This window comes from Podarcis raffonei, chromosome 17 (assembly GCF_027172205.1).
Source record: "Podarcis raffonei isolate rPodRaf1 chromosome 17, rPodRaf1.pri, whole genome shotgun sequence".
NCBI classification, from domain to species: domain Eukaryota; kingdom Metazoa; phylum Chordata; class Lepidosauria; order Squamata; family Lacertidae; genus Podarcis; species Podarcis raffonei.
In genome coordinates, this window is record NC_070618.1 from 15,198,099 (window position 1) to 15,458,346 (window position 260,248).

At 43.9% G+C, this 260,248-nt stretch overlaps 6 protein-coding genes across 9 annotated transcripts; 3 read left to right on the top strand and 3 right to left on the bottom strand.

Annotated features, from left to right (window-relative positions):
- The first annotated feature begins 137 nt into the window (after window positions 1-137).
- Window positions 138-11,713, top strand: SLC46A2 (solute carrier family 46 member 2). The gene is made up of 4 exons (XM_053371666.1): window positions 138-1,641; window positions 6,055-6,138; window positions 7,453-7,609; window positions 10,826-11,713. The coding sequence occupies exons 1-4, from the start codon at window positions 597-599 to the stop codon at window positions 10,881-10,883; spliced, it is 1,344 nt and encodes a 447-aa protein (XP_053227641.1). The 5' UTR covers window positions 138-596; the 3' UTR covers window positions 10,884-11,713.
- A 6,033-nt stretch (window positions 11,714-17,746) lies between these two features.
- Window positions 17,747-58,478, bottom strand: SNX30 (sorting nexin family member 30). Its single transcript, XM_053371667.1, has 9 exons — window positions 57,915-58,478; window positions 36,888-37,076; window positions 33,165-33,275; window positions 31,724-31,882; window positions 29,276-29,471; window positions 28,291-28,490; window positions 22,236-22,322; window positions 19,399-19,551; window positions 17,747-18,214 (listed from the first exon to the last, which is right to left on the bottom strand). Exons 1-9 carry the CDS (start codon window positions 58,089-58,091, stop codon window positions 18,155-18,157), a joined length of 1,332 nt encoding a protein of 443 aa, XP_053227642.1. The 5' UTR covers window positions 58,092-58,478; the 3' UTR covers window positions 17,747-18,154.
- Window positions 58,479-68,340: 9,862 nt separating this feature from the next.
- On the top strand, window positions 68,341-89,442 carry LOC128405240 (uncharacterized). Its single transcript, XM_053371665.1, has 13 exons — window positions 68,341-68,509; window positions 70,235-70,692; window positions 71,266-71,390; window positions 73,817-73,951; window positions 74,628-74,707; window positions 76,198-76,303; window positions 77,536-77,631; window positions 82,150-82,254; window positions 82,606-82,741; window positions 84,265-84,356; window positions 85,931-86,083; window positions 87,199-87,295; window positions 89,173-89,442. Coding segments are annotated over exons 1-13 (1,608 nt in total). The 5' UTR covers window positions 68,341-68,507; the 3' UTR covers window positions 89,196-89,442.
- A 4,627-nt stretch (window positions 89,443-94,069) lies between these two features.
- Window positions 94,070-103,862, top strand: INIP (INTS3 and NABP interacting protein). 2 transcript variants are annotated; one of them, XM_053371670.1, is made up of 6 exons: window positions 94,070-94,332; window positions 96,806-96,887; window positions 100,390-100,492; window positions 101,812-101,871; window positions 102,297-102,387; window positions 103,588-103,862. In XM_053371670.1, the coding sequence occupies exons 2-6, from the start codon at window positions 96,863-96,865 to the stop codon at window positions 103,681-103,683; spliced, it is 375 nt and encodes a 124-aa protein (XP_053227645.1). In that variant the 5' UTR covers window positions 94,070-94,332; window positions 96,806-96,862; the 3' UTR covers window positions 103,684-103,862. The 2 variants fall into 2 exon arrangements, with proteins under 2 accessions (XP_053227645.1, XP_053227646.1); XM_053371671.1 differs by lacking the exon at window positions 101,812-101,871 and having other exon boundaries at window positions 94,072-94,332.
- Window positions 103,863-117,244: 13,382 nt separating this feature from the next.
- Window positions 117,245-196,219, bottom strand: KIAA1958 (KIAA1958 ortholog). Of its 2 annotated transcripts, XM_053371664.1 has the most exons (4): window positions 196,116-196,219; window positions 180,688-181,852; window positions 122,514-122,686; window positions 117,245-118,412 (listed from the first exon to the last, which is right to left on the bottom strand). In XM_053371664.1, the coding sequence occupies exons 2-4, from the start codon at window positions 181,826-181,828 to the stop codon at window positions 117,609-117,611; spliced, it is 2,118 nt and encodes a 705-aa protein (XP_053227639.1). In that variant the 5' UTR covers window positions 181,829-181,852; window positions 196,116-196,219; the 3' UTR covers window positions 117,245-117,608. The 2 variants fall into 2 exon arrangements, with proteins under 2 accessions (XP_053227639.1, XP_053227638.1); XM_053371663.1 differs by lacking the exons at window positions 117,245-118,412; window positions 122,514-122,686 and adding an exon at window positions 157,834-160,590.
- Window positions 196,220-212,787: 16,568 nt separating this feature from the next.
- On the bottom strand, window positions 212,788-240,716 carry HSDL2 (hydroxysteroid dehydrogenase like 2). Of its 2 annotated transcripts, XM_053371668.1 has the most exons (11): window positions 240,482-240,714; window positions 235,073-235,236; window positions 234,668-234,766; window positions 233,679-233,793; window positions 224,363-224,466; window positions 222,226-222,324; window positions 219,050-219,244; window positions 218,621-218,692; window positions 216,597-216,818; window positions 215,512-215,640; window positions 212,788-214,013 (listed from the first exon to the last, which is right to left on the bottom strand). In XM_053371668.1, the coding sequence occupies exons 1-11, from the start codon at window positions 240,496-240,498 to the stop codon at window positions 213,901-213,903; spliced, it is 1,329 nt and encodes a 442-aa protein (XP_053227643.1). In that variant the 5' UTR covers window positions 240,499-240,714; the 3' UTR covers window positions 212,788-213,900. The 2 variants fall into 2 exon arrangements, with proteins under 2 accessions (XP_053227643.1, XP_053227644.1); XM_053371669.1 differs by lacking the exon at window positions 215,512-215,640 and having other exon boundaries at window positions 240,482-240,716.
- Between the last annotated feature and the right edge of the window lie 19,532 nt (window positions 240,717-260,248).

Here is a 260,248-nt window from a genome sequence, read left to right on the forward strand (position 1 = left end):
TTATCTATTTTTTCATCCGTGTGTGTGTGTTTCCAAAGAGCCTTGTAATCCTACCCTATCACCCAGTGCCCTCAAGCATACACAGAAAGTGCCATGGTTGTAGCCAGGATTTTTGTTGGGGGGGCAGGACTGGGGGGGAGCAGAACCGATGTGGTTGGTCAGTTAAGTATTTCTATTGTTTTACTTGATCTAGGGAGGTGGAAGCTGGCCCCTGCCTGACCCCCTCTTGGCTAAACCCATGGGATGTGCCCTGATTATTTGGCTGAAAAGAAACTGACCAAACTGCTTTCACTTCCTAAAATGAGAAGGAGAAATTCCCCAGGCAGGGCCATGTGACCTCTTGAAGCCTCACCAGGAAGAGTAAGAGAGTGTAGGCGGACTCCAAACAGAGAGAGAGAGAGAGAGGTGAATGTTTGTCTGTGTGGAATGAGATATCGTACAAGCAGTCTCTGCCCTGACTCCTGAACAGCCCTCTGCCTCTGAAGCTAATATAAGGAGTCTTGCTTTTATAACCAAAATCAAAAACCCTGAACTGGCTCCCAGCCTCTTTTTCTGCCCTAAGCAAAGGAATCAACAAGCAGCAGCTTCCTGTGACCATGCTTGGAGGGATGGAGATGAGGACCTGGATTGAGCCTGTTGTTGCCGGGGCTCAGCTTGCGAGCTCTTTCTACGACACCGGGCTGCTTCTAGTGGTGAAGAACTACTACAACCAGACCAACTCCTCGGCTCACTCCAACGAGAATTCTCAGCAGAAAGCCATCTCCAACTTCTTCATCATCTACAAGCTTCTCGACGGCTTGACGCCGCTGCTGTCGGCTTACGGCCTGGCTAAGCTGGGCGACCTGAACAGCAGGAAGATCTCCATCTGCGTGCCTCTCCTGGGCTATTTGGTCTCCCGGATCCTGCTGCTGCTCCTCATCCTGCAGATGTGGCCCATCGAGGTGATGTATGGGGCTGCTGTGTTGCACGGGCTGTCTGGAGGCTTCACCACATACTGGGCCAGCGTCATGGCTCTGGTGTCTAAGGGCTCCTCGGAGAGCAGGCGTTCGCTTCGCCTCATCGTTGTCGAGCTCATCTACGGCATAGCCGGCTTCGTGGGGAGCATAGCTTCTGGGCATCTCTTTGTCAGCTTCCACCTCAGCTACCGCCACGGCACAGTCCTGGTTTCTTGCAGCGTTGCCTTATATGCTTTCTGTCTCCTCTACAGCCTCTTTGTCCTCAGGGTCCCCAAGACTGCAAGGTCTTGTCCTCTTGCGTCCACAGAGCCAAACCCTCCGGACATCAAGCTGGCTGAGGATGATGGCGGAGAGCCTCACTTCCACGAGAGTCGCTCCTCTATGGTGCCTTCCAAGCTCATCATTGCCATGCTTTTTGTGGCCGCCATAATGTATGACTCAACTGTGGTGGGAGCCATGGATGTGCTGCCATTTTTTCTCCTGAAGGAGCCCCTGAGCTGGGGGCCGGTATATATTGGCTATGCCAACGCTGCTGGCTATCTGATCTTTATCACCAGCTTCCTGGGAGTTTTTATGTTCTCCAGGGTTTTCAGAGACACCACCATGATTACGATGGGGATTGTGTCTTTCTCCGCTGGCATCCTCATCATGGCCTTTGTGCGATGGACGTACCTGTTTTACGTTGGTGAGTAGAGCCATCCTAACTCAGTGGGTTTATTGTGCTTCTATTCTGATGTCCCTTGTGAATTCTTAGTATGGCTTACATGAGGTACCCAGGATCCTCTTTAGGCACTGACCAGGCAAGTCAAATTCTGCATCGATAAAACATCGAGTTCTGAGACTTTTATAGAGATTCACACAATAGTATATTGCACACTTCTTCTAGGTTTGACGAAGGAGCTGTGCAGGCCCTCAGAGCATCACCACCAGCTATTGGCAGTCTTGCCCACCCATCCCTCTCGCTTTTGAGATTCCATCAGGCATTAACCATACACTCCCAAGCATGCCTTGAGTAATCACGAGGGCTAGTAACTCTAAAGCTAAGGTTGCCATGATGCCAGATTCTGCCTCCAATTCTGTCCTGTTGTGGGAAGGTGGAGCATTAATTCCCATATGCAGCAGAATAAGGCGATAAAATATATACAGTGGTACCTCAGGTTAAGTACTTAATTCGTTCCGGAGGTCTGTTCTTAACCTGAAACTGTTCTTAACCTGAAGTACCACTTTAGCTAATGGGGCCTCTTGCTGCTGCCACGCCACCAGAGCACAATTTCTGTTCTCACCCTGAAGCAAAATTCTTAACCCAAGGTAATATTTCTGGGTTAGTGGAGTGTGTAACCTGAAGCAAATGTAAGCTGAGGTACCACTGTGTTCATATTATTTATTAAATTTGTATACTGCCCTATACCTGTAGATCTCAGGACAGTTCACAACACGGAAGTGTTTCCTAGTTCAGATTGCAGGTTAGGGAGCAAACTCCGGCTTTTTGCCGACATTGAGCAAAAAGTAATAATAATAATATAAAAAGAATATAATGGGAAAGTGAAAAGAGAAAGAGTACATGTTGCATTCATTTGATGCATGCAGAAAGTTGTGATATAGCGTGGGTGAGAGGCTGCACTGATAATGGGCATCGTCAGCCTTGGTGGCAAAAAAATATCCTTGCTTGTTATGTCTCTGTGAAGATCTCAGAGCAAAACATGTGGGTGTAGCTGAGCCAAACCTGTTTCCAAAGGGTATCACATAGCAACCACAAACCATGCACTCATTCTGGTATTCTGCACTACGTTGGCAGAAAGCTATTAATACCTTCCTCAGAAGTGTTGCTCAATGCTAAAAGGCGCTTCCTTGTCCTCCCGTTCCAGTTCAACCTGTATTGTTCCATTTTTGCACACCTGCTGGGACTGTGTGTATCTGCTTTTCCTGACCTGGTGCTTTCTAGCTGTTTTGATCTACAACTCCCATTACCCTTGACTACTACTAGTCACGCTGGGTCAAGTTGGTGGGAGCATTAATCCAAAACATCTGGAAGGTGCCAGCTGTTTGCCGGGCTACAATCAATAATAGGCTATTGTTCCAAATGCAGGAAGCAGAGCAAAGTTAGAAGACATTTCCTGGTAGAAAGTTAATGTTTGCAAGATTCCCAGAGCACTTACCTGACCGAAGAAATCTTACAGCACAATCTTCTGCATGTTGACTCCAGTGTTAGTCCCGCTGAGTGGGGCTTACTCTCAGAAAAGTGTGTGCAGGATTGCAGCCACAATTAAATAGGCTTTAATAAATGAATGAGCTGGTGGCAGATGTATAAAAGTTCACACAATGTTTTCATAGAATCGTAGAGCTGGAAGGGGCCACAAGGGTCATCTAGTCCAACCCCCTGCAATGCAGGAGTCTTTTGCCCGACATGGGGCTCAAACCCATGTCCCTGAGATCATGAGTCTCATGCTCTTCCAACTGAGCTATCCAGTGAGGAAAAGCAATGATATCTCCTTTTTAGATTATGCACACGTGCGCAATGTTCAGGGATGATGGGAGGGTAGTCCAGATTAACATCTGTAGGGCCACAGGTTCCCTGACCCTGACTTAAGATGAGGCAGTCCTTTGTATGAGAGACAAAAGAAAAGTGACTTAAGGTGATGCTTGCCATCTTCAGCTTTTATTTCAGAGATTCCTTCCAACTCCAGAAGTCTATGACTCTACGGGGTGGGGGCAGGGGTTATTGTTTTGTTTTGGCTTTGTTCCTGTTTTTATTATGTATTTTGTGTTTTCATCTTGTATTTTTATGTTGTAAAACCACCCTGAGATCTTCAGATGAAGGGCATCTACTACTACTACTACTACTATTACTACTACTATATGGTTACCAGATTTTTTTCAATGAATCCGGGGACTGAGTAGTAACATGGAGTCAGTAGTGGGGATGGTGAGGCAAAAGACCCTGGGCCCAAGCATACAAGCATATTGTATAAAAGTGCAAAGCCCTTCTTTTGCACCCTGTGAAAAATAAATGCAGAGTTTTTCAAAAATTGGGCAATGGCGCACTGCCTGCCCGTGACTCCCAAGCCTCCCCCGATCTCCTGCCCCCTTCCGCCTTTGTTTTGACTGATATGGGGAGGCTTGGGAGTCACAGACAGGCGGCTGTTGCCCAGTTTTTTTAAAAAAAACCTCTGCACATTTATGTTTCACAGGGTGCAAAAGAAGGGCTTTGCACCTTGCCTGGCAGAGAAACCACACGCCTTGTGCACCTCCTGGGCAGCACCGGCCTGCCTGTGACTCCCGAGCCTCCCCTGATCTGCCAAAACAAAGGGGGAAGGAGACAGGAGATCTGTACTGCCAGACATTCCTGCTTCCCCTTTGGCAGCAGGCAGCTCCTGAAGCCAGCCCAAGCCAACTGCGCTACCAGGCTGGCTCCAGGCTGCTGAGGCTGAGGCTGCCGCTGCCACGTTTCCCAGGGGCAGATTTGCAAATCTTGGGACATTCCGGGGACAGAATTTGTCCGGGGACAGATTTGCAAATCCGGGGACTGTCCCCAGAAACCGGGGATGTCTGGTAACCCTATACTACTACTACTAATAATAATAATAATAGTGTACAAGGCAACTTTTTAGTTTGACTATGATGATAAAACACCGCAGACCTTCTTAAAATAATTTAAAGAATACCACCTGACTGGAGCTGCTCCTGCAAGAGCTTATTCACGCAGGCATGCCTGTCATCTGATGACATTATCAGTTAAATGATCATTTGGCTATGTGGACCAACCCCCTCCCCACTGGTGAATCACACCTTAGAATCATGGAAAGGTACAGTTGGAAGGTGTAAACAATCACAGCACTTAGCTCCCACAGCCCACCAACTCCAAGTGGAGCTTGCCACCATGCAGGAGCAATTCTTTCTGGCAGCGGTCACAGCGCTGAAATGTCTGAGAAGCAAAAAAATGAATGTGTCTGAATCAAATCCAAGCCCCACGTTGGGCAAAAGATGGCTGCATTGCAGGGGATTGGACTAGATGACCCTCGTGGTCCCTTTCCACTTTACAATTCCAAGATTCAAAGTCCAGCTTCTTATGCATCAGAGGAGGAGGAGGGGCTTTGCAGGATAAGCCAGCACAATTCTCCCAGCATTGCACATGGGCCTTGGGGTAGGCTTGGCATGTTCTGCCTGAAGATCCCTTAATTCATCACCATGCTGGAATCTGAACCAGGGGTTATTTAGCTTCTAGCTTGTGCAGCCTAGGACCCACGTACCTACGGGACCGCCTCTCCTGGTATGCCCCGTGGGGGACCTTAAGGTCCACAAATGACAACATTTTGGAGGTCCCAGATCGCAAGGTGGTTAGATTGTTCTCAACTAGGGCCAGGGCCTTTTCAGTACTAGCCCCGACTTGGTAGAACGCTCTGTCACAAGAGACTAGGGCCCTGTGGGACTTGACATCTTTCTGCAGGGCCTGCAAGACAGAGCTGTTCCACCTGGCCTTTGGTTTGGACTCAGTCTGACCCTTATGTTTCCCTCCCCTTATGGTCTTGATTTATCAACTACTTTTAAAATGAGGCTGCATTTTAAATTGCTGGGGAGGGTGGGGTATAAATAAAATTTATTATTATTATTATTATTATTATTATTATTATTATTATTAGCTTGTGCTTTTTAAGCTTTAACACATGCACTACTTCAACTTCAGGGACGCGGGTGGCGCTGTGGGTTAAACCACAGAGCCTAGGACTTGCCGATCAGAAGGTCGGCGGTTCAAATCCCCACGACTGGGTGAGCTCCCGTTGCTCGGTCCCTGCTCCTGCCAACCTAGCAGTTCGAAAGCACGTCAAAGTGCAAGTAGATAAATAGGTACTTCTGCGGCGGGAAGGTAAACAGTGTTTCCGTGCGCTGCTCTGGTTCGCCAGAAGTGGCTTAGTCATGCTGGCCACATGACCCGGAAGCTGTACGCCAGCTCCCTCGGCTAATAAAGCGAGATGAGCACCGCAACCCCAGAGTCGGCCACGACTGGACCTAATGGTCAGGGGTCCCTTTACCCCTGCTAGGCAGTGGAAGTTTGGTCTGATGATTACATGAACCCTCTCCTTTCCATTCTCTTCTGCTCCAGCCCGTGGTGTGATGTTGTTTGCCCTCATTCCCTTGCCGACCATCAGATCTTTGCTGTCGAAACACATAGAAGGAACTTCCTATGGTAAGTTGCTGCTTTGAACATCTTGGCATTGTTCATTTAAATGCAAAAAAAAAAGTTTACTTATTTCATTGAGAATAAGGCTATGAAGACAGACACATTTCTATCATTTTGTGTAGTGGATCTAAGTAGGATAGATTCCCTCGCCTCCCTCTTTCAAATATAATCATCTCACATGACATAGGTGATCGACAGATTAACTTAATGGTGTAGGCATCTAACTTGGAGGAAACCGAATTAATGAAGGGTCTCTAAGGAAGCTGCCTGATGGTACTAGATGCTAAAGCCAGGCTTGGTTCCTTTTTTTAAAAAAAAGATGCTTTTATTAAAGATTTTCTTGGGTTACAAAATCCCTTGCCTGCTGACCAACAGTCTCTCCCCTCCCCTAATAAGTAGCACTACGTACTAGCAAATGTATTTTTACAAAAGTTGGGTGCCATCCCCACTCTCCCAAACAATAGCAAGATCCCAGGGGGTTCCAGGCACTCACCCCAGATCTGTGTTCCTTTGGAGAATTAAGACATGGTGGAGACTGTCGTAGCTTTTTTTAAAAAAAATGGCTTGTTCACCTGTTTTCACCTTCAGTCTGCATGGATGGGTTTCAGGTCTTACAGCATGGTCATTTCAAGAGGGGCTTGTCCCCCACAGCAGTGCAGCCAGCCTTCAGCCAACCTGCCCAAGATGGATCCCAGTCTTTTCTCTCTCTTCTTCCTAGAACACCTTGTTCAAAAACTCTCTTTTCCTGTCACCTCAAACTCACAGCCTTGGCAACACCTGTCTCTCCAGGCCAAAGGATTCCTCTCAGGTGGTCCATCGACCCCTTTTATCATGATAAGAGATCTGCTGTTTGCAAGGCCAGCCAGGCTAGTTTGCATAATCCAGCCCAGGAATTCCTTGTCTGGCACAGTTCTGAAGCCTGTACTTTCATCCATACCCCATTTAATTAAAATACTGCCATTTATCAATTTTTAGGCTTTAAGCCCCCCACCCCCAAATCTATAACGGTACTGTGTCTGGGTTTCTTTTATAGTCACTTCTTCGGCTGCAATAAATTCTGAACTCCCAACTGCTGCCACGTAGCAGAAATAAGCTGTTTATTATTTACCGGCTCACTTTTCAGAAGCCAAAAGAGATGCAATTAAAAAAAGCCCTTAATTGCTCTGGGGCTCTTTAGCTCACTTTCAGCATGATATATCTCCACCTTGGCCATCTTTTAAAAATTTAGAAAGCTTGGAAAGTGATAAATAAAAAGCAAAGCTGTTTAAAGTGGTCGTTGAGTGTTATTTTATTGTGTTCCACTTCCACTCTTGTTTCTAGGAAAGGTGTTTGTCTTGCTGCAGCTTTCGCTGGTGATCACAGGTGTTGTGACCTCAGCTGTCTATAACAAGATCTACCAAAACACCTTAGAGTGGTCCAGCGGGTTCTGCTTCTTCTTGTCATGTGGTTTAGGATGCTTGAGCCTCATCCCTATCAGGTAAGCAAGGCAAAAGGTAAACTGCTATTCTGACAGCCTGCCCTTTCAAGAGGATTGTTTTTGTATCTGTGTGTGGCTCATGAAAACTCTTTTATTTGATCAGGGGTTTTATTGAACTTTTAGCTCTTGTTTATTATTCTAGGTCTACTCTGTGTTTCTGTGTGTACTGTGGTACCTCGGGTTAAGTGCTTAATTCGTTCCGGAGGTCCGTTCTTAACCTGAAACTGTTCTTAACCTGAAGCACCACTTTAGCTAATGGGGCTTCCTGCTGCCGCCATGCCGCTGCCGCACAATTTCTGTTCTCATCCTGAAGCAAAGTTCTTAACCCGAGGTACTATTTCTAGGTTAGCGGAGTCTGTAACCTGAAGCGTATGTAACCTGAAGCGTATGTAACCCGAAGTACCACTGTAATTGGTATCTTTCAATTGGCTTGCTGTTTTCAAAACAATTAGTTTTGCCTGTGTTAGAAGTGATTAGCTCTCTTTTATAATATGCTATTTTTTTTCCATATAGAAAGTTACATTTGTTACTCAACAATTATATTCCAGTTCAACAAAACTAATGACTTCCTGCTCGCCCAACATCAATGTTCATAACGCAAATTGCATACAATTGTGTTTTAAGGTTCTGTCTTATCGAATTCCATCCTCACCAACATGTTTCTTAATACGTTCGGCTATTTTCTTACATTTCAAACCCTGCTGTGGCCTTCATGTATGGGAAATAACTTTTTATAAAGACTAGAAAAGATTCCCAGTCTTCTTTGAAATATTCTTTTATCAGAAGTGATGAGATATTGAGAGGGGCACAGTGCGCTCCAGCAACTGCCCCAAACTTGGTGCCTTCCAGCTCCCAACATTCCCAGCCATTGGTCTCATACAAGTTGGGTTTGATGTGAGTTGTCCTCAAGAAACATATTTAGGGGGGAGCTGCTTCAACTGCTATCTGAGGACTGGAAGGAGGGGCAGGTTCAAATCCTCACTCAGACATGAAGCTTACTAGCCAAACTTTGGCCAGTTGCTATCTCTCAGACTAACCTACTCTATAAGGCTCTTGTGATTGGATCCCAGTACGTTTCCAAGCACAATTCAAAGCATTGGTGCTGACCTTTAAAGCCCCAGCCTTGGCCCCTTATACCTGAAGGAGTGCCTCCGCCCCCCATCATTCAGCCGGAATCTGAGGTCCAGCTCCAGGGGCCTTCTGGCCGTTCCCTCCCTGTGAGAAGTGAGCTTACAGGGAACCAGGCAGAGGGCCTTCTCAGTAGTGGTGCCCGCCCTGTGGAATGCCCTCCCATCAGATGTCAAGGAGTTAAGTAACTATACAGCCATTAGAAGACATGTGAAGGCAGCCCTGTATGGGGAAGCTTTTAATATTTGATGTTTTATTACCGTATTTTTTGCTCTATAAGACTCACTTTTTCCCTCCTAAAAAGTAAGGGGAAATGTGTGTGCGTCTTATGGAGTGAATGCAGGCTGCGCAGCTATCCCAGAAGCCAGAACAGCAAGAGGGATCGCTGCTTTCGCTGCGCAGCGATCCCTCTTGTTGTTCTGGCTTCTGAGATTCAGAATATTTTTTTTCTTGTTTTCCTCCTCCAAAAACTAGGTGTGTCTTATGGTCTGGTGCGTCTTATAGAGTGAAAAATATGGTATGTTTTTCTATTTGTTGGAAGCCACCCAGAGTGGCTGGGGTGACCCAGTCAGATGGATGTGGTATTATAATTATTATCAGTAGTAGTAGCAGCAGCAGCAGCAGTATCTGCTTTGCCAAACACCTTTGTGAGTTTTACAAGGTGGCAATGGCTCGGCAAATTGCCAAATTGTGAGCATTTGCCCTGTATAGCGGGCTACTCTTGAAATTTGGCAGAGGCTCCATCCGCTTGTGTCACAGACTAGCTCCCTAGTACGGTGGCACCTTGGGTCTCAAACTTAATCCATTCCAGAAGTGCATTCGACTTCCGAAACCGTTCGAAAACCAAGGCGCTGCTTCCGATTGGCTGCAGGAGCTTCCTGCACTCAAGCAGAAGCCGCGTCGGACGTTCAATTTCCGAGAAACAGCACAGTTTTGCAAGGAAGTCCACAAAAGTGAAAAGCTCTTTTTGAAGCATGGGTTGCATGGTTACCTAGAAGTCATGCTGTAGCAGTGGAGTTCCTACACTGGCAAAGGGTTGCACTAGAGGATCTATCGATCCCCCACACATTTATTTATTGCCAGCCGGCCTATGCGTGACCTCTTGCAGGCGATTCTCGCTCATGCATACAGCTAGGCAACCGGCTGCATACAAGGTGTTACTTCTCAATCTGCCAGCAGATGGAGACACCTGCTACCCTTTTCTCAGCCACCTTTGCCAACGTTAAACTCATCCTCCGCAGCAGATTCTTGTGAGCTGGAGAACACTATCCACACATAAGGGAAAGGTTTGCAGAAGTACCAAAATAAAAAATGCTGAGGGCTGTTAGGTGGTCCAGTTCCCTTCGCAAAGCTACAGTCCCTGGGGAGAGGGATTGATTGTTGAACCACTCTGGTAACTGTAGCTCTGTGAGAATTGAGGTTGCCTAACAACTCTCAGAGAGACGCGGGTGGCGCTGTGGGTTAAACCACAGAGCCTAGGACTTGCCAATCAGAAGGTCGGCGGTTCGAATCCCTGCAACGGGGTGAGCTCCTGTTGCTCGGTCCCAGCTCCTGCCAACCTAGCAGTTCGAAAGCACGTCAAAGTGCAAGTAGATAAATAGACACTGCTCCGGTGGGAAGGTAAACAGTGTTTCCGAGCGCTGCTCTGGTTTGCCAGAAGTGGCTTAGTCATGCTGGCCACATGAGCCGGAAGCTGTACGCCGGCTCCCTCGGCCAATAAAACAAGATGAGTGCCGCAACCCCAGAGTCGTCCGCGACTGGACCTAATGGTCAGGGGTCCCTTTATCTTTTTTAACAACTCTCAGCACCCTTAAAAACCACAGCGTGTCTGTTTAAAGTATCATCCTAGTGCTTTAAATGTATAATGTGAGTGGGACCTTGTTGCAGGTCCCACTTCTCCCTAATACTTTATTTTATAAGCCATCTGGTCACTGATTATGCTACTTTGGTTTGGGGCAATAATTTTTTTTTAAAGATATGACTTCCAAACAGAAAAATGGTACATTTCAATCCTACAGGCACACTTAGCCCTTTGATTTTACACATTGATTCCTCCCTGTGTTTTGCTTCTTTCTCTCACCCCTGCAGTATTATAGCATGGAAGCAAAAGGCACCATCTGGTTCACTTGAGATTTTGACGGACTGAGAGCAGAAGGAAGTGGCTGTACCTATTTCAGAAGCAGACGTACAGATCAAGAGCATGACTTGAGGGGCCCAGCAGTTGGGCTGCTTGAAAGATGGCCTGCGTCTTGCAATTACCTGCATGGAGAGAGATGTTCGGTATCTACTGACTGGTCTCCATAGCGTTTCAAGGGGATGGTACTGCAGGTTAAAATCAAGATGCAACAAGCGAGACAATTGGCACCTACAGAGAAGGAGGTGGCATTGACACTGTAGCATGGTTCTCCTTCCACCCAAAACAGTTGCCATCGCTAATGCCAATTCCCTCATCTGCATCACTCCAGCTCTGAAAGCAAATGTCCTCCCCTCTGTAAGCAACAAGGGTCTTGCTACCCTCTTTCTAGATAGAGCAGAACATGCCACACTAGAGGCCTTCAAACAAAAGCAGGTCAGAAGCTCTCGATTGCCCACACTGAGCAGTTGGGTTAGACTACATGGCTTCCAATGACCCCTTCCAGCTCTGTTCATCTATCTCACTGAAGTCGCAGTAGCATTTGAAGTCCAGTTCTGAGGGCCTTCTGGCGGTTCCCTCGTGGCCAGAAGTGAAGTTACCAGGCAGAGGGGTTTCTCAGCAGTGGCGCCCTCCCTGTGGAACATCCTCTTGTCAGATGACAAGGAGATAAAGAACTACACAACTTTTAGAAGAATCTGAAGGCAGCCCTGTATAGGGAAGTTTTTAAAATTTTGATGTTTTATTATGTTTTTATATTTTGCTGGAAGGTGCGGTGCCCTGAGTGGCTGGGGCAACCCAGTCAGATGGGTGGGGTATAAATAATAAAATTGTTGTTGTTGTTAGCTTTCATAGTATGAGTTGGAATGTTTAAGGGACCACAGACTGCTGCTTCTTCATGTGCATGTCTTCAATGTGCGACTTCACATTCTTACAGATGGCCTTACAACAGGAGCCAAGGAGGGAGGAGAGCAGTTGCTCACACTTCCTTGCTAGGGGAATAGAAGCAATGTTCTATAATCCTCTTAACAGTGACTGGACCAGCCAGTCAGCAATTCCACTCAGGAGTGAGTATATACACTTTGGCAAGATATAGCTATCTATCTAATGGTCTCTTTCCCCCAACAGACTATTTATCACATTGTGCTGCAATGGGCTTTGCTCCATTATACCCTTGTCTAAAGTCACCTGGGTACCATGATTCTGCCTCTGTTACACTACAGCTTGGATTATTGCCATTTACCGGTATCTATTCGGGGGGCATGTAAACATGGTGCTGGAACTCACAACATGAAATGAGGACAAAGAGGTCACATCTACACCGTGCACTTAAAGCAAAAAGCTTACCTAGCCCCTACTGAATCCTGGCAGCTGTAGTTTGTGAAGGGTGCTGGGAATTCTAGAGGTAACCTATAGTTCCCACAACTTCTCCTTTGGCCATCTAATCTATGTTGGTGCTGTAAGCAAGGTGCTAGGCGCAGGGTTCTTACTTCACCTGTTCCATTCAGTAGGATGTAAAAATCATTCTACTTTGGCTGCAATGATGCCTGGTGTCAGAAAGGCAAAAGGGTTTGGGGGGGTGTCATCACAAGTATTCAAACCTTCAATTCTCAGGCATCTTATAAGCAAACACGACACACACCGAAAGCATCGTATTTACTGGTAAAGCAATTTAATCCGTTTATTGATCCAGTCCTCTTTTTTTGTCAAAGAAACCATCCTTATACACACAAAGAGTTTATCAAGCATTATAAATTATTTTGCCTTAAAAAAAACACCACTACAGAATCAACACAGCACAGTACTTATTATTTTGTACATAGGCATATAAAAAAAGATAAAAGTGAGCAGACCACATGCTAGCACCTGGACAGACCTGGAGAACCCAATTCACAGGGAAGCTCCCTCAGAAAGCCTCACCGTGCACAAACACAGCTGACTTTAGCCTTGGTAGGGCATACAGAGAAGAACTTCCTGCTGGAAATAGCCTGCCTGTCTCCCAGAACAAGAAGGGAAATGGGTTCATCATGTGCTTAGTTGATATGTAAACTGGAAGTGCTGGGAGAGGAGAGGAATAGAACCAAGAGGTCACCTGCAGCTTCCATTTTGGCGGTCAAATTTAGCTCACAATACATACACATTCATCCACACGTAGTCTATGTTTGGGATGGCTGGTGTGTTTTGCTGATGACTCATCGAAAGCTGCCACTTTGGGTTTGCAATCCTTTCCTTGGTTTGGCTGTGAATATTTATTTTCTTCCTTTTTACTACTGCTTTCACTTTAGCTTTTAAAAAGCACAGATGGGGATTGAAAGACTGCAAGGACATATCCCATGCTATTCATCATCGGCTTAACTTCTGCCAACAGTTACTAAAACACAGACGAAAACAGACTCCGGCAACACACTCCATGTGGGTCTCTAGCAGATGAACTGCAGAAAACACTTGACAGCAGAGAAAGTCTAATCTCCCATCTTCCCTTCCGTGCATCAAACCATTTCCCTAAATAGCAATCTTTGGAAGGGGGTGGGGAAATTGTGGCCCTCCAGATGCTGTGGACTACAACTCCCATCAGCCCCAGCTAGCATGGCCAACAGTCAGGGGGGTGAGAGTCCAGCAACGCCTGGAGAGAACCTCAAGGCTCCCCGTTCCAGAGTTTTGCCCTTTCACCTTGAACTTGCATCTCTTTTCAGACACTGGCATGGCTCAAAACCCATTCAGAGAGATGCTGCTGGGTGCCATGATTGTGTCTGTCACTATAGCAGGGGTGGGGAACACATGCCTCTAAGAAGTTGCTGGACTCCAAGGAATTCAACATCACACTACGTTGAACATTCCAGGATGCCAGCTTAGCAGGCAGAAACATGCCCCCTCTCCTCTACCTGTGCATCATGGGGGGGCAGGGTTCTCCCAACCCCCTCAAGTGCAGGGAGGAGAAGCAGGAGAGGTAAGCCTTATTGTGCATGAGGAAGCCCCTACCTGCCTGCTCACTGTCTCGCCAGGGTGGTACATGCCCTGGTGATCTCACACTTGGACTACTGCAACACGCTCTACGAGGGGCTACCTTTGAGGCTGACTCAGAAACGCTCAGCTGCAGCTAGAGAGAGTCTTTGAGAAAAGCTTAGAGATACGTATTAAAACGGGACACCAATGAACCCAACTTTTAAATTTTGGACATTAAATACACGTTTAAATAAGCAACTTTTGAGTATACCTAAAAGTCTAGCTTATGATAGGAAGATGGTCATCTAAAACACCTCTCTGTTTTGCTCCAAATTGCACTGTGTGCAAATTAGTGTTTGGAAAGGGAGAGGCCACTATGTTAAGAATGCAACTATTTTTAAAGTGTCTGCAAAATGTTTTGACATTTATATGTTTACTGATTCCATGAGGGCGGAGAATTGCTCTGATTCCACGTGTACAAAAATATTTGGGCAAGAGCAAACAGTTTGCCTTTAAAAAAAAAAAAGAAAGGGCAGTTATCTTTGTGAAAAGACCTTTAATTGTTCAGAGTAAGAAAAAAATTGTCAAAAAACAGCTAATGGAACTAAAATGATTTATATTATGTGTGGGGCACTGAATATGTAAATCTAAAACTGACACCCCAGTATAGCTTTATAGGATCTGAAGTGCATACTGTAATTACAAAAAGCTAAGGCTTTTTACACTACCTGTCTCAACTTCGAAACAATCTAAGTCAAGACACCCTTTCAGAATGCATTGGAATCATAAGTGTGTTTGGTTCCATATACACACAGATGGATTCACTGTCCAGATCGTCAAATGCGACAATGGGCTACACATGGCTACTGTGCCCACTAAACATGACCACCTTCCTCTCTTTTCAGAGGAGGGAGACCTGGACTCAGCAATACAGATCACCTCTCTAGGTGGCAGTGGTGTAGTATGGATGGGGCCACAGAGATAGTTGCCCTGCATGCAAAATTCTTAGTGGTGCAAAATTTCAAAAGAAAACAAGAAGAAAGTAGTAATAATAAATAAAGAATAGTGTGGCCTTGCCCTCACAGAGAAAATCTCCCAGTGCCCACATGGGCAGACTGAGGAACAGATCTGGGTGGTGGCCGGTTGCTAGAACGTCTTCTGCATGGGTTTTAGAAAGATACCCGCTCCTGGCCAATCCCCTGTCCCACACTCCATGGGGCGCCGCAACTGCCAGTAGGGTAGGTCGCTGAGGTATTGCCCCTTCGTTCCAGTCTACTTGCCTTGCCCCGGGCACTAGCAACCCATGTTACACGACTGCACGGTAGTGAGAGTCGGAGGTATGTTAACTCTTCTCTCTCTCTCTCTCTCTCTCTCTCTCTCTCTCTCTCTCACACACACACACACACACACACACACACACATACATACACACAACTCTCAAGCACAGATCAGTAGCCAGGCCTCTGTGCTACATGTACTTAAAATGGCCATGACCTTCTTCTAAACATGAAACCCAATCCATATGGACTGTAGCAAGAGCACTTTTCAATACACAATGCAAACTGTACGATTGCCTCTGTTCAAAGCTTTGCCCCTTCAGCCTGATAAACAACAGCTTCTACTCCAACTGCAAAGAAAGGAGCTCCTAGTATCTTGCCAATTGTGCCCTGCTGCCTGCAACAGGCTTTTTTTAGAAAGAAAAAAAATCATACAGGAGGACATTGAAACCGAGAGAGCAAGCATTAAGGTGTTTGATTTCAGAAGTGAACACAGCCAACATTACAATCTAAGTTTCGTTTTCTCATCAACAATACAATCTATTGAAGTGCACGCATGTCCTCTTAACATCCAATTTCTGCATGGAGAAAATTGTAAGACATTCAATTTGTTACATGAGCCTTTATGATAGAATGGGAACTCAAAGCAAAACACCTTATCCATTCAATAAAAATTAGACTTGTTATGTCTGTGTTTCAGAAAACATTTTTCTTTCTTTCACTCACAGATTCCAGTTACTTGTGATCTTGGAAACAGACAATCCAGTGCACAATCTCTCATTTATTTTAGAGCTTGCGGATTCTCCATGGTGTCAAAATTGGAAGGCGATATTTTGGGAGATCAAAAGAGATTGAGAGCTGGTAGACTGCCTTGGAAGGTGGCAAGTCACTGGAAGTGTCTAAGCAAAAGCTGGACAGCCATGTGTCAGGGATATTATATTGCAGATCCTGGATTGAGTAAGTGGGGTTGGAATGGATGGCCTCTAAGCATCCCTCCCAGTGATCATGTCTCTATCATAAACGCTGTTAGACACAGACCACACTTCTTATTCCTTCCAAGGTATTAAGTTACATGCTGGCAATTTCCATGTTTCTATAGATTCTTGATCCCACAAGTTGACACAAAATCAAAGTATTGCTTGATACTTTTGAACACCACCAGTTCTGGAACCTTTGCTAATCCAAATGAGAAATAACTCCAAACTATTGTACACGTATCTACAGAGAGGTAGCAATTCCTTTCCCCAAACTAGCTGCTGCTAATAAAAAGACTGTTTCTAAGTATTAATTGCTAACATCTATTTTCAAAACAGAGTCTCGGTTGCATCCATTGAGTGTTTATTGGAACAGATGGCAAGTGCCAGGGATTTAAAAAATAAAAAATAACACATGTAAAAAAATAAATGCACAAATTTGCTCATTGTCACTCCCCAGCACAAATGGGGGGAAAAGTTGTAAAGCTGAGTAAAATCCCCTTAGTACTTTAAAAAAGGCAGTCTCCACTCTGTCAAATAATTAGCACTTATTTAGTGCCTTTTAGAGTCAACAGCTTCATATGCAATTTCAATATCCCTTCTAGTCCCTTTGCAAGGTAATTTAGTATTATCCACTTATTAAAAATGAGGGATACAATGGTACCTCGGGTTACAAACACCTCAGGTTACAAACACTTCGGGCTACAGACTCTGCTAACCCAGAAGTAGTACCTCAGGTTATGAACTTTACCTCAGGATGAGAACAGAAATCGCGTGGCGGCGGCAGCAGGAGGCCCCATTAGCTAAAGTGGTACCTCAGGTTAAGAATGGTTTCAGGTTAAGAACGGCCCCCTGGAACGAATTAAGTTTGTAACCAGAGGTACCACTGTACTGAGAGGTAGCGGCTAGAAAGTTCATGGCAGACATGAAATTTGAACCAAAGGTTTGTCAGTTCATAGCTCAATCTCCCAGCCACAATACTAGGTCTCCACACATAGTGGTACATACAGTCTCATCCTAATGAAAGGCAGGGGAAAGAAAATGGTCGCTTGCTGTGAGAGGTCTCTCTTCAGCTACACTCCCCTCAGACATGTTTAAGAACAGTTTCACTGGCTGTTTTTTTGTTTTTTTGTTTCTTTTTAATGAAAGCCCAAGGTGAGAAGGATAAATTTGGTGAGACTTGGGGGTCACTATGAAACAACATCCATCACATGGCAAACACTAGCATTCAAAAAATGCAGAAAAAGTTCAATTTTATTATTATTATTAAGAAAAGATTAATAGTTTCATGTACAGACTTTGGGAGGCACACAACACCCCACACAACTTCCCCCATCCCCAGTAAATGGCTCAAAGGCTCTGGAACCTAACTGCCTACATGCCATAGCCAAAAGACCACCTCTGAAATATTCTGCAGGTTTCCTGTGCATTGTACCAAGACCATACCAACTTTTGCCCTGTAGACCTGACCTTCCCATCCACAAAGCCCAAGTTAATTCAAAGAGACCTTTGAGAATCCAGCAAATGTCTTCTGTCAGCCAAATTCCCTTTCTATATATGGAGGGTGGGAGGAGGGGGGAGAAATCCAACAGAATTTGAAGAGTGAACACCTGCAATTTCATGGTCAACCACTCCTTACTAAACTAACAAGAAAAAGGAAGGACAATAACGATGTGTTGGCACCTTGCATTTTAAAGAGTCCTTTATTATTATCATTGTAATTATCATCACCATCATTATTATTATTGTAGTGTTCCTTGTATCAACTTCATTCAATATAAAGCGGTCCAAAAGGAGAAAAGTCCCTGTAGTTTCTTTGCCGTCAGCAAAGGATCGTGAGTAGGAGCATTCAAGGCCAACTCGGATGGTTTAATAAAAAGGTGGCACAAAAAATGTACAGTTTCAAACTTTTTTCAAGTTGGATCAGTCCCAAGGTTCAGCACAGGTAGTTGTTCCTCCAGGGGGTGGGTTAGGAAAACCCAAATCTGACACCAAGTCGTGCATAGTGTATCTCCAGTATGTTTAGTGGTACCGTCACTTGGTCAGAAGTCCGTGGTGCAGGGAGGAAAAGGGTGGGGAAAGATGCGGTTTCTTATTTGGTCTCAGGCTTGTCTTGCAAAAGTGGTATAATAGATTCCCACGCCGTAAGGCACTGTTTGAAACAAAGACACAGAACGGCAAACCCATCAGTGCTTCCATTTAAAACCAGCCACTCCCAGAAGCCCCTAAAGAAAGGACATTGTGGTTGAGAGAGGTGCTCTTTTAGGTACCATGGGGCCTGCGGTGAAATGTTTCACAGGGGAACAGAGGGGGCCAGAGGCACCACCTTGCAAGCATGATGGATAGGGGCGTCCTGATGTCACACTCGTGAGCATCGCACCTTCCTTCCTAAGCTGGGCAGAAGCTTCCTGGGCTTTGGGAAGGAGGCCCCCATCAGGGAATAGCCTAGTCCCCTCAGTCCACTGATAACACACCACTGCCTGGGCCTCAAACCACTGAGAGCTTTGTATCCCTCTGCACCTTGAACTGGGCGTAGTAGCTCACTGGCAGGGAATGCTGCTCTTTCAAGACCAGTGAAACATGCACCATTGCGCAGCGCTGCTTACCAACCCAGCAGCTGCAATTTTATTTTATTTTAATTTTTTTCAAAACTGTTTTCACTGACACAATTTTCCTGGGTGACGAAGGTACATATACCGTCTCTGTTTACAGTTCATAGAGTCCTATCTACAGGTCAGTTACAATTGGTGTGAGACGCTGCTATCATGGGCATTTTGAGGTTGTGGGGAGAGATAGGTGGGAGAAAGAAGGGGCAGCGATGATTTCTCTCTCTCTTTTTGCACTTTATGCATTATGGCTTTTGTGTCAGTGTCACATGGACAGGTTATTCATCTATGCTTTTATTATGTTTCCTTGGTGGTGAGAGGGATTGGGGAGCCCAGGGCATATTAGTAGGTTGCATTCGGTTGATGGCAGTTGCATTTTAGACAACCTTTAGGACGGTGGCACATGCTAATCAGAAAGTGTTATGAGAATTCAGAGACAGATTCCAGCCAGGCAAAAACACTCGAGGAGGATATGGAGCAAGGCTGGCGAGGGATGTGACCTGAGGAAAGAGGTCAGAGTGGCCTGGAGAGCTACATTTTGCCCCTCCATTTAGTTCCCCATCCCGGTATGAGAACATCCCACATAAATAGTGACAGTGTGAAAAAGCTAAAACTCGATGGTGGTAAGCAAGAAGCGCGCGCCTCTAAAGCATTCAGCTCTGCTAAACTCTCATTATCGGGAGGTTCCACAGTCTTTTCACTACATAACAGCGACAACCTTAGAGATTACCTTCTCGTAATATTGGATGTTTTTGTCTGCCATTCCCATCAACAGCTGCCGAAAGTCTTGGCGCTTGTTGTTCTGCCACCGGTCCATATCTGCCTTCAGGTCTGCGTTGAAGCATTCCACGCGGTCCTGACACTTTTCGACCTCAGTGGGCACCTGGGGAGAGAGCGAGAAAAAGGAATCCCCCAATGCTGTTGCAGACACAAGTTAAGGGATTTTCTTGGACCAGAAGTCCTTTTATTATTTTATTATTATTTTATTAATTTTCTCAACAAACAATCATTACACTGAAAAGGAAAACACAAAATAAAACAATTAAAACATCTATATTCACTCTTAATATTAATCCATATTTTGGGATTCATCGAATCCCCTGACTTCCCTCCACTCCCTCCCCTTGTTCCTTTGTGTTATTTTCATTTGTGCATGTCAACATTATTATTATTTATTATTTTACTATTATTATGTTATCCTTCTTTAGTTTGTTATTTCTTTTCCTCTCGTTTTCTCTTTCTTTACGTTTCTCTTTTCCTTGTCTTTTCTTCCTACTTGGTTCTCTTTTAGACTAAGTAGCTGTTTTATCTCAGTATATTATAAAAAAGATACTATGTAATGGGTATGTATTTTTGTATTTCTTTGAAAAAGTATCAATTATTATTTATTTTTTTAAAGAAAAAGAAGGCACCATATTTGCTTTCCCAGACTTAAGCCCTTGGGTGTTCAGCTTTGGGAAACAATCATTTGAGACGGGAGCGATGGGGGTCTGAATGCACCCCTTGCATCAGCCACTCCCCAATGCCACCCATGCATTGGGGGTACACCTGTACCAGGGTAGCTGGGTGAAAATGCCTAGGCTGTCCCTGTGAGCTGCAATGCAAAGGAGTCTTTAGGGTTGTGGCTCATAGGCAGTGTCAATGTTGCATCTGGGAGATTGCCATGCTGCAGACCCACCTCCTAATGCAGGAGTGGCTTGGGGGGGGGGTTAGGTACAGGAGTGCACGCAGGGCAGATGTGCCTTGGTATCCTGCATCATGTGATTATAGTCACATGACACTTAACACCTGAATAGGGTGTCAATGTTGGCAGTTATGGAGTAGCACGGGTGGACCAGCATCTTGGACAAGTGTCAAGGGCTAACGTTTTTATTCCCAAGAATCTACACTGGCTCCCAGTATATTTCTGAGCACAATTCAAAGTGTCAATGCTGAAGTTTAAAGCCTTGAACAGCCTCGGCCCTGTATACCTGAAGGAGCATCTCCACCCACATCGTTCAACCCGGACACTGAGGTCCAGCGCCAAGGGCCTTCTGGTGGTTCCCTCACTGTGAGAAACGAAGTTACAGGGAACCAGGCAGAGGGCCTTCTCGGTAGTGGCACCCACCCTGTGGAACACCCTTTGTGTCAAGGAAATAAAGAACTACACCACCTTTAGAAGACATATGAACACAGCCCTGTATCAGGCAGGAAGTTTTTGATGTTTGAGGTTTTATTATGTGTCTCTGTGTTGGAAACTGCCCAGAATGGCTGGGGCAACCCAACCAGAGGGGCTAGGTGTAAATAAATTATATTATTATTAATTATTATTATTATTATTATTAATTATTATTATTCCAAAGCCATATTTCCTTTCAGCTTTCAGCTAGGGAGACAACAAGAGATCTTTGTATAGCCAGTGACGTTGTGGCTACACAATGCAATGAATTTGGACCAGACTCACCTTGCTTCAGATTTCCCCCAACACAGCTACAGAATTCACTGGCTAGCCTTGGACCAGCCTTTCAGTCTACTCTAACTTACTTCACAGGAATGTTCCAAGGTTAAAACACAGTTCCTAATACACACTGTCCTGAATACATTTGAAGAGCAGTGGAGCACAGATGAGATAAATCCAGAGCTTAAATTGTTAATTGTTCTATTAGCTTAAACAGAAGACGAAGGGGAAAGGCTCTAACTGGCAAAGCAAACCTATTAGTTGTCACTCCTTTCAAATAAAATTGCATTAATTAAAGGAGGCTGTGCCTAAGATGAAAAGAAAAAGATTAACTTCAAAGTGAATTAGTATAATTACTAATTTTTAAAGCTTTTAAATATTGGTGGCACGGTGGATAAGGCCTCTGCTGCTTATTCATCAGTTAAGGAATCAATGTGCATTCAAGCACCAACACTAAGGTAACAGCTTCTATTCTCCAGAAATATAGTGACAAATGTAGTTACCCCACTAATGGATAGCTCAATTCAATCTACGTGAAAGAACCTTAACATAGGTTCTTTCATAAAACCTTAAATTGAGACCAGGAATGGAAAACCTATGGTCCTCCAGATGTTGTTGATCTCCAACACCTGTCCGCCCCAGCCAGCATGGCCAATGGTCAAGGGTGATGGGTGCTCCAGTCCAAAATTCAGAAGGCCACAGGTTTCTCATACCTGCCCAAAAGCCAGCCAACACATGCTGTGAGATAAACCAAAGCTGGTTGACGGGAAAGTATAATTTACACAAGCAATGAATATCAATAATTATTGATCAAATCTGTGTATATATTTTATTACCCCTTGTCACAATTAAAAGCATCAGACCACCAATTGGCCAACCTGAGGTATTCAATTGTTTGTGGTACTGAGCAGTTTTGTTTCCTTGTGTCCTGAGGACCTCTCCTACCCAAACAAATGATCTTTTCCTCACCAAAGATCAAGTCCAAGAATCCAGTTTGCAGTCCAATAAATTGCTTTTTAGTCACCAGTATTTACTGCCCTTTTCAACGTTCCACAAAAGCTTTTTAATCTTGCCGAAGACAATGCAGTGGGAGACTTAGCTGTCCAAGAGTGGTTCCAAAGAGGACTAACCTTGGGGCGGTCTTCTCTTTTTAAGACCACAGCTTCCAGTTTGGCTTCATATTCTGCTTGAACTTGATCTCTTTTCTTCAACACATTCTAAAGGGGGGCGGGGGAGAGGAAAGAGACAGGATGCAATCAGAGGAGATGCAAGGGTTATGTCCACACACGCACCAAGTCAGCTGTAATCCACTTGAAACCAGCACTACTTAGGTGTCAGCAGTGGAAGTCTATTGGCTAGGAAGGGTGATGGCAGTTGCATTGTCTTCTTGCATTAGACCAGCTATAGGAAACCTATGGCCCTCCAGCTGTTGCTGAATCACAACTCCCATTGGCCAAGCTGGTTGGAGGCTGATGGGAGTTGTGGTTCAGCAACATCTGGGGTCCTCAGACCACCAGTTGGGAACCACTGTTCTAGAAGGTCAGAAATGAAGGTCCAGGTTCATTTCCTGGCTGCTGGGGGGCAAGTTCAGTAGCCAGCAATGGGGAGAGCATTCTCCTAGTGTTGCAACCCTACCTGCTCGCGCAGTGTCTTCCCAGAGTGGTACATGCCCTGGTCATCTCCCACTTGGACTACTGCAATGTGCTCTACGTGGGGCTACCTTTGAAGGTGAACCAGAAACGACAACTAAACCAGAATGCGGCAGCTAGACTGGTGACTGGGAGTGGTCACCAAGACCATAGAACACCAGTCCTGAAAGACCTACATTGGCTCCCAGCACATCTCTGAGCACAATTCAAAGTGTGGGTGCTGACCTTTAAAGCCCTAAACAGCCTCGGCCCAGTATACCTGAAGGAGCGTCTCCACTCCCATCATTCAGCCTGGACACTGAGGTCCAAATCTGAGGGCCTTCTGGCAGTTCATTCACTGCAAGAAGGGAAGTTAAAGGGAAACAGGCAGAGGACCCTATCTGTAGTGGCGCCCTATGGAATGCCCTCCCATCAGATGTCAAGGAAATAAACAACCACAGTGGACCCTCAGGTTACGTTACCTTTAGGTAATGTAACATTGTCGACTTTTCAGGGTACGTAAGAACCCCCGGAACAAATTAAGTTTGTATCCAGAGGGTCCACTGTATCTGACTTTTAGAAGACATCTGAAGGCAGCCCCGTTTACGGAATTTTTTAATGTTTGATGTTTTATTGTATTTTTAATATTTTGTTGGAAGCTGCCCAGAGTGGCTGGGGAAACCCAGCCAGATGGGCAGGGTATAAATATTATTATTATTAGTAGTCTTCCAGATTGCAGAGGTATTCTGGAAGGATCACGACTATTTGAGTCAGTGAAACAATCCTTATTTCAGCGCAAGATCATCATCATCTCCCTTCAGAAGGGGTAGGGAATCTTGGATAGTATTTGCAACACAGTGGCTTGGTTGTGAAAAAGTTCAAAGTCATCACTCAGCTATGAAGCTCACACATTTTAAGCCCCTTTCAAGAACAGCAGGACAGAGATCAGAAATCATTTCATCCCGGCAAAACAAATTTGGCAGGACTACAGAATGCAGTTCAAAAACTTACAAGCTACAATCATTTTCAGCCTCGAGCAAATCCTTGCTCTTGTAGCAATGTAAATCTGTTGTAAAAATTAACTACTGGTCGTCCCCCCACACCCAAGCACTACAAATTGTATTAGTACCTCCAAAACATTTGATTACAGCAAGGCACTCTATTTAAATCTGCCTATCCCCCAAACTAAATACTTAGCTTTGAGATATCAAGCACATCTCCTGAAAGCAATTCTGAATGGCTGGTGCTCTCAGGTTTGCTACCTACCTCAAAACTTTAAATAATAATAATAATAATAATTTATTATTTATACCCCGCCCATCTGGCTGGGCCTCCCCAGCCACTCTGGGCGGCTTCCATAGAAACCAAAAATACAATAAAATAAAGATCTGGTGAGGGTAAGATCTAGCAAGCAACATATGAATCAGATCGCATATACAGGCAGCCCTGTCTAGCAGCTATCACTGAAACGATTCCAAGAGGCTTTGCGGTTACAAGGTTTGGTTTTATTGGCTTGTGGGCAGGAGAGGCTTCAGCAAATGTGCAGAACAACTTGTTATTTGCCCATCAAAACCCATTTCACCCAGTTATGCTTTTCAGCAATAAATTTCATTGGAAACCATTTATATAAAGGCAGCGGAAGGAAACCGTTTTTAAAAAGCACTTTTTCATTCATGTGAGCCAGCAAATTGCAGCGCAACAAATAAAGGGCAGCTATTTCACAGCCCTTTTTTGACATCCTATCTGACAATGACATCCCTAACCCAAACGGAACTTTTCAGTACTCCAGTGATGCCAAAGTCTTTGTTCAAATGATGGGACCATTCTGATCAGATACATTAACTACAGGGGATGTTTTTAGCTGTTCTGTGTGCAAATCTAACACTGAAAAGGCAGGCAGGCAGGTAAATCTAGTGTTGAAGTTTCTTTAAACCTGGCCATAATAGCACCTACCAATTTTGTGATCCATTCAACAGCTGAAAGATAAGCACTTATCTGCTGATGTGATCCAATAACTTAGGATGTGTGACACCTGCATCATGCATGCTTTCTGCAGTTTAAAAGGCACAGCTTTATTTGCTCTGGGAGAATCACAGTGATGTGCAACTTTCTCCTATAGTTATTAGAGAGGTAGATAAGCCCTTCCAATGGAACAGGTATTTCTGCTTTGGTGCAGGTATGCAAAAATGCTAATAAACTAGTTGCCTTCGGCTAAAAGAAATCTGCCTGCAGAATATGTGGAGATTCGAACTTACGGTTTAATCATTAATATATTGCATTCGAAAGGCACATGGCTAGCAGACAGACAGGTCTGGGACAATACATATTTGTTTGCCGACAGAAAGAAAAGGTGAAGAATGATTACTTCAGTTTCTGGAGAAAGAGGATTGATGTTGCCTTCTCTAGAGTCCTACACAGGTGATGTGCTGCCCTCGTGTGATTACGCATAGGGGAGATGGGTTTCACTGGCTCTGCCCCCCATTTTTTATGTCCTCATCACCCAGTCCCACTGCCATCCACACTTGGAAGTGGAAAGGTCTTGAACAGGGATGCTGTTCTATGAATGTACGTTCCTCAGTTTAGAACTTTGACTACACAGGAAGTCTACACTTCAGAATTCTCCTCCAAGGAGGCAAGGCTGGCGAGAGCAGGAGCAAGCAAACACATCCCTGCACTTTCCCTCAGACTATGGTAACGGCATGAGGGCAGAACGCCTGTATAGGGCTTAATTTATTGTCTCCCACCCCATCCCGTACCACTGAATGCTAGCTCAATATTCCACCCCATTAATGGAAAAGAAGCATGCTCAAGTCCATCTCAAGTTATATGCAGACCTCTATTTTTAATCACACACACAAAATTCACAGGTTCTCTTCAAAAGTTAACCTCCAAGATAAGATTAAAGGGGACTGGCTGATATAGGCTCAAATTTACTAGTGATTAATATTCTGCATTTCCCAGAGTTCTTTGAGGGAAGCCACGACTGTTTAAAAGTGCTTTGATACTGCTTTAAATGCATAGTGCAGATGAGGCCTTCCCCTGGATGCAACCTGCGCTTAAGCAAACCTTCCTTTCTTTTTATATTTTTAAAACACGTTCGCAGTACTTCCTAGTTTCTCCTCTCTCTTTTTAAGTTGCATAAAATATCAGGGGGGCAAAAAGTTCTCCGTTTAAAAACAGAGTTTGTGTTTTGACCTGGGCCAAGGACTTTAGCCATTTCTTACAGTAAAGAATACAGAAAATTAAAAAGCTCTGCAAAAAAACCCCCGATGGTTACATATTATTCCTTATATGTTGTTCTACAAGAAGAAAAATTGAAGCTGATGCATTAATACAATGGTAGGGGATTTCTTAAAGCTGCACAAAGTTGTAATTTCTCAAGGGACTGGAGACGGCAGCTGACTGCTGCACCCACATGAGAATTCATCTGCATACTTTCAGCTGCTCAGGCATATATAAAAAAAAGCCCAACCGTTAACTCCATTTACCTAATATCAAAACATTCCACGGGGAACTGTTTGTACTAACTGTGCCCAGAATGCTTTATATCATCTCAACAGTTCCTACTCCTGCTTTTCTTTTCTTGTAAAAGCAAGTCAGCATGAAAATGATACATAGCAGGCCCTGAGGCCCTTCCCACAGCTTATATATCATAATTGGTGCATCAGAGAGACACGTTTGGGCAACCCCTTTCATACAGGGGCCACATGCGACTTCTCAAAGCAGTGAAGGCTGCATCATGATGGTTATCAATTACAAGGCATGGGGCTATGCAGGCTTGCAGAAGAAGGTAATGTCCCATCTTCGTGGCTAATCAGTCCCCATAACATCTGGAAGCAGCCTGTTACACCCAGTGTTCGAAACTCCCATTGTTCTAGGCGTGTTTTGCGACAGGGAATTTCATTACTGCACGCAGTTTTTGAGCTTTGGGCACAGTAATGTGCCTAAGATTTCAGATTAAAGCTGCGGAGTGGAAGGAAAGGAGGACTTTTTTCTGCCTCCCTACTTCCAGCTACTCTCTTAAGAATATTAGGGGAGTGGGGGTAGGGGAAGGACTAGACCATGTGAAAAATGAACATCATCTTTTAGCTGCAGTTCATTCGTTTTCAGCTTTGTATTCTTGTTATTTAAAAAAGCACAGCCGGACATTCCGTTGTTGCACCCATAACCTAGGTTTAAGGTGCTATTTTGCTTCTAGCTTTCCTAACTCAGTTTCTAACACTGGTTACACCTATTTAAAATCCTGCAGACAGCTAGCACCGCCATGGATACACACGGACACAGGTATACCCTGAAAGTAAGGATTTTCAAGTATTTGGTATGCTAGCGAACTCACCTGTCATCTATGGGGACTACGCATTGCCCCCCCTGCTAACTATGCTTAGTCAGAACTGAGAGGCAGTACCTGCAACCTGCCTTCCATCCCACACCTAGAAAAAAGATTATTACATCTTCTACCCTCAATCACAGCTAAGGGTTCACTGGCACCAACATTACTACTACGTAATGTGATCGTACCCAGATTCATCATGGTTAGGGCTAGCAAAGTGTGGCAGTAAGTCAGGATCTGAAGAACTGCAGGATGAAATCAATTTCAGAGGCTATGTTGAAGGAACCCTAAGTTAAGAACACTGGTGGAATCCAACATCACACTATGGCAATCAGCTTGCCAGACAGGACATTCCTGCCTCCCCTTCCCCAACACGCTGTTCTGGCTGGAGTTTCTATAAGTTGTCAGTGTGTGTGTCCCAGGCCACAGAGAGGTTAGGCTGGCCTCAACTAGAGCCAGGGCTTTTTCGGCTGTGGCTCCAATCTGGTGGAACGCTCTGTCACAAGAGACTAGGGCCCTGAGGGACTTGACATCTTTCCGCAGGGCCTGCAAGACAGAGCTGTTCCACCAGGCCTTTGGCCAGGGCACAGCCTGACTCCCTCCTTTGGCAATCTTCACAGAACTCTAGCCCAATGGTTGCCATCATTTTGAGTTGAATTAATGAAATGTTTTTAGAATGTTGTACTGTTTTATTGTTGTTAGCCGCCCTGAGCCCGGCTTCGGCTGGGGAGGACGGGATATAAATAAAATTTATTATTATTTATTATTATTATACCTTCAATTTAACCCAGTAGCAAAGCAGCAACCAGAGGAGTTCTTTCAGTATCCATGTTACATGGTCCTAACTGGCTGAACCATTCAATAGCCAGAAAGTTGAAGTCAAATGTCTGCCATATTAAAAGAGAGGTGAGATTTGTTCCAGGGAAGGAAGCACATCGTTTCTGGGAATAGTTCTGACTTTGCTAACCAGGATTAGCAGGAAGCCAGCGTTACATCTGCATGAGCTCCATGATTTTGAAAGCTTGGGGTACTTTATCTATATATATATATATAAAATTTCTGGAACCATTTTGTGTCAAAATGACAGCAGCAGGTAGAAGAGGCCACAGAGAGATCTTCTGAAGGGGATGCAGTAGTTTTATGCCCACAAAATGTCCACACACTGGCATTTCTGGGAAAGCTGTTTTCCTAGATGCAAACATCTGCCTGCCACAAATCCCATGTTACCTTCATGGACTCCGAGTACAGCATATACTCTCTTAGGACAGGAAGAAAGTCTTCGGTCATGTCTTCGCTCAGTTCCTCGAGTGCCGTACAGCAATTCCCAATGCAGGCAGATACTCCTTCAAGAGGCTCCGACAGCTCTTTCTCTAACCCACTCCAGGTTGAGTAAACAGGACCATACTCTCGGAGCTCCACAAGGTATTCTGCAAGAGAACGATGCTATGAAAATAAAAGGCAGGAAAGTTCTGGTTTCTGGGTTTCGAGAAAGCGCCAGAGGGTTTGTGTGTTTGTTTTTAAAGTCAACAAGCCTAACTTTCAGATCAGAAACTTCTCGTGATAAGGAAAATACCAATAATAAAAGCGTCAGAACCTACAAAGGAAGGTCTAGGACCTTTGGGTAATTGTTACAACTTAAGATGCAGGAGGTCAAAGAACGACAAAGGAATTTAGCCATTCTGAATGCACAGTCAATACATTTTTAATTCCCCCTTTTCAATTATATTTTATTAAGTTTAACCACTTTAAACATATACAATCCAAAAACAATTTCATCTCTTCTCAGATTTATCAACTTCCCCGTTTTCCATGAAGTTGTTGTTTCCCACCTTCTGCTGCACTATCTATTAAATCATAACCACAATAGTGTTTGTGGCAGAATGGACATCTTTTTCGGACTACTAAATGAAATATTATAGTATGATGAACTCAGGCTTTGAGCTATGAGCAATAGAAGTAATTATATTTTTGATTCCATATGCAACACATATTCTGAAAATGGGTATACTGGGGATGGGAACCTATGGCTTCCCAGACATAGCCAGGCTATAATCCCCATTATGCTTGACCACCAGCCACTTTGGCTCAGCTGATGGGAATTGGGAGTCCAAGCATTTTCTAGGGGGCCACAGGTTCCCCCAGCGCTGGCATCCAGACTTTGCTAGCGGAGCAAGAATTAGAGTTCTAAAGAAAAGCTGCACATACTACTCACCTACTTCCTCCTTGATAATTCGCTGTGCTATTCTGTCAATGGTTCCAAGCTTTAGAGAAAAAGTATCTAGGTAGTCACCAATGGCAGCAAACTCCACCGGTCGACTTCTGAGTTTATAGCTTCCTGTGACATATTTTACCGATTCTCCCATCTTAGAAAGCAAGGCCATTCCCTGCTTTTTATAAGCATGAAGATCCTATGGGCGACAAGAGCAGCCAATTAGATTTTAGATTATGTTTATGTCTTCCAAATACAGTTGTACCTTGGAAGCTGAACGCTTTGGGAGTCAAACATTTTGGCTCCTGAATACCGCAGCAAACCTGGAAGTGAGTGTTCCAGTTTGCGAACGTTCTTTGTAACGCAAACATCCGATGCAGCTTCCTGCAGCCAATCGGAAGCCGCGCCTCAGTTTCTGAACATTCTGGAAGTCGAAAAGACTTCCGGAACTGATTCCGTTCGACTTCTGAGGTACCATTGTATATTTGTTCAACAATAAGCTTGGGGAAAATAGAGTTTCAGTCTATTCTATTCTGAGGACTGCACAGATTTACAGGCCCTTACTACCAGTGTTAATGCTCCAAAACTCCCATTAAGAGGAGTTGTTTTTTGTTTATTCCAAAATAAAAACATTTGCAGAAGTTACACTCTTAGGGCTGTGCCGAACTTAGGCCTCATCTGCATTAGTGGTGATGTATAACAACAACCAAGGGACGCGGGTGGCGCTGTGGGTTAAACCACAGAGCCTAGGACTTGCCGATCAGAAGGTTGGCGGTTCGAATCCCCGCGACAGGGTGAGCTCCTGTTGCTCGGTCCCTGCTCCTGTCAACCTAACAGTTCAAAAGCACATCAAAGTGCAAGTAGATAAATAGGTACCGCTCTGGCGGGAAGGTAAACGACGTTTCTGTGCGCTGCTTTGGTTTGCCAGAAGCGGCTTAGTCATGCTAGCCACATGACCCGGAAGCTGTACGCCGGCTCCCTCGGCCAATAAAGCGAGATGAGTGCCACAACCCCAGAGTCGGTCACAACTGGACCTAATGGTCAGGGGTCCCTTTACCTTTTATAACAACCACCAGAATGCAAGCAGCAGAAGTCACACCACTGCAGTAACATTACGCAAAGTAGATATTTATAACAGGTGAGGGAAGGAGGAAGAGAAACTTGGTGACTCTCTACCACAACATGTGGGGCCGCTGCCACGTTAGATGACTTTCTTGTGGGCTTCTCAAATAAATCTGTTTAATCATTGAGGGAAACCGAATTCTAGAGTAGACAAGCCTTTGGTCTGCTCACAGTAGGATATCTTATTTCTGTTTGCTTCTCCCACCCACCCACAGCTCAGTCTTCTCTCTTTCTTGAAAGCAAACCTCTCAGTTTCCCCTGTATCCAATCTCTGTCCCAGCTGTTTGTTTGTTTGCTTTTATATACTGCCCCATACCCTGAGGTCTCAGGGCGCTTCACAGAATAAAAACAAAATATAAAACCACAAAATACATAATCAAAATAAAAACAACAACTGAACAAACCTCCCCCCCCAAACCCCCCCCCCCACATTTTAAAAGGGCATAGGATGTCAATCAAATCAACCAAAGGCCTGGTTGAAAAGGAACGTTTTTGCCTTGTGCCTAAAGGTGTATAATAGGAACGTAAAAGGTGAAAAATAGGGACGCGGGTGGCGCTGTGGTGTGAACCACAGAGCATTGGGCTTGCTGGTTGGAAGGTCGGCGGTTCGAATCCCTGCAACAGGGTGAGCTCCTGTTGCTCAGTCCCAGCTCCTGCCAACCTAGCAGTTCGAAAGCATGTCAAAGTGCAAGTAGATAAATAGGTACCACCCCGGTGGGAAGGTAAACGGCGTTTCTGTGCACTGTTCTGGTTTCACCAGAAGCGGCTTAGTCATGCTGGCCACATTACCCAGAAAAACTGTCTGCGGACAAATGTCGGCTCCCTCGACCAGTAAAGCAAGTTGAGCGCCACAACCCCAGAGTCATTCGCAACTGGACTTAACTGTCAGGGGTCCTTTACTTTTAAAGCTGTATAATGAAGGTGCTAGATTCTATTGTGCTCTTTCAAATGCTAAGCTTAAGGCATACTGAAAAAGATATACAGTATTTTTCTGTCTAAAAGACGCCCCATGTATAAGACGCCCCCTATTTTTGGGGACTCAGATTTAAGAAAATGGGGGGAGATGTATCTGAGTATAAGATGCCCCCTAATTTTTGACATTATTTTTAGGGGGGAAACCTAGTCTTATACACGGAAAAATACGGTAACTGTCAAATACTGGCACCCAAAGTAGCTGTATAACATGAGTGGTTATCAGATGAATTTGATGGTGCTATTTAAAAGCATGTTTAACATTGATAAGCAATATTTCATCAGATTCTAAACAAAGGCTTCCACCTCTAAACACATCCATTTAAACACAGTTCTCCACGGGTTCACTTTACTTACTTTGGCAGTAAGAAACACATGAAAGTGTTCGTTAAAAGAAAGCACAGGATGATCAGCAATCCTTTTCAAAAATTTATCCAAGGCCTTCCTCCTAGTCTCAACAAATTCTTCTGAAAAGCGATCAACAACTCCTTTGACCACAAATTTCTCTGGGAGAGGCTGGAAGGGAACAGGAAAAAATCTTAGGAGCTTAGAAGGACAAGAAAATCTCTATCCTCAAGCTTTGATGTTTTAGAAAACGTGCACATTCAAGTTTTTCTTCCACTACAATAGTAAACAAAAGTTTTTTTAAAAAAACACGAAGCAAATACTTTGTAACAGTATTTTCATAGTTCATCAGTGTACCAAGAGAGTTGGAGAGCACAGCTCAGATGCTATGAGACATCACTGGGCCAGAAGAAACTGCTGACTTGCACCTTTTCACCTAAAAATAAGTTTAAGCAGTAATTGTTTCTGAAGGGAAGTCAAAGTAGTGTTCACCCATTCAGAGGAAGCTTTTTTGAAAGATGGATTTTTGAAGCTTTGCTGACTCCGAATGCATTCTGAGTAACGTCATGTTGTTAGAGAGATCTAATGAAATAATATGCAGAATAAACCCACTTAAGTCAATGGGCTTAAGTATTTTAGGTCCATTGAATTCAATGGGTCTACAGTGGGTACAATAAATGTTTGATATCAACCAGTGAACCCAAATTAGGCAAACATGGAGCACAAACACACACAACCCAAAAGTGTTGGCCAGGTAGCTTCTAGTGGCTTGTTATCTGTGCAAGTCCCTCCCAAACATATTTTTTGGAGCATCATACCAGCAGACAATTCAGGAAGAACTGAGAAACATTTTTTTTGTGATGGGGCAGGTTTTTGAATCTTAGCCCACAAGAAGTGAGTGAGGGTTCTACATCAGAAAAGGTACTGTTGATCTAACATGCTGTTTCAGTAAATTTTTATCTGTTATTGTGGACTGTTTTCTGTTTTTATTAAATGCTACACACAATACTTCTGAAAAATAAAGAGGTTTTTAAAAATTAAAAGATACCACCACATAAATGCCATAATGGATGTATAATCCACACACATTATGATATTAGTGTAAAAATTAGCTATTAGTGATTTTTTTTAAAAAATCATGTTTTTGTTCTCATTGAAGAAGTCAAGTTTAGCCAGAGTACAGTTTCTGAGGCTCAGAAAACAGTGCAAGTAAGCAGCTGTAATGCAGACCTATAACGTCAGAATATATGAAGTATAAATTAGTTCAGACAGGAATGTTTTGGAGTGTTCTGTTTTGCATTTCCCCAACAAAATAATTGAGGCAAGCATTTTCTTTATCTCTCTTTCATTCTAAACACACCTCAAATCCATTACTGCTGAAAAAGCAGAAATGTGCACTTCTTATAAGTGCATTATTTATTCCAACAAATAGTGGCCCCGACTTACTACCTACGGGAATGAGATGAGTGGGTTGAGATTCCTCCAGTTTATTCCTGAGCCAGTCAAAATCCTGGTATCTTCGGCGCATGGAATACTCTGGCAAGTCAAACTCTGCACGTGTGGTCTAAGAATAAAAATGAAACGAAAGGGGGAAAGCGAGCAAGAGAAATCAGACAGGGCAAGTAAAAATATATATGCTTAAGTCTCTAGTATTTGCATTCTCCGTATTATTATTAATTTTCTTTTACCAAACGTTGACTTATTTACTGGCTTGAAGCCTATACCTCAAGCCGAGCCATTCAAGCATTAGCAAAGAAACAAATTTTATTGTCACATGCCTCTGGCAACTTAAGATGCACAACCTGGGAATCAACTCAATATTAAACTTGGACAAGTGCCCCTATTTTGAAAGCTCTTTTATTAAAGCTTGGGGGGAAGCAATATACAAAAGTTAACATCAAATATCAAGCATTTTTTTAAAACATAAAAACTAAGGGACAGAAAATAAAGAGGAGGGAAGGGAAGGACTTACTGGACAAGTGTGTGATGGATATGTCAACTTTTCGTTATTTGAATGGAACATTCCTTGAGGAGTGGGAAATGTAAAAGATAACCTTAACATAGTAACTGAGCCTATGAATTTTTTGTATCTTTGATGGATGCGTTCCCTTTCTTTGTTCTGGAAAATTAACACTTAGGGTTGTATCCCAACGAAGCTGTATCGTTTTAGCACAAGAACTTTCCCTGCGCAATGGGAATTCCTCTCCTTGCTTCCCCTCTTACCATCTCTGTGTCTGACACTAAATTTGTGCTTTGCTGGGGAAAACAAGAGCCAGCACATTGGAAAAAACAAAGCAAACCCACCCCCCCCCACACACCACTGTCTCTTCGTGTTAATCTTGTTTCTATACCAATGGTTCTATCCAACAGCAGTCACATTTGGACTTAACCCATTAAAATTAAAAGACATCACTCACTTAGGTCCTTTAATTTCAGGAGGACTCTACTGAGTAAAACCTAGTTGGATACAACTGAAATCGAAGCATTTCGCCCATAGTGGAGACTGCAGTTTTTCAGGATAGATGGCAGCAAACCTGCTTCCCCCATTGTTCTACCATCAAACTGGGAGGAATTGTTCAAAATGAAGGGAAGAATTTATATGGGAAGATTTCTGAGGTGAATGCCAAGATTCTCTACTCTCTCTTGCTTATGCACACAACACCATCAAAAAACAAGCATACATTGCTTGTGAGTTTCAGAGGCATTATCCGATACAAGGCAGTGGTACTCATTTCACACAGAAGTATACAAGCAACAGAAATATTCATGAAGAGGGAGAATTGCATTCCACAAACTACAAATGAATGCAAGACCTTTGAACACCAGCAATGGCAGCACGACCTGGAAAATTCTTACATTCTTGTGGCAAGAAGGGGGGAGAGTGAAATAAGTTGTGTGCTCTCAACCATAGACACCCATAGCCCATGCCTATGAGAGAAAATTCTCTAAGCTAGTGAGTCACAAAAACTGTGGAACTTAGAAGTCAAAGAACTATCTTCAGCAAGAAACACAGCTCTGCAAATGTTATTAACCACACAATACAAAGCAAGTTCTCAGCGCTATGAGAAAGCCAAGTGGGTTTAATAAAGCAGATGACTAAAGCTCTCCCCAGGGATTCCTTGAAACGAGGAAGAAATCTGGAGATCTAACAGAATTTTTTAACACTTGTCACTTTAGACATTGGATTTTCCAGAGAAGCCATGACAGCTAAAGGCATACAATACAGATATTAAGCCATAAAGTGGGCATGACAGCTTCCTTTGATGCAATGTGCTAACCCATCCTAACTTGAATGGGTGAGAGGAGAGGCCTGTCACAAAGTATTTGGAAGTAGATGTGGGCTACACACAATATCACTGTGCACGTGTGCACACACAAACACACATGATCCCAGTCTCAAATAAGGTATATGAAGAAGAAAGGCGATTCCAATTAAACAAAGAACTTTCTGACAGTAAGAGCTGTTTGACAGTGGAACGGTCTCCCTCGGGAGCTGGTGGGCTCTCCTTCCTTGGAGGTTTTTAAGCAGAGGTCGGGTGGCCATCTGCCATGGATGCTTTAGCTGAGATTTCTGCATTGCAGGGGGTTGGCCAAATGACGCCCCCCCCATCCGTATCCCTTCCAACAGTTCTATGATTCTATGAACGACAAATAAGGTGTGAGCTCCAACTGCATATGAATCAATATGGCTAACCTGATTCAAAAATACCCACCCACCCCACTCACACACGAAAACAAACTTCAACACAGCCAGTCACAAACAAGCAACCGCACCCTAGGCCAACCCCAATTTCTCTCACCACCAAAGGAACACAAGCGAATAGCAGAGAGAACCTGCACAAACAACGCTGACACAAAACCCCACACATACATTAAGCATATTAAGCATGTGCATACCTTTGTAAACCAAGAAAACTTTAATAAAAGAAAAGAAAAACTTTAATAAAAGAAAAGAAAAAGAAAAAACCCCAAAAAAATAAAATGAAAAAGTGTGAGCTTACTGTGTAAAGCCAGTTGTGCAAAATAACCTTGAATGGGGTGGGTTTCATAAGGCGATCAATACAGAGGGAAAAGAGAAATATCCTGCAGGAAACACTTGATGTAGCAGTACATCTCAACCATGCTGCTTAGCAGTTCATGTCACATAACCCACTTATCCTTGGTAATGCTACAGTACAGTATAATGCTGCCTATTTGCAGTTTGCATTCCATGAGATAGAAATTGCTTCAGCAATAGCAAGGTTACAAGCAGAAAAGCTACTTAACTCATATGCTTAAAGGCACTTCAAACATTAAAGATGGGCCACTGAAAAAATGTTCTCTAGGAAAATGCCTCCATTCAAGGCTCTTTACATCTGTTCGTCATATAAATATGTATTAGGGCTGAGCGATATCTGGTTTTCAGCATCGTGATATATCACCAGCTAAACACTGTGATATACTGATATATCACGTCTGAAATAAGGATTGAGCTATATGGCATTGGCTGATTTTTCCCACATTGTGATTTTTGCATAGCACACAAACACATGCATCAGGATTTGCAATATATTGCCACATCAAAAATCATGAAACTGATACTACGATATGGACACTAAACTGGTTTTGGACAATATATTGATATATTGCCCAGCCCTACTAGTGCCTGAACATTCTGCTACAGAAGAAGAGTGTCTCTACTCAGTGAGGTCTCATCCATGCACAAAAGCTTCCAGCTACTAATCTAGAAGAAGTGGGATGTGGGTGGCACTGTGGGTTAAACCACAGAGCCTAGGGCTTGCCGATCAGAAGGTCAGCGGTTCGAATCCCCGCAACGAGGTGAGCTCCCATTGCTCGGTCCCTGCTCCTGTCAACCTAGCAGTTCGAAAGCACGTCAAAGTGCAAGTAGATAAATAGGTACCTCTCTGGCAGGAAGGTAAACAGCATTTCCGTGCGCTGCTCTGGTTCGCCACAAGCAGCTTAGTCATGCTGGCCACATGACCCGGAAGCTGTACACTGGCTCCCTTGGCCAATAAAGCGAGAGGAGCGCTGCAACCCCAGAGTCGTCCGTGACTGGACCTAACAGTCAGGGGTCCCTTTACCCTTTACCTGTCTAGAAAACTAGTCTAGACCTGAAACAAAACAGAGAACAGAACTGAAAGCCACAATGCACAGGGAGAAAGCTACATTGTATTACCTTGGTTGTGACCCTGTACGTGATATAAGTCTCCATCGTACAGACATGTTTCTTGGGGTCATCAACAGTGACAAAGAGGTCTCTCATCTCCCCATCCAAGTCATCATCCAGCTGCAGTCTGTTCAGAAGTGAGGAAGAAGAGGCTGGGCTTGAAGTGTCTACAGGAGTACCATTGGGCAGACTGAGGTCCTGGAAAAAAAGCAAAATGGCTGGTGTGAAGGAGGAGGAGGAGGGAAACCAGCAGCAGAAAGAATCCATCTCTGATTTTTAAAAGCATCACCCACAAAGGCAGACTGGATAAGTGGTTCAAAAAACCAATTCATTTTGCTGAACCCCCCATGCTTGACTAGCAATACTTAGCATGTATATGCTTCATTGTTCAGTGCTGTAGAGAATGAGGCTCCTAATCCCAGGGTTGTGGGTTCGAGCCTCACATGGGGCAAATAATTCCTGCATTGCAGGGGGTTGGACTAGATGACCCTCAAGGTCCCTTCCAACTCCACAATTCTATGATTCTATGAAATCATAGAATTGTTGTGATCCTTACAATGACTCCCCACAACAGACTGAGGCAAGTGAGTTCATATTGGAGGAGAGTCAAACTATGTACTGCCTGCTTTGAACCACTACACTATGCAATACAGTGGTACCTCTGGATGCAAACGGGATCCTTTCCGGAGCCCCGTTCGCATCCAGAAGCAAATGCAACCCGCGTCCATGCATGCGTGGGTCGTGATTTGCCGCTTCCGCGCATGCCCCCATTTTGACAGTCTGCACATGCGCGAGCGGCAAAACCCAGAAGTAGCGAGCTCCGTTACTTCCGGGTCGCTGCAGCGCGCAACCCGAAAATACTTATCCGGAAGCTACTTCAACCCGAAGTATGACTGTACAGAAGTTCACAAAAACAAAACCCAGGTTTTTTAGGTACTCAGTTCTTGCAGCCCCTTTTTTATGGCCTTCCACCATAGCTGGGGAAAGTATCTGGATTTTCAGAATGCAGTATATTTCACCAAGTCCTGCTGTAGTATTTGCTGCCGCCCATTCTTAAATTCCACAAGCCTAGCATTAAGTCTTTCAAGCTCTGTTTGCTGAATTGAAGCCAGCATTTTTGAGAAAGCACTTCAGTATTCCCTGGACACATCCGAAAATGCATTTTATAGCCACGAAGGCAAGCAGCACCCTCTCTGAAGTACTCTGAGTGTGTGTGTCAGATCTTTCATACTGAAGAGCAAAGGCAGCCAATATTGTGCCCACCATATGTTGCTGAACTCCGACTCCCATCAGTCTCAATCACCATGGCAAATGGGGTGGGGCATGATGGGAGTTGTAGTCCAGAAACATCTGGAGCAGTGCTGGATTTACATATAAGCTAAACAAGCTATAGCTTAGGGCCCCACTCTCTTGGCCCCCCCAAAAAAAATTAAAGGAAAAAAACAAGAGGATGTACATTTCCAAAATGTAAGATAAAAAACAAATAAAATAAAACCTACATACAGCAACAGTGTTTTGTGTTGTGTGGGCTCCTATGATGTAAGTAATGGGCCCCGCCTGCTAGCCTGCTCCCTAAAATATCACTGGTTTGCTCATTTCTATATATAGGGTGCCAACATTCTGCATGGAGTGGTTGCATGGCAACATGGGCAAATGGCTTTAGATACCTATTAGGTCCATAAATTTCCACATAGCATATATTCAACACACACACAAAAAGTGACAATTTGTTGTTGTCAAAGGACAGCTAGACATATAAAGGGCTTCAGTAGCATAGGGTCGCATCAAACCTACCATATTTTTCGCCCTACAGGACGCACTTTCCCCCCTCCAAAAATGAAGGGGAAATCTGTGTGCGTCCTATGGGGCGAGTGCAGGCTTTCGCTGAAGCTTGGAGAGCGAGAGGGGTCGGTGCGCACCGACCCCTCTCGCTCTCCAGGCTTCAGGAAGCTATCAGCAAGCCTGGGGAGCCCGCGGGAGTTCCCGCAAGGCTCCCTAGGCTGCGGATAGCAGCCTGCCGCCCGGAGCGCTGGGTGCTCTGAAGCAGAGCGCCCCGCGCTTCGGGCAGATATCCTTTTCTCCTCTAAAAACTGCAGTAGGTGCGTTTTTAAAAGCTCGGGCTTCCCCCACGGCTGGGGGGGAATAAAATTTTTTTCCTTTATTTCCCCCCAAAAAAATTAGGTGCGTCCTATGGGCCGGTGCGTCCTATAGGGCGAAAAATACAGTAGATCCGGCCCTGATCTGGAGGGTACCAAGTTAACTACCCCTCTTGCAGATTCGTTGCAAGATGTTAAATCATGGTGTCTCTCCTCTGTGCTACCTACTTGTGTACAAGTTAAGTGGCGAACCTCGACATCTCTGGCATCTTTATCAGTATCACCCACAAGTTTCTGCAATTCACTCTTCTGCGACAGGAACTCCCAGGTTCCACCCCACAGCAAAACCTTTATGTTCTAGAAGTTCAGAAGCACAAGTTCTTTGAGACACAACAGCTCCAGAGCAAAACACACTTACGAGAGAGTAAGCCCCTTTGAGCACAGGCCTTCTGAGTAAACAAGCTTAAGGATGCACTGAAGACCCAGTACTCAGTAGTCAATTTTTTATTAAACTTTAAAATCTTAACATATATATTCCAGATTCCAAATTTGGTATATTCCAGATTCCAAATTTCCTGCCTTTCCCTCCGAAATGTTCTTAATCCCATCCCATTTACATGCTGCATTCTAATAAACATTTCTCCAAAGACACATTCTTCTGTTTCATATATAACCTTCTCCCGTTGCTCCTATTTCAAATCCTGCTCGCGATTTGCAGTATGTTTACAGCGAAAAAACAAGAAAGATTCTGAAGCCAGTTGTTATTTAAATTAAGCTACCCAAGGTTCAAATGAGGACGAGAGAAAAAGCCTCACCAAGTTATGTATTCTTGGAACACACACACACAAACAAAAAGATGGTCTTTGCTAAACAATAAACCACAAGATAAACTCTGAGGACAGCAGATGCTTATCACTCATGTATTTATAGGCTGTGTTCATGCTATCCCTATTAATGAGTGTGCAGTTTTTCTCTGCCACAAACTACCCTCGTGCTTGGTTTTCCACAAAATAAATGCCCTGAACTACAGGAAACACTTGATCAGAAGCTACCATGTCATTCAAACTTTTCCATTTGTGAACTTAAAGTCCTGCAAATTTTGAATTCTAATTTTAAAACTTGCTGAATCAAAATGCACAACTGACATTTAAAATGGCTATATTTCATCAAGTGAAGGTGAGTTATAGAATTATGCATCTTGCATTGAATTGCACTGTTAGTAGTTTATTTCAGTACCAGTTACTTGGGGGGGGGGCTGCACCTTCCCCCCCAAAGTAGGAGAAAGCCATACTTGGTCTGCTATTGGAGTCGCAGTGCTCTCTATATTAATTTAGTAAGAGGGTAGCATTACCACCCCATTTTGGACAAACATGCATGATTCAGATTTGACCCAACACTTCTTAGCAGTCAACTGAAGGTGGTGTTTTTTCTTTAATATTAATGAATTCTTGGACCTGCTTGTAGAATTTGGGTGTTTTCTAAGTACAGTGGATGCTTGGGTTGCGAACGTGATCCATGTGGGAGGCACGTTCGCAACCCGCAGCATTCGCAACCCGCAGCACCGTGTCTGCGCATGCTCGGGTTGCGATTCAGTGTTCCTCCGCATGCGCGAGCGCCGAAACCCGGAAGTAACTCGCTCTGGTACTTCTGGGTTCAGCACGGTGCGCAACCTGAAGCGTCTGTAACCCGAGGTATGACTGTAATAAATGGCATAACTACATAGAACTGCATGGGGAGTACAAAAGGATTATTCCTCATGTCTCAAAACACATACCTACAATTTTTTCCTGGCTCTTGCAAAAGCTAGAATTATCTGAAAAAACACAAGTTGTTTACAGAAAGCGAGACAAGATAGAGATGCATGAAAGTATTTGCTATCAGAACATGGAGTGTTGTGGCAACAGGAATGGGAGGAGTTCAACTGGTCTTTTCTGACTTTTATTTCCCTGTATTTCTCTTCTATAAATGCCAGCTCATCTGAGAATTTATGAATGATGCAGATGTGCTGCTGTGATGTAAAGGTAAAGGTACCCCTGCCCGTACGGGCCAGTCGTGACCGACTCTGGGGTTGCGCGCCCATCTCACTTAAGAGGCCGGGGGCCAGCGCTGTCCAAGGACACTTCCGGGTCACGTGGCCAGCGTGACGAAGCTGCTCTGGCGAGCCTGCACCAGCACAGCACACGGAAACGCCGTTTACCTTCCCGCTAGTAAGCGGTACCTATTTATCTACTTGCACTTGAGGGTGCTTTCGAACTGCTAGGTGGGCAGGAGCTGGGACCGAACGATGGGAGCTCACCCCGCCGCGGGGATTCGAACCGCCGACCATACGATCGGCAAGTCCTAGGCACTGAGGTTTTACCCACAGCGCCACCCGCTGTGATGTATACATGTGCTATTAATTCTTAAGAGTAAACAAGCTTCATTTTTAGTACAGCTAGGCAAATAAGGCCAAAAGGTTTCTAGTCCATAAGGTATTCATTGTTGGGTTGCTTTAAAAAAACCTCAAACTATTCCACCTTCCCACACAATCAAATCATGTATGGCCTGCCAGCAGCCTGAAAAGAAAAGAAAAACTGCAAGCACTCTTCATTTACAAAAGCTTTCCATACTGGGATAGGAGAGCTGGGGAAAAAGTTCACATCTGGAAACCAATGTGCCCCTTTGGATTCAGATAGTACATGGGTAAAGGTAAAGGACCCCTGACAGTTAAGTCCAGTCGTGAATGACTCTGGGGTTGCGGCACTCATCTCGCTTTACAGGCCAAGAGAGCCGGCTTTTGTCCACAGACAGTTTTTACAGGTCATGTGGCCAGCATGACTAAGCTGCTTCTGGCAAAACCAGAGCAGCGCACAGAAACGCTGTTTACCTTCCCGCCGGAGCAGTACCCATTTATCTACTTGCACTGGCATGCTTTTGAACTTCTAGGTTGGCAGGAGCTGGGACAGAGCAACAGGAGCTCACCCCATCACGGGGATTTGAACTGCCAACCTCCTGATCAGCAAGCCCAAGAGGCTCAGTGGTTTAGACCACAGCACCACCCGCATCCCATAGTACATGGGTAGACGAGTCTAAAAATCCTGGGACACAAATTTTCACAGCGCTCTAGCAGCCTCATTTATCAGAAGTAATGTATTTCACATTAACTGGAAGTGTATACTTGATTCTGACTAAACTAAGCTCTCGAAGAGATTTTTCCTCTAGGAGGCCTTTGCTCTAGATCAGGCATGGCCAAACTTGGCCCTCCAGATATTTTTGGGACTACAATTCCCATCATCCCTGACCACTGGTCCTGTTAGCTAGGGATGATGGAAGCTGCAGTCACAAAACATATGGAGGGCCAAGTTGGGCCATGCCTGCTCTAGATCATTGTTTACCAACCCTGGGTCTCCAGCTGTTTTCGTACTACAATTCTCAGCCTTCCTGACCACCAGTCTTGCTAGCTAGGGATGATGGGAGTTGTAGTCCAAAAACAGCTGAAGATCCAAGGTTGGGAAACACTGCTCTAGATGACCCTTCTGGGCCTTCCAACTCTATGATTCTAGGAACGCTCCGCACTGCAACATTTTGTGCCAGCTTCTGCTTGCATTTCAGAATCCTTATCTGGGCCTTTGGAATGCTGAGTGCCTCTGCTAATCTAGAAAATCCTCCCAACACCAGCCAACACCTTCTTTTGAGAAGTGCATATATAAAAATAAAACCCCAGCACATGCCCTGGACTTTTCTGAGTTGATTAGAATATCCCAAACTTAGTTACACAATTGTCTTTTTTTATTTGGCAGATGAAAAAGCATACTAATCTCCCTATTCGAGACATTTGAAGAAAGAAATGCCAGCTGGATTTTTGCATCTGCTTAGCCCCAATGTGCACTCTGTGTATCTTAGCAGCTAATCTTCCCTCCTTCCTCGCAACCATTATGGAAGAGTAGATGTGGGAGATAACCAGCAGGATGAGAAATCCTCTACTTCAAACTCTCTAGCTACCTATAACCCCCAGAAGACAACACTGCAAGTTCAGAAGGAGCGGAAAGGCTATTTGTCATAAGCTAAGTGCAATGTATTTAACATAACTCCAAGCACAGAAATAACTGTTTCATAAGAGAGCATCTTCTATTAAGTTTTAAACAACAAAACTTACCCCAATTTCTCACTGTGGTCACATCAACACCATACATTTAAACAGTGCTATTTTTCTAGAAAAAGAGGTGCCAGAACGCACCATGAACAACTCCCTTGTTCTCTTATAATGGCAATGGAACCCAACTGAGTGATGCAGGAACTCAGTTCCAGCTGAGAATAAGCCCTGCATTTAAAGAACTCCTATAGGGAAGCGGGTGGTGCTATGGGTTAAACCACAGAGCCTAGGACTTGCCGATCAGAAGGTTGGCAGTTCGAATCCCCACGACGGGGTGAGTGCCCGTTGCTCGGTCCCAGCTCCTGCCAACCTAGCAGTTCGAAAGCACGTGATAGTGCAAGTAGATAAATAGGTACCGCTCTGGCAGGAAGGTAAACAGCGTTTCCATGCGCTGCTCTGGTTCGCCAGAAGTGGCTTAGTCATGCTGGCCACATGACCCTGTACGCCAGCTCCCTCAGTCAGTAAAGCGAGATGAGCACCGCAACCCCAGAGTCATCCACGACTGGACCTAATGGTCAGGGGTCCCTTTATCTTTATACCACTTTAACAGTCATGACTTCCCTCTCAAAAACTTGGGAACTGTGGTTTGTTAAGGGTGCTGTTAATTATTAGGACACCAGGATTCTTTAGAAAGTAGAACTAAACTCTGGTAATGTCCTGCTCCTGGGTGGGCACACACAAAGCAGGGGAGCAGCATGCAAGCCCAATGCTATGTTCCGGCTCACTGAGGATTCTCTATGTACTACTAAATCATGGGTTAGCATTGCACGCAAATAGCACCTTAGTTTGTACCTGGCCAATAGGAGACAGATTCACTAGTTTTACATCTAATATAGGCACAGGGTCGCCCTACGTCCAGAATTTCCTGGACATATCTGGAATACTGGAGTCTGGGAAAACCCAGTCATATGCCAGCCTGTGTCAGCAGTGCTGACTTTCCTTAGAAATAGCTCAAAAACATCCCTCTCTCTTTTTTGCAATGTTGCTCAAGAACATGGGTAGGCAAACTAAGGCCCGGGGGCCAGATCCAGCCCAATCGCCTTCTCAATCTGGCCCGCAGATGGTCCGGAAATCAGCGTGTTTTTACATGAGTAGAATGTGCCCTTTTATTTAAAGTGCATCTCTGGGTTATTTGTGGGGCATAGGAATTCATTCTAAATCAAAATATAGTCCGGCCCCCCAAAAGGTCCTGGCCCCCTGCTGAAAAAGTTTGCTGGCTCCTGCTCAGGAGCTTTGCCAAAATAAGCTCAACAACTTTTCTGTCCGGATTTTCAATGTTTGAAATATAGCAACTCAAACATAAACAGTTCCAAAAGATCACAAATTGTTGCCTTGCCTCGGTGCTGCATGCATCAAAAATAATTTGGTACCACAAACTACGGAACTGATGTTCAGCTTCTTCCCTCAGTTCCTATATTAATTGCAAGTTTGAATAACCCTTTTCACATCACATGTAGCTCATATGCTCCCTTATTCGAGTACTACCACCCCTGCCTTGTCTGGCTTATGCGTAGGATTTGTCAGCCCTCGACTGCCCACATTACGTAAGTTATCCCAGAGGTTAGCAGATTTGCTGAGAAGAAGAAGAAAAAGCCCATTTCTCCAAAACAAGCACAGGGGGAGAGAGGGATTGCAGTGTTACCCTGAAATCCTTTTATTAATAGAAAGAGGATTCTGCCGCAGTGCTAAAACGTTTGCATCCGTCACATACAATCCTTCAATGACACAGGCAGACTTGACACTCATTAAATATCAGGCAGAGGCTGCCATCATGCCACCTGGTGTATTGCTTTGGATTTAAGTGGCAAAGAAGAACATCAGTCACAAATGTGCGAGATTCTCTTCACTGCACCCATTTCTATTCTACCACTGAAACCTTGTGTTGATAGCTGCTACTTTTAAAAATGATGGCCTGGGTGACAGATATTATTTTAACAGCTGGATTCCTCCTCAGGCAGGACTGCCATCCATCCACCTGCCTGCTGCTCCCCAGCACTGAGGAGCCCAAAATAAACAATAATAATTTATTATTTATACCCCGTACATCTGGCTGGGTTTCCTCAGCCACTCTAGGCGGTTCCCAACAGAATGAATGATAATGATAATGCAATAAAATATCAGACATTAAAAACTTCCCTAAACAGGACTGCCTTCAGGTGTCTTCTAAAAGTCAGATACAGTGGATGCTCGAGTTGTGAACATAATCTGTGTGGGAGGCACATTCGCAACCCGCAGCGCCACATCTGTGCATGCGCAGGTTGCGATTCGGCGCTTCTGCTCATGCACAAAGCACGATTTAGTGCTTCTGCACATGCACCGAAACCCGGAAGTAACCTGTTCCGGTACTTCCAGGATTCGGCACATCCGTATCCTGAAAACATGCAACCTGAAGCGTCTGTAACCTGATGTATGACTGTAGTTGTTTATTTCCTTGACATCTGATGGGAGGGCGTTCCACAGGGCAGGCACCACTACTGAGAAAGCCCTCTGCTGGCTCCCTATAACCTCACATCTCGCAATGAGGGAATCGTCAGAAGGCCCTCAGCGCTGAACCTCAGCAGGGGGTTGTGCATGAAACACTAGCAGTACCTCCCTGCCATCTTCTTTAAAAAAGTGCAATAGGAAATGAGAAGCCACTCCTCTTTCTAAGTTGGCTCAGTCAATAGGGCATGAGACTAGGAGTCTCAAGACTGTGGGATCGAGCCCCACGTTGGGTGAAAGATTCCTGCATTGCAGGGGGTTGGACTAGATGACCCTTAAGGTCCCTTCCAACTCTATGAATCTACCATGGGGGAGGGAAAGTTCCAATGGACTGTTTTGCCCTATGGGTGACATCAGCAGTTAGCCTCCGGAAATCTGAATATGTGCACTATCTTGGGAAATCCGTTTCAAGCACGAGATATCTCTACTAAGAATGTTAGTTTATTTTACCCCCCAAGAACGGTAAGACTGCAACAGGCTTAAGTAAAGTTATTCTTATTATGCAGATTTCCCCCGGAAAGCTGCCCGATTATAAAAGCAGCAACCTTCCCCATTTGTCCACAGCATTTGAGCTTAAGATGTGAACTACCTCTGAACAAATAGGCTCCATGTCATGAATTACTCTACTTTTTAAAAAACTGTCCAATTTCACAGTCAGTATCATTGTTATCTTGGGACACGACGCGGTGAGCTCCCGTTGCTCTGTCCCAGCTCCTGCCAATCTAGCAGTTTGAAAGCATGCCAGTGCAAGCAGATAAATAGGTATCACTGTGGTGGGAAGGTAAACGGCATTTCTGTGCACTCTGGTTTTCCATCACGGTGTTCCGTTGCGCCAGAAACGGTTTAGTCCTGCTGGCCACATGACCCGGAAAGCTGCCTGTGGACAAACGCTGGCTCCCTCAACCTGAAAGCGAGATGAGCGCCTCAACCCCATAGTCGCCTTTGACTGGACTTAAACATCCCGGGGTCCTTTACCTTATCTTGGGACAGTGAATTTTTAAGTTGATTTTGTGTCTGTGAAGACATTTCTGTCCTGGCTTCCCTTATCAGTCATTTCCACCATTCTGAATTCTGTTGTTATGGGTGAAAACTGTTAACTCTAATAACACAATTAGAAATCAAGCTCCGCTGCAATCAATGAAACGTCTAAGCGAATTATTTAAGGAACAGGATGTAAAAACCAGCATGACTTTATTGAAACATTATGAATGAAGTGAAGCAGAAGAATGTGCCAAGTGGTTCCACGACATAATTTAAGCTCCATCAAGATTTTCCTAAGCCTATTACACAATAATTTGCACTTTAAAATGTCTAGTGAAAGCACCTCACATCTTTCTCTCCCATGATGGACTAATGGTCTCCCAACTCCATCCCAAATCCAAGTAGTGGGAGGGGAAGCAAAGCTGTATTAGCCATTTGGTTAAAGTGAGACAAGCTGTGGCAGGCAATGGTCATTAAAAAAAATTGTATGGCAGTGAATGAATTGCTTCAGATGAGCAGATTTCACTTGCCAATCATAATATCCCTAGAAGTTTAAGGAGAAAACATGCGCCACACGGTTCTTAATTTATTCCAACATATCCGCAAGATTAGGTTAGGCTAAAATAGCATCACTCATTCATAAAGCTTCATGAGGTTCATGTTCAGCCCAGATTCATAAATCACCTCTGCAGCCTGGTGGCTTCTGTAGAATTATGCTTCTATGGCTGAATCTCATGATGCAACAAGAGTTTACGGATTGCAACTAGTTCAGATGTTGTGAGTACTCTCTATGCTTGTCTCTCCACCATCCAAGCAGGGCTCCTGGTGCCAATATGGGAAATAACCCACCCAATACATAAATCCATTACCATATGGAATGGGAACAGTTTAGCAGCCTGAAATCAAACCACATCCAAATATCATCCACTGCACTGCAAATAAACTGGAGACTCATGGAGATTCAAGCTTACTCCTATTTGGGAAGCCAAAAGTCCTTCATAATTCTTTAACACAGGCGTCCTCAACCTTGGCCCTCCAGATGTTTTGAGACTACAATTCCCATCATCCCTGACCACTGGTCCTGCTAGCTAGGGATCATGGGAGTTGTAGGCCAAAAACATCTGGAGGGCCAAGGTTCAGGAAGCCTGTTTTAACACCAGGACTGAAGCAGACAAGACCAGTTAGGGTGTTCATCTAAACCAGTGTAATGACTATGATGCACACAACCACCATTCTGAAGCATCTCAGAAGACCATTCTTTAAAAGTAGCCTCAAGTTTTGAAATATATAAAAAAAATGAAATTATGTAGTGCCACTGCACTTACATAAAAAGATCCATTTTCTTCTAACTGGCCCACTTCAATGCTTTTATTCCACAAGTCAGGGGAAAACCCTTAAGATATCCCTATGGCTTTTAAAATTATAGATCTTCCACTGGAATGCACCCAAGAACAATCTGCAGTTAATCAACTTTATCCTCTTTAGCCAATATCAATATGGAGGAAGCTACTGTAACGTTTTAAAGGGACAGGGAAGTAATTCAACCTGATAAAAGCTAAGCAGCCAACCTTGACAGCACATGAATTATCACTTTGCCTAACGCACAAGCCAGTCGCTGCTTCGTATCTGCTCCTATTCTCACATCACAGACAACCGTATGGAGCCTTGGAAGTTGATGCAATAGCTATTGGATCATCAATTGTCAAAATGCCCACTGCACAGAAGAAACTTGAAGGAATAGGTAGTATTGTAATTTCACATGCAAAATTCTAGCCTGCAAGAATGTAACAGCCCTGCTGAATCAGACCAAATACCCATCTAGTCCAGCATTCTTTTTTCATAGCGTTCAACCACATACATACCCTTTGGAAAACCCATAAGCAGGTCTTGAGCACAGCAGTACTTGCCCTCTCATTGGCCAACTGGCATTCCAAGAGAAACTGACTGCTACTAGATGATATATTGTTATCATTAGTAACAACTGATAGCCTGTATAAAAGGGGGTGTGAGAATTAGCCAGAGTGCTTATTCAGCTAAATGTGCAGCTATTTTGTGCATTTGATTAGAAATACGGCAATCACAATATTTAAGTGGTTGTCAAGTCTGCGGGCATCTTAATACCTGTGTAAAAGAAGGGCATTAATTTTATACGGTTTAGGACAGACTTGTAAATAAGCCCAAACTGTATTCAACTGCTCCAGTGTTGGAAATTAGCCAGGCGCCAGGCACACTTTGTGACTGGGGATTGCCAGAATGTGAATGCTTCAAGAAGCCTTCTTGTAATGTATGGCGACTGAGACTCAAGAATAAAATTGCCGCTGGGCCTTCCTGCCTGTTATAACTGGGTGCAGAAGAGGAAGAGAGATTGCTCCACTCCTCTTCCTCCTCCATCATCCCCTTCACCTATACCTAGCCTATGACTACCAGGCCAGCACGTAAGGCCTCATGACATTACAAAAATAGATCTAAACTCTTCAATAAACAACATACTGCTGACACGCAAGTCCAGGGAAACTAAACTCCCACAAACACCTTCACCAGAAAGGTTACATGCGGTGTTTTGTGTGGTGTTGTTTTTTGCCAGGGAATGTACACTTAGAAAGCAAAGGGTGAAATAAAAACCCTAAAGATGTTGCCATTCATCATCACGCCTTGCAGTTGCTGCAAGTTCTTATGAGTACGTGGTTAGCTGCAGCAAGTCTCTTGGTAAGCTAGATACTAGGGCTGTGAGTGGCAGCTCTCTACAAGACACAAGCCCATTTCGCAAGTTGCCTTTATGCTTATACTAAGTGTATGAAGAGGAAGTGGGTGCTGTGGTCCTGGCTGCGCCCAGACATTCTGCACTCTGCAAACCCCACTGCTGCCTGTTTAGCACGATAGTGCAATCTTGCTTCCCTTTCGCATGATTAGGAGTAGAGATGCAAGAAGGGCCAGTACAACTCAGAATTTGCAGACTGCCTTCGATCAGAGGTTTCAAACAAGTGGCTCATGGAATTGAGCTCCCATGTGGGTGGTCTGTCGAAAAGCTGCAGATCAGTTAAAAATAATTTGTTTCAGTTTTTTGCCCTGCACTTAATTCTTTTTGCCAATGGAGATTCAAGGCCATTTTCACAAGGTTCAATTTTATCCAACAGAGTGGCTAGCAAAGGACCGAGGGCTTGTGATTTTTCACATTATGCTGGCACTGTCCACAATTTTTTCTCTACTATACACCAGTTCAGAGAGCCCTTCTCAGCACTCTGTCCTAGGGGGTACAAGACTTTCCTAATGCTGTGCTGGTTTTCATGATGATGACGCCACTGGAGAAAGAAGCTAATTAAGAGATGCGCCAAGGCTCTCAGCAAAATTCAAGTGGTGCAAACATACAGACACTGAAGTCTGGAAACGGCTGCATTAGATACTTCAGAGCATTTCACAGACACGGTCTCATGGCTCCTTGGAACAATTCAGTAAGGTGCACCAGTATTTTTGCCCTTATTATGGGTGAAGGGCAACAGAACAGCTTGCTGAAGAATAGCTTGCAAGTTTAATGGAAATGCATTTGAACGGGGGACATCCCAGTTCATGCATGAGTTGCTGAATGCCACTGTACTACACCGACTGAAACAGAAACTACTTGTTTCAAAATCAGCCATTGAAAGGATGGGAGCATATGTACACACACTGTACACTTGACATGTGCAAGAGATGGCAGGTATCTCAGTGCTGTTGTATATGTACCCCTTGTACACGCCAAGTTGTTCCAGAACAAATTGCTCCTCCCTACCAGTTTCCATGGGACGCGGGTGGCACTGTGGGTTAAACCACAGAGCCTAGGACTTGCCGACCAGAAGGTTGGCGATTCAAATCCCTGCAACGGGGTGAGCTCCCGTTGCTCGGTCCCTGCTCCTGCCAACCTAGCAGTTCAAAAGCACGTCAAAGTGCAAGTAGAAAAATAGGTACAGCTCCGGTGGGAAGGTAAAAAGCGTTTCTGTGCGCTGCTCTAGTTCGCCAGAAGCAGCTTAGTCATGCTGGCCACATGACCCGGAAGCTGTACGCCGGCTCCCTCGGCCAGTAAAGCGAGATGAGCACCGCAACCCCAGAGTCGTCCGCAACTGGACCTAATGGTCAGGGGTCCCTTTACCTTTACCTTACCAGTTTCCACAGGACAGAGACTTTACCAGAAGTTAGCAAATGGTTGGCTGAGGGTTCCTTCAAGCCAGACACCTTTGTTTTGTAGGTCATCATGACTATTAGGAGGTCTCTTGGGGAAAAACTACACTTTTAACACACTTAGAGATAACCCTAGCCTAATAATGGCCTTCATTGTCCCATGAATATTATTTGCAGTTTCCAAGACAGAAACAACAGGGTTGCTCAATCCTAACCGTCAGGACTCCCACCAGCCACTTCATGTCATGTGCCATTTTACATCCTTCTATGCAGCCTCATAACATAAATTCCCTGGATGAATTATAATAAAAGACACAAAAATGTCAAACAGTTAAAGAAAATACATATACAGTGGTACCTCTGGTTGCGAACGGGATCCGTTCTGGAGGCCCGTTCGCAACATGAAAAGAGTGCAACCCGCAGCAGGGCGTCTGCGCACGCGCGGGTTTCAATTCACCACTTCTGCGCATGCACGTGAAGCCATTTTGCGCTTCTGTGCATGCGCGAGCGGCGAAACCCGGAAGTAACCCTTTCTGGTACTTCCGGGTCGTCGTGGGACGTAACCTGAAAGAACGTAGCATGAAGCGGACGTAACATGAGGTATGACTATATGCAAACATCATCACAAGTTACAAAAGTTACAGATTTTTAAAAAGAAAAACAGGGTCAGAATACAGAGCTTATTTAAAACAGCTAGGTGAACAACAACAACAACAAGCACCCCTGGCACCAAACCACCACCCAGGTAAAGCTTTCTGAAAAACCTGTTGCATAACAGATGCCACTACCCAAAAGGCCCTGTCCTTGGAGGTTCACCCACCTCTCTTTATTAACTTCATTAACTTGTGAGGACTCCGAATAGGGCCACTAAAGAGGACCTTAAGGTTCAGATAGGTACATAGGGAACGCAGCAGACTTTCAGGTAACCTAGTCTCAAACATTTGGGGCTTTGAAAAGTTAAAACCAGCCCTTTAAATGGGGCCTTGGAGACAGAACAGCTGATAAAGTGCAGACATTATAAGGTCAATGTACCCAGTTCCCAGCAGCTGAAATGTAGCCTGCTGTAGAAAAATAAGAGTTATGTCCATTGCTCCACCCACTTCTTGCCTCTTGGGCATGAAAGAATTCATCTCCCTGGCTGGAAGAGATTCCCCAACCCTGCTATACATGATACGTTCTTCAGGCTAAAGCATATTTATGGTAACAGATCTGAGACAAGGTCAACATCAAGCTTCCACCACCCAGATTCCCAGCAGTACGAAGCTGGTGCTGATTATCTAGGACCAAGGCCTTCAAGGAACACTCACAGTCACATACCAACCAAGTGTAGAGAAACTGGGTGGCAGCACACGAACGTTGCTTGGCTGCTACACAAGGATTCTCCTAATGCCAACCTCTAAACAATGAAGGTGCCATGTTCCAAAATGCATTGTGAAGACCAAACAAAAAACCCCTACCCAACTCTGCTTCTCAGCAGGTATGGGCCATAACAACAGATCTCAATGAAATTTCCGCAGTCCACACATTTCAAGAAAGAGAGGCACAACATTCAGGTCCAAATCCCGGGAAGAGGGCTTGAACAGACCTTTTTACATGCAGGCCTAACTGGATAGCTGCTGTCTCTCTATATTAAGCATGCTTGCGAAAACTGCTAAATTGTTGTCAAACACAGTCAAGATGTCAGTGTGTCTTCAAGATAGGGGGAGAGCAGGGTTTACTTCAAGCCACAGTTGGAGCCTTTATAAAGATCTACAGTGGTACCTTGGGTTACATACGCTTCAGGTTACAGACTGACTCTGCTAACCCAGAAATAGTACCTCAGGTTAAGAACTTTGCTTCAGGATGAGAACAGAAATCGTGCTCCGGCGGTGCGGCAGCAGCGGGAGGCCCCACTAGCTAAAGTGGTGCTTCAGGTTAAGAACTGTTTCAGGTTAAGAATGGACCTCCGGAATGAAATAAATACGTAACTAGAGGTACCACTGTATTTTGATATCAAGGTTCAGCTCTGGAACGAGTTAATGGCTGCTAAGGACATGCAAAGTATATTTTCCTGCATAACCTCTCCATGGGGGGTGGGAGATGCAGCTTCTGGCCAGGTTTGACCCCAAACCCCTCGCTCAGATCAATTGCCTGAAACTACATTCCTGTTGTCCCTTGTCTCAGCACAAGGTACAGCAGTGACCCAATAAGTCTGGGGCTGGTAGAAGACACAAGATTTACCCACCCGGGAAGAATGGCAGATGAAGTTGATGGACTATATGGAACTGGAGGAAATGACTGGCAGAATCCGAGACCAGGGAGAAGAGTCGGTGGAAGAAGATTGGAAAAAATTCAAAGATTATTTACAGAAATACTGTAAAATTAATGAATGCTAGAAAAATGTTGGAATGAAGTTATATGGCTTTAGGAGAAAGGTTATAAGGAATTAAGTATAAATGGATTTTTAATGTATCAAAGGGAGAAAAAAATAAGGTTAAAATAAGTTAAGATAAATTACAGGACAGAAAACTGAGGAAGATGGAAAGGATTTGCTGAAACAGTTAATTGAAGTGGAATACAAAAAGGGAGGTGTGAGGAAGTCGTGGAAATAAGTGAATGAAAGATAAGATACTGAAATAATGGATGTGTTTTAAATTGTGTTTGTTGTATTTTGTTAATTTAATGTTTTTAATGTCAGTGTTATGTAGTGTTTTTGTATTGTATTGTTTTGTTGAATTATTTTTCTTTCTTTTATACCCTTTAAACTATTAATAAATATTATTTTAAAAAAAATTTAAAAAGTATGGGGCTGGTAAAGTGTCAAGAACTCAGATATACAATCTAGGTGCCAAATGGCTCCTCAAACCAAGGTTGCAGTCACCAAAATGGAATGTCTTGTTGCCATTTTGGGGCAAGACAGCTCTAAAGTCTTATTTTTAAAATGATGGACTGATTGTGATTGCTTCTCAGTTAAACATCTGGCTAGTTCAGAGCTAGGCTGAGAACTTTGAGAACTTAAAAGAAGAAAAGTCACTTGATCCAGGGACAGTCCACATTATATATTGGCCTCTTCCGACCTCTTTTTCTTAATGCTGACTGCTCCTGCTCAGGCTGCACAGAAATAGCATTTTGGTTCCAGAAATCCATTCTGAATTGTGCAGGTAAAATATAACTGATAGAATTCTACAGGATGGAGTATTAGCATGTGAAAACTACCCAGATCCGATGATGCCCAAGAATGCACCTCCAGATGGTTGAGATATCAGGTGCCATCCTGGCACCCAGGATTCTTCACTTGGTTGCAAGTGGCCAATAGCCAGGTGCAAAATGTGCCTGGCATCTGGCTAGTTTTGAACATTGCTGGTGCAACCTTCCTGTGCTGGTTAAAACTGAAAGCTCCAGATCAGGAAAAGGCCAATACCAGGGGTCAGCAAACTTTTTCAACAGGGGGCCGGTCCACTGTCCCTCAGACCTTGTGGGGGCTGGACTATATTTTTTGGGGGGGGGAAATATGAACAAATTCCTATGCCCCACAAATAACCCAGAGATGCATTTTAAATAAAAGCACACATTCCGCTCATGTAAAAACATCAGGCAGGCCCCACAAATAACCCAGAGGTGCATTTTAAATAAAAGGGCACATTCTACTCATGTAAAAACACTCCGATTCCCAGACCGTCCGCGGGCCGGATTTAGAAGGCGATCGGGCCAGATTCGGCCCCCGGGCCTTCGTTTGCCCACCTATGGCCAATTCTCTCCTTGCACATCAGCAGCTTATCTGATGTAGTTATCCGAGTGGCACAGATGGGACAATTCATGCAGCAGCAGCTCCCACACCACTATGAAAAAAGCAGGCTGTGGAACTTAAATTGACCCTTCATGACCAAAAAGGAACAAGCAGAGATCCTGACCGGAGCTGTTACACAAGAATCCTTTGGACGGCAAGGATGAAAAGGGTAGGTGGCTTGAAATCCACTGGCTTGCTGTCAACAAAGCAATGCAGCCCAGGGTAACTCAATCCTTCCATCATCATGTAGCCCAGGTATAAGGAACGGAGGCCTATTGTTTGTTCACACACCTGGTACAAGATTGATACCTCATGGGAAGCCAATTACATGATGTTGTACCATGCGGAACTGCCGCTTGTGTAAAACTCTCAAGGTGGTTAATTACTACACTGCCCCCTTGTGCAGCTGTTAAAACCACAACAGATCTGCAGAGTTTTGGGCTGGTGCGTGGAACACACACAAGTTAAGGTGGCTCTCCTCCAGCGTATTTTGCAGAGTCCCTTCCGATGCGTCCTGAGAAAGGACTCAAAACCAATACATTTGTTGCACCTGCCAGATTTCTCAAGGCAAGCTACAGACTTCAGCCTGCAGCCTGCAAATGCACGACCTCTCTTGACAGCAACACCTGGAAAAAAAGCTATGAAGCTGGACTGCTTCCACTTATTCCTTCTCGGGACACAACGCAGCAACCAACTGTGGTACTCAGGAAGCAAGCAACCACTGGAGGCTGGTGTACAGGGGCAAATGAAGAGCCTGCCTGCCTTCTTACTTGCAACTCATCAGGTGATGGCTCTGCATGTTACCAGATCCAGCTTCATATACAGTCCCTCTTCCCCTGCCTTCTGCCCTACAAATCTGATATGATATGATAGCCATGTTCAAATATATAAAAGGATGTCACATGGAGGAGGGAGAAAGGTTGTTTTCTGCTGCTCCAGAGAAGCGGACATGGAGCAATGGATCCAAACTGCAGGAAAGAAGATTCCACCTAAACATTAGGAAGAACTTCCCGACAGTAAGAGCTGTTCGACAGTGGAATTTGCTGCCAAGGAGTGTGGTGGAGTCTCCTTCTTTGGAGGTCTTTAAGCAGAGGCTTGACAACCATATGTCAGGAGTGCTCTGATGGTGTTTCCTGCTTGGCAGGGGGTTGGACTCGATGGCCCTTGTGGTCTCTTCCAACTCTATGATTCTATGATCTCAGGAGCAGCCTAGGAAGCCCCAGCTGAAGTGAGGTACTCAGAACACAGGGGAGGAAAAGTGCAGTGGCTTTTGGAAAGGGAGCAAGGCCAATGCTCTTGACTTACTTCCAGGAATTTGTAAGCTGCTCTGTGGAGGGTGTTGCTCAAAAAGCTTGTAAATAAACATATTTATTTATTTATTTATTTATTTATTTATTTATTTATTTATAAATAAATAAATAAATTCAGACCACTGCTGTGCCTCTGGTTGCTTAAGGCATCAATATTTTGCAGCTCAAGTTATACAGTTTTACACAGCTCAAGCTATGCTTAACTGGGGCAGAATCTTCTCTCTTGCCAGATATAAGATATTGTCAGAGCCTCAGACTATAGTGTATTGAGCAGGGGTCAGCAAACTTTTTCAGCAGGGGGCCGGTCCACTGTCCCTCACACCTTGTGGGGGGCCGGACTACAGTGGTATCTCAGGTTAAGTACTTAATTCGTTCCGGAGATCCGTACTTAACCTGAAACTGTTCTTAACCTGAAGCACCACTTTAGCTAATGGGGCCTCCTGCTGCTGCCACGCCACCGGAGCACAATTTCTGTTCTCATCCTGAAGCAAAGTTCTTAACCTGAATATATTAATATATTATATATTATATAATATTATTATTATTATTATTAACCTGAAGCAATATTTCTGGGTTAACGGAGTCTGTAACCTGAAGCGTATGTAACCTGAAGCGTATGTAACCCGAGGTACCACTGTATATTTGGGGGGGGGGGGTGAGCGAATTCCGATGCCCCACAAATAACCCAGAGATGCATTTTAAATAAAAGCACACATCTACTCATGTAAAAACACCAGGCAGACCCCACAAATAACCCAGAGATCCATTTAAAATAAAAGGACACATTCTACTCATGTGAAAACACGCTGATTCCCAGACAGTCCGTGGGCTGGATTTAGAAGGCGATTAGGCCGATTCAGCCCTTGGGCCTTAGTTTGTCTACCCATGGTCTTGAGTATTCACTATACGTACATCCAAGAAGACACCTATGTCTAAAATGAGGACAGGAACTTGCTTAATGCCTGGGCATCTGTACCAAGCTCTTTAGTCAATCTACCATTTGGGGCTCTGAGAACCAACTTCCAAGACATTCACATGCCATTTAAAGTCAGCTAAGAATATCCCAAAGTGCCAGCAAATACAGGCCTTGATCATCTCTGCACTTCTTTAATTGTCCTAAGTTGGGAATCGAAGAGGTAAGCGATGCAGTTCCTGAGAACCTTTCCCAACAGGTAATGGCTTCTGGTGGACAAACCTAACTGGCAGTAGTGTTGGATTGTTCTTAAACATACTGCCGACTCCCCCCAGGGAGGACTTGTCTTAAAGGTAGAACAGAGGCAACTGCAGAAAAGGAAGCCAACCCATTCGGGTCATCAAGGTCAGGTGCACAAACCAATACACACCAAACTGGCAGATAGGAAAAGAGCCTGGCACGGAGCCAGGGATTGCTTCACTGCGCCCCACGCTTGCAACACAGCCTGCATTTGTGACAGCACTGCAAACCCAACCTCCGCACAAGTGTCCTCCACGCACTTTCAACACGGATGAGTCAACACACCATCACAAATTACTGTGTCCTTATTACGAGCCCAAAACAGAAGTTGCTTTGTTGTTTTCCCATTCTTGCCTTGGCTGTGTCGGAGCCAAAATATACTCAGATGGGTTGCTTACACACAAACACAAACAGGAGAGGACAACAGGCAAAAAAGACTGGAAGAGGACTTTAAAAAAAAAGATTCCCACCATTTCACCAACTTAGCGAAGGGGCAAGATCTTGGTGGAAGGCTGAAGTCCAGGGGTGCCAACTTGAATAAAATATTGAGGGGACTCAGGTAAGCCCCGCCTTACACCGTTGATCACATGACGTGGTGCATGGACATCATTTGAATGGCAATGCCCATCAACTGGGGGGGGACTCAAATATTTTGGGGGGGCGAAGGGTCCTCAGCCCCAAAGAGTTGGCTCCCACGCTGAAGTCCCTCTTGCACACATGCCCCCTTGCTTTTTGCACGTTTCCTACACTGCAGCTTACTCTCTTGCAGCCCTGAGCGACCCAGCTGTCCAGGCAAAGAAACGCATTCACACGACCCAGATCGACCACGCACGCCCGGAAGCCAGGAGAAAAACCGAGCCCAGCCCTCGCCCTGGCCCCGCGCAGGCCCCACCGGCGGCCGCTACCTTGTCGGCGATGCTGCGCGGCAGCTGCAAGTCCGGGCTGGGCGTCAGCTCGGCGCCCGCCTCCTCGCTGCTGGAGGCGGCCAGCGGGTGCGGCATCTCCCGCAGAGACTTGGGACCCGACGAAGGCAGCGCCTTGGGAGTGCCCGCCCCGCCACCGCCGCCCGCGGCTGCGGACATGGCGGAGGCGGAGCAGCAAGGGCCACGGAGCCCGGCCCGAGAGGAGGAGGAGGAGAAGAGGAAGAAGCCTCGCCGAGCCAGCGACCGTCCGGAGGCCGCGCGGACGCTCCGCTCCTGGGCTGGCCGGGAAAGGGGCGGAGGGAAGCGGCCGTGACGGGCAGAGCCCCGCGCGCCTTCTCCGCCCCGCGCCTTTTGCGCGCCCGGAGCCGCCCCCGGCCCGCCCCGTGCAGGAAACGCGCGCGCGCCTCGGAAAGACTCGACGTTGCAGCAGCAGCAACAGCGGCGGCCGCGGCTCCTCGGAGCAATTTCCCCCGGAGAGGCTAAGCGCCGAGGCTCCGCCCTCCCCGCGCCGAGAGAAGGAGAGCAGCCATAGGCGGAGGAGGGAGCTGCGGCAGCCGCGGCGCCTGCTTCCCTCCTTGCCCGCTGCTGCTCGGTGGGGCGGCCGCCTCTCTCCTCTCTCTCACTCTCTTTCCCGGATGATCCCTGAGAAATGGATTTCTCTCGCGCCCGCCAGCGCGCATCCCTCTTTGGCGGAAGAAGCACCGGCTGCCTCGTTATGCAGCTGGTGGATTCTAACCCCGCTTACCCCAGGACACTCAACAGGTCTTAATTCTGAGTAGACTGGGGTTAAGGTTGCGCCGTTCCCGTCCCTTTGTTTTGAGAATCGTCGAATGGTTGGAAGGGACCCCAAAGATCCTCTAGACCGCCCCCGCCCCCCGCAACTAGGGTTGCCACCTTTGTTCTGGCAAACTACAGGGCGAGGGGGGGGGGTTGTTTTTTTCCCATCGGTGCTGAACTGATTTCAAAGCAATCCATTACAATCCATTTCAGCCTAACAAGATGGGCCATCTGGCATTTGTCACTCATGCACACACGTTCACGTGAATTTGTAAATCTGTCTGTGCTTGGCTACCCGGAGATAAAATATATGTCCTTTCGCACACCCTTTCAAACACACGTATTTGGAGAGGATCCCTAACTTGGCTGAGAGAGAAAAGATCTGAAGTGCAGGGCAAAACTATATCAATACAGAATGTAGCATTTTACATTGAAATACAGGACAATTCTGCATTATACAGGACAGTCCTGAGTAATATAGGACAGGTGGCAACCCCACCAACCTCCTGCTCTGCTGACTGAGCTGTTCCGAGGAGATGTTCTTAAATATGTTGTGTGCATTCAATTTGCTGGTATGGGGGGGCGAGCGGTTAGCTTCCTCCCCAACCCCATTCTATTGGTGCTGGTTCCGACATGCAGAGCACCCATGCAGTGATGGTGTGTGTGTGTGTGTGTGTGTGTACATGTGAATACCAGGGGTGCCCAAACTTTCTTCAAAGAGGGCCAGATTTGATGAAGTGAACCATTGAAGTTGCTGACCATTTTTTAGGATTGAAGCTGTTGAGCTTTTTAGGGTTGCTAGGGTGGCAGTTGTTGACCTTTTTTGGAATTGACCTTGTTGAGCTTTTTTTAGGATTTGACACCAATAAATAAACTGCCATGGGGCCAAATAAAACCAGCCAGGGGGCCAAATTTGGCCCCCAAAACGGACTTTGGACATGCCTGGAATAGACCATCACAGGTATCCATCACATCATCCCTGGAGTGCCTACATTTTAGACCACTTCCACTTTTTCAGTGAAGTCACTTTGCATGTTCAGCTACAAGCCACTAAAGATCTTTGGGGTTTGTCCTTGGGGGTGGGGGGGATATGGGGATTTGGGTGTGATGGCCTTCAGCGGGCTTCCCATCTCTGAGCAGGTTTGCGTCCCTCCTCACCATTGCTACCACTGTCCATTTGTTTGCCCCGCCCCACCAGCAGCAACAAAAGCTTCAGCCATCTCCCCTGCATCCTCCAGTCACAGTAGCTGCTTTAATATTATTGGACATATACAGGCTTACCCGTTTTCACTGCTTTCAATAGATATATTAGTATTACACACACACATTTAATCAATCAAAACGAGGAATAGCTCGTGTTTTAAACAGCACAGGAGGAATAATAGTTTTCTTACAAACAGCACATCGCAAAATCTCCAAGATCCATTAACTCTGATTTATTCTTCCTGTGAATAAAGCATATCTGACATAGTGCTCTCTCCCTCTCTCTCTCTGTTTTTCTGCTTGCTAATCTTCTCTGGCTTTCGTTTGATTCAAATTGTCCTCTCTGGGCCTCGTCTCTGATAAACATCAGTTTTATCTTTACATTTGACACTAACTGCATCAGAAAAAGATGTTCCTTGATTCCAAATGCCAAGTGACAATAAGCTATGTATTCTGCAATGTGCAGACAGGAAGGATAACATCTTGCTAAAGTGACTGAGGTGACTTTAAGACAGGAGACTTTTCCTTACAGGTCATCATAGGGATGCCAATCAGCTTGTATTTTAATGGTTGTACCCATTAAGCTGTATTTCCAGGTTGGATAACTTTTGGGCCACAGATGTTGGACTCCAGTGCCCACCACCCCTCAACATGGCCTGTGCTGCCTGGGGCTGATGTGAGTCTGTCAACATCGAGTGGGTTATAGATTCCTCACTCCTGCTGTATTTGATCAGATAAGTAGCAGGATGTCTGAAAAGCAAGTGAATTTGAGATTCTGCCTTGGCTCTTCACCTGTAACCAAACAGGTTTCTATTTCGCCTTATCCAGGACTACCAGGTTCCATCATGACTTCACTCTTGACCCACCAAGTTCTGTCCTGGTTTTAAAACTCACCCATGACCACCAGATTGTGTCAATGTTCTCTCCACCCTGACCTTCCTCTTGGTCCCACACAAGAGCCCAGTGCTATAAAAAAACAAAGTTGATAAGCGACATGGCCACAGAAGCAGACTCATCATAACTGCATCAATAATGCTATGCTTTTCTATATTTGCATTGGGAAAGCAGAATTTGGGTTTGGCCCAGAAAGAGCTACATTATATGGGGCTCCTGCACCTTTAATAGCTGTGTAGAAGTGGGGATTTCAGCAGGTGTAGCTTGCATGACAAAATTCCTGGCTAAAATCGCTACACCACACTTAAAGGTGCGGGAACTCTGTCCTTTGCCTCTATGACTCAGTGGCGTAGCGTGGATTGCCAGAGCCCGGGGCCACATGGAGAAAGGGGAACAGATGGAGAACACATGCCCATTCAACTGTCTAATGGCATCTGCATCACCCAGGAAATCACAGCCACAGAGATAAAAAAAAGAAGTCATTCTGTCATCTGGAGAGGTCACTTCCTGGTTCATATGGAGAAGAGCCCAGAGATGGAAGTGCACAGCTGTACTGAGGCAGCACCAGTTGTTAAAAATTTGCACCCCTAACAATTTTGCATCCAGGACAACTCCTTTTGCCCTTCCCACGCTATGCTACTGGCTACCCTGGTTCTACACCTGGAGTGCCACAACTGTGAAGATCTCTGGTGGCTACCTGTCTTAACTCTGGTTCCCCTGTTGCCGTAGATCCAGCTTGGACAAGTTCTTCTTTTTGCACCTCAGTAATCCACATATAAAGCAGGAGTAAACAGTGATTGATCGGAGGGATGGTTGCAATGAGGCTTGTGCTATGGAAAATTTGTCAATTATATATGGAAATAATTTGTCTATATTTTCACACACTTTCAGCCTGCCTTTCTTCCCCTGTGGAACCCAAGATGGCAAGGAAGCCAAGAGGTGGCACCTCCGTGAGCAAAGAGCTTGCCAAAATCTCGCAAGATCTCACCGAAATCTCATGAGATTTCACAGAACACAAGATATCTTGTAAGACATTGGTGAGATCTCACAAGATCTATTTGGAAGCCACTGGCATTGCTTCACATGCCCCACAGTGCAAGTAAGGGAGGCAATGCGGTGGCATATTCGCCTCAGGTGGCAAAACAGGAAGCGCCACATGTGGTTTCCATACAATCACCTTCCAAGCACTAGCCCGGGGGTCAGCAAATTCTTTTAGCCACAGACTGGTCCACTGTCCCTCAGACCTTGTGTTGGACCAGAGAAGTGGCACAGGGGGCAGAGCTGGAATAAGAGGAGAGGGGGGGCCAGCCACTGTGCTTACCTTCCCCGGGGCATGATCCATAGCGCATTTCATCTCAGTGGGCTTGAGCAGTTCTTCAGGCACTGAACAAGTGGCCTTGAAACGATTGCAGCTTACTTGCGAGTATGTGCGTCCTTAGGCTCTTAGTGTCCATGCATCCAATGGCAGAGCAGGGTACGGTTATGCTCCGAGACGCAGCGTCTCCTGGCGGTGCAGGTGGAAGCTGGCAGGGAAGGGAAAGCGGACTTCCAGAGGTGGCAAGGTGAGAGGAGCCAGAGCCGGTGGTGGGCGCTGCCTTGCTTCCTTGTGATGGGAGGAAGAGGCCAAGCAGCGGTGGCTCTGCCAATCAGATGCCACGCCTAGTTTACCTCAGTGCGGCGCAGGGACGTCTCTGCCAATCAAACGCCGCTGAAGTAAACCAGGTGCGGCAATGGAGTGGCAGAGCTGCCGCCGCTCGGCCTCTCCCTCCTGTTGCCATCGCCGGGAGTCTTGGCTTCGCGACAGGTTCCGGCTTCACGGCGCGGGGCGGATTTATGACCCAGGTGTGCCTGATCCAGCCCGCAGGCCTTAGTTTGCCGACCCCTGCACTAGCCAGTACCAGACTCCCATGCCTTCAGACCACACTCTAGCACTAGCAGCAGCAGCAGCAGCAGCAGCAGCAGCAGCAGTGATACAATTGAAACACTGACTCTCATGGCTCTTGGAACAGCAAACCTTCTAGAACCTTCCGCTCAAAAGCTATTCATACATTTCATGTATTTTACTACTTCTGTTTTTATTTGTGGATAGATGCCCTCCTTGCAAAGGGCAGCTGGCAACATTGTGCTTTTGTATATTTCCCTGCTAAGTCTTCGTGTTCTTCTGCCTCTTTGTATCTCTTCTTGTATTCCGCGTCTTCACAGATTCTGCCCTCTCTTTCTGGTTGCCTCCAGACAGTATTTAGCAGGAGGGATGGGAACACATCCAGGAAATTTAGGTTCGCGCAATTAAAATGGATTAAAGTGCTCTGTTGTGTGGGATGAACAAATGAGTAATGGGAAGGTTTATAACTGCCGTGGCAAACAATTCAGGTGGAATGCTCATTGTCATTATAACCTCCCTGTAAATAAATCAGAATGAATGCTCAATAAAGACCAGACATAGCCTAACGTCCTCAAAAGCTTTGAGCAAGCAAACCAGAATGACTGTTCAATAAACAGGTTAGCAGGAAAAGTCCTCTTTCTCTTTCTGTTATTGCTCCACACCTGCGGATCCCTTTACCAGCTGATATTTATTTAACGGCTTCTTACACAAAATGCCTTAAGATTAATTTTTACAAGCGCTAGGCCGTATCATTGCCAGCAGGTCTGCTCCCATCCCCTTCATGGGGTTGGAAAGGCAGAAATCAGCAAGTGAAGCTTTTAATGGCATGGACCTAAACATTATTACTTGCTAATCATTGTAATTTAAACTGCTATTCAAGAGAGGGTTCAAAAGCTAGCAACTCCATCTGGTGAAATAATTTAAAACTATTTCTAAATGCAAAAACTATTTGTGAAATCACGTGCTATCACAGATTAAATGAGGACTAACTAAACTACTGACACCAGCAGTGAGAGAGAACATTAAAATATTCCTGAACACTTCCTTAGCAGTTAATTCTGTTGAAATTAGGGTGACCGGGGGGGGGGGAGGTTTCTGCACCTTTAATATTACAGAAGACACAATCCCATGCCACAGACACTTGCTGAAATCCCCTCTCCTGCACAGCTATTAAAGTTGCAGGAGTACTGCCGTTTTCCACATCTGATCACCCTCATTTAAATTAATGAAAGCATTTATTCCAGCCAGTCATTGGGGTTTGTGCCTTCACTCTATGAACAGTCTGTATAACTACAGATACTTGTCAAACTATTGTCTTCCAAAACACTAGGTGGGGAAAAAAATAACACAGCATTAACATGGTGGAAGCATGCCATTTTAATAAAAGGGGGCTTTTATGCTCAGCAGGGCCTGGGTCAATTGCTGGTAACATTTTACACTGATGGGGAAATATCCACAGGGTAGTATATTTTCATATTCCTTGTCAGGAGCTATAAGCTAGCATGGAAGTAAAAAAATGCTGCTCTGCTATTACTGAAGCTCGGTTTGTGTCTTGAGATGTATTTTTATCACAGTTGTTGCATTTGCTCAATAGGGGACAAGAAGATAACCTGTTACTGGGTGTTAGAAATTCTGTATTTTATTTTATTTTATTTTTTAATACTTGCATCTGCTGGCAACTGTGTTTGGAAATGGAATACCATTCAAGGCCATCCTTCAATCTCCTTCAAAAGAACAACCAAAATGTCATAGTTTTTATTGCATATACATAGGGAATCGTAGGTATTTCTGTACATCCAAAGTTCCCAAAGTTCCCAGTATTCTGGGATTTTCATATTGCTTGGTTTGTACAGCTATGTTTCAAATTGTGTTTGGCTTTAAGGATTGCAGAATTTTATGGCAGAAATCGCTTTGGGGCCTTTGGGGCAAAAAGCAGACTACACTTTTTTTATAAATCAACAGCAATAATAATTTTGGTACATTTTCTTTAAATCCTTTCTTAACATAACCGTGTTTTTACAGCCCTCCACAGAAAGGGAGTACGAAGGCCCAAATCTTCTTCTTCTTCACTTTGCAAAACCTAGGGTATATGTTTTAGAAGAAATGGTTGTCATTTTCCCCTCTGGTTGTCTTGTAGGGCCAGCACTACCATTAGGCAGAGTGAGGCAGCTTCCTCAGACAGCAGACACTCAGGGCAGAACATCCAGTAGCCCTCTGTTTCCCTTGTGCCTTCCAGCCTAGTCTACTGCCCCCAGGGCAGGGCAGCATCTCATCCCAGTGTAGAAGCAAGATTCTGCTGCCAGTTGGATTCTAGAAGTGGAAGGGGAGGGCGCCATTTTGTTCTTTGCCTCAGGCAGCAAAATGTATTGCGATTGCCCTGCCAGCCAGAAGCTGAGGCCTAATAGTTGATGCTAGTCAGTGTATGTTTGTTTGTGATTGTAGTGTTGTAATGTCATTGTTGCTTGCTTGATATGCAGACGTCTCCAAGTGACTCACAACACATTTGAAAACAAAAGCAGAACTACGTTACAGCATTAAAAACATAAAAGCACCACTCATATATATCATACCCTCCAACATTTCTCCGATGAAAATAGGGATGTCCTGTTCTATCACCTTCATTTTATTATTATTATCAATTATTTTATTCACATAATATACATTCTTTACAACAAACAACTCCAAAATAAACAGACAACTCCAAAATAAAACCATATGTAACAAAACCATAAGTCTCATATTTTCATTTACACTGATCTCCTCTTGATATTTCTTGCTGCTTTCTGCTTTCCTTATAGAATCTTTATGAAAATTTTAATCCCTTAAATCCTATACCAGTCTTTAACAGTTTCAATTAATCCCTTCACCTCCCTCCCCCACAGCCCAGTACTTCCCTCCACCTGCGTGCGATCTTCTATACCTACTATTATTTTTGTGATTGTTGTGTCTTCATTTTATTCTTTATACCCCGTCCATCTGACTGGGTTGCCCCAGCCACTCTGGGCAGCTTCCAACATAGTAACATGAAACATTTTTTTAAAACTTCCCTATCCAGGCTGCCTTCAGATGTCTTCCAAAGGTTGTATAGTTATTTATCTCCTTGGCTTGGGGGTTGCATAACTCCATACCCTCCAACATTTCTCCGATGAAAATGGGGACTTCCTAAGGAAAAGGGGGACATCCCATGATCAGATCAGAAACTGGGGCAGCTTCTGTAAGTCTGGGACTGCATCTGAAAAATAGGGACACTTGAAGGGTCTTATATATGAATGTTCACATTTGAATGTTCAAATCCCATTTTCTTTCTGGTGGGAGCAGGAGGTGAAATTTTGAGTCTCAGCTTCCTTGCAGAAGCATAGGAGATAGGTTTCTGGAGAAACATGACCTTTTTTTGCATGTCTGTGCTCTTTATTCCACTTCTCCTCTGCCAAACAGAAAAGATTAAAGCAAGCAGGCACAACTTTTGGTCGTGAAACACCAACATATACATAGCAGTTGAGTGGAAGCTTCACAAACATCCTACTTTGCTGATTTCCTTGACCGTTAAAAAAAGAAGGAATGTCAACCACCTTACACAATGATGGGGAACCTGATGTTGTTGGACTCCCTGCTTTCACTCTCAATCAGCAAAGCCAATGGGGCAGGAATGATGGGAGTTGTAGTCCAACAAGATCTGGAGACCCATAAATTCCCCATCCCTGACCTAGCAGGACACAGTATTTGTGTGGTCTATAGTCAACCATTTGGCCAGGCCAGTCACAAACTGTGCAGGCATGAAATGAAGCACATACGATGTAGGAAGCAAGCAAGCAAAACGAGTGGTTAAAAAGTCAAAACAAACCCCCAAAGTGCTTTTCTCATAGAAAAGCTGCTTCAAGAAAGGGGAAATTAGAACAGAGAATTGATGGCAGAGGAGGCTTAACCCTTTGAAAGAGAAATTCAGGGGAAGTCACTGAGGAAGTCACCCAGTGGAAAACACAATTTCTTCACAAACACCCCACATGTATCTGCTGAAAAATCAGCAACACCCCCCCAAAGCATTTTGCTGACACAGAAGTGGACACCCAGGATTTTTGTTACAACACGTGTCTGCTTCCAATGATGCCTTTCCTTAGCCATCAGAAAATAAAAAAATTAAGCATTAAATACGTTCATAATACAATATTTCCTTTGCTAAGGAGGCCAGGATTGAAAGCACAAACAGCAACGGCAATTGCATTAATTGACACGTGCATCCACGACACGCAGATCTGTTTGTTTTTCCTACAGCTCCCCGTGCCTAAAGGCACATTCCCCATCTCCTCCAGTAGCACACATAATGAAACCGTAGCATGGATGAGCAGCATAGCAGCTGCCTTTGAGCTGGTTTAAATCCTTTATGCACATTGCCAGTAATGGGGCCCCAGGTATGAATGGGAGGCGGTGAGAATCCCAGGTGCCTAGGCATAGCAGGTGCAGGTGCAAATCAAGGCCAAACAGAAAGAAAACACAGACGCAATACATAGCAGGTTTAATGAATAAAAAGAAGGCCAGGGTAATATTAAGAAAAACAATGCCCAGGTTGCTAAGGTAACTGTCACATGTCCTCCATTGTGACATTTCCCCCTGCTGGCTCACCTGTCAGATAACCAGAGGTCTTTTATGAGAGTAAGTGCTTGATGCTTTTTTCTCCCATTTTGTTGACATCCCCCCCCCCATAACTGCTATATTTTGAGTCTCGCACTATGGTGTACTAATAGGACAGGAGACTGAGGTGGTGCATATCTAGAAAACTCCGCAAACTGTAAAGAAGGTCTTATTACCTACTGATACTGAACTCTCCCCAAAGCTGAGCTCCTATTGAGGAGCCAGTAGAGCAGACATGGCCAAACTTGGCCCTCCAGATGTTTTGGGACTACAATTCCCATCATCCCTGACCACTTGTCCTGTTAGCTAGGGATGATGGGAATTGTAGTCCCAAGTTTGGCCATGCCTGTGGCCTAGAGGAACAGATTAGGTTGAAGAACAAAGGGGATAACTGAGACAACATGCAATGATCCTAACGCAGAGAACATGTGTGCTTTGGACTGACTTGTCACATCAGCAGAAAATTGTTTATGGGGGGGATTACATACTCCTTGATCAAAGCGGTTTACGGAAAAGTAAATTTGTCGATTAAAAGCGGCTAAAAATAGCCTTATAAGAAAAAACATTCAACAACTCATTAAAATCAACAATGAGCTAAAAACAAATTAAAACACATGAAACTACTAAATGTCTGGATCGGTTTGCCTAAATAAGAAAATGTTAAGTAAGCCCCGGAAAGAGTATAGTGAAGACACCTGCCAGGTATAATAAATAAATAAATAAATAAATAAATAAATAAATAAATAAATGCTTATAGAGAAAAATACAAAGCTTAATATCTTTCCCCTTTTTTAACTAAACTAAGACTTCTATCTAGATTATAATAAAAACACAAAAAGGGGAGGAGATAAAGAAAAATTAAAAATTAAAAAGAATAGAAAATGGGTTAAAAGAGAGAGAAAGAGGAATAAGAGACACCTGCCAGGTATCAATAGGCAGAGAGTTGTAAAGTGTAGTTGGTGCCACACTAAAAAATCAGTTTGAAATGATGTACATGGGAATTGTGTGTTCATGTCGGATCACATATAGGGGGAACATGGGGGTTGCATTTGTTCCTGATTTGGCTGGTGGCAGCGATTTGTTCAGTATGAAAATACTTTTGTTTTCTAGACCTTGCCCAGGTGATTAAGAAGCCTCTGGACAACACTTCCTGAAGAGAGTGAATGTGACAGGGGGGAATTCGGTATTCAGAGATGTAAGTAGGATCTCTTAGCAGCTCTGTGCTCTGGTTCTAACACTATCCATTTGGAACGGTCCTACCATTGGGCAGAGTGCAGAAATTGCCTTAGGTGGCAGGTGCCGGGGAGCAGCCACAGCAGCCTCCCTGCCATTCCCCAGTTGCTGCGTGAGAGCCATACATATTATGCATCCCCTACACTACTCTGCTGCCCTCAGATTCAGCTGCTAGTCCAACTGACTTGCCAAACTCCCTCAGACAACCAAATACCATGAGCCAGGCCTGCTATAGTTCAGAGCAGTTCTAGGGAATTCCTTCCTCCCCAGCCATGGCAGGGTTTATTTTCAAAAGATAGACTTACTTTCAATGGTTCAAGTACAGTCATAACTCGTGTTGCGTTTGCTTCAGGTTGAGCGTTTTTAGGTTGCGTCCCGCGGCGACCCGGAAGTACTGGAAAGGGTTACTTCCGGGTTTTGCTGCATGCACAGACGCTCAAAATGATGTCACGCGCATGCGCAGAAGCGGCGAATCGCGACCCGCGCATGCGCAGACGTGAGTTGCGTTCTGCTCAGGTTGCAAACGGGGCTCTGGAACGGATCCTGTTACAACCAGAGATACCACTGTACAGTAATACCTCTGGTTACGTACCGTCCTCCTTGCGAATGCTTCGGGTAACGAGCTCCGCTAACACGGAAGTAGGCGCACCTGGAAGTGAACTTTGCCCTGGGAAGCAAGCGGAAGTTGTGCAGCAGTGGCATGGCAGCAGCGGGAGACCCCATTAGCGAAAGTGCGCCTCAGGTTAAGAAAGTTTCATGTTAAGAATGGACCTCCAGAACGAATTAAGTTTGTAACCAGAGGTACCACTGTAAATAGCCTGCTTTTCTTTGTGTTGCCACTTACTAGCCTTCAGATGGTGGGAGCACAGGAAGCAAGGCCTCCAAGGAAGATCTCAGCAGCTGTGGGCACTAGGTTTGCATGGGAAGAGGCCAGTCTTGCGATGTTCTGGCCAATGGTCAGGGATTATGAGAGATAATAATAATAATAATAATAATAATAATAATAATAATAATAATAATTCATTATTTATACCCCACCCATCTGACTTGGTTTCCCAAGTCACTCTGGGTGGCTCCCTACTGAATATTAAAAACACAATACAGCATTAAACATTAAAAACTTCCCTAAACAGGGCTGCCTTTAGATGTCTTTTAAAAGTAAGATGGGAGGGTGTTCCACAGGGCAGGCGCCACTACCGAGAACAGTCTCTGCCTGGTTCCCTGTAACCTCACTTCTCACAGTGAGGGAACTGCCAGAAGGCCCTCAGAGCTGGACCTCAGTGTCCGGGCTGAATGATGGGGGTGGAGACGCTCCTTCAGGTATACTGGGCTGAGGCTGCTTAGGGCTTTAAAGGTCAGCACCAACACTTTGAATTGTGCTTGGAAACGTACAGGGAGCCAATGCAGGTCTCTCAGGACCGGTGTTATATGGTCCCGCTGGCCACTCCCAGTCACCAGTCTAGCTGCCGCATTCTGGATTAATTGCAGTTTCCGAGTCACCTTCAAAGGTAGCCCCATGTAGAGCGTATTGCAGTAGTCCACTCTGGTGAGATAGTCTGCAGGCAGGTAGGGTCTCAGTCTGTGTACCGGATGGAGCTGGTGGTCCAACATCTTATGGAGGGCCACTGGTTCCTCATCCTAGAGGACTAAGGTACACTAAGCTCAGCTTTCCCCCACTCTGTTCAAGGTTGGGAAGACTGCGGGCCCTCCTTTCAAGTAGGAACACCAATGCTGCTCCAGCGGAAGAGGAAAGCGTAAGTGCTCCCGATAGAGATCCTGATGTTTCCTTGGAGACCCTTCCCAAGGGCAGGCCATGCACGGCCTACCACAGGATGCAAGCTGTGGGCCCTGAATCCAAGGATCAGAAGAAAGGGCCTTCCAAATCCTGGAGGTTTCGGCGTTGCAGAGCACACAGGGATGTTTCGGTAGGGGATGGGGGAAACAGAAGACTGCTGTGGGACTGCTGTGGGAACTGCAAGACCAGCCCCCAAAGCTTTAAACCACTACAGGAGAAGCAAGACCCAGTAATGGAGAAGAAGCAACCCAACGTTGATCGGCTCGATGTCCGTCCCCTGACAACCTACAACTCACTAGTACTTATGAGCACCACCCCAGAGAGCACAAGTACACTTGGGGGTACTATAGGTAAGGGGGTGCCTGGAGGTTGTTCAGACAAAAGCCAAGAATCTGGTGAATTGGGTCAGTCACAAAGACTGAGGCAGAGGGGTGGGGCCTGGTTGCAAGGGGTTTTTCCATTGCAATGATGGCACCAAATGGGCCTGTTCAAGGAAGGGTTGTTTTCCCAATGGGCAGGGAGAAATTAAATATCTCTACTTCTTCTTCTTCTTCTTCTTCTTCTTCTTCTTCTTCTTCTTCTTCTTCTTCATTTATTACAAGAATTTCATTTATTTAAAAAGTGGTAAAAAGAAAAGAAAAAGAAAAACATGAATGAAAATAAAAAAACAGCGACAATTTGTTGTTGACAAAGAACAGCTGGATATATAAAGGGCCTCATCAAACCTAAATCCGGCCTTGGCTGCACCCCTTTTTGATGAAGTATGGAAATACTGGTTTTCCAGTGCTGTTTTGACATGAGTGCTGTGGGTGCCAGCATAAAATGACTGCCCTGGGAAGCAAAAAAAAAGAGAGGTTCTGGTACTCCAGGAGTACGCACTAAAAAGGCCCACTAATCTGCTTCTACCATATCTTTTGCTGTAGTTTCGTCATTCAGTACCTTGGAATCTACGATCCAGTCGATGCCCTCGATCTATTCAGAGATGGGGAACTTATCAGATCTTGACATCATCGTTAATATGATGGAAACACCTAATTGTGAAGAACAGGTACAAACTTCCCCTTCCCTCCTTCCTTCCTTCCTTCCTTCCTTCCTTCCTTCCTTCCTTCCTTCCTGCTTTTGAAGCAGAACTTGTGTTTGCAGGATCCTGAGCACATGGTCACTCCCACACCATGCACTGAATGATGATGATGATGATAATTTTATTATGTATATCCCACCTGCCTGGCTGGCTTTTCCCAGCCACTCTGGGCAGCTTACAGAACACACACAAAATTGTAAAATGTACACAACTGTCATAGACAGGTAACTGCAATTATTGATCTCAGTTATAAAAATACAGAGTTCATCCACACTTCTGCATGTGGTGTGCACAAGTCCTAGGAGTTTCCCACTTGACCCACACTTTCTCAGCATCCGTCCAGGGAGTTTTCTCTTTGTCCTGCTCCTTTCCATGGGAAAACCTGCTCTTCAGTGATATATCAGAAAAAATAGCCATCTGGGGAAAACCCAAATTCCTGTTAGCTCCGTTTGAGCACTAAAGAGCAGTACTCTTATACCACTTTAACAATTGTGGCTTTCTCCCTAAGAATCCTGGGAATTTCTTAAGGGTGACAACCTCACAGAGTCAACAATAACTTACCAGTAAGAAAGACCACCAGGATAAAATACTGTTTTCATTCCCCATCAACCCATCCCTTGCATCAGAAATATCCCAGGACCCTTAAGAAACTGTGAAAGTGGTGAAGCGTAAAACCTAAGACAGATATTGGGAAGCTTTGGTCCCCCCAAATGTTGCTGAACTATTTTTCCTGGCCGTTGACTATGCTTGCTGGGACTGGTGGAAGTTGAAGTTGAGTCTTCAGGGCTGCATAAAAAGTAGCTAAGCAAAAAAATGAAACAAGGATACACTGTCCAGACATATTGCTACTCTCTCTGATAGTGACTCCAGGAGCTCAGTGCCAACAACACTGCGGCTGAAATGGAGCCACTGAAAAACAAAGGGGATGTCTACACATTCTCAGGGGGACTCTGAGAATTTCAGGTTATGCCCAGTAACCCAGGAATGCTGAGAGCTTGGCAAGGTGGGGAGGGCAGTAACTCAAGATGGAGACAGAACAGCTTGCTGGAGAAGGCATGGCTAGCTCCATTAGGAAGAGCACTCCCATTAGAAGGTGAGAGTACAGTGCAGTATTTTATTGCAGGCTCTGCTTCTCATTACAGTATATATTGTGGAAATGCAATGTATCAAAGGACAGGGTTTATAGTGAGGGGGGAAGAGAACTGGGAGGGAGGGGATTGCATCTGGCAACCAAAGTACCCCTTTGGTTTCAGGTAGTACAAGGGTAAAGGTAAAGGAACCTCTGACCATTAGGTCCAGTCGTGGCTGACTCTGGGGTTGCAGTGCTTATCTCGCTTTACTGGCCGAGGGAGCCGGCGTACAGCTTCCGGGTCATGACTAAGCCGCTTCTGGCAAACCAGAGCAGCGAATGGAAACGCTGTTTACCTTCCCGCCGGAGTGGTACCTGTTTATCTACTTGCACTTTGACGTGCTTTTGAACTGCTAGTACATGGGTAGACAAGTCTAAAAAGCCCATGGCAAACGTTTTCACAGCCCTCTAGCGTAGAGCTTTCCAAGTTGTGTGTCGCAACACATTGGTTTGTCGGCTGCAATGGGCAGGTGTGTCGTGCAAACGCTCCCCACACTCCTCCCAGGGTTGGAAAGGGATTAGTTTAAGCTCTGGTTTGCTAGTGAAACTGAATTACTGTGTCATAAAATGATGCATGTCTAAAAGGTGTGTCGGCAACATGAAAATTTTGGAAAGCTCTGCTCTAGTGGCTATGGTGGCTCATTTATACTGGATTCTGACCAAACTAAGCCTCCTGGTGTATATTTTGCTCTAGAAGCTTAGTTTGGTCAGAATTGAGTAACAGCAACTCAGGGGTTAGGTGGTCAGGTGGCAGCTGTTACTTACCATGCCAGCAGCTCCTGGTTCAGGCTGCGATTGCCATAGTTTACATAGCCAAAACAGCAGCAGCCACACAGAAATTAGCCCCAACATTTACCAAAGTACAAAAAAAGTTTTACAAAAAAACACACACCCTAAGGCAGGCTTCCTCAAACTCGGCCCACCAGATGTTTTTGACCTACAACTCCCATGATCCCTAGCTAGCAGGACCAGTGGTCAGGGATGATGGGAATTGTAGTCTCAAAACATCTGGAGGGCCGAGTTTGAGGAAGCCTGCCCTAAGGGGATCCCCCTACTCAAAAAAACAGCCCAATAAGGATACAGCATGCTCAGTGGTCATGGAATGATGACTGAGATTTGTGGGTGGAGGAAATGGAAAATGGGAGAAGGGGAATGGAATGGAGTGGGGTGGTGGGAATACTGGACAGTGTCGCTCTGCGCTGCAAGGTTTTGTTGCCGTTCCCACATAGGAGTAGGGGCAGCTTGAATGAATAATATTTTCCAGAGTATCCTGGACAACAATGAGGAGAAAATTAGCTTCCTCCGTGCCATTTCTGCTAGTTGCATGGCTGCGCAGAAAAGTGGCAAGGACACCTTGGATCTCCCGTACACGAAGAATGAATTGGTGGAAGCACTTCTGGTAAGTGAGATATCTGGCACCAGGAATCCTGTGGGGCAGATGGGCAGCTAAAGCATTGGGGGGGGGGTGGACTCAATGTTGAGGAGTAAAGAAGAACCCAGGGGAAGGGAGGAGATGTGGCTGTGGCAGAAAGGAGAGGAGTGTGCAGCCATATTAGAACAGGAGGGCCAAATCTATTGTAAAAAATAATAATAACAATAATGATATCCTGAAGGTGTAATGTTGGCTTGGAGGTTTGGGGAAGACGACTAGATGGGGGAAAGTCACAAATACAGCTGAGCAGTGGTGTAGCATGAGGAGACCACAGAGGCAGTTGCCCCGGGCGCAAGATTGTTAGGGGGTGCAAAATTTCAATACCTGGTGCTGCTTCGATGCAGCTGTTTACTTCCATCACTGGTCTCCATTGAAAATGGTTTCTCCATGCAAACCAGGAAGTGACCTCTCCAGACAATGGAACAACTCTTATTTTCTTATCTCTGTGACTGCGATCTCCTGGGTGATGCAGATGCCGTTAGGCAGTTGAATGCACATGCGTATTCCATTTGTTTCCCTCCCACCGTACTCCTCATGGCCCCGGGCGCTGGCAACCCCTGCTACACCACTGCAGCTGAGTAATAGAACCTGGGAGGAAACTGTTACACAGCAATGACTCTCCCCTTTCGTCCTACACTCCCAGATGGTGATGGAGACGCTGCCTGTTCACTCTGTGCCATCATTCCTCCTATCCTGCTCAATGCTCACGGTCTACAACCTCAGGTACCAAGTCAACCTATGACAATGACATCCAGACTGGCTCTAGCACTGGTATTTCTCAACTGCATCATTGGGGAAGGGGGGATTTTCCCCCCAGTTGCATTTCTCACCTCTCACACCATTGCTGGAACCCACCCAGAAATCCTTGGCTCCCCCTCAAATTACATTTCACACAAAGTTCTATGATTCCCTCCTGTTTGTTTTAAAAACCAAACGGGTTTCTGGTTGTTAAGGGTACTGGGAATTGTAGCTCTGTGAGGAGTAAACTACTGTTTGGGGAAACCCATGTGTTTTAAATATGCATTAAATATATGGTACTGATGTGGCTATGTGCTTCTATTCATTGCTTCCTCTTTCAGTCAGTGTCCCTTGTGACTTCTTTTGGTTTGTACCATCACTGTTATACTGACGATATTCAGTTCAGATTTTCCCATGCCTTTTCTTGCTTTTTTATGGTCATGCTCCAGTCTCCTCTTGGATGATAATCTTTAAACTATAAATGTGCACTAAAATAAATTATCTTTTTCTTACACCCAAGCCCTTTGTGTTGTCTGCTCCTCCTCTTTCTTCCGAGGACGCTACTCTAAATTCTTCTTTGCAACTCCAAAGTTTTCTCCTATAGCTCATATTCCCAATCTAGACAAATCCTGTTGATTTAGAATGCCCTGAGCATTCAGTTTTTGGCGCCTGCAACATGGGTGCCTCATTTAGAATGCTTGAAAGCAGGACTGTGCTTATCCGGGTTCTGCAAACCTCCTCCTTCCCCAGCCCACACCACAGCAACTTATCTCAGGGCAGGAGACAGGCAGAGAAAACTTCAGGCACTTCCAATCCATAGGATCCTCAGCCAGGAAAGTGATGCTCAGCATATGGTTCTCATTAAGGAGAAAACCCCATGTGCCTTTTTCTTGGACATATCTCAGTTGGTTAGAGCGCTGTGCTGATAATGCCAAGGTTGCAGGTTCAATCCCTGTATGGGATAGCTGCATATTCCTGCATTCAAGGACTAGACCAGGGGTTGTCAACCTGGTTCCTACCACCCACTAGTGGGTGTTTCAGGATTCTAGGTGGGCAGTAGAGGGCTGTACAGCACAAGCTGAATCCTGCTTCCATTGAGCACTGGTGGGCGGTAAGGAATTTTTACCATCAAGAAAGATGCATTAGTGGGTGGTAGGTATGAAAAGGTTGACTACCCCTGGACTAGATAATCCTCAGGGTCCCTTCCAACTCTACAGTTCTCTGATTCTCAGTGGGATTTGCAGACAGAGCATCATGATCTTTGGTGAGAGGGCTGAAACTTGCCATTTCCAGGCATATGCAGCATCTACATGACATTGTTAGCTTACTTAGGAGAACATGGAGGAAAAGACTCCTTGGAGGAAAGAGGTGCCCCCCACTTTTAAAGGGAGAGCAGAATTTGCATTTTTCTCTATTTCACAGCCCCTCCTCTCAACCAGCATAATAACCAGTTGCTTTTCCTTTGGTCCTGCCAGCAAAATGAAGCCCCCATTTGATCCTGAGCAACTGTCTGGTATCTTGCGACTGGCTCTCCATGGCATTTTTAACATGGATACAGATTTGGAAAATCCTCACAGCCAGGTAAATTCAAGGTTTCTTATAAATACTGGGGAAAGAGAATATTCTTTTTCTGGCTCCCTTTAGTTTTGCTCATATTGCTGAGAGACAATCCATCCTCAGGGCTACAGCAGGCAGATGTACCGGTAAGTATCAGAAAAGCAAGGATGGGGAGTTGTTTGGCTACATCACACATTCCATCTTGTTATCCTGAATCTGCTTCCCAAAGAAGGGTCTTCCTTGGACAGGCTGAGCTACAAGGTTTTCTATAGCCTATCTGCATATATTTTTCAACTTGAACTACTGCAGACTTCTCTTTTTTTGTGTCTCATGACATTTGAGCCCACTGCATCCAGGTCATGGGTAGGCAAACTAAGGCCTGGGGGCCGGATCCGGCCCAATCACCTTCTAAATTTGGCCTGCAGACGATCTGGGAATCAGTGAATAGAATGTGTCCTTTTATTTAAAATGCATCTCTGGGTTATTTGTGGGCCAGAGTAGAATGTGTGCTTTTATTTAAAATGTGTCTCTGGGTTATTTGTGGGGCACAGGAATTCGTTCATCACCCCCCAAAAAAATATAGTCTGGCCCCCCACAAGGTCTGAGGGACAGTGGGCCAGCCCCCTGCTGAAAAAGTTTGCTGACCCCTGATCTAGGTTATACCTCCACTGCTGAAGGCAGTGTGCCTCTGAGTACCGGTTTCTGGGAGGAACAATGCTACACTCAGGTCCTGCTTGAGGGCTTTCCATAGGCATCTGGTTGGGAAGAGGATGCCAGACTAGGTGGACCTTTGGTCAGCTCCATCAGAACGCATCTTATGTTCTTACCTGCCAATGAGGACAACCTTTCAAGTATCTGATGAAGTGGAACTCTGGTCCACAAAAGCCACAGGACTCTGTTGTTTCCCCTGCAACATGGGTACTCCTCAGGAAGTGGCAGTCTGATTATCATCTTATTTGTTAGTGGGCAAAGGAATTCAGTCTGAACACCAGGAGTGGCTAACCTATGGTCCTCCAGATCATCTTGTTGGACTACAACTCCCATCGTTCCTCGCCATTGTTCATGCAGGCTGGGAATGTTGGGAGGTGAAGTTCAGCAACATCTAGAGGGACACAGGTTCCCCACTCCTGCTCTACACATGAGCCCAGGTTTTCCCAAACTTGGGTCTCCAGCTGTTTTTTGGACTACAGTTCCCAGCATCCCTGACAAGTGGTTTGCAAAAGCCTGCACTAGCCTTTGGCTCTCTTTCCCTTCAGGCTCTCTACCAATCGTCTGCAGACACAATGGAGATCATGCTGAAGAGTTTGCTGTCTGAGGTTCCAACTACAAGCCACCTGCTGTTTATTTTGAAGGTGAATGGGTTAAAGGGAAGAGAGTGGCACTTTTATCTTGCCACTTATACGATGGAGAGTCTGGCAGGGAAAGCATTTATGAATATTTGCTTAATGTATTTATAGCCAGCTGTTCATTGTTCACATAAATCCCAGAGAGAGAGAGAGAGAGAGAGAGAGGGAGGGAGGGAGAGAGAGAGAGAGAACGAGAACACAATAAACAATGTTTCATGTAAATACATCTCATGGGAATATAGTTTTCATCGCAGTAGGCATTCTTTTAGTCAGCAACATCACCCGCCAGGCAGCAGTACAGAAACATGGCTTAAGTCACAGTGGTGTCCAAACTTTTTTCAAAGAGGGCCAGATTTGATGAAGTGAAGGGCTGTGAGGGCCGACCAAAGGGCCAGCCAAAGTTGTTAACCTTTATGATTTTACCCCAAAGTTGTTGAGCTTTTTTAAGGGTTTTTTAGAATTTTACCCCAGAAAATGAACTGCCACAGGGGCTGACCAGCAAGCTGGATTAGCCCCCAAAATGTGTTGAATGGTTTCTTTAAATGTAAAGGTTCATCATTGTTCCACCCGATGTGTATGTCTTTAAGGGGCCAGAGCAAGGGCCAGAGCAAGATAACGAGACCCAGCTTTACAGCTGTGAAGCATAGCAGGTGCTGCTGAGTTGTATTTGATTAAGGTGTGTCAGCATTTGGGTGTAGTATATAAGGAGCAGCACCTAGCTCTCCCATTACCCTGGGGGATGGGTTGGTGGTTGGGTCTGGTTTGGTTGTTAATGTACTTAGTGTAAAAGGAGTTTTTGTTTTTCTTATTAAAACCTTGTTTAAGTTATTTTTGAGTCCTTTCTTTTTAATGCAAGGTCTCCCCAGCAAGCTCTCTGCAGCGTTACCATACTGCAAACAGCCAACATCTTTGGTTATGGGCCCAGCTGCTGAGTGGATGACTGCATATTTTTGGACTCTGAGAAAGGTTTGAAAACTCCTTCTCCTGTTAGTGTAGTTCTGTGGGTCTGGAAGAGTTCCAGAATGGTTGACCGGGTTCCTGAAGCTGAGAAGGCTCTGGTCTTCCCACAGCTAACAGATGAGAACTATAGTTTATGGTCTTTTCGGGTGGAGGCGCTTTTGACCTCTAGAGAAGTATGGACCTATGTGACTGATGACCCTCCTGACCCTGTGACTAATGCTTGGTCGAAAGGAGATGCAAAAGCCAGGGCGATAATTAATTTGGCAGTCAGCGACCAGCAAGTAGTCTATATAAGAAATAAGAAAACTGCCAAAGAAATGTGGGACAGTCTTGCAGCAGTGCATGTTAGAAAAGAGTCAGCATCTGCATTGACGTTTTTCAAGCAGTTGTACCAGACGAAGTTGCAGCCTGGTGGTGATTTGGCAGCACACTTGAGACGTCTGGAGGCAATACGCTGCGAATTAATTCGAAGGGACATGGACATACCTGATATTCAGTATGTTTTTATCATTCTTTGTTCCCTTAACGAGGACTTTGATGGCATAGCTAGCCAGATATCTGCCGTTCCACCAGCACAATTAACTGTGGAAGGGGTGACGGCAAGATTAATGGGCGAGTTGGACAGAAGGGAGGCTTGTGCCATAAGCACTCCTATTTCCAGAAGTAATGAGGAACGCCATATGCAAACCTGTGGTGATACAACTGCATTTAAAGCTGCAAAGCGTTGTTGGTTCTGCAATAAACAAGGACATTTTGCAAAGGACTGCAGATCCAAAAGAAAGCAAAGTACTCCCAAGCCTGTTTCTGTTCGTCAGTCACGGTCGTCAGCCCAGCAGCCGACATCGTATAGTAGAGACAGAAACGAGCCCCGAGCTTTTCATGCTCGGACAACAGATCGTAAAAGAATTAAAGATGCCAAGTGGAAGTCTTTTGTTGTGGACTCAGGAGCATCTCAGCATATTTGCAACGATCGAAGCTTGTTTATTTCTTTCGAAGAGGAAATTGGTAATGTACATTTAGCCAATTCACAAGTCTTGCAGTCGCTTGGCAGGGGTACTGTTAAACTTGACTCTTTAAACATTACAATAGCGAACTGCATTTACTGCCCGTCAGTGGACAATCTATTGTCAGTAAGGTGCTTTGCTCGTCAAGGCATAACTGTGCGTTTCTTAAAGTCAATGTGTGAGTTTTTCGATGGGAACAAACGTCTATTATATGCCCGGGAATCTGATGGTTTATATAGACTGTATTTTCGCACCTACTCCCAATCGCCTACAAATTGCAGAGCAGCACAGTCAAGCCAGGGGTTGAGGAATGTAAGGCCTCATTCCGGGTGTGTCCATGAGGCACACAGAATTCTGGGACACCTGAATTTTGCTGATGTAATTAAGACAAAGAATATTGTTAATGGCCTCAACTTAAAACCATGTAAATTTTTTATGCAATGTCTATCCTGTTGCAAGAATAAGATTAAGGTTGCACGCAAGGGTAGATGCTCAGATAGGAAAGTAACTGAGCCATTTGAGCGTGTACATTGTGATTTAGTTGGGCCACTCCCACCATCATTAGGAGGTTCTAAGTACTGGCTTACTCTGATAGACCAGTATAGTAGATATTGTTGGACTTATGCAATAGCTGAGAAGTCCCAAGCATTTGAGAAGTACAAAGTTTTTTGCAACTGGGTAAAAACCCACTTTAACAAACCAATTAAGAACCTGTTTTCTGACCGGGGTGGGGAATTTGTTTCTGAGGATTTTGAGAAATTCCTGGAAGCGCAGGGGACTACTCATGAGTTATCTTGCCCCCGAAGTCCCTGGCAAAATGGGCTTGTTGAAGTTGTACAGCGTGACCTGCAGGCAGGGCTTAAAACTTATCTGCACGATGCTAATCTGCCCAAAGACTTTTGGGCTGAAGCGCTTAATGCCTTTTGTTATGTTAGAAATCGCAGTTATCATTCTGGTTTAGATGTCACCCCCTATGAGAAGCTGTTTAAAAAACGTCCTAATCTGAAATACCTACGCATTTGGGGTTCAGATGTAATTATGCATTATCCCGCTAAGCAGAAATTGGGTGAACGTAGTGTCCAGGGAAAATTAATGGGCTACCAGCAGGGGGCGTACAGAATTTACATACCAGCAACTGGCAAATTTCATATTACCAGAAGCATGATACAAACTGTAAATTGGAATGGAGTTGCTGTCTTCCAAGATACTGATGGTATAGATAATACTGAGGAAGAAGAGGAAGAAGCAGCAGCAGCAGGAAATGGTGCTTCTGAATTAATGGGAAAAGACAAAAAGCCTGTTGAATCTGATAATTTGTTTGATGATTTAAAGTCAAAGGCACCCGAGGGGAGGTTAGATTCTCTTGAGTTTTCTGACCGTGAGCTTAGCCTACAGGCATCTCTTCAATCTGACAATGGTTTACAACCTGAAACTAGTGGTTCACTTAGTCCCATTAAGTCTGAGGAGTCTGACTCTCCTTCCGGACTGAGACGTTCAGATAGAAAGAGACAGAAGCCACAACGTTTTGCAGATGAACATTTTAATACTGTGTATGCCAATAAGGCAGTTTTTGAGCCAAAAAGCTACAATGATGTTCAGAAATTACCTAAGCAACAAGCTGCAAATTGGTATAAAGCTATGAACTCTGAGATAGCTTCTTTAAAAGAGCATAACACTTGGTCTCTTGTACCACAAACCCCAGATATGAGACTTATTGATTCAAAATGGGTTTATAGAGTTAAAATGAATGACAAAAATGAAGTTGTAAGGTGCAAAGCAAGACTAGTTGCTAGGGGTTTTCAACAAATTCCAGGCGAAGATTATGATTTGTGTTATTCACCAAGCGTAAAATATGAAACAGTTAAGCTTTTGTTAAAAGATGCATCACAACGTGGACATTCTGTTTTGAAAGACATGTACAAAGTATGCTTTATGTTTTTGTTCCACAATGATGAACCGCAGGGGAAATGTTGAATGGTTTCTTTAAATGTAAAGGTTCATCATTGTTCCACCCGATGTGTATGTCTTTAAGGGGCCAGAGCAAGGGCCAGAGCAAGATAACGAGACCCAGCTTTACAGCTGTGAAGCATAGCAGGTGCTGCTGAGTTGTATTTGATTAAGGTGTGTCAGCATTTGGGTGTAGTATATAAGGAGCAGCACCTAGCTCTCCCATTACCCTGGGGGATGGGTTGGTGGTTGGGTCTGGTTTGGTTGTTAATGTACTTAGTGTAAAAGGAGTTTTTGTTTTTCTTATTAAAACCTTGTTTAAGTTATTTTTGAGTCCTTTCTTTTTAATGCAAGGTCTCCCCAGCAAGCTCTCTGCAGCGTTACCATACTGCAAACAGCCAACAAAATGGACTTTGGACATGCCTGGCTTAAGGGATGCAACAGACCAGCATCAGCTTGACGAATGCAGAGTCCATTTAGAAATTTTCAGGATTTAGAAATGACAGGGCAGAGAGGAAGAAGAGATGTTTGTGGGGACACAGTTGTCAATGAGTGGTGTGTAAGTCTCAGGCCAGGTGCTGCAGTCATTCTGAACTGCTGCTTCCTTCCTCAGCACATCAACTTCTGGATTCATTCCAACGATCCCCAAGAGAGATATAGGTCTGTCCTCTGCAGCACCACTGTGTTGCGACATGCTCTTCTGCTGCCAGATTTCAACGTGAGTACCCCCAGAACCTGGCTCAATACGGCAACCCCAATACGAGTTTGATGTTTTATTATGCTTTTATATTTGTTGGAAGCCATCCACAGTGGCTGGGGCAACCCAGTCAGATGGGCGGGGTACAAATAATAAAATGATTATTATATTATTATAAGTACTAGGTGAAGCGGGTCCAACCTGTCATTCCCCCTTCTCCATGTTCATGGGAATGTGTCCACAGCAAAGATTCCTACTAAGGACCTGTCTTCCTCACAGGCTAGGATGTGAAGAGTAGAGATCAGTTGAAACAAGGGGAGAAGCAGACCACAAAATATGAGTGAAGATCTCTGTTGTCTTCTGTCCCTGCAGAAGTCCACTGAGCTTCCTGCCTTGGGACACCACGTGGCACAGTTTGGAATCTGTATCACGGATACGATGGAAAATGTGAGCAGCCAGGCCAGGTTGACCATCAGCTGCCTTTATGAGCTGCTGCTTGATCAGATGGGTAAGTTGGTTTGAAAACATGAGAGCAGCAGCCCCTTGTTGGGAGGCCCCATATTGCTTCCAACAACTGATAATACAGTGTCATGAAAATCCATATACAGTGTCTCATCCCTTTAGAGCATTTTCCATTGAGGATGTATCTCCTCAAGATGTTTCAAAGCGAGTTGGAGATGCATCTGAACCATGGACATTTTTATATCATAATTTTGTTATAAATCATAAGTGTTGTGTGTATTGCAATTTTATGTTGTGAACTGCCTTGAGATCAACAGGTGAAGGGCGGTGTGCAAATTTTACACACACACTGACCTAGTCAAGGCTATTCAAATTATTTTGACACTAGAGGTTGAAAATCCCACAACTCTGTCTTCCTAGGAGTTAAAAGCACAAGTCATAAATTAAAAAGCTAACAGTTTCATGACACCCACTCTCAGTTGCCTTGGTGACTCCCTCACTCTTCTTAATAGTAGGACCTGTTTCTGACCCTAAGCCCCCCTCCCCCACCTTCATCTATCCTACCTTCACCTACCTGTGCTTAAGGTAGGGCAATTCATGCTTATCACATCTTATAAATTCTTTCCAGGCTTATTGTTTCAGTACTGTAAAGGTACACCTGACTGTTTGGTCCAGTCATGGATGACTCTGGGGTTGCACGCTCATCTCGTGCTATAGGCTGCGGGAGCCGGCGTTTATCCACAGACAGCTTCCGGGTCATGTGGCCAGCATGACTAAGCCGCTTCTGACAAACCAGAGCAGCACACAGAAACACCGTTTACCTTCCTACCTTCCTATTTATCTACTTGCACTTTGACGTGCTTTCGAACTGCTAGGTGGGCAGGAGCTGGGACTGAACAACGGGAGCTCACCCTGTTGCGGGGATTCGAACTACTGACCTTCTGATCAGCAAGCCCTAGGCTCTGTAGTTTAGACCACAGCACCACCCGTGTCCCATTCAGCACTGTAGCATTGAGCTAATCTCCTCACCCATGCTGAAAAGTGTCATTGTTCTAGTTTCTCTGAACTTGTTCTAGTTTCTCTTAACTTGTATAGATCCCAGAGGGCAAAGTATCCCACAGGGATTAGGACTTAACTGAGAAACGATCTCCCTTCTTTTCACATATTAATTCTTCCACGAGAAAGCTGATACCTGGGGAGGAGGGGAACACACAAAAAACTCCAAAAACCTGGCAGCCTTCTCACTGTTGTGTTTCATGCTGTCCTCATCTTCTCCCATAGGCCACACTCCATATATAAACGTAAGCGTAGCAATTAAGGCCACAAAGTATTTGACATACCTTCTCCTAACCCAGATGCAAATCTTTATTTCTCAAGTCTTGCTTCGGACCACTGCAGGAACAAGTGGGATTGGGCAAATCCCCTTGTGGGGAAATCTTAGGATACCTCACAAATCCTTGCACAGATAGCAGTTATCTTCCGAAGGGGACAGAAAGATCCCAGGTCGTATTGTCAAAGAGACCCATTACATAGACAGAAATAGAGGTACTTCTGCTGTCTCCCTGTCAGGGCTGAGCGTGAGTGAGGCTGAAGAACTGTGGTGCCACAGTTACGAAGACCATAAAATGCTGGCTTACGTGGATTCCTGCAGGGTGGGTGAGGTAAGAGGCAGCATTAAATATGGGCAAGTTCACACCCAATGGAAATGCCTCAGGCTTTCCCAAAATTAGGCTGGTGTAGAAGAGGCTCATCCATACTTCCACTTCCCCCTCGGGAAAACCCACTCTTTGGAGCTGAATCGGAACAAACATCAGTCGGGTTTTCGGTGATTGATATTTGCCCTGATTCATCGCTAAAGAGTGGGTTTTCCCTGGGAAAGCGACAGGGCAATGGGAAACCACTCGGACCCATTCTAAGAATGCATAGGACAAGCTGAAGACCACTCAGACCCATGCTTTCTAGGCTCAGGACAAGCCCAAGTGTGGACAAGCCCTCAGTATTGGTGGTGCTGGTAACAGAGCCCTCTGACCACAGCACCGTTCCTTTCAAGAAAGATCTTAGTGGCCCTATGCCATAGTTTCCCAAACTTGGGTCACCAGCTGTTTTTGGACTATACTTCCCACCACCCCTCATTAGCAGAAATGATGGGAACTGTAGTCCAAAAACAGCTGGAGGTTCAAGTTTGGGAAACCCTGACCCCTATCTACCACTTTGGCAGCAAAATGGGGCCACCACGGACAAGGCGATGGTTTATGCACACTTGAGGGACTCTCTAGATATGTAGAAATGTATCTGTTTACAACCTGGGAGGGAGACTTCATTTTGACTGGGCATGCTTTGTAGCACCCAGGGCCCACCAGGCTTTGTGGGTTCTGGTTGTGGGGAGGGAAGAAAGGGAGTTAGCCTGCTTGAAATAGAAACATGGCACCTACCTTCCCCATACTTTAGAAACCTACCCCACCCTTAAAAGCTTGAGCAATAATATACTCAGATTTGAAAGTAGCAGCCATCCTTAAACCAAAGCTCTTCAGACTTATTTGGAAGAATGGGGTAAGTTCTCCCAAGGATGGGGGTCAGGAAAGAAGTATGTCTTTTTCTTCCTTTCTTCTCATGATACTCTTCCCAACCAGTGCTACACAGCTCCTAATTCCAGGTTGGGTGGAGCCCTTCACAGGACTCCTGTGAGGGACACCAGATCCCTCCAGAGATCCTTTCCATTCATGATTATTTGTGCTCATGAAGCTATTGGGGTGGTCACACATAATCCCGCTTGAAGGACTATTTGCAACTGCAAAAGCTTTGGGGGTAGTCACACTGCTCATTTCTAGTCAGTAAACACCCCACAATGTCTTGCTGAAATTCCATAGCTTTCTATACCACAACTGTCCTGGTTGATTGTTGTCCCGCTTTTGTTGCTTGACAGCAATCATGTGGTGGCACTGAGGAAGCATCGCAGAGCAAGCTAAAGCAGAATAAACCCACCTCCCATGTCAAGAATAATATGTCCCAGAATAAAACCACAATGACACCCATTTGGAGGAGCCTTAGGAAAAGAAGACACTGTAACTTTTGTTATAGATCTCCACTTGTTCCATTCAAATGTACACACATACACACATATGTATATATATATATATATATACACTATAGACACACACACACACATATATACACACATATATATACATGTACTTCTGTCACGCAATCTTTAAAATGTGGACACTTTTGATTTTAGCTGTTCAGAAACATCTTCACAGAAGATCAGAAGAGAACCTTTCTGGAGACATCTCTGTGGGCCATTTATAATCCTGAGCTAAGGATAAGAGAGGCTGGGATCCTCCTAGTGTTTTCCCACCTGGGAAAGGCCAATGAGATAATGGCAGATAAGGTGAGCTACCAAGATAGGCTTCCAAACATCAGAAACTGCTTTACCACCAAGACATCAGTTGGGCCCTGGGTATCCGCAGTCATGGGCGCAAGATGGTGCCACTGGTGGCTGGACTGTAGCCTACTAGGGTGTATGAGGTGTTAGGGGAGGGGCAGTACCTCTGGTGGGTGATGCGCCTTCTTCTGGGGTACAATGTCCACTTTTGGTCCCCACCCTGCACTCAGCTCTTACCTGTGGCTCCTAGAAGCTGTCAGCATGCGACAGTGGCCACATCCCGGAAACCAGATTTGACTGGCTGGCTAAACCAGGTGAGGATAGCCAACAGGTCTCAAATCATCAGTGAGTTAGGGACTTCCCCTGCATGTGAACACATTCTCTGGCAGATTGAGTGGATGAGACCAATTGGTCCAACGGTCAAGAAAGTGGTTTCTGCATGTGCTGTAGAGGGAAGTGAAGAACAGATGAGGCTCATCCACCTGGGGAGAGGGGCCATCTAGGGCAGGCTTCCTCAACCTCGGCCCTCCAGATGTTTTGAGACTACAATTTCCAGCATCCCTGACCACTGGTCCTGCTAGCTAGGGATCATGGGAGTTGTAGGCCAAAAACATCTGGAGGGCCGAGGTTGAGGAAGCCTGATCTAGGAGAAGGAAAACTCTGATCTTCTGCTGCCTTGCAAGATATCTTTGGGAGAAGAAAAGGTTAAGGAGTAAACCCTACACAAATCCAGCGTGGAGTCCCTAAGATGGTTAGATGGCACCTTGTATGTCTCCCTCCAGCAACTCCTCCAGCCCACGTTTGCTCTGCTTTCCTTTGGACCACATCAGCAAGGATGAGGTCTTATCATCTGGCCCAGGCTTGCAGCCTGAGGAGGGCATTTCAGTGCTGCTAGCTCAACTGTTTGACTTCACCCCCCAAAGGCGCACTCCTGCAGACCCATCTGTTGCCCCACCCACTATTGGCCCCTGGAAGGTTGTCTCTGAGGCAATGTGGCCGTCAGGCTGAAAAAGATTCCCCACTAAAACCAGGAGAAAAAGAGATCTCATGTCAGAGCAGAGAACCCTCACCCTTTTCTGCCCAAAGGTAGCCTGATGCTTGCCGTTGTTTCATCTTTCCAGGCAGAAGACGTAGCAGAGAAGATCTACCAGCAGATCTACAAGCTTCAGATACTCGGAGAGGTGCCAGAAGCATTGCAAGGCTTCTTTCCAAGTAGAGGTAATGCTGGCAGACTCAAGAGAGAAGGCCAGATCATATACTTAGCTTGGAAGGTTCCAGGTTCAGCACTCCAACCCCCAATATTTCCAGTTAAAAGAGAGTGTGATAGTGGGAACAGCCTCTCTCTGCACAAGAGCTTGGAGGCCTGGTGGCCTTCAAAGTAGATTACACTGTGCTACCTAAAATATTATTGCCTGGTAAACAGCAGTTTCCAGTCCATAATTGGGAAATGGGAAAGGACAATGTCAAGCTAAGAGAATCACATGATAGTTTACTTGTGCGGTTGGGATTTAAGGTCTGCTTGGACTTCAGTGAGCTGTGCTTATGCAGGAGGATTCAACAAGACACCCAGAATTAAACAGGGGAGGCAAAAGGTTGACATTTACACGTAGGGATTTTTTTTTATGAAGCTTCATTGCATTTGAGAGCCTAACTACATGTGAAGCTGAATGAGCTGCTAGCAGTCACATCAGCATTCCTGTTTTCTGTTAATCAACCAGGGTGGAGGGCTTACTGCAAAATTATTATGCTGTTTTTGCAATGTAGTAGGCTGTCTAAATTGTGTATTGCTTTGTAATGATCTGTTGGGTCTCTGGACCGTAATAAAGATTGAATTGAACTGAATATAGAAATGGCACGAGAAAACTTGTTCTGCTTATTTGTATTATTTATTATTCCCATAATCCTTGTTTGTGGCTGGGGAAACCCTGCCAGATGGAGGGATATAAATAATAAAATTAGTATTTATTATTATTATTATTATTATTATTATTATTATTATTATTATTCCCAATAAAAGCTATTCCCCCCCCAAAAAAAGCAAGTGTGGGGGCAATTTTCATCAGGACTGTAGTGTACAGGGGAGGAGATGTTTAACCCTTCCCCACCAGCTGCAAAATTTACACATATATACAGACTGGGGCCCCCCAACATGTGTGTACACACACACACACACTGCAATAGGAAAAGAGTTTCCACTGATCCCAGTGTTACAAACGGCACCTTTTAATATACTGTAATTGCCCCTAGATCTACATCAAAATTTCAGTATAATGGGGAAAAAATTATTCTTTCTTATAAAAGACCTGCAGCAGGGATGGGGAAGATGTCACCCTCCCAATGTTATCTGACTACAATTCTCATCATCCTTGATGCCTGGGTTAGATAGATAAACTTTATTCGCATTAGCCAACGGCCATAGCAACATAAAACAAACAGTATATACAATTAAAAAGACAACAGTGGGTAAAAAGGGCAATCAAATGACCAAGATTATTGTTCAGATAAAAAGGTAAAGGTACCCCTGCCCGTACGGGCCAGTCTTGCCAGACTCTAGGGCTGTGCACTCATCTCACTCTATAGGCCGGGAGCCAGCGCTGTCCGCAGACACTTCTGGGTCACGTGGCCAGCGTGACGAAGCTACTCTGGTGAGCCAGAGCTGCACACGGAAAGTGGCCCTTAATCTCATTGCACCCTCGATAAACCTAGCAACCTTTGCTGTTGTCTGATCATTTTGATCTGATAAAAGAAAGGACAATGTGGCCGCAGATGGGCGGCCTGGGATGGTAAGTAAGAGTGGGGTGATGATCTCATTCCTCAGATCTTTATAAAGGGGGCAGGACAGGAGAACATGAGCCACTGTTTCCAGATTGCCATCTCCAAAGGGGCAGAGTCGTTTCTCAGTTGGAATCTTTTGGTATCTGCCCTCAAGCCTGCTGTTTGATGGGCGTTGTGGTCAGACAAGAGCTGATGAGCCGCAGCTCCCTCTGAGCCTGAACTTGCAGCCTCCCCTAAACAATGCCTTCATGCTTATCATCTTTAGTTAAATCCTGGCTTGAATAATTAAGTCTCCCTGTTCTACTTGTTTTTCTGTCCAGGTAAAATGATGCCCGAGAATTAAAAGGATGAACCATAATATTCCTTCAGGCAGGAAGGAGAGGACAGCAGCAGATCAGACTTCTCCTCTGTGTGTTTCATCGGCCTCTTCTGCAGAGCTTGTCTCTTCTTCAACCCCAACCACTGTGGCAGAAAGGCAAAGGCAGCTGCCTAGGAACCAAGAGGGACTCCAGGGATGGCTTCTTCCCAGAACCAGCGTTGTACCGGATCTCAGAGCAGCACTGGCTATAAAATACACTTGGGAGCTTGAGGCGGGGGGCAGTGCCAACAGACAGAGAGGTGTACCTGCTGGGCACACACCATAAGTGATCCCCAAAGCATGACACAAGCTACTTTTACTGTTACTTTTTTACAATTAACTGAGCATTGCGATTCCTTTCTCTTGCTGTGTATTTTGCTGTGAATTGTTTTTGCTTAGGCTGGAGTTTATCTTGTGTTGCACTGAATTTTTTTTTGTGTGTGTGTGTGTGTGTAAGCCAGTTTGTGTTACTTTGCAGAACAGACGTGATTAAAATCAAACACTGGTTAATAATAACAATAACAATAACCATGTGGTTCTACTCAAAAAAGAAAACAAAAAACACATGTAAAAACAGCCCACTGGAGGGCAGGCAGGGGAATAAGAAAACAGGTGTGAGTATATGATATATTTATTTTAATTAATTTATATTTATATTTACCCTATGTTTGTCCTCCGTGGCCCTTCTCAGCATGCGCCCTCACACAGGAGGTGTGTGTTGAGTGGCAGCATGAAACATAGGCGGTGGTTCCCTGCTTGCAGAATCCTCTCCCTAGGGAGGCATGCCTGGTGCCATCGTTATCCATTTATAGGTGTCAGGCATTAAATATGTTCGAATTCAATGGTGAGAGTAAGAACAATAAAGCTGGCAGTTGAACCACAATGCAGAGAGGCACAAGTTTGATTTGCTTTCTGTGCTGGACCCAAAGCTATGGCTTTGGGTGTTGCTGTCCCCACACTCCCCAAAAAGCCAATGGAGGAGCAAGACCCGTTGGAGTGTTAATGCCTGAAACGTCATCTTTTGCTCAGCCTGTATATCAGACCCCCCAAGGACTCAGCTATACAGCTGCAAATATAACGTTTTAAGTGTGTTTTAAGTGCATTGTACAAATGTGACACTAGATGGCGACGGTGAGCTCATGGCAAATTCAATACATATTTTTAAAACTTTTTTTTAAAAAAGCATTGTCACAGGATTTTTATATGTGTCTAGATTCCACCCAAGTGTCCCTATTTTCCAAGGACAGTCCCAGATTTACAGAAGCCGTCCTGGTTTCTGTTTTGATCCCGGAATGCCCCGCTTTTCCTTAGGACATCTCTATTTTCATCAAAAGCATGTTGGAGGGTAAGGAGTTATGTGCCCCCCGAACCAAGGAAATAACTAACTACACAACTTTTAGAATACATTTGAAGGCAGCCCTGTATAGGAAAGTTATTTAATGCTTTATTATGTTTTTATATATGTTGGAAGCTGCCCGTAGTGGCTGAGGCAATAGAGCCAGATAAAATTATTATTAATAATATGATGGAATAGGATGTCCCTATTTTCATCGGAGAAATGTTGGAGGGTATGGTATGTACGTGTAAATAAATGATATATCACAAAGACACCACTGTTTCCAGTGACCTTCATTTGAAGGAAGCCAAACCCAAGATATGCGGAGAACCTTTGGGATCTTTCAGTGTGAGCTGTGTGTAACACTCATGCTCCTTTGTATCCATTGCCATTTTCTGTGCCACTCTCAGAGTGCTACATTAACACCTCAAAATGCAACACTGAAGCAAGTGGGGGTTATTCTGGCAACAGCGTATTATTGGAACACTGATACACTCTTCACTCATTGATCCACCGCAGTGGGTCAAATCCTGTGAAATCACCATAAGGAATTCTACAGGCGTGCCTAAAACACATTGGGGGCAGACAAGAGATAGTACCTTTTCACATAATAGTGGTATTGTAAGCAGCTGCATGTAACCTTCTCCCAATTTTATTTTTTAAAGCAGCTTTGAGAAGAGGCGAGTTTAACACCACAGTCTTATATATGGCTGTTGTTGTTGTTTAGTTGTTTAGTCGTGTCCAACTCTTCGTGACCCCATGGACCAGAGCACGCCAGGCACTCCTGTCTTCCACTGCCTCCCGCAGTTTGGTCAAACTCATGCTGGTTGCTTCCAGAACACTGTCCAACCATCTTGTCCTCTGTCACCCCCTTCTCCTTGTGCCCTCCATCTTTCCCAACATCAGGGTCTTTTCCAGGGAGTCTTCTCTTCTCATGAGGTGGCCAAAGTATTGGAGCCTCAGCTTCACGATCTGTCCTTCCAGTGAGCACTCAGGGCTGATTTCCTTCAGAATGGATAGGTTTGATCTTCTTGCAGTCCATGGGACTCTCAAGAGTCTCCTCCAGCTCCGGCTACTCAGAAGTAACTAACAGATGACCCCCCCCCCATAATGATAAATTGGGCCAACGGCAACTAACTGCAGGCTGTTCATAATTCCATGGATTTCTTTGACATTATTTGAAATAAAGAACAATCAAATAGGCAGTCAATGGGCTTACTCTCGGGAAAATAGGTATACAATTGCAGCCTATGCAGAGGAGCAGCTTGGGGGGGGGAGGCAAAGGGACTGCAGCCTTAAACCTTCTTAGTGGAGTTTTCCCTTCTCAGAATCCCCCCAGCTTAATGCTTCTAGGCCATTTTGAACAGAAAAAATACCTTGCGGGAAGCGTATCAAGCAACCTCGCCCCCAGTTTATTTCTCCACCCATAGCACAATGAGTCGTGGTAAGGCAAGCTTGCTTTAAAAATAAATAAATCACACAGTAAGACATTAGTTTAAAAGGCATGACTTTTGCCTTTGCTTCTACTTTTTGGGGTGACAGGGTAGTGGAATGGAATAATAATTTATTTTTTTTATATCCCGCCCATCTGGCTGAGTTTCCCCAGCCACCCTGGGGGGCTTACAACATATAAAACACAACAAAGCATCAAACATTTAAAAAAAGATATCCTATATACAAACAACATACAAACCAATAAATCAGTAAAAACCAATAACAATAATACAGTAAACAGTTTACAGTTATACCCAAAAATTAAAGTAGCCGGCAACCTCAACTAAACATTTAATCAACACCAACCCAACAAAAATTAAACAGGGGGGGGGGAATTGGGGGGGCAGAGAGAATACTGCTATACTGTACTTTTAGGAAACACAAGTGGGGAGGGGGAGATTTTGCTATAGAACTCTGAAAGTATAAAAAGAAAGAAAGAGGGGAAGTAGGTGATATTTGTATGTTCCTGTTACTAATTTAGGCAATGGAAAGGCAGCCACAAAAAGCTATAATAAATGAACAGGGACAAGTGAGGAGTGAGCGAGGAGTGATATTGCCACACGGCTGCAGTGATAAACTCCAGGTCTTCTGCATTGTCTCTTATGAGCACCTGTTACTTTTACCCTTCAAATATGCAAAGCACACGCATAGGAAGCTGGCCTTCACTGAGTCCACAGAGCCCAGTGTTGTCTGCACTGACTGGCAACGGCGCTCCAGGGTTTCAGACCGAACATCCCGCATCGACTGAACCTGGGACCTTCTGCGTACGAAGAGATGCCCAGCAGGGGCAGGGCATCAAAAGTAGCCACAGAATTCTGCCCATGAGTGAAGGGTGTATCAGTCTCTCCCTTTCTTGCATGTATGTTACCAATAGCCACTTTGCTCCCTTGAGATTTATTTTTTTTTGCACTCGCTTCCTGTTTCCTTGCCCTGCAGTGTCTGTCAGTGTTATTTCCCACAGACTTACAAAAGATGAAGACTCGACTTCCATTGCTTGGAGTAGAGACTTGCAAGCTTCTTCCGATTCCATTTCTTTTGAAAACCATCCACCAGCATGGACAGCGGTGGACCATGGAAAACACATGGGGGTAACCAGGAGGGACAGCTGCCCCCCCAATTCAAGTAAATAAATAAAAATACTTAACTTAAAGTAAAAATTGTAGAAAGATTTGAGATATCTTTTTTCTGAGCACTTGGGGTCAAAAGAAAGCAATTTAAAACATTTCATTCCGAATTTGTTACCAAACTTGGGGTCTCCAGACGTTTGGGGGGGCTTCATCTTCCATCATCCCTGACCACTGGTTCTGCTAGCTAGGAATGATGGGAGTTGTAGTCCAATAACAGCTGGAGACCCAAGTTTGGGAAACCCTGTACTAGACAGAGCCAGATAGAGGATGATGACAGGTGGGTTTCCTGCCCCCCCAACATAAATCCTGACTACGCCCATGAGAATACAGCAGAGAAATTCAGAAATTGAGAGTGCCTTTGAACGGACAGCAATGTAACATCCCCCACCCTATCAAAAGGTAGAAGCAGATCTTATTTTAATGTGGAAATGTGGTTTTAAATTTCAGTTCGATCTACCTACCTACCATTTTCTGCAAAATGCAAACCGATCGCTATTATTAAGTTGCGGTTGTGTATGCGTGTGTGTAAACGTCGTGTCTAAGAGAGAGTGGTTTACAACAGCCCCGCAGTGTAGTCCGGTGCAACCATGCAGTTAGAGACCTCCAATAAAAAAAAGTAGCTAGTCCTTAAGAATAATAATAATAATTGAACAACAGTTGGGATTCTTCAACAGCTCCGATTTGGATTTCCAGCCAGAAATCCCACTCACGGAAATTAAAACAGCAGCAAAGATCGTCTTTGCTAACGTTGCCCCGCTCGGACATCCTTCTAAGTCGCTTGTTCGTCCTCATCAAAGCATCACGTGAAAGTTCCAACTCAGCTCGGAAGCTAGCAGACGTGCGGCACTTCTACTCTTTTTAAAAGTCTGCAGAGAGGCTAGAGCGTTGATTCTAACCTTTTCAGACGCCGCTGGAGATCGAGTGGTGGGGAAGGAAAGGGTGGCGAGTTTCCTCTCGCCGCGCGCACGCGCAGACGCGGCGAAGCGAGTTCATCGCTCCTTCATCGGGAACGTCAAGTTCGGAGGGAGCATCCCAACCGAGGAAGAGGGGGAGCCGCGGGAGAGCCCATCTGTGCAAACGGGGGTGGGGAGAGCAAAGGAGAGAAAAGGGGAGAACAAACAACCCACGTGAAGGATAGGGATGAATTGGGATTCCCACCTGCCAGGTATTTTAAACTGGGGCGGGGCTATTGATTGATTGATTGATTGAACATATCAATCCGCTAGTCCCTCTCCCCTCGCCTACCCACTATGCAGATTTATTTTTATTTTTAAAATAATGCTTAGAAGATGGTAACCCTCCTTGTTCCTGCTTCAATGCAAGGGAGGGAGAGGGAGGAAGGGAGGAGAGAGGAGGAGTCAGGGCTACCAAATAAGAGCAGAGAGGAGCAACAGCTTTGGGCATAGTTTTTTTAGTAGAAAGTGTAATAAATCATTGTTACATTGGTGCAGATTTCTGCTGGCCTGCTCAAATAATGCATTGACTAGCTTTGTAACTCTGATGGGATTTAGTCTCAGGTAGGTGGGTATAGAATTGCAGCCTTTTCGTGGGTTTTATTTTCTTAAAAAAAAAGCTTGCCACAAGGTTGTGCATATGTATTTAGCAAGCTTTTGTTTTATACAGGGTTGTTTGTAGGGTGCTAGTCCCACCCGGTTCTCTGCTCCACTCTCTTCTCGGCTTTGACTGGTTGAGGACAGTAAGGTTGCCTATTCTTTTTCTGGGCAGGACAGCTTGGTCATTATTGCCTGCGTAATAAACTAAGGAAGAGAGGGCCTTCTCAGTGGTGGCACCCACCCTATGGAACACTTTCCCATCAGATGTCAAGATAAGTAACGATATAACCTTTAGGAGACATCTGAAAGCAGCCCTGTATAGTATATAGTGTATATATTGGAAGCTGCCCAGAGTGGGTAGAGCAATCGAGTCAGATGGATGGGGTACAAATAATAAAATTATTATTTTAGAGTCTTATTGCCATATCTCATTCTAAGAAGAGCTTTTACCTACTGACAATTGGCCCGTAGGTGTGTGCAGGATGTTTCATAAGGGTGTGCACTCCCCCCCCCCCCCGACCACCCTAGATATCAAAATTTGGGATGATCTTTGAGGAAGAGATTGGAAACATTTTGTTTGTTTGTTTAATTGCACTTTATTGCGTTATCTAAACCTTAAAGTGAGGTTAACCTGAACTGTGGTTTGTTGAAACAAACTAGCTTCTGAGCTTTTCTAGTGGGATGTTCAAAATGAGCCAGTATTTTTTTGCCAGCTTAATTCTCCTCTTCTGAACAAATGGGTGACCAGCTGCCCCTGAGCCTTGGATATCTGGAACTCCAGATTCCCATTGGTCCATTTAATTTGTTTTAAAGTAGTTTTATCCCATCTTTCATGGAGGAAAAAAAAAACCAAGGTGGGTTGCAATGAGTAAAAAATAAAAGCTGCAATACCATACACATTTACAAACGAGCTACTAAATAGGAAAATAACAGTAGGAAGCACCCCGTTAAATTAATTTTACAGCACAGTTAAAAGCAAAAAGCCTTTCTGGAAAAGGAAGTCTTCCCTCAGGTGAGAGTCAAGGCACAGCTGCTGAGGAGCCATTTTCCCTGGTACCAATGAAATGTATTTGAGTGGTTGTTGGCATACACAGGATGGGAGACTTCCAGTGATGAGATCAGAAAGCAGGCAGGTTCATACCTGTGAGCCTTCAGGTATCCTCGTCCTTCGCCGTAAAAGGTAAAAGGTAAAGGACCCCTGGATGGTTAAGTCCTGTCAAAGGCGACTATGGGGTTGCGGCACTCATCTTGCTTTCAGGCCGAGGGAGCCGGCGTTTGTCCACAGACAGCTTTCTGGGTGATGTGGCCAGCATGACTAAACCACTTCTGGTGCAACGGGACCCTACGACAAGTGCCAGAGCGCACAGAAACACCGTTTACCTTCAAAGGACTTTTAACAAATCAGTTATTACTACTAACAAATCAGTGCAGCAGTTTCTAAAAGTGGGCCGATTGTTTACAGGTAGCAGCTCCAGTAACAACCTGCCGGCCACTGGCGGAGGAAGAGGAGTGCGGGAGGAGCGCACTGCCCCCAGCAGCACGATCCCGGTGGGGTGCCATTGTGGCTGCTCCCCCTCCCGCGCTGGGTGCCACGCCCCTGCAGGCGGCGTGCCACACCCCCAGGACGTGCACCATATCCCTGCAGGCGGCACGCCATTCCCCCAGGACGTGCGCCAGCCCTGCCCCCCGGTGCTGGAGCATGAAGCTCTGCCACTGCTGCCGGCTGCATTTATGTGCAGGTTTTCAATGCAATGACCTTTTTAAACAAAAAACAAAAACTGATCTTTATGCCGTGAAAGCTTATGCTGCAATAAACCTGTTAATCTTTGTGTTTGCTATAATTGTCTTTTACTGTTTTAATGGTATTTTATATTTTATTGTATATAATGTTGCAGCCTGCCATCTTATATTGTACAAATTGGCAGCGTTGAAAATACTGCTATAAAGAAATAAAACCAAACTAGCTTCTACTTTGTATTGTTTGCAACCATTCCCGAGAGTTGGTGGTTGTTGGACGAAGCTATTGCTGAGCTTTGGGGTTGTATGCCTTTATGTTCACACATTAATTTCTGTTCATTTTGATAGGTTTTCACATAACAGGTTATAGCTGCTTCTTGTTACATTAAGGGGGAACCTGGCAAGATGGCTTCCAACCCTCCTGGACAAGGTAAATGTTGCATTTCCGTATAACTAGGACCACAGATTCTCTTTTATGTGGAAAAACATGAAATATCCCTGCTAGCTCAGAAATCAGCATTAGAAGTAATTAGAAATCAATGTTAGAAATGTCCTGAGGCAGTAAATCACCCTGGGTGAATTGGCTGAAAAAATAGGGAAACTGATAGGTGGATAAGGAAATTCTACTGTCATTGAATATTGTATTACATGAAGCTTCTGAATGTGTAACTTGACTGTTATGGGAAAAGGTTGTGGAGCCTATACCCAGTGATCAGTTTTGTAAAATGAACTTTTCTCTCATCATCAGTGCTTAAAATAATAATAATAAAGCATTGATCTGTTGGTTGTTTTTGTCGTGTGAGAGTATATAAAAAGAGAACCATTCATGGATCATTTCCTGTTTCTGTAATATGTGTTAATATAGAGTTGACTCTTTTCCTTATTAAACTATCCTAATTGTGGTTGCCAGACCTCCAGGTCTGATCTTGAGTCTCGAACCTTGCCTGGCCCCCTCCTGGTGGCTGGTCTTAAGTCTCCAGGTGGCTGAGAGTGCCTTAAAGATAGATGATGATAGATAGATAGATAGATAGATAGATAGATAGATAGATAGATGATAGATAGATAGATAGATGATAGATAGATGATAGATAGATAGATAGATATAGATAGACAGATGATAGATATTAAGAAGCCTGTACATGTTGCTCGCAAACTTCAGCAAACTGACAGGAGCTGGCTGCAGATTATTGCATTGGGGAGTGTCTCCCCTCCCCTTTCTCCTCCACTCTCCCAATTAACCTCCATCTCCAAAGCCATCAGCAGGGTTGCCTCGGGTCTCAAGAATGGGCCCTGAAATCTCAGGGTCTGGGATGCTCCTGACCTGGCAACCCTAATCTAATTTAAAGTCACAGTACATTTCAGAATTGTGTTATTGTTTGTGAAGGGTAAGGACCGGGACCTTTTTATTTAGCATTTAAATCACTAGTCCTAATACATAGCCTCCAACTTGAGGTCATTAATTCGTCTTTATGTACAGATTTCCCCAAGGACACCACATCCATAATGCCTTGCATTATTCTGTCTATGTGGTCAAAGTTATTGGAGGCAAGTAAAATATTCATACTTTAATAATTCAAAGGAAATCTAATAAGCGACATGAATTCTCCTTAATTGTTACTGAGCATGTGGGAGAATACATCAGAATGTAGTTTGTTGTAAGAAAGAAAGAGGTTGAGAGAATTGGCTTGTAGATGGTAATTGTGCGAGACGCAATTAGGTTATTATAAGTGGTGCAGTAATCGCTTACGCCAACCTTCCCCAAGCCGGGGCCCTCTAGATGTTGCTGGACTCTAATTCCCATCAGCCCTAGCCAACATGCCCAATAGCCAAGGATGATGGGAATTGGCAGTCCACCAACAGGTGACGGGCACCACGTTGGGGAAGGCAGGGCTACTGTATTCTGTTTCTAAGCTTTGCTAGTCTGTATGTGGATGATTATTGAGGTCCAGAATTTGGTAGTCTGGCTCAGGAGGGCAGGATCTCTACTGCCAGGAGAGACCCTAGCCTGCCTTTCTGAAAAATAGCAGAACGTCCTCCGTAAAATTCTGCAGCACCCTGGAAAGTACATGCATTCTTCCTCTCAGCCCAAAGCCCAAATCAAGCCCATTTATTGTGCTTTTTATGGTGTAATTTTATGTTGTGAACTGCCTTGAGATCTATGGCTGAAGGGCAGTACATTATTATTATTATTATTATTATTATTATTATTATTATTTTATTTAAATGGTGCATAATCAGGTGTGCCAATCCCTGACTCTGAAGTGATCATTGGAGGCTTGGACTGAGGAGGAAAACATCACCTCCTGTGCTTTCTCCTTGGTCCAAGGCAAGCTTCCAGAGCAACAGAGAGGCCAGGATCTGAAATCTTGGAGACCTGTGGCCAGTCAGTATCCCTTCTTGACTTAATAAACCATTGGTCTGATTTGGAATGAAGAAGCTTCCAGTACAGTGGTGTAGCGTGGGTTGTCAGCACCCGGGGCAAGGCAAGTAATTTGCGCCCCCTAACCCGTGGATTTGCGCCCCCTAACCCTAACCCCCAGATGTTGCGCCCGGTGCGGCCGGCCCCCCCTGCACCCCCCACGCTACGCCACTGTTCCAGTAGGCATATGTATGGATATTTCTCAGCTAGAGTACTAACTTGGTAAAGAGGCTTTGGCATTCAAAAACAAAACAACCTCTCTTTGTCCTGCAAGATTCCTGCATTTCACAGGGTTGGACTAGATGAACCCTATGGTCCCCTCCAGCTCTACAACTCTGCTTTTTGCCATGTTAGTGTGCTCAGCTCCTTAAATAGGCATTCCTGAGAGAACTGTGTTCTCATGTATTTGTACATTGGCAGCGTACGTCACTTTGGCCAGGACTCCCCATCACTTCACCTCCCCAGATGAGGGCATAGGTGGCAAATACCCAAATCTTACAGATAGTTCCCCTTTCTGGGCTCAGAGCCCAGCACCCCAAGCCCACAGATAAGGAAAACATCAAAGCAAGTCCATTAGCTTATATCAAAGCAAGTGAATATAAGCATCAATGAGCTCATGGTGACAACCACCACCACCAATTAATTGCGGGGTTATATTGAGTACCAAGATGGCGTTTGCAGAGTTTCCAGAACAATTCACCTTTGGTTCAATGCCCTGAGCAAGGGCTGTTCACTTTTAAAGTAAAATATGTATGTCTCACCCCACATTCCCTCCAAGTTGTTGAAGGTCATGCATGTGAGCTGGCTCCCTCTTCCCATTTTATCTTCACAACAACTATGGGAAGGATGTCCAGCCGAGCAGCAGTGGCTGGCCCAAGGTCACCCAGTGAGCTTTATGGCTGGGTGGGCATTTGAACCCTGGTGTCCTGGGTCCTAGCCCAATGCCCTAGCTACTACACCATGACTGGCTCCAACAACCAAAACTCTGAATCTTAAGATTTTATCCTGTTCCTATGAGTGGCAGAAGAACACAGACACATATATATGCCTGATTTTTGCCAAACCTTCTGCAATCAGCCATGGCACGAGAGTTTCACACATATAAATTATTCCGGTCACAAATGTTTGCCATTTATAGACTAAGATGGTTGGAATTCAGGAATCTATGCTGAGGTATTTCTAATGCAGGAAGCAGTGCTTTTAATACCAGAAACCTTATTGCAGTGTAAAACAGACAGCTCTTGAAAGCCAGGCTTGAGATTAAAGACTTATTTAAATGGTTAGTATGGATGACATTGTTAGGAAGGTATTTCATGTTGTTAATGAGGAGAGGAGAAAGGAAAGTTATAAATAGACTTCAAGGATTGTGCTCGTTGGTTCTGAAGATTAATATATTCATCATTGATATTCATCATCATTCGCTTGGGACAGGCTTTAAGCCAGTAGGGTTACAAGGTGGCTCAGAGAAATAGGATGCATCAGTAACATTTTACATTCCTCTCACTCTTCCCAGGCTTTCAGAATAAGAACAGGGTTGCGATCTTGGCTGAGCTCGACAAAGAGAAGAGGAAGCTACTGATGCAAAACCAGTCTTCCACGAATCACCCCGGAGCCAGGTACAGTATGTTTAGAGACCTGTCTCTTTCTTTCAGTCTTGCTATCAGATCAAAGAGGAAAGCCACATGCAGCTTTCTCATGTCAGCTGCATGTTCATCCAATAAGCCCGTTTCACAACAGAGTTGTGCACTAGTTGTTCCCCAAAAATGTAGCTTTGAGGAGGGCAGCCAGCATGTGCCTTGGATTTCTGTCTTCTGACCCTCTCCCATTGCTCTTTCCCTCTGGAAGAGGAGAAGTTAAATACAGTTGAGGTTGCCAAAACTGATTGGGCTTGTGAATGCATTTGCAAAACAGATGAACTGTTGTGAGCACAACACACAGACAATAGAATGCTTTTTTCAAACCGAATTTCAGCAAGGGGAGGGGACCCTGTAGGCACCTGGGAATGTCTTTTTGGTTGCATGTGTGCCCCACACACTAGCAACCCCGATTTTATTTTATTTTAAATCTATTTTCATCCACTCCTCAGACAAAGGTGGCTCTCAAAGGCAGCTAACACACTAAAACCAGTGCTTTTTTTCCTTTTAAAAAACATTTAGGGGTACTCTCATTTTCTTATTCATATTGAAATATGAGGCAAAACTTAGATTCACAATTCACTTAGTGAAGTGCATGCGATTGTTTGATTTCTTAGGTGCTCTATTTCAGCACCAAAACAATTTATCAGAGAACTGGGTGCAAAAAGCTTCTTCCGTCCCTCTGTCTCTCTCTATCTTTCAAATATTTGTTATAAAATGACATTGAATAGCTCACAGGAGCATTTGTGTGTCTGAACACTTTTATTGCCTATGTAGACATTCAGTTTTTCAGAGCAGTTGGGAAAGCCTCGCAAGGTGAACGTAGAGGGGAAGATTTCATCTCTTTATTAGGAGTGCCAAGTTGTCAGAGATTGCCAAGTTGTCATTGTCAGAGATGCATTTGTATTTTGCCCAGAGCGTACACATAACCAGCTATTTCAGCGCACTTTCCCCCAAGAAAGTAGCAGAACCTCACAGCGGCCAGTCCACACCTTTTCACCATCACCTCCAAACCTCCCCTTCCAGACGTTGGACCTTATCGTAGTTTTTCTAGACCTGAGATTTTACAGTAAGCCACTGAGATGTTTAAGTGGAACCTGAAGGGAACAAGGAATAAGTGTGACTCTCTCTTATATCAGTTCTTCCTCTTTCCCATACCCCAAGAGTTTAGCCTAGAACTTGATTTATTGCTCATGGTGTAGTAGTAGTGTTTTTGTGCACTGTTAACTTGTCAACATGTTGACTATGGAGAGACCTTGTCCGGGCTCGATCTCAATGGGAAACTCTTTTCCTGCATACAGAGTTCTGCAGCCACTCTTCCAAACATATGAACTCCCCATCCTGAAGACTATGGACCCCTGGTTAGTAGTGCTGTTTTATTCAGGTATCACTTAGGCAAGTCATTGGGTGGCGCTGGTGAACGAGCAAAAACAAACAAACCCCAAAATGTGCCAGGGGTTCCCCTTGCATCATTCTGCTGCATGACTTCCAGCTGACTTCCTTTTGGCTTACTCTGGGGCAGGGCTTTCCTTTCCATTTGACTTGACCTGCCTCCGCTGGGGTGAGAGTTCCAGAACAGAACCATCCGCCTGGTGTGTGTTCACACACACACACCGTCTTGCATGTTCGAATCCCCCCAAAATTTCAAGCCTCGTATTTCCAAGTAGGAGATCATGGAACTTTCTTGACTCTGAAATGCCCACCCCACCCATGATCTCATGGTGGTTGTTCCCTTTGCTGCATTTGTGTGATGCCTCTCTTTTCCCTTCCTTTCTGTTGCTTGTAGCATCTCTCTAGCTAGATCCTCCCTTAACAAGGATTTCCGCGATCATGCTGAGCAGCAGCACATAGCGGCGCAGCAAAAGGCCGCTCTGCAGGTAAGTTGTCATCCCATAAGACTCAGGTTTGCAGGATCCGTATTTCGTTGGATTTTGATTTTGGGGGGGGTCTTGGTACATTGGAAGCTGTTGCTCCTAAGGACCTTTTTGCATGCGGTAGGGACCAAAACTAACATGCATCTTGCAGCTTTAGGACTTGCACAGTGATAACATAGTTTTATATCTGGGAATTATTTGTGATGCAGTAATAATAGCATTGGCGGCTGGCCATCCTATACCACAGGCATAGGCAAACTTGGCCCTCCAGATGTTTGGGGACTACAACTCCCATCATCCATAGCTAACAGAACCAGTGGTCAGGGATGATGGGAATTATAGTCTCAAAACATCTGGAGGGCCAAGTTTGCCTATGCCTGCTGTACCACATAGGCAAACTCGGCCCTCCAGATGTTTTGGGACTACAACTCCCATCATCCATAGCTAACAGAACCAGTGGTAAGGGATGATGGGAATTATAGTCTCAAAACATCTGGAGGGCCGAGTTTGCCTATGCCTGCTGTACCACACTGTTTTTTTCATTTTAGATTCAGGCTCATTTCTCCCCTGCATCCTGTCAGGCTGGAATTCAAGCAGCAGAGGATGCAAAGGCAGCCTGAAGAAATTATAGACAATCCCATAAGCATTAGCGCCTGTCTTTTACATTGAATTCCAGATCCTGACTCTTAACAAGATTTCAGTTGCAGTGCCGCACAGAATTAAATCCCATAGATGTCGAAAGGATTAAATCAATCCAACTGTGTTCAGGATTGAAACCTCCAATATAGATTTAAAAAACAAAACAAAAAAACTACCACCAAACCACCTCTGAATCTGATTTGTGTTTTTCATGCCCTCCAGAGCCAGTGTGGTGTAGTGGTTAAGAGCGGTAGTCTCGTAATCTGGGGAACCGGGTTCGCTTCCCCGCTCCTCCACATGCAGCTGCTGGGTGAGCTTGGGCTAGTCACACTTCTTTGAAGTCTCTCAGCCCCACTCACCTCACAGAGTGTTTGTTGTGGGGGAGGAAGGGAAAGGAGAATGTTAGCCGCTTTGAGACTCCTTAAAGGGAGTGAAAGGCGAGATATCAAATCCAAACTCTTCTCTTCTTCTTCTCCTATTGCTTGGCTAGCGCCGTGGGGAGGCTACTCTTGCATGGGTGTGTTACATGTGCCATTTTCCAGATGTTGTCTCTTCCTCTTCCAGCATGCTCATGCACATTCTTCAGGATACTTTATAACCCAAGACTCCGCCTTTGGAAACCTCATTCTCCCTGTGTTGCCACGACTTGAGTCAGAGTGAGACAGAGAGTCCTTAGAATGAAGATCATCCACTACTGCAGCTGCTGCTTCTCCAAACTTTTAGTCGATGGTTTGTGAAAATAAGAGAGGACTCAAAACTGATTTCTTTTTTACTCATTGTAATGGCTTTCATTTTTATTTTTTTATTTTTGGTGGTGGCATTAAACTACTTAAAATGAATTCTCAGGCACCCTGTTTTTCTTTCCTTCGGTTTTCAAAGTTGGATATTACTATTATGTACTTGAGTTGTGGTGTTCAATCTTTCCTTGTTCTTGTAGTTCAGTTTACCACGTGCCTATCAATCTCATTAAGTAACACACTCAGTATAGCCCATTAAATAATTCAATAGAGCACACTGAAGCATCTCAGTGCTCTACTTGCATTATTTCCATAGTTGTTGCAAAAATCTTGTTAGGTCAGTATTGTTATACTGATGTACCAGATGAGTGTGTGTGTGAGAGAGAGGGAGGGGTATGATTTCCTTTCAGCCACCTAGGAAATTGATATTTGTGGTGAGCTTTGAACATTGGGCTTCCAGGACCACAGATCACATACTTAACCAACATTAAAGTGACTATTATGTCACCAGCCTGCCCTGGGTTTGAATATTTTCAGATGTTAGTATTTGTGTGACATGTGTGTGTTTCAGAATCTGAAGACTGGGGTAAAAGACAACATTTGACTCAGGTTATAGCAGCAGCAGCAACAGCAACAACAGCAATTTATTGATATGCCACCCATCTAACTGGGTGGCTTCCAACAAATCAAAACATCAAACATTAAAAACTTGCCTATATGGGGCTGCGTTCAGATGTCTTCTAAACGTCAGATTGGTGTTTATTTCTGTGACATCTGACAGAAGGGCGTTCCAGTATAAACTGCACTGGACTTTATGACTTGCTCCTCTACCTGACTCTACTTATTAAACTGTTGTCAGATCTTTGACTGCAATAAAGATTGATAGATAGATGATTATTCAGTACAGCACGATGAGTTCTCTCATGGTGGAGTCCAACATCATCGGAAGGATCACAGATTCTCCACCTCTGACGTAGCCCATGATAAACAATTTGTCTGCCACCCTTTCATATTCTTCATTGATTCCCCCCCTAAAGGAAAGGCACATGTGCATATTGTCATCACATAGAAGTCTTAAGCAGCACACTTGCTTAGTTGTATAAACATTAACAACAACAACAACAACAACTTTAAAGGAACAAGGTAACAAATGCTGACAATTTCATGACAGTTCATGACAAGATGCGAGAATGGAAGGTTGTGTGATTAGTGACAACCGTACAATTTCTAGTTTGGTCCTATTACTTACACCCTGTTCGTGATAACTGCCTGGGGTGTGGGAGATTGCTGCATTTTCCTGAGTACAAAACAATAGGCTTCAATTTTAAGGGAATGGAGCGCAACCAAAGTGCAGATTCGGGAGTGAAATTTTTAAAAGAAGAGACGTCATCAGGCCAATGTTGCAGATTTCTTAAAATGAACCTTGTTTCAAATTTTGACGAAAGCTCATACCAATAACAAACTTAGTTGGTCTCTAAGGTGCTACTGGAAGGAATTTATTTTGGTTAGAACTGGGTTCTTAATCATGTTCTGCCACAAGAGGGAGTCTGAATAAAAAGAACAAGAAATACAGCCATATAATCTTCAAGACTGGCAGGACCATAGCTGTGAAAAAAAGATCACCTATATGTCTAGGCAAATGAGCTAATCTCATGTCTTCTGTCCACAGAAGATTGTGTTGAAAATATACATGACCACACAACCCAGACTGGTCCAGTTTGGCCCTGATCCAATACTTCTTGTTGCATCAGTTCCCAGTTGTACTGGGATAAACCACCATTCCTGTGCATGTCCCCCCACACCTTGCTGGATTGCAATATTTGGATAAGCTTCCATTCACTTCTTCATTTTTGTCATTGCTCATCTCAAAATTGCTCATCCAAATGTAGTTGGCTTCCTACCTCAGTTAGCCCACCCTTAGCCGGTACGGCTGAGACGTAGGTGGTGCTGTGGTCTAAACCACAGAGCCTAGGGTTTGCTGATCAGAAGGTCGGCGGTTCGAATCCCCACGATGGGGTGAGCTCCCATTGCTTGGTCCCTGTTCTTGCCCACCTAGCAGTTCGAAAGCACGTCAAAGTGCAAGTAGATAAAAAGGTACTGCTCCGACAGGAAGGTAAACGGTGTTTCTGTGCGCTGCTCTGGTTTGCCAGAAGCGGCTTAGTCATGCTGGCCACATGACCCGGAAGCTGTCTGTGGACAAACGCCGACTCCCTCGGCCAGTAAAGCAAGATGAGCGTTGCAACCCCAGAGTCATCCACGACTGGACCTAATGGTCAGGGGTACCTTTACCTTTAGCCAGTACAGCTACTGGTGAAATATAATAGTTTTCATTCAAAAGAACTGGTGAACATAAGGGTGGGGAAGACCATTCTAATCCATGGGTCCACAAGTCTGGAGGCAGCCATGCTCAAGGGGCAGTCATGTTCAGTATGAGTCTTATCTTTTGATAATTTGAACACTTTTACATTTCATAGAATTGTAGAACTGGAAGGGGCCATGAGAAGAAAGCAAGATTTAGAAAGGCTGCATGACTTTTACCACAGAGAATTGTAGAGTTGGAGGGACACTGAGGGTCATCTAGTCCTGCCCACTGCAATGCAAGAAACTCAGCTAAAGCACACATGACAGATAGCCATCCAACCTCTATTTAAAAACCTCCAAGGAAGGAGAGCCCACAACCTCCTGAGGAAGACAGTTCCACTATCAAACAGCTCTTAATATCAGAAAGTATTTTCCTGATGTTTAGTCAGAATTTCATTTCTTGTAACTTGAAGCCATAGGTTCAAGTCCTACCCTCCAGAGCAAGAGAAAACAAGCTTGTTCCATTTCCCAGGCAACAGCCCTTGAGATACTTGGCTGTCGTATTTCTCAGTCTCATCTTTTCCAGGCTAAACATACCCAGCTCCTTCAAGTGTTCCTCATAAGGCTTTGTTTCCAGACCCTTGATCATCTTGGTTGCCCTCTTCTGCACATGTTCCAGCTTGTCAACATCCTTAAATTGTGCTGTCCAGATTTGGACACAGTATTCCAGGTGTGGTTTGATGAAGGCAGAATGGAGTGGTACTATTACTTCCCTTTATCTGGACAGTACATTGGTACCTCGGGTTACATACGCTTCAGGTTACATACGCTTCAGGTTACAGACTCCGCTAACCCAGAAATAGTGCTTCAGGTTAAGAACTTTGCTTCAGGATGAGAACAGAAATTGTGCTCCAGCGGCGCAGCAGCAGCGGGAGGCCCCATTAGCTAAAGTGGTGCTTCAGGTTAAGAACAGTTTCAGGTTAAGTACGGACCTCCAGAACGAATTAAGTACTTAACCTGAGGTACCACTGTATACTTCTGTTGATACAGCCTAGAATAGCATTAGCTTTTTTTTTTGCTTCTGCATCACACATATAGAAGCTCAGGTGCTCTTTGTCATTCACCTTTCATGGGATTTCAGGACTCTGCATATAGTTCCATGTGATTCTCCCCTGGTTTGGAGTACAACATATTTCACTTATAAAATGTAGAAACGTTTCAAAATTCACACTCCAGAACTGAACTATTTAGGTACAAAATTCACTGGGGTTTTCTTCAAAACTAAGGAAAATCTAATGCTCCGGTGAATGACATGCTTTTTTTTTCTTTGTCTGATGTTTAAAATTGTTTCTAAAATGGAAACATTTTCTTCCCCCTCCTGTTTCTGACACTATTTTGCTTCTCATGATCTATTTGCTGTCAAATGGATTCCAGGCAGCCATAAGTTAATATACTCCTGGGCTTGCCTAATGCACACAGCCCCATATAAATTGCGAAATCTTCCCATTTGACAGCTCTCTGCCGGCTTCAGAAGGAGGGAAATTTGCTGTAAATAATTATTAACAATGAATTACAAACTGTATCCTACAGTCCCACCATAAATATGTCAGCTTCCTCAAAACAGGGAAAGAGGCTTTTATGAGCAACGAAGCCAGCATTCTGTGAATCACTGTCAGATCTTTCCTAGGTGGGGTGCAATTTATTACTTACCAGCTAACAGCAGTGTTTTTGAACTATGCAATATTTGTTGTTTACATTCAGGCATGTAATTGTGTCTCTAATCCCTTTGTAGTCTGGCCTAGGTAAAAGAACTGGAAAAAAAACAGCTGGCAGCAGGAAGAAGTGGGAGAAATACCCTCAGGAAATCAAAGCTAGGTAGGAACTCCTATGCATGTAAATCAGCTGCAATATTTTGCCATCATTAACTGTCAGAGGAAGGCAAGCCTTGCATAACACGAGGCTGCAGACCCAGCATACATTGAATGCACAGTTCCCCCTGAAGAATGCTGGGAACTGCCGTTTGTTGTTGGTGCAGGAAATTGTAGCTCTGCGAAGGGGACACCTGTGACCCATTCAAATGTGGTTGACTCAAACTCTCGTCAGTCCCAGCCAAGATGGTCAATGGTCAGGGACAAAAGAGAAGGTGGCATTCACAAACATCTGGAGGGCAAGAAGAAGAAGAAGATGAAGAAGAGTTTGGATTTGATATCCCACCTTTCACTCCCCTTCAGGAGTCTCAAAGCGGCTAACAATCTCCTTTCCCTTCTTCCCCCACAACAAACACTCTGTGAGGTGAGTGGGGCTGAGAGACTTCAAAGAAGTGTGACTGGCCCAGGTCACCCAGCAGCTGCAGGTGGAGGAGTGGAGACTCGAACCCAGTTCCCCAGATTACGTGACTACCGCTCTTAACCACTACACCACACTGGCTCTCGAAAAGGTTAGGCACCCCCTGGTGTACACGATTGTGCTTCAAAACACACTATTTGGATCCTGGGCTTTCAAACACTAAATAGTGGGGTAGGAGAACTGAAAATTATGCCAATACATCTCACATCTGGCAACCAATGTGCCACTTTGGTTTCAGATAGTACACGGGTAGAAGAATTTAAAAAGCCCACGACACACATTTTCAGAGCCCTCTAGCAGCTATGGTGGCTCATTTAGCAGAAGTCATGTATTTAGCATGAACTCTGGAAGGGTATACAATGGTACCTTGGTTTAAGAACAGCTTAGTTTATGAACAACTTGGATTCAGAACGCTGCAAACCCAGAAGTAGGTGTTTTGGTTTGTGAACTTTGCCTTGAAATAAGAACATGTTCCGCTTCCTGTTGAGTGTGTTCCATTTGTAAATTGAGTCCCCTGCTGCTATGGGAAAGCACGGCTTGGTTTAAGAACACTTTGGTTTAAGAACGGACTTCTGGAATGGATTAAGTTTGTAAACCACTGTACAGCCATACCTTGGATCTCAAACGCCTTGGCTCACGAACAAATCGGCTCCCGAATGATCGAAACCCGATGCACAAGCTGCAGAAGCTTCCTGCAGCCAGTGGAGGAGGAAGCCGCTTGGGTGCCTGGGGCAGTGCGCCCAGGGGTGGGGTGAGGGCAGGGCGAGCTGGCCAAAGGGGTGGGTGAGGGCAAGGCAAGCCACCCATAGGGGTGGGGCACACTGCGGAGCCTCCAGAGTCTGCCTGGCTCCTCCCACTCAGCCACTCTACAGCTGGGGGCAGACCGTTTGGGCAGCGCGGAGCCTGCACGGGCCTAAGCCACCGCTTCTCTCCCAGGAAGGACGTGTGGCTCGGGCGTGCTGCAGGCCCTGTGGTGAGTGCCGCTCAGCATTTCGTCACCCCCCTCAGTGGCGACACCTGGGGCGGACCACACCCACCGCACCCCCCTTCCTCTGCCCCTGCCTGCAGCCAATCAGAAGTGGTGCTTTGGTTTTTGAATGTTTAGGAAGTCGAACGGACTGCCGGAATGGATTCTGTTCCACTTCCAAGGTACGACTGTATTCGATTCTCACCAAACTAACCCTACTCCACTGAAAGACACCTTTTCATATTTATGTGCAAGCTGCTAAAAAGCATGCCAATATTAGTTTGGGATGACCTGCTTTCCATGTGGCCACCTCATGCTGATGCAATCCATCGCACAACTTAAAGGGCACACACTATGACACAATATAAATGGCCAACTCAAACATTAAAGCATCATTCAGTTTGCTCCTCATAAAAAGTCACCAGTGAAACTTTAAAGGCCCCAAACAAATGCTGTCTCTTGTCCCTCCCCCATGTCCCTCCCCCATCTCCCACCCTAACACCAAGTGCTGGCAGCATGCTTATCCTCTTGTGTCATTCATCCCTAGCCAGCGGCACAGCAAGCTGATCGGGTACCTGGGGCAGCACGTGTGCCCTGCGCCCAGGGGTGGGGCCAGCTGGGGCAGGACACTCCATGGGACCTCCAAGCCTCCTCCCACTCAGCCACGCTATAGCTGAGGGGGAGGCAGCAGGCAAACCATTTGGAGCAGTGTGGAGGCTGCGGACGCCCAAGCCACTGCTTCACTCCCAGTAGAGACGCATGGCTCAGGCGCGTGGCAGGCCCCGCAGTGAGTGCCGCCCAGCATTTTGTCACCCCCCTCAGTGGTGACACCCAGGGAAGCCTGCCCCCACCACACACACCCTTCCTCTGCCCCTTCCTTAGCCTCCCACTATAGAGGAATGATTATGCTGAATCAGGGGCACCAGTAACAAAGAGCAGAGATCAGATGGCAGTCTTATTAGATGGAGCAGAAGTGGGAAACTCCAGCCAAGATCCAGGACACCCCTTTAGAGTGAGGGAAAGTGAGCACGAGAGAGGGAGAGATAAGTTGCAGAGAGAAAGTGTCGCTGCAGTGTTTGCAAGAAGAAACAATCCTTGCTTTGTTTTGATGCTTCACACCCAATGAAGAGGCTGGAATAAACTAACCAGCATAAACCAGGCAGTTTTGGTTTCACACGAAAGAACACTTGATGGATAACTGAGGTGGGGAGTCTAGGAAGGAGAATGTGCACAGAAAGACACACACAAACATGGTTGTACCCCACCACCCCTCATATTTCATTGAACTAGTTACTGAGGCAGCATGATGTATTATTATTACAATTACTATTATCATGAGCCTAACCTTTCCTCTGGGTAACTAAATTCAATTCTTCCAGCCGCCTCACCCAAAGTGGAAAGTTTCCTTTGTGTAACGCTCACCATCAGATTAATTTAGCAGATTCCTAGGAAACAAAGACAGATTCTTGACCTTGGTATGTCCCTGCAATGTTACATTTATCAGTTGTTGACAGCTAAAGCCTCAGAATTTTGGAAATGGCTATTTTTGCCCCCATCCCTTAATCATCAAAAGCATTTGTTGCCTAATTGACGGTCCCGGTGTTTCGATATCAGAGACATCCTAGGATGTTCCACATCTGACTGTTGCACTTGTAAGAAGAAAGAAAATGGCACCAACTGCCTAAACTTCAAAGGGTAAGAGGGGAGACAGTGCTGTGACTGAAACCGTGCTAGCAGTGTACTGAAATCAGCACACCTTATATCTCAAATTAAATTAGCTTTTGTCTCTTGTCGCAAATCTGAACCTCTCAGGAGGGTAGCCACAAAGACTGTGTGAAAATAACAATCCTTTTCCAAGTAATTGGCTCCCAGCTTCTTTCTCTGCAAAAGGTCAGGTTTTACAAGGGATGCTTTCAAAAACAAAGTCTCAGGAGTCCAGTAATGGCCACTTAATATATAGCAGAGTTTACTCTTGCTGCTGATAGCTTTCCAGAGAGAAAACACTAAATAATATATCTCTGGGAATGCAGATAATAAAGGGTCTAGAGAAACCAGAAACTTTTGATGAACTTCGTTGTATTTACAATATAGTTCTGGACAATATTGTTTGCTGGTTTCCCCTCAATTTCAGACCTTACGGTATATTTCCATTGCTGGACTGTTGTCATTCTTTTACAGAAAGGATACGTCTCCTCCACAAATATGCCTGCAGAGTTCTCACAACTTATATAGGAGACAGCTTATGATTTGCGTTTGTGTAAATATTATGGCATATATTTTGTTTTAATTGGTGTTTATATCCCCCAAAACATTTGTGACTCCTCGCCCTAAGAACAGATTCAAACATGCTAAAACAAATGTGGTACAGTCCTCTTATGAGATTATACCACTTCAGAATGAACTGGAGAGATATTCTCCCCCCCCCCATTTTATTAGAACTCAGGGTCACCAAGCAAAACCGAGTGATAGGGAAATCAAGAAAGCCAAAAGGAAATTAGGAACAATGCATAAAAATTGACTAAATTAATTCACTGGCAAAAGAAGCAACAGCAAATGCAGTTGAACCTCCACATCCGGAGGCAGTATACAGTGGTACCTCGGGTTACATATGCTTCAGGTTTCATAAGCTTCAGGTTACAGACTCTGTTAACCCAGAAATATTGCTTCAGGTTAAGAACTTTGCTTCAGGATGAGAACAGAAATTGTGCTCCGGCGGCGCGGCAGCAGCGGGAGGCCCCATTAGCTAAAGTGGTGCTTCAGGTTAAGAACAGTTTCAGGTTAAGTACGGACCTCCGGAACGAATTAAGTACTTAACCTGAGGTATCACTGTAATCCTGTTGATCAGATGCTGGTGATAAACAACAGAGGCAGTGTTTTTTTCTGGTGGAATGTGCTGAAACACAGTTCAAGCCCCAGCCCCATTTTTGGTCACATCTGCTCACCTTCCATTTTTATTTTTTTATTTTTTACGAGCAGCCTTAGACCTGGCATTGCTTGGGAAGTCTAAGGAAACTCCACCATCAGTACAGTTTTGAAAGATTCGGTCTGCTGCCTTGATTCAAAATGGCGTCCAGTTGAATCCAAGCAGGACCCTTTCTTTCCCTTAGGAACCGGTATGCAAATTTGGTAGCGATATCTTTAGAAGTATCCAAATGCATAGTGAATGGACAACATTCCAAAAATATATATATTTAGATGTATTTCTTAGAAGCACGCCTATTCCACTTTTCCAGCAGAGTCCTCAGGGCTCCTCACCAACAACTCTCAACAACGCAAGGGGGGCATTGAAAATCTTTAACTTTTAAAACAAAATGAAAACTTGTCCAGACGGCCTGATCTAGTGAAGCCCAGAATGGAGAGTTGAGGTAATCAGGAGAGCATCAAAAGTGAATTCTATGGGGCAAAGATAGAAAAAGAGGAAAAGGTAACAGAAAGGCAGTGGAGAGATTCGCTAAGAATACGTGAAAAAGAAAACACTGTGCTGACAGTGTGACTACCAAAAATTTTTTTAAAAAAAATTCCCCCCAGCTAACGTAGCCATGCAGCCCATTTGAATTAATTCTAATGTAAAAGTAGACCTCAGAGAGATTTGAACTGCATACCCTTGGAACAGAGAACATAACAATACTCGAAAACCCAATCTTGCATAGCCATTCATTCCAAGAAATGAGGATTCTTTTACCAGATAGCTCATGAATATCCCTTTGTCCTTTTGAATGCTACTGAAATGCTACACCAGAATAATGTTCCACTTGGTCCTTGTTGGGAAGTGACAAAACTGAGCCTATCTGTTTTACAAGTTGTGCAATACTGGATCCCCGTGCAGCGATGAAGTTCACTGAATTGCCTCGGGCATATCTTCATCAGCCATGCCTACCTGACAGGGTTGTTTGGAGGATAATATGAGGAAAATTCCTTTTCTTTAACTGAATGTGTACTCATTCTGTTGGCCCGTTTAGGAAGCAATCCTATATACACATTGAACATTGAACTTAATGGGACTTCTTGAATAGGCATGTACGGATTGCATTGTTACTAACTTTCATTAAAGAGCTAGCACATGGAATTTATTTTGTATTCATGAATCCAGAATGAGAGACAGAGAACATGATATTAAGAATGCTTTTCCACATCCTACCTAAGAGCCTTATGGGAAAGGACTTTATTCATTCCAAGTTACTCTGGTCTTCGACTTAATGTCTTTAGGCCAATTAATTGGTTGATGATCAATTTTAAAGGTGAGGGAATTACCTTGCGGGGCAGAATTTGGTATATGTTTAAATCTTACATTAATATCGTGGTTTTCATACTGTATGTTCAAATGCTGGATTAGATTAATTTAATGATGTAATTTAGAGCCAGAGTATTTTGACATGCCTTGAAATGTATGTTATAGTTTAGAAGAAGGAAAGATCACAAAAACTTGGAAAACAAAGGATATTGAATTCCATCTGAAGAATATGGGATACATTTGAAGGGGAAACTGAATCCATATGTTTTACCAAAAGTCTCAGTAATTACACACACAAACATACACAATTTTAATTCCAGATCTGTTCACTCCCAGTCTCTGAAATTCTTGTGCTCTGATATGTCTGCCTGTCTTCCTATCCATCCATCCATCCATCCATCTATTGCAGAGCATAATTTCAAAGATGGGGAATGAGGTTTAACAAGATATAGACAGCCAACTGTAGCCAAAACAATAGCTCCCTCAGAAGAAGGCGTCAGAGCCAAGAATAACAAAAGTCCAAACATTCGATCAATACTTACTAGGTCATATTTATCACGTTTGTTGGGAAAACAGCACGGACACAATCAAACTCTGATTTTCATTGGTAAAATATTAGACTTACTTCCCCCGAATGCCAAAGACAGGCAGGTATCTGAGGGGTGGACAGAGGAGGCAAGGGGAGCAGGAGGAGGATGCAAGGGAAGGGGGCAGTGATTTGTGGGGTTCTGTGCCACCCATGAGGCAGTGGAAGAGGAACAGGTCAGGCCATCAGAGACAGGAGAAGAGGAGGCAGAGGAAGAGTTTTAGGGAGGCTCAGAGAGGGAAGAGACAGTCCCAGAAAAAGTTGGGCCTTTAGATTCTCCTGCATCACCTTCCCCACTATCTCCATGGATGGATGAAAAATGGGTAACCAACTTTCCTTTATTTGTGATTGTTCAAATCATTATCTCTACTTGTATCTATTAACTTCACGGTCCATGTGGGGGGGGGGGATAAGCCTGGTTTTGTGATGTAATGAACAGGTAGGTGGATACACCTGCAGTTCAGAGGAGCATAACCTTCTTAATGCCAACCACAAGTGGAAACAAAACGACTTCTGTTTCAAGAGATATTAGCCTTTAATTGTGAAAAGTCTCTCATTCCAAAGACATATCTCTAGGGTTACAAAATCTAAAACAGCCTAGTAGAAAATATAATTCGTAGGTCACGACTCCCATTGATCTACCACACTATTCCAGCCTCCTGGAATTGCCTCAGATGGAAAGGCAATAGAGCAAGGATAGAAAAATCTGTGCCCACTTCTCCCTGAACTCCGACTGCCATCAGCTCCAGTCAGCATGGCTATTGGTTAGTCAGGGATGACGGAAGTTGTAACACAATGACATTTGTTAGGCTACAGATCCCCTCATCCCTGCAAGAGAGGAATGTTTTAACCAGAACTAATTAATGCCAAAGTAATTTTTTCCCACAAAAAACTTACAAATGAAGAAAGCTATAAATGGATGTTCTGTAGAACCAGAGGGTGGAATTAGGTGTAGCCCGAAGTAGGGTATATGTGTGGGAAATGAGGTCTGCTTGAGCAATATTATTAATATTTATTTTCATTATTTATTAAATTTGTATACCGCCCTGTACTTGCAGGTCTCAGGGCAGTTACAACATAAAATCACAAAATAAAAACATAAAATACATAATAAAAAGAAAAACAACCCAATAATCTCTTTCCCCATAGGGCTTTCCCTCCCTCTCTTCTCATTGTGTACCCCATCAACCTGCGCTGGAAATTCTCCCAATGCTCCAGAGCAGATTTAGGGGTTGTGGCAGCACATAAAGTAGAGGGAGAGAATCTTGTTCCATGAATACATAAACTCATTTGAAACCCACTCAGAGCCAACCTAAGTTAATCCCCTGGATAGAAAATATCAAACTTCTCCAAAACATTTAATCTCTGGAAAAGACTCTGGTCTGATTCAGACATTACACCTCTCTCTCCTTGCCTAGGTTTTAAGTTGCAAGCATCTCCTGTTAACCCTGGATAAAATTAACCTGGGTAATTCTGAATGTAGTAATTAAATTACAATCTCAAACTGAAGAGGGTGTTGTCATGAATGCACCAGGCTCAGCACATTAGCCGCAGTTGCACACAATACCAAAACCTGATGAAAATGTTTTGCAACAGTCATATGTGATGCTGAATGAGGATAAAGGAGAAGATGCAAGAATTAGCACACAAGAGGGCAGAGGCAGAGGCAGTCCATGCAGGATCCTGAAATACACTGTCTATCCCTTAACCATGGCTCATTGTTCATCCAAACTCTGGAAGAAATTCAGTGCTGCTGATCAAAAGTCACAAAATGGCTTTTGATCCAGTAGAGGAGTCTGCTAATGGAAGAGGAAGAGAGGCAATATCCTTTTCCCCCTTTCCCCTGCAGCTCCCCTGCACCACCTTTCATGCTGTACTGGAGGGTCTCCCAAATCTCTAGAACAGATTTCCAGAGGACTGCAACAGTCAAAGGGAAATCCTTCCCCTCCTCTTATATCAGCGGATGCCTCCAATGGAACAGAAGTTCATCAGGACAGGCAGTATGTGGGGAAGCAGTATTAGATTTCATGCAGTATATCTCCATAAAAGTAAAGGGACTCCTGACCATTAGGTCCAGTCGCGGACGACTCTGGGGTTGCGGAGCTCATCTCGCTTTATTGGCTAACGGAGCCGGCGTACAGCTTCCGGGTCATGTGGCCAGCATGACTAAGCTGCTTCTGGCGAACCAGAGCAGCGCACGGAAATGCTGTTTACCTTCCCGCCAGAGCGGTACCTATTTATCTACTTGCACTTTGATGTGCTTTCAAACTGCTAGGTTGGCAGGAGCAGGGACCAAGCAACGGAAGCTCACCCCATTGCGGGGATTTGAACTGGCGACCTTCTGACAGTAAGAGCTGTTCGACAGTGGAATTTGCTGCCAAGGAGTGTGGTGGAGTCTCCTTCTTTGGAGGTCTTTAAGCAGAAGCTTGACAACCATATGTCAGGAGTGCTCTGATGGGGTTTCCTGCTTGGCAGGGGGTTGGACTCGATGGCCCTTGTGGTCTCTTCCAACTCTATGATTCTATGATTCTATGATTCTGTGATTCTATGATCGGCAAGCCCTAGGCTCTGTGGTTTAGACCACAGCCCCACCCGCATCCATATATCTCCATATATGTATATATATTCTTGACATTTACAAATAACCTACATTGTTGGTGATATAATAAAGCTACTGGGCTACTGAGCCTCTTTCTCTTGATCAGTTGGCTTACAAAGCCTATTCTAAAAGGCACTGATAAATCAGACTCCCAAAGCAATTTTACTGCATGTAGAAGCACAATGTCCTAATAAAATATCAACATAGTTTAGGGGTAGATCTCGGTTTGTATGAAGGTGCAGCCACTTCATTAACGAAACATCAGCAGGTCATACAATATACAACTGCTTATTAAAATTCATACAACAGCCAGCCTGCAAGTGTGCAGACTGAAAGAGGCTCTTGCTGCTGTCCAATTGACTTGGAAGTGATAGAAGGCTGACATGGTGTTAATTGAGTGGATGTAATTAACTTGCATTATATATATATATATATATATATATATATATATATATATATATATATATATGTAAGTAGCAGCAGTGGCTGGAGAGGCTGAGCAGCATGGGTGGGTAAGTTTAACCCTTTCTCCCCTTTTGTGAAGTTGATAAAAATAGCTCTCTCCGCCCCCCCTCCCCCAAAAGCTGCTATTTGCACATGGAGGGAAGTTTTCCTTCCAATGCAAAATGAAGCACCAGGGATTGGGGCAATTATCACTGGGATCATAGCAAAGGAGAAAAGACTACAATACCCATCACCTTCAACATCCATGCTGTTCAGCGTGTTCTCACCCAACCTCTTTACAGGTTTTTATAAAAAATTAAAAATGCAGAGCAATTGCATTCAAACAATTAACTTCACACCTAGATTGGCCCTTACTAATAGGAGTTCAGAGAGCCAAACTTCCGGGAGGCCTGGGTGAAGGAGATGAAAGTGAAGTTCTCGCAGTGGTCAAGCTTGACCTTTTTGGCCAGCTTTGGGACAACCCCCCTCAGTGACCGCAAGCCCATCCTCTGCTCCTCATACCAGACGCTGCCCATGCCAATAGTCTCTTTCCGAGCAGTCAGGTAGAAAGGGGACTTGCCTTCCATTTGCGAAGGAGGCCGGTGGATGTACATGTACTTGTAAAGGAGGCAGTAAGGACAAACCTTGTGCCCTTTGGAGTGGTCGTGGTATATCTGGCCGTAGCACACTCTGTTTGAGCCCAGCCTTTTCTCCCGTTTCACATTGTCTGTTCTGGCAAAAAAGGGCCGGTTCTGTGAATCTTTCACCAGCTCAATGTCCCCGTACATTAAATCAGCATGTTCCTGAAGTGTCCTCATGTTGAGGTACTGGCTGTTGTATTTTACCACAGTGGACAGCAAGGCTACTGGGCTCCCATCACCCAAGCACCCAATCTTCCACATCTCTTCTTCGTCGGAAAGGGAAAAATAGATGATGTTGCGAGAGCGGGCACCAGACATCCCAGCCTTGCTGAGCACCCTCAGCTTCTCCTTGAGCTTCTTGGTGGAAGAACCAAAGCTTCCGCTTGTGATGGAGAAACCAATCCCAGCATTCTTCAGGATCCGGTCTAACCCTCGGCGGATAGCGTGAAGAGAGGTGGCCAGGAAATCAGAGCCATCGGTTTTCTTCACGGTGACATAGAAATCTTCAAGGAGCTCGTTCAGCTTCACCGCTGGGATCTGGCTTGCAAGGAATGGGAGCGTTTGCATTAACTCTCACAGAACAATTTCCCCTGCCCACCTTGACCACCTTTTTTGTTTGTTTGTTTAACAAGAGCTGGGTCTGAAAAATTGAACTGAGCTAATGTATTAGCATTCAGACAGTGGTGTAGCATGGGTTGCCAGTGCCCGTGGCAAAGCAAGTATACTTGGCACTGCTCGCCGATAGGCTGGAATGAAGGGGCAATAGTTTGGTGACCTATCCAAGTGGCAGCCGCAGAGCTCTGTGAGTGTCAAGCACAGCAGAAAGCGCGAAGGGGGATTAGTTTGGAGCAGGTATCTTTCTAAAGCCTTTGCAGAGGACAATCTAGCAACCAACTGCTCCTCTGTCTACCCATGTGGACATGGGAGATTTTCTGTGTGATGGGGAGGGTGCACAACTATTATTGTTATTATTACTACTACTTTCTTCCTTTTTCATTTGAAATTTTGTGCCCCTAAGAATTTTGCACCCAGGGCAACTGCCCTTGTGACTCCGCTCATGCTACACTACTGCACTCAGAGCCAAACCAATCTTTTGCAGAGAATGGACCTTGCAGATCCAAGGACTACTTGTGGTGGCAGCGGTCTGGATCTGCTACCCAAGGCAATGGCTTCATCCTGCCTTATGGGTGGGCCAGCTATGCTACACTGTCTGGCAGAGGCTCTCCATGAGTCCTTTCCCCCAGTCTTGCCAGGAGATGCTGGGGGTTGAACTTAGACCCTTCTACCACTTACTTACTTCATGGTTCCAAGGACCATGGCAAATTCCTTATTCACAGAGCTGGCCCAATACATTTTGCTGTCAAGGAGGAGCAGAAAGAGCCCTCCCCACATCTCGTCAAGGTACCCAAGGCCAGCCAAGTTATTTTACAAGGCAGGAAATTCCAGAATTGCCTCTCCCACTTCCCCAGCAGTAAAAACATAATAATGATATGTTAGATAACTATCCGCTTGCTGTCTTTTCGTGGCACCCCAAATTCATAGCTGGAGGTGGCTCCATCTAATGAAAAGGATATCTAAAGATAGTTTCTCTGTGCAGGAGGGACTTTGTCCCAGATTTTATCTTGCAAACTGCCCTGAGATCTTTTGATGAAGGGTGATATATACCGTATTTTTCGCTCTATAAGACTCACCAGACCATAAGACGCACCTAGTTTTTGGAGGAGGAAAACAAGAAAAAAAATATTCTGAATCTCAGAAGCCAGAACAGCAAGAGGGATCGCTGCGCAGCAAAAGCAGCAATCCCTCTTGCTGTTCTGGCTTCTGGGATAGCTGCTCAGCCTGCATTCGCTCCATAAGACGCACACACATTTCCCCTTACTTTTTAGGAGGGAAAAAGTGAGTCTTATAGAGCAAAAAAATACGGTAAATCATCATCATCATCATCATCGGGCTGGTCCTGCTTATTCCCTAACTCATGTCTAACAATCATCAAATTACCACGCTGTAGCAGAATACAACGCTACCTGAACAAAGGAAAGGAAGTTGGATGGAACTGAAATGCCCCAGTCAGGATTGCCTTAGGGTGACTCCTTCCCAGTCTCTGACCAGTCACCAAATCTGGGGGCAGGAAGGAATTTTCGCCCAGATTAGACTACTGCCGACCTTCCATATAGCCCCTTCCCTGCGCTACCTGTGGCACATGGCTTCCAGATATGTATCAATGTCTACTGTTTGTTCTGCAAATGCCTTTCTGCAGCATCTCAGTTTGTGGCGGGCTGAAGGCCAAACTTGCCCCAAGGTTCAATGCACCTATGCATTTAACATGCTTGTTTGTAAAGGGCAAAGGGCAGGTGACTGCCCAGAATAGGAGATTTAACCCCCTCCCCTTCCCCAACCCCTGGGGTAAATAACTCTTCTAAAGCTAGAATTTGCTTTGAGGGAAATTATCTGTTGACATCTACAGCGCAAATGCTAGCTTCCGTGAGGGTTTGTCCTCAGTGGCTCAGCAGGGGAAGAAAGGGTTAAACTCTCCCTCCATGCCTGCTATGATATTACCAAACTCTCCCCAGCTAATGCTATTGGCATTTCTGTTTTTTAAAGAAGCTCTGCACATTGACAGGAAAAAACATATATCGAACAATGTGTCTAATTTGGACCTGAGATCTATAGCCTGGATTTTTCCAGCTATTAAATAAACAGCTGTCTGGCTCTTACATTTTCCCTGTTGCACCTGAGTAGCAGAAACTTCCCATCCTGCCTTGCCACTCAGATCTACTTACAGCCTCTATAAAGCTCATAATTAAAAGGAAAGCTTTAAGCTGGTTATAATGAGATGCTGGCATAAACAGGAGGAAGGCATGAATAACATTGCCTTTGATGCTGAAAGCCATGAAAGTTGCAAGGAGCTTTTTTCTTTGTGTTGTCTCATCACAAGATTAATTTTGGCTATCTTATTTCACATCTGTACCTCAGGCTTTATTAAGCTACACGGAGACTTCTCGGGCCTGTAGCCAGAAATTTTGCGAAAAACACGGGGCGGTGGCTAATGATAGATCAGGAGCGAGGAGAATCAATGCAGAGCAGCCCTGAACACAGGTAGCCTAATATATTAAAGTGATTTACCATCAATAGAATAAGCCATACATTTATCAGCAGGAGCAGATTGACGTATTACTTAGCACTGTATTTTTCGCTCTATAAGATGCACCAGACCACAAGATGCACCTAGTTTTTGGAGGAGGAAAACAAGGAAAAAAATATTCTGAATTTCAGAAGCCAGAACAGCAAGAGGGATCGCTGCGCAGTGAAAGCAGCAATCCCTCTTGCTGTTCTGGCTTCTGGGATAGCTGCGCAACCTGCATTCACTCCATAAGATGCACACACATTTCCCCTTACTTTTTAGGAGGGAAAAACTGAGTCTTATAGAGCAAAAAATATGATAATTGGGTAGAAATGGGACTTGCATGTTTCCTCTCGAACCTCTATTAGTAAAAGTGGTAGAGACATCATGGTGTTGACCTCACACACTGAACGTTCTCTGAATACTAGCAGAACGGTGTTTTCTCAAACAGTGGTTCTTGGGCCTACTTTTAGCCAGGCCTTGGTGCCACAGCCTGCCCTCTGCCTCCTCACTTGCCTGCCATCCCGCCTAGCTATGCCATTGCCAGGGGTGCCAACTCCTGGGGGCCAAGTCCATTTTGGGGGTTGGTTCTGCCCCACAATGTCCCAAAAGCGTGGAGGTGAAGCACAGAGCCAAGCACGGCACAGCTCCAGTGGCCATCTACTTCTTCTCCTCCTGCTGCTCCTCCTGTGGACAGGAAGGTGGGTTGAAACAGCTTCCTGCCAGTGACAGCATCAGGAAGAGGACGAGAAGGGGCCGCCAGCCATTGAAGCTGTGTGGCCACTGCATTCAGCTTCTCCCTCCAGCTCCTCCTGTCATCCCGTGTACATCACATCGGACACTGCACATATCTGACATAACACGTGCAACGTTGGCCCCTCCAATCGCCCTCACAAGCTGGCACCTCTGGCCATCGCCTATTGGTTAGACAGCTACCAGCACCACCAACTCCTTGCATGCTGAGTAAAGATTCCTGGGAGATTCTCGCTCAGTTCAGAAACTACCTGTGTCAGATAGTAGGATATTCCACAGCTTAAGCACCACCGCTAAGATAGGAAGGGCTGCCATATTTCAAAAAGTGAAAATCTAAGAAATTCTGGACGTATGGCAATCCTAGCAGCCTCACATTCCCCCTGCTGTACTTCAGAAGCCAGAACAACAACCAACTGGGCTTCAAATGCCAAAAAGAAACAAACACAGGGAAGTTCAGACAGAAGGAGGTTGTCCTTGAGATATCAGGCCATATGGGCAGTAAACATTGAGACCAGGACTTTGAACTGGGCCTGGGAACAAAGTAGAAGCCTACAGAACCCTTCCTCAGCTGGTGCCCTCCAGCTGTTTTGGACTACAAATCCCATAAGGCCTTAGCATTGGTCATGCTGGCTGAGGCGGATGGGAGTTGTAGTCCAAAATACCTGGAGGGCACCAGATTGGGGCAGGTTTCACCAGATAAATAAGGCTTCTGCATTGCAGATTTAATCTAGTTACAGTACATCATCAGAACCATGGCCACTCACCTTTGTAATGTCCATGTAATCTTTCAGGCCTTTTGTCATACACCAGTATCGCCACACATTCAGAGCATACAGAGTTGCTTTTGTCGTATTTGGGCTCACCGCACTGATGCAAAAGTACTTCAAGTCATCATCAAAATTGAAGATGGGGAATTTATTGAGCTTTGTTGAATAGGCTGAAAAACAAAGAGGAAGGGAAATGCAAAGTAAATTTGTCTTGCTTCTATAATAATATGTCTGCTGAGAGCTGTTGTGCCAAGAATGTAAGGCATATTAAGAAAATGAAGATGCAATCCAGCTCCTACTGAAGTCTTTAAAACAAAATAAAAAAAACTCCTATTCCTTTTAAAGGGGCAGGATTGCAGCCCCCATAAGCCAACACAGGGAAAACTCACTTCAGCCATTAAACACACATTTATTATTGAAGCTTTCGGCTCAGGGAAGTATTTTCAGCACAGCTCATATTGAGATTGTCTCAGTGGTCTCAGCGATGAAAAATATTAAGCACTATAAATTTTGTAGGTGAAAAAATACGCATGATCTTTTTCCATTGAGAAAAGATCTAAGGAAGACCCTTACTTGCTGCTGCCAGGAGGGGGAGAACTCTATTAAGATAAGGAATGTGTAGGCTATTTATGCTCAGCATTATAACCGATTTTGTTTCTGCATCCCTATATATAGTTTTTTCACATTCTGCTAGAAAATCTATATGGTAATGCACTCAGAAATCATGCACTTCAAATGCTCTGGCACGGGAAGTGTCTGGCCAAGCCGCCCTGAAGTCACAGAGGAGAACCATAGGCTTCTTGCTCTCCTTGGCAGAGCTGCTCAGATCTGGAAAAAGAAAACTTGAGTTGGGGCGTGTGCGCGCACACTCCAGATGACCTGTTTACTGAGCATTCATCTTGATTTGCTTGCACATACACAGCTTAGACTATGTCCAGTCATATTAATTCTGATATTTGTGTTGCAGTTCTATGAAATGATGAGCATTCCTCCTAATTTGTTTGCAATGCATTTATTTGTCTTCTTGTTAATCATTTGCCTGCCCCATCGCTTTCCAAACTGCAAAAAAGTCTGGAGCATTTTGTTGTTGCTTGCTTGCTTCTTAAGTGGATCTTCTGCGTTTGAGCAACAGAGCACTTTAATTCACTTAAATTGCACAAACCTAAATTTCAGACCCTCCAAGTGTCCCTATTTTCCAGGGATAGTCCCGGATTTGCAGAAGCCACCCTGATTTCTTATTTGATCCTGGAACTGAGGCATCTGATCATAGCCTGCATTTAATCAAGGCTTATATTTTGATCAGATTCCTGTATTCTAAAAATGAGCTTAAATTCACAAATGTTTCTTTTCGAGACAGGAAACCAGCAGGCAAGGTCTTTGTCGCAGGCAAGGTCTTTGTCAGAGGCCCCTTTGGTTTATTGCGGTCATAAAACAGGCTGGGAGCAAAAGGTCACACTGACCATACAAATTATAGAATACAATCAAGGTTGCAAAAATAGTAATAATTATTGTGCCTCCCATTAAACTTGAGCCACATCTTCCTAAGGTTAAAAGGGCAAGAGCTAATACAAACATCAGCTGGCTAGGGAAGAGGCAGCTCTCTGAAACTGCTTTGAATCTTTAGAATTTAGCTTAGCTTTTACTAAGTTCCCTTTCTTCTAAAAAGCTATATATGTATGAAATATATTGGCTTAAATGTAATTATGCAAAGGATTTAGAAAGTAAGAAATTATAGAATCATAGAAGAGTTGGAATAGACCACGAGGGCCATTGGGTCCGGACCCCTGCCAGACAGAGAGACGCCATCGGAGCACTCCTGACATATGGTTGTCAAGCCTCTGCTTAATGACCTCCAAAGATAAAATTAGCCACCATCTGTTTTGGAGTGAATAGGGCAATAGGGCAAAAGATGAAATGTTAGTTAAGGCGCCTAGTCTAGGGCAAAAGGTTATTTGGTAATTAAGGTGCCTTGTAGAGGTTAATGACTACTTATTTGCCAATTATAAATAGAAGGAAATATAGCTCTTTGTCTCCCATAAAAGGTAATAGGAAATGGGTGTATCTTTTATGATTGGTTCTAGCAAACAGCCAATAGGAATTTTAACCAGGCTGATTGGACAGAGGCAGCCAAAGGAGGAGCAAGGGGGCTGAGCTGAGGGAATATAAGTGCTGGCCATAAGGGCAGGAAGGCAGGCCAGAGCTTGGTAACCATATACCACTGTGCCTCTTATTTATTTGTCCGACAAATAAATTATTATTTTAATTTCTCTATTGCTGCGTTGAATATTTCATTCCAGCTAAGCGTTAACCACAAGCAGGGTGCTACATTTTATGGTGCCTCTGTGACTCGGATAAGTGGTCTGCTGGAACGCAGCCCCTTCGCCTTACTGGGCAGGGTACAAGAGGGAGGACCACTGACTGCTTACCCAGCGCGCACTGGAACATTTTTCCAGGGGAACGCAGAAGTCTCGTCTGTCTGATACCCTGCCCACCGACGGCGACGGACCGGGGGTAACCAGAGAAATAAACTGGGAACCAGCTAAGGGTAAGTGCACAAAGGGTTTGGCCCTCCAATTAATTAGGAGGAAGAGAAGTCCTGATCAAACTTCTGCGTCTCAGTAAGGGGAAACTGAGTACGCTACATGGCTGGGTACATCAGATGGTGATCTGGTGTAGGGAAAAGGGAAAGGTTGGGAGGTAGAGTGTGGTGAAGTATCCAGTGCATTGTATGTGTGAGAAAGTACAATCTGTAAGTGTGGAGTGGGTACTACTTCGTTTCTCAGTAAGGCGAGTGTGTGAGTGACTGAGTGGATACTTCACAGGCCCATATAATGGGAGTTGGAGGTTCAAAGGGGGGAAATACACCTCTTGAATGTATGTTAAATAATTTTAAGAAAGCCTTCTCAGGAGCATATGGAGTCAAAATGACGCCAGAGCGCTTGAGAACGTTATGTGAATTAGAGTGGCCGAAACAAAATACTGAATGGCCATCTCAGGGAACCTTTGATATAAATTTAGTAAGCAAACTTTGGTCTAATATCGCCAAAGAAACGGGAGGGTGCCCAGAACAATTTTCATATATAGATTCTTGGCTGAGCACATTAAATAAAAATCCTCCATGGATAAGGGAATGCAAAGTCCAACGATGCAAATTATTGGCTGTAAAAGCCGAAGCTAGGAAAGGAATCTTGCCAAATAAACTCAAACCCATTTTTGAGGGACCAGAGGAAGAGGTGCTTCCACCTCCACCCTATGCTCCACATCGAAGGGAGCCTAATCCAAATACTCCACCAGTTGTAACCCCAAGGCAAGAAAGTGGAATGAATAATGGGGGTGGAGTCACAGAACTTGATTCCTTGATAGATTATGATAAATATCTTCAGGAGGCCTTGGAGTCCTATAATAAAGCCCAAGCAGAAGTGGTTATTCCACCTGTGAGTCCCAGTAGAACTCCATCTACAGTCTCCTTTAGTGGACCAACTAATTGCCCACCCCAAACCCCTGTACATCCAAATCCTAGAGAACTATTACAGAAGTTACAGGAAGACCTTGATCGGTCAGCAAGCAATACAGCAAGGCGTATAAAGCTGCTAAAAGAACGCCTTGGGGCAGATACCATCCCCTATGATTTGAGGCCCCTAGAGCAAAGCGAAGAGAAAGGTCAAGTAGTAGCCCCTCTTAGAAGAGTATTTGATGCACTTGAGGAGCCTGTGCTGGTTAACGGGCAACCCGGACCACGGCCACCTCGAACTTTGACCCTCCAGTACATTCCATTCACAACTACGGATCTGATGAATTGGAAAAAACACACCCCGTCTTTCGCAGAAAAACCTCAGGCTATGATGGACTTGGTGACTTCAATAGTAAATACTCATAGTCCTACTTGGACAGATTGTCGCCAGCTCCTGAATACTCTGTTCACCACTGAGGAAAGGAGAGACATAATTGAAAAGGCACAGATATATTTGCGTGAGCAGGCCAGAGTGGGAAATATTTTTAATATTGACCGTCATCTCCAGGATAACTTTCCTTTGGAAGATCCTAATTGGGATCCAAACAATGCAATTCACCTGGCCAGGCTTACCACCTACCGCCAGACGCTTGTGCAAGGTATCCGCAGGGCATGCCAGAAGCCCACTAATATGTCTAAAGTCTCAGAAGTAGAACAGAAACCAAATGAGAGTCCGGGAGACTTTTTAGAGAGGCTGCAGGAAGCCTATCGTATATGAACTCCTTTTGACCCTGAAGCCCCTGAAAACAGCAGAATGATTACTGCTACATTTGTGGCCCAGTGTGCTTCTGACATTCGTAAGAAAATTCAGAAATCAGAAGGATGGGAAGGGATGCTGATGAGCCAAATTATGGCCATTGCACGCCGAGTTTATCGGAATAGGGATGAGGCTGAGAAACAAGAGAAGAAGAAGTGGCAGAAAGAAAAGATGGTAATGCTGGCCACAGCAATGATGTGTTACCCATAACACTGTTTCGTGTTCGGTGCGCACCCACAAAAAGACTTAAGTTGTCACCTTTTGAGCTCCTGTATGGGAGGCCACCCTCCTTTGTTCAGGATATTCCAGCTGACCTCAAACAAATAGGAGACCATGTGACACAGGGACAAGTGCAATCTCTCTCCCGTGTTTTTGTCTCTCTCCCGTGTTTTTGTTGTTGTTGTTTATCTTAACAGGTGGGCCCTCAAGCACACGCCGTGCAGCATTGCCGAGCCGATTCATCAGTTCCAGGCTGGCATAGCCTATGGGTGAAAGAGTGGAAACATGATCCACTTGCACCTAAGTGGCGTGGACCTTACACCATCTTGCTCTCTACTCCAACAGCGGTGAAGGTAGCTGAGGTGACCCCCTGGATTCATCACTCCCGTTTGAAGAAATCCGAAGGCAGTTGGACGTGCAAAGGTGACCCCTCTAATCCTTTTTTAAACTGACTCTCTCCAAAAAACCCCTGTATCTAGCCCTACGGGGAACGGGCTAGGTCACGGGCAACATTAGACGACTGGCCTGCTGCAGCCACAACCTGGAAGCTGGCTGACCTGCGCACGCCTGAAGCTTGAGGAGCATCTGAACCAGCGATTGTGAACAGGAAGATTCTCTTATACAATTGATTGACTGCCCCCCCCCTTTGTGGAACAATTATCAGGGATATTACTCATTGGGGATCCTTGGGACATATGTTTTGGTCTTGGTGGTTCCCCATTTCTGTCACTGGGGGAATTATATTGGGACTAATATTTTTTTGTTATCACAATAAGGTAATCTTTTGTGGAAGGAATGCATATACTAGACATCAACATGATTTTATTATTAATCCTGATCCCTTGGGAAGGGGAAGGGTCCTTGAATTTGAGCAAATTTGCTAAATATGGATTCCGCCATGACCACAATATGTGGGTAGGCTTAGCTGAGATGGTAGCCAATGTTACAAATAGGACCAATTGTCTTGTTTGCTCTCTTGGGCCAGATGATTCAGAGGGAGGTATGCCCTTATTACCAATACCATTAAATGCCATTGGTATGGTAAGCGAAATGCCACACCAAACAGAAGTACAGAATTTCCCCGGATGGAACTCAACTAAACCAATACGAGTTATACCTGTACAAGGGGAATTCTGTGTACATAAATCATCAGAGGCAGCTGATTCTACCATGATAGGCTCTTCTCATTGCCACTATACTTGGGATTATATTAAGAATAGTCAAACCTGGGCAAACGGTACTACCTATCGAACTCGGAATACCTTGCCCTGTGCACCTCCTTTTATTCATGCATGGAAAATGGTGTGGAACATAACTGTGACAGAAAAAGGCAATCTAACTTACTGCACTGTGAACTCTGTACCCCTTTTGATATTTCGCCTTATGCACTCCACGTACCAAAAACCTCAGACCCGATGGTTGTGGTGGATATGTGGAGAATGGGCATACAAGAAACTCCCTTCCAAATGGAGTGGGACTTGTTTCCTGGGATGGGTATTACCACCAATGTGGATTATGCCCACTAGTTCAGCCAAGCGTACACGAAGAAACGCTGATATTTCTCATATAGCAGGAGGAAGTACCCAAAGTTGGAGCGATACTGATGATTGGCCACCAGAGCGCATTATAGCCTATTATGAACCTGCCTCCTGGAATCCTGATGAGCTCATACAAGGGGCACGGGATCCTATTTATAATCTAAACAGAATAATTCGATTGCAAGCAGTAGTGGAACTTGTAACCAATGCAACGGCCCAGAGTTTGAGACTTATTGCACAACAGTTGGATGAAAGTAGAGCCGCCATTTTGCAGCTGAAAATGGGAATGGATTATGTACTTGCCAGGCAGGGAGGCCTATGTGGAGTCTTGAACTTGACAGGGAATGCCTGTTGCTTTAACATTTCTGATAATGGTGAGGCAATCCGTGTGTTGGCCACAAAGATGGAGAATATAGCACATGTCCCAGTACAAATATGGGAAGGATGGGATATGGGATGGCTCACCAATTGGTGATACTATTGTCTTGCTTGTTTTTCTTGACGGTAGTAGTAATGGTTTTATGTATGGTGCCATGTATCATTTCATGTTTTAGAAGTACAATTAGCAAGATGATTTCAAATGAAACTCTACCTCATATCATGGCCCTATACAGAGCTTTACCTCAGGAATATGATGAAGGTCAAGCTATCAAGGACACTTGGGAAGGTCCTTGAGCTTGAAAGGGGGGAATGAGGCATCTGATCATAGCCTGCATTTAATCAAGGCTTATATTTTGATCAGATTCCTGTATTCTAAAAATGAGCTTAAATTCACAAATGTTTCTTTTCGAGACAGGAAACCAGCAGGCAAGGTCTTTGTCGCAGGCAAGGTCTTTGGAATGGAGATAGGAGGAGCCCGAAGATGGCGGCTGTAACAACTTCTCCTTCATTAACCCTCCAGATTACAAACCTTTTATAGCCTTTTATAGCTTTTTACAGCCGTCTTTTTAGCTGTTTTTATTAGATTTTTAAATCATTTTACCTTTGTTAGAAGTTTTAATCGTTTTACTTCTATGGTTGGCCAATATACGTATCAACAAGGATATTCAAACCTTCTGCTGATTAGTAACGCCGCCTTGAAGACTGAGTTACGTTGAGCAGTGGAGGAGGAGTAGCAGAGGAGTTGCGTCCAAAAAAGATAAGTTCTCTTTTATCTCCGTTTTCCTCTACTTTGAACCACCGTAGTTAGTGAGACAGCGACAAATGGGTCATGGCAAGCGACCAAGATCTGCTGAGAAAGGTTGTTCACCTCCAAGAGTAAAGCAGTCAAAGCTTGAATCTCCCCCACCATCTACTAACAATAACAGCAAAACGGAGCAAGTAATTGTTCCTGCGGTCGAAACATACAACCGCTTCTGGCCTCTGTATGATCAAGGAGAGTTGGAAAAGCTAGCTGATCCTGCGGGAGATGGAAGCCATAGGGAAGCCCTCCTCCCTGACACCTTAATTACCCCTCCGTCACCGAAACGGGAAGCATTAGGGCAAACTGCCCATGAATTAGTACCTGATCAAATACAACTGGTAATCAGGACTTTAAGCTTCATTTTCAAGGAATTGGAGGGGATTTCTTTGTCATTGAACAAACTTTCACGGGCCCTTCTGGCTCATCTACCTTCCTCAACTGAGCTATCTAATTTGCATCAATCTCCTGTGCAGCTTGTAAGTGCCTTAAAGAGACAACTTGATCAGAAATCTCTCCTTAAGGGCCTAAAATGCAGGCTGCCACTGCTCCAAAGGAATAAGCAATCTTTGATTTTTCAACCTAATAAAATATGTTTATCCATTTTTTCCCGTGACGCCCCCAGTCTTAGGTGGAATAACCTGAGGATGGCTAAAGGGTACCTACGTGATTTGTTAAATATTCCTTTTTTCCAGATAGATCTTATATCTGTAGCACCCCTAAATGCCACGCCCTGGCCAAGGAAATTTATGCTCTCCTTCCAGTCTGCAAGGATCCCACATCTTCTTGCAAGACAAAAAGACCGGCTGGCACCCTGGGAGATTGTAACAACAAGAGTCTTTAAAGACACGAGTGTTAAACCTCTTTTTGCCAACATCTTAACTGGCAATGAACGCTCGTTTCCCTCTTCTGTTCCTATAATAACGGGAAAAACACCTAGCCGGCTATCCCCTGTTCCACCTGCGACCCCAAGTGCCCATCTAGCTACGTTGAGGAATGATCCAATTGCAAGCGGAGATTGGAATATCCCTGAAGAGAGAAATCTTATCTCCTCTTATGGAAAACTCCCTTCAGAAGAACAGCAGGCTATTCTCAATAGATTGGATCTACTCAAACAAAGACTCCTATCACAAGGGGACCCCTCTATACCGATGAGAGAGGAGAGCAGGCGCGCCACGTCCCACACGGCATCTCCATCAAATGCCTTGATAATTTCTCAACCTGCTACCTTGTTACCCCCTACTGATCTGAATCAGCAGTCACCTGTTGACCAACAGCACCATTCTACCGTGGAGGAAGTCGATAAACTCAATACTCCCATCTCAGACCTTATGCCCAATCAAAATATGGAAGTTGATGACTCCTTTGCCTCAATGCCTGAGCTAGAATCTACCCTGTCTGAAGATCACCAGGAAATGACTATGCATGCACCATCCTCACGTTCATGTCCCTTAATACATCTGCGTGATAATTCTTCTCCATCTGCGCAGCAACTACAAGTGATGGCTGGAACACCTCTGAGCGCTACCCTGGTTAAGACTGACAACTCTGACGGATCTACCAGTGTAGCCCATCAAAGACTTGTTACTACTCACCTCAATGAACTGCATCCGACCTCACCAACTTTGCCTGATTCTTCCTTCCCGGCAAAGCCCTTCCTGTCTGTTAATGTTACCAAATCATCGATACAATTAACACAGAAGAAGACCTTATCCGCACAAACTAAAATTACCGATTTCCTTATGGGTCCTCGTTCTACCCCCAAGAACCCATTAAACAACTCAAAGTGACAATTACCGGGACAGCACAAGGACCCGACATTATCAATACTTAGCTGGAACATTGCTGGTTGGAGAACCAAAAAATCAGACCCCGAATTCAGGAAGTACATAAATTCATTTAAAATCATTCTATTCCAAGAAACATGGGATGAGGAAGAGATTACCATAGACGGCTTTGATCTTCTAACACTTCCGGCCTCCCCTTCTTTGAAAGGTGGACGCCCCAAAGGGGGTCTTTTGATTGGGATCTCACTCCAACTTCGCGCCAAATTCACTCTGGTACGGGCTTCCCCGCCTTTTGCTCTATCTGGACTGATCACAGAAGGGAAGTCCTCATTACTAATTACTAATGTTTATCTCCCCCCCGAAGGCTCAGCGCCTGATCTTGATTGGAGATGGGAATCATTTGAAAATCACCTACTGTCATGTCATACCAAATGCCCTAACTCGTACTCCTTAATTGGGGGAGACTTTAATGCTCGTATTGCCACAAATTGGGACCTACTAACCAAGTCCAAATGGTGGACTCCCCCATGTTTGGACAATTTTGACTTGGAACATGCCAGAATTAGAACTTCAAAGGACAACAGAGTAAACAAAGCAGGAGTGTCCCTTTACCAAATGGCCATTCGCCTGAATCTAGTATTTTTGAACGGCACCTTCCCCTCCGATATACCGGGGGAGTTCACTCACCTGGGACTAACATCTAACAGTGTTATCGATTACTTCTTGATCTCCGCAAATCTGGCCGTTAATGTACTTTCCTTCCAAGTTGAAAACCAACATTTCAGTGATCACCTCCCAATAGTGACCACTTTGTCATTGTTCCGGTGCCAGAACGACAATAAACACTCAGTCCTTCTGGAAACCTCATCATCGATCAAAATAAGAGGGATCAAATGGTCGGAGGCTGTGGCCCAAAAATACCAGGTTTTTTTCCATAGGGAAATCACTGCCTACTTACCTCAAATAACTACTGATTTACAAGATTCCAATTCGGTTTTGAAACTTTTTAACCTTCTTATAACAAACCTTACCACTTTTTTTACATCACCTCCTCAAAAGGCGAAAGTGGCGTATTGCAGTGCTGGGGCCCCTTGGTTTAACACCTCTTGCAAGCAAGCAAGATCCCTTCTTCGTTCCATCTATAATGAATACAAAAACTCTAATGCCCAGGCTCTACCATCCTCCTATTTACAAGCCAAAAGAGCATACAAACAGACTTTAAAGCTGGCCAAACGCGAGTGGCATCAAAAGCGTTGGCGAGCCTTGATTGCGGCCTCGAGATCCCGCAGACCACAGGAATTTTGGGCTCTGATAAACAAAAGAGGAAGGAAGTACCCACTGACGATTATCCCTGCGCCCACATGGGAACAATTCTTGAGTAAATATTTCTCCTTGGCAGAGGAATCCAACTCACCCACGGAATTCCGAGCCGACCATTTACCTTTGTGGCCCTCCACCGACCCAGACCTGATAATGGACTTGATATTAGATCTGAAAACGGGCAAAGCCCCCGGGCCGGATCTAGTCCCTGCTGAGGCTATTGTTGCGCAACCGAGGTGGTGGGCTGAAATTCTGGCCAAAGTCTTTGATGCAATTAATTCTACGGGGCTTATCCCTAGGTCATGGAAGGAGGCCGTAATCGTGCCAGTCCATAAAAAGGGTCCCCCTGCTGACCCGGAGAACTATCGGAACATCAGCCTTTTGTCTATCATCGGGAAAATCTATGCAAAATTTTTGCTGTCTAAGCTGTCCCATTGGGCAAACGACTCAAATTTGATTGGCTATGAGCAAGCGGGCTTTAGGAACAATTATTCGACCTCTGACCATATGGTAATCATGTATCATCTTGCCAGAAAATATTCTGCCCCGAGTCGGGGACGCCTATGTGTCGCTTTTATAGACCTAAAGGCTGCCTTCGACAGTATCCCAAGAAACTGCCTATGGAAGAAATTAGAGAGATGGGGCATAGATAGAAGGCTGTTATGGCTTATAACCCAATTACACCATGGGTCGTCGGCTAGAGTGAGACTCACACTGGCGGGAAACCTATCCAACGAGGTCCCAATAAATAGAGGTGTGCGCCAAGGCTGCATTTTGGCCCCACTCCTCTTCAACTTGTTTATTAGCGATATGAAGCTCTTTCTGAATGAGTCTCAAGCCAACATTCATGCCCCCCGCCTAGCTGATTTTCGCTGCCCTCTGCTCCTATATGCCGATGATGCAGCGATCCTTTCCTACTCTAGAGTTGGTTTATGCAGAGCTCTAAAGATTTTTGCGGCTTATTGCAAACTTAACCATCTGACAATTAATCATGGGAAATCTAAAGTCCTGGTCTTTTCCAGGTCTCGGAAAACTTACAGCTGGAAGTTAGATGGAGTCCAATTAGAACAGGTTTTCAAATTTAAATACCTGGGAGTCTTTTTTCATTACAATCTAAGCTGGAAGCCACAGATACAGTATTTACTAAACAAAGGGAAAACAATACTTTATACTCTACTCCAATTTTTTGCGGCCGACGGAGCCTCTCACATCCCTTCTGCATTGAAGGTATACCACGCAAAAGTGGTCTCCACCCTCTGTTATGCTGCCCCGCTCTGGGCCCCAGAGTCCAATTTAACATCGCTGGGGACATTGCAGAATCAGTTTCTCCGTCGCCTTCTGAAACTCCCCATGTGTGTGAGCAACGCAGCCATACGTCTGGAGTTAAGGATTGCATCATTGGAGACTGTCATCTGGAAGCGAGTCTTTGGCTATTGGCTGTCCAGCTGGCATAGGCTTCCCGACCATTACCTTTTTCAGTGCCTCTGGCGGGACGTCTTTGTCAACCCGTGGGTAGGAAAAATCCATGCCAAACTTCTGAGCATCGGAATTTCCCCAGCGGACTCCTTAAAGATGAACTTACGCTCAGCCAAAAGCCTTATTGAGCAAAGATTAGCGGACATTGAAAATCAACACAACCTCGCCAGGGGTGGGGGTGTCTGCTCCCCCAGGTATCACGGAATAACCCCACCACTTGGCCTTCCATCATACATGTCATCTCTTTCATCAGTACCACACCGACTTGCATTTATTCGGGCAAGGTTCAATGTCCTTCCATCGAACCAGCTGAGCCACAGATTTTCCAAGGGTTTGGTGTCTCCGCTATGCGTGTGTGACGGGGAAACTGTTGAATCTCTTTCACATATAATGTTCAACTGTCCCCTACATAGCATAGCCAGGACTAAATTCCTGGGTCCTGCTTTACTGCGCTTGGTTGGCAGGCCTGTTGAGTCACACGCCGCACTGCTTTTGCAGGATACAGATCCTTCTGTAACTCTGCAGGTGGCGAGATTCCTGAATGCGGTTATCTCACACTCAAAAACCACCAGAAAACAACAACAACATCAAAACTAATCGGACTGTTATGATGAGAGTGCATGTCGGATTTCGTCTTCAGTTTTCCTTTTTCTGTGATCCGTCCCTTGGAGCTCTCCTGGCCCCAAGCTGTCATTTGGCTCTGCTCAATGACCCACCCTTGCATCGTGGTGTTCACCTTCTGTTGTCGGATATATCGGTTTTTATGTCTCTGTGTTTTTATGTTTGTACATATTTTATGGGCTAATAGCCGTAAATAAATTAAAGTAAAGGTCTTTGTCAGAGGCCCCTTTGGTTTATTGCGGTCATAAAACAGGCTGGGAGCAAAAGGTCACACTGACCATACAAATTATAGAATACAATCAAGGTTGCAAAAATAGTAATAATTATTGTGCCTCCCATTAAACTTGAGCCACATCTTCCTAAGGTTAAAAGGGCAAGAGCTAATACAAACATCAGCTGGCTAGGGAAGAGGCAGCTCTCTGAAACTGCTTTGAATCTTTAGAATTTAGCTTAGCTTTTACTAAGTTCCCTTTCTTCTAAAAAGCTATATATGTATGAAATATATTGGCTTAAATGTAATTATGCAAAGGATTTAGAAAGTAAGAAATTATAGAATCATAGAAGAGTTGGAATAGACCACGAGGGCCATTGGGTCCGGACCCCTGCCAGACAGAGAGACGCCATCGGAGCACTCCTGACATATGGTTGTCAAGCCTCTGCTTAATGACCTCCAAAGATAAAATTAGCCACCATCTGTTTTGGAGTGAATAGGGCAATAGGGCAAAAGATGAAATGTTAGTTAAGGCGCCTAGTCTAGGGCAAAAGGTTATTTGGTAATTAAGGTGCCTTGTAGAGGTTAATGACTACTTATTTGCCAATTATAAATAGAAGGAAATATAGCTCTTTGTCTCCCATAAAAGGTAATAGGAAATGGGTGTATCTTTTATGATTGGTTCTAGCAAACAGCCAATAGGAATTTTAACCAGGCTGATTGGACAGAGGCAGCCAAAGGAGGAGCAAGGGGGCTGAGCTGAGGGAATATAAGTGCTGGCCATAAGGGCAGGAAGGCAGGCCAGAGCTTGGTAACCATATACCACTGTGCCTCTTATTTATTTGTCCGACAAATAAATTATTATTTTAATTTCTCTATTGCTGCGTTGAATATTTCATTCCAGCTAAGCGTTAACCACAAGCAGGGTGCTACATTTTATGGTGCCTCTGTGACTCGGATAAGTGGTCTGCTGGAACGCAGCCCCTTCGCCTTACTGGGCAGGGTACAAGAGGGAGGACCACTGACTGCTTACCCAGCGCGCACTGGAACATTTTTCCAGGGGAACGCAGAAGTCTCGTCTGTCTGATACCCTGCCCACCGACGGCGACGGACCGGGGGTAACCAGAGAAATAAACTGGGAACCAGCTAAGGGTAAGTGCACAAAGGGTTTGGCCCTCCAATTAATTAGGAGGAAGAGAAGTCCTGATCAAACTTCTGCGTCTCAGTAAGGGGAAACTGAGTACGCTACATGGCTGGGTACATCAGATGGTGATCTGGTGTAGGGAAAAGGGAAAGGTTGGGAGGTAGAGTGTGGTGAAGTATCCAGTGCATTGTATGTGTGAGAAAGTACAATCTGTAAGTGTGGAGTGGGTACTACTTCGTTTCTCAGTAAGGCGAGTGTGTGAGTGACTGAGTGGATACTTCACAGGCCCATATAATGGGAGTTGGAGGTTCAAAGGGGGGAAATACACCTCTTGAATGTATGTTAAATAATTTTAAGAAAGCCTTCTCAGGAGCATATGGAGTCAAAATGACGCCAGAGCGCTTGAGAACGTTATGTGAATTAGAGTGGCCGAAACAAAATACTGAATGGCCATCTCAGGGAACCTTTGATATAAATTTAGTAAGCAAACTTTGGTCTAATATCGCCAAAGAAACGGGAGGGTGCCCAGAACAATTTTCATATATAGATTCTTGGCTGAGCACATTAAATAAAAATCCTCCATGGATAAGGGAATGCAAAGTCCAACGATGCAAATTATTGGCTGTAAAAGCCGAAGCTAGGAAAGGAATCTTGCCAAATAAACTCAAACCCATTTTTGAGGGACCAGAGGAAGAGGTGCTTCCACCTCCACCCTATGCTCCACATCGAAGGGAGCCTAATCCAAATACTCCACCAGTTGTAACCCCAAGGCAAGAAAGTGGAATGAATAATGGGGGTGGAGTCACAGAACTTGATTCCTTGATAGATTATGATAAATATCTTCAGGAGGCCTTGGAGTCCTATAATAAAGCCCAAGCAGAAGTGGTTATTCCACCTGTGAGTCCCAGTAGAACTCCATCTACAGTCTCCTTTAGTGGACCAACTAATTGCCCACCCCAAACCCCTGTACATCCAAATCCTAGAGAACTATTACAGAAGTTACAGGAAGACCTTGATCGGTCAGCAAGCAATACAGCAAGGCGTATAAAGCTGCTAAAAGAACGCCTTGGGGCAGATACCATCCCCTATGATTTGAGGCCCCTAGAGCAAAGCGAAGAGAAAGGTCAAGTAGTAGCCCCTCTTAGAAGAGTATTTGATGCACTTGAGGAGCCTGTGCTGGTTAACGGGCAACCCGGACCACGGCCACCTCGAACTTTGACCCTCCAGTACATTCCATTCACAACTACGGATCTGATGAATTGGAAAAAACACACCCCGTCTTTCGCAGAAAAACCTCAGGCTATGATGGACTTGGTGACTTCAATAGTAAATACTCATAGTCCTACTTGGACAGATTGTCGCCAGCTCCTGAATACTCTGTTCACCACTGAGGAAAGGAGAGACATAATTGAAAAGGCACAGATATATTTGCGTGAGCAGGCCAGAGTGGGAAATATTTTTAATATTGACCGTCATCTCCAGGATAACTTTCCTTTGGAAGATCCTAATTGGGATCCAAACAATGCAATTCACCTGGCCAGGCTTACCACCTACCGCCAGACGCTTGTGCAAGGTATCCGCAGGGCATGCCAGAAGCCCACTAATATGTCTAAAGTCTCAGAAGTAGAACAGAAACCAAATGAGAGTCCGGGAGACTTTTTAGAGAGGCTGCAGGAAGCCTATCGTATATGAACTCCTTTTGACCCTGAAGCCCCTGAAAACAGCAGAATGATTACTGCTACATTTGTGGCCCAGTGTGCTTCTGACATTCGTAAGAAAATTCAGAAATCAGAAGGATGGGAAGGGATGCTGATGAGCCAAATTATGGCCATTGCACGCCGAGTTTATCGGAATAGGGATGAGGCTGAGAAACAAGAGAAGAAGAAGTGGCAGAAAGAAAAGATGGTAATGCTGGCCACAGCAATGATGTGTTACCCATAACACTGTTTCGTGTTCGGTGCGCACCCACAAAAAGACTTAAGTTGTCACCTTTTGAGCTCCTGTATGGGAGGCCACCCTCCTTTGTTCAGGATATTCCAGCTGACCTCAAACAAATAGGAGACCATGTGACACAGGGACAAGTGCAATCTCTCTCCCGTGTTTTTGTCTCTCTCCCGTGTTTTTGTTGTTGTTGTTTATCTTAACAGGTGGGCCCTCAAGCACACGCCGTGCAGCATTGCCGAGCCGATTCATCAGTTCCAGGCTGGCATAGCCTATGGGTGAAAGAGTGGAAACATGATCCACTTGCACCTAAGTGGCGTGGACCTTACACCATCTTGCTCTCTACTCCAACAGCGGTGAAGGTAGCTGAGGTGACCCCCTGGATTCATCACTCCCGTTTGAAGAAATCCGAAGGCAGTTGGACGTGCAAAGGTGACCCCTCTAATCCTTTTTTAAACTGACTCTCTCCAAAAAACCCCTGTATCTAGCCCTACGGGGAACGGGCTAGGTCACGGGCAACATTAGACGACTGGCCTGCTGCAGCCACAACCTGGAAGCTGGCTGACCTGCGCACGCCTGAAGCTTGAGGAGCATCTGAACCAGCGATTGTGAACAGGAAGATTCTCTTATACAATTGATTGACTGCCCCCCCCCTTTGTGGAACAATTATCAGGGATATTACTCATTGGGGATCCTTGGGACATATGTTTTGGTCTTGGTGGTTCCCCATTTCTGTCACTGGGGGAATTATATTGGGACTAATATTTTTTTGTTATCACAATAAGGTAATCTTTTGTGGAAGGAATGCATATACTAGACATCAACATGATTTTATTATTAATCCTGATCCCTTGGGAAGGGGAAGGGTCCTTGAATTTGAGCAAATTTGCTAAATATGGATTCCGCCATGACCACAATATGTGGGTAGGCTTAGCTGAGATGGTAGCCAATGTTACAAATAGGACCAATTGTCTTGTTTGCTCTCTTGGGCCAGATGATTCAGAGGGAGGTATGCCCTTATTACCAATACCATTAAATGCCATTGGTATGGTAAGCGAAATGCCACACCAAACAGAAGTACAGAATTTCCCCGGATGGAACTCAACTAAACCAATACGAGTTATACCTGTACAAGGGGAATTCTGTGTACATAAATCATCAGAGGCAGCTGATTCTACCATGATAGGCTCTTCTCATTGCCACTATACTTGGGATTATATTAAGAATAGTCAAACCTGGGCAAACGGTACTACCTATCGAACTCGGAATACCTTGCCCTGTGCACCTCCTTTTATTCATGCATGGAAAATGGTGTGGAACATAACTGTGACAGAAAAAGGCAATCTAACTTACTGCACTGTGAACTCTGTACCCCTTTTGATATTTCGCCTTATGCACTCCACGTACCAAAAACCTCAGACCCGATGGTTGTGGTGGATATGTGGAGAATGGGCATACAAGAAACTCCCTTCCAAATGGAGTGGGACTTGTTTCCTGGGATGGGTATTACCACCAATGTGGATTATGCCCACTAGTTCAGCCAAGCGTACACGAAGAAACGCTGATATTTCTCATATAGCAGGAGGAAGTACCCAAAGTTGGAGCGATACTGATGATTGGCCACCAGAGCGCATTATAGCCTATTATGAACCTGCCTCCTGGAATCCTGATGAGCTCATACAAGGGGCACGGGATCCTATTTATAATCTAAACAGAATAATTCGATTGCAAGCAGTAGTGGAACTTGTAACCAATGCAACGGCCCAGAGTTTGAGACTTATTGCACAACAGTTGGATGAAAGTAGAGCCGCCATTTTGCAGCTGAAAATGGGAATGGATTATGTACTTGCCAGGCAGGGAGGCCTATGTGGAGTCTTGAACTTGACAGGGAATGCCTGTTGCTTTAACATTTCTGATAATGGTGAGGCAATCCGTGTGTTGGCCACAAAGATGGAGAATATAGCACATGTCCCAGTACAAATATGGGAAGGATGGGATATGGGATGGCTCACCAATTGGTGATACTATTGTCTTGCTTGTTTTTCTTGACGGTAGTAGTAATGGTTTTATGTATGGTGCCATGTATCATTTCATGTTTTAGAAGTACAATTAGCAAGATGATTTCAAATGAAACTCTACCTCATATCATGGCCCTATACAGAGCTTTACCTCAGGAATATGATGAAGGTCAAGCTATCAAGGACACTTGGGAAGGTCCTTGAGCTTGAAAGGGGGGAATGAGGCATCTGATCATAGCCTGCATTTAATCAAGGCTTATATTTTGATCAGATTCCTGTATTCTAAAAATGAGCTTAAATTCACAAATGTTTCTTTTCGAGACAGGAAACCAGCAGGCAAGGTCTTTGTCGCAGGCAAGGTCTTTGTCAGAGGCCCCTTTGGTTTATTGCGGTCATAAAACAGGCTGGGAGCAAAAGGTCACACTGACCATACAAATTATAGAATACAATCAAGGTTGCAAAAATAGTAATAATTATTGTGCCTCCCATTAAACTTGAGCCACATCTTCCTAAGGTTAAAAGGGCAAGAGCTAATACAAACATCAGCTGGCTAGGGAAGAGGCAGCTCTCTGAAACTGCTTTGAATCTTTAGAATTTAGCTTAGCTTTTACTAAGTTCCCTTTCTTCTAAAAAGCTATATATGTATGAAATATATTGGCTTAAATGTAATTATGCAAAGGATTTAGAAAGTAAGAAATTATAGAATCATAGAAGAGTTGGAATAGACCACGAGGGCCATTGGGTCCGGACCCCTGCCAGACAGAGAGACGCCATCGGAGCACTCCTGACATATGGTTGTCAAGCCTCTGCTTAATGACCTCCAAAGATAAAATTAGCCACCATCTGTTTTGGAGTGAATAGGGCAATAGGGCAAAAGATGAAATGTTAGTTAAGGCGCCTAGTCTAGGGCAAAAGGTTATTTGGTAATTAAGGTGCCTTGTAGAGGTTAATGACTACTTATTTGCCAATTATAAATAGAAGGAAATATAGCTCTTTGTCTCCCATAAAAGGTAATAGGAAATGGGTGTATCTTTTATGATTGGTTCTAGCAAACAGCCAATAGGAATTTTAACCAGGCTGATTGGACAGAGGCAGCCAAAGGAGGAGCAAGGGGGCTGAGCTGAGGGAATATAAGTGCTGGCCATAAGGGCAGGAAGGCAGGCCAGAGCTTGGTAACCATATACCACTGTGCCTCTTATTTATTTGTCCGACAAATAAATTATTATTTTAATTTCTCTATTGCTGCGTTGAATATTTCATTCCAGCTAAGCGTTAACCACAAGCAGGGTGCTACAGAACGTCCTGATTTTCCTTAGGATGTCCCTACTTTCATTGGATGAATGTTGGAGTAACTATATAACCTTTAGAAGACATTTGAAGTTTTTTTTTTAATGTTTCATGTTTTATTATGTTTTTATATGTGTTGGAAGCCACCCAGAGTGGCTGGGGCAACCAATATTGGGGGAGCTGGACCCCCTGATTCAAAATGTGGCTCCAGTGCTTCAGCTCTAACTTGTGGTAAGTTAGACAGTGTTGCAGATAAGAGGATAGGGACCACTCTTGCCCACCCCCCTAATTTGAGTACTGGCATACATACAGTCTTCTGTTGTTTTCACATTCAGCTGAGTGGACAATTAAGCATACTGAAGACCAGTGCTTTTTTTTTTCCTTAAAAAAATGTTTAGGGGTACTCTCATTTTCTTACTCATATTGAAATACTGCCTCTCAATGAGGCCAAACTTAGATTCACAAAAAGTTTAGGGGTGTGCGTACCCTTGCATCCCCCCAGAAAAAAAGCACTGCCTAAGACTCACTACCACAGATCCTTGAACACTGGACTGCAGCTGCCATGAGAAAGCCAGAATAGCAAATGTGCAGTGATGTTGCAATGTGTATATAAGCTGAAAGATAACTCACGAATTGGGAAAGGGCTCTTAATAACTCTTATGAAAGAGCAGTATCTTTTTATCGCTGCACTGTAATTTTATTGCATACGCTATGCTTTCAAATATGCTTTATACTGTTGTGAGTTAGTGGGGGCCCAGGCCACCATAATCTTCGGACTCAACAAGTGTCAGAATTTAATTAAGGCTTGGGGTGCTAAACTGTGTGCCCGACACTTCTAATCCTTGGGTCTACAAGAGTCACCAGCTAATTAAGCCAGGCTAGTCTCCTGTGTTGTGGCAATTGGCTTTGTTACATATCCAGAGCATTTTTGCGTCAATTTCTTTATTGCGAAAAATTTGATCCTTTGGGGAAACAGATTCGTTCCACAAGTGCTACCAATCAATTGTAAACACACAAACTTAGAATTGTAGAATTGTAGAGTTGGAAGGGGCCTCAAAAGTTATCTATTCCATGGATAGGCAAACTAAGGCCCAGGGGCCGGATCCGGCCCAATCGCCTTCTGAATCCGGCCTGCGGACAGTCCGGGAATCAGCGTGTTTTTACATGAGTAGAATGTGTTCTTTTATTTTAAATGCATCTCGGGGTTATTTGTGGAGCATAGGAATTCATTCATATTTCCCCCCAAAATATAGTCTGGCCCCCCACAAGGTCTGAGGGACAGCGGACCAGCCCCTTGCTGAAAAAGTTTGCTGACCCCTGATCTAGTCCAACCCCCTGCAACAAAAGTATCTCAACACGTGGGGGGCCCCCATCCAATTCAAAACCATATCAAACCCTGTTTTGTTTTACATAAGTGCTAGCAGTTTTATTCCTGGTATGTCATTGAATCCCACCCAAAAATAGCTACAGTTTGGAGGTGCCCTTAAAGTCTTCCTCTCTTTACCAGTCCCAGTAATAAATAAATAAATAAAAGTGCATCACAGCAAGCGTAAGAATTTATCACAGGTTAAAATGCTTTCCCCCAAGTAGCTGAAGCACTGGCAGTGATTTGCATTGGGTCCAGATCTACAGTGGTTCATGGTACATGAAAAAAGAGAAAGAGCGCTGTACTAAACAACAGGAACATAACCCAATTAAGAGCATAATAGAATTAGTGGTTGTTCATAAGGTTATATCAGGCCAAATACAGAAACTGACTTAATTAAAAAAATGAAATTCTGATCCGACTTCATGTGAAAATGCTGTAGAAACTTGCATTTGTTTTCTGTTTTCAAAGTACTCCTCCCAGTGTGCTACAAAGCAGCTCCTATTAACGTTACTATCTGTAATTATAAAATTAATATTTGCAATAATAATACAAACAGAGGAGAAAGAGACGGGGTGAGAAAACCATTAGTTCTTCTTTATTAAAACCCCACACGCCTTTCCAGAGAAAGCAGCCAAGTTTCATTTGTTCTTGGCAAGAATTATAAAGCAAAACAAGGGTTCCTTTCCAACTGCAGTGAGAGTTTTGCTCTGGTCTGCATCACGAGAGTCACTCCCTTGATCGTATCTGAAGAGGCAGCGTGCCAGAGCTTGAGCTACTTTGAGGTGAGTTAAAATGAAGTCATTTGAAGACAGGGAGGCTCTGAAACTTCCATAACAGCAGGAGAAGTAGTGGGTTAGTTTTAAAGACTGGAATGTCGTCATAGTTTATGGCTGATGCGTGTACCATCTCTATACCACTTAAGAACACTGAGTGGCTGCTCTGTACTCATATTATCAGATTTTTATTCCACCATTCCCATAAAGAGCTTAGAGGAGCACATAAGGCCTCTAGGTCTTTTACCTTCAGGGGGAAAAAGTCCTTGTGAGCCTGAGAGAAAATCATGGGGTGACTATTACCCAATAGATTTTGCAGATGATGGGGGACTTGAACTTAGTTCTCCCTGGGGGACTTAAACTTAGTTCTCCCTGGGGTCTCTCTAACACTAACCACACCACCACACTGGCTTTCACGTGAGGCATTTCATGCTCTTACAGCAAGGATGGAGAATCCATGGCTCTCCAGATGTTGTTGGACTCCAATTCCTATCAGTCCAATCCAAAGGTCAGGGGTGATGGGAGATGTAGTCCAGCAATATCTGGAGTTTGCATTTCTTAGTGTAGATCTGATGTGTAGAGATCTTTCCTATTCTGATTAATACAGGAGGATTCAGGAAGCTACTGGAAGTTTTTCTCCTCTGTGTGAAAGAAGGTTCTTGTGTCGGTTATTCCTTCTGAGAAGCTGAGTACAGCTGCTTTAAACTGGTTCTGTTATCTCTTCTGCAAGGTCATGCTGACTATAAAAGGAGGCCAGAAGGAGCCTGGGTTTCACTCACTCTCTCTTTCTGTCTCTCTTTTGTTCTGGTCTGGTGTTCTGTACATAGTATGCTTAGTGTTAAGGTTTTGGACTTATTATAAGTTTTTGTAAGTTTGTTAACTCTGCTGCAACTGGATTTCTATGGACTGTGCCAATCCTGAATGTATTGGATTTGTGACCATTATGCTTATTTGCCTTCAGCACCAGTAAAAGCTCTGCTGGATGAAATTGCCTCTGGTCTATTTTTTGGGAACTCTGCAACGTGTTTAAGTTCTTCTTCCACATGTATGACAAGGTTCCCCATCCCTGACACAAAAGCCCAAGCTATTTGATAGCTCAGAATAAGAGTAGGGTGGATAGAGAGTTGGAAAACCAAGCCTAATACTCAAACCATGGTGCTGTCCTGAGAAACTGGGAAACCATGATGAAAGGAACCCAACGGCTAAGTCCCTGATGAGTGCAGTTTTCTTGGTGACTAGGACATAGCCAACTTGGCAATAAGACCTGGATGTCACGATGCTGGAGGAAGGGGCTAGAAGTAACAACGTAAGACTAGCCTGCAGGATCAGGCCAAAGGCCCATAGTCCAGCATCCTATACTCACAGTGACCAACCAGGGCCTGAGTGTGATTGCAGTCTCCTCACTTGTGCTTCCCTGCAACTGGTATTTAGAGACACATAGCCTCAGATACTGGGCTTTGCCACTAAGTAGGTTAAACCACTGAGCCTAGGACTTGCCGATCAGAAGGTCGGCGGTTCGAATCCCCATGACGGGGTGAGCTCCCGTTGCTCGGTCCCAGCTTCTGCCAACCTAGCAGTTCGAAAGCACGTCAAAGTGGGCAGGAAGGTAAATGGCATTTCCGTGCGCTGCTTTGGTTTGCCAGAAACGGCTTAGTCATGCTGGCCACATGACCCGGAAGCTGTACGCTGGCTCCCTCGGCCAATAAAGCGAGATGAGCGCCGCAACCCCAGAGTTGGCCACGACTGGACCTAATGGTCAGGGGTCCCTTAACCTTAACCTTTAGCTGCAAGGACCCCATTGCTGGGTTGGAGAATGAACACTCCAGGTTAGTTCCAGGTGTGGCAGCCTTGGCTTAGCCCTGCACGCAGCCCATATTTACTGGTCCATGTCATATGAAAGGCCACATGGCAGTGCCCATGACACAGCTATTTCATCACATGCTAATGAACTTTGCACAAATTCCGCCCTGCCCATATCACCAACATGCTAATCTGGTTGTGTGAGTGGCCTTTTCTTTTTAAAAACAAAAACAAAACATTCGTTTTGATGTGTTTAGGTTTAGGATCACGGTGCTGAGAGCTTCTTTCCGAAAGCAATCCACTGAGCTGGTCAATTAATTCTGTGTTACCAACACATGCCATTAGCCGCAGTATTCTATCTGTGCCTAGGTAGGGTGGCATGCTAACTTAATGAACTGTTTTCTGCAAAGCCGGCTGCTTTCTTTAATCACAGGGAAAGAATTTGCCCGTGGTTTTGAAGCACGCTGTAGACACAACACAGGCAAAGGGAAAGACTCCTGTTGGAGCCTCCATATGATTTGTCTTTTTGCCTGTCTGCCTTGCCTTAGGCCTGCAGACTTGGATCTGTGATGTTATTGCAGCCCTTCTTTCTTCCAGAGAACTCAAGAGTGGTGTTTTGTCCTCCCAGCCCAAAACATAGGCTGAGAGAGATGGACTACCCCTGGTTATCCAGTAAGGGTCATAGATGACCAAGGATTTGAACCTGAGGTTTTCATGTGCAAAACTAGGCCTGTACAACCTGTAAAGCCATTGTCACAATGGCCTGGGGGTCTGGGTAGCCAAAGGTCCTTAGCAGCTTTCTATTGTGCTTCTGCTGCGCTTTAAAGTTAGGAAGCCATTAGCCTCAGAGGGGAGTTGTTGCTGTTATTGATTTGATGGCATCCTTGTCCCTACGCCGTTCAGCCTCAGGACTAGGGAAGGAAGTCAGAAATAGCTGGTGTTAGCTGGCCTTTATCTCCAGTGGGACACTTAGCAGACTTAAGCAGGCAACTTGACAGAGGCATATACTGTTATGCACTGTGTGGAGAAAATGCAGAGGGTGTTTCTCTCCCTCTCTCATAACAACAACAACAACAACAACAACAACAACAACAACTTGAGGACCAACTGAGGGGAAAGAGAGTTTCTGCTGATCATAAGACAATGGTTTTTCCACCTGCCTTGCCCCACCCTCAAGCCTTGGGAGTCTTTCCTGCAGAAGCAGCTGAGAAGAGAGTAGAGGAGTTCAGGGATATGTCCTTGGTTTTCAGTTTGAATCTTTAACATGGTTTTGTATGTTTTGTGGTATTTTATGCACTGTGATTTGCTGTTATTTTTTATTGATTATAGATTAGCAATTCTTTATTGTAACCGATAAGTGCAAAGTGTTTAATGATTATTTGCTGATGTTAAATTTTACTGTTTACTATTGGGTTCTAATGGATTTATTGAATATTGCCTTATCTGATATAAGTTGTTTATTTTAAAGTTTTATATTGGATCAGATTGTATTAATGTTTGGTGTTTTATTATTTTTATGTGTGTTGGAAGCCACCCAGAGTGGCTGGGGCAACCCAGCCAGATGGGAGGGGCATAAATAATAAAATATTGTTACTAAGTTATTGTTATCTGACGAAGCTGAAAGTGGCAAGATTCAGGACAGGCGAAAGGAAGTACTTATTTGTACGGTGCATAAACTATGGAATAAAATGTGGTCTTCCGCATCTATGCGAGCCCAAATTATAGGGAAGAAGAGTGCGATACAAATTAGATAAAGAGCAGAACCTTCTGAGCATTACTTGCACACCAGAGCATTACTCTACTCCCACATATTTTAAAATGATAAAATTCCACACAACAGTTGTCAACACTGTACATCCAATGAAATTAACCTTTCAAAAAGTCATTTATGAAACTTTTTAATACAATCATGGGCAGTAAACAATGACATTAAATGTTTCCCCCCACTAAAACATCAGAATTGGCCATTGTAAAATACAAGCTCTCACCTTAAAAAAAAAAATCAAATTAAAACACAACTACATTTTTCTTTTGAGAATCATATAATTGCCTGCATAAATGAGTAACCTACTTTTTTTAAAAAAAAAACCTCACTTTTTCTATGTATATAGCTCTTCCCTGTTTTCCTACTAAATTGCACACAATTTGCATCAGGATTTTAAGGGGTCACGGATATTTCTCAACCAATACAAGTTGAGGGAAGGGAGCTCGTTTGAATCCCCAGAGTGCCCCAAATTTCCTTTACCATGCAGATGTCCCTGTTTGCTATCAGATTTAACAGCAGGTGCCTTTTCTTTTGTAACAAATTTAGCATTTAGAGAGCTGAGTGTCACATGGAACACTGTGGACTGGGAGTGCATAACATCACATTTGAAGTGGCTATACGTGTCTTTTTTTCACCATATGCATTGCATGAACGCTGGAGCGCCATAGCTGAATTGCAACTTCCGACCTTCAACGTGTCATGGTGAATCTCCAAAATATGGCGAATAATGGCATTCACATATGAATTTGACAGCCCCAGATAAATGTTGGCATTGTTCGAAACCAGCTGTTCCCTAGCTGCAACACACAGAACTGACCACAACACTGATCAGAGTTGAGTCTCCATGCCACATCCAATTCTGCTCTGCTGTCTAGGTGGCCACTGAGAGTCACGTGGAATCTCACAAGTTGCTTTGTGGTCTTGATACATTGCATTATGGCTGGGGTTGAATAGTTCATTGTAGCTGTCTGATTTCAGTAGCATCCCTGTGGTAAGCTGTAACATGCATTTCAGGAAGGGGCTCCATTTCTCCTGCCGCTTCACTGAAGGGGCACTAAGCAGAGGGGGGGGGGAATATTTTTTTTTCCTGTTCTCTCCCTCCTATGGTCCGGTGCGTCCTATAGAGCAAAAAATACGGTATATAAAGGAAGGGCCATAGCTCAGACGTAGAGCATCTGCTTTGCATTCAGAAGGTCCCAGGTTCAATCCTCGGCAACTGCACGCAGGGACAGGAGACACCCTGGCCTGAAACCCTGGCAAGCTGCTGCCTGTCAGTGTAGACAATACTGAGCTAGATGAACCACTGGTCTGACTCTGTACTGGGCTGATTGCCTTGCTCTGTGGGCTCCCCTACAGAACCAGGACAAGTAGTGCAGCTCCCTACCCAAATCAATCATCAGATAAGACAGAGTAAAGTCAAAGAAACAATTCATTATGTCAGAACTGAAATATTTCTGATTGTAGGAGTTTATGCACCAAATGAGGGGAAATCTGAATTCTTCAAGAAATTGCATGAGACATTGCTTGACTACATGGACTACAACATTATTATGATGGGAGATATGAAGGGAGTGGTATCTACAAATATGGATAAGTCGCAGAGACAGGTTGTAACTAAAGATGGCAGACTACCAAAAACCTTTTTTGAACTGACTGACAATATGGACTTGATTGACATCTGGAGAACTAAGAACCCCCTTGGAAGAGAGGGAACATTCTTCTCTGAAGCCAAAATGACATGGACAAGAATTGACCAAATATGGATAACTAGAGGACTGGCACCTAAGACTCGAAAAGTGGAAATTTGCCCAAAAACCTGCTCCGACCACAATGCGGTGAAGATGGAGATGAAACTAACACCAATTGGTTCCTTCAGATGGAGGATGAATGACACCTTATTTAGAGATCAAGAGGTTACCAAGAAGGCCCCAAAAATCTTGAGAGATTATTTTGAGATAAATTTGAATACCACAGTTGAAAAAAGAGTAATCTGGGACGCAAGCAAAGCGGTCGTGAGAGGGTTTCTGATTCAACAGAATGCAATAAAGAAGAGAATTCAAAATGAGAAAAAAGATAAAATCTTGGAAAAAATAAAAGAAGGAGAGAAGAAATTAAGAGCGAAACCAAAGTCGCAAGAGATTCTGAGAGAAATAAAGCTATATCAAGTACAATACATGAAAATGATAAATCAGGAAGTAGAATGGAAAATTAAGCAGATGAGACAAAAGACATTTGAATCGGCTAATAAATGCGGGAAACTGCTAGCCTGGCAGATGAAAAAAAGACAAAAATTAAACACCATCACAAATTTGGATGTGGAAGGAAAGAACATACAGAATCCATTGGAGATTAGAAAGTGCTTCCAGAGATATTTTAAACAACTATATACACAAGGGCCACAGAAAGAGACTGATTTAGACCAATTTTTAAGAACAAATGGATTACAAACAATCTCTCAAGAAAATAAGATAATGTTGAATCACAAAATTACAGAACAGGAGGTAGAAGGTGCCATTCAGAACATGCAGTTGGGTAAATCTCCAGGGCTGGATGGTCTAACCTCCAAATACTATAGATCTCTGAAAGACTGGTTAATTCAGCCACTAAAGGAGGTCTGTAATGAAATTTTGGAGGGGAAAAAGGCGCCAGAGTCGTGGAAGGAAGCTTACATTACACTTATACCGAAAACTGAGTCTGAAAAGACACAACTTAAGAACTACCGCCCCATATCCCTGCTTAATGTGGATTACAAAATTTTTGCTGATATCTTGGCTAATAGATTAAAAAAGGTATTAGTTGAAGAGATACATAAAGATCAAGCCGGCTTTCTCCCAGGTAGACATTTGTCTGACAATACGAGGAATATAATTAACATTTTGGAGAAGCTGCAAGTGAACATCAATACCAAAGCAGTTTTAATTTTTATAGATGCGGAAAAAGCTTTTGATAATATTTCTTGGAATTTTATAAAGAAAAATCTTCAGGGAATGGGGGTGGGCCAAGGATTTGAAAATGGTATAAGTGCAATTTACTCAGAACAAAAGGCTAAGTTAATAGTTAATAATGTGATGTCAGGAATTTAAGATAGAGAAAGGGACACGACAAGGCTGCCCAATTTCCCCATTGCTTTTTATTTCGGTTCTGGAGGTTTTGCTGAATATGATTAGAAGGGACCGTCTGATTAAAGGTATTCAGGTCGGAGCCAAACAATATAAATTGAAAGCTTTTGCAGATGACCTAGTTTTGACGTTACAGGAGCCAGAATCTAGTACGAAAAGAGTATTAGAATTGATTCAAGAATTTGGTCATGCGGCAGGATTTAAGCTGAACAAGTCAAAAACTAAAGTGCTTGAGAAAAATTTTACACCAATTGAGAAAGAAAGGTTTCAGAAGGAGACAGGTTTAACATTAGTTAAGAAAGTAAAATATTTGGGGGTTAATATGACTGCTAAGAATTTAAATTTATTTAAAGATAACTATGAGAAATATTGGATAGAAGTGAAAAAAGATTTGGAAATATGGTCAAATTTGAAGCTTTCCTTGTTGGGTCGAATTGCAGCTATAAAGATGAATGTATTGCCAAAAATGTTATTTCTGTTTCAATCATTGCAAATTTTGGACAAGATGGACTGTTTCAAGAAGTGGCAGAGAGACATTTCCAGATTTGTCTGGCAGGGCAAGAAGCCTAGAATAAAATTTAAAATATTAACTGACGCAAAGGAAAGAGGTGGATTTGCCCTGCCAGACCTTAAACTTTACTATGAATCAGCAGCATTCTGCTGGTTGAAAGACTGGCTGCTTCTTGAGAACACATTTTGGACCTAGAAGGTTTTAACAACGTTTTTGGATGGCATGCATATTTGTGGTATGACAAGGTTAAAGCACATAAAGCATTTAAAAACCATATTGTCAGGAAAGCATTGTTCAATGTCTGGATAAGATACAAAGATTTACTGGAAAATAAAACCCCAAGGTGGTTGTCACCAATGGAAGCAAAGGCTCAGAAAAAGCTCAATATGGAGTCCAAATGGCCGAAATATTGGGAAATATTGGAACAAGAAGGAGACAAATTGAAATTGCAGAGTTTTGAGAAATTAAAAGATAAAGTGCGAGACTGGCTTCACTATTATCAAATAAGAGAGGCCTATAATTTGGATAAAAAAATTGGCTTCCAGGTGGAAAAATCAAAACTGGAAACAGAACTGTTAGATCCCAAAACTAAGATACTTTCAAGAATGTATAATTTGCTGTTAAAATGGAATACGCAGGATGAAACGGTTAAATCTACTATGATCAAATGGGCACAAGATATTGGTCACAACATTATGTTTGCTGACTGGGAACAGTTGTGGACCACCGGTATGAAATTTACGGCATGTAATGCCTTAAGAGAGAATATTATGAAAATGATTTACAGGTGGTATATGACACCAGTCAAGCTTGCAAAAATATATCATTTGCCCGATAATAAATGTTGGAAATGTAAAGAAAATGAAGGTACATTCTTTCACCTTTGGTGGACGTGCCCAAAGGCTTTCTGGGAGATGATATATAATGAAATGAAAAGGGTATTTAAATATACCTTCCTGAGGAAACCAGAGGCCTTTCTCCTGGGCATAGTCGGCCAATTGGTGCCAAAGAAGGATAGAACTTTTTTTATGTATGCAACAACAGCAGCAAGAATACTTATTGCAAAGTATTGGAAGACACAAGAGTTACCCACCCTGGAAGAGTGGCAGATGAAGGTGACGGATTATATGGAATTGGCGGAAATGACTGGCAGAATCCGAGACCTGGGAGAAGAGTTGGTGGAAGAAGATTGGAAGAAATTTAAAGACTATCTTCAGAAACACTGTAAAATTAATGAATGTTAAAATGATGTTGCATTGAAAATAAGTGGCATTAGCAACAAAGTTATTAAGAATATGCAAAAATGAATTGATAATGGATGAAAATATAGAGTTATAATATGTTAAGATATAGAGTTAAGATAAATGAAAGAGGGTAAGGATTTGCTGATTTGATTATTTAAATGGGAATACAAAAAGGGGAGGTGTGAGGAGGCCAAGGAAATAAGCTAATGAGTTTAAAGTTACAAAAAACGGATTTGTTTTTAATTCTTTTTTAGCTATTTGTCTTTTGTATTTTGTATTTTTATTCTTCTTTTTTCTTTTTTATGTATTTTTCTATGTTCTCTTTTTTGTATCTTTTTCTTTTTATACGACCTTTTTTCTATTTTGTAAACTTATGTTTTTGTAAAATCTCAATAAATATCTTTTAAAGGAGAACTGAAATATTTATTTTAAAAGTCTTCCCTAACCTGATGAGGGACGCCGGTGGCGCTGTGGTCTAAACCACAGAGCCAAGGGCTTGCCGATCAGAAGGTCAGCGGTTTGAATCCCCGCAATGGGGTGAGCTCCCATTGCTTGGTCCCTGTTCCTGCCAACCTAGCAGTTTGAAAGCACATCAAAGTGCAAGTAGATAAATAGGAACCACTCCGGTGGGAAGGTAAACGGCGTTTCCGTGCGCTGCTCTGGTTCGCCAGAAGCGGCTTAGTCATGCTGGCCACATGACCCGGAAGCTGTACGCCGGCTCCCTCGGCCAATAAAGTGAGATGAGCGCCTCAACCCCAGAGTCGTCCGCAACTGGACCTAATGGTCAGGGGTCCCTTTACCCTTTTTTAACCTGGTGCACCCCAGTCATTGGCGTCCCAAGTTCTGTCAACCCCAGCCAGCATTGCCAATTGTCTGGGGTAGCAGGGAGCTGTAATCTAGAACACTCAGGGGGCCCTTCCCTTCTTCTCAAGGTTCAAGTCCTCTTGATATCCCTTTTATTTTATTGGAAGGGATAGACCAGTGGGCTTACACCACCAAGTCACCATACAAGTATGCAGGTCTTCAGGACAGGGTACAACAATTGCTGTTTCTGCATCTTATAGAAGGTGCTGTTGTGTTACTTTTGCAAGGTTTATTTGCACCACAGTTTTTGTACTGTGTTTGCACAGTAGTGTTGCACAAAACGGTTGAGCAGCACAGAACTGGCTAGTTATGGGACATTTCAGGGACCTCCATTGAATCTATCCTAAAGCCATTCTGATGATCAGCCACCTAGCGTCTTATAATCAGATTGCAATTGGCATGGACCACGGTGAGACAAAGTGGACCTTCTGTGCTTTGCCATCATTGCATTGTCACAGATACATATTTCCATTAAAAGGGGGGGAGAGAAGAAAATTATTGAATTAAAATAGGCTTGTGCAATTTATCATATACCAGGTTGAATGCATCCCATCAGTCATGTATTGTGAGTTGCCACTTGTGTCTGATGGTAACTCCTCTAAAAGCATGCCAAGGAAGCTGGAGGTGATAGTGCTCAAAGCCAAACATGCAGAGGATCTGAGTGCCAGTCTACTTTAATCTCTTTCCTTGGCAGCTGTTTTCCCCTAAGTATTAAAAGAGATAGGAGCAGGGGAAATTAGCCTCAAGAGAAAGAGAGAGAAGCATATATGACTGCCGTTTGACAGCGGAGAAGCCTTCAGAATTCTCAACAGGCAGAGCTGATCTGCTCTCACACAGCAAGTGCAATGTGCCATTCATACATTTGTTTTAAAAGTATCTGGGGTGGGTTTTATTGGGGGGTGCTTTTACCTATTTCTAAACTGTTTTCTGAAGATCATGGCCACTGGTCCCATCACCTCCTGGCAAATAGAAGGGGAAGAAATGGAGGCAGTGAGAGATTTTACTTTCTTGGGCTCCATGATCACTGCAGATGGTGACAGCAGTCACAAAATTAAAAGACACCTGCTTCTTGGGAGAAAAGCAATGACAAACTAGACAGCATCTTAAGAATCAGAGACATCACCTTGCGAACAAAGGTTTGTATAGTTAAAGCTATGGTTTTCCCAGTAGTGATGTATGGAAGTGAGAGCTGGACCATAAAGAAGGCTGATAGCCAAAGAATTGATGCTTTTGAATTATGGTGCTGGAGGAGACTCTTGAGAGTCCCATGGACTGCAAGAAGATCAAACCTATCCATTCTTAAGGAAATCAGCCCTGAGTGCTCACAGGAAGGACAGATTGTGAAGCTGAGGCTCCAATACTTTGGCCACCTCATGAGAAGAGAAGACTCCCTGGAAAAGACCCTGATGTTGGGAAAGATGGAGGGCACAAGGAGAAGGGGACGGCAGAGGATGAGATGGTTGGACAGTGTTCTCGAAGCTATGAGCTTGAGTTTGACCAAACTGCAGGAGGCAGTGGAAGATAGGAGTGCCATGCGTGCTCTGGTCCATGGGGTGACGAAGAGTCAGACATGACTAAACGACTAAACAACAACAAAACTGTTTTCTGCTGTTTTTACTGCACATCACCTTGAGAAGCTTGTGACCAGGAGCTTTTGCACTTCATAAAACTCCCGTTTTAGCAAGTAACTCCTAGTGATTCCTGCATGAGCTGGATCAGCTTTTGGATGGAACAAAAATAAAGAGTCATGCATATTGCAATTAGCTTTTAAAAAAAAATTAGAACAAGGTCATCACGAAAATAATAAAGTAATTTGCAAGTCTTTCATCTGAAGGTATTGCTCTCTGAATTATAGCTTCACTACTGATTTATTATACAAATGATCCTTCTATTCCAGGAATAAAAGGTAAAGGTAAAGGGACCCCTGGATGGTTACATCCAGTCAAAGGCAACTATGGGATTGCGGGGCTCATCTCACTTTCAGGCTGAGGGAGAAGGTGTTTGTCCGCAGACAGCTTTTTGGGTCATGTGGCCAGCATGACTAAACCACTTCTGGCACAACGGGCCACCGTGACAGAAACCAGAGCGCATGGAAACACCATTTACCTTCCCGCCACAGTGGTACTTATTTATCTACTTGCACTGCCGTGCTTTCGAACTGCTAGGTTCGCAGGAGCGGGGATAGAGCAACGGGAGCTCACCCCGCTGCGGGGGTTTAAACCGCCGACCTTCTGATAGGCAAGCCCAAGAGGCTCAGTGGTTTAGACCACAGCCTCCTTTACCTTACCTATTCCAGGAATATAGGAAATGGCCTTATACCAAAACAGACCATTAGCCCATCTAGGTTGGTAGTGTCTACACCAGGCATCCCCAGACTCGGCCCTCCAGCTGTTTTGGGACTACAACTCCCATCATCCCTAGCTAACAGGACCAGTGGTCAGGGATGATGGGAATTGTAGTCCCAAAACAGCTGAAGGGCCAAGTTTGGGGGTGCCTGGTCTACACCTATGTTCCTTTGGACTACAACTCTCATAATCCCTGACCATTGGACATGCTGCCTGGGGCTGATGGGAACTGGAATCCAACATCTGAAAGGCCGCATGTTTCCCCATCCCTGGGGATTGAACTTGGCGCCTTCTGAATGCAAAGCAGGTGCACTACTGTGGAGATGTGGCTCTCCATGAAGCTTACTAAATAATCAGATAAAGAATTCCACAAAATCATGTAACTAACCGGGATCCAGAGTTCCTCAGTTAGCAACTTCCTGTTTCACCAGCCAAGAATCCTTTGCCATCAAGCAACTAAACTTTTTTTTCCACTTTTATGTTAATTAATTTAGGGGAAAGACCTCAACTGCTTATCTGGTTTCCATTTGCAAAACTGAGAGCTTGTTAGTGGCCAACTCGCTTGGTGAGATGACAGTCTTTAAATGATGTTGTAGACACTGTGAAGGGTTACAGCACCTCCCATAAAATACACTGCAACACTGTGGGGGAAGGGTTTACGAAAATTTATTAGGAACTACCTTGGTAAAGATAAAAGGTAGTCTTTCCCAGGGCCAAAGTTTCACTAAAACCTTAGACTGTGAATAGCTGAGAATTCTGTTATATCTTTAGCATCCCCCCTCACAGTTACAATAGATTTTTTGGGTTCCATGGGAAAAAGAAATGATTGCTAAACCAGTTAAAGTCTGTCATCTTGATGCACCCTGGGAAGCCACGGTTTCCCCAACTGTATAATGAGAATCATAGTGACCCACCTAGGACATTTTAAAAGTGCTATTTAAATGATTTATAATAACAATATAAAGTTGGGCCCAAAATAACACATTAACTGTTTGTTTGCCCTGGTCGCAGACTGGATGTCTTAGAACAGCATGACTTGAAAATTTGGCACGATTTATCAACCACAACATATTATATTTTCCTTCTACAGAAGGCACTAGTATGAACTCCAGATTAAAAAATATATAAATAAAAATAAAAAAGATACAAGTTGTAATGTCACACAGAAAACTATTAACTTGCACAGCCCTCACAGTAAACTGTACCATTTCCCCCCATTTAACTACAATAAATGGTTATAGCAGCAATGGTTAACAATCCTACAAAGATCACAAATGCATTGATAAAACATGCATATTTAACAGGAACATCACTGAATTACACAATGCATAGAATTTTTTTATTTTTTGGCAAGACAGAGATTTATTTATTTTTTAGAAGCAAATTACTCCTCCCCTCCCCCCCCAAAAAAAACTGCTAAAAAAGTTGACTTCAGTTGGAACAGGGAATTGGTTAGAAGAAAACAGGGACAACCAACTTCCATATTCTCAGCAGTCAAGGGAAGAGGGGAAATATATTTTGCTGCACAAACTGATCTCTACACAAATGGGCAGGTTCTGTACTAAAGTTGATGACATCTACCAATAAGAGTGCTACAAGTTAAGGGGCAATGTGCTCAAGCAAAGCTGGAGCATTATAAACTCCCAAAGAGAGATGCAACTATGTATGGAATGGCTCCTGTAACATGAAAACTTTTTTTTTTATCCTTATGAGTGGAAATATGGGCATAGACTATATAATAGCCTTGGTGGCCAAATGAAAATGTAGACAGGGCTATTGAACCTTAAGCAGATTGTGATGCTGAAATCCCCTCTTCTACACAGCAATTAAAGGTGCAAAAGTCCTAGCTGCTCTTTCATCTGCCCCATACATCAGGCACAGACAAAGGGCTTCCAGATCTGCTTTTAGGCCCCACATGAATAGTTGGTTATTCTTGAGTTAGAAAACATCAGATGCATAGGGGCCAACTCCTGTGGGCTGAGGTCCCTTCTCCCTCCCCCCCATAAAATATTTGAGGGGCCTGTCCCCCCTCAAAGTTGATGAGCATTGCCATTCAAATGGTGTGCATGTGCCATGTCTAATGATCAATTATGCATTCCTGCCCCCCATATTTTATTCAAGTTGCCCCCCCGATCAGATGTTACTGCATAAGATTTAATATACTATAAAAAATTCGCTCAATAGAAAATTGTTCTGTAACGAAACAATGCAAATTTCCTAAAATATGTGATGGGAGAATCAAATCACCAGGAGGATTAAATGTGGCATATAGATCAAAAGTCCCCCGGCCCCCTGCTACAGATTTCCTAGTGCTGAGTTGTATATAATGGAATATGGGGCCAGATCAGCTTTCCTCAATCTGGTGCCCTCTGTACACACTGGTAGTGTGGCAATCTGTAAGAACCACATACAGTCATACCTTGGAAGTCAAATGGAATCCATTCCGGAAGTCTGTTCGACTTCCAAAACGTTTGGAAACCAAGGTGTGGTTTCCGATTGGCTACAGGCCGCGTAACCTGCGTTGGACATTTGGGTTCCAAAGAGCATTTGCAAACTGGAACACTCGCTTCTGGGTTTGCGGCGTTCGGGAGCCAAAGCGTTCGAGTCGCAAGGCATTCAACTTCCCAGGTATGACTGTATTGCAGAGGTATCCAGTGTAATGGGAAGATGTTTCCAGACTAAAACTCTGATCATCCTTGGTCATTGGCCATGCTGGCTGGCGATGATGCAGTCTGGGAGTCCCAACACCATATGGAGGGCCCCACATTGGCTACCCTTGATATACTGTATGGCAGGGAAACCCTGCTGCTGGGGAACAACTGTGCTTGAGCCTTGAAAAAGAAAGCCCAGCTCTCTCCAGATCTAGCCAGGACAAAGACTCCAAAAAGCATGTGTGTTTATTTTGGAGCATCACACAACAAGTGTGCTTGGAACTTAGTGGAGCAGGGAGGTCTCTCTGTTTTCATGTTGATTCCCTAGAAAAATCCCGCCCCCATTAAAACAACAACAAAATGAGGTTTGCAACTGTACTCTCAGCTTTTCATGGTTTCTGGGAGATGGGGGGGCATTGTTTTTGCTGTTATTGCTGTATTTTATCAAGGAAATACAAATGCTGGCCACAATTTAAGCAACCTTATAATTCTGTTTTGCATTGTGGCTGCTTGGTGTAGCATCTAGAGCTGAATCTTTGACAGTATATATATATTTTAAAAATGACTTGTCACAAAAGTGCTAAAACACTGGTTTTCAGCTGGGGAAAGTTAAGATTGTTTGTTTGTGTAACAGTCTAGTTTTTTGCCATGACAGTTGTTTTTGCATATGGATAAATATTATACCTTTTTTTTTTTTACCACCACTGTTATTTTTCACTTTGTTGATCATTACCATGTCTTCCCCACCCCACAAGCTGGCACAACTGAGACACAAGGAGCAAATGAAAAATAGAGGGAAAATGCTCCAGTAAGCTGCACCCCATTTTCTTTGTTCCTTCTCTCCCCCTTAAATCAGGCTGGAAAAGAACCATATTTGCCGGCAAGAAAGAAAATAGAAAATTATCCCTCTTCCTTCCACACACAATACTGAATTCATGTCATATTAACAGCAAACTTTCAAAAGACATGAAGCATCAAGGGGAATATACACTCGTTATTATTTTTTTAAAAACCAAATATGTTTAGGTGCAAGTGATGCATTTTGGACATGATTTAATGACAACATCTTCTGCACAAGCTCAAAGGCAATAAACAGGAGGTGCAGAAAAGCACTCTGGGGCACCACTATTGGGCACGCTGTCCCCAGTGCTCAGTTGCCACTTGTGAACCATGTTGTCTTCACAGAGGGTCTTCTCAAGATATGGCTGTGTTACAACTGACTTAAGTGCGTAGTGTTGCTTGCTTCTGCCTAAAGACTATGGCCTGCCTTGTATATGCCTGAAAACTATTTCCCCTTTTGAAAATCTACCATTATATTAGCACCCTATAAGTAGGTTTCATTCCCCCCCCCCATATCAGCACTATAAATACTATATAAGTTATACTAAACTATTTCTATTCACGTCTTTGTAAAAAGAATATATATATATATATTTATATATTATTTGTTTTAATAAAGTGAATTAACACTGGGGAAAGGTGAGTCAGGAGGGTAGCTGTGTAGAATCACAACTGATGTGTGTCCCTAGGCACAGACCCACAGCTTCAAACACAACATGTTCCCATCTCGAGTCCTCTCAAGCCGTGTCTGAAGAAGAGTCATAAGATGCAGACACGATGAAGTTGCCAGAGCCGGAATGGCTCGCCATGGACTGAGCAGCCTGCTGGCTTAAGTTGTTGCAAATCAGAACCAGCTGGTTGCTTTGAGCTTCGGAGAGTGTGCTGCAGCTCTGGTACACACTGAAGTTGGTCTTCCTACCGGGAATGTTCCCCTTCTCGCACATCGTCTTGACCATCTTGGCCAGTTTATTTTTACCTAGGGCTTGGCAATTGTACCAATGAAGAGCAGCTAGGTTAACAACCGGCTTGATGGACAAGTAGAAAGGAGCGTCCTCATATCGCATTGCAGGGGGGCGCCTTTGTGCGTACTCCTTGTAGTCTTGCACGGGGCAGGTCTGTGGAGCGTGTTGCGTTGCGTACACTCTGGAGTCCGTGCCCGTCCTCTTGGTTTTGGTGCTCCCATCGCCGCTGTCTTGACCCATCCATTCCAAATATTCCAGCCCTGTCTCTGTCACCCGAAGCCTAATGTCCCCCCATTTGAGGGTGGAGCCGTGGAAGCCGGTACAATGGCCAAACGCCTTGGTGTTGTTAAGCCAGACGAGGTTCAGCAGTCCCTCGGGGTTGTATCGGCTCAGTAGGCCTCTCTTACGTAAGATAAGCTCATCTGCAAAGGTAAGCTTCATGGACTTGTGCGGCTTGTTGCCTTTCCCTTTGCACCTCAGCTCTATCTGCTTCTGCTTCAGGGCTTCTTGAGACCTCTTGAATTCCTTGTCCCTGGTAATGCTGTATCCATATCGGTGCTCCTTGAGATACCTCTCCAGCCCACATTGGTAATTGGCCAAACTATTTGGCTCGTATTCTGAACCATCCTTCTGTCGGGCATCGACAAAGAACGATGCTAAGTAAGCATCCAGCTCTTTGCAAGGAATGATGTAGATCTCCCGGGTTTCCGAGGGATACTTAGAGATGAGAAACTCCCTGAAGTTTCGGAGGGCTGTCTGGGTACTGCGTATGGTTTTCTCATTTTGCTCTCTGCTCAGTTCTGCAGCTCTCTCATCTTGGTCTGGGAGAGGCAAAAGAAGAGATGGGAACGGAATGAGTTTAGGAGATAACGCTTTTTTCTCAAATTTAAATTTTCCTTTAAACAAAAGGGGGAAAATTAATGTTCACAAAGTTCGCAAGGGTATTACGTATTACATACCTGCCATGTTTGGAAAGCCAACTTCAGTTTCACAAATGATGTTATCAAGGATATGAAAAACTAACTAGTCACTGGCTCACATTTTTTGTGCAGGGAGATTTGTAATAGGTGCGGGGTGGAATATGAGATTTGAGTTGGTCTGCATTTTGAAAGAAGCTAGAAAATAGAAAAACTCTCCACTGTTCTGTGCAGACGCCCAATTAAGAAAGGTAACCCCCATTCTCAAACCATTTCATTTGTGAAACCAGAGGTTGCGCTGGTTCCAACAACAACACAAAACTAAAGCCACATTTAATACATCGAAAACAGTTTTAATGAAATGCACTTTTCGGCGTGGTAAATCAGCTGTCTCTTTCAGCATAATACATATTTGTGCAATACAGTATGTTAACATACCCAGAGCAAAATGTTTTAATTGCAGTGCAGTTTGCTACAAGCGGCAAAAATATAGTGATACGTCTACAGCAGGGATGGAAAATCTGAAGCCCTCCAGATGCTACAGGGATCCAACTCCCAACATCCCTGACATTGACCATGCTAGTTGGAGCTGATGGGAGTCCAACAACATCTGGAAGGCCGCAGGTAGAGATGGGGGAGAAATCCACCTGAATTTACATTTAAAGCCAAACCTACCTAATTCACACTTCCTCCCCAAAAATGCACGAACTAAAACACAGCAATCCTTCAAAATCTACAGTTTTCCAAATTTTGCAGTGCAGTTCTCTAGCCAAATAATGTGTACAAAAATGTACAAGTGTGTTTGGAAATGCATATATTGCTGAAAATAACTTATAAAATGCATCATATCAGGCAAAAGTGCATTGCAAAAATATGAATCTTAAGCAAAAGTGCATACAAAAAGATGTCTATTAGGAGAATGCACTAAAATGCTGATGAATTTTCATGAGGACTATCTATCATCTATCTACGTATCTATCTATCTATCTATCTATCTATCTATCTATCTATCTATCTATCTATCATCTATCATCTATCTAATCAAACTGATGTGGAAATGTGGATAACTGGATTTACGGTAAGTGAGAATCTGAAAATTGACCAGAATAGGAGAAGACCCAATCTGAAACAGACTGACGTCATGTGACTTCAACATCATCACCTCTCCATACCTTTAGAAAGAAATAGTTTTGTTTTGATTGATTTCAGTCTCTTAAAATGTGACCCGGGTCTCCAAATAATAAAGAAGTTCCATGTCAGGCTCTTCTGGTTTTGGTCTGAACTGTGGTGGAGGTTCAGGTTTAAGTCATGGCTAAGTCCAAGAACCACACCAGTCTCGCAAGTGGCACAGAAACGGGCAATAAGAAACCCAGATCAAATAGATATGAATCTCTGAAGGGGGCTGATCCCAAGTTCCTCCAGAACATGCATTTTGCAAAGGAAAACTACAAGAAAGGGCTGTAGAAAATGAAGGCCAACAATGCTAAGAATGCCAAGTGACCACCTTGCCGCAAGAGCGACTGACTAGCAATAGTTTTCTTCTTTTCACTCAAGGCATTTTGTATAAATAAAATTGAGTGTAACATGGGGGGGGGGAGAAGTTCCATGTCCTATACCTCCCAGAAAATCAGCTTCAGTGAAGCCAGGGGGCTGAAAAGTTTGGTCTTTCTGATAAGATTTCTAGCACATCCCTCAATCATGGTTCCTAGCCAAGTTAAAACCAGCAATAAGTAAAAACCATTATAAATGAGCATAGCTATTACTTCCAGCTTTTTTCAAGAACATGTATCCCCTTCATTCTTCATATTCGCTTAAACATGCATTCATCTGTCAGCAACCTTGGCCCCAGATTAGGATCATAATTGGGATTTATAGAAGTAAATAATCCAAGCCAGCTCATATGTTTAATTCTCTTTTCATATAAATTGTTAACAGACTCCATTTCCTTTGATCATGATCTCTGTTCTTTAACATGCAAACCTTTGAGAGAATATAAGTTTTGGCGTGTGTTTGTTACTGTATTATAACTGTATGATGATTACATTGTGAAAGGGGTTTTCATGGATACTTTAACTACTATTACTACTACTAAGACTGGGAACGCAGCACACAGGGAGGGGTTTTAACCTTATTAGCATGCCACTTTCGTTGTACACCCCCCCTCACAAAAAAACAAAAGAAGCTACTAAGGGTGCCAACTTGAATAAAAAAGGGGGGTAGATAAGCCCCACCCCACATAACTGATCACAAGAGGTGATGCACACACACCATTTAAGTAGCAATGCACATCAAATGGAGGGGGGCTCAAATATTTTATGGGGGAGGCAAAGGAACCTCAGCAGCCACTAGGAGCTGATAATAATAATAATAATAATAATAATAATAATAATAATAATAATAATAATAATTTTATTTGTACCCTGCCCTCCCCAGCTGAAGCCGGGCTCATAGCAGCTAAAAACAATAAAAGTAACACAGTTTACATAAAATCACAATCAATTCATTGAAATTCATTCTAAAATCAATTCAAAATCAAATCAAATTAATGGCAACCATTGGGCTAGAGTTCTGTGAGGATTACCAAAGGAAGGGGTCAGACTATGCCAATGGAAGCTGCTGTTAGCCCTTGGTTGAAGATTCCACAATAAGGAGACGATTTTGATTAGGACTGCATCATGGGGGAAAGGTTAAAAACCCCTTCCCTGAAACAACAGTGCATTGTTGAAGGAAAGAGTGCAGGCTATATGTACAAAATGTGCACCTGTCACATGAAAAGTGGTGGTCCATTAGCTATTTCTCTGCTCTGTCTGATAAAGTCTTGAGTATGCTGGTCTAATCCCACACCAAAAGAACTTGGCCCAATAGAGGCTGCAAGAGGAGGAGGAGGAGAAGAAGAAGGAAGCAGTGTTTTGGAGTCTCCAGTCGTATGGGATGCAGGAGATGAGGTGCATCCTCTCCCCACCCCCATACAACTAAAAGATCAAGGAAGACCTATTTCAGCAATAACAAGGATCAAGAAACATCGCTGGGTAGTGACTATGTGGCAACCATATACCTTCCTCCACCTCGCTCTGAGATATTCTTCATGTGCCAGTGAAGTGTGTGCACTGCAGATCAACTCCCACAAAGGTGATGTTATGAAAGAAGAAAGACCATTCTGACTCGCTCTTCAAGTGCCCTGGTTTCCCCAGCAAGAAAGAGGTGTGTGTGTGTGTGCGCACGCAGCTGACTTCATGCTCATTGTGAAATGCTGACAGGCATACAATTTGCATGTCAGCTGTTTTGACACAACATCATATTTAATGTTGATCACTGTGACAAGGACTAAATGTTTTCTAAAATGATATTAGCCCATGCAAATGAATTATGATCAAGGGCTGTGACTAAATGGCTTGAGGAGTTTTATTGTCCTATTTTCAATGCAAAAGAGGCTCTCTGTATTATTATGTATCCATGTCCTCCCTCTTTCTGCTGTATGATTGCATATCTGTTTGAAATATATATAAAATAATGTTTTCCAGGTTTTGGTTTGGTTTTAGATGCGGTAAAGGAAACCTGTATTGTCTCCAGTGCTCAGCAAAGGCACTGATTTGAATAAAATATTGGGTGGTGCCCAGGTAAGCCCCACACCACATAATTAATCATATGATGTGGTTTACCCACAACATTTGAATGCAATGTCCATCAATTTGGGGGGGGACGGACCCTGACCCCCTCAAATAGTTTATTGGGGGTGAAGGGACCTCAGCCCCTAGGAATTGGCTCCTATGCTCTCCACCCCTTCACCTGCAGCTGACTGCCTTATCCCATATCACTTGGGAAGACAGGTGAACAAATGCCAGTGTACTGGAAGAAGCAGAGATCACTGGTGTCGAAGCAATGATTCTTCAACATCAACTTCATTGGACTGGTCATGTTGTTCGGATGCCTGATTACCATCTTCCAAAGCAATACTCTGTTCCAAACTTAAGATTGGTAAGCGTTATGCCGGTGGGCAACAAAAGAGGTTTAAAGATGCTCTCGAGGCAAATCTCTTTTTAAAAATGTAGTTTAAACACCGACAACTGGGAATCACTAGTCTGTGAGCGCTCCAATTGGAGAAGAGCCTTCACCAAAGGCGTTGTGAACTTTGAAGAAGCACAAACTCAGGACGAAAGGCGGAAACGAGCTAACAGGAAGGCACGTTTGGCAAACCCTCACTGTGATCAGTTCCTGCCCAGAAACCTATGTCCCCACTGTGGAAGGACGTGTGGATCCAGAACTGGCCTCCACAGTCACCTACAGGAAGACTGTTAAGACCATATTCATGGAAGGCCGTCTTATTCAACTATGAGTGGTCACCAAAGAAGAAGAAGACACCCGGTGGAGGCTCTTCCCCATTACACCTAGGTAGCCTGAAAGTAGGTAGGCCTAAAACTAGGTAGCCTCCATCCCAGTTTAGGAAACCTGAGTAAACAGAGTGGAGGAGGTGGAGGAGCCATGGAGCCCATCAAAAGCCCCACCTAGAGTCTAGCTGGAACTAGGTCACACAAGGAGGGGGTGGGAGCTAGTGATCTGTCAACGAAACAATGCAGGCGACATTGCCAATGCCTTTATTGAACAGTATCCAGGTTGGAGAAGATTGTGAACCAGAAAGATACACAAGGAGAGTTGGCAACCAGTTGCCCCAGCAAGATTTCCGTGCTCAACAGACAGCAGGTCCATTTTTAGCACAAGCTCCATGCTAGGAACACCTTCACCTGTTGCATAACTGCCTTGTCATAAAGAGATTTTCAAGGGTGCAGGAGCCTACCAGGAGCAGGTAGGTCACAACCCCCCCACAGAGATCACCGCTACTTGTCATGGGGTGGGTCTCCCTTGTGGTCAGCACAGAAAGGGGGTGTAGGGCAGATCCTGCCCCTGTGGGAGAGTGGCCTGTGGAATGCAAAGGGAGACAGAGAGAGAATAATGAACAACAGCAAACAGCTGAAACACACGGTCCCTGGACTTGGATGCTCAGTTGTTTTGTGAGATGGACGGAGAGCATGTTGCACCTGACCAGGCTAGATTTGGAATCACAGGACTATTAAAGTGGTAGGTGAGTGCTTTCAATGTATGGTGTGGATATGGCCATGGTCTACCAGTGACAGGTTTATATTCTGGTGGTAGCATGATGTGGTTATGAGTGGAGCTACCTCCTGATGTTCTCCTGGTTTTGCTGGACTGCAGCTTCCATCACCCCCAATCATTGGTCATGTTGGCTGGGGTTGATGGGGATTATAGTCCAAAGATACCAAGGGCACCATGTTGTTGAAGGCTGAGTTACACTATATCCTATGCTCTGTCATGGTGATGTGGCAGGGCTATCATGGATACAATCCCACCACCACCACCACCAAAGTCAATAGGAGGGAATTTTTTTTTGCACCAGGCCTAGGGCTGGTGCAAGATTAAGGCATCAACGGGGGCATCTGTGTGGATTAAAAGGGTGAGATGTGGTGCCAGTTATGCCCCTTCTTTGTGCTGTCTCCATCCTGCCCGTGACTTTGCCCTGTTTCATTCATTCTAAATGGTTCAGGACCGCAATACCTCAAGGACCGCCTCTTTCCATATGAGCCAATCTGGACCCTGAGATCATCCTCTGAGGTCCTTCTTTGTGTGCCTCCTCCTTGAGAGATCCAGACGGCGGCCACCCAGAATGGGCCCATTTGTGGAGGCTCAGGGAGGTTTGGCTGGCGCCTTCATTACAGTGGTACCTCGGGTTAAGAACTTAATTTGTTCTGGAGGTCCGTTCTTAACCTGAAACTGTTCTTAACCTGAAGCACCACTTTAGCTAATGGGGCCTCCCGCTGCTCCCGCACCGCCAGAGCATAATTTCTGTTCTCATCCTGAAGCAAAGTTCTTAACCCGAGGTACTATTTCTGGGTTAGCAGAGTCTGTAACCTGAAGCATCTGTAACCTGAATGTCTGTAATCTGAGGTACCACTGTACACACCTTTAGGTGCCTGGCAAAAACATTCCTCTTTAACCAGGCCTTTAGCTGATTGGCATCTAATGCCCTTTTAAAATGTGTTGAGGTGGATTATTGGGTTGTTTTTGTTTTTATTATGTATTTTGTGTTTTATATTGTGATTTTATGTTGTGAACCGCCCTGAGACCTAAGGGTATAGGGCAGTATACTACTACTACTACTACTACTACTAATAATAATAATAATAATACCAGTGTACCTTTGACAATGGAATGTTCCAATTTCTGTATTGTAAGATTCTGATACTATGCACTCTCACCTAGGGGTTAACCCCAATGAACACATTGTGACACACTTCCAAGTAAACATGCATAAGAATGTGCTGAACCCCTGCAATTCTATACACTTGAATTCAGTGCATGCCCATGTAAACACACATAGGACATTGAGCTCAATGGGGTTAACATCTGAGTAAACATGTGCAGGATTGTTCTGTTAATGTCTCTTCCATCGCTGATGTCACCGTCTCTATATAAGACATTGATCCTGAAGCTTCAAACACATTAGTTTCAGAAGAAACCTGCACAACATCCCACATCACTGACAAATGCCACCTAGTTACATTGGGGGTGGGGGAGTAATCTGCTATAGCAACATGAAATTGATCAGCCACAATGTGATCATTACAATCACAGATTTTCAGAGGCTATATTGTGCCAGTCTTCAGAAAATTACTTCTACAAAAATAAGTAAAAATAATGCAAATACTAAATGATTGAATGAATGAATGAATGAGTTCAGTATAGAATAAAGGAACTCCAGTTTAAGCCACTCAGAGTGACCATTCTTCAGGGTAGGTAACACACACACTCAACAATTAGAACTTTCCATGTCGGCAGAATTTTGACTGCCAACATACCATACCAAAACAGGCTCCTGTCTATGTCTAGACAGTCATCCAATTATTATAGCAGGGCTTGTCACAACATAAGTCACATGGATTATGGGTTTCTTAATTCTTGCATGAGGAAAGTGAATGACAGCCTGCAATGAGGCTATTATGCTATTATGAACTAAGAGTCTCATCAACTCTTCCAACATTAGCAAATATAATATATGCTCTTGGAGTTATATAGCCACTAGACATGGTTTAGGGATCTGGAGTTTGTTGAGTGACAGGTTCTGAGTTTAGAAATAACCTTCACCAGAATTTGCTGGCCCTTAACCAGGTATGATGACAATCAGCAGCTGAAGCAAGGGAAGAGGGAAATCCCTCTTTAAGATCAGAAGAGAGCTGTCAGGGTTGGTTTTACCAGCAGGAAGTGTGAGCAGTATTCTTCAGGTGGGAGATTTTGCATGCCATTACAGGGCAAGCAAACCATCAAATCACTTTGCTTATTTCACTGGTTTTTTACCAACCTTGGGCTGTGTGAAGAGCATCATCTGCTGCTCTAAGCACTAAAAAGTCACCAGTCATTTCTGGGAAGGGCAGGAAGAGGAAGCTAGTTATCCTGTGTTCCAGTTCCAGTCTCTGACCCCTGATTGGCTATGACATCCAAGTTACAGCCTTTACATTTACAGAAGAAATAGTTATTATTCTGTTTTTTGTTTTGTTTTGGAGAAGAAAAAGTCTGAAGATGACAGACCAGATTTCAAATGGCATAACTTCTCTCTTAGATTCACTGACTCTAGTTTACTTACATCCACTAAGAATTTGGTTGGATTTCCAGGTGCTAAGTTTCAATAATTGTTTCTATTCTTGCTTGACCTACTTCAATTAATAAATCAGAGCAGAGGCTCATGCTATAAAAAGTTCATTTCCTGGTCCAGCGCACATGACTTGGCTTTTGAGAGACAATGGGCTATTCTGGACTGTTGCTATTCTGAGGTGTGATACAATCACATATCGAAAAGTTCAGGCTCTGCAATTCAAGTTGATTTGGTGTTCTTGCACAACAAGCCCACTCCCCACCCACCCCTTCAAAAAAGTCGGGTTTTTTGTGATAAGCAAAGTAACAGGAAAATGCAATGGAAAGTGTGGGATGAAAATTGCCTGATGTAATGCCTTATAACCTTCTCACAAACCAGTCAGAATGAATGAATACTCAATACGCTGGTCAGCATTGAAGAGCCTTAATGCAATGACTGATGGAGCCTGGTCCACTGTCACCCAGTGAGCTTCATGGATGAGCAGGGATTTGAAACCTGGTCTCCCAAATCTAACACTCTAACCAATACACCACACTGACTCTCAGTATATTCCAGCACTTATATAGGCAGGGTGTCAGTGGCACAGTACAAGAGCATATTATTACATATTCCTACAGACCATCAGTAGTGCAACTTCACAGCAACACAAGACCTGATGCAAGAAATTTCCCTGCCTTTGACTCTGCAGCTTGGAAATGGACTTTGAAGTGATGACAGGCAGGCATTTACCTGCCTCACCCGTGATGTGACATACAATATTGGGGGTGGGGCAGGTGGGTGTGATTTGGGGATAAAGGGCCTTGGGAGCCAAATTAAGACCCCTAGAGGCAGCAGTGGCCAGGATGCTCCCAGATAGTCCTCTGTAGGGTTGTTAACCTACTTGCTCTAGACAGGATTCTGAGTCCTTGGAATCTCCATGGCAGACAGTTATGCAAGGAGTGAATGCATTCCTAGCATGAAGCTAGTGCCATATAGGGACACTTGTACCTGCTACCCTACTATATATCTTTTTTTCCCCGAGTGAATTTTTATTGTTTTCCTTACATATTCTTTTCCAACAAATTGTAATAGCACCATACATTCCCTTTGACTCTGCCGAGCCACGACCCCCCTCCCTCCCCACAACTGGTATATTTATCCTCTTTCCATCACGCACATCATTCTCATATTAGTACTATTATACATTGGAGGTGTTATGTCAATCCTGCTAGTGTCTTGACCTCTTTACAATTCTTCTTTAAATATTCAATAAATTTACTCCAGTTATTTTGGTATCTTTGATCTCCCTGGTCCCGGATCCTCCCTGACAGTTTGGCAAGTTCTGCATATTCTGTCAACTTCGCCTGCCACTCCTGAATAGTTGGTATATCTTGTACTTTCCATCTTTGGGCCAGAAGGGTCCTCGCGGCAGCTGTAGCATACATGAACAAATTTTGATCTTCTATTTTAATTTCTGTTCCTATTAAGCCTAATAGACACACTTCCTGTCTTTTGGGGAAAGTATATCTAAATATTTTTTTGAGTTCATTATAAATTGATTCCCAAATTTTTTTTACCTTATCGCAGGTCCACCACATATGGAAATAGTCGCCATCTGCCTTTTTACATTTCCAACATTTCCTATCTTTTTTCCTATACATTTTAGCTAATTTTACTGGCGTCAAATGCCATCTATACATCATTTTTAGCAAGTTTTCCTTTAAAGCCATGCATCCTGTAAATCTCAAACCCTCCTTCCATAATCTTTTCTACGCATCCAATTCAATGTTATGCCCAATATCAATTGCCCATTTTATCATTGATTCCTTTACTTCTTTGTCTTTTGTATACCATTCTAGCAATAAGCTATACACTCTTGATAAAATTTTATCTTTACAGTCTATTAACTCGATTTGGAATTTCGATTTTTTGTCTTCGAACCCATTTCTCTTTTTATCTTCCTTTAATAAGTCACTGATCTGGTGGTATTGCAGCCACCCTGTTAACATCTTTTCAATTTGGTCATATGGTTTGAGCTTTATCCCTTGGTCTGTTTTTTCTAGTAATATCCTCATATGTTACTCTTTCCCCTTCCATGTTTACTTTTTTTTGTTGTCAGCACCTCAATTGGTGATATCCACCACGGTGTCTTTCTTTCCAGGAGGTTTTTATTCCGATCCCATACTTCATATAAAGATTTCCTGATCACATGGTTTAGAAAACCTTTATGTACCTTTACTTTGTTGTACCATAGGTACGAATGCCAACCGTATCTATTGTCATGGCCCTCTAGATCTAATAGGTCAGTATTTTCTAAAGTCAGCCAATCTTTTAACCATACCAAGCATGAAGCTTCATAATATAAAGTCAGGTCTGGTAAATCAAAACCTCCTCTTTCTTTCTTATCTACTAGTATCTTCATTTTTATCCTTGGCCTTTTCCCCTGCCAGACAAATTTCGCTAAATTTTTTTGCCAATCCTTAAATTGTCTTATCCCCTTTACCACTGGTATTGCTTGAAATAAAAATAACAGTCTAGGTAGTATATTCATTTTTATCACAGAGATTCTGCCTAATAATGACAATTTTAGTCTGCTCCATATGTCCTTATCTTTCTTAATTTCTTTCCATACCACCTCATAGTTGTCCTTGTACAGATTTATATTTTTTGTTGTCATCCAAATTCCTAAATATTTTATTTTTTTAGCTATCGCGATTCCTGTAATGCCTTAAGAGAGAATATTATGAATATTATGAAAATGATATACAGGTGGTACATGACCCCAGGCAAGCTTGCAAAAATCTATCATTTGCCCGATAAGACCCAGGGAGCCAGTGCCCCTCGGGATCTCTTCCCGAGGATCCGAGGGCTGCGTAGCCTTCGCGAAACCTCTCAAATAGCCCCCACACCACTCGAGACCCCCCGGAGGGTTATCTCGCACTTATCATGTCTGCAGTTTCCGCCGGAAGCCGCTACCCTACTATATATCAAGCCACTGCCCAACACAGATGCTTATCTATAAATGGGTTTTCGTATTATCATGATCACCTGGATAGCTCAGATGACTAGAGCATGGTGCTGATAACGCCAAGGTTGCAGGTTCGATCCCCATATGGGACAGCTGCATATTCCTACATTGCAGGGGGTTGGACTAGATCAGGGGTAGACAACCTTTTTATACCTACCACCCACTAATGCATCTTTTTGGATGATAAAATTTCCTTACCGCCCACCAGTGCTCGATGGAAGGATTGAGCTTGTGCCATAGAACCCTCTAGTGCCCACCTAGAATCCTGAAACACCCACTAGTGGGCAGTAGGGTCCAGGTTGACAAGCCCTGGACTAGATGATGCTCAGGGTCCCTTCCACAATTTTATTATTCTATGTGTTTATCAGTAAAGGGTCTTCCCTATCATGCATTAAATGATTGCTTCCGTGTTTGGGGGGCATGTGGACAGCGTCGCCAGCACAATTCCTGATTGGTAGGGTATGGCAGCATTTCCAGGGATGCAGAGGGTGCTGTTTTCCTGTTTTTCTTTATTACATACCACCCTTCATCCAAAGATTAAAGGGTCATTCACAGCATAAAAACACAAAACGTTCCGGTTGGGTGCCTTCCCCCTTCCATGCATAGGATATGGTGGTAATTCTGTCAGTGTATCTCCTGGTCCTGACATAATACATATATAGAATTGTTCTGTTAGTGAATTGTCTTGTACCCTTCGTTATTTTACATTTTTCAGTTGTCATGTTATTCACAATCAGCATGGCCTGTTGGTCTGAATAAACTACGTCAATTCCTCTACAGAATGATTCTCCAAAATTTATCATTTCCATTGTGTGTTTTTTTCATAAATAACCATGAAACATTGTCAAAGGCCTTCTCTGCATCTATAAACACCAGCGCCACTTGTTTTTCATTCCTGACCTCCAGATATTCTATAATGTCAATTATATTCCTTATATTGCCTTTCATCTGACAGCCTGGTAAAATGAATTAATATGGTGTGTCAGCATTGCATAACATGTGGGGAGAAGGATAAGAGGAATTGGTACTGATTTCAACCTTGTTATAGAGTATATAGCAGGCCTTTCCAGGGGTGTTTCAAATATAAGCGATTTCACTTAAATGCACAGTGCCTTGGAACATAACCCCTGCGTAAATTGGGAGTTGCCTCTACACTACATGCTTTATGCCTGAATAGGGCAGACGCATATTGTTGCCATCGCATCCAGTCTGGCCTTGGTAATGTGATGCTACAACTTTTGTACAGGCCTCCTAAGTAGGGCACTAAACAGAGAAACAAAGAAAAAACAGAATATGGAATAAATATTTTATTACATTAATCATAATAAGCTGTGCTGTATTCCTAACCAAAGAATATTCTTAAATCAACTTTGGAATGCGGTTGTAATTTCAGGCTTAGCAGAACAAAGCCACAAGACTGTAATTAATATAGTAAATCACACTCTGGAGTTTTCTGTAGAACCTGACAGTACTCAGGTGATATATTGCTTATAAGAGGGTCCACACAGTTCTTAGGCCCTAAGCAGGATTTCTTATATTATTATATTGCCAAAGGTAGTGAATCACAGATGCTCTGTTCTGATTTACGTGTTATATCCACTGGAGATGTAAAGATATAACATGTGAGCTATTGCTGTCAGCTTCTAATAGTGCAGAGAGAACTCAGACAAACTGCCCAGGGAATCTCATTTTCATGGTGTTCTCACCTTGGAATGAGCATAGCTACAAAAAGACTGCTTTTACATGAATGTTCCCGTTTCCTTTTCAAATTTTGCATCAGATCAAGTTTCTGACTTTAAAAAAATAATGTGCCTCCCGTTCCCCCAGCTTGCATTCTTTCTGATTAGGCACAATATGAAAACTTAGAAACCTCTCCAGTGAATGCTGTTGGCAATTTGGGGCGGGGGAAGGGGGTAAAGCCTTGCCAGGAATAAAGGATATCCAAAATCAGGAGCCATTGCCATCAAGATCAGGCAGATACTTGTTCGTATCAGCAATTTCTGAATTTCCAGGGGACCTATTATTTATTTTATTTAAAATATTTATAGCATGTCTCTCCCTATAACAGCTCTAGACAGTTCACAACAAAAACCCAACAAAAACACAACAAATAAAGATCTGGAAGCAGAGCAGTGGGCTACTTTTTCATTGGTCAGCTGAATACCAAAGCTGCACTTTTTCTGGAGTAGATTCTAATCTTTAGTGGGTTTATGAACTAGGGTTCATAGCTTAGTGGTAGATCTTGTGGTTTGTATGCAGAAGGTCTGAGGTAAACTGAAGCACACCCAAGTATGGCTTCAAAGGACTCCTGCCTGAAAGTTGAGAAAGCTGCTGTTTCATCATTGTTGATGATATTGAGCTAGCTCAGGGTTTCCCAACCTTGGGTCTCCAGCTGTTTTCATACTACAATTCCTATCATCCCTGATCACTGGTCCTGCTAACTAAGGATGATGGGAGTTGTAGTCCAAAAACAGCTGAAGACCCAAGTTTGGGAAACCCTGAGTTAGATGGAACAATGGTCTGACACAGCATAATGCAGCTTCATACATTTATATATTTCTTAATTATCTATGCAACCAGGAGTATATTTATTAGCAATGTTTATCCTCACTTTTTTGGGACTTGTTCGCATTTGAGCTGGATCTCACTTGGAATCCATGTTTTCTCCATTCAAATTCGACTTCATCAGTCCACACACATGTTGATTGTGGAAATATATGTCTGTGAACATCCAAAACATGTAAATTGGTGGCAGTCTGAGTTTCATAAATTGTGCTAGTGAACATTGGCCATAACCATTACCCCCCTTACCTAATTAACTCTGGACTTGGCTCAGCTTTTCTTCTTCATACATACTTGCTGTTAAAGGGCAGTGTTTGTGCATATCCCCAACGTAATTGTGCAATGGATATTTTTCAGCTCGTCTCCCTGCTCCCTTCCTCCCATAATTGTTTCCGGACTCTTAATAGCACAAACCGAATAATTAAATTCTGGAGAGGAGGGGGGAATCACCTCAGATGTTTTTAATTCATCATTTTGAAAGGGAGACATTTACGATTGCCTTATGTTATACATAATCTGTTTTGCTGTGTGGTTTTCAGATGCCTCCTTGCTTTCCTGTAATAAATATTCACACTTTTGTTTAAGCCTAAAACTGGCAGTAGGCTTGTTGCGTGATTTAGTTGGGGCTTCATTGTTTGACAGCTATCATAAGCCAGAAGACAAAATGCAGCAGAATGAATATATATGTTTGTGTTTATGTATATCTGTGAATGGAAGCCAAAACAAACAGCATATGCATGCACAGCTGAAGTGAGAATGCAAAGACCAACCTTTCTGACTCTTAATTTGTTTTCCCAGAGTTGCAATTAAATCAAGTGAGCTTCACAGGACAAACCCCAAACAATACAGGAGACCGGGGAGCAGCGTGTCTATTTGAATTTCTATGGAGCCAGACTACAAAGCAAGAGGAAAGAAAACAGAAACTTGGCACATAAACATATCTGCTCTAGCAACACCATGTTGTACTGGGTGGGGAAGACAAATGCTCTGATTGTTGGGTATGGGAGCAAACAGTTGCCAGGGTGCCATAAGGAAATCCCAGCACACAGAGCTATACATTTTTCTGTCAGTACTTACTGGCAGTAATATAAATAGATGGACACCATGATAGGGACAGCATGATAGGGCAGGGTGGGGTGGGGTGGGGTGGGGGATAAAGCAAAGATCACCAGTGCAAGGAAGGAGTGTAAAGCATATGATTTATAATTCCTTTTCTGCAAATGAATCTGCCAGCACTATCAGCTTTGCAAGAACAAAAACAAAAATCTGAAAGTTCATTGCAGAGGAAACAGTATGCAACAAATGAAATCTGAATTCTTCCCATCTGCCCTGTGAAAGGGATGTCACATATTTTAAATTTTAAGCATTGCCTATTTTAAGCATTCTGACTTATTACAAATCCACAGAATACAATCAGCACTCTCCCAGCTAGTTTTCCTGCCTTCACCCTGCCCAATGAACAAGTAAGTATTTCAGGGTTTGCAAATATCCTTTGATTTTGATTTTTTTTTAAGGTGTAGAACTGAGCAGGGCTGGATTTAGGTTTGATGAGGCCCTAAGCTACTGAAGGTAATGGGGCTCTTTATATGTCCAGCTGTCCTTTGTCAACAACAAATGGCCGCTGTTTTTTGTGTTGAATATATGGTATACGGTAATTTATGGATCTAATAGGTATCGAAAGCCGTTTGCACATAACAAAATATGTATTTCATCAAAGTAATTGTTGAACTTATCTTATATTTTGGAAATGTACATCCAGGGTTTAAAAAAATTGGGGGGGGGGGCAAGAGAGTGGCGCCCTAAGCTATAGCTTGTTTAGCTTATACCAGAGATGGCCAAACTTGGCCCTCCAGCTGTTTTGGGACTATGACTCCCATCATCCCTAGCTAACAGGACCAGTGGTCAGGGATGATGGGAATTGTAGTCCCAAAACAGCTGGAGGGTCAAGTTTGGCCATCACTGGCTTATACGTAAATCCGGCACTGGAACTGAGGCAGAAAGATGGCCAGCTGTCCTACATTACAGAGGAGAACCTTCTATTGAAAGGTCATCAGAGTACAGTTCTGTACAGGGAGCCCTGTATTTGAAGGCCCAGGTTCAGTTTAATAACAAAGAACTATAGGAAGGATGACCAGCAGGAGCTGGGAGTTGCCCCCTAACAGACAGCACAGAAGGCTGAAAGGCACACAGGTCTTCCCCAGAAGAGAGAGAAAATGTACTGTGCTTTCTCTTTATATTATAGCAATTACTTCTAAATATGCACCTATGCTTATAAATTAGCACATGCAAATTGGTGTTCTCTTTTGTCTGTTTTTTTTTCTTTAGTGTTGCATTTCCTCTTTTTGGGCAGTGTGCAGGTAGCCACAGGTCTGAACTCATATATACCAACTGTTTTTGTAGCTAACCCTGTCCCAACAGCACACTACAGTACATTACATTAAAGCCACAAGAGTTTGGACATTTCTCCAACTGAAAATGGTGTGCCAGGAGATCATGTTATATTTAGCTCAGCAGCAGAGCTAGGCTCCATTTTTTATGCTGAATGGCCAGTGGCCTCTGAACTCCTCTTTATTTCAAGCAGGAAAGAGAGAGAGGGCATCTGATTAATCCACAACAGTAGTTTAATTGTTCATTTGACCACTTCCATCTGGATGTGACCCTAGAGGCTATCTGCAGAAATCGCCTTAGCCAAGAGCTATAAATTCTGTCATGTAAAATCAGAGCCCAATTTGCCGTAGTGGTTGAGAGCTCTGAATCTTAAGTTAAGGTTCTGTAACTTTCTCTGCAACGCATGTATGCATGTATGTTTTGAAAATTCGTTTGTTAAGATTTATGCTACAAAAAGCCTAGCCCAGTCCTGGGGGCTTAGGATAGATGATATACGGTACTTCTATCAATCATGCAAGCAAGCAAGCAAATTTTCACATCACTTGTGATCAGCAACTGGCATCAAAGACGCAACTGGCCCTCATGCAATGGAAGACAAAACTTGTGCACCTTTAGTGGTTATACAGAAGAGGAAATTTCAACAGATGCAACCTCTGTTGCCCCAGCACATTCCAAATCACTATCTAGTGGTGCACTCAGATAAGGACAGGGCTTGTTCTGTACCTGAGGAATGAATAGCAGTAGGGCTGATTTACCACATTTTGAAATAACTAATACACATTCACATCTAAAGACAGGGGTCCTCATAAGATCATTCAGTCCGGTTAGGACAGGGCCACAAGATCATTCCACCCAGAATCAAAAACTACCCTAACGGTACCACTGATCACGTATGTTTGAACATCTTTAAGTATCTATTTCTCCAGCCAACATGCTAGTTCTGCACACTGCATGCATATTATTATGAAATATTAATTGGGCCCATGTACAAGGCAGAACACGGATGGCGCTGTGGGTAAAACCTCAGTGCCTAGGGCTTGCCAATCGCATGATCGGCGGTTCGAATCCCCACGGCGGGGTGAGCTCCCGTCTTTCGGTCCCAGCTCCTGCCCACCTAGCAGTTCAAAAGCACCCTTAAGTGCAAGTAGATAAATAGGTACCGCTTTATAGCAGGAAGGTAAACGGCGTTTCCGTGTGCTGCGTTGGTGCTGGCTCGCCAAAGCAGCTTCGTCACGCTGGCCACGTGACCCGGAAGTGTCTCCGGACAGCGCTGGCCCCCGGCCTCTTAAGTGAGATGGGCGCACAACCCTAGAGTCGGACACAACTGGCCCGTACGGGCAGGGGTACCTTTACCTTTACCTTTACAAGGCAGAAACCACTTTCCTTTTTTAAAAAAGAAAGATGTCACTGTTAAGCAGTGCTATATTGTTAAGTTAGTATATTGTTAAGTCACTGTTAAGTCAACTGTATTGAAAATGTCCCGCAATTGTATAAATATTGTTGAATTTAAGTTTGAATGATGTTAATGATGAAAAATTGAAAATAAAATTTAAAAAAGAAAAAAGAAAAAATAGTTATTATGAGGCATTAAAAAGTAGGAAATGTTCACAAGAAATGTTCTTTGCAATCTTGTCTTTTTCATAATTTAATTTTAAATATATCAAAAGGAAACTTGGGGGGGGGGAAGCCTATCTGAATCATGCCCCTGTTCTCAAACCACATCTAAAATCTGCAAGGTAAGTTGTCTATGGTTTACATACGCATAGCGCTAAAGGACTGGAATATGAAGGATTCCCTTTGGTAAGTCTTTTGAGTAGAGAGGATTGCAAAGGACAAAATTTAAACCTGTGTTTAAGTTTAATATACTTTTTGCTGAATAGATAACCAAGGTTATAAAACTGGTGAACAAGTTTTTATTTTCAGCACTAAAAGGTTTATAATGGACTTTGGCTAGCCAGACTTCTATTTAGGATGGATAAACTTTTTTTACCATTAAAGGATTGCAAGGTCCATATAAAAGCACTCAACAGTTACAATGAATCACTATTTATTCAATAAAATCTAAGTCTTAGCAACATTCAGATACAAATACTCTTAAGAAATGTTCCCTTTTGTCGGCAAATAAAGCACCTACTGTTTTAAACATCTCACATTTTGCTGCTAATTGTCTGTGCACAACAAGGGAACTATATACAAGATGCAGTATTAAAAATACTGTTGGTTCAAAGGCAATAAAACTTTTAGAAGGTTCCGACGTCAAGTTGCAACATTAAAAAAAACAAATAAAAGCAAAGCACATTTCAAACTTCACTTCATGACATTCCAAAACATAGAGAATGTTAGACTGAAACCAATTGTGAAATAGTTCATAAAAAGGATTTCCAACAAGAAGCTAAGAAGAAAACCTATTGACCAGGCAAGAGCAGAAATCTAGACTCCTAGCATATGTATCAGATTGCTTGGCCTAATACAAATAACTTATAGAGCTTTCCAATCACAGCTCTGTTCCCTTCCAAGCCTGAAGAGGGCTTTGGGACCAGAGCATATATACAGGATAACTCACTAGGCTAGACCCCAAGCTTAAGCCATTGAAGTCCTAGATCTACTGATCGACAAAACCTACAAAATTTTGGATTAACATTCAAATTGTAACTTCATTAGTTTTAACATGACAGGGGTTGATTTTGTTTAATGGATTAATACTATAGTAGCCTTTTTTTTTTGGAGTGGGGGACAATAGCAATTGATGTCAGTTACAGCAACCCTTAAGTGCTGCTGGGTTGCACTTAGTTTATACACTGGTATCGCTCAACCCATAGCTTTTGATCTTCAAAAGTCAAAGTATGAGAATGAGACCCTCTTCCTGTACTGTATAGTCCCTCTTGTTCCTTAGAAGAGCTGAGCTGGGGTCCTGCTTGGATTATGCCTGAAGTCTGACAAGAGGCTATCACTAGCCTTCTCTGTAGGAGCTGTAGAACTCTTTCATCGTGGAGTTCCCTACCAAGTCTGGTTGACTCCCATTTGCCCTCCATGAAATGCAAGGCAGTTCAGGAACAGAACACGATCTGCCCACCACTGCCGGAGGTTGCCCAGGAACTAGCCCTGATAAAAATCCCTCCCTTTCAGAAGGCTCACCTTCTAAGAACCAGGCATGTGTCCCCCTCCACATAAGAGACAATTTATGATGCAGCGGCTTGGCCCAGCCATTCTGCAGAAACAAGCCCCACTGAAACACTGGGTCTTACTTCCATTTAACTGTATTTGACTGTCATGGCGCATTGAAGTCTGTGCCATGGCATGGTAAACAAACCCCTTTAGTGATCTCTTTGTGAACTACCTTTGCAGGAACCATCATACTTATTCTTTACCAATATATTAACACATTTTCTTCTTTTTTTAATGTGACCTATACTCAGTGTTTCCCCCCCCCCCCGGGGGGGGGGAGTGCTAGCACTCACCAACAAGCAAGGGGAGGAACCAGCAAACGGGGGAGGGGTGTGGCCTGACACCAAGGCTGGGAGGTAAAGGCGGGTTAGCTGATTGATGCTACCTTGCCCACCCACTCACCTACTAGAGTGCTGCTTCCCAGGTGAAGAGGCTTTCCCCACCTGGCTTTGTGAAGGAGGTGGCAGGGCTCTGGGGTCCTGTCAGAGCATAGCACCTCCTTCCTTAAGCTGGGCAAATGCTTCCCAGGCTTCGGGAAGGAAGTGCAATGCTCTGACATGGTCCAAGAGCCCTCCCTCCTCCTTCCCTCCCCAAAGGTGGCGGTATTGCATACTGATGCGTACCACCAGAGAAAAAGCACTGGCTATAATATGATCCATACTTGCACTAAAACTTTTACCTTCAAATAATAATAATAATAAATTTTTATTTATACCCTGTCCTTCCCAGTTCAGAAAACCGGGCTCAGAGCGGCTAACAACTAATTTAAAATACTTAATTGATGCAACAAAAAAATAGCATAAAATACAGTATAAAACATGAATAACAATAAATTCAGAATTCAAAAATCAATTTAGGGGGGAAATCCATCCAATAAACATTGATCACCAGGGCTAGCTGGATAAATTAGTCCTATTTGGGCCAGCGAGGAGACCAGGGGAGAATTAGCTGTGGGATCCCAGAGCATGTAATCTTCATAAAAAGGGGAGGGGGAGGGAAGGAAGGGGAATAAAAGATCAGGCTAAGTTCAAGTTGAAAGCCAGGTGGAATAGCTCTGTCTTACAGGACCTGTGGAAGGAAGTTAAATCCTGCAGGGCCCTGGTCTCATGGGACAGAGCATTCCACCAGGTCAGAGCCATCACTGAGAGGGCCCCATTTTAAAATACCCCCCCCCAAAAAAAACCCAATACATCATGAGAAGCATTCCAAGTATTGATACCTGGTATTGTCTGTGCCATTGGCTCTGTGGTGATGGCGGGAGCTGTGCTTGGGTGCTGCTGACTGGAGCTAACTTCTGGCTCTGTGCTAGCAGAAGGAGACAATGCTACATCGCTGGGAACCTGATTTGGCACAGGCTGGAGGGCATCTTCTGAGGCTGCTTGCTCCTCTTGCCCAGGGAGTTGCAAGGCTGATAAAGGAATGCTTAACGGCTTGCCAGCATTGGAAGTGCTGGCAGGCATCTGCAGGGCTGCCTGAGGGTTGGCGGCCAGGCTGCTACCAGGCCCTTTACTTGGAGAAGCCAGAGTTACTTTGGGAGGCTTCTGGGAGGAGGCAGAGATGTTCTGCAACTCATATTCAGCAATGAGTGAAGGTGGCGAATGAGGGGTGGATTTAGATGGCACAGGGTAGGAGGCTGCTGGGTGAGCTTTGGGTTTCGACATCTGTGTTAAGGACAACGCAGGGCCGTCGATGCCGCCGGTGATCTCTGCGTTAGCCACAATGTAATAATCCTCGGGAAGTTCTTGCTTGATTTTTTTGACGGACACATTGCTGCTGTTCTCGTCGACGACCTGAGAATGGGAGCCTGGATGGAACGAGGAGGTGGCGCCCGGGGCTGGCCTTTTGCGGGAATTGGTCTGAGATCTTTGAGGGTGAGGTTCAAAGTCGCTATCTTCATCTGTCACCGAGGACTCACAGACCATGTCAAAAAGAGTAGCTTCATCTTCATATTCCTCCACGGTTTCGTCTAACTCTGAGGGCTCACTGCAGTAAGAGAAATCACAGGACTCTCTGGTTCTGTTGCAGTCCAACTTTGCTTTCCCTGGCCTCCCAGAGTAGCGTTCCACTGGGCTGGCTTGTGTGTCCGAGGGCATGCCCATGAGGCTGGGGCTGTCCGAGTTGAAGCTCCTGTTGTCCTGGAAACATACTCTTTCCTGCGAGCCTGCTCTACAGGTTGCCGTCAGGGGCCAGTGATAGGCATGGCCTGCGCTGCAGCCCCACATAGCTGTCAGGTTGCCATGTGAGCCCTCTGAAAGAAGGTGCTTCAGATTTGGAATGAGGGTGCATATGGTCCCGTGGCTGTGGGCCCAGCTGACCAGCTTGGAAAGGTTTTCGGAAGAAGTGTGAAGGCAGTCCTCCATGGTGCAGGCTCAACAGCTCTGTTCCTAGAGGAGACACAAGAAAACTTTACACTGCAACCAAAGTTTGCAGTTGAATTTGACTTCACATTTTGTGTGTGTGTGTGTGTGTGTGTGTGTGTGTGTGTGTTATTTATGTTTTCCTTGCACAAAAAAACCATGTGAAATAGTAAACGCAGTAATCAACAAGTTTTAAAAGGTATTTCTCAGCAAAGCCATTTACTTCTGCAGAGATTCAGTTTTAGTTGGTTAAGCATTTGGATGTAGAAAAGATATTAAGGATCCAATCCATATGTCTTGCTCAAGGCTGCAGTCCTATGTAAATCCACTTGAAATCATTGTGGCTTGCTTCTGAGTAAGCATGTTTGGACTCGGGCTGCAATTCATGCTGTAATCAAATAGGCTTAACATGCATCTAACTAAGGGCATGACCCTATCAAAGTGAAACAATTTTAGATCACAAATTAGGCAATATATTAGCTCCATGTTTGTTCCCTTAAGTGCAGAAACTGATAGGGATCAAAACTCTAGCATGAGGGGTGAGGACTTGAAACCTCTATCACTCCCTATAGCAGGGCTGCCATATGGCTGGGTTTCCCCAGACATATCCAAGATAGCGTCCAGGTGGAATTTCCGAAAATCACGCAAGTGTTTGGGGAAACCCGGACACATGGCAACCCACATTCTTTTAAAATAGCTCAGAAACTTCAAATTTCTTCAAAGTTCAAACTTCAAAGTTCAACAACTTTTGTGTCTGAATTTTCACTTTTTGGAATCTGGCAAAATTTTCAATTCAGATTGAAATGCTTGAAGTTTGCATGTTGGGTGGCGGGCAGAATCCCAATTTGCTTTAAGGATTAACCCCCTCTCATGCTATGCTCCATGTGGAACAAGGCAATCCCACAAGTAAAAATGGAAACTGGTTATGGCAATGCATTCTATGGGGGGCTTCCCTTGCACAGTTTCCTTGATGGGTGTAAGGAGGTTGCAGTATGGGACATAGCTGACAGAGACCAATAACCCAGGGCCCTAACACTGCGGTCATCAAAGGGGCCAGTTTAGTGCCCGACACAGTGATGTCCTCAAGTAGCACTCCAGCTGTGGTAGTCACCATGAAGGCTTAAATGCTGCCTTTGACCTGGCACCCTCCTTTGGCCCTCCTAGATTCTCTTTCTGTTCGCCTCAGAAATGGTGGGCAGGAACATCTGGTTGCTCCCCATCCTGTTCAACTTTGTCACCTTGCCATGGAGCAAAGAAAGCCTTGAGCTGTCTTCACCCTTGGCCTCCTACTTACATCTGCCATAGGCACACATCGCAATCTCATGAGAGTTCCCTGGCTCCTCAAGAGGCTTGCTGGACTTCTTAAGGAAGAGTTGCATTTCTGCTACCATGGAAATGGGGGCTCCCCATCCCTCACTTGTGACCTTGAAGGATTCCACAGCTCCTTCAAGGAGCTATGCATGCGTTCCTGCTCCGCCATTTCTCCTGATGCATGAGAAGGTCGGAGGATGGGACGATCAGGGAAGTGGAGTCTGGATTGGCTCCACAGAGGATGTACAGGCACAGTCCTGGAACAACATTCCTAGATCTCTGCCACTTAAGTGAATTGCTGCTTTTCATTCCTATTGGGATAAATGTTGCACCTGGGGATAATGTTGCAGTAGAGGCTGCAGGTGACCCTTGAAGGACTGAAGGGAACAGAGGACTCAAAATGTCAACCTCTTATGTGGAGAGTGACTTGTAGAAGGACTATCCAATGAAGATCTCACTTTCACTGTTGGGGACACCATGGACAGATGTAATACACAGACACACAGACACACACACCCTCTGCACACCTTATCTATCATAATGAGAACACACTTTGAGAGAACATCATTTTGAGGCCAACTCACATAGTGCTTAGTACAAATAAAATAACATTGTAGTCCCAAAATATTTTCCTTTGAAGCTTCTCAGCTGCATTTTATATAGAGTTCTTTGCTCTTGTGAGAATTAATTACTGTTCCGGTTCAGTTTTATTGCCTCACACAGTGCAGCAACTGTTTGAAAATTCGTGCTGCCTCTATTTATATACAACACAACCATAACTGCAGGTTAATTTGGGGGGGGGGGATAAGTTGCTTTGACGGTGTAATGGCGTTAACAGAAGAGGATTTTAATACTGGTGTTTTGCTTGTTTTTGTTTTTAAATCAGGAGAGACTGCTGTAGCAATGCAGTATCACCAGCAGGTGATCTAATAAACAGTGAACCATTTTTATTAATATATTTTGTTCTTTCCAGTTTACTGCATTTTAATGAAGGATTTCATTTTCCATTTGCTTAAGCCATAGCACAGCACCACATTCCTTCTAGTCATCTACTACCATTCTGCTACCGTTGGCAAGTCTTCTGGGGGGAAAGTTGCTTTGCCAAGTATAGCATGGCAAGACTTCAGCTACAACTGCCTGCTCAACAGGTGCTGAACAGACTGCAAACAGATTGACTGGTAAAGTGCATTCTGCCATCTGAAGAACACTGAAAAAAGCCCTGAGAATACACACAGTGAGCAAGTACCTTTTTCAAACTGTTTTGGGATAGTGTGTGGGGTGGAGATGAAGGCTGAAATCCTGTGCACATATACCAGTTTAAGGTAGCACTGCACATGTATCACCAAACACCACTACCCTTTCAACCCCTAGCAGAAAGTTACATTGCACCTCAAAGAACCAATTTAGGGTTCATGATTGCACTAAAACAACAGTTCAAGTTTTGAGCCTGCCTTTGTGCAGAAAGGTAAAAAATGCCTGTTCTGCTTCCACTACCAAAAAAACAGTATTTAGTTGATAGTGGCATCAGATGTCTGCTGAACATTTACATCAGATACAATAAATAATACACACCTAATGAAAAATAAAATGCATTTTATTCTGTGACTGATTTCTTGAGATTGCACAACACTCATTACTGTGTTACAAACTGAATGCAACTCATCTGACCAAACTCATAACTGGAGAGTGAATTAAACGTCCTTACCAGTAATGCTATTATATGTGGTGCATGTTTATCTGGTGCTGCCTCTTCAGTTTCCTCTCCTAAATGTCTGGAAGATGTAAAAGCAACAGAGTGTACTATACCACCCACCCTCAAATACTTTCCAGTAAATAATTGTAATGAATGAATGACGTGGAAACGATACGGTTGTTTTTCCTTTGCCAACCTCCTGAAAACCCTGTCTGAAGACAAAAAGAAACTGTTTCTCTACTAAATATATATTATAACTTGATTTCCACTGCTCTGGTGCTGTATGAAACTCTGTACATTACAATTATGTGTGTGGAGAAAATGATATTGGTGAATTAGCTTTCAGAATTTACTATGCACTTTCACAGCTTGAGCAGGCAATTAAGGACAAAGCAGAACAACATTTGAATAAAGTCACATGCTAAAGCAATGCCAAACCCAGCATCTGTAACTGAAACTTGAGTGTTGCGTTGAGTTAATTCAGTATGAAAGTGTAACTTGAACTGATAATACAATGTCTTATATTCTACATTATACCAGATACAGTCGTACCTTGGAAGTTGAATAGAATCCATTCCGGAAGTCTGTTAGACTTCCAAAACATTTAGAAAACTAAGACGTGGTTTCCGAGAAGGTCCTGCAGCCAATCGGAAGCTGCATCGGATGTTCGGGTTCCAAAGAACGTTTGCAAACCAGAACACTCACTTCTGGGCTTGCGGTGTTCGGGAGCCAAAACGTTCAACTCGCAAGGTGTTCAACCTCCGAGGTACGACTGTATACTATAAGAAAATCCCTTCTAGATCAGACCAAATAATGATCTAGTCCCAATATCCTATGTACCAAAGGGAAGAAAGAACTAAGTCTTCCAGCATACTACTCAAACTCTTCCTTACAACTTGCCAGCATACTGAGAACTGCTGTCATACTGCTCAGGTTAGTGTTACACTACGTAAGCTTTAACTTCCACTAAGAGCCAATTCAGCTGGTGAATACCAGTAGAACTGTAGCCAAAAAGGGGCCACTGAGAAACAAGAAGATACCATCATGCTTGAATTAAGCCTATGGTTCGTAAAAGTACAAAAAAAATGGTGGTTTGTTTCACTCAAAAAAAACCACAAAGTGAAGCCAAAGATTGTTCTTGGGTTTCCAAGCATGCTATGGTTCACTTAAATGTGCAATGATGCCTGGTTCGGATCCAACCAAGGGACCACAGTCTGTCACTCCTACTCACAATAGGTAAAGGAATAAAATGGGAGCAATCTTCGCATTCACAGTAAAGCATTAACTATGGTTTAAAACGATGTGCAAACTGGGTCATAAATTTAGTATGCTTTCATCTCATTTTTACTTGCGACATTTCAGTTTCGCAGCATGGCAATATCACTGTTAAAAAATACTTTCTGTCTGTCCAAAAGCTACATTCAGCTGAAACAACATAAACAGAACGATTCTGTTAGTAGCTGAGAGAACAGGTGGCAACAGAATTTGAGATATGTGGGGTTTTTTAAACCCAATGGTTTATCTTTATGCGGTCAACTAGCCAGTACAATACTGGTTACTTGTCTAAGCAGTGAAGTCCAAAAGGGTTTAGTGAATTGCAAAGGATAACCTTATTTTGATTCATGCATTGCTTCAAGAAATAGGTGGCTTCTTGTTAAAAAGCCAAAATTGAATTTCTCCCTACTCCCTAATTGCACTTATGCATTTTCACACTCGTAGTTTTTAGGGGAAGACCTACACTGAGCAATTGGTATAGAAACAAAATATTGACTTGCCTTTGCACCTGCACATTGGCTCTATTCCATGAGTAGGTAAACTAAGGCCCGGCCCAATCGCCTTCTAAATCCGGCCCGCGGAAGGTCCAGGAATCAGGGAGTTTCTATATGAGTAGAATCTGTCCTTTTATTTAAAATACATCACTGAGTTATTTGTGGGGCATAGGAATTTGTTCTCTTCCCCCCCTCCAAAATATAGTCCAGCCCCCCACAAGATCTGAGCAACAGTGGACCAGCCCCCTGCTGAAAAAGTTTGCTGACCCCTGTTCTATGATGTGCACACTGGCCAGGCCCCTCCTCTGCTGGCCAAATGTTTGCCAAGCATGAGAAGGCACCCTCTGCACATTCTGATTTACACACCTAGAGCATTTCCACCAAGGGGAAGGGTTCCTGTTTGGCCCCAAATACACCACATGGAGAAGCTAGCAGTCACAAGTCACACAGTTGGTAGATACAAATCCACTGCCCGCCTCAACATAAACAGAGGTGTTTATTTTAGTCTGCCTGTTCAAGAGGCAATGTTGTCATTTGCCTGCCCCTCGTATTAGCTGAAAGGCATCACTTTTCAGAGACAGGGAAAGTACCTTCCTGCCATTAGATCCCTTTTGGGGAACAACCAATCACCCCAGGCTTATTAAGCAACCAATCTACTTAATAAAATATGGTCACCCAGCAGATATACAGTGGTACCTCAGATTAGGTACTTAATTCGTTCTGGAGGTCCGTTCTTAACCTGAAACTGTTCTTAACCTGAAGCACCGCTTTAGCTAATGGGGCCTCCCACTGCCACCGCGCCACCGGAGCACGATTTCTGTTCTCATCCTGAAGCAAAGTTCTTAACCCAAGGTACTATTTCTGGGTTAGCGGAGTCTGTAACCTGAAGCGTATGTAACCCGAGGTACCTCTGTAATAATACCATCTTTATAATACAGTACTAGCATTTCTGTTTGGCCTTGGCTTCTGATTAAAGTGAACAGATTTTAACCGTGCTTCAGAAATTGTACATATGCACACAAGATGTGTCTGTAAATGCAGGTGCAGCTTGCTGAAAAGGGCTCAATTAAAGTGTAACATGTTTCTTGTAAATTAAGACCCTGTTGAATAACAACCTCCCATACAAATGTTTCTGTTTCTGTATTAGAGCAAAGCTCTACTGCTGTCATGCATAGTTGGTTCAGAAAACACAAGCTTGGCATAATGGAGTATTTGTCATGCCAAAGGGAAATATAAAAATAAAATTCCACTTCGTACATTATCCTATGCCAGAGAGTTCTCTTTGATTGCACCCAGAAGGTGGCGAACCTTAATTTTCTGCAGATTGGTGTATTAGAATGCAATGCAATGCTTCAGAATAGTTTATTTAGCAAGACGCTAGCTGGAACAGAGGCATGGTGAGAACTGCAAACAAATTTGCAGCAGGGAGGAAACATGACATAACTACATATATTTTGTTGGAACTGCGTGGATTCCAAATGCTATGTCAGAGTGAAAAAGGTACTAAACCTATGGCAGTTCTGAACCCATACTAGGGCATTCCAAATCAATGTAATTGCTTGCAAGCATATGAGCAAATATTTTTTCACCTTCGCTTTACAGAGGCAGTAGAATTGGCTCCTGCCAAACAAGACATCTGTTATCCAGTTTCATTCAGGATAAAGCTACTGATTTCGCATGCATTACTGAAACCTGGCTGGATGATAAGGAAGACCACATCTGGCCAAACCAGTTCCAGTCAATATCCAACCCAGAACCATCACAGAGAAGGACGAGCAGGATATAGCATCATATCACCCTACAAAGATACTACCACTTTGCCAAGTATCCAGTGCAAAATGCAGCCAGTTCATCTGTGACTGTATGTGTGGCATTGTAAATTAGGGACAAGTCAGGAATTCTGACACAGATCGCTGTTGAACTGATTATTACCTAGTAAAGGCTCCCAAATCTTTGTAAGGATGGATGGCTAATTTGGATGAACTCTGTCTCCTGAGACATAAAGGTTCAATTGGTTGCCAGAACATTATGTGGAAGCAGCTTCCTGGTTATGACAACAGCTGCTCTTTCAATAGCCTGACTGACCTGTGGAATGAGAAACTCTCTTACTGTGGATCTAATCTGTCCTAGGTACTTTTCTTGCATTCCTCTGCTTCTGGGTAAGTCCTCGATCTACTAAGATGCTCAAGTAGATGGTAGAAAACTTTAACCTGTACCAGGAGGAGGCAAGATGATGCACGACTGCTTCACCATACCATGGCAATGGTGATGGGAGGATCATTTTTTCCCCTTTGAACACTAATCACACAGGGAAAAAATGGATCTCAACTTGTGAGATACTGGCGTCTTTAGACACACTTTTAAAAGCAGTACCAGTTGGCTCGCTCAGGCAGAGGTCAACAAAAGAGAGCAGACTCAATCTCTCACTAGGAGAGTCTGAGGTCAGCTCTTCTGGGAAGCCAGGCAACCAGCACTGGCTTCTTCAGGCAGCTAGGTCCTGGTAGCCTCCCTGCAAAATCAAACTCCTCCCTTGGCCTCATCCCTCCTCTTCCTTTCATATTATGATTTCCAACCACACCTGCCTAGGACATTAGGTCTTCGCTTCTGAGAAGACTATTGCTCGTGGAGCTATTCTCCCATGGCTCCAGGAACACGGTCAACTGTGGAAGCTAACAACTCGCTTCCACTGCAACAGGTTAGCTGCTTCCTATGTCTTTCAGCCTTCCATCTTATTCTGCTGCCCCTATCATGCATCTTGGGCTATGTCAGGGAAGAGCTGGATAGCTTTTCTCTATGTACTTTCTCCACACTGTGTATCATTTTATTATCTCCTCTCTCTCTCACACACACAGTCCAACTATAAAGCCCAAAAAAGCATAAACCTTTCCCTGTACGCAAGGAGGTTAAAGCCTTGTATCATTTCAATTCACCTTCTCAAGCTGTACAATTTAATAACCTTTTTGAGATGAAGCAACAGGAACTGTACACAATATTCCAAATGTCGTTGCACCATAGAATTATGTAAAGGCATTAAGGCAGCAACAGTTTTATTTGCAACCCCTTTCCTAATAATCCCTCGCATGGAATTTGCTTCTTCACCCACCCACTGCCACACAATGAGTTGACATTTTCATTGAGTTATCCACCACTGAACTCACTGGGGTTAACTTCTCAGTAAAAGCACATAGGATCAGATTGCACATAGAAACTGAATCCAATGAATTATGAGCTTATTGTACTGCAGGCTTAGGGCGCATGAGCAGTACATATTATGTATGAGCTTATACCTTTAGATGCAAGATCTCTCAAGCAGAATAAATATTTTGCATTATTTACGCAAGAACTTTTATACAATATATCACTCTGTATATACCAGAAATATAGTCCCGTAGGTGGAAGATTTCCATTTTTCAGTGTAATTTATCTTTGATAGCATGTGTTTGAATAGTCATATAAACAAGACCTTGTACTCACTTCAAGACACAATTACTGAGCAAGGCAATATACACAGTTGCTAGCAGACTGAGCAACTCATTATGGAATCTGTGTAGTATATTAGTTACCAAGGAAACATACTTGAGCACAGATACATGATAATTTCTGCCTTACAGAATAATTCATTCAATATGGCTGATTTCCTTTTTTCTTTTACCCACAAAAAAAAATCAACATTTTGGAACAAAGGTCAATGGAATTATAATTAAATAGCTGTTGCTCCAAGGTCATTTTATGAAAAGTTTGTCAGTTAACTTTGAAGCACTATTACATAGGTATTGTAAGATAGAGTGCAGAGTACAGTGGCATTGTGCCAAGGATGCATGAAATATTTTTTTGTTTTTAATGTCTTTATCTTTATGTCAGTCAGATGGGCAGGGTACAAATAATAAAATTGTTTTGGTTATTGCTAATTTTTCTTACACTTTTGGCACAAGTCTCTAGAAAGGCTAACACTGCATGATGACTGTGTAGGGAAGGAGACGATTTTGCCCTTTTTGCATTCATAGGAGACAGAAGAGTGCTGCAAGTTCATGCATCTTCTCCTATCTCAGGTCATTTTATGTTGATCTTTAAACAAAAGTAATGGAACCACTGCAGTCAAGACGTGTCTCCTCTTTTGCATCTCTTTAGTCTGCCTTTCTCTTTAGCCAAATGCACATCGCTTTAGGGTAGAGAACTTTATTCAAGTTGTACAGGCATCCTTGTACAGCATCACTGCGGACCTGATAGAGAGGTAAAGGTAAAGGGACCCCTGACAATTAAGCCCAGTCATGAACGACTCTGGGGTTGCGGCGCTCACCTCGATTTACAGGCCGAGGGAGCCAGCGTTTGTCCGCTTCCACAGACAGTTTCTCCGGGTCATGTGGCCAGCATGACTAAGCTGCTTCTGGCAAAACCAGAGCAGCGCACGGAAATGCCCTTCCCGCCAGAGGGGTACCTATTTACCTACTTGCACGGAAATTACCTTCCCGCCAGAGGGGTACCTATTTACCTACTTGCATTTTTGGTGTGCTTTTGAACTGCTAGGTTGGCAGGAGCTGGGACCGAGCAACAGGAGCTCACCGTCATGGGGTTTCGAACCACCGACCTTCTGATCGGCAAGCCCTAGGTTCAGTCGTTTAGACCACAGCGCCACCCATGTCCCAGTACATGGATAGACAGGTCTAAAAAGCCCAGGACACAATTTTTTACAGCCCTCTGGCAGCTATGGTGGCTCATATACCAGAAGTAAGGCATTTAACATTAACTCTGGAAGTGTATACTTGATTCTCACCAAGCTAAGCCGCCTAGAGCAAAAGACTCCTAGGAGGCTTAGTTTCATCAGAATTGAATACAAAATTCCAGAGTTAATGCTAAATACATTGATTATTCTTTTTTTAAAAAATAGTATTTTTCCCCATATAGAAATTTACATTTACTCAACAATCATACTCCAATTCAACAAAACTAATCGCTTCCCACTCACCTAGCATCAATGATTATAACCCAAATTACATACAATTGTGTTTTAAGGTTCTGTCTTATCTAATTGCATCCTCTCTGACATGTTTCTTAATATATTCTGCTACATTCTTATGACAAATCCAAGTTTGCTTTTGCATAAAGCAGTAAACTACTCTCAAAGACTGGATCCTGTCTCTTAGGCTCATTATGACTAGTATGTAGTTAAAAAGTGGGGGAAGCTATGGCAACGCATCACATTACTATAACTTGTCGGTTTTCTGCTCAATTAAAATTTGCTCCATTGCTCCTTTGAAGAAACTAATTAAAGTAACATCAAGAGGAATTTTTAAAGCAAACCATAATAAAGTACATTTGATCACAACAACTTATGAAACGGTAGCAAAGTCAAGTGATTCTTCCAATCAAATCTGATACTATATTTAAAGACAGTGTCATTATACATTGTTTCATTTGTAACTATATTGTGTATTTTGTGTTTTTTATATTGTAAACCATCCTGTGATCCTTGGATGGAAGGCAGAATATAAATGTAATAAATAAATATATAACAATAACATATAATGTTGGAAGTGTTACACAAAGAGTTTTTGCTAGCCAAGATAGACATTTGGCAAATGGCTAGGCAATTATTTAAAGAATGTGTGTGCCATCACAAAAACTTTGATAACTTTAGGTGAGCATTATTTCATATTGTGCTGTTTTACTTGGACTTTCCATGAACCTTACAAGTAATTTGAGAACTCATAAAAGGTGCCCATCACTAGCCAAAAAGTAATCTAATTTCTAGCCATGCTAAACCTTAGTCTTCAGAAACAGAGGTCTAAACCAAAAACTGACATATAAGAGCTAAGCCAAACTTTTACACTCCGAATGCCCTTTTTTGCCTGATGAAGAATTCAGTGAAACTCAAAATTCTAATATGTCTTTGGACAGGTTGGTTAATCTAATCAAAGACAGTATCTCGTATGTTCTACAGCTGTCTGTTCTGGGAAATAAGTTGTGAGATATAGATGTAGTTACCAGAGTTTCAAATCAGTGATGCTGGAAGTTGGCTTGAAGAGCTGCTCAAAGCTTAGAGGAGCCAATATGAGTTCAAATAAAAGAAACAACCGAATGTATACCCCTAGGTGTATGCCAAATGAAGAAAGTGCTCTATTTATCATGGAAGAATCTACTCAGTGAGTTTGTCGTATTCTTTTCCTGCCCTTCCTTCAAGGAAAACAGAGCAGCATGCATAATGTCCCCTTACATTATACTCGCAGCAACCCTATGGTGCATATTAGGCTGAGATGTAAGTCTTCTTCAGGCATTAATGTTTCTGTATTCAGTTAACACGCGAAGAGGGTTGTGAGAATGAATGCACTAGCTCTGTTGCCCTCCACAAGTTGGAGGAGGGTGAAGATCTGACATAAGGAGCCTCCTTGAGTACAACTGTCTCCTGCTTTGGATCTTCACCAAGAGAGACAGTGATGTGGATCAGAGCAAGCGCATTCATCCCTGCCTTACTTGTTAACATGGAAACAAAATACCTGGAGAAGGTTATAGTCAATGGCCCAAGGTCATGCAATGAATTTGATGGGGGTAGGGGAGTTGAATATAGGTCTCGCTGGTGCTGGAATCCAACATTCTAGTACAGTTGTACCTACCTTGGATCTCGAACGCCTTGGATCCCAAACAAATCGGCTCCCGAACAATCGAAACCCGGAAGTGAGTGTTCCGGTTTTCAAATGTTCTTTTGGAAGCTGAATGTCGGACGGGGCTTCTGCAGCTTCTGATTGGCTGCAGGAGCTTCCTGAAAGTGTCCCAGATAACAAATCCATGGCTCATAAGATATTAAACAGCAACCCAAACAATGTAACTGTTATTTGCATACTTTTTTCTATTACTATTTCTATTTTCTATTACTTATATTGTATATCTAGTTTTAAAAGGCTTGCCTCTTTGCAATTAGCACATAAGTATGACAACCATCAGTTCAATAAGCTGCTTTACTTTTATACTACACTTCAGAGAGCCTAATAATTTAAAGCAATAGTTCTGTATTGTAAACAAACACATTAAATAGGATCCTGAATTTTAATCCAAAAGGATATACAGAATCAGTGCCAAAATGTAAATAAGACTCATACTTTTTTTCTTCAAAAACATACAAATATTTGTAGCCATGTAGAGCCCACAAGAATGAGAGCCACAAAGCAGATGAAGATACATTGTTTCATCTACTCTTTTTCTTTCCTTACTAATGCAACTTTACTAATGCAATTGACTCTTAACAATAGAGTCAATAGCAAGAGCTTATATAAAAACAACAAAGCTTACTGTGGAAATTTAAAAGACAGATTTATTGTGGCATAAACTTTGTGGACAAGAGCCCATTTCACCAGAAACTCTGGGCAAGAGAGAGAGAGATGACTTCAGAATTAGCGAAGGTGACTAAAATATGTGGAACTTGGGGGAAGGTGAAATTCTGCTAATCAGCTTTCATAGAAAGATATGAGAATATACTACATACACGTTTACCAACTACAGTGGTACCTCGGGTTAAGTACTTAATTCGTTCTGGAGGTCTGTTCTTAAGCTGAAACCGTTCATAACCTGAAGCACCACTTTAGCTAATGGGGCCTCCCGCTGCCGCCGCACTGCCAGAACACTATTTCTGTTCTCATCCTGAAGCAAAGTTCTTAACCCGAGGTACTATTTCTGGGTTAGCGGAGTCTGTAACCTGAAGCGTATGGAACCTGAAGCATATGTAACCCGAGGTACCACTGTATCACTTTTCAGACTGAGGGCACTTCCGGACCGTTGCAATTTTCAGGTGGGATTCAATAATTTATCAGAAAACATATATCAGGCTATGAAGCTAAAGTCCATGCTTCCCTTCTATTGCAGGGAAAGTAAATGTGAAGCAGAAAGAGAGAGAGAGAGAAGCAAGCAAGGAAGGAAAGCATTTTCTCCCTTCAACTTTGCTGGGACTCTAAGCCTTTAGTTTTGCTAGCAGTGCCTGGCTTTGACTTCTGCCATGAACACTGTAATTCTGTACAAGCCTACTCAGAAGTAAGCTTCAGGGAGTTCAATGTGTTTATAGAACTGTGCTTTAGAGGACTGTAATGGATGCATTTGCTACCAAAATCAACGAGGGACACCTTTCTACAGCCTTTCTGCTGTTAGGGAACAAGCCGCAAGCAAACGTGCGACACCCGGCAAGAGAAACGCGCGCGCGAGAAAACTTCCAACCAACTAGAGGCTCTACAGACTGGGAATGCTGTACCTCTCCCCCCGCCCCCCCAACACACACTTAACAAAGCAGAAAGCTTTTCCTTGTAACTATTCTTGCCCCCCCCTCCTTTCTGCTTCTCCTTTTCGTCTTTTTAGGTCAAAGTAAAGAAAGGCTGATTTCTGCACGACGAATTTCCAGGAACAGGGCACAACGATTCTCGTGTGCTGGTGCGGATCCGTATTAAACAGAAGAAGGGGATGAGCTCTTTCCGAGTGGGAAGAGTCCTTCACCCACTTACCTGAGTGCAAGAGACGTTGAGCTCGATGGCTCTTACTTCTGAGTAGGCATGTATAGCAGGGCGCCGCTTGCCTCAAAGAGAGACACTTCATTCTCCTGTCCCGCCACACCTTGCCCCCGCTTTCTTACTAAATACTATATATAACATAGGATTGTTACATGAACCTGAGGCTCATCTAGTCCAACCCGCTGAAACGAAGGAATACGCAGTTGTCCCATACGGGGATCGAACCTGCGACCTTGGCGTCACCAGCACCCTGCTCGAGCCAACTGCGCTATCCAGGCTGATAACGCGCCCGCTAATAACTGGAGACCCCACGCCAGAAGCGCGCCTGAGCCTCCACTCCGGCCACGTACAGCGACGCTTCCTCCCCGAACGCGCGCGGCCCCCTTCCCTCCAACCCCACAGAAAACGCGCTTTCCCCACGACCCCCGCGACACACCTGCCTCGCGCGATCTGTGCCCACTTCTGAATTCAGCCATCTCTTGACTCGCGTCTTCAAAGGCTCTGCTCTCCCTCCCTTCGCTAGAGGAGGAGGAAAGAGAGCCAAACGCTTCGTTACTTTCATGCTCTAATAAACTTGCTCGCGCAATAAATGCCGGTCAATACAAGCCCCCTCGTTACGTTCGGGGTCGAGGGCTCGAGCTTTCCAAAGAGGCCACGGCAGAGACAGTGTTTATTTGTTTGGATTTTTTTGTGGGGGGGGGAGACGCTCCTCACCCATATCGCCTCCTTCCTCCATTCAATAACTGCCCTATCTCTCTTGCACGCACACACCTCTCTCGTCTGAACGCTAGCTGCCTTCCCGCCCCCTCCCGCCAAAACGGCAGAGCGAGAAGAAGACTTTCCCCCTCTCAGGTCCCCTCAGTTGTCAAAAGTACTCCGGAGCGGCCAGCCCCCCTTTCGCAATGTGCGCGCGCGAGAGAAAATAGAGCATACGCGCCCCTTCCACTGACTCGCGCCATTTCGCTTCTGCTTGCCCCCCTCCCCAACTCCAACACTCCCCCCCCGCCGCCGCCGCGGCTCTCCTAACCACCTACCTGCACGTGCCTGTCCATAGGAATGCGGGGCGCGCGTGTCGCGAGGGGCGGGAGGAGCCGGTGCTCTATTCGTGATATTGAATGGCGCGGTTGCGCTCCTGGCCGTCATATATTGTTCGGACTAGGAAGGGGAGTGTGTTGTGTTGTGTGTGTGTGTGTGCCTGAGGTGTCTTTCATCCCCGCGCTCGGTCTTCCTCCACCTCACCTCACACTGTGCGCGCGCGCGCGTGTGTGTATGTGTGTGCAGAAAGCTTTCCCTCCTTCTTCCCCCTCAGCGATATTATTAAACGCTCCGTGCGAGCAGAGAGGGCTCGTATCAGCTACCGGAAATCGAAGCCCTGGCCATAAATATACCACAGGAAGTCACACACACCCAGCCCGGTTACACACGCGTCGCCAGCCCCTGCCGCCGCCGCCTCCCGCTGCCCCAACACACAGAAACACAGGCGGAGACCTCCATGCTATATATCTCTGCCTCAAGCCCTCAGCTACAAAGAGATGGTGATGGATAATCTAGGAGTGGCGGAGAAGGCATCGCCGCCACCGTACTATATTCGGGGCGTTTGTGTGCCAAACCATTATTATTATTGTTATTGTTATTATTATTACCCCGCCCAGCTGGCTGGGTTTCTCCCGCCACTCTAGTATACAGCCATCTATAGGAGTACAGTCAGTCAATACACTTGGCGTCTCGACACAGCGTTAGTGCATACGGTGTAATATGCAACATCTGTCGGATCAAATACATAGACGCCGAGCATGTAATATATATCCATGGATATATATATATACACACACACACACACACACACACACACACATATATATATATATATCCATAAAGAGATACGCAAGCAAAAGCCAGTGCGCGCATTTTCAAAGCCTTTTTTGACTCTCTAGGGGTGTGCTGTAGCCGTGTCCCCCACCCACCACTCCCCCCCCACCCTGCTGAGAGGGAAGCGAGGAGCAGATGAGAGAACATCGTTGCCATAACTAGTTCTGCCATAACTGCAAAAAATCCCCCCCCCGTCTTGACAAATTTTCGCATCCTATTAAAAACGGCAGAAACCCTGCAAGCGATTCTTTTTTTTTTAAGGCGTTGATTTGCGCCGAGATAAGGCAGGCTGGACGTGTCGCGAATCCCAAAGCACTGCTTTGAGAACGTGAGCATTGCGAAATAATACGTGTCAGCACCGGGGGGGGGGGGTGTCCTCCGCTTCCCAGGCACATATAACACGGCATATACGTGTGTTAAAAGACACGGGTCATCCAGAGAGAGAGAGTGTCCAGAATGGGCGCTCTCCTCATCCTTTCCCCGTTTCCTTCATTTTGGATTCTTCTCCGGCGGTTTGATAGCCTGGTCAATGGCGAGCGAAGTCCGAACAACGCAGTTTCAAGGGAGCGACTGTGAAGAATTGTAATATAGCACAACAGCAGTACGCCTTTATTATCGTTGCTTTCCGGGGAGCGTCGTCTCCCGCCTTCTCATAGCGCAGAGAGGGGCGCCTAATCTCCCTGAAGAGGGAGAGGGAGGAAGATGGAGGAGCGGGAGGGAGGGAGGGACGGAGGGAGCATGTTATTCAACGGCGAGGCAATAAGCAGCACGTTCAATACAATGTCGAAGCAAATGTCCGCCTTCGGGAAAAGAGCCGGGCGGGAAGAGCTCTGTCTGTGTGCAGAAGTAGCACAGAAAGCGGCAGCAAGGGGGATATTTTCCATCACTAAATCGACAGATCTCCCGTTTGTCTTTTTGGTGGGATGTTTGTACTGTATTGTTGTTGTTTGGGAACTAGGAAAAGCGTGGCGGAGGAGAGAGAGAGAGAGCCGAAGTGAGGCGCTGGGCTCCTGTCGTCCTCCGCCCCCAACCCAGTTGTTTCTCGACCAGGGGAGAGTATTTTCTGAAGCACGGCTGCAGCTTGCTGGAGCCCGTGGAAATTGCAGGAGATTTCCATAGCGTCAGACTCTCTCCACGCTTCGTAGTAGGTGCCTGCTTCTCTCCAGGAAAACATCAAGTGTGGGTGGCAGATTCTTCTCTAAAGACACGCATCTAAGGGCCAAACTGCAGATTGGGCTTGGCTTTTGCAGCCCATCAAATGACTGTGTATGTCCTCCCCCCCCCCCACTCAATTATGGGTCAGAGAAAAATGGGTGGGCAGGGATCCAGGGAAGAAGAAGAAGAGGAGGAGGAGGAGGAGGAGGAGGAGTTTGGACTTGATATCCCACCTTTCACTCCCCTTGTTGTTGTTGAGTGGTTTAGTCGTGTCCAGCTCATCGTGACCCCATGGACCAGAGCACGCCAGGCACTCCTGTCTTCCACTGCCTCCCGCAGTTTGGTCAAACTCATGCTGGTAGCTTCAAGGACACTATCCAACCATCTCGTCCTCTGCCGTCCCCTTCTCCTTGTGCCCTCCATCTTTCCCAACATCAGGGTCTTTCCCAGGGAGTCTTCTCTTCTCATGAGGTTGCCAAAGTTTGGAGCCTCAGCTTCACAATCTGTCCTTCCAGTGAGCACTCAGGGCTGATTTCCTTAAGAATGGATAGGTTTGATCTTCTTGCAGTCCATGGGACTCTCAAGAGTCTCCTCCAGCACCCCTCAAGGAGTCTCAAAGCGGCCAACAATCTCCTTTCCCTTCTTCCCCCACAACAAACACTCTGTGAGGTGAGTGAGGCTGAGAGACTACAGAGAAGTGTGACTAGCCCAAGGTCACCCAGCAGCTGCATGTGGAGGAGCGGGGAAGCGAACCCTGTTCACCAGATTACGAGTCCACCGCTCTTAACCACTACACCATCTTTATTTTTCTGTTGCAAAAGGGGCCCCCCCCCCTTGCAAGGAGGCGAGGACCCAGGACAAAGGTGTGCAAGAACTTTTAAAGACTTTAGAAATTGCCTGGCCCCTTAGGCAAAGACTACCCAAAAAGCATCATCCATACATCACAGAAAGAGGCAGTCCACAACAGAAATTGGAGAGTGCTGCTTCTCTCCTGTCTTCCAAGACCCCTGATAATGTTTTACTTGACTGCATTGCTTGGGCAGTCTAGCCCTTCTTTTGAGATGGTCAATAACTTCAGTTCTTGAATCCAGGTCACAGGATTTGAAGGATTTGTAAGTGAAAGAACTCTGGGGAACGGTTTCTCCAAGACATTTCCTTCTGCAGGGGAAATATTTAGAGTCATTAATTAGGAGAGCCAGGTTGGCTTTTGGGATTGTTCTGTGTGCTAAAATAAAGTGTGGTTTTTCTCAGGGGATATTTGCTGAATTTTGAAGGGTGAAGGATTGGTTTTCTATGGAGTGTGTGTCTGCTATGTGTGTGCATGCTACAATTTTCTAACAATGTGGTATTAAGTGCATCTTTGAAATTTATATTTTTAAAATGCAAATTGATTTTGGGTGGGCAATAATTAATGGGGAACCAGAGCAGTGGTGGAAGGGGAAATAATCATTTTCTTCCCTGCCGAGGGTCTAAGGAGCATCTCTTCCCTGAAGCCATTTATGGGAGTGGGGTGTTGTCCCCTGTTGGCTCCAGTGTCCCTCCCCCTCAAAAAGCAAATATTAATTTTAGAAGAGGTATTTGAGCTTGACAGGACTTACTCCTGAGTAACTGTGTTTGGGAATGCAACCTAAATTTCTTGCATCAAAGTAAAATCTGACTGCTATTTCTGGATTGTAGAAACAGGCTGTCTCTGTCTGAAATTCTCCCCCATTTTATTATCACATTGTATCAAATATCATAGAATCATAGAATCATAGGGGTAGAAGGTTAGAATCCACAACCCTGGGATTAAGAGTCTCATGCTCTACTGACTGAGCTATCCTGGCTAACTCAGGTGTAAATATGTGTGAATAAACCACATTTCATAAAGACACCAGTCTCTACTGTGCCTCATTTTCCCCAAGAAAACACAAACCCTGACTGGGCAAAAAATGTGGGTTATAATATACAATTTAACTTATGGGAGAAGTTGTGGAAAGAGGACTTAAAATTTACTTAAAATTAAAAGGAAACTACATGAAAATGATGTACCATTGGTATTTGACTCCAGTAAAATTAGCAAAAATGTATAAAAACACCTCCAACTTATGTTAGAAGTGTAAAGATAAAGAAGGTACTTTTTACCACATGTGGTGGACATGTAAAATAGTAAAAGACTTCTGGGAAATGATATATAATGAATTGAAAAAAAATGTTTAAGATAACTTTTATCAAAAACCAGAAGCCTTCTTACTAGGGTTAACAGGAGATTAAATACCAAAAGATTTACAAAGACTATGTATGCAACAACAGCCGCAATAATGCTACTTGCCCAGAAGTGGAAGGAAGAGAAAGTCCCAACTGAAGAAGAATGGATAACCAAGATACTGGACTATGCCAAAATGGCAAAGATGACCATGAGGATCAGACACCAAGATGATAAGAAATTCAGTCAAGAGTGGGAAAAGTTTATAGAATATCTGAAAGACCACTGTGTATACTTAAAAACGTTACCAGAATTGTTGTAACACTTATAATGTAATATGAGTCAAGGTAAAAAAGGAGATCAAATGGATTAGAAAATGTAATTAGATGCAAATATATATATATATAGGGGGAAATTGGAAACCGGGTGGGCTGGGCTGGGGGAAGTCCAAGGGATCTAGGTAGATTGAAAATGATGTGAATGTATAAGAACATTGTTTAAAAAATGAAAAATTAAAAAAAGAAAACACAAAGTGCCAAGTCCCCTGGAACTTGGGGGTGGCCTGTAACAATATAAATAATCACTGAAGTGTGTGGTTGGTTGATCGATTTAAACCACTGCAAAGGCCTGAAAAGTCTCCCTAGTTGAGACAAATCCTCTCTCAGAAGCAGTACTTTTTTGTGATGATACTCTTTTCTCTTTCTTTCTTTCTTTCTTTCTTTCTTTCTTTCTGTCTGTCTGTCTGTCTGTCATTCATTTTTGCTGCCCATGGTAGTCTATTTGTGCTGGCTTCCAATGGCACTTTTATCAAAATATGCATCCCAGCACCTCATTTCCTACCAAAACACTCTCCTGAAGTATTACTGATAAAGCGAAACCAAATAGTTTATACGTGTCTGGATCATTTAGACACCCCCCCCCAGCACTGTGGATGTGTAATGTTTATAACAGAGATTCTAATAAGCCACAAACACTTGAGCCCATAAGGGAAAAGCAGTTGAAATACCACAGCACAATCAACCCCTTTATTAACAGGAGACTACACAGGGCATGAAGTGGCAAGGTTTAAAAAGATTTTTTTTAAAAAACATTAATTTTGAATTCTGTAATATCCCTAAATACAAATGAGGGTTACACTGGGATTACCTCCAGAGAGTTTGCATCTCTCCAGGGGGAAAGCAGCATAAACAGTTAATTAAAGTACCAGAGATGCTGTTTTTTGCTTCAGATGGGTCCCCACATCCCTTGTGTTATATCAGTGTTCCCTAAACAGGGAAAGGCTCCTACATCATCAGCTCTACTTGCAGAGTAACACGTGCAAAAGTATCTGTTATAAGAATTTTAAGGTCAAAGTGGGAAACCTCCCCATTGTCTCTTTCCTCAAAAATCCTGTCTTAAGGGCACATTCAGGATATGAACAGGGTGTGAGCCTGTGACCTGTGACCTAGATTCAGGAATTAAGTAGTTAAAATAACAAGAATGGCCAAAACCCAGATAATGCAATCAGGTAACTTGCCAGATAGGAGATAAACAACGCACTCAGATTTCTGTTGTAGACCGCCTTTTCTGTGATGTAGGTATGATGTATCGGGGGGGTGGTCTTGGGCTACACCCCTTCTGTGATGTATGTATGATGCTTCTGGGGGTGGTCTGGAGTTTGAGGGTGGGCAATTTTAAAAGTCTATATAAGGGCGGGTATACCTTTGTTCTGTGTCCCTCCTCCCTCCTGCGTGTGGTTGTGAGCACCCTGTTGCAACAGCTTTAATAAAGATCAGGCTTACTAGCTGCCTTGCTTCTCAATATTCTCTAGTTGGCCTTTGTTATTTTCTCCTGCCGATAGGGAACCTAAAAAGAGGACTCTTGGGTACTCCATAAAGGAAAAAGAGCAGCTTTTTCTTATAACATATCATAGATGCAAGAAAAATCAGAATAGGTTCATTTCAGTGTCAAGACAAGGCATGTATGTCTTGCATAAGACATTCGGGAGCTACGTGCTTGTATAATGATTCTAGCTGCAAGAAGAAATTATGTTATAGTTGCCTAATGCTGTGTAACACTTACCTGGGAATAAGCCGTACTGAACACCACGAGAGGTATTTCCAACTACTTATGCAAAGGATTGTGCAACAGACACACTGGCCCTGTGTGAAGTGGCAGTGGAGGCATTTTATTGAAATGGCTCTTCTCTGTAGAAAGCAGAACACGATAGAGACTTTGCTTTCTCGACCTGCAGATTTCTTAAGCCCATATGGCAGCTCATATGATAAGGCCATAAATAGGTTGTGCAACTAATTTTAGCCACAATTTATTCTCACAATTATAAAAGATGAATAAACCCAGTAAAGCAGGTGACCTAATTAGAGAGTAGGTGGTTGAATGGAATTATTAACAATATATGGAAAGGCATTTTTAATTACCTGAGGATAACACAGTGTATCTTCTGGATACGTTGCAAAACCAAAGAACACATTGGGGGGCTATTATAAATGTAATCTTCACTTTTCAGTATACAGTACAATATTATTTTCAATATGCAGTGTCTTAGATTTTTACATCTTTAACTACTTTTGAAGCAATATGCTTCTGTATGTATTAGGACAAAGATAGTCCTGTTCATAAACCCTTTATTATTCACTTGGCCGAAATCCATTTTCTGTCCAATTCCTCAGGACTGCTCTTGTGCTGTTGTGCCAGGTTCACAAAACTTGAATAGACTAGCATCTTCCTGAGATCTGTAACTGTGACACTAAAAATGATACCATACTTTAGGGTCCAGGTTGATAGAAGAAGAAGAAGAAGAAGAAGAAGAAGAAGAAGAAGAAGAAGAAGAAGAAGAAGAAGAAGAAGAAATTATTTGTACCCCTCCCATCTGGCTGGGTTTCCCCTTCCAACAAAGATTAAAAGTACATTAAAATATTAGTCATTCCCTAAAGATGTCTTCTAAATGCCTTCAGGTGTCCTCTAAATGTCAGATAGTTGTTTATCTCTTTGGCATCTGATAGGAGGGTGTTCCACAGGGCGGTACCTTCTAGCAAGAAGGTATGTTCAATAAAAATTGAACAAAAATTTCAATAAAAATTGAACATACACAGAGGGGGGAAATACAGAAGCAATAGCCCACAATCATGTGAAGATTTAAAAGTACAATGGTAACCAGTATGAGATTAACTTTTCGGGGGGAACCCTAGACAATCTGTGGCTCTTGTAATAGTTATACAACAGTGTTTCTTCGTAGAGACCGAGCCTATTCTCAGGGGCATCTTTTCAGACTCTTTGTTGTTGTTGTTTAGTGGTTTAGTTGTGTCCAACTCTTCGTGACCCCATGGACCAGAGCACGCCAGGCACTCCCGTCTTCCACTGCCTCCCGCAGTTTGGTCAAACTCATGCTGGTAGCTTCAAGGACACTATCCAACCATCTCGTCCTCTGTCGTCCCCTTCTCCTTGTGCCCTCCATCTTTCCCAACATCAGGGTCTTTTCCAGGGAGTCTTCTCTTCTCATAAGGTGGCCAAAGTATTGGAGCCTCAGCTTCACGATCTGTCCTTCCAGTGAGCACTCAGGGCTGATTTCCTTCAGAATGGATAGGTTTTATCTTCCTGCAGTCCATGGGACTCTCAAGAGTCTCCTCCAGCACCATAATTCAAAAGCATCAATTCTTCGGCGATCAGCCTTCTTTATGGTCCAGCTCTCACTTCCATACATCACTACTGGGAAAACCATGGCTTTAACTATGCGGACCTTTGTTGGCAAGGTGATGTCTCTGCTTTTCCTTTGTTAGGAGAGGCCAAAGGAAACAGACGTGCCTTATATCTCTTGTGTATATGCATTAATTGTACAGTCCTAATCCTGTGTACTTTATAAAAAGTTAGTCTTATTTAATTCAGTGAGGCTTATTTCCACATCAGTGAGGTCAGGATTGCAGCCTGGGGACTATGAAGTGACTGTCCTTTCATAAGCAGCAGCTAATGATGTTTCTGAATGAATCCTAAATTTATCACCAGATCTTTATCTGTTTTGCTTTCATAAACAGAGCTAGAGCAATACAAATTTTGAAGGTGCTATTCAAATGAAGTTTCCCGAAGCTCTCACCACTTCAATTCAGTGCCTTTTTCTTCCTTTGAATCACCAGTATGCTTGTGAACATTTTTTATTTTAATCACATGGAAATAACAATTCTATCAAGATTCTTTTGCATAGGGTGTTCCTGCAATTCTGAATTTAATTCTGGAATTCAAGCATACAGTTGGCCACAGCTTTTGGTTTCTTCAGTTATTTTGCATCTATATTTTTCTCTTCTGTGGTAGCCATGCAATTTTGAAGATCAATAATGCATTATGCAAAAAGAATCTTGATTCAAGCATACATGCATTGATTTATCAATACATATGAGTAACAGAAGGGGGAGGGAAAGATCCCAGTGGAACAGTGGAAGGAACAGAAAGTTGCAGCAAATTGCCCATCCTCCAATTTCAGAATTATGTTTTGGAAACTCTCCAAGTGTTAAGCAGGAATTCGGGAGTGGGAAGTTGCAGGACAGAGCAAACTCACAAAATTCTGCCAATTACTAGCTGCAGCTGGTGCAGTTCGTTTTGAACTGTTGATAATGTATTGTAGCAAAGCATTTTGTTGTGGTAGAGCCTTCCCCAACCTGGTGCCCTTCAGAAATTTTGTAGCACAAATCCCAAAAGTTCCAGGCAGCATGAAGCATCTGAAGGGCACCAGGATGGAGAAGTCTGTTCTAGTGAATCTTTAACAAACAGAACAAAACTTCACTTTTAAATCAAGTTAAAACTCTATTCACTTTTAAATCACTACAGAGCAAGCTATATCAGAGTAAATGAATACAGTGGTACCTCGGGTTACATACGCTTCAGGTTACATACGCTTCAGGTTACAGACTCTGCTAACCCAGAAAGAGTACCTCGGGTTAAGAACTTTGCTTCAGGATGAGAACAGAAATCGTGCTCCAGCGGCATGGCAACAACAGGAGGCCCCATTAGCTAAAGTTCAGGTTAAGTTCAGGACCTCCAGAACGAATTAAGTACTTAACCCGAGGTACCACTGTACTGCATGTAGAAGTTGTAGTAGTGCATTCAGCAAATAGGTTCAGGCACAACAGCTTGGTGTGAAAACAGGGGTGCAACATAATTGAGTTTCTCTTTTTCCACCTGTGAAATGCTGTAGGCAGGTTCGCTCTGTATTGGTGACAATGCTATGTTATAGTTGCTATGAAGTATTAAACAACTATAGTATAGCATTGTCAACAACACAGAGCAAACATTTCTCTCCTCCCTTTTTTTGGAGAGAGAAAAGGGATTTATGCCTTTGGTATGCATAAGCCCATCTAAATTAGTAAACTAGCCAGATATATAGGTGCCAATGAGGAAAAACAAGGGGGAATAATTGCAGTTCCCCAGATCTGCTTTGTCCATAGTTAGTAATGTCACAACCTGACTGGCAACATCAGCAGAATTCTTTTGATCCATAAAGTATTAGGATATAAAATGTTCTCTTGTGGGTTCAGAGAGACGCAGCCTGCTGAAAATAACGCAAACGTGTTTGCAGCAACACCTGGTGTTTGCGATAGGTTTATTCAGAGATCTATCCATAATTAATTTCCCCAAATGCCCTTTGAACTTATTGGTATGTTTTGTTTTGTTTTGTTTTGTTTGTTTAAAAATTAGTCTGCCCTTATTCATACATGGTATCAGAGTGGGATAAAGTCAAAATATTAAAAGCACAAAGAATACAACCCCATTTACAGAGATAAAAGGAGCAAATAATATCATAATACAGGAACAGCAGCTGAGCAATCAGAACAAGGCTCAGGTAATTAAGTCACTCTAAAGGCCTGGTGGAATAAATAGGTTTTCACCTCTTGCCAAGAACTCAAAAGAGCAGGTACCAATTTGCAGTCAAAGGACAGGGCGCCCCATCATTGGGACACCACTGCAGAGAAAGCCCTCTCTGGTTGTCCCATTCTAAAGCAGAGTACACGTCTTGCATTTTGCCTGAAAGATTGAACCCTGGTGAAGATTCCAGACTCTGTTAATAGAATCATAGAACGGTAGAGCTGGAAGAAACCACTAAGTCATTCAGTCCAACCCCCTGCAATGAAGATTTGTTTGCCCAACATCAGGCTCAAACCCACAACCCCGAGATTAAAAATCTAATACTCTAACTATACTGAGGTATGGTCAGACTGAAGCCTTTGTCCCTAATGTTGTGTCCCTGAGCCCCCAATCCTTTTCACATATTATTAGGGCTTTTCTTACCAGCCGGAACTTGCCGGAACTCAACTCAGTTCCAGCACCTATCAGGTAGGCGCCATTGCAATTCTAAGAGAACAAGGGAGAAGTTCGTGGTGAATTCTGGCACCTCTTTTTCCTAGAAAAAAAATAGCACTACATATTATGTTCAACTTTAGATCATGCTCATCATTACAATACCTTCTTCCTCCTCACTTCTGAATAATATTTTTTTCTGATAAAAGTGGATTAATTTTTCCAAGGCAGGTCTCCTCCCTCCACAACTGGTCTCCTTAGGTCCAGAATTATCATATTTAAAAGGTATGGAGTAGAGTTAGGAAACTCAGGCAGTGTAGAAGTTGCAACAAAAACTCTTACTTCTTATAAATTTGATGGAGTCCCACCTAGGAGGTCTGCAGGTGGGTGGGGTGTAATTATTCCTTCTTGCCCTTTCTTTTTTCCACTGCATCTTTCCACTGACCTCCATCTAAATTCACATTGGTATGTGCCATTTTCTTTTATAATCAGGTTTAATATTGAAGAGGGAGGCGGGGGTGGGGGCAGATAAATCCAGCAGAGGACAAAACACAGAGGCAAAACCAGACTGCACTTTGTCTTGCGGTTAATGTGGAAGTTGCTAGGCTGTGTGAAATACACAAAATCACAGTGGGAGTCTGAGCATACATCGCTGTGTGTGTCGCTTTGAAAAAGGTCACTGCTATTCTTCTGGCAAACACGAAACGTTCAGAGTACATAAACATCACATGCGTAAGTTACAAAAGGCTTATTCACTGGGAAAACGGCTACTCTTTAGAGCTCAGAGATAATCCCTCTGAACGAGATCTGCTTCACAACTTTATTTGAGAATATATTGCCACAGGCTTTTACAGGCCTATATGGGACCGTGGAAGTAGCATGAAAATATAAAAACCAGGAGAACAAATAAAAATCTGGTGCTCTTCAGTGTTGCTTTGCAAACTTCTTACTTTCAGAGAATCCTTTCTGCACGTAAAAATTGCTATGTATCTGCCATAGAATCTCAGCGTGTTGGAGAGGTTTCAGGGCAATACTGAATTCATCCCTCTTGAATGGTGAGTGAGCCAGGCAAGGAGAATAAGGCATCTTACAAAGGATTATCTGGCTGTTACTGATATTTTTTATTGAGGAGGTCCTGTTTTACTAAATAATAATTACCATACTGTTCCGTGTATAACACACCCCCATGTATAAAACGCCCCCTATTTGGGGGGACTAAAAATAAAGCAAATGGGGGGGAGATTGCACAGAGTTGTTGAGCTTTTTTTTTTGTCAATAACCACTCACCCGCCTGGCCAACGCTGACACTCGTGTGTGTCGCAACAGCCTCCTAATGTCTATCGCCTATTGCCTGCCCAATTGCCACAGCAACATCCAATCAACACCACCCCTTGCCACATACACCAATAAGATGCTACAGACCATCTCCGGCTTGCGGCATCAACCAATCCCACGTCCCCCCCCAGGCACTACCCATGTATAAGAGGACCCCTGATTTTAAACAATTTTTCAGTAAAAAAACCCTAGTCTTATACACAGAAAAGTACAGTACATGTTGCATTTGTATAGCACTTTCAAGTGTTCGAAATGTTTCAGAACCATTATCTAGTTGTAATCCCAAAAGCAACTCTGCAAGGCAATTCAGTATTACTCCTCACAGTACAAATAGAGAAGCTGAACAGGCTTGCTTAAGGTCTCCTCATTAGTTAATGGCAGAAGTGACAATTGGAACTTCCCAATCCATAGCTGAGTCTTTTAGCCACTATACTAGGGCGCAATCCCCAAACCCTGAACCAGCAATGCTAAACTAGTTTTGTTTCATTTGCACTGATTATATATTGTCAACCATAGTGTATTTGATAGGGACACTGTGCTGTTTGGTTTAACAAATTTGTCCTTCAGGCAAAAATAAAAATAAGATTCTGAACATCATTCTTTTGCAGTTACATGTGTTTCTAATGTCTTTAAGCTTATGGAGCTAACTGAAAATTAAATAAAAGCTGTCATGCATTATTAGAAGAAGAAACGAGAGACTTTTCATTTTCAATGCCCTCTTAATGTTAACAAATCAAAACAGCCTAAGAAAAAGCATATTGTGAACTCACAAAGCCCCATCAATAAAAATGTGCCCTCTTTAAAACGGAGCCTACTAATCTAATACACTAATGCTTTAATAAATTAATCTAGCAATTAAAGTTTGCAGCCCCAAGAAAAAGGAGGACGGGGAGAGAGCAAGTTGTGGACTTGATTCCCCCCCGCCACTGTCCCTCATTTCCATTTTAGATAAAAATAGCAGGAAATTGTGATGGCAGCAAAAACAGGCCTAGTCTATACATGCAGTGCATTGAGCTCACAGAATTCCAAGGTGGTTCAACAGATCATAAAGGTAAAGGTAAAGATAGCCCTGACCATTAGGTCCAGTCGTGGATGACTCTGAGGTTACGCACCCATCTTGCTCTATAGGCCGAGGGAGCCGGTGTTTGTCTGCAGACAGCTTCCGGGTCATGTGGCCAGTATGACTAAGCTGCTTCTGGCGAACCAGACCAGCACACGGAAATGCCGTTTACTTTCCCACCGGAGCGGTACCTATTTATCTACTTGCACACTGACGTGCTTTTGAACTGCTAGGTTGGCAGGAACAGGGACCGAGCAACGGGAGCTCACCCCGTTGCGGGGATTCGAACCACCAACCTTCTGATCGGCAAGCCCTCGTCCCTCAACAGATCATAACAGTGCTCAAATTGAAAGGTGTCTCTATGCACAAGGCCCATTCCTCTGACTCATCCCCCTATGGTTCAATTAAATCATGCCCTCCGAGAATGACAGCTAGTCAAGGGGGGGGCATGCCTTTTGAATCTTTTCTGCAATTTGAACACTGAAATGTACAATGGACGGCATTATTGGAGGATTTTATTTTTACTCTTTAAAAAAATGCTTTTGGATGGGTGGTGGGAATTTCCATGCAAATAGAAGACTAGCCCCGTAGAGAGCGGGCTAGGTTTACACTTAATCTCCCCCATCTCCCCAAATTGGCATGCTCTGCTTTACTTGCAGAGCGGGTGATCAATAAAAATTGCTTCCCTCAAATCAAATTTTCTGCAGATTAATCTTGTTTTCTACGTGCAGCAGGCTTTGCTTTTGTTTTCGGGATGGAGAACAGCTCATGCAAAACCACACCTGCACTCTGAAGTACTGAAGCTTCAACAGAGACAGAGTGCCTCGGTGAATTTATGGCTCAAACGATAGGTGACGTTAATCGCCTGCACTCCCCCCCCCCCATATTTCCCTTTTTTAGCTAATGCAGCTGTTTGGGCTGCAATCTTGAAAAGAAGACCAGCAATTTTGGGAGGTTGGGGGAGAAACACAGACACACACACACACACAGAGAGAGAGAGAGAGAGAGAGAGAGAGAGAGAGAGAGAGAGCATGCAACTGGCACTTTAACCACTTCATTTGGTCTTTTCTTTCTCCAGAATTACCCCTCCATGCATAACCTTTTCTCTTTTCCTCCCACTATCATCCAGCCTAAGAACAGCTCTACAGTGATCTGGAAGCTGAAAACCAGAATAAAAGATTAAAATGACCATCTCAGCTCCCCTGATGTGGTCTCCCACTAGAGGTTGCAGCTTGTGTGACAGTTACAGAAAAAAACAAAGAAAATGAGGGCAGGGAGGAAAGTGGACAGCACACATGCAGACCTTGAGCTCAGTATCACAACCCTATCCATGTTTACTCAGAAGTCTGTATCCCAGGGGGAATATTCCTTAGTAACTGAGTTTAGAAGTGCAATCTTAATCTGCGTTTCCAGAACTATTTTCTACCCTTGCTTTCAGCCATTCGGTTTTCAGGGGAATCTTAAGAAAGAAAGAAAACACTTCTGCCCAGCTCCAAGATTATGCCGTTTCAATTGAGTAGCATCTCAAACACTATCTACAGGTTTGTTTCTTTTGCTATAAAACAATGGAGAGCTTCTGGCCTGCCAGTTATTTGTAGATAGGTTTCCCAGATGAAATAGTTTAAATTGTGGCGAAACGGTTTTCTGCAAGTATGAAATCCCACTAGCATTTCTGATTTGAACTCAAAAGCTTACCCAATCAAATCACAATTGCTTGGAATGTCTGTGTGAATGATCCATCTATATTACCAGTCGGGACTCTCTTTGCATCAAAGATATTACCTTGGAGAAGATCTGTGTAGTAAACCTGGAGACATGTGGACTTTTTATCTTCCCTTTACCTAGGGGTGGGAAACTCCCCCCCCCCCGGATTAATAGTCATTTAGTTAATCAGGGCCTGCAGCTAACAGTGGGTGGAGTCAAAGCCCCAAATGGGAAGTTTGCAACACTGTGAAGCTCTCTCTCTCTCTCTCTCTCTCGTGGTGTCCCTCAAACTTTTTAAACCCACGCCCCCATTTAACTATCATAAAAATCCCACGTTCCCCCTCAAATATAACTCCCTCAATTATTTTACTTGAATTTTCAAAATGATTGAAATATTGTGACTTATATTGTACATATTTTTTGGGAAAACCCTTGCCTAAATCTTCATATGCACACCTCCTTGGGCGGGTAGGTGGGCCTCATTGGATGAGAAACACAGTTGTGGAGTCTAAATCATAATAACTTTTTAAAAAGGCACTCTACCTGCAGCCTGAAGTAGTCCAATTCATGCTACCTCTTCATTCTGCCGAATGCATAGGAGTATGGACGAACCCTTTTTTAGATGAGACTGTAGTAAGGTATACTATCTTTGTCACAAAACACAAGCACATTCCCAAGGATAGTGAATATGATTGATGAGTGGGGGGAAGCGATAGAAAGCCGGGCTGCAAAGAATCTTATTAGCTATCAGCAGTGTTCCAAGGTTTCGTTATTGACATGTAAATCCCTAAACAACGTGGGACCAGAATACACTGGTACCTCGGAAGTCGAACGGAATCTGTTCCGGAAGTCCATTCGACTTCCAAAATGTTTGGAAACCAAGGCATGGCTTCCGGTTGGCTGCAGAAAGCTCCTGCAGCCAATTAGAAGCCATGTCGGACGTTCGGGTTTCAAATAACATTCGCAAACATTGCAGTGTTCAGGAGCCAAAATCTTCAACTCGCAAGGTGTGACTGCACCTAGCAGACTGCCTCTCCAGGTACCTGAGGCCAAGCAGACTGTGACCAGCAGGTTGTCACTCAGCGACAATGTAGGCGCAAGTCTTCTTTGAGATAGCAACCCACACTATGGAATATTTTCCCTCAGGTAATTTGTGAGGCAGAGACGAAGCTTGACTTGACCCAAGCTTTGCCGGTGGCATTTTATTTTATTTATTTTCTAGACTGCTCATTTTTGCTTGTTATTTTGCTTCAATATTATCTTTAGGAAATTTTATTTAATGCTGCGATTTCATTGGCTTTTTGTAAACTGCTTAGAGTTTTTTTTTTAATTCTATTATGTGCTGGGATTGCTTTATAAATAAAATGGGGGGGGGGGTAAACGTGACAAGGATTATGCAAGAAGAAAACACCTACCTGTTCATACTTTGCACAGACTGCATAAGCACCTGCATTCCCCTTCTGCCGAAAACAGCCTACCCACCTGTCCATTATGTCAAGAAGAAGAAAAAAACAGGACCCTTCAGTACAGTGGTACCTTGGTTCTCAAACAACTTGGAACCCAAACACTGCAAACCCGGAAGTAAGCGTTCTGGTTTGCGAACATTTTTCGGAAGCCGAACGTGCTCCGTTTTGAGTGTTACACTTCCAATTTGAGTGCCACACTTCTGTTTTGAATGTTATGCTGAGGTCTGTTTGTTTTTGCTGTTTATTTTGAGTTTTCGCCGTTCTTTTTTGTTTTGTTTTTGTGACTGTGTGGAACCCAGTTCAGCTACTGATTGATTGTGTGACTGTAGTACATTGTTTATTGCTTTCATTTTATGGATCAGTGGTCTTGTTAGAAAGTAAAACTCATGTTAAATTGCTGTTTTAGGGGTTGTTTTTAAAAGTCAGGAATGGATTAATCTATTTCACATTACTTTCTATGGGAAAGCGTGCCTTGGTTTTAGAACGCTTTGGTTTTGGAATGGACTTCCAGAATGGATTAAGTTTGAGAACCAAGGTACTTTTCCACACAAACTTTTCCACCACCCAATGCTGAAGCTCCAAGGGTCAGGAAACATTTTTGTTTTGTTTTTGCACTATACATAGTATGAGAACTTGTAAGCAAAACAGACTTGTCACACAAAAAGATACATTTTATTTCAATTCTCTCTCTAAATACAGTTTGGCAGGATCAGTTTTTCACAGGAGCAAATGTATTAAAAAATATTTCATTCCAAAATACTACTCTCTGAGGTAATATTATAGGCACTTTCGAGTAGACATAGTTAGGATTCTGTTGCAAGGCACATATATCTGCCCCCTTTTAAAAAATAAAAATCTTTGATCACTGATCTCGGTCTAAAAATTCTAAGGAAAAAGTAATTATGTAACTGAAACACAAATCTTTTTTTAAAAAATAACTTTAAAAATAAACCATATAAATCAAAATGTCAGTACTGACAAAGAAAAAGACAGACGTGTATTTGAGGTACCGTATTTTTCCGTGTATAAGACTTGGTTTCCCCCCTAAAAAATAATGTCAAAAATTAGGCGGAGTCTTATACATGGGGCCATCTCCCCCCATTTTCTTAAATCTGAGTCCCCCAAAATAGGGTGCCTCTTATACATGGGAGCACCTTATAGACGGAAAAATATGGTAATTTAATGGGCAATTCTAGCCTGGTGTCCTCTGCTGAAATCAATTAACTTTCATACCAAATGATTCTATGGGGTATTCTTTGGGTTTCGAAAAGCAACAGGATGTAGGATCAAGTTTTCTGTTTGGGGAATGAAGGCCTAACTCATAGCCACCCCAAATCAGTGCAATTTACTTGTTGTATTCACTGGTGCATGGGTTTTAAAGGGAACCCAACCCTTGGAAAGTTTGGAACATGGATACCTCAGAAAAGGAAAATGCCAACATGATCTAAGCCAATATGGGGGTTCACAGTGCCACCAAAAGGAGTAAATGTCCTTCTGCAAATTTATGGTGAATTGATTTTTTGAAAAAAGATGTGTTCCACGCTAATCTAGATGCACTTCTTATGAAATACATCTCACTTTAATCACTAGGATTTTCATTCCAAGTAAACAAAGTTAAAAATTGGTGCAGTTATTCCTACAAAACGTCATATATTCAGGAAGCTATAGATTAAGAGTATTTTAAACAAGAGCAAGGATTAGTTATCTTGAAACAGCAAGGTAACTGAATATTTATTGAAAGTTCAACGTGACACCATAAACCGTCACAGTTTGGCATTAAACTGACCCATCAGTCTTTCCAACTTGATTGCTAAGGCCATATCACCCTTGATTGCCAGCTTTCCAGACATGAAAGCCAGGGTTGGCTTCAGTTTGCCTGAAAAGAGAAAAAAAAAATGGTTTAAAGAACCACAAAAGAGTTGCAAATTGCAGTGCTTCTGCCATGTTTTTCAGTTAAGCAACCTCTCTACTCTTAAGACCAACAATGACATGGATAGCTTTAAATGTGATGTTGCCACTTCCTGTTTTCATAAAAAAGTACGGCATTACAGGTAACTTGTTTAAGGCCTGAACGATATGTTTGCAATTGCGCACAGCGCTGAACCCGGAAGTGACCCAGAAACGTCATAACGACATCACTGAAACGTTTTAATAAAGTTTTGTTTTTAAAAAAGGACTATGCTGAAATGGCAAAGTTAACAGCTGAAACAAGAGAACCTAATGATGACTGTTTGTGGAGGAATGGAAGCCTTTTTCGGACTACTTAAGGAAATGGTACTGTACGAAGAACTCACAAGCAGGATTTGAATTATGAACAACAGAAGAAATGAGAGACTATAGTATTGTTTTATGGTATAAGTGATAGAAGGTAGGGTGAGGCAGGAGAGGGAAAAAACTACCATGGAAAATGAGGTGGGCAGTAAAAGAGAGAGAGAGAGAGAGAGAGAGAGAGAGAGAGAGAATTATTATATATGTTAAACAGCAGAAAATTTAATAAAAATAATTATTTTTTAAGAAAGACGTCACTGAAATGTCACTAAAAGGACGGAATGGGGGCAGGGTGGAACAGAGCTTTTTCAATGGGTTTCTGATTTCACGCAAGTGCACAATGACCCGGAACGCAACCCCCGTGCAAACGGGAAGTTGCCTGTATTCTCATTCCAGGTGAGTAAATATAGGGTCACATGCGTGGTGAGGAAGCAAGATCATGCCACACATTGTCCAACAGGCCTCCCCCCCAAAAAAGGCTCTGCACCCCGCAAAAATCGGGGCTTTCCTGCTTTGACCTGAACCCCCCACTGCCAGTTTTTAACTCTGCGAGTAGATCACAGTCTTGCTGCTTTCTGTGCCTCATAGACCTCCCCACACCTCATGGCTTCTTGTGTACTTTACATGTGAGGAAGCTCCTGTGAGCTCAGTGAAACTTAGTAAACATGCATTTGATTAAATTGCACTGGCCCTGATGATCTGCATCATCCTACCACTTGCTAACTTTACACAGGGGGAGGGGGGTAGCAGGTTTGTTGTAAAATGGTGGTGGTGAAATGGTGAAGAACTTGTTGGCATCCCAAATGTGGAATATTTCCACCAACACTCTTCTCTGCTAGCTCACTTCTAACGCTTCCCGTAAATGGCATCCTATCTACAAGCAGAAAAGAAGGTCCTGGACATATAGGAGACTTTGCTAGCGGTTTCTTCTCAAAGGGCAGAATAAAGAAACTGGAATGAAATACCTAATTCTACACACTCCTGAAAATTTATCAAATGCAAGCAGCTCTATGAGCAGATACACTTAAGATTAGCAAAAGTCCAATGCAATAGCTGAACACGAATACATTTGGCTAAATGAAAGGAGAGTTTCTCCCAATACCTACCTGAAAACATTTTTACGAAGTCAGTGCTGGACATGCTCATAACCACATCAACTTTTCCTGGTGGTTCTCCGCTTCCTATACTGCCACCATTGTTCTTAAGATCAATATACCATGTTCCTCCTCCTTCACCTAACACAAGAGTAATGCCAAAATTATGCCACGTAAAATTAGACACATTCATTTCTAAGCTGAACAAATGTCAGATAAGGAGCAAAAGCCAATTAAGTCTTTCCAAGAGTTAATGATCCACTGGAAGTCCAGTGATTTCAGTGGGTCTTCCCAGAATATGACTAATGTTGGATACCACCCTTTGAAGTTTAAAATCAGTTTCATTATCATCTTTTACAGTGGTATCTCCGGTTACGAACTTAATTCATTCCAGAGGTCCGTTCTTAACCCAAAACCATTCTTAACCTGAGGCGCACTTTCGCTAATGGGGCCTTCGGTTGCCGCCGCGCCACCAGCGCACGACTTCCACTTGCATCCCAGGGCAAAGTTCGCTACCAGGAGCATCTACTTCCGGGTTAACGGAGCTCGTTACCCGAAGCGTTCGTAAGGAGGACGGTACGTAACCCGAGGTTCCACTGTAGTGACATTTCTTTCCCTTAATAAAGGCACTATGCTCCCCTATAACTCCCACTGCCAACCCAGCTTATTCTAACCACTAGAGAAAGAGACTGACTGCCACCTTCAAGAACAGTAGCACACCTGGTAGTAAACAAAACTTTTGTCCCATTCATCACAAATGCCTTTTCCTCAATTTTGGTGTAATTGCTATTTTGTTGTAACAACCACATCCCTGTTTTTTATGTAGATGCCCAACCTCTTCAATTTGTGTCCATGTGAACATTCACAAATAAAACATGTGTGTTAAGTAGATTGCCATATTTGTCTTTTCAAAATATTTCAGACAGCACCGAGTGTGAATTATTTGAAAACTGCCACCACTATAAAGGTGTTTTGGCATCTTTTCTGCAAAGTACATGTGCTGGTACTATTGGTATGCAGGCCTCTTGCCTTAGCAGTGATCCTAGGCCCACCCAACATAATTTCAGTAACTCTTAAACAGATATAAAGATTCTTACCAGATAATTCAAACCGATAAATTCCTTGGGTTGACTTTACAACTTCGTCACTGATCGCACCTTTTATAATTTTAAAAGTTTCTGCTACAGGCCCCCCTGATTTCTCGGCAGCAAAATGCACGTGAAGCTTTCCTCTGTCGGGACCTTCAGGTTTAGTTTTGTCAGGACCTTCATGCTTGGGAAGGTCTTGTTTTTTCCCTTCTCTGAAGGTTGGAGTAGCTCCTGTAGGACCAACATTGACCAATAGAGTCAACAGTTACAATAGTGTGCACTCAGGAACTCATATCAAACAAGGAGAAAAAGGTTGGCGGTCCTGAGCACTAAAGCAGGGAAACTACTGGAGCAAGGAGTCATAGCTCGGGGGTAGGGGACATGTTTTTTATGCAGGTCTCACGTTCAATCCACAGCAAAAATGACCAATCAGTGAGCCTTTCCCTTGGAGCCTTTCCCAGTGAGCTAGACTGGTGACTGGGAGCGGCCGCCGAGACCATATAACACCAGTCTTGAAAGATCTACATTGGCTCCCAGTACGTTTCCAAGCACAATTCAAAGCGTTGGTGCTGACCTTTAAAGCCCTAAACGGCCTCAGTCCAGTATATCTGAAGGAGCGTCTCCACCCCCATCGTTCGTCCAGCACCGAGGGGCTTCTGGCAGTTCCCTCACTGTGAGAAGCCAAGTTACAGGGAACCAGGCAGAGGGCCTTCTCGGTAGTAGAGCCCTCCCGGTGGAACGCCCTCCCACCAGATGTAAAAGAGAACAACAACTACCAGACTTTTAGAAGACATCTGAAGGCAGCCCTGTTTAGGGAAGCTTTTAGTGTTTGATGTATTGCAGTATTTTAATATTTTTTTGGAAGCCACCCAGAGTGGCTGGGGAAGCCCAGCCAGATGGCCGGGGTATAAATAATAAATTATTATTATTACTACTACTACTATTATTATGTTTGAATGTGATGGAATTCAAGAGAAGAGACATTTAACATTCACCAGGTGCTATACCAGCTTCACTGGCTCTTGATGGAGTACAGGATCAGGTTCAAGGTGCTGGTTTTAACCTTTAAAGCCCTATACTACCTAGGACCCTCGTACCTACGGGACTGCCTCTCCTGGTATGTCCCACGGAGGACCTTACAGTCTTCAAATAAAAACATATTGGAGATCCTGGGCCACAGGGAGGTTAGGCTGGCCTCAACCAGAGCCAGGGCTTTTTTGGCCATGGCCCCGATTTGGTGGAATGCTCTGTCACAAGAGACTAGGGCCCTGTGGGACTTGATATCTTTCCACAGGGCCTGCAAGACAGAGCTGTTCCACCAGGCCTTTGGCTGAGGCACAGTCTGACCTCCTCCTTTTGTAAGCCTCACAGAACTCTAGCCCAATGGTTGCCATTAATTTGACTCTGAATTGATTTTAGAATGAATAGATTTTAGAATGTATTTCAATTAAATGATTATGATTTTATGTAAACTGTGTTATTTTTTACTGTTGTTAGCTGCTCTGAGCCTGGCTTCGGCTGGGGAGGGTGGGATATAAATAAAATTTTATTATTTATTATTATTATTATATTTCCATAATCACAGAGAATGTTAGATAAGTAAGTTTGGAAATAATTGTCTAGTTATATATGACCTCCCAGCCTCTTTGTAGGGTGTCATGTGCCTTGGAATTAAAACAAACAAACAAACAAACAAACAAACAAACAAACAAACAGAAAAGTCTACTGGGGAAGGGGAACATTTGCAAACTTGAAATGAAAGAAAACTGTTATAAAAGTATGGATTTTTTAAAATTGGCATCTGTATTTTTTATGTAGAGCTGTTGCTGCAATTCTCGTTACACAATATGAGTGAAATATACAACATCTGTGATTCATGAAGCCCTGTCAATTAACAATGGGAACTTCTGTTCTATTTGCTTGGCACGGAAAGGTCTGCAGCCAGGAAAACTGTTCAGGTAAGAGGCTTAGTTCTGACCTCTGATTTTAGGCCCAACAACATCTGGGTGGGGCGGAGGCGATTATGTGCTTACCTTGTGCTTCCATTTTCATTGCTAGTGTTTCGGGATCCACATCTAAAAAGAAGTCTGGTAGCAAAGGATGACCTAAAAATAGAGTGAAACAATAAATGAAAAAGTCCGTATTTTGTATAGCAGCATAACGCTGTGCTGTGCAGTTAAATAGATGTAAATGAAAGGCTGAGGGCTGAGGGCATCTCCACACCTGAGGGCATCTCCACACCTTAGCTATTGGTGTTTCCTAGCACAACTGAAGCACAAACATGAAGACAGACTTAGGACTTTACATTATACGTAAGACACCAGAGTACACTTATTGGGTCATAAATGGGACATCTGGGAAGACACTCATGGTATTGCAAGCACAAAATACATAGTTTACGGCTATATATTTGTAAACCGGCAAATACGAATGCAATATGCAAGAAAATAAATCTAGATTACCTGGGGCAACCGCATATACATCAAAATTCTGAATTCCTTCTTCTCTCAATAAAGTTTCATCAATGACAAAGTTTCCGGTGAAAGTTTTGGGCTTTGTTAAAATGCAGTATGCGGCATCTGCAAGTATATCTGTTTTCCTGCACTGTTTCTCTACGCCAGCTCCTCCCAGCATATCCATTGCAGAGGTGTATATAGCTAAAGACACACACAAAGGAGAGAAGGGATAAGTTAGCAATTATTTTACTGCAGCATGCAAGGGGTGAACTTGATGGCTATACGGACCCTTCCAAGTGTATGATTCTAGACCACAGGTTAGCAACCTAAGGCCCATGGAGGCTGTTTAACCGGCCCACAAGCTACCCCCAAACTGAGCCACCCGCTGATCTATAGCACTGTCTACCAACAGCCTTTAGATCAGGGGTCAGCAAACTTTTTCAGCAGGGGGCCGGTCCACTGTCTCTCAGACCTTGTGGGGGCCGGACTATATTTTGAAGAAAAAAATATGAACTAATTCCTATGCCCCACAAATAACCCAGATGTGCATTTTAAATAAAAGCACACATTCTACTCATGTAAAAACACCAGGCAGGCCCCACAAATAACCCAGAGATGCATTTTAAATAAAAGGACACGTTCTACTCATGTAAAAACATGCTGATTCCCAGACTGTCCGCGGACCGGATTCAGAAGGCGATTGGGCCGGATCTGGCCTCCGGGCCTTAGTTTGCCTACCCATGCTTTAGATATCTGAGGTGGTGGAAGGATCGGTAAAGATTTAAAGTTTATAAAATCTTGAAGTCTAGCCATTGCAGATAATGGGCCAGAAATGTTTAATATTCCATGGAACCGTAACATTCTCTCTCTCTGACCTTGTTCACACATAATGCTAAGCCAAACAACTACTAAACAAGAACCAGCAGTTGTTCAGTTACAGAGAGCCAATATTGTGGTTGCTTCACTCCTCCTCTGATACGGCTGCTAGTGGCACTACCTAGAGCCAAGCCATGTGCAAATGCAGACACATGGCAGCCACTATTTTCACTCAAAAGCTTGGGATGCAGGTTAAACCACAGAGCTTAGGGCTTGCCTATCAGAAGGTCGGCAGTTCAAATCCCCGCAACGGGGTGAGCTCCCATTGCTCGGTCCCAGCTCCTGCCAAACTAGCAGTTTGAAAGCAAGTTAAAGTACAAGTAGATAAGTAGGTACCACTCCGGCAGGAAGGTAGACGGAGTTTCCATGCACTGCTCTGGTTGACCAGAAGCGGCTTAGTCATGCTGGCCACATGACCTGGAAGCTGGACGCCGGATCCCTCGGCCAATAAAGCGAGATGAGTGCCGCAACCCCAGAGTCAGCCACGACTGGACCTAATGGTCAGGGGTCCCTTTACCTTTACCTCTTTACTCAAAAGCTTACAGTACTTGTTCTCACTAAGGCATAGTTTGGCTTAGCATTAGGCGTGATCCAGCACACACACACACCGTTCTCTTTACATATGTATTAACTGGGCTGCAGATTAGGTTTTCGTGGTATGAGCAAACTGAAACTATGAAGCAAAATATGAATTTCTGATAATACCAAGCATAAAAATTATCCCCACACCACCCATAGCAGACTTCTGTCTGAATTTACATAAGAATTATGAAAGCACACTCTGCTGAACATAGGGACATTATATTCACACAAAAATGTCACCCCAGGGAAATTATAAGGAAAGGTAATCTTCCTGTGACTGCTTTGGTCCCTCTCCACCTGATCCTGAAGGCAGATGTGTAAATTTCCCCAGTTAAGTGTTAAAATAATGGGCTAGTTAAGAGTAGTAACACAAACTCAGATCTGCTCTTCTGGTTCTGTAATAATACAACTTCTTAGGTTTTTCACAATATAGTTAACAAAATTAGATTCAGATATGATGCAGTGGTAAAGTACATCTGTTAAGCAAAGAAGATGAACTCCTTACCAAATGGGTATACTGTGCATATAGGGGACGCAGATGGCGCTGTGGTCTAAACCACTGAGCCTCTTGGGTATGCCGAGAGGTCGGCGGTTCAAATTCCCACAACAGAGTGAGCTCCCGTTGCTCTGTCCCAGCTCCTGCCAACCTAGCAGTTCGAAAGCACACCAGTGCAAGTAGATAAACAGATACCGCTGTGGCGGGAAGGTAAATGGCATTTCTGTGCACTCTGGTTTCCATCACGGTGTTCTGCTGCACCAGAAGCAGTTTAGTCGTGCTGGCCACATGACCTGGAAAGCTGTCTGTGGACAAACACTGGCTCCCTCGGCCTGAAGCGAGATGAGCGCCGCAACCCCATAGTTGCCTTTGACTGGACTTAACTGTCCAGGGGTCCTTTACCTTTTACTGTGCATATACTGTTAACCTATGGCGTTGATCCTATGTGCGCTTAGTTGAGAGTAGTGTTAGTATTGTAATGTCTCATTCTCACATTGCATAATGTTGTGGGTTGCCTTTAATTACTTAATTGATGTATCAGTATGGGAACTATTTAAAAGTCTCCTCCCTCTCTCTGCTCTCTCTGCTCCAGAAGATGGATGTGAGAGTCGTCTTGTTGTTTTGTTATTTGCTTTATAAATAAAACCTTTGATGTTACTATTCCAACCACAGTTGTTTGGCTGCATTCTGCTGTAAAGCACCGAGTTTACTATCTGCAATCGGGCGTTTAATGCTCACAAGTAGGTTCCACTGGAATTGATGTAATATGTTCCCAAGTAAACATGCATAAAATTGGGTTGCATCTCAAATAAATAACTATTTTGAAAAAGGTTAATTTCAGTGCATCAGCTTTCCAGTGTCAGATGGGAGGAGATCAAGCCAGAGCAGCGGTTCTCAAACTTTCTAACCCCAGAACCCAGCTGGGAGGGTTGAAAATTACTAAGTCCCACCTGTCACAAAATGGCGGTTCAGGAGCAGACTCACTGTTTGAGAAACACTGTCAAAAACAATGTAAATGATAATGATAATGATAATGATAATGATAATGATAATGATAATAATAATAATAATAATAATACATATGCTTCAGAAGTCTCGAATATTGAAGGGAAACTGTGTATACACTTTAAACAAATACAAGACATCATATTCTCTGAACACATTGAAACAAGAATTAAGCTCAGTCAACCCATCAAAAACATTATATATTTTTTAAAGATATATAAACCTGTTTGAGGCCATAATGCATTGACTGCAACTTCTCCTCTAAATTCTTCTGCCATTCCCAGCACGCACATGGACATTCCATATTTAGAAATTGTATAAGCTAGAATAAGATGGAAAACTAGATTTAGACATCAAAAATGTTTCCTCCTATATGCAGTATGAATTGTTCATATTTCAGAGGAAATCTCTTGTAGCTGGATAGAGGATTGCCAAGAAAGAGGCAGGCATTTGGTTGGATATTAGGGGAAACAGATTGCTGATGTAGAGCAAGGTTTCCATTATGTTCTTATCTAAATTATGGTTGTTTTTTCCAAACAGTTTCACAATCTGAATGTTGTAAACAGATCAATTATCTCATAGTCCAACAATGCATTGTGTGAGAAGGACAATGGGACACCTTGCGTCAAAGAACATCACGGAAACCCTGGTTTTGTAAGTGGTGTTAGAAGATTGTCGCTAATATCTGGGCTTGATGTACAACGAGAGAGAAGGGGCTGTAGCTTAGCGGAATAGTGCATTTTTTGCATGCAGAAGGCTCTTATTTATAAGGATCAGGCAGCAGGTTGTTATAAGAATTTTAAGGTCTCAAATGCAGAATAAATATTCATAAATGCACACATATCTAAATATATGAACCATGTGTCTGAAATAGTATCGGGGAGCAATCCTGAAGCCATTCTGACTCTTCCCGATGACCTCAAATATTCCTCTGCAGTAAGGGAGGCAAATGGGGAAGGCCTCCCCATTGTCCTTTTGCTTGCAAATCCTGTCTTCAGGGCATTTTTGTGTATGAATAGGGTGAGCCTGTGACCTGGATTCAGGAACTAAAGTATTAACAATCACAAAAGAATGGCCAGACTGCCCAGGTAATGCAATCAGTGACTATTATCCAGGAAGACAGGATTTCTGCTGTAGGCCGCCTCCTTCTGTGATGTATGTATGATGTTTTAGGAGGGTGGTCTTGGGCTACAGGGTGGGTAATTTCAAAAGTCTATATAAGGGCTTGCACACCATTGTTCAGAGTTCTCCTCCCTTCTGTGTGTGGTTAATGGGACCCTGTTGCAACAGTTACCGTATTTTTTGCACCATAACACTCACTTTTTTCCTCCTAAAAAGGGGAAATGTCTGTGCGTGTTATGGAGGGAATGCCTACGGGTGGCATGCCTACGGATTTTCCTCCTCTAAAAACTACGTGCGTGTTATGGTCGGGTGCGTGTTATAGAGCGAAAAATACGGTAATTTCCTTTACTAAAGATCAGGCATACTAGCAAGCCGCTTTGCTTCTCAATATACTGTGGTTGGCCTCTGTTTTCTTCTACCGATAGGGAACCCATTTAAGGACTCTATATGGGCTTTGGAATACGCCATAAGGGAAAGGGAGCAGTTTTTTTCTTAAAATGGTGGAAGGGAAAGATTATCTGCCCAAGACCTAGGGAAGCTGCTGCCAGTTAGATCTGACATTACTAAGTGAAATAGACAAATAGGTCAGATAGCTTCCTTCATCTCCCTCACCCCAATGAGCATCTCTTTCCTACCTTTGTATCTAATGCATGATCTCTCCTCCTCCCACCATCCCTTATCTCACATTTCTGCCTCTTTTCATGTATTGATAGCAACAGCCCTTCTATAGTGAAGGAGCTGAGTTTGCGAACCTTTTTCGGAAGCTGAACATGCTCCGTTTTGAGTGCCACACTTCCATTTTGAGGGTTACACTGAGGTCTGTCTGTTTTTGCTACTTATTTTGCGTTTCTGTGGCTTTCTTGTTTGTTTTTGTGGCTGTGTGGAACCCAGTTCCGCTACTGATTGATTGATTGATTGTGTGACTGCAGTACATTGTTTATTGCTTTCATATTATGGTTCAATGGTCTCGTTGGATAGTAAAATTCATGTTAAATCGCTGTTTTAGGGGTTGTTTTTAAAATTCTGGAACGGATTAATCCGTTTTGCATTACTTTCAATGGGAAAGCACATCTCAATTTTGGAATGTTTTAGTTTTGGAATGGACTTCTGGAATGTATTACGTTTGAGAACCAAGGTACCATTGTAGAGGAAAAGAAGGGGTAGAAGAGAGGCAGTCTTTACACTTCCTTGAGTTTGGAAGAATTTCATTAAAAATGAGCATTTAAAATTATACTTACCACAGTGATTTTTGAACCAGATAGGGTTTAGGTTAATCGGTGGGCTGATATTGAGGATATGGCCAATCTTACTCTTTTTCAAATAAGGGAGGCATATTTTAGATCTGGAGAAGCAAATAAACACAAGGGAATAGAGTCAGATTTGCTTGTACTTATATAATGAGCTCTGGTCAGATTTTGGTTTTCATGTGTGTTTCTCTCACTCACTCACATACACATAACTGGTCCTTTCATATACAGTCTGGGACTTACAGAAGGCATAATTTTTTATTACGTTTCCATCCCACTTATGAATTAAATAAAATAATAAAATAATAAATAAATAAAACACCCATAAGTCAATCACTATGAAGGTTATTAGTAAGAGAGGTGGGTGTGTTTAAACTCTCTGCTATTAAACCCAATGGGATTTCAAAAGGGCATAACTTTGGGCTCAATAATTCTCTTTAGAAATAATGGTTTTTTAAAAAAAGTAATGTAAAAAGCGGGGGTGTGGAAGCGTCATACACATTTCTGAGCCATGTACCGAGATAAAGTATCTGGCTGCAACCCAGTTAATGGCTGAATTCTGTTCCGACTTCTGAGGTACGACTGTATATGAGTGTCATGCTGTCTGATTGCTCCAGCTTCACTTTTCCCTTGGTGAGAACAAGATCAACAAACCAGGAAGCCTCAGCCTCATGTTACATCCAAACCAGCGGTTGTGGTTTATTGTGCCCCAACAATGCAAACGTGATCACTACCCAACTTGAAGCCATGGTTTGCTGGTTGTGACTTCTTAGAGAGTAAACAGCCACAATCTCTGGTTCAGACTTTATGCAAAGCCACAGTTTCTTGCTTTGTTGACTTCACTTACACCTGGAGAGCTGCAAAGCAGAAGTGGCCAAGCAGCGAGCATCAGAGCATGTTGCTCTTTCCAGATAAACCACAAAAAGCTTGAAGTCCTGGCTTATTGTTATGTGCAAATGCAGCCACAATCAAAACAGTATCAAATTGCTCTCTTTGGAAAGGCACTTCTCTCAATAACTCAAATAGCTATTTTCCTCATTTAACATATTGCAGAATTAAGAGCAAAAAACCCCCAAGATGTTCTCCATAAATGAGAATTGGAACTATCAAAACTGCCTGCATATATTGGTCAGAGATAATGCTATTAAGCAAATAATATATGGAGAAAAATGTCTCTTCCACCAAGAAACCAGTGGACCCAATACATCTGAAACATATCATCAAAACATTCCTCTACATGTTCTCTGAATCAGACCGGACACGGGTTAGAGCTCAACGTCGAGCCTACCAAGTGGCAATGGCGACGGCGAAGAGGGCCTTCTTCGCCGCCTCCATTGCATCTGCAGAAAACAGCAGCAGGAGACTTTTTCAGGTGGTTCGCAATCTATCGGAACCACCTGTACCACCGGGGCCTGGTAGGGACCCCAAGATCTCCTGCAATGCTTTTGCAAAGTTTTTTGCAGATAAAATCGCTCAGATTCAGAAGGAGGTAGACTCCACCGTGGGAGCAGGGCCAGGGCGGGAGAGTGCTAGAGTTCTGTCTGGTCCTGTTACATGGGATCAATTCCAATCTGTTACCTCCGAGGATGTGGACAGGCTGCTTGGACAAGTGAAACCGACCACCTGTCTCCTTGATCCTTGCCCATCCTGGCTGATAAAAGCAAGCCGGGAAGGGCTGGGCGATGGGCTCTGCGGGGTGGTGAATGCTTCCCTCTGTGAGGGAGCCTTCCCAGACCCGCTGAAAGAGGCGGTCATTAAACCGCTTCTTAAAAAAACATCTTTAGACCCGGGCAATTTGGCCAACTATCGCCCAGTCTCAAATCTGCCATTCTTGGGCAAGGTGATTGAGCGGGTGGTTGCTGAACAACTCCAAGCACGCCTGGAGGAAACGGACCATTTGGATCCCTTCCAATCAGGATTCAGGCCTCACCATGGGACTGAAACTGCCTTGGTCGCGCTGGTTGATGATCTCCGGCGGGCTAGGGACAAAGGTGAGAGCTGTTTCCTAGTTCTGCTGGATCTCTCAGCGGCCTTTGACACCATCGACCATAACATCCTTCTGGACCGTCTAGAGGGGCTGGGAGCTGGGGGCACTGTCATACAGTGGTTCCGCTCCTTCCTCCTGGGCCGTGTCCAGAAAGTGGTGGTGGGGGATGAGTGTTCAGACCCCTGGGCTCTCACTTGTGGGGTGCCTCAGGGTTCTGTCCTCTCCCCCATGCTTTTTAATATCTATATGAAGCCACTGGGAGAGATCATCAGGGGGTTTGGACTGGGTGTTCATCAGTATGCAGATGACACCCAGCTCTACCTCTCCTTTAAATCAGAACCAGTGAAGGCGGTGAAGGTCCTGTGTGAGTGCCTGGAGGCGGTTGGAGGATGGATGGCGGCTAACAGATTGAGGTTGAATCCTGACAAGACAGAAGTACTGTTTTTGGGGGACAGGGAGCGGGTTGGTGTGGGGGATTCCCTGGTCTTGAATGGGGTAACTGTGCCCCTGAAGGACCAGGTGCGCAGCCTGGGAGTCATTTTGGACTCACAGCTGTCCATGGAGGCGCAGGTTAACTCTGTGTCCAGGGCAGCTGTCTACCAGCTCCACCTGGTACGCAGGCTAAGACCCTACCTGCCCGCGAACTGTCTCGCCAGAGTGGTGCATGCTCTAGTTATCTCACGCTTGGACTACTGCAACGCGCTCTACGTGGGGCTACCTTTGAAGGTGACCCGGAAACTGCAATTAATCCAGAATGCGGCAGCTAGACTGGTGACTGGGAGTGGCCGCCGGGACCACATAACACCGGTTCTGAGAGATCTGCATTGGCTCCCAGTACGTTTCCGAGCACGATTCAAAGTGTTGGTACTGACCTTTAAAGCCCTAAACGGCCTCGGTCCTGTATACCTGAAGGAGCGTCTCCACCCCCATCGTTCAGCCCGGACACTGAGATCCAGCGCCGAGGGCCTTCTGGCGGTTCCCTCATTGCGAGAAGTGAGGCTACAGGGAACCAGACAGAGGGCCTTCTCGGTAGTGGCGCCCGCCCTGTGGAACGCCCTCCCATCAGATGTCAAAGAGATAAATAATTACCTGACATTCAGAAGACATCTTAAGGCAGCCCTGTTCAGGGAAGTTTTTAATATGTAACGCTGTACTGTTTTTAACACTGATTGGGAGCCGCCCAGAGTGGCTGGGGAAACTCAGCCAGATGGGCGGGGTATAAATAATAAATTATTATTATTATTATTATTATTTATTTTAAAGAAATACATGTTTACAGCTATAAAGGCACATTTTAATGAAACGTAATTAAAAAGCGGAGCAGGGTTAGTAAAAGATATGCCCTGAGCTTCTAGGCTTTCTAGTCAACCAATGAATTTAAGCCATGAGTGATCTTAATAATTAAAGGTGTCAAGGCACAGCTCTAGGGCAAGAGTAATAAGACACAAGAGTTTGCTGAGGACTGCTTCAATGGAATGTTTCAAGATTGAGAAGGCTCTGTTTTCTGAGCAAATTCTCACAAAAGGAATACTGAAATTCATGGATCAAGTTCTCCATTTAGCATGTCAGTTTTGGATGCCAGTTAAAACTGCCAGATACAGCCTCATGAAACAAACAGTGTCTACATGGCTACATTTCCCCACAACCAGCTACCTACTTCTCAGTAATTTCGATTTCCTTAGGGTGGAAATGCTTTTTATCTCTGCAGATGGCAGAACAAACAAAAGTAGTTCTATAGGAGCTACAGGAATGCCTTTACAGACAACCCTTAGGCAAGTATTTTCAAGTTCATAAATGCTGTTGAGCCAGCAGCACACTGCAGAAGCAGTTTACAATGCAGTGATAAGGATGAAATGTATTTAGAAACCGATATAACATTAAGAACATAAAACAGTATTAAAAATGTCAGAGATCAGAAATGAACAGGAGGCACTGAACACTCGACCGAACAATATGGCTGTTGCGCGCTTAGCTTCTCTGCACAAGGGATTCAGACAGGTGGGTGGCCACACCCATCTTTCAATCATGTGACACCGTAATTGCGTCGTGTGACTGCTAAGTGGGTGCCCCCCCCCACCTGCCAAATTGGCCTTGCAACGTCAATCCTGATAAGGATCTAGCCTAGAAAGCCAAAAGGGGTTCTCTACCCCTGGTTCCGGAAGCATAACCTGGAAGTAGACCAAGCACCACAACAGAGGCCTTGGGAAAAGAAGGCTGTTCCCTCTAAAATGTTTAGAAGTCCTGGTATGAGAGTTTACCCGCTGTTCCCTCTCACTGTCAATAATGCCAGGCAGTAGCAGTATAATCTCCATTAACGTCCAAGGGCTAAAAGGAATAGAGACACAGCTTCCTAACCCCTTTACCCAGGGACAGTCAATGTGGTGGCCTCCAGACATTCTGGACTAAAACTCCCATCATCCCCAACCATGCGCCATGCTGGCTGCGGCTGATGGGATTTGTATTAGAGTACAGCACCTGGAGTGCAATACGTTGGCTACCTGTGCCTTTCCTCTTCTGCAATAACAAAACTGGTAGCCCAACCTGATGCTCCAGAAATGAGCACCTTTTTCAGTAGCAGCATCCCGGTGCTTGTGCGAGGAGGGGGGGAACCTTGCTGCTTGCCCCAGTTCAGTTGGACTTGGTCACAGTGATAAGACCCTTAGGATACTGATGTTCCGTTCCACCTTAAAACAGATGTGTGGATTGTTGTATGTCGCATGTCTGTTTACACTCCAGCACAGCTTGCTGGGAACTTCCGTTTGTGTGCATAGCTATTGCTTTTGCTGCTTGCTCTTGGACATGAAAGGGAGAAGACATGTTTCTCCTCTGTCCTGATATACGCTGAATAAACTGCCTGTAAACATGCTCTCACGGCCGTCTCTTGCCACTTCTGTCTGCGCAGTGTTATTTACTCTGCTGATTAGAGTGTGCTCCAGCTTCTGAAGCTGCAGGTTGCTGTTTCATGCTGAGCCAAGGACAGGAGATCGCTAGGCTACCGGCTGGTGGGCTGGAGCCAGCTGGGGGTTTGCAAATTGTCCCCGTTCCCTTGGAAGCATCCCAACAAAGACAACTACGATCAGGAGCAAAGGAGACACAGAGAGAGCCTCAAGAGCAGCAAGGACACTGGGAAGGTAAATAAGTGCAAGGTGGGGCTCAACAGAACAGTATTAAATATCTAGTTGGATCTGAAGCAGACGCTAATTATACAACTAGCAAAACCGTCATCATCGTGACAGATGGGTGTCTGTGGAGGAAGGTCTTGCACTGGTGCGAAATAAATAATACAGTGGTGCCTCACAAGACGAAATTAATCCGTTCCGCGAGTCTCTTCGTCTTGCGGTTTTTTCGTCTTGCAAAGCACGGCTATTAGCGGCTTAGCGGCTTTAAGAAAAAGGAAACAAACTCGCAAGAACTCGCAAGACGTTTCGTCTTGTGAAGCAAGCCCATAGGGGAAATCGTCTAGCGAAGCGACGCAAAAACCGAAAAACCCTTTCGTCTTGCGCTTTTTTCGTTTTGCGAGGCATTCGTCTTGCGGGGCACCACTGTAATAATAATATGCAAATGTACACGCTGTTCCCCTTGTTAGGGCCTTCTCATTGTGCAGGGCTCTGCTCACTGCAGTTATGTCTCCAACTGAGCACTTTGTCATTTCTCCCTGGGAAGAAAAGTAACCATCCATGGTTTTTTTTAAATGCAAGACAGTATACAAGAGGGTACTTGGGGACACTGTGTGGTAGTGACTAGTAGTCATTGCCCCTGGCGACCCCAGCTATTGAGAAGCCAGTCTGATCCTATCTGCACAGGTGCCACCAGGGTTCTGCTTCTTGGCCACTGTGGAGTGTGACAAGATTGTTGAGAACTTGCATATGATGGGAATGTAAAAAGGTGAAATGCTTCTGGGAGGTGATATATAATGAGTTGAAAAAAATGTTGAAATATGCATTTATAAAGAAACCAGAAGCATTTCTCTTGGGTATTGTTAGAAACGATATAAATAGAAAGGAATGTAAGCTTTTTCTATATGCAGTAACAGCAGCAAGAATACTATTGGCCCAAAAATGGAAGCAAGAAGAATTACCAACGATGGAAGAATGGAGGATGAAATTAATGGACTATGCGGAACTTGATAAACTAATGGGAAGAATCCGAAACCGGTGGGACCAGAAGTTTACCAAGGACTGGAGTAAATTTACGGATTATTTGAAAAGTATCTGTGACGACCAGACGATGTTTGTAGGTTTGCAAGAAGTTCTGTGAGGAATAATATTAGAAATATTGCAAAAATGGAGAAGGAGACAGGATATGTTAAGAGATGTAAAGGCAATATTAAGTTAGGAAATGCGTAAGAAGTGATTAAGACGGAGGATTATCAGAGGTGCTGATGGAAGTCCAATAAGAATGTATTTGTGATAAATTGTGTGGTATGTTTTATAATTTTGTATGTTAAAAACCAATAAAAATATTTTTTAAAAAAAGAACTTGCATATGAAAGAGCATTTAAATTAAGGGGGTGGGACAAAGACTCTAACTGCTCTCATATCCACTATGGTAGCACTCTTTGAATATCCTTTTCCTTCTCTTACCTGCTAACGCGCAAACATTCTGAGCTCGGCAAAGCGAAAGAAAAAGAGGAACATTTTACGGTGCCAAATTGTGTCTGTCAGCTGAGCATTGCCTAAGAAAGGCCTGTGTTACTGGATATACGGCAGTTATCAAAAGACAGCGGGTGGGGCTGCTGAAAGGCTCAACTTGCGCAAGGTCCCCTCTTACTGCACAAGCCTCTGTGCTGCTCCCACTGAGCCAAGGGAACAGCAGCAGGCCTAGGAATGCGTTTTCTGCACAAGCCCAAGGAAAAGAGCAAGGCAGAAGGAAGATCAACAAATGAAGCAAGACAAAGAAGATAAGAAAAATATCCTTGCTACAAGTTAAGTTCTTAAAGCAAAGGATTTAAGACTCTCTAGGGTTGTGATTACCCAATCATGGAGTATGACCTCTGTACTAGAAACTGACAATTTCCACAGTACAGTGGTACCTCGGGTTACATACGCTTCGGGTTACATACGCTTCAGGTTACATACGCTTCAGGTTACAGACTCCGCTAACCCAGAAATAGTACCTCGGGTTAAGAACTTTGCTTCAGGATGAGAACAGAAATCGTGCTCCGGCAGCGCAGCGGTAGCAGGAGGCCCCATTAGCTAAAGTGCTTCAGGTTAAGAACAGTTTCAGGTTAAGAACGGACCTCCGGATTGAATTAAGTACTTAACCCGAGGTACCACTGTATATCTTTGAAAGTAATCACTGCCTTTTATTTTATTTTTTTAAAAAATCAAGCAAATTTCTACACTTCATGGTAGGTACGGAAGAGAAATGAAAGGAGTTTCAGCAAATGGCAGGGGGGGGGAACTAGACCAATTTGTATAGGTAAGGCTTTTTACTCCTAATGCCCCCAAGACCACCAGGTACCAGTGGCGTAGCGTGGGGGGTGCAGGGGGGGCCGGCCGCACCAGGCGCAACATCTGGGGGTTAGGGTTAGGGGGCGCAAATCCACGGGTTAGGGGGCGCAAATTACTTGCCTTGCCCCTGGTGCTGACAACCCACGCTACGCCACTGCCAGGTACAGCCATACCTTGGAAGTCGAATGCCTTGCTAGTCAAACATTTTGGTTCCCAAACGTCACAAACCTGGAAGTGAGTGTTCTGGTTTGCAAACGTTCTTTGGAACCCGAATGTCCGTCAGGTCTTCTGCGACTTCTGATTGGCTGCCGGAGCTTCCTGCAGCCAATCAGAAGCTGTGCTTTGGTTTCCGAATGTTTTGGAAGTTGAACGGACTTCTGGAACGGATTCCGTTTGACTTCTGAGGTAGCACTGTACTGTTGTTCCTAGTCGCCACATTCTGACTTCTAATTACCCATGCAAAATTTAGCTGGATTCGTTATAAGAATTTAAGGTCTCAAATATATAAAATAAACGTTCATAAATGTACCAGGCAAACATATACATAAAAATATAAACCACATGTCTGAAAACAGTTCAGGAAATCAGTACTGAAACCATTTTGATTCTCCCAAATTGACTTCAAATGTTTCGAAATGGGAAAACCTCCCCATTGTCTCTTTGCTCACAAATCCTGCCTAAAGGGCGTATCTGTGTATGAATAGGGTGAACCTATGACCTGGATTCAGGAACTGAGTATTTACCATCACAAAAGAGTAGCCAGACTGCCCAGGTAAAAGTAATCAGTGACCATTATAAGATACCCTGGCAAACAGGAATCTGCTATAGACCGCCTCCTTCTGTGATGTATGTATGATGTTTCAGGGGGGTGGTCTTAGGCTACAGGGTGGGCAATTTCAAAAGTCTATATAAGAGCTTGCACATCAATGTTCTGGGTCCCTCTTCCCTCCTGGTTGTGAGCACCCTGTTGCAACAGTTACGGTAATAAAGATCAGGCTTACTAGCAACCGTATTTTTCGCACCATAGGACGCACTTTTTCCCCTCCAAAAATGAAGGGGAAATGTGTGTGCGTCCTATGGTGCGAATGCAGGCTTTCGCTGAAGCCTGGAGAGCGAGAGGCATCGGTGCGCACCGACCCCTCTCGCTCTCCGGGCTTCAGGAAGCTATCCGCAAGCCTTGCAAGCCTGCCGGGAGTTCCCGCGGGCTCCCAAGGCTTGCGGGCAGCAGCCTGCAGCCCCCGCGAGTGTCCGCAAGCCTTGCGCGCCCGGCGGGAGCGCGCGAGGCTTGGCGCGGCAACCTGTCGCCTGAAGCACCGGGAGCCCTCCGGAGGGCTCCCCGTGCTTTGGGCGAGTGTCCGCAAGCCTTGCGCGCCCGGCGGGAGGTCCCGACGGGCGCGCGAGGCTTGGGGCGGCAGCCTGTCGCCCGAAGCATGGGGAGCCCTCCGGAGGGTGCCCCGAGCTTCGGGCAGGTGTGCGCAAGGCTTGGGGCGGCAGCCGCGGCTGGGGGGGGAATAATTTTTTTTAATTCATTTCCCCCCCCCCAAAAAAAGAGGTGCGTCCTATGGGCCGGTGCGCCCTATAGAATGAAAAATACGGTACTTTGCTTCTCAATATTCTCTGGTTGGCCTCTGTTATTTTCTCCTACCGATAGGAAACCTACATAAGAACTCTACACGGACTCTTGGGTACTTCATTAGGGAAAAGGAGTGTTTTTTCTTATAACGATTATCAAATTCAGAATCTTCCTCTCTAAAAGGTCAACAGACTCTAAAGCATCCAGGATTGTATTTTGCCCATAATGTCTCCAATTTGGAATTACTGAGTATACAGAGCTATTTTTAAAGATTTGATACCCACAAACACTTACGTGAGGTAGGTTCCTCTTGTGTTGGCACTCATCATTAGGTCCACTTTTTTTGTAGGCGTATCCAGTGTGCCAGTTAAAGAGATAGCACTTGCATTGTTCACAAGAATATCTATCCCTGATTGTTAAAAATAAGACATTTATGCATCATAAAAGTCAACCATTTAAAACAACATGCTAATTATTACACAAGGATTAGCCACTTTGAAGGTTGGGGTTTAAAAAAAATATTCAAGCAGGTATATAACCTTTCACAAAATAATTAATTATTTAACACAATTGTTTTGTTATTGAATTAAAAAAAAAGACTTTTAAACTGTGTAATTAGTGATTACTACACTCAACATGGGACGCGGGTGGCGCTGTGGTCTAAACCACAGAGCCTAGGGTTTGCTGATCAGAAGGTCGGTGGTTTGAATCCCCGCAACAGGGTGAGCCCCCGTTGTTCGGTGCCTGCTCCTGCCAACCTAGCAGTTCAAAAGAACGTCAAAGTGCAAGTAGATAAATAGGTACCGCTCTGGCGGGAAGGTAAACGGCATTTCTGTGAGCTGCTCTGGTTCGCCAGAAGCGGCTTAGTCATGCTGGCTACATAACCCGGAAGCTGTGTGCGGACAAACGCCAGCTCCCTCGGCCTATGTGAGCTAGTGTGGTGTAGCGGTTAAGAGCGGTAGTCTCGTAATCTGGGGAACCGGGTTCACGTCTCCGCTCCTCCACATGCAGCTGCTGGGTGACCTTGGGCCAGTCACACTTCTTTGAAGTCTCTCAGCCCCACTCACCTCACAGAGTGTTTGTTGTGGGGGAGGAAGGGAAAGGAGAATGTTAGCCGCTTTGAGACTCCTTAAAGGGAGTGAAAGGTGGGATATCAAATCCAAACTCTTCTTCTTCTATAGCGCAAGATGAGCACTGCAACCCCAGAGTCGTTTGCGACTTGACCTAACGGCCAGGGGTACCTTTACCTTTACACTCAACGTAAGCTGCAGAATTTAATTTACCTCCAAATTTCTGGACAGCCTGATCCACTGCATCGACAATTTGCTCTTCTTCTCTGACATTGACAATGCATGCTAAAGCCTTTCCTCCAGCTGCTTCAACTGCAAAAGAAGGGCATCACTTAAGTCAAATAGCATACACGAACTAAATACAAGAATACTTCTTTTTAAATATTCTGTTGGGAGCAGTCCAGAGTGGCTGGGGAAACCCAGCCAGATGGGCGGGGTATAATTAATAATAATAATAATAATAATAATTATCACTCTCTGCACGTGAACAGGGCCATGGGTGGGAACTGGCACCAGAAATATCCATGGCAAGGTTAGTTACTGGATGCAGCTCTCCAAGGTTGCAGCAGATGGTGGCACTCAGATCATAATCTATGCACCTCTGTCTTTCAAACTTACTTTCTTCTGCAGCAGTGTAGATAGTTCCTGGAAGTGTGCGATGCGGCACTCCAGTCTTGGCAGCTATCACAATATTTGCCCCATCCTTGGCTGCCTTTAAGGCTATCGCTTTTCCAATCCCACGGCTTGCACCCGTGATAAAGAGAGTGCATCCTGCCAACCTCCTAAAAATAAATGATAAGACAAACAGTTATCTTTTAACTACTGGGGTTAAATAGAAGAAAATGCAGGATTAGAATCACCTGAAATTGGCAAAGACCTGAAATTCAGTGGAAAACATGCTCTTAAATTTTATTAACTAGAAACCACAAATAACATGACTATAGCTTTATAATTTACCAAGGCTGGATCTAAATGTAAAGGTAAAGGGACCCCTGACCGTTAGGTCCAGTCGTGGACGACTCTGGGGTTGCGGCGCTCATCTCGCTTTACTGGCCGAGGGAACCGGTGTACGGCTTCCGGGTCATGTGGTCAGCATGAATAAGCCGCTTCTGGCGAACCAGAGCAGCGCACGGAAACGCTGTTTACCTTCCTGCCGGAGCGGTACCTATTTATCTACTTGCACTTTGATGTGCTTTCGAACTGCTAGGTTGGCAGGAGCAGGGACCGAGCAACAGGAGCTCACCCCGTCGTGGGGATTCGAACCACCGGCCTTCTGATTGGCAAGCCCTAGGCTCTGTGGCTTAGACCACAGCGCCACCCGCATCCCGGGCTGGATCTACACAGCTATTAAAAAAAGCTACAGGGGGGGGGAACATTCTAAAAGCTCACAATGAAAATTATCACTGACTTTGGATTTCAGCTCTACAGAGCCACCTGGTGACACACTGTTATAACGTTATAAATCGACTAGTGTAGCTGAGTCCCCAGTGCATTCTATTTTGCATACATTGACTCAACTTGCATAACTGAGTTTATGCAATTTGTTTTAACTGCTGCATGGTAAGAAAATGATGAAACTGTAGCCCACAAGTCACTTCCAATTTCCAATACTATTCCGATCTTGCCCCTACTCTGTACTTTTCTCAATGTCACCAAGTGCAGGAATGCCACCAGGTACCTCCTCTTCTGGCGACTGAACTTCATCCCAACTATGGCATCTAAGGCTCACACACAAAGCGATGAAGCTGCCTTAAACCAAGTTAGACCATTGGCCCATCAAGGTCAGTCATGTCCCTTCATGAAGATGCCAGGGACTGAAACTAGGATCTTCTGCAAGCAAAGCATGAGCTCTACCCAGTGGCGGAGGAAGGGGGGTACAGGGGTGTGGTCCGTCCCGGGTGTCATCACTGAGGGGGGAGGGTTTTTTTAATGGGCTCACAAAACTTTTTAGGAGTGATGTGGTAGTTTAGGCCTGCAGGTTCCATGCTACCTGAAACAGCAGTGTGGGACTTGCGTCTGTCTACTGCCTCTCCCTCAGCAGCCCTACAGCTGCGTGGGAGGCAGTGGAGAGGCTCCAAGCGTCGCAGAGGCTTGCCCCACCCCCATGGGCATATTGCCCCACCCCATGGGAGCGGATCGCCCACCCCCCGGCTGCAGGACATACCCCCACACCAGGCATCCAAGTGGCTAGCTACGCCACTGGCTCTACCACTGCGCCATTGTCACCTTCAGACAAGTCGATTGCCTATGGTTGCCTGACCCACATGTGAAATGAAGCAAACTTTCTGTTATTATTATTCACAAATCAGAAAACACATACAGTGGTACCTCGGGTTACATACGCTTCAGGTTACACACTCCGCTAACCCAGAAATAGTGCTTCAGGTTAAGAACTTTGCTTCAGGATAAGCACAGAAATTGGGCTCCGGCGGTGCAGCAGCAGCAGGAGGAGGCACCATTAGTTAAAGTGGCGCTTCAGGTTAAGAACAGTTTCAGGTTAAGAACAGACCTCCGGAACGAATTACGTACTTAACCCGAGGTACCACTGTACTTCTTTCAGCTCCTGGAAATAACAACCGAATCATGAATGAAAGATTAAAAGAAAGCTGCAACCCTAAGCATGATCACTTGAAAGCAAACTCCATCAAAATCAGCTGGATTTATTTCAGAGAACATATACTTGGGATGAGAGCATTAACATGAAACATTACCACTGTCTCAGAAATCTAACGTGTGGCAAAGCTCCCACTGCAAAAGTGTATTTTGTCCCTTCTGTGCAATCTCAATATTTTTTCTGGTGCCTCCACTTTGACTCATAGTGTGACGGCATTTGTTCATTCCATCCAATGCCTTCCAGACACAATACAAACTGTTTAACACCTCTTTAAAGCAGCAGCTCTGCCAATATATAGAGGCAATGGGGTTATTCAATTAGAGCTCTTACCATGTTGGAGTTACAGTGGTGCCTCGCAAGACGAAATTAATTCGTTCCGCGAGTCTTTTCGCCTTGCGATGTTTTTCGTCTTGCGAAGCACGGTCCGTCGCAACTGCGCCTCTTCAAGCGGCTTTAAGAAAAAAGCGAACAAACTCGCAAGACGTTTTCGTCTTGCAAAGCAAGCCCATAGGGAAAATCGTCTAGCGAAGCAATGCAAAAACCGAAAAACCCTTTCGTCTTGCGCGTTTTTCGTTTTGCGAGGCATTCGTCTTGCGGGGCACCACTGTATTTAATTTCCATTACCTTGGATGCACAGCAATTCATTTCCCCATTTGTCTGAACTGGGGTCTAATTGATTCCAGTGCCCTTTCAGTGAAACCCTCCCATTAACACACACACACACAAAATGGGGTGGGAAGTTAAAACACCACAGGACCTCCCACCCTTTTATTAGGGGAGAATAAATGTAACACAACATGAGAGAGGGAGGCAATTGACCTTCCAAGTAATTAACTTTAGTTCTTACGTATTCACTTGACAGAGCAGAACCAAAAATTGGTAAATGGTCTGAGAAAATTAGTCTCATCCTTACTGCATGTCTCCAAACTGAAGTAATTTTTTTATCTCTGTTATTGGTATGTAGCAATCCAGAAGCCCAGCAATGGGAGCAGGCATTAACAGATTTAATTTGCCTGTTGAAATTCTACTGGCAGCTCAGTCTGGATTCTGCAACCATACAGCTGCAACAGTAGGGCTACTTGTAACAATTTGCAACGTGGACAAAGCAAGCCACAACAGGATTCAACCTGTGTTCTGCACAAAATTCACTCGTCATCTTTATGAATGCAGATCACTTGAACTGATAACTGCCGCTCTTCTTTGAAAAATAAATCCTACGCAGTGAGCTCTTTCAGTCAATAAGGCCACATACTTCCCAACTGCTCCATCTTCTCACACGTTTTGCAAGCTGGAATCTTTATAGTCCAAGTGAGGGCAAGACTCCTTATGCCAGGGATAGCCAAGATGGTGCCCTCCAGATATTGTTGGACTATAACACTCATCATCCCTGGCCATTGGGCCATGCTGAGCAGAGCAGATGGGATTTGAAGCCCATCATAATTGAGGGGGACAGACCAGAATGGGGAACGCTACCGCTGCATTGTTGAATTTTTCACTTGTACCACACATATTTACACACAGCAGTAGGCAAACAGGCTGCAAAGATTAAATTCTGCAAATCTTTTTCTTATGTACCGCATAACACATCTGTAGGATAACTACTGTGAGATCTGAAATAGCTATGTGTCATGTGCTTAGAGCTCTTAAGTAAAATGAGTGCTACAGTGGACTTGTTATACTTCATAAGGAAGCTCACATAGATAAGAGAAAAATCAATTCCTTAATCACAGAAGAAGAAGAAGAAGAAGAAGAAGAAGAAGAAGAAGAAGAAGAAGAGGTGCATGGTTCTCAATAATTTCAAATAAACACTTCAAGAAGGGGAAATAAAGTACAGTGGTACCTCTACTTACAAACGCGATCCGTTTTGGGGTGCTGTTCGCACCCTGAAAAGTCTGTAAGTAGAGTGCCGCTACTGCATGTGCGCAAAGCGCGATAGAGTGCTTCTGCGCATGTGCAAAGCGCAATCGCTTCTGCACGTGTGGTGAACCCGGAAGTAAACACGTTCACCACATTTGTAACCTGAAAAGCCGCAACATGAAGCAAATGTAACACGAGGTGTGACTGTAGTTTCTCATAAAAACTGCTTGGGACAATTTTTTTTGCAACAATACACCTAAATAGTGACACTTTACATTGTTGCATGTGGCATGTTACTTAAATGAGATGGTGCAACACAAACTATGCACAATGTTCTAAATACAATTATACCGTAGATTTATATAAATGCATGACAACACTTGCTGTTTTAGCAATAGCCTCTTTCTTAATCACCCCTAGTACAAGAACACACCTTTCCACCAGTGGTGTCGACTGTTTGGTTACGCTGCCCACCAAAAACCTCAAAATCTCTTTTCCGATTCAGGTTCTGACTGCATCAGTATATATGTGAACAAGTGATTTGTTTATTTATTGCCCCATGCACTCCTTTAGATTTAACCGAACCTGAATGGCTGACTTGCTTTCCAGTTTGGAGAAACCACTTCAAACCTCTCCACCACTTCTGGAAAATCCACCACTGCAAATAGTACTACTGTATGTCATCTTACTAACATTTGGCTACCTGCGCAACTATGAAAGGTTTGCATTGCTGTTTGCAGTATGGAAGCAAAGAGGATGGCATGCTGCTGACGAAGCTTAGGCACACATGGTCAGGCACACATTACAGACAGAGGTCACCTACTTGGCTCTGCGTCCTCTCTCTCTCTCTTTCCTCCCCAAGAGGAGCCAGGGTAAGCTGCCGCTGGTTTAGCAGTTGTCAAGTTTTGAGCCTCTGCGCCCCCCCCCCCATGTCTTTCAACAACGGCTTGACCTGCAGGTCCAGGACCATCTGTTTTGCCCCATCTTCGACCTGACCAGCCCAGCTGTGGAAATGCCGATTTGGGGTTGCCACCTTTGATCTGGCAAAATACTGGGCAGGGCAGGGCAAGTTGGTGGAGGGTATTATTATTATTTTTCCCATTTCTGGGAAAGCTCAGTCAGTACAGCACTAGACTCTTAATCTCAGGGTTATGGGTTTGCGCTCCACATTGGGCAAAAGATTCCTGCATTGCTAAATGACCCTTGTGCTCCCTTTCAATTCTATGAGTCATGACAATCAATTGCAGCCTAACAGGATGGCCCGCTCTAGAATTTGTCGCACACATCCATGAATTTGCGCACCTGTTCAATGCATGACCTTTCACACACATGCATTTGGAGAAGATCCCTAACTTTGCAAAGAGAGAGAGAAAGAGAGAGAAAAGACCTGCAATACAGGACAAAGCTGCCATCAATACAGGACGCAGCATTTTGCATTGAAATACGGGGCAAATCCTGCATTACACAGGACAGGCTGGGGGGGGCGACCCTAACTGGGGGCGACCTACTCGCGACAGCGCGCGGCGGGAGGAGAGCGGGAGCCCCTCGCAGCTTACCCTGTGTTGGGCAGCATGGCCGGGTCCGGAGGAGGAGCGGGAGGGGGGGTCCTCTGGGCAGGTGGCAAGTAGCAGAGCCCAGGCCCGGGCGGGACTGCGCCTTGGTGCCTCGCACGGCCGCTCAGGGGGCGCAGCGCCTCGCTCGGAACGCTCAGCGGCGGAGCAAAGGGCGCAACAATCAATCGTGCCAGCTCACTCCGCCCCTCCCTTGTTCCGCGCCCGTTCTAGGACGCCTCGAATCCGCTCTCTATGGTCCCCTCTCTCTTCCGCGAGACGGCGCGCCCGACCGGAAGCCCACCCCTTCGCGGCTTCCGGCTCTTGTTCGGCGAGGCCATAGCAACCACGCCACGCTCTTGTTTGCGGCCTGAGGGCTCTGCGTTTGAGTGACAGAGAGGGAGGGAGGGAGGGAGAGAGAGAGAGAGAGAGAGAGAAATGAATTTCGCTTTTCCTGACCTAGTGACCCGTTAGAGTCGGCGCTCTTGCGCCCCCCTACCCTATCCCACACCCCGCAACCGCCATGGACGGACTCTCCGCGCGCTCCTCCCGCTTCCCTTTCCCTCCGAAATGGAGGCAGTGATAGATTTTACTTTCTTGGGCTCCATGATCACTGCAAATAGTGACAGTAGCCATGAAAATTAAAAGACGCCTGCTTCTTGGGAGAAAAGCAATGACAAACCTAGACAGCATCTTAAAAAGCTGAGACATCACCTTGCCAATAAAGGTCCGTGTAGCAAAAGCTAGTGATGTATCGAAGTGAGAGCTGGACCATAAAGAAGGCTGATCGCCAAAGAATTGATGCTTTTGAACTATGGTGCTGGAGGAGACTCTTGAGAGTCCCATGGAAGATCAAACCTATCCATTCTGAAGGAAATCAGCCCTGAGTGCTCACTGGAAGGACAGATTGTGAAGCTGAGGCTCCAATACTTTGGCCACCTCATGAGAAGAGAAGACTCCCTGGAAAAGACCCTGATGTTGGGAAAGATGGAGGGCACAAGGAGAAGGGGACGGCAGAGGACGAGATGGTTGGATAGTGTTCTTGAAGCTACCAGCATGAGTTTGACCAAACTGCGGGAGGCAGTGGAAGACAGGAGTGCCTGGCGTGCTCTGGTCCATGGGGTCATGAAGAATCGGACATGACTAAATAACTAAAGAACAACAACAGTGCCAGGCGGAGGAAGGGGGGTCAGGCAGGTGGGCCTCGGGGCCCCGGTTGGCGTTGTGTCTGGATATTTCAGTGCCGGATTTACGTATAAGCTAAACAAGCTATAGCTTAGGGCCCCACTCTCTTGGGCCCCCCCAAAAAAATTAAAGGAAAAAAACAACCTGGATGTACATTTCCAAAATATCAGATAAAAAACAAATAAAATAAAACCTACATACAGCAACAGTGTTTTGTGTTGTGTAGGCTCCTATGATGTAAGTAATGGGCCCCGCCTGCTAGCCTGCTCCCTAAAATATCACTGGTTTGCTCATTTCTATATGTAGGGTGCCTACATTCTGCTATTTATAATTATTAGTAGTTTGCATTATATATTTACACCTATTATTATTTTATGTTATAACAAGTTTTTAGAGTCTTTGTAAACTGTGTTTCTAAAGGAACTTTTGTTATTGCCAAATGCCAATGTGTTTGCATTATGAAGTTTGTTATGAGTAAAAAAATCATTTTAAGTTAGAGCTTAATAATTATTTCACTATTAATATACTTCTTAATTGTATTTCAGTTCAACAATTACTTTGATAAATATTTTGTTATGTGCAAATGGCTTTAGATACCTATTAGGTCCATAAATTACCATATTGCATATATTCAACACAAAAAACAGCAACAATTTGTCGTTGACAAAGGACAGCTGGACATATAAAGGGCCCCATTACCTTCAGTAGCTTAGGGCCTCAGCAAACCTAAATCCAGCCCTGATTATTATTATTATTTGTTGAATTTATGTACCGCCCTACACCTGGAGGTCTTGGAACAAAATCAAAATATAAAACCACAAAATATATAAGCAAAATAAAAACAACAACCCAGTAACTACCCGCCACCGCACCCAATTGTCTATTTGGATTTTCTTTCCCCCCACCACCACACCACTTTTTAAAAATCATCACGGGGTCCTGCCATTTGGAGACTCTCTGCATCCTCAGCCTGTTACGGTAATTGAATGCTTCTAGCAAACTGCTGGGAATGACTTCTCCCTTCACCAAGTTTTGGAAGTTGCTTGGAACTATTGTAGAAGGGTAGAGCTGGGAGGGGGTCTGAGGGTCATCTAGTCCAACACCCCCCCCCCGAGTGCAGGAAATGTGTTTGCCTGACTGGGGCTCGAACCCACCGCCCTGAGATTTAAGAGTCTCATGCTCTACTGACTGAGCTGCCTCTGCCGATAAAGGATGCCTGGCCAAGAATATAAGCCACAAAGTGCTGTGCACACTTGCATTGGGGCAGAGGCATAGCCAGGATTTATGCTGGGGGGGGGCAGGATGCCCACCTGTCATCATTCTCTGTCTGGCTATATTAAAAAAAAAAATCGGTTGCCATCCGTCTGTCTCAGGAGACAGTGGAGGAGTGCGCTTTGGGAGGTGAAATCTAACTTTTGGATGGCTACAGCGCCTGCTGTGACTGTAGAGACCAAGACGGCAGAGACATGTGTTGTTACATAGCTACAAACATAACAAAAGTAGTCATAACCAATAAATGAAAATGAAAAAGTACACAATTTCCACTTATTTCATACGATCCAAAATAAAAGACCATAATAATAATAACATTAGCATCAACAGCAGCAATACTGCAGCAGCCCAAGATTCTGTTCAGCAGCCTCAGCTTTTGTAGCTGGAGTCAGTCAGGGCCCTGTTCTCCCAGGCCAGGTGGGGAAAGGCCTTCAAGGCAGGGTGCAGGTCTTCCAGGACTCAGCCAAGATGACACCTTAAATGAAAAACAAGTTACAACATCAGAGAGGGACTTTTTTCAAATAATAGAATTCTACAGTTGAGTTTGACCCCAGGAGTCATCTAGTCAAACCCCCTTTGGCAACTTCTCAGTCTCCCACATGAGAGCAATTTGATACAGTTTTGATGTCCTGGGGAACATGATATGGCAATGTCTTCTTGTGTGGGTGGGAGGGATTTTCCATTTCAATAACAATGAATTGCCCCTCAGATGCTTTCCTTGTGTGCTTGAACCATACAGATAAAGATTTGGATATATAGATATTTAAATAGACATTAAATATAAGACAGCATGAAGTTGCAAGAAGATTGTGTGTGTGTGTGTGTGTGTGTGTGTGTGTGTGTGTAAGGACACTGCTACAGAATCACTGGAAATCTTAGTTTCATCAGGTGGCCTGGGTAGAATCAGCTTTTGCAAAAGAAGCTGACAAGATCTGGAAATTGTCTACTATCTTTACCCATTTAGTCAGTGGATTGCCGGACTCTCAAATGCATCCCATCTGTATTCTTAGAAGGAATAGATGTGTTTTTGTCAGTGAACTGCCACGTGAGGTTTTGTTACCATTATATTGTTGCTATTTTATTTTTGATTTGGCTGTTTTCCTTCACAAAATCAAGAGGCATTAACAGAATCTCTCAATTGCTTCTCCAAATAATGGTTTTCAGGCTGAGCAGTGTGCAATTCAGCAATACATTAGTAAAGAAAGGGTGAGGTGATGAGATTGAAAAGATACATCACATTAATATCACTCCCACAGACTTTTGGGAAAGCTGCAAATATTCGAAGTGTAAGAAACACATAATGAACAATTAGCTGCCACACATCAGATCAGTGAGTCAGCTGGGCTTAGAACACTTGGCATCAAGTTTTCTTCTCATGCCACTAATCTGCCAGTCTCAAGGGAACAAAGGCTAGAGCAAAGTACAGCAAAAATCTAGATTTGCACCCACCATCAATGATTGTTTTAGCAATATCTGTTACAGCTAGCATAATGTACAAAAACACACTGCAGCAGACAGCTTGAATGTCTGTCAAGGCTCTTTCAAATTGTTGAGACTGATACAAGGAAAATATTGCAGCAGAGCCCATTGTTAACGTTACAAGAAATAAATATTTTTTTTATTGGTGAGAGTGATACAGTATCCTCCCAGTGAAATCTAGGAGAGAGAACATCATTCTGGGGCACAAGTAGTGTTTCAGCTGAAATGTCAGAGAGTAGCCAAAAAAGATGTTATGTGTTGTGGAATCTTACAGTCTTGTCCCCTGACCCATTTTACGCGTTCAAGGAAAATAGCTCAATACTATTAAAAAGAATCCTACAAATAAGTGTCTTTAAACCACCTTCCCTATGTATAAAACATTTGATTAATAAAACCAGTAAGAGCCCAATAAGAGATAATTGTATTGAACAAGGACCAGGCACACTGGATGATCTTATAGAATCATAGAGTTGGAAGGGACCCTGCAATGCAGGAATATGCAGCTGTCCCATACAGGAATTTAACCTGCAACCTTGGTGTTATCAGCACCACACTATAATCAATTGTGCCAATTGATAGCATTCAGTATGACCTACCTCAGATTGCAGTGAAGACAACAGATAATATGCACTTATGTCCTTATAGACTCCTTGCAAGAAGGGTGGGATAGAAAGATAACAAATGTTTCAGGATGTAAAACTCAGTTCTTGTCTAGATGAGTGAATGTGTTTTCCAACCATGTATTCTTCTTGTGTGCAAATCTTGCAGGCCCCCAACAAGCTACCGTATATGGGAGTGGGGGCGCCTTTGTACTTGGGTAATATCTTGACTTCAAAAAGAAGTACCGTAAATATATGTGTTCAGACCCTCCAAATATCCCCATTTTCCAGGGACATTCCTGATTTAGAGAAGCCATCCCAGTTTGTGATTTGATCCCAGAACATAGCTGTCAACTTTTCCCTTTTCTTGAGAGAAATCCTATTCAGAATAAGGGAATTTCCCTTAAAAAAAGGAAAACGTTGGCAGCTATGTCCCAGAATGTCCCACTTTTCTTTAGGGTGTCCCTGGTTTCATTGGAGAAATGTTGGAGGGTATGGAGTTATGTGACCCATGAGCCATCTGAAGGCAATTCTGTAGAGGGAAGGTTTTTTTGAAGTTTAATGTTTTATTATGCGTTTACAGTGGTACCTGTGGTTACAGACGCTTCAGGTTACAGACTCCACTAACCCAGAAATAGAACCTCAGGTTAAGAACTTTGCTTCAGAATGAGAACAGAAATTGTGCGGCAGCGGCACGGCGGCAGCAGGAGGCCCCATTAGCTAAAGTGGTACCTCAGGTTAAGAACAGTTTCAGGTTAAGAACGGACCTCCAGAACGAATTAAGTTCTTAACCCAAGGTACCACTGTATATATCTTGGAAGCTGTTCAGAGTGGCTGGGGCAACCCAGCAAGATGTGTGGGGTATAAATAGCAAAATTATCATTATGGAATGGGACGTCCCTATTTTCATCAGAGAAATGTTGCAGGGTATGTGTGTTTCATTGGGGAAGAAGGGATTCAAAATATTAATAGCATAACATTCTACTAAGACATGCAGTGGCCCCTTAATGAGAATAGGGCATTCAAATCTATCTCTTGCAGTGATTGGGCCTTAACAGGCCCATCAAAACTAGACAGAAAGCAGAAGGAAAAAAACACCTCAGACTCCTACTACTTTTCCCCAGCATAGTGGGATGCAGTTTGTGATCTTTTTCATAGGGTACAAACTAAACCATGGTAATCTGAAAAGAGCTGCCTGAATCACCATCATTTATGTAACAGATTGCAAGTGGCTTCTCCCATGACCTCTAACAGCAATATATTTTTCTCCCCACCACCATTTCTTTCTTTTAATGTTGAACCTGAGGAAGAGGTCTGTGAAATTTGAAAAGCAGTGCATTTCTTTTTTTAAAAAAAAAACCTGCTTATTGTTCTTGTTTGGATTCCTTACCCCCATAATGAACCCAAACAGCTGCTTGCATTTTAGTGTCTATTTATATTAGCTTCGCTCTGCTAAAGCAGTGGCAAGACCAATCAGATACTATTCCCAGAATAACGGAAAGATGCCATGCAGCTTACACAGGCTAATCCTAAATCTCTATTATTTTTATTTTAAAACACTAATTATTTCTCTGATTTTCCCGTTTTTGTGTGGATGCTGTTCACCTGTGTGTGAGAGAAACTGGGCTTAGCTTAGATTTGGAAGAGACATACCATCTGTGTTTCCACAGGCAGAGACAAGTCTTCTTTCACACTAGAGCGCTTGACTCCTTTGCTTGACCCCCTAAGGGCTCTGATGGATTGACATCAAGTTTTTGAAAGGCTAGTGCATGCTGGAGTACAAAGTAGACTTCAGAAGCCTACAGTGATCTAGGTATCCCCTTTTTCTAATGAAAATCAGGTCCATTATAAACACGATGCATTCCTGCAGTACTGATGGGGGGCAGGGAGATTAGAGTATGTGCACAGAAGATAAAATGTGCTGATTAACAAGTTTCTGTTGTAAATCAAAGTAAGCAAATAAATGTCAAGCATGCAACCGTCACAGCAATAAATTCTAGATAAGGGGAGCTGGGTAAGGAAAAGTATCGTCTCCACAGATAATTTAAACATCATTCTGAACCAGAAAAGACCCAAACTTTTAAGCAAATTGCAAATCTGCCCTTTTGCCTCTGTTTGGAACACTCCAATTTTTGTATCATTAGAACCCTTTAAAAAGAATGCTTGGTAGCCATTGTTTTTCTTTTAGATATCAGATTTCCTAAGAGAACAATAAATATGCAAATATAGGCAACAAGCAAGAGAAGCCACTAACGTGGCAAAAACCCTGGGAGCAAATGGAAATGTATTCAGATTACATAAACGTGCAGCTATAATGTATCTCTAACTCTCTTTTTTTCCTGAGTGAAGTAGGTTGCCCCAAGAGCATACAGGCGATAAATGAGCAAAAAATTAAACATGCCCTTTCTTGTGTTTTGGAATGTGAAATCATACAACTACAGGTTTTTAGCTGAGGATGGCTGCAACCTTTTAGCTACATCACGTGGAACAAGCAAAGAACGCAGCAGAAGGAATCTCACCACCCCAAGCAATTACTTGGGTGGTTGCGCTTGCTCTGGTGGAAACAGAGCTGTCCTATCTGTGTACAGTGTTAAGTGTTCTGCAGGCATTTTGATGAAAGAATAATTAAGCACATACTTAGGGTTTGTGTATTAAAGATGTGTGATGGTTACAGAGAACATTTAATTTGGGCTGAGTAACAAAGCAAAGCAAAGGGGACGCGGGTGGCGAGGGGACGCGGGTGGCGCTGTGGGTTAAAGCCTCAGCGCCTAGGACTTGCCGATCGAAAGGTCGGCGGTTCGAATCCCCGCGGCGGGGTGCGCTCCCGTTGCTCGGTCCCAGCGCCTGCCAACCTAGCAGTTCGAAAGCACCCCCGGGTGCAAGTAGATAAATAGGGACCGCTTACTAGCGGGAAGGTAAACGGCGTTTCCGTGCGCTGTGCTGGCTCGCCAGATGCAGCTTGTCACGCTGGCCACGTGACCCGAAAGTGTCTGCGGACAGCGCTGGCCCCTGGCCTATAGAGTGAGATGGGCGCACAACCCTAGAGTCTGGCAAGACTGGCCCGTATGGGCAGGGGTACCTTTACCTTTACTAACAAAGCAGAGGGAAATGAATGATCAGTTAATGAGTATTTTTTTTGGGGGGGGAATCTAATGCAAATTTGAGTGATGTTCTATCCGTAGTTTGAAGCTGAAATGAATCAACCAGAGAAAAGAGATGTTCTAGTAATTAATAAATGCCAGCAGGAAAGCTATTATTCTTTCCAGCTTGCTGCTATATACAATTGATTTCATCAATAGGCCTCAGCAGGATATGCATTAGAAAGCTGTTGGTGCACACTTTGAGGGTGCTGTTGAGAAACATCCTGAAGGTTTTACCTTCTACCTGACAAATGCTCCAAGCTAACATTGTAATTCTATGCCCATCTGCTCAGTGAGACTATGTAAGTGGGTATAGGATTGCAGCTTAGTTGTTCTCTATAATATTTTAGGGAAACAAAGGGAATTGTTCATCATGAGGTGAGTTGCACACATGGAACAAGGTGGAAATTTGAAGTGCACCATGCCATTTGCTAGTAAATAGGACGCAGAGTAAACCACAGAGCCTAGGGCTTGCCAATAAGAAGGTTTGCAGCTCGAATCCCCGCAACGGGGTGAACTCCCATTGCTTGGTCCCTGCTCCTGCCAACCTAGCAGTTCAAAAGCACATTAGAGTGCAAGTAGATGTGCTTCCCGCTCCGGCGGGAAGGTAAACAGCGTTTCCGTGCGCTGCTCTGGTTCGCCAGAAGTGGCTTAGTCATGTTGGCCACATGACCCAGAAGTTGTATGCCAGCTCCCTCGGCCAATAAAGCGAGATGAGCACCACAACCCCAGAGTCATCCGCGACTAGACCTAATGGTCAGGGGTCCCTTTACCTTTACCTTTAGGACTGGTTAAATTTATCCAGATTTCTTCTTTTCTGTGATGGGTACAGTTCTTCGCAATGGATAAAATAGTAATTAATTGGGGGGAAAGTATTGTTGAAGTGTCTAAAATATTCAGGTTCTTCTTTCTGTCCATAAACACAGGAGTTGGTGGCTTGATCAGGAACATCTACCTTCAGTCAGTACTCATTAAATCTAAAAAATGAATTGTTGTCCATATATGGTTCCTCATTATGTCTTTTTGTATCTTCTGGCTTGATTTTAAAAAGGTACCCAATGTAGTGTTTTGCAGATGGAAATATATGTGGTTCTTTGCTGTTTCCATTAGTTCTATGGAGCAGAGGTTGCAGACTTCAAAATGATTGTAAGAGAGCATAACCCCCCCAAACAAGTAACTAGATGTTCCTGAATGCCCTTTGCTTTCTTCAGTGCAAGTGGGTGTTTACGTTTTGGCACTGTGGGAAATGAAGTGTGCTGTACGGAGGTACATTCAGAGAAAATCTCTTTCCCTGCTACGCATCAGTTTCACTGTGTGACATCTAACAGAAACATTTTCAGCAGTATTTGGAACATAATGTTTAGAGAATGACACAAATAGGCATACTTTGAACCCATTCTCTTGCCTGTAAATAGTTTTAAAGATAGAATGTTGCACTGTGCTATGAAATACTGCCTTGGTTTTATTGCTTTTTGGGTGTTGATAGTTGTTAGTTTCACGCTTTTTAATTTACATAAGGGGTAGGGAACCTCAAGTCTGGGGCTGAATGTCCACTCTTTGGCGCTCAAGACTCTTCCCTTACCATGCCTTCTTCTGAGACAACATACCCCTCACCTGCTCTGATCCACACCCTCAAGTGCTTTGTCAGACTGGATTGTGTCCCTGAAATGTGATGGTGCTTCTTTGACTTTGGCACAGCTGAAATGTGGGCAACTGTACAAAGGTAAGAGGCATATTTCGTGCTCCCTCCCCCTTTTATATACTCTGGCTCCACGCACTACTGGCATGCAGTCCCTGGAAGATTTTCTATGATGAAGTTTAGTCCTCTGGCTGGTATTTATTTTGCATTGCATCTATCATTTTCACTAAGGGACACGGGTGGCGCTGTGGGTTAAACCACAGAGCCTAGGACTTGCTGATCAGAAGGTCGGTGGTTCGAATCCCCGCGACAGGGTGAGCTCCCATTGCTCGGTCCCAGCTTCTGCCAACCTATCAGTTCTAAAGCACGTCAAATTGCAAGTAGATAAATAGGTACCGCTCCGGCTGGAAGATAAACGGCGTTTCCGTGTGCTGCTCTGGTTCACCAGAAGTGGCTTAGTCATGCTGGCCACATGACCCGGAAGCTGTACGCCGGCTCCCTCGGCCAATAAAGCGAGATGAGCGCCGCAACCCCAGAGTCGGTCACAACTGGACCTAATGGTCAGGGATCCCTTTACCTTTCATTTTCACTTAGATGCCCTTTGTGAAAATAGGTTACTGATTTCTTGCATTCTTGTGTCTTTGAATTAAGGAGACTTCGCAGGTCAACGTCAGCACAGGGTTTCAGATGCTAAGCTGTGGAAGCCATTTGCAGGAGGAAGTTGGCAGGCACATGCAAGGTTAAACACCCCCTCCTAAGGCAAGTACTGCCTGCCTGTATTTCCTTACAAACCTTATCTTTGCATTTGTCTTATTTCAGCCAACACAAGTTTGGGGACATGTATTTGCCATGGTACCATGTAGTTCTGAGTTGGTAACACATTGCATAAAATACTCATTTAAACAAGCTCTAAAAGATAACTCCTCATATTAGTCTAGCATTTGATGGTCGATTTCAAATGACTAAAACAGCTGCAAATTAGCCATTACCAGCAGATGGTTTTAGTTGTTAGTTAAATACTATAATCCTGTGCAGCAGGAACTCTGGCCAGGATTTACTTTCCATGCTGCCTGCCTTATTTGAATACCATGGGCCAACCCCTCTCTGTCAACGTAATGAAGATAACTCTTAAATTAGTATCAAGATATAAAGCATTGATTCTTCCTACGTCATTTTAAGCACACACACAGTTAATATGTTAGCATATTAACATATGCCAGGGAGATCAGAAGCGTTGTTCACAATGACAGCTAAAGGATCACATATACATGACTGAGGAGCTGAAATAATATTAAGTGTCTGCCATATGGTCTTTCTCATGAACTGTAGAAAATAAGGTAACCCATCTGCTAAACTGTTTTGCTGCCATCGGGGGGTGGGTGGGGGTGGGACGTAATGCTGCATTTTGCTCACAGATATTATGTTAAATGTTAGCATGTCCTGGAATCATTTCTACAATCCCAAGCAATAGTAGTGGCACCCACAAACTGACCTTGGATATAACGAAATGCATCTCAGGTTATGTCCAGAGCAAAAAAAAATCTATAAAAATAAATGTCGAATGTTTCTATGTTGAGAATTGTAATGTACGGTGTTCATGTCACTGACATTAAACAAATGATTTTCGAACTGTGCTTTAAAAAACAACAACTCAGGGAGTTTCTTGAAATCCCATCAGGCATTCTTCATTGAGAAGATCAGCAATGGCAGACAAACTTTCCATAAAGAAATATTGGCTTGTATCCAAGGTAGTACTGTGTCATACCATCAGTGCAAGAATTTCTGCTTGTGCGACAGAACTTTCCTCCCTTCTCCCCCTGCACACACCTAGGATCTGAGGTTTTCCCTAACCCTCTGGAGCAAATTTGGGAAAGGCACAAATGGAGGGAGGAGAGAAGGGAATTTTTCCAATGCACAGGTGTAATTCCTTGCACTAATAGAATGAGAGCATTGGATACTTCCTGTGGTTTCTGCTCCACTTTTCCTCTGTTCACCGTGTGCATTCACATGCAGTTCATATGCTGATAGAGTCCAGCAGGCCTGGGAGATATTCAGCATGAACTTACTGTGTGTCAGAATCTTATATGACACACAAGGTTCCGAAGAAGACACGCAGGGCTTCCCAGACAAGACTTCAATGTGAAAGTGTCCCCTGAAGGTAGAAAGTTCAATAACCGTTACATTAATTAAACAAAATGCAATTAGTTCTACGTAGGTAAAACATTTTGGTTTATTTATTATGTTACATATATTATTGTTATTATGAGTTTACGGGTGCTAGATCTGTATAATCTCTGCACTGAGCTAGTATTAGAATTTAATTGAGGATTTGGGTGTTACAACTGGGTGCCAGGCCTGTGTATATTAAGTTGTGTGCTAGACAGTACTAATCCCCTGGAATCAGCAAGTGTTAAAAGCTAATTAAGCCTGGCAAGTTTCCTGATGAAGTAATTGCCTGGGGTGAAAGGCCATTAAGAGAACAGAGGATCAAAGCACTCAGTGTCAGATGGCAAATGGGTGGGGCTCATAGCTGTCAACTTTTTCCTTTTCTTGTGAGGAATCCTATTCGGATTCCTATTCGGATTAAAAAAGGGAAAAGTTGACAGCTATGGCTCACTAAACAAATTAAAGCCAGAGTTCAGAGTAGAAAGTTATGAGCAATTTGTTTTAGAGTTAGAAGTTATGCGGGCTTGCTGATCAGAAGGTTGGCATTTCGAATCCCTGTGACAGAGTGAGCTCTCATTGCTCTGTCCCAGCTCCTGCCAACCTAGCAGTTCGAAAGCACAGCAGTGCAAGTAGATAAATAGGTACCGCTGTGGTGGGAAGGTAAATGGTGTTTCTGTGCACTCTGGCAGTCGCCACTGTGTCCTGTTGCACCAGAAGCGATTTAGTCATGCTGGCCACATGACCCAGAAAGCTGTCTGTGGACAAATGCCCAGCTCCCTTGGCCTGAAAGTGAGATGAGCACTGCAACCCCATAGTCGCCTTTGACTGGACTTAACCATCCAGAGGTCCTTTACTCTTTACTCTTTGTTAGTGGTGCAGCTTGAGCTAACCACAATATAGGATACCATACCATATGCATAGTGCTTATATAACGCATAAGTTATGTGTTATAACGCATATGTGTTAACACCTGCAATTTCCCAATATTTTGTAGCTTGAATGAACAAAGAAAGCCCTTATGCTAAACTGAAAGCTCCCCTGATATGATATGATATGATATGATATGATATTGTATTATTATATTATATTATTATATTATATTATATTATATTATATTATATTATATTATATTATATTATATTATTATATTCATGCACTGTTTTTAAAAATATCCTGAGCGTTACATGTTTATATATATTTAATGGCTAAAACACTTGTATGCTAGTGTAGCATGGAAGGTGAGCTTTACTCTAAAGGTGATAGCTGCAGATCCATGTGTTTAAACCTGATCTACGGCACTCACATAGAAAGCAGGACTGAGCTGGGTGTTCCCATTTTAAAAGCTGAGAAGGACTGAACCTCCTTACCTGGCTTTGTGATTGCTTAAGATAATACATATGAAGCACTATATACATGCTAAATATTTTTATTAATACGTCATTTATTTTATATATGATATCCTTTATTAACGCATGCATTAATAGCATGCACGTGCTATTATTTCATGAGGAAACAAATAAATTCAAGGGCAACTGAAATAAGACAAGGAAGGGAGGGAGAAATGGCAAGTGGGAGCTGGATTGTGGTCTATCTATTGAGGAGCAGGCGCTTAGAATCCACCAAAGAAATTTAAGGGATGTTGCAAAGCTAGATAAGGTCACAAAATTAAGTCTCATTTCCCCCCCTTTTCCTCTTCACAAAACAACAGCGTAGCACAAACTCAGGCTTTTGCAAGTGGTCTGGAGTATAATTAAATTAAGAAAAAGACCCAAAGCAGCTCAAATAGGGAGAAACAGCCAAACATTAAGCAGGGGGCTCTGAGCCAGACAGCAGAAGTACAGGGAAGGTGTAGAAAGAATCAGGTTAAAACAGTAGTACGGTGGTACCTCGGGTTAAGTACTTAATTCGTTCCGGAGGTCCGTTCTTAACCTGAAACTGTTCTTAACCTGAAGCACCACTTTAGCTAATGGGGCCTCCTGCTGCTGCCATGCCGCCGGAGCACGATTTCTGTTGTCATCCGGAAGCAAAGTTCTTGACCCGAGGTACTATTTCTGGGTTAGCTGAGTCTGTAACCTGAAGTGTATGTAACCCGAGGTACCACTGTACATGTTCAGCACAGCAGTGGCATAGGCAGAGGTTTGTTGCCTACAGCAGCCAGCGCAGGGGAAGGAAGTGTTAATTCTTTCTACTGCATGCCCCACATTCCTATGGGGCTACTAATAAGAATTTGTTGTTGATGCAGGATAGCAAATGTAGGCAAGAGTTTAACAGGAAATGTTCATTTTTATTTTTGGCCAGTTGTCTCAACTTCATCTTTGATTTGTTCTCAGACTGCTTGCATCCGCATTGCCAGGAAGAAATTTGTAGAAATAAGGGGTGCCTGGTCATTATATATTTTCACCTTTTTGCACCCAAATGACAGCAGCCATTTTTTTGTGCCTAAGAATATATCAGTTTCCAGAACTATGTTAGTATGTTGCAGCAAAACAACAGAATCTTGTGGCACGGGAAAACACTATTCTAAGGCCTAATAATATCAGCCACAACATCCAAAGGGTTCATTCACTAGCTCAGCTTCCAGTGTGTTTATATATCTGTGCTTTTTTAATTTTCTGCCACCCGCAATTCACTCCAAGTGGTTTCAAAACCTCCTTCTAGCTGGAATAGTAGGCTTAGGCATGAGATGGCAGCCAACACTCAAGACAGGATGAACTTTTATTGGTTTGTTAAAGGGATGCTACATGCATAAATGTTCATTGAGTTTTCTGCCAACACTTACTATTCTTTAGGTTGCCAAACAAAAATGTCCAATTTATTAAACACTTTAGTATCCTTTTTGAGGTGTCTGATAGTACTTTAGTGTTTGAAACGGTGTGTGTTCATGCAGATAAAGGATTTCTGCCAATCTTTTATTGCCAAGTGATTTTTCTCTAGCCTTTCTTTTCTTTGACTATTTTCTGTCCATGTCAGCATACAACAGGCTCTTTAGCCCTATTATGCCAAATCTCCAAAGTGTCTTCTTGTCTTTTATTGTAGCCATTAAACTAGGTAATAGTATCTACAACCAGAAGTCAATCTGGTTTTCTAGCAAGACAGCATGGACTACAAGACCACTGGCCTACTTTTTATATACCAAATATAGAAATATCCAGTAAGTCAGACTTTAAAATTAGCTTGTAATAAGAAACATCTGTGCCCATCCATAAAAATGTGGGGTCTTTTCAAAACCTCTCAGCGAGATATTTTTAAGGACACAAAAGGAAATCGCTTTTCTTTCTCTCTTTTGCTGATATCAAAAGCCCAGTTTTTGAGAGAAGGGGAACAAAATGAAACCCCTGAAACGAAATTGATACCTCTTCAAAAAGTGGTATTTAATGGTGTGTTCAACAGTAACCGCAAGGCTTTTAGGTTAATAGATACAAATGCAGTTCCACAGATTATTTGCCTTCTATAGTTGGTACAAGGAACCTTGTGGACCGATGATGCTGGATGAAGGTAGTCAACCAAGCAGAACTCGATGAGCTTACTCGACCAGAACTCCTCCCCACCTGTTCAAGGGAGAGGGAAGTTTCCTGCCTTTGGCTCATTTTCCAGCACTCTTTAAAAAACTATTGTATGATTGCAACTTGCATATGCAGAATGGCAGCATGCATGTTGTAGCTGAAGAGATAACTGACAGTGACATATCTTGTGTGCAAGCAGCTGGTGCCAGCAGTGAAAGAAATCAAAGTGGTCCACCACAGTGCCAGTACTGTAGGAAAGCAGGGGCTGGGTGTACCGGGTGCTGGAGCCACTGTCCCTCCTGGATGCCTGGCTTGGGCAGAGCTATTCCCCCCCCCCCCCGAAAGCTGAATAACTTGGGGCAATCTTGCAAAAAAGCTCAACAACAGTGCCCCTTGGGCTGCGTCTCCTGAGTCCCATTTCCCTCCCAATTTCTTCCTGTGGCCTAGGGTCCTCAGCCTCTGTTGTTCCCTATATGCTTTGGGTGAAGATGAGCCTACGAACTAGCAGTAAATGAAGATGGTTTGGAGAAGACATGCCACAGCTGCTCTGGCTGCTTTGTTCCACTCCTGGCTTTCCTGAGCCAGTCACTGCCAGCACTCCTGCTACCCACGTTGAGCAACCTGGCCCCAGCCCTGCCCCAGCACCATGTTTTCCAGCCCCAAACAGAAGGTGAGATGGGGCAGAAGTAGAATACAGGATGACAGAAGGGTCTGTGTATGAATGCAGGAGATATTCTTGTTGGTAATGGAAGGGGGTTGTGAATGTCTTTGCTTCTCCGTGTGTTATGAGAGGCAAAACAAGGTATGCATGCAAACAAGGGGTAAATGTTTTCAACGAGCTTAATTCTTTGACATGATTCCTGTTGTGACAACTTGTACCATCATTAGGTTGACTCACTTTCTTCGCTGATCTGCTTAATATTCTCCACCATGTTTTCATTGCTTGTCATTTGGGCTGTCACTTAGCACCAGTGTTTTCCATATGCAAAGTGGGTAAATTGTTTGGGGGTGTTTTTTGTTGTTTTTTAAGAACATCTTCTAATTCCTTAATAATATACTGCATATACAGTATGTCTTAATAATCTATGACTCTGGCTGTGATCTTTTTGCTCTTGCTTTGTGCTTGTGACACATTTAAGAGTTTAGCCTTGAATCATGTTTAGATGTACTGCTTGGAGGCAGAGGACTTGTAAACAAATCCTTGGTGTAGCAGTATACCTTAGATGAGCAGCTGCACTCTAATCCAGGCAAAGGACTCCACACCTTTGATGCAAGGCCGTACTCTAGGATACAAGGCCTTGCACTTTATCTCCTATCACTGTTTTTGTGATTACAATTTATCACCTGCCCTTCACACTAAGATCCCGTCCTTCAACCTGTTGAGTCCTGACTCTCTGAGGTCCCACCGCCAGGGCCACACTCAGGTTTCAGAGTTGTCTTTCAGGAGTTGGCAACCCTGGGGACTGCGTGTACTCATATCTCATGGCCTTATTTAGGCACAAAATAGGAGCATGCAATATAGGTCTCTGCAATTGTTAGGTAGCATTTTGTTTCATTTATACATTTAAAATATTTTTATACAGTGCTACCTCGGGTTAAGACCTTAATTCGTTCTGGAGGTCCGTTCTTAACCTGAAACTGTTCTTAAGCTGAGGTACCACTTTAGTTAATGGGGCCTCCCGCTGCCGCTGAAGCACGATTTCTGTTCTCATCCTGAAGCAAAGTTCTTAACCCGAGGTACTATTTCTGGGTTAACGGAGTCTGTAACCTGAAGCGTCTGTAACCTGAAGTGTCTGTAACCCGAGGTACCACTGTACCACATTTCATCTCAGTGGGGAGAGCATTCCAGATGGTGGGCACCACAATGTATAAAGGAAAAGTATAAAGCAAGGTTTGCCAACCTTTTGTGGCCCATGAGCACATCTGCACACCAGAGGAACTGTTGTGGACATCACACACACATACTTTAGCCAAGCACACACCACAACCTATTCCGCTGGCTTTGATAAAATGTTTATTTCAAGCCCAATTTCAACAGAGGAAGGGTGCCAGGAAGGTCTCTGAGGGTCTGTGTGCTCATAGGCAGGCGCATAGCATGGGGGGGTGCCAGCAGGCCCATGGACCCAGGCACACAATTTTGAGGTGGTACAAACCAGGTGCCCCCATGCAGGCTACTCCAGCATGGTGCTCCTCTCCGCAGGTGTTGGGGGGATTTGCTCACCCAAGGCCACGTTTGCCGGCTGGGCTCCCCCCCCCATGAGTGGGTAGGTGCCACAGTGTGGCCTTGCTTGGCTCCAGTGGGGGTGGTCACTCCAGCGGCAGCGGCAGTGAAGACTGGGCTAGCGTGGTGGGCTCCATTCACCCTCTGTGCCCTGCCACCTGGCATGCCTGTGCCTGCCCCAGGCTCCAGCAACCCACACTACGCCACTGGTCATAGGCACCATGTTAGTAAGTCACGGAAGAAAGCTGCTGAAATTTGGATTGTCCAGGCATAAAATAGGTGCTAGTAGCCTGTTCCATGGCTCCCCAATAAAGCCGGGCTTCATATTGCAGTTTGGCACTTTGTGCTTCAGCTTTTTGCAGGACAGCAACTGATCTCGGGCTGTAGCGCCTACATCCAATTCAAGTATGGTCTCCGACAGGTCCAGTCTGACTCTGGCACTGCCATTCAGATGGTACCACTTAAGTCAAAGTAGTTATGGGCTTTGTGTGCCCCAAATATATGACTCTCTTATTTGAAAAGATGTAGAATGTGGCCTGTGTAAAGAATCTGAAACAGAAATATGATTAAAGATTTAAAAATAATAACATGGGGTGGTATCCAACTGTTACTCAGAGTAGACCCACTGAAATTAATAAACATGACTAAGTTAATTTTGATGGGTCTAAACTGAGTAAAACTAAGTTACATACCACCCTTAATCCGCAGTGATTCAATGGCATAAGCCCAATGGGGTGAATGAGACTTTATGCTATCATGGTGCTTTTGAGTATGAGAGCCTAATAGGATGTAAAAAAAGAAAGGCTTGACTCACATTTTTATAATGCTTGTGGCTGGGCATTACTGAGCTCTAAACATCCTGGTGGGAAAATACTCTATACTAAAATGCAGAGTGTGGGGGAAATTCAAGGCCCAGTTCTCCCAGCCCTTACATAAAAGCTTAGGCATCTGTTATCAAAACAAACAAAACTGGCAGCTTTGACAACTGACACTGTAAAACAGGGTTTGAGTTTCAAAGACTTGAACAACTCCCTTAGATTTCTTCATTGGCACAAGGCAATCTATCTGGGTTCTGCTGTCTATGGGATTCTCCTGTGCATGTGGAGCTCTTCACTTGCTTCTGATTACCATATCCTGGGTTCAAACAACAGGGGGTGCCATCATGCTGCCTTTGTGCATTTGTGAGCCTTCCAGAGACATCTAGCTGGATGCAGGTGATAGAATTCTGGACTAAATGGGACCTTTGGTCTCATTTCCCAAGGAAGTACTTAAGCTCTCAGAAGAGTTTATCTAAAATTAATTTCAATATGGATCAGCTCTGTCCACTAAAATCAATAGTCTGCTTTAGATTGCATGGCCAATGACAACACCCAGCAGCAACTGTTGGGTGTACAGAATCCATCCAGGGTCAAGAATTGTTTAAGTAACCCCAGATTGAGCTGTGGATACAGTGTGATCCCTAAGCCACCATTCCTGCTGCTCTTCAAAGCTGCAATCACTTATTTAGGGGGCAAGTCAGTTTTATTTTAGTGGAGCTTAATTCTGAGTAAATGTGTATAGGATCACACTGCATGTGTTTAGAAGGCCACTAAGTAGGGGGAGTCAAGGACAATGAAAATTATACGAACTGTGTGTTCTTTCTGGTGGAGGAGGGTTAGGGTTGTTGGGTTGTTTTTTTGCATTTTACTCCTTTTGGAAAGTTTCCTTTTGTTGTACCATGGCAGTCTCAATCCTGGTCTTGGACAAATGAAAGCCTGGTATGGCTGCTAATTAGATTCCCTCATAGTCATTTATAGAGTTGATTACCTTGGTTCTCAGGTTACAGAATGGAAAGGCAACTGAAAGTCCAAGGTAAAATAATGGAAGATGAATTTTCAGTTTCCTTTCACGTCAGTAACTTGAGGACTAGCAACAACTGCCTCACTTCCAACCAAGAAAAAAAATCTAAATAGGAGCCACACCCAAATATGGTTTGCTGAAGCTGAAATATAAAATGGACATACAGTGTGCAGTATTTTAATGAAATCTGTTCTCATTTAGCCTGGCAAAGACTAGGAGTTTACCTGCTATGTCTTTGTATGAATGACTAGCACACTGGCTCAGAATAGAGATTCACATGGCACGCCAGGTAATTCTGACACATCTTTGAATTGGGTGTGAATGGATAATTCAGTCTTTCTCCTGGATGCAGAGACAACTGCAAAATTACCTGTCCTTAGAAGAGGCAGATACTCCCAAGAGCCTTTAATTATGTTTATTCCTAGCAGCACAGAAGCATTTATTTCTTCAGACTGGTATGGCCCTGCCCACAGATGGTTGTTCGCTAATATCTCTCATTGCATGCAAGAAGAGCTTTCCCATGGATTGAGAAGAAATAACATTTTACCTGTACCCGTAGCAATTTGGGGAACCTCAAGTTATCAGTGTCTCCAGTCCTGGGGTGTGAAAGCCAGGTCACCCTGCCCCTGTAATATGGGCTTTTTGGAAAGCTTTTTGGCCACTGTCCAATACAGAGTTAGGAACATTTTACAATGCAATCCTATACATGCCCAGAAGTTTCATTGCCTCC

Bases quoted from the DNA above. Each gene is read 5' to 3' on its own strand.
- SLC46A2 (XM_053371666.1), top strand. From the start codon at position 597: ATGCTTGGAGGGATGGAGATGAGGACCTGGATTGAGCCTGTTGTTGCC. The intron at 6,139-7,452 runs GTAAGTTGCTGC...TCTTGTTTCTAG, and splicing joins CATAGAAGGAACTTCCTATG to GAAAGGTGTTTGTCTTGCTG. The intron at 7,610-10,825 runs GTAAGCAAGGCA...TCACCCCTGCAG, and splicing joins TTGAGCCTCATCCCTATCAG to TATTATAGCATGGAAGCAAA.
- SNX30 (XM_053371667.1), bottom strand. From the start codon at position 58,091: ATGTCCGCAGCCGCGGGCGGCGGTGGCGGGGCGGGCACTCCCAAGGCG. The intron at 37,077-57,914 runs GTAGCGGCCGCC...CTTTTTTTCCAG, and splicing joins CGCGCAGCATCGCCGACAAG to GACCTCAGTCTGCCCAATGG. The intron at 18,215-19,398 runs GTAATCTCTAAG...TGTTTCAAACAG, and splicing joins ACATCCAATATTACGAGAAG to TGCCTTACGGCGTGGGAATC.
- LOC128405240 (XM_053371665.1), top strand. The intron at 82,255-82,605 runs GTGAGTACCCCC...CTGTCCCTGCAG, and splicing joins TTCTGCTGCCAGATTTCAAC to AAGTCCACTGAGCTTCCTGC. The intron at 86,084-87,198 runs GTGAGCTACCAA...TCATCTTTCCAG, and splicing joins ATGAGATAATGGCAGATAAG to GCAGAAGACGTAGCAGAGAA.
- INIP (XM_053371670.1), top strand. From the start codon at position 96,863: ATGGCTTCCAACCCTCCTGGACAAG. The intron at 96,888-100,389 runs GTAAATGTTGCA...CACTCTTCCCAG, and splicing joins TTCCAACCCTCCTGGACAAG to GCTTTCAGAATAAGAACAGG. The intron at 102,388-103,587 runs GTAAGTTGTCAT...TTCCTCTTCCAG, and splicing joins AGCAAAAGGCCGCTCTGCAG to CATGCTCATGCACATTCTTC.
- KIAA1958 (XM_053371663.1), bottom strand. From the start codon at position 181,828: ATGGAGGACTGCCTTCACACTTCTTCCGAAAACCTTTCCAAGCTGGTC. The intron at 160,591-180,687 runs GTATCAATACTT...TGCCTCTCCCAG, and splicing joins AATGGCACAGACAATACCAG to ACCAAGATGAGAGAGCTGCA.
- HSDL2 (XM_053371668.1), bottom strand. The intron at 224,467-233,678 runs GTAAGTGTTTGT...TTGCTTCTCCAG, and splicing joins ACAAGAGGAACCTACCTCAC to ATCTAAAATATGCCTCCCTT. The intron at 216,819-218,620 runs GTAAGCACATAA...TTGGTCCTACAG, and splicing joins AATGAAAATGGAAGCACAAG to GAGCTACTCCAACCTTCAGA.